Source organism: Cupressus sempervirens, chromosome 11 (genome assembly GCF_028749045.1).
Source record: "Cupressus sempervirens isolate cs-2001-9-10 chromosome 11, ASM2874904v1, whole genome shotgun sequence".
Classification (NCBI taxonomy): domain Eukaryota; kingdom Viridiplantae; phylum Streptophyta; class Pinopsida; order Cupressales; family Cupressaceae; genus Cupressus; species Cupressus sempervirens.
In genome coordinates, this window is record NC_143128.1 from 849,779,145 (window position 1) to 850,067,502 (window position 288,358).

Sequence of the window (288,358 nt, forward strand, 5' to 3'; positions counted from 1 at the left end):
TTCATGATGTCTTCTCACATATTTCTCTAACAAAGGCTCTTTTCTTCTTTATTCTTCCATAGTTTCATCTTGAAAAATGGTTTCAAACGTGTTATCTTTATTTTGTTCAGGTTTTGTTTCATGATCTGCACACTTGGCATTACCTTGATATTGTTCAACTTCCTTTGTCTATGACTCGATATCATTTATATGTTTCTCAACACCCATATTTTTTTGCTTAGCAACTAGTTATTGCGACTCGACATTCCCAATCTACTAAGGATTGACAACTTTGTTTCCTTGTTTAGGTGGAGTGCATGTAGCACTATCATTCACATATACGAATGAACTATAGTCTTCAAGTTTTCTCTTACATTCAACTTCATAATTCTTTATATATTCATCAACTTTCACATTTGCAATTTCCACAATTATTTTAGTGTTAGAGTTCAAACACTTATAAGCTTTGCTCTTAGTGGAGTATCCTAGGAATATGCCTTCATCACTTTTAGTGTCAATTTTTCCATTCCTATTGTCTTTAAGTATGTAACATTTTCTTCCAAAAACTTTGAAATATTTCACGTTAGGTTCATATCCATACCATAATTAAAAAGGTGTAGCATGTGTACCTTTCTTGATGTATACTCTATTCAACATATAAACAACTATACTTATATCTTGTCTTTTGTATTTTGTGACACATTCTTCTCCATCATCAACGTTCTATCACAATTCATAATTTATCTATTCCTCCTTTCAGCAATTCCATCTTGAGGAGAGGTCCTTAGTGCAAACATCTATGTTTTGGTTCCTCTTTAATTGTAGAATATGTTGAACTCATTGGAATTGAATTCACCACCTTTGTCAAATTTCAAACACTTTAGACTCATCCCTGTTTATTTTTCAACTCTATCTAAATACCACTTAAATAGCTAAAAGGCATTAGATTTTTCTTTAAGAAACACCATAGTCATCATCTAAGAATAGTCATCAACAAATAGAATGAAATATTTGTTAGAATGTAAAGTCCAACAATATAACTGAGAGGGGGGTGAATCAATTATCCAACTATTACAATAACTATCCATCTTATTCATCCTTAACCATGTGATCAATATAAATAGAAACAAGATACTCATACAAAATAACACCAAATATGTTAACTAGGGAAACCCTTGATCAAAAAGAAAACCCCAGTCAGAATGGTACCCATAAAATGATGTACTAATATAAACATTCCTTGTTAGAAGATGGACACTATTAGGAGTCAATAAAAACCTTTAGTACATATGAGTCCCTATTAGGAGACTTTGAATCCCTATTAGAAGAGTCCAACTCTGTTAGAAGTTGTGCCAACTATTGAGAATAGATTGAAAACAATAAAAGAGAGAGATTCTTTGAAAAAGATTATTGAAGAAGTATGGTCAATATGCTGCAATCATTATTTTGTTACTGATGCCAAACCTACTATTTTCTAGTAAGACAATTGCTTATATGATTTAAGTACTACCATTTATTTGATTGATGAAGAGGATTTGATCAAAAGATGTAACAATAGTACCTAGAGGAAAATTTGAGTTATGCTTATGTAAAGAAGTACACGAATCAATTAAGTTAGTTATAACATGATGTATTGATAATCTACTTAAGGTTACCAAGGCTAGTTACACTAAGAAACTTTAGAAGAACAAGTTACACAAAATTTTGTCTACCAAGTGGTGCAAGGGAACCTTGAAACATAGGGCTCTCACCATTTAAATTTTGTTGTGTTAAAGCTCCAAGAGAGCCTTTGTAACAATAATAAGGGTCATTGGACCTAGGCGTAATAGCTAGGGTGTAGGAGGTCAAAATGTCCTTGGAAGAGTTACTAATTAGCCTAAAAATCAAGGTATACCTTTCCATAGAGCAATGAGCAACCTAAAGAATAAGTCACTAGCTTAGGGAAGGGTCCCTAGCATGGAAATGCTAAAGGATAGCCTAAATAGCAAGCAAGAAAAATTGGAAAAGTTGCTGTATTACAATTTTACCACTTTGCAAGAAATGTTGATTTTGCAAGAAAATGCTAATTTGTCCTTTAAAACTTGAAGGATGCCAATGCAAACCCTAAGGATGAAGGGGAAAGACCTAGAAGGAGATATAAATACTTCCCAAACCCTAAAATAGGCATAAGTGGTTGTCATTTGTATGGACAACAAGCTGTAGCATAGTTTTTGCTTGCAAAAAGACTGAATTTTTGAGTTTTTAAGGGTTTCAAATAGTGTTCCTATGTGTTGTACTAGTTTTCAAGGTAGGTTGGATTGTTTAGGGAATCTTTTTTTTAGGAAGTTTTTTTTGATAGTCTTTTGTTTCATATTTTTAAAAATCTTTTCATTTTAATTAGTTTGTTGTCCTGTTATAAGAAGCTTGCATTAATAATGGTATAACTCACTATGCCTATGTTGGAATTGTACAGCCTCTTGGGGATAGTGAGTATACTCAATTTACTATAGTATGGAAAAATCAGGGCACTTCAAAATTCTAGCAAGAAATTTTAAGCTCTTGCCCTAGGTGAACTAGAACATGCCCGGCTAGGGAATAGTGTTGTTATAGAACTTGCTTCTTGCAAGGTTGTGGAGAACTTTTGAAAGTTGAATATGGAGATTTCAAAGTAGTGAGAGGAGGTCCTTTAGGTGGAAGGTAAAGGTTCCACCAATCCTTTTTGGTACCTAATAAGACCAAACAACATTGTGGTCTTTCAAACCCTCAAAAATCCTCCAATTCAGCACTAATACTATATGGCCATTCTAGGGCCTAAAACATAGAAAATATCAAAGCTCTCACAAAATGAAGAGAAGTCCATGGAGACACCTTGGAAGGTTTGTGGAAGAAAAGTGAGAAAATCCCTATTTTGAGGAAAAGGGGTGAAATTGGGTGGAAACTTAACCATAGAATGTTGTTTTAGCATACCAAAGGAATACATTGCAAGATTTTGAGACTCCTTCCATGATCCTACAAGTGGTTGAGAAGAATGGTCAACAAGACATAGTTTTTTTGAAGACCTTGAAGTTCTTCATCCAATATGACAGTCTAGCAGACAACAAGAAGTGGAAATTGATCAAGATAGTGGAGTAGGGTTTTGCATTGAGGGATATTTTCTTGGAAAAGGTCCTATAAGTCCATGTGGTTGTTTAGCAAGACACCCTAAGTCTTAGAGGCAAAAAAGAAGCATGAATCAATGATTGTTTCATCCCTACTTCTCCCTATCAAGTGGTTTCAAGTACTACAAAAGGTGTGGGGCAAAGCAAGTGCAAAGCAAGATAAATGTTGTCACCTAGTAAATCCAGTGGTTCTAGCACAATGGTGACCAATGTTGAATTGACCAAGAAGGTATAAGAACAAGAGAAGAAAGTAGAAGAGCAAGAGGATGACAACTGGTCTTTAAGAGAAAGACTGGCACAACTTGAACAGTTTTTGAGTGAGGTCCAAGACATAGTAGATAAAGTTAAGGAAAAGATAGAGTAAAAAGAAGAGAAGGAAGAAAAAGAGAAAGAGATTGAGTTGGAAGAAGAAACTCCAACACCAAACACTATTATACCAGAAGAGCCTTTCTTGAAGGCATTAAAAAAAATAAACAATAAATCCTTAGAAGGCATTCCTCTATTCAGTGGAAAGATGGATCTAGGAAACATCATGTAATGGATTGAAGGAATGGATAACCATTTTGAATGTGATGGTGTCTCTAATGCTCAAAAATTTAAGGTGGCAAAATCAAGGTTAAGAGGTACCACTCTAACTTGGTGGAAGTTTGTTTAAATAGAGAGGGAAAAAGAAGGGAAAAGTCCCATTGCTACTTGGAAGGGAATGGTGGTTAAAATTAGACAAGCTTACATTCCTAAGGATTATGAAGCATGACTTGATCACTTCAGCCAGAAGTATCCCCAACAACATAAGCTCATCACTGAAAAATGGAACTATCAAGGAGGTGGACTAGGACCAGAAGAAAGGGGCATGCAATGTCCCATCGAAGCACACAATTGGGAAACAAAGTCAGGTCTTGGCTTTGGCATACCCACAACTAGGGGCACCAATGAGAACGATCACGCTTTTTTGAACATCCACCGTGACCTTCTCAAAATCGAAGACATTCTTGAGGAAGTTGAAAAGAGAGCCCACAACGATATCCCAGACCAAATCTTTCTAGGAGACTTTGTTCTCCGAGAACTATCCATCCATCTCATTGACCTACCACTTGCTCATCCACAACTCATAGATTGGGACCAACCAAGTGTCATACATATTGATGAGTTCGCATCAGAGGAAGCACTTATAAGATTCATGGGAGCCGAAACTCCTCATAAGAAGAAAAAGCCAGATTTTGCCTACATCTACAAGCTAGATCCCAAGGGGTATTTTGGAGAAAATCCCCAACCTAGTTTCGATACACCCAAAACTGGAACTAAGGTAAATCTGGGACTAGCTAAGGCAGCGAAGAGAACCCCTCAGCAAGAAAATCTAGAGCCACAAGTAGAACATGAGGATTTAGTATTGCTTCCTCAAAATAATCGACCAGAGGTGTCTTCTATTCTAATAGAGGATACTAGAGAAGTCAATATTGGTTCTTTAGAGATCCCTAGAATTGTTACATTGTTGCATCCCTATCACAAGACCAAGCTGACCTCCTCTTTGAGGTTTTACAAGAGAACATTGGCCGATTTGCATGGTCATATCAGGACATGCCAGGACTTGATCCAAAGCTAGTAGTTCATCATCTTGTAGTCGATCCAAAGATCAAGCCTGTCAGACAAAAGCTTAGAAAAATGCACCCCAAGGTGGCATTACTAGTCAAAGCTAAACTAGAAAGAATGTTAGCTGCTAAGGTTATTCGACCTATCGACTACTCAGAATGGATCTCCAACATGGTCCCTATCACTAAGCCTTCCGATGACATCAGAATCTGCACTGATTTTAGAGATCTTAACAAATCTTGTCCAAAGGATGATTTTCCCTTGCCCAACATAGATATGATTGTAGATCTTACAGCTGGACATGAAATTCTGTCCCTTATGGATGGATTTTCTGGGTATAATCAGATCAAGATTGCAGAAGAGGACTAGCATAAGACGACATTCACTACCCCTTGGGGAACCTTTTGCTACACCATGATGCCTTTTGGCCTAAAGAATGCAGGGGCTACCTATCAAAGAGCTATGAAAACCATTTTCCATGATCTTATCCATAGCATTTTGGAGGATTATGTGGATGATATCCTAGTCAAATCTCACACCTTCATGGATCATCTTGCTGACCTGGAGAAAGTCTTTGATAGATTGGCCCAATATCATCTCATGCTAAATCCCAAGAAGTGTGTCTTTGGGGTCACATCTGGCAAGCTTCTAGGCTTCATAGTTTCTAAATGAGGTATAGAGATTGACCCCAAAAAGGTCAAGGCTATCTTAAACATGCCTCCTCCCCAGACACTGCGACAGCTTCGCTCTCTTCAGGGAAAAATTCAATCTGTCTGGCGCTTCATCTCCCAACTTGCAGATAAGTGTACACCATTTTCACACTTGCTAAAGAAGAATGAGAACTTCAAGTGGGATCTTTTATGTCAGCGCAGCTTCGATCAACTCAAGTAGTACCTCACCAATCCCCCTATCTTGGTTCCACCAGTTCCTGGTCGTCCCTTGATCTTGTATATATCAGCAACACCTACTGCTCTAGGGGCACTTCTAGCACAACATGATGATTATAGCAGAGAGAGAGCCATCTACTATATCAGTAGAACCCTAGTTGGTTATGAACTCAATTACACTCCTATGGAAAAAGCTTATTTGGCAGTTGTTTTCTCAACTCAAAAGCTTCGCCACTACATGCTAAGTCATACCATCCAACTAGTCTCCGAGATTGACCCTCTCAAGTATATGCTCTCCAGAACAGCACTTATAGGCCGTTTGGCCAAATGGGTTATGCTACTAAGTGAGTTTGACATCCAGTATGTGGACAGAAAGGCAATCAAAGGGCAAGCTATAGCAGATCACCTAGCTGATGCACCTCTAGTAGATGCATATCCTTTGCTCACAGAATTTCCAGATGAGCATATCTGCCTAATTTAAGAACAACCCCCATGGAAGCTTTATTTTGATGGCTCATACACCTCTCATGGATCAGGGGCAGGAATATTATTAGTTACACCTCAAGGAGATTGCATTCCAAAAGCCTTCAAGCTACAATTCCCTAGCACCAACAATATAGCAGAATATGAAGCTCTTGTAGTAGGATTAAAGATAGCTGTAGAATGGAATATCACTGAGTTAGAAATCAAACAAGTCTTAAATGAATATCAAACCAAAGATGAAAAGCTATTACCCTACAAAGAGCTAGTTGATCAGCTGACCCAACATTTTACAAAGCTTCAGTTTACACAAGTGCCTCGAATGCGAAACAAGGCAGCAGATGCCATGGCCACTATCGGCTCGCTCTTGGAAATTCCCCAAGAAGCTACACAGTATGAGTTTTTAGTTGAGCAGCTCCTCACACCTGCCTATGCGAATGAGGATTCAAACTGTGTTTGTATCTTGGTTGGTCCCCAATCCCCTTGGTACCATGAAATTCACGCTTACCTTAACGATGGTATCATATTGCCTCACCTCACACGTACCCAATGCTAGAACCTCATCCTAAAATCATCCCGCTATGTTATCATAGCCAATACCCTATATCGTCGGGGTTATCATGATACTCTCTCTCGATGTTTAGATGAAAATGAGGCTGCGATGGCATTAAAAGAAGTACATTCTGGACTTTGCGGTGCCCACACGAGTGGTATTTTCATAGCACGACAAATCCTTAGAGCAGGCTACTATTGGCCTACCATTGAAGAAGACTCTTGTGACTTTTTCAGAAAGTGTCTCCCATGTCAACAACATGCAAATCTTGTGCATGCTCTAGCACAAGATCTACAGCCTATTGTACCACCTTGGCCTTTCGCTTGTTGGGGCCTTGATCTAGTTGGAACTATCACCCCTCTCTCATTTGATGGACATAAATGGATAATAATAGCTACAGACTATTTCACTAAGTGGGTGGAAGTAGTCCCCCTAGTCTCAGCTACAGGAGTTCAAGTCTCCAAGTTCATCTTGTACCACATTGTTTGCCGCTTTGGCATACCATCCACCATCTTCATTGACCACGGAGGTAACTTTGAAAATCTCAACATGGAAGAATTATGCACTTCCCTCCGCATCCATCACTGCTTTTCTAGCCCATATTTCCCACAAGGTAACGGCCAGGTAGAGGCAACTAATAAAACCCTCCTCAAAATCCTAAAGAAAGTTGTCAATGATTCCGGCCGTGATTGGCACCTTCAAATAAATCCGGCTCTATGGGCCTATCGAACTTCCTTCCGTACATCCACAGGCACAACTCCATACTCCCTAGTCTATGGTGCTGAAGTGGTATTACCTATAGAAGTTGAACTTCCCTCACTACACATATCTTTGCAAGGGCAAATCTCAGATGAAGAATACAGAGTAGCTCGACTCACCCAGCTAGATCTCTTAGACGAGAAGAGACAACAAGCCTATGACCATCTCACAGTCTATCAAACTCGTCTCAAAAGGAATTTCAACAAGAAGGTGCTCCCATGGAACTTTCAGCCAGGTGACATGGTCCTCAAAGAAAATATGAATGTCCAAGTAGATCGAGAAAAGAAAGGCAAGTTTGAACCTACATGGCTTGGTCCCTATTTGGTTACTGCCTCCTTTGGCTCTGGAGCCTATCAATTATCTACACTAGAAGGATAACTCTTGAATGATCCCACTAACATCATTCATGTCAAGAAGTTCTATGCTTGAAGATCCTTGGTATACCCAGCTTTTGAAAAATACAAAAAAAAAATAGTAAAGAGAAATAAGCGTCCAATGGTGAAAACTTGGCAATTCAAGCGCCTTGGATAGGTACCTTGGTGCAAACTTGGTAATTCAGGCGCCTTGTGTGCTAAAGACCAATCCATTATCTATCACTATCCTATCCCTCATCCATCCACCCACCATCCCATAAAACACCTGCCTGTTCCCTTGGTGTTCCAATCAAATATCCAAAATCTGATGAAGCTTGTCAATACCTCCTGTACACCTTGTAAATCTTGTACCAAAGCTTGTATTATACCTTGTAAATATTGTACCATACCTTGTATATATCCAAATCTTGTCCAAAGCTTGTACCATATTCCAACTTGTGAATATTCTTGTATCCTAGCTTTTATCCTATCACATGCACACACAGAATCTCATTTTCCTTAAGCTTTTCACAAACCATCTACCTATCCACCTATCAACTATTATAGACATCCCATCCTTCACAAACATTTCCATCTCACAAAAAACCAAAACATGAACAAACTTGTACATTTGTAACATATCTTGGTCTGTCAGCTTGTATATCCTCTTTAGCTTAGTATCATTGTATCTATCCGACTTTCGTGTTAGTTCATCCTTGGTCAACATCTTGCACACATCGCACACCTTGGTTAGATATTCCAATGCATCTTTTAGCTAGATCTCCTGTCACCAAAGTGTTATCCTTCTTAGTTCAGCTTGCCAGACGCACCACTCATCCAGATCCATCAGCTTAGGTGTTCTCTGATAGATCCTTGCAGGATATAGCTTTCCTCATGTCTGATCTTCGTCCGTTAGTACCTCATCCTACCCATCTCGTTGGCAAACAGTTCTCTTTTGGATTTTCACTTTCTTTTGATTTGGGATCTTCCCTTTTGGGTCTTGAAATATCTTTTCCAAGCAATCTCCTTGTTCCCTCCTCAAGGTTGCCACGATCTTCCATATCATGGTATGCTACGAATGGGGCAATTAGAGCGTAAGGTCTTGATCAGGTCTTTTGCTTGTTTTCTTTTTTTTCTTGTGGGTTACCTAGTGTCGTTTCCACGCTGCTTCCTCTGGGATTCATGTGTGATATTGGGGCAATCCTTGTGTGTTTGTTTTGAGTCAGTTCGTCAGTCCTCTGGACGGTTGGTAAAAAGGCCTTGATTTTCTTGGTAACCCTGGCAATTAACCAACAGTCCTATAGAAAATCTAGTGCTCAACTACATGGTGGTACTTCTCTTTGAAGTATCCCCCCACTCCAAAAAGCTTCAATGGATTCCCTTCATCTCCATTATCCCCCATCCATATCCTACATCTGTCACTCCTACACTAGCTTATGCATCAGTATCTCTTTGAATCACTCCTCACGCTTAGCTTTAGGGATCCACAATCCTAGTCTTAGTGATCCACCAAGCCTCATCTTTCGAGATCCACAATCCTAGTCCTAGGGATCTCCGAAACCCATCTTCCGCCAATCTGACTCTTTGAAATCCTATTGCATCAGCTTTATCATTCTATCATCCATCTCCCTACCATAGATTCTTTTTATAGCACTCTGCTCCTCCATCTCCCCCCCCAATCCTGGAAAGTCTTAAGCTTGCTTTTACTTTTGTGCCTCTGATTTCTCTTTATCATTCTCTTGTAGTGAGAGTTTGAGCTAATTCAGCCCCTTCTCTTTGCCAACCTATGTCTTAGCTCATCTCAATTTCTTGTACTTTTCAAGAAGTCGTTGAGCCTCATTTCTCTCCCCGCCGCCTTCTTGAGGGGGCATCATCTAAGTTTAGTCTCTCCTCTTTTTATTCGAGACTTGGGCAACCTCGTTGCTAAAACATCTTCCTTGTGTCATCTTCATTTGAACTTCTTTGAAATAGTGTTGTCTCAACACTATGTCAAAGAGGGGCAAAGTGTAGACACCTAAATTTGATTACACTGCTTTAGTAATCCTATTTAGTTATCTGTAAAGGCATCATTAATTAAATTTTTGTTTAATTAATCCTTTGCCATCCCTAGTTGATTAATTTAATTAATCATCTATAGTCCTAATTGATAAATCAAATAACCTATTATTTATCAATTAAATCCTAATCTTCTATCTAATTCCAAAAATCCTCATTTATTAAATAAATCTATTTGATAAATGAAATCCTCAAATTCAAAAACCCCTAACCTATCTCTAATCCTCCATTTAGCCTAATCCACCCCATCCACCCATACTAACCAAGCTTAGCCACTAACTCACCCACCCTCATTAATGCCATCCACTTGCACATCTCTAACATCCCTAATCTAATCCTAAACCCAAGCCTAATCCACCCCCTAATGTTGTCACATTCCTTAAACAAGTTTAAGACTTTCCTAATCCAAACCAAAGTCTCCCCTCAAAAAACCCAACCACTAAGTCATGAGTGCTCTTACAAAACATAAAAGACTGTTACAAGCCCACTCATGACTCTTACACCCATCTTCCACACTCTTCCCTCTTCCACACTCATTCCTCTTACATCCCTCTTACATACTCAACCCCACTCATCATGCCTTTAACCAACCCTTTACCCTACCCTCTCACACTCATCCTCCTTGTGACAAGTGTCACCTTCCCATTAGTGCTAAACAAGCACAATCCATGTGCTCTCCTTTGAGTGCATCCTAGCCCTCCTTAATCCTTCATCCATTCTTGCATCTAAGCCCTCCATCCCTCTACCCCTTAGCCTATAAATTGAATCCCATCCCAAGCCATTTCATCAACAATCTTTGAGCTAAAGTTACCATGCTATTTTGAGAACCAAAGCCATCAATGTTACCCTTATAATGCCAAATTGAGAGCTCACATAGCTACCAATTTGCCATTACCCATCTCCATTGAAGCAACTTTTGAGCATCTTGAGCATACATCCACAACAAAAGGACACATCTACAGAATACAGAAAGCATGGAGTGTTTTCTCTTGTGAGGTTTGCACTTCTTGTTTGCTTTCTTTGTCTAAGCATATATGTGAATTTAGTTTTTGATTTGTGAATGTTTACTTTATTTGTTAATGTTCTTTGCATACTAAATCTTGTTCTACACATAGCACTCCCTATTGTCATAATTTTCCTTAGGGAAAAATCACCCAAGACTAAGAAGCACAATAACTAGCACAAATAGACCAACAGAGTATGATCAAAATAACAATATGATATTCAATTGATTGTATAGTACACTAGGAGTGCCTGTATATAAAGGCCTCTATAATGCTTCTAGAATGTCTAGGAGTTAGCAATATGATAAGCCTCACAACTAAGCACATGTCCACCAAGAGTGGATTATCCTCCATTAAGCATAGGAGTTAGTGTAATGAGAAGAGGATAAGCCTAGAAAGGTGTGTCACATGAAATTACGTTGTAGACACCATGTGCTTAATTAAGAGTGTGAATAACTGTGTTGTCTACATGACAACTCAATTGATTATGCAAACTCCAGTGTTGTAGAAACCATGTGCTAAATTAGAGTTGCTTACTCCTATGTTGTCAACAAGACAACTCATATGAGTATGCAAAATTCTAAGTATCTAACCTAATAAATAATAAAATAATGTATTTGTACTAAGTAAACTTAAGTAAATTGTAAACAATAATTATTTACACTAACACCCCCCCCCCCCTGAAGTGAAACTTAGGGGAATGCACTTAAGCTCACAAACACTATGATGAAATGCATAATGGGTCCTGGCTACTAGGTCATGTTAGGTACCCAAGTACAAATGCAATGAAATCTCTCTACAAATGAAGAAAGATGGAAAACCTCATGGAAAAACCCTCCCCCAAAAAGAGAGACATGTACAATAGAGAACTAGAGAAGGATCATTTGACCACCTTGGTAAAAAATTCCTCACCCCGAAGAGATCTCACAAATGAATATACTTGACCTCTATGAAGGGCTTGGTGAAGATATCGACTACCTGCTACTTAGTAGGACAATACTACAATGTGATGACCTACTCATGAATCAATACTCTGATGTAGTGCATATGAAACTCAATATGTTTGGTGTGCCGATATTGCACTAGATGTTTTGAGATCTCAATATCAATCTAGTTATCACAATGAATGACTATGGGTCTAGGTAGATCAAAACCAAACTCCTTCAAAATCTACTACAACCAAATAGCTTATGTCACTACAGTCATAGCTCCTCGATACTCAACCTTAGTCAATGAAAGAGAAATGGTGTTCTACTTTTTACTTTGCCAACAAATGGGGTTGAAACCAAGATGAAACATATATCTTGAAGTAGACTTACAAGAATCAAGGTCCCTTACATAGTCTAAGTGTATATATCCCACTAGCTAAAGTGTTGTACTAGCTGCATAGTGTATCCCATGTGTATGTGTACCCTAGATATAGTGCAAGATTCTTTTGGGCCCTTCCAATGAAGTTCATGTGGCTCTTGCATGAAGCAAGAAACTATGCCAACTATAAATGAGATGTCAAGGCATGTATGTATCAAGTAGATGAGGCTTCCAACCAACTGTCTATGCAAAGTTGCATCAACAAGTTTGGTAGAACGCTTTGTTTCTAACTTAACACCTAAAAGAAATGGGATATATGCAGCCTTGTAGTCACTCATGTGAAATCAAGCAAGTAGATAAAGAGCATATTTGGGTTCTGATAGTGTGATCCTTGATGAAGATTGATGAATCTCGATACCAAGGAAATAGTGTAGTGGACCCAAGTCTATCATTGAAAACCTATCTTGCAAAGTAGCCTTGACATTATCAATGATGGATACTGTGCTCCCTGTAATGATCAAGTCATCCACATAAAGCACAAGAAGAAAATGAGGATCATCCCTCTGAAGAATATAGACATTCAAATTGGAATGACATCTATTGAACCCTATTGAGAGAAGAAAGGAATCCATCTTGGCATACCAAGCTCTAGGAGCTTGTTTAAGTCCATAGATAGATTTCTTCAATTTTAAAACCAAGGAAGAATCCTATATGAATCCTTGTGGTTGCTCCATATATATCTCCTCATGAAGAGCCCCATTAAAAAATGTGTTTTTCACATCCATCTGATGAATAACCCATTGGTAAGCTACTGTTATAGCTAGTGTCAAATGAATTGAATTCATCTTTGCCACTGGTGCAAATATCTCAATGTAATTAATGCCAAGTACCTAAGAAAAACCTTTTGCAACAAGTCAAGCTTTATGTTTATCAACACTTCCATCTACTACAAATTTGGTCTGATAGATCCACTTACACCATACCAATTTTCTTACCTTAGGAAGAGAGACCAAGTCCCATTGCTCATTTCTCATAAGAGAGTTATATTCTTCCTCCATTGCTCTATCTCATTTTGGAATACCTAATGCTTCATTGTATGATTGTGGATCTAAAGCAACTGCAATATAAGCATGTGGAAGTGAATTGTGCTATGATCTTGTCCTCTGAATATCAGAAGGATTCCCTACCAATGGTCCTACCATATCCAATGTCTACTTAGCCCATCTAGGTCTATTGGAAGAAGATGTAGTAGGAGTATCCTCAATCTCAACTAGCTAATGCCTCTATGTTGGTTGAGGATGAACATCTTCCAAGTCACTGGTTTCACTATCACTCTCTTTAATGAAGGAGGAAGAAGGAGGAGTTAAAGAAGTAAAGCTTGGAGGACTTTTTATAAAATGTACACTCCTCTCATAAAATATATCATGTGTCTCTAGATCCATTAATTTGTAGGCTTTATTTGAGTCTGCATATCCAACAAAGATGTAAGGTTTTCTTTGTGCTTCCAATGCCTTGCATTTGTGTGGAGGGATTCATGCCCATGCTGGACAATCAAAGACTCTAAATGCTTAACTGAAGGTTTCCTACTAGTCCGTGCTTCAGAAGGAGTTATACCATCCAAATCTTTGTGAGGACTTCTATTTTGTATATAGTTAGCATAATTAATTTCTTCAACCCAAAAGACTTGATTGAGAGACTTGTTTTGTAGCATGCAAGTGGTCATCTCCTTAAGAGTTCTATTTTTCCTTTTAGCAACATCATTTTTTTGTGGCATATATGGAAGTGAATGCTGAATTTCAATTCCCTCTTGGGTGCACAAGTCTATTAGTCTTGAATTCACATACTTCCCCCATCATTTGTTTGAAGAACTTTGATGGCTTTTCTTGACTACTTTTCCACTTGAGATTTGAAGCTGATTTTTTTTTTCAAACACTTCACTCTTATGAGCCATGAAGAAAACCCAAGTAAAGTGAGAGTAGTCATCTATGAAGGTGAGTTCATAGTGAGACTTTCCAAATGATGGCACTGGAAATGGTCCCGCCACATCACTATGAACCAATTCAAGAACACATTATGCTTTCCAAGACTTCCCCTTTTCATAAAATTTTCTTGGATGTTTTCCAAGTGAGCAACCTAAAAAAACACCTTCTAAAAACTAGACTTCAGGTAGACCATTGACCATTTTCTTGCTACTAAGCCACTAAAGATATATTTAGTTGAGATGTCCAAATCTCTCATGCCAAAGTTTTCTTTCTACATTTGAATGAAATAACAAGGCTTGTGCATTTGATTTTGGCACAAAGGAGGAGAAAGTGTAAAGCCTTGAATCGTGATTGGCTTCACCTATTGCAATAATGGAGTCATCCTTAATGATTTTCACTACCACTAAATCTGGAAGAAATTCAACTTTATTTCTACTTCCATAGTGAGTCATTTGGTAGACTAAAAGAAGGTTGGAGGTAAGATTAGGAACATATAGAACATCTTCAAATGCTCCATTGTTCATCTCAACTTCTCCTTTACCTTGAACTTCCACATTGGTATCATCACCTACAAAGATGTGTGGTACCTTAGAATGTGTCATGGAAGAAAAATCTCACTTTGATGCACCCATATGATGTGTGGCACCTGAATTAATGATCCATTCTCCTTGACGAATAATATTTGTGAGTAAAGAATGCCCTTTGCCCTTAGAATCTGAAGATGAAGATCATTTCTCCTTATAAGCAATAGGAAATGAAACATTGTGTTTCTTCATGATGTTCTTCAACTCATAAATCTATTTATGATAACACTAATGTTTATCATGATCCATCTTCTTACAATAGGCACACTTTTCTTCTCCTAATTAGAGTCCCCCTTTTTGTTTGTATTTGAGGAAGACTTGCCTTGTTGATTTGATGTCGATGTTGTCTTTTCTGTATCCTCTTGTTTTTTATTCTTCCACTTCTTCTTTTTTTCCTTTGCTTTATTTGAACTTTGACTAGTTGAATTTTGAGGACCCTCATTATTAGACACCAATGCCTTAAAATTTGACAACTTCAGTATCCCCATTATTTGCAGCTTAGTTTGTTCATCCTCTAATAGTTGAGAATAATCATCAAAAGTGATTTTCTTATAGGAAACTCCTAAGGTAGTCTTTATGGTGTTGAAAGAAGAGACAAATGTGGAGTACTCAAATGGCATCTTATTATGAATGAGATAGATCAATCTGTCATCTTTAATAGGACTAATACAATCAGTAAATTTTGTTCTTAATTCATTCACCTTAGTGATAAAATCCTATATTGAATCAAAGGTCTTAGGATCTAGGGAGACAAGCTGATCTTCAATTTTGTAAACATCCTCTTTAATTACTTTACCATATAGGTTTTTGAGGGCATCCCAAACTTCCTTGGATGTATCATACTTCATGGTCTAATAGAGGATCTTATCTTCAACCCCCATCCTAATATCACTTATGACTTTCCTATCTTTCAGTACCCAAGCATCAATATCACTTTTGGATACTTGATCACCTATTGGTTCAGGAAGGGAACCATCTACCTATTGAGAAACTTCATCATGCATCAATTTACACCATATTTTACTAAACCATGTGGAAAAGTTATGTGGTGCTAATTTTGGAATGTTAAGATTTCCCATGATCCAAGAAATGAAAGGTAACAATAAGAAAAGAGGAACACAACACAAAGAGACACCCCCCTATTCATTTAATCAAGAATCCCCCCCAAAAAAGAAGAAGAAAGATTTTGGCACTTTATACTTAGTGTGATTACAATAGCCACTTGCCAATTTTCACCTTAGTGGTTTTTTGATTTTTTGTTTACAACCTCCTTTTTGAGTCCAAATCTAGAACTAAGCAATGTACAACAATTTTGAAGCAATACAATGCAAAGAAAGGACCTAATCCTAGAAGTGGTATTTTTGTCCACACAAGCCTATAATCTAATTATAGATCTAGAAAGTAGATGAAAAATTATTCACTTTCAAAAAAAAATGGAACCTAATTTTTGGTCTAGATGAGCCTGTATGGAGCAATTGAAGTTGTAAAATTTAGGATAAGATAGGTACAGTCACCAAAAACTACAATTTCTAAAAAATCTATGCACAAAAACTAGAAAATAATAGCACCACTAAAAATTCAAGAAATTCTAGCCAAAATTTTAAAAAAATGCACCTGATTTGGAGCATAGATGACTAAGATATGGTCTCCCAAAGTTAGACTATCAAATAAAAACTAAATTTGGAGAGAGGTCTGAATAGAAAACTATGAGGTTAAATTTAACATCCAAATGGTCATCACGATAGTGTAAATTGACCTACAGATGATGGTCAAATGGCCGTCAAATTTAACGATGGGGTCAACTAATGTTAGCAAAAATAGGGTTCCCTGATGATGTGGCAGATGACTGGTGATATAGATTTTACATGTGGCATATGAGTCCAATGTTGTAGTGTATAGAACTGTGACATGTCACCTAACATACTTTCTAATGTGGCAAGGTATGGAATGGTACTAAAGGCTAACTATATGCACTAACTAGGTGGGTAACTATTCATGTTTGATGGCTGGACAATCAACATGGTTACATAGGTGTCCCAGCTAATTGGCACCACATAGATGTTAAATCTATAGTTCAGTTAGATTTGCATGGATGTAGGAAGGTGGGAGTCATCAAATGTTGGGAAGTTAAGCAACAACTAGTGAGTTAGCAGAGACCAGCAGGAAATGGCTTGCTAGCAGCGACGTGGGTTGTATGTAGTTTTTTGGTGGCTGGGAAATGGAGTTCTATGGTTCTAAAAATGTGGAATTATCCCACGTGCACTATGGGAATGATTTGCAATGTGTTTAAAAGAAATAATGCTTAGCAACTCAAATAATGAGTAGACTGCTAGTTTAGTGAGCCATTGTCAAGTTATGGAATACTGCTTGCCAGAATTTGTGTTGTGTCACCAATAGAATATTCAACCAAATTTTGTGGATGAAACCATTGGTATAACAAGGAATATGCCACTATTTATAGAGAATATTTTTCCTACAAGAGATGGGATTTCAAATCAAGCCTTTGAGTGCTGGTTTGCAAAAAAAAATTCCTCAAATTTCACTATGGCCCAATATAGGCAAATTTATAGTCAATTTTCACTAAATCGATGCTCTAGACACAATGGTGAGGTCTACTTTGTCTCTAGATGCTCCCAAAATCTTTGGATACTCTGGATCTATGTCAAGGTGTCCTCACAGAGGTGAAGCAAGATCTGTCTCCAATGGCTATGAAATGATGCCTCTATGGCTCTGATACCATGTAAGAATTTTCCTTAGGGAAAAACCACCCGAGACCAAGAAGCACAATAACTAGCACAAATAGACCAACAAAGTATGATAAAAATAACAATATGATATTCAAATGATTGTATAGTACACTAAGATTTCTTGTATATAAAGGCCTCTAGAATGCTTCTAGAATGTCTAGGAGTTAGCAATATGATAAGCCTCACAACTAAGCACATGTCCACGAAGAGTAGATTATACTCTATTAAGCACATGAGTTAGTGTGATGATGAGAGGATAAGCCTACAAAGGTGTGTCACATAAAATTATTTTTTAGACACCATGTGCTTAATTAAGAGTGTGAACAACTATGTTGTCTACATGACAACTTAGTTGATTATGCAAACTCCAGTGTTGTAGACACCATGCGCTAAATAAAAGTTCCTTACTCCTGTGTTGTCAACAAAACAACTCATATGAGTATGCAAACCCCTAGGTGTCTAACCTAATAAATAATAAAATAATGCATTTATCCTAAGTAAACTTAAGTAAAGTGTAAATAATAATTATCTACACTAACACCTACAAGGTTGCCTAGCTAAATAAGGAGAAACATACTTTGGTGAATGGGCAAGCATGGATTGAGCCCATGGATGCATATTGCCTATTATTAGGTGGACCTTAGTAGTTTGATAGGAAAGCCATAAAAAATGGCGAGCTCAACTCATACACCTTCAAGAAGGATGGGTTAAGTTATAAAATTTAGTCATTACTTGAAGCTAAAAACCAAGTGGACCTAATGTAATGTTGTTGAAAGGGAAATAGTTCATGAAGACTCTTGACAAAGGAGTGGGTTATGCTATTGTGGTGAAACCCAAGGAAGAAAAAGAAGCTAAGGAGGCAATACCTCATGAAGTACAACAGATTTTATATGACTTCAAAGACATTATATCAGATGGAACACTACCAGTACTACCACCTAAAAGAGTAATAAGCCATCTAATAGACTTGGTTCCAAGGGCATATCTTCCAAACAAAGCACCTTACAAGAAAACTCCTAAATAGAATAGGGAAGATGCAAATCAAGTACAAGAGTTGATGGATCAAGGGTTGATAAGGAAAAGAATTAGCCCATGTGTTGTGCCTATTGTTTTGGCACCAAATAAAGAAGGAACATGGAGATTATGCATAGATTCTAGAGCCATAAACAAGATCACAATCTGATATAGGTTTCCCATACCAAGGATTAAGGACTTAATGGATTGCTTAGGAGGGGCTATGTACTACACTGAGAGAGACCTTAAGAGTAGTTATCATCAGATTAGAATAAAAGAGGGAGATGAGTGGAAGACAACCTTTAAAACCATTGAAGGACTCTATGAATTGCTAGTAATGCCATTTGACCTTTCCACTGCTCCAAGTACATTCATGAGGCTCATGAATTAGATGTTGAAAGAATTCATAGGTAGGTTTTTGGTAGTCTATTTAGATGATATACTTATTTTTAGCATAATTAAAGAAGAGCACTTAGAGCATATTAGGATTGTGTTGTCTAAATTGAAAGAAGAACACCTAACTAACAATCTACAAAAGTGTGATTTCATGAAGCAAGAAATAGTCTATTTAGGCTTTATTCTTTCACAAGGAGATTTGAAAATGGATGAAGACAAAGTTGTAGCAATATTGAGTAGGCCACCTCCTAAAAATGCTAGTGAAGTGAGGATTTTCCATGGCCTAGCTTAGTACTATAGAAAGTTCATCAGGAACTTTAGTGGTATATGTGCTCCCATGATGGATACTATTAAAGGTGGAATAAAGACCAAGTTTGTGTGGACACTAGAAACAAACAAGGGATTTGAAAAATTAAAGAGGGAGGTAGTTATTAAGCCTGTTCTTAAGTTTCCTACTTTCAATGAACCTTTTCTTGTAGAATGTGATGAGAGTAATATAGTAGTGAGAGGAGTCTTAAGCCAAAGCAATAGACCAATGGATTTCTTTAGTGAAAAGCTAAATGCAGAAAAAAAAAAGTACTCTTCCTATGATTGGAACTCTAAGCAATTGTTCAATCCCTTAGAAAGCAAAGGCATTATCTATTGCCCAAGGAGTTTGTAGTGTTCACTGATAACCAAGCTTTGATTTTTCTTAACTCTCAAGACAAGCTAAGCCAAATAAATGTCAAGTGGGTAAAGTATTTATAGTCCTATACCTTCACCATAAAATACAAGAAGGGGTAACTCAATAATGTAGCTAATGCTTTGAGTAGGAGGTTGCTTACTGTCAAAGAAATCTAGGTATGGAACATAGGGTTGGATAATTTCAAATAACTCTACCAAACTGATGAAGATTTTGCAGCAATATACAAGGTATGTCAAGAGCACCTAAATCACTTCCATGGTGATTTTGCAAACTATACATTGCAGAATAGATTACTCTTCAAAGGTGGGTAGCTATGTGTGCCAAAAGGTTCCACGAGGGAGAGCCTTATTTAGGAAAACACAATGGAAGTTTGAGTGGCCATTTTGGCTTCAATAAGACCTTGGAATTGGTTCAAAGGTACTACAATTGGCCTAAAATGCAAAGAGATGTCCAATTTTATGTTGAGCAATGCATCATACGTCAAAAAGCAAAGGGGGCTTCTACAAATGCATGACTTTATCAGCCTCTCCCAATACCAAGTAGACCATGGGAATGTGTAAGTTTGGATTTTCTAGTTGGTTTACCTAGAACAAAGAGTGGTTTTGATAGCATCTTTCTAGTAGTGGAAAAATTTAGCAAAATGAGTCATTTTATTCCATGCAAGGTCACTTGTGATGCAAGTCATATTGGCTACCTTTTTTTCAAGGAAGTTGTGAGGATTCATGGTTTGCCAACTAGCATTGTATCTAATAGGGATAGAAAATTTGTGGGACATTTTTGGAGATCCTTATCACAAAGGTTAGTACCAATCTCTCTTTTAGTTCAGCCTACCATCCTCAAACTGATGGCTAGACTGAAGTGGTCAATAGGACAATTGGCAACTTGCTAAGATGCTTAATCAAGGAGTATGGTTTGACATGGGATTTGGTCCTTCACCAAACATGTTTTTCTTATAATGATAGCATTAATATAAATATAGGTAAGAATCCCTTTGAGATTATGTATTGGATACATCCTAAGGGTATATTTGAATTGAGAAACCTAGATGATCAAGTACCTAATAGTGGTTATGCTAAAGATTTCAGCCAATCTATGAAAGAAGTGCATCAACAAGTAAAAATGTCCCTCATTGATAACACCAAGAAGATAAAAGATAGAGCTGACCTTAAGAAGAGAGAAACATAGTTTGGTGTAGGGGACTTGGTCATGGTTCACCTAAACAAGGACAGAATGGACAAGGGAACCTCAACAATGCTACAAATGAGGAGAATTGGTCCATGTCCAATACTGGCCAAGTATGGGTAAAATATTTACAAGGTTGAGTTGCTAGAGGATCTAGCTATTTATCCCATTTTTAACGTAGCAGACCTGGTTAGGTATAAAGGCCCTCTTATTGAAGTGGACCAGCATATGAAGGAAGCTCAAAAAGATGCTCAAATAGCATCTTTACCTCCTAAGCCAAAGCTTCAAGTAGAGAGGATTTTGGATTTTAGGATTCATACAAAGACCAGATATGGCACATAAAAAGTGCACCTTGTCAAATGGCATGGTAAACTATACTTAAGGGCTACATGGACTCGTAAGAATCAGTTCAAACTTAAAGGCATAGATCTCCACCTTTTATCTCTAGAGAGGACTTCATTTCTTTGGTGGGAAGTATGGTGCAGGAGAATCTTGAAACAGAGGGCCCTCGTGATTTCAATTTTGTAGTGTTAAAGCTCCAAGAGAATTTTTTTAGTAGAATAAGCGTCATTGGACCTAGGTGTGATAGCTAGGGTGTAGGAAGTCAAAATGTCCTTGGAAGAGTCATTAATTGGCCTAAAAATCAAGGTATACCTTGCCATAGAGAAATGAGAAACCTAAAGGATAAATCACTAGCTTAGGAAAGGGTTTCGAGCATGGAAATGCTAAGGGATAGCCTAAATAGAAAGTTAGGAGTGTTAAAAATAGCAAGCAAGCAAAATTGGAAAATTTGTTATATTGCGATTTTGCAATTTTGCAAGAAAATGATAATTTGTCCTTTTAAAACTTGAAGGGTGCTGATGTAAACCATAATAATGAAGAGGAAATACCTAGGAGAAGATATAAATACTTCCCAAACCCTAAAATAGGCATAAGTGGTTGTCATTTGAATGGATAGTAGGCTGTAGTATGGTTTTTGCTTTCAAAAAGATTGAATTTATGAGTTTTTAAGGATTTCAAATAGTGTTCTTGTGTGTTATACTAGTTTTCATGGTAGATTGGATTTTTTAGGACATATTTTCTTTATGAATTTTGTTTTGATAGTCTTTTGTTTCATAGTTTTAAAAATCTTTTCATTTTTACTAGTTTGTTGCTCTATTATTAGCAGCTTGCATTAATAATGGTATAACTCACTATCCCACCATTGGAATTGTATGGACTCTTGGAGATAGTGAGTATAATCAATGTACTATAGTATGGAAAAATTATGTCCCTTCAAGATGATAACAAGCAACTTTAAGCTCTTGCCCTAGGCGAGCTAGAACATGCCCTACTAGGGAATAGGTTTATTATAGAGCTTTTTTCTTGCAAGATTGTGGAGAACTTTTGAAAGTTGAATATGGAGATTGAAAAGGATTTAGAGGAGGTCCTTTGGGTGGAAGGTAAAGGTTCCACTAATCCTTTTTGGCACCTAATAAGACCAAATAGCATTGTGGTATTCCAAACCCTCAAAAGCCCTCTATTTTAGCATTGGTATTGTACGACTATTCTAGGGCCTAAAACCTATTAAATCTCAAAGCTCTCAAAAAATGAATAGAGTTCCATGAAGAAACCTTGGAAGGTTTGGTGGAAGAAAAATGAGCAAATCCCTATTTTGTAGGTGATAGGGCTTATTGGGGCTATTCCTTGTAGCCCTATTTTGAGGAAAAGGGGTGAAATTGGGTGGAAACTTAACCATAGAAAGTTGTTTTAGCATGAAAAAGGAGTAAATTTCAAGGTTTTGAGACTTCTTACATGATCCTACAAGTGGTTAAGAAGAATGGTCAAAAATATCTAGTTTTGTTGAAGACCTTAAATGCTCTTCATCCAATATGAGAGCCTAGCAGACAACAAGAAGTGGAAATTGATCAAGATAGTTGAGTAGGGTTTTGGATTGGAGGATCTTTTCTTAGAAAAGGTCCTATAAGTCCATGTGTTGGTCTAGCAAGATACCTTAAGTCATAGAGGTAGACAAGAAGCATGAATCAGTGATTGGTTCATCCCTACTTCTTCCTATCACCAAGCTTGATTGAGTAGATAGTAGGTGCTAAGAAAAGTTAGTGCAAGCCAAACAAAAAATTAGTTGGAGCCAATTAAAAGTCTATTCTAGTGTATTTCAAGAAAAATATTGGATGCCAAATAAAGTTTGGTTGATGTTGAGCACCAGTAAACTTTAGTTTGTGCCGAGTGATTTTACAGAGGATGTCAAGCAATGTAGTATGTGTCAAGCACTAGAAGCAAGATAATGCCGAGTGGCTACAATATTTAAAAGATCATGAATTTGATGGTTTGAGCTAACAAGTTTATTTTTTTGGATTATGTGAACCAAGTGAAAGATAAGATTGATGAGCTGGACTTGTAGAGTTCAAGGTAAACTATTTTTAGGTGAATTCAAAGAGCATTGAAGGAAAAGTTTCTAGAAGAGATATGAAATATGGGGTAGATTTATTATATCCTACCTAATCTATCCTAACCCTAAATTGGACAATGGAGAATAAGTGGTAAAAGATCTTAATTTTCTATTTATAGGAATGGTTGGTCAGAAGTTAAGGTTGTCATGTGCAAGAACCTAAGGAAGAGAAGGAGACAAGGGTTGTGCTTCATCAAGTGACCTAAGAGAAGAGCATGCAATGGCATGTTAAGTAAGAAGGCTTAAGGGTATGAATGCATGAAGGGTAAACAAGCTATTAGAGTTGCAATGAGTGAAGGCCAAATAGAATGAATGACTAAAATAGAAATCTATAATCTACAAATGGAGTTGTAAGTTGTTATTAGGTCAAGCCTTACTATTACTCTCTAATAATTGTATCATCCTAGGGTAAATCCTTTGGATTAAGGTTGACCTAATAGTGATTTATAAATCCCTTAACTGGGTGACATTCCAAGTAAATGGTCTAAAGTCCTCTAACAAGGATCACTCCTAATAAGGTGATTTAAATCCCTTAATAAGGTCACATTTAATAGTGTGTATTGTAACCTTTAATAGGGTTGGATTTTCATAGGGCATCAGTTCATAAGAGTGAAAATAGGTAGCATGTTACTGTTGGTTTTTCCCAAATATGGTTTCTACATAAATCATTGTGTCAGGTGTGTTGATGAATCTGTTATGTTTTATGTTTACATTTCTACGACTTGATTTAACAATAACCTACAAGATTTAAGTGGTTACATAATCTTATGGATGCATGCATGAAGATAAATTTTTTGTAGGTTCACTAAGATATGAAAATTTTCATTTATACATCTAGACCTAGGATAATTGATTCACCCCCCACCCCCTCTTAGTTATTCTAAAGTATTTCAAAAATTGGTATTAGAGTCATTTGCTTAAGAGGACTAGTTTGAAGGTACTAGAAGCACGAAGATCAAGATGTCAAAAAGAGAACTGCTCAAGCTTAATATAGATAACTTTCCTACATGGAAAATTTTGATGAAGCTACACCTTGGAGGACTTGGAGATCATGTAAAATCTACCATTACCACTGAGCATGTTGACCCTGGTAGAGCCCCAACTGTTGACAATATGAAGAAGAAGAAAGAACATAGCCAGGAAATGTTGGAGATTGTCTCTACCCTAAGCCTTGCCGAATTAGATGATATCAAAGGTCTTGATAGTGCAAATAAAATTTGGGATGCCTTAACCACCATCTATAGAGGAGCCATCAATATTCAAAGAGCCAAAGTTGAAACTCTTAGAGGTAAGTTTGATGATATGAGAATAGAAGAAGGTGAAAACATTGCTCAATATGTTGCAAGGATAAAATAAGTTGTTAATGCAATAAGAGGTGCTAATAGTAAAATAGCTGATGATACTGTACTAAGAAAAGTTTTAAGGACATTGTTTTTATATATGCTATTAGAATTTTTACAATTCAAGAACTAAGATGTATACCAGGGAATAATCTAACACTTGAAGGTTTGATAGGTAGACTCAATTTTTTTGAGCTATCTAACTTTGATAATTATAAAACTAATAATATTGAATTTACTTTCAAAGCTAAGGTATCATTGAAGGAACCCGATGAGAAGAAAAAGAAGAAAAAGATAAAGTATGTGTCTAGTGACAGTGATATAGATGAGGAGGATGTAGAACAACTTGAAACACTACTTGCAAGAAGATTTCACAAAGGTAAAGGAAATTTCAAAGGTGAATTACCTATCATTTGTTTTAATTGCAATGAGGTTGGTCACATTTCTACTAGATGTCTAGAGAAGTAGAACTACAAAAATGGTGACAAGTACAAAAGTAGGAGAGATGAAGATAGCAAGGACTACAAAGACAAAAGAAGAAAGTCATGCTATATTTCTAAAAAATAAACAAGAGTTGAATCTAATGAACATGAGGATGAAGTGGTGTATGTTGAAATGAAGGAAGAATCTAATAGATGAGGCAAATACACTTGTGACTTGTGTGAACAAGAATGATATATGGATCATTGACAATGGGTGTTCACATCACATGACTAGAGACAAAAGTAAGTTCATTACCCTAAATTGTTATGATGGAAATAGTGTAAGATTTGGTAATGATGCACCATATTTGATAAAAGGAAAAGGTTCTATCAAACTCACAAATAAGATTTTATGTGATAATGCTTACTATGTTGAAGGACTTAAATATAATCTCTTGAGTGTGTCACAACTAAACAATTTGGCATGTAAGGTTGAGTTTGAAATCAAGGTTGCAAAGATATATGACACAAATGAAAAATTTATTGGAAAGGGTAATCAAACTAGGAATAATCTATTCTATCTTGATATAGAGGATGCTACTATTCTAGTTGTAAAATTTGATGATGTGTGGTTGTGGCACAAAAGGTTATCTCATGTCAATTTTGAAAACCTGGTTAGTATCAGTAACATGAGAAAAGTTAGACATTTGCCTAAGTTGAAGAAGCTTGACAATGTAATGTGCAAAAAATGTCAGTTAGGCAAAATGACAAAGTCAAGTTTTAAGAGTAAAACTCATAACTCTCAAGGAATACTAGAGATTGTTTATACTGAATTGTGTGGAACAATTGAGAAGTGCAAAGCTACAAAGGAGATAATTACATTATGTTGTTTGTTGATGAATATTCTAGAATGATGAAAGTTATATTTTTAAAACATAAATATGATGCTTTCCAAATGTTTATGTGGTACTTAGCAAGAGTTGAGAAGGAAACATGTAAAAATATGAAGTATTTGAGATGTTTTGTAATGACAAAGGAATCAAAAGATAGACATTTGCATCTAGGACCCCTCCACAAAATGGAATAGTTGAAAGAAGGAATAGGTATATAATGGACTATGCTATAACACTCATGATGGAGAAAAATGTTGCTTTGAAGTACTAGAGAGAAGTTATAAGTATAGCTATCTATACTTTAAACTGTGTACAAGTCAAGAAAGGTACTCATTCAACACCTTTAGAACTATGGTATGGATACTCACCCAATGTAAAATACTTTAAGGTATTTGGAAGAAAATATTACATTCTTAAAGACTTTAGGAATGGTAAACTAGATGCAAAAAGTGAAGAAGGTATATTCCTAAGATATTCTACGAGAAGTAAAGCTTATAAGTGTTTAAATACTAACACTAGAAAAGTTGTAGAAAGTGCAAATGTAAATTTTGACGAATATACAGAAGTACATATGCTGAACCTATGAAAGAACCAGAAGAATATAAATCATGTGTATACTTTTATGAAGGTATGCCTGCTAAAGAAGATGTTGCAAATCAAGCTACAAATCAATATCAAGTTTTAGTGATTGTTGAGTCACATACTATAATTGTCAAGTTGCATTCAGGAATCGAGCTACATCCAGATGCCGAGTTATAGAATGAAGTTGAAGCATATTCTAATTCTAAGATTAGTGTACATGAAAGAGATGCTGAACTACCTAATAGAGATGTACATAGTAACTTTGAAGCTGAAAGACAAATTAAAGAAAATAGAGTTGAACCAAGATTATCCAAATATGTTAAAAGGCATCATCCTACTACACAAATTATTAGAGATAAAGATGCTAGACCAATGAAAAGAAATAGATTGAGAAATAGTACATTTTTGTTTAGCATGAAGGAACCCAAATCAGTGAGAGATGCTTTAGAAATGTGGACTAGACTAAAGTTGTGGAAGAAGAGATTGAACAATTTGAGAAAAACAAAACATGGACTCTAGTTCGTAGGCTAGAAGATAAAAATGTGATTGACACCAAATGGGTATTTAGAAACAAGCTAGATGAAAATGGTGAAGTCATAAGGAACAAGGCAAGATTAGTTTGTAAAGGATGTGAACAAGAGGAAGGAATTGACTATGGAGAGACATTTTTCCTTGTTGCTAGATTGGAAGGAATAAGAACTTTTCTTGCTTATTTTGCATCAAAGGTTTCAAAGTTTATCAAATGGATGTTAAATCTACATTTCCAAATGGCATATTAGAGGAAGAAGTTTACATAGAGCATCTAGAAGGATTTGTTGATGTTAACAATAAGAAGATGGTATGTAGATTACACAAAGCTTTATATGGCTTGAAACAAGCACCAAGAGAATGGTATGAGAGACTTCATAAGTATCTTGTGAAGATTGGATTTGAAAAGACTAATGATAGCAACAATCTATACATGAAGATAAAGAAAGAAAAAGGTATTTTTTTATCTAAAATTTTTTGTTGATGATATCAAATTTGGAGGTCAAGATGCTTTATGTAACACTTTTGCAAATGAAATGAAGCAAGAATTTGAAATTTCTATGTTTTGAGAAATCAAATTATTTGTGGGTTTGCAAGTATATCAAATGAAATATGGTATATACATCACTTAGTCAAATTATGTCAATGAAATATTGAAAACTTTTGGATTGGAGGATTCCAAACCAGGAAGTACACCTATGGTTATAGGACACAAGTTGTCAAAGAATGATGATATAGCTGAGGTAAATAAAACATTGTATAGGTCTATGATTAGTAAATTACAATACACAGTACATAGTAGACCTTACATTGCATTATCTATAGGGATAGTTGCAAAATTCTTAGCTAATCCTAGGGAAAATCACTTGATGGTTGTAAAGAGAATAATGAGATATCTGAAAGGAATAGAGGAGTATGCTCTATACTATAAGGAAAATGAGAAATTTGAATTAAGAGCATATATTGATGTTGATTGGGCTAGAAACATTGATGATAGAAAGAGTACCAATGGAGGAATATTTTTCTTAGGCAAGAGGCTAATTACATGGACTAGCAAGAAACAAAACTACACCTCACAATCTACTACTGAAGTTAAATATGTTGCTACTACTATAAATTGTACAAACATTGTATGGATAAAATAGTTACTTAAAGGTATGAAGGAAGAGATCATAGAACTAATGACACTTTATTGTGATAATACAAGTGCCATAAACATATCAAATAATCTTGTGAAGATAAAGAGGTGAAGATGGAATATGTTAATACAAGAGAGAAAATTGTTTATATCTTCACAAAATCATTACCTAAGGATGCTCATGAGTATCTAAGAGGTGAACTAGGGCTGATACCTGTATCAAGGGCTATCTAAGTAAAAAGAGGAATGTCCTACATCAAAAAAGTTGATGTTCATATGTTACACATTGATACACATCAAAGAGGGAGATAATTGTTGATTAGAGGGAGAAATACGAGAATGAACTAAAACTGATCTTAGAGGGAGATAATTGCTGATCAAGGAAAATGCAAGAAAGATAGAGATAGTTATCCTAACATCTACCTAGTAAGAGGGAGATATAAGAAGAAATTTTGAGGGAGATATAAGGAAGAGTTTTGTAACCTATTCAGAAGATGGAAGTTGCTAATAGAGGGAGAGATTTCAATACAAGGATTCATTTTCTTTTTAGTATTGTCTTACTATTTTAACTTAGTTAGTTTGGTTGATTAGTTTGGTTTTCCATCAATGCCAAAGAGGGAGACTATTGAGAATATATTGAAAACAATAAAAGAGGGAGATTGTTTGAAGAAGATTGTTGAAGAAGTATGATCAATATGTTTCAATCATCATTTTGTCATTGATATCAAACCTATTATTTGCTAGTAAGACAACTGCTTATATGATTTAAGTACTACTACTTATTTGATTGATGAAGAGGATTTGATCAAAAGATGTAACAATAGTATTAGAGGAAAAGTTGAGTTATTCTTATGTAAAGAAGTACAAGAATCAGTTAAGATAGTGATAACATGATGTATTGATAATCTACTTAAGGTTACAAAGGTTGGTTACAATAAGAAAGTTTAGAAGAAAAAGTTATACAAAGTTTGTCTACCAAGATTGACTGAGTGGATAGTAGGTGTTGAGGAAAATTAGTGCAAGCTGAGCAAAAAAATTAGTTGGAGCCGAGAAAAAGTCTATTCTAGTGTATGCTGAGCAAAATAGTGGATGCTTATTAAAGTTTACTTGATGCAAAGCACTAGTAAACTTTAGCTAATTTCAGGTGATTTGACAAAGGATATTGAGCAACGCAATATGCATTGAGCATTAGAAGCAAGATAATGTCAAGTGGCTACATTATTTAAAAGATCATGAATTCAATGGATCTAAGCTAACAAGTTTGTTTTCTTGGATTATGCGAACCAGGTGGAAGATAAGATTGATGAGCTGGAGGCACAAAATTTAAGGTAAAATATTTTTAGGCAAATTCAAAGAGGATTGAAGGAAAATTTTCTAGAAGAGATATGAAATATGGGGTAGATTCATTGTATCCTACCTAATCTATCATAACCCTTAATTGGAAAATGGAGAATGAGCGACAAAAGATCTTAAGTTCCTATTTATAGGAATGGTTGGTCAAAAGAAAAGGTTATCTGTTGGAAATGATTGAAAAGATCATGAGGAAAGTTGTTGAAATGATATATGGAAATTGTAAAGAATGTTCTCAATCATTATTTTTTCATTGATGTCAAACTTGCTATTTGCAGGAATGACAATTGCTTTAGTGATCCAAATACTATCAATTAGTTGATTGACAAGGAGGAGACAATCAATAAGATATAACTAAGAACACCAAGAGAAAGGTTTAAGTTATGATGTTGTAATGAAGTATAAGGATCAGTCAAGCCATTGATGAAATAAGTGTGTTGATGACATACTATAAGACATAGAGAATGGGCACACAGAAACATATCAAAGATGTAAGATTTTAGCTAAGACATTTGTAAATCCTAACTAAAGTTCATTAGAGAGAGGGAGCCGAGCAAGCTAGTAGGAGCCAAGCAGATTCCTAGTTGAAGCAGAGCAAGATCAATATCAAGTGCCGAGTAAACTTTAGATTCTGAGTGATATCAAGTGCCGAGTAAACTTCAGATGTCGAGTGATATCAAGTGCCAAGTAAACTTCAGATGCCGAATGATATCAAGTGTTGAGCAGATATAGTACTGAGTAACACAGAGATGCCAAGCACTAGTAAAACCAATAGTGGTAAGTAACATAGAGATGCTGAGAACCAGTAAAAAAAATAATGCTGAGTTGCTGCATTATTTTGAAAATCAAATATTTTCCAGATCTAAGCCGACAAGGTTTTTATCTAGAAGTTTGTAAATTAAATACAAGATAAGAATGATGAGCTAGTGGCACAAAACACCATGTAAAACATTTTTAAGGATACAACTGAGGAATTTTCTAGATGAGAACAAGATATGAGGTAGATACATTGTATCCTACCTAATCCAATTTGAAACCCTAAAATTAGAGAAGAAGAATTGAGCGGCAAAGGCAAAATCAGATTTCTATTTAAGGAGTCATAAGTTCATGAAGAAAAGAGAGATAGAGGAGGTCAAGCATGAAAGCATAAAATGCTGAAGGAGGTGCTAAGGAGGAGAGAGAGCATAGTTACTCTATTTCAATAAGAAGACCCCAGATATGGATGCATTGGCATGATGAGTAAGAAGACTCAAGGAGATGAAGCTTGATAAGAAGAAAAGCAATCAGAGCTGAAATGATTGAAGCCAAGCATAAGGATTGAACTGAAAGTGTGATCTGAAATCTGCAAAGTATGTTGTAAGTTATATCAGATCAAAAGGCCATTATCGTTACTTTCTAGCAATTGTAACAGATATTTTAAATCCTATGGACTTAGGTTGGTTTGATAGCCATGAGATAAATCCTTTAACAGGGTGACATTCCAAGTGAATGTTCTAAAGTCCTTTAACCAGGCCCATTCCTAACAGTTTGGCGAAATCCTCTAACAAGGTCACATTTAACAGTGTGTTGTAAGCCTTTAACAGGGCATCACTTTAGAAGAGTGAGAATCAAGTAGCATGTTATTGGTGGTTTTTCCCAAATTGGGTTTCCACATAAATCATTGTGTCATGTGTTGATCTTGAATGTTTCATCTCTGCATGTTGATTTACTGTAGCTTACTAATATGGTTGATTTAAGTTTGGAAGAATGAAAAGTGTATGGATTTATTAAAAGTGTAGAAAAAGTATTATTAGGGCATTTGGACCTTGAATAACTGATTCACCCCCCCCTCTCAATTATTCTAAAGAATTATAACAATTGGTATCAGAGCTGAACTGCTGATTCAGTTTAAAGGAACTATAAGCAGAAAAGATCAAAATGCCTAAGAGAGAAGTTCCCAAGCTTAACAAAGACAACTTTTTTGCATGGAAAAGTTTGATGAAGCTACATCTTGGATCCATAGGAGATTATGCCCAAAATTCAATTGTCACTAAACATGTAGATCCAACTAGTACTCTTACTGTAGAAGACATGAAAAACAAGCAGGAACACAATCAAACAATGCTGGAGATTGCCTTTGCACTCAACTATGCTGAGTTTGATGATATCAAAGGATGTGACACTGCATTCAAAATATGGAAAGCCCTATCAGACATCTATGGAGGAGATTAGAATGTACAAAGAGAAAAAAGAGAAAGTCTCAGAGGAAAGTTTGATGATATGAAAATGGAGGAAAATGAGAATGCTGCTCAGTATGGTGCAAGAATAAAAGAAGTGGTAAGTGCAATAAGATGCTTAAGTGGTCAACTAGATGAAGATACTGTTAATAGTAAGTTCTTAAGAACCTTGCTCCCTATCTATGCTATTAGAGTATCAGCAATACAAGAACTAAGATGTCTACCAAAAAAAATCTAAGTTTTGAAGGTATAATAGGTAGACTCATTGCATTTGAGTTATCTAATTTTGACAACCACAGACCAGAGAATGCTGAATCTGCCTTTAAGGCCAAGTTATCACTAAAATATGTTGAATAGGTGAAATCAAAGAAAGGAAGAAAAATAAAGTATGTATCCAGTGACAATAGCACTGATGAGGAAGATGTGGAACAATTGGAAGCATTACTTGCTAGAAGATTTCATAGAGGTAAAGGAAAATTCAAAGGTAAGATGCCTATCATTTGTTTCAATTGCAATGAAGTAGGTCATATTTCTGCCAGGTGTCCATAGAAAAAGGATTACAGGGAAGGCAAAAAAAAAAAATTCACAAGAGATGATGACAAGAGAGATTACAAAGAAAAAGGTAAGAAGTGTTATATTGTTGAAGAAAATTCTGATGACAATGATGATGAAGTTGTTTATGTAGCCATGAAGGATCAATCTGATGAAGAAGAGCCCACAACACTGGTAACATGTATGAACAAGAATGACAGGTGGATCATAGACAGTGGATGCTCACATCACATGACATGAGACAAAAGTAAGTTTGTTAACTTTACTCAGTATGATGGAAATAGTGTTAGATTTGGTAATGATGCTCCATGTCAAATCAAAGGAAAAGGTTCCATTAAGCTCACAGAAACAATTTCATTTGATAATGCATACTATGTTGAAGGATTAAACTACAATTTTCTGAGTGTCTCACAGTTAGGCAATATAGGATGCAAAGTAGAATTTGGAAACAAAATTGCAAAAATCTATGATACTGATGATACACTGATAGGAAAAAGAGATCAAACAAGGAGTAACCTATTTTACCTTGATATGGATGATGTTTCTTATTTTATTGCAAAATTTGATGATGGATGGTTGTGTCATAGAAGATTATGTCATTTCAACTTTGACAATCTGGTCAAGATTAGTAAAATGAAGAAAGTCAGAGGTTTACCAAAATTGAAGAAGCCTGATAATATCATGCGCAAACAATGTCAATTAGGAAAAATGAAAAAGTCAAGTTTCAAAAGCAAAAACTATACATCCAAAGAAGTACTTGAACTAGTTCATACTGACTTATATGGTCCAATGGAAGTACAAAGCTATAGAGGAGATAAATACATAATGTTGTTTGTTGATGACTATTCCAGGATGATGACTGTTATGTTCTTAAAACAAAAATCTAATGCTTTTCAAATGTTTAAGTGGTATGTGGCTAGAGTTGAAAAAGAAATAGGAAAAATCTTGAAATTCCTAAGATTAGACAGAGGTGGTGAATTCACATCAAATGAATTCGAGATATTTTGTAATGATAAAGGAATCAAAAGAAAAATGTCAACTCCTAGAACTCCCCCAAAAAATGGAATTGCTGAAAGAAGAAATAGATCTGTGATTGAATGTGCCAGAACATTAATGATGGAAAAGATTGTTGCTCTAAAATACTAGAGAGAAGCTGTAAGTGTAGCTGTTCATATACTAAACCGAGTACAAGTCAAGAAAGGTAAAAATACAACACCTTTTGAATTATGGTATGGTCACTCACCCAATGTAAAAAATTTCAAAGCATTTGGTTGCAAATGTTTTATCCTTAAAGATGCTAGAAATGGAAAATTTGATGCAAAAAGTGATGAAGGCATATTCCTTGGTTATTCCACTAGAAGTGAGGCATACAAGTGTTTGAATACTAACACTAATAAAATTGTGGAAAGTGCAAATGTAAACTTTGATGAACATACAAAAGTCCAAGCTAAAGAACCAAAAAGAATGGATGAATACAGAACCTTTGTGTATTCTTATGAAGGAATGACTGATGATGATGATGCCAATCAAATTGAAACTTAACAAGTTCCAATTTCAGCCGACTCACAACCAGTGAATGCCGAGTTGCATTCAAAAGTTGAGTTGCAGAATGAAGAGAATGCACAATCTAATTCTGAAGTCAGTACATATGAAAGAGATGAAGAACAACCTAAAAATTTAGTACATAGTGACCCTGAATCAAAAATATCAAACATGGAAACAAGGACAAAACCAAGATTATCCAAATATATAAAAGACATCACCCTACTGAATAGATAATTGGCGACAAAGATGCAAGCCCAATGACAAGGAACGGACTAAGAAATGAATCATGTCTAATCAGCAAATCTGAACCTAAGATAGTATATGGTGCATTACAACATTATGAATGGTACAAAGCTATGGAAGAAGAGATTGATCAAATAAAGAAGAACAAAACCTAGAGTTTGGTTCCCAGACCAGTTGACAAGAATGTGATTGGCACCAAGTGGGTATTCAAAAACAAGCTAGATAAAAATGGTGAGATTACCAGAAACAAAGCTAGACTTGTATGCAAGGGTTATGCTCAAGAAGAAGGAATAGACTATGGGGAAACATTTGCCCCTGTTGCTAGAATGGAAGGAGTAAGAACTTTACTTGCATATGCTGCATATAAAGATTTTAAAGTCTATCAGATGGATGTAAAATCTACTTTTTAAAATGGCATATTAGAAGAAGAAGTCTACACTGAACAACCAAAAGGATTTGTTGATGAAAACAATAGGGATATGGTTTGTAAGCTACATAAAGCAATCTATGGTTTGAAACAAGCACCTAGAGCATGGTATGAGAGACTTCATAAGTATCTAATACAAATAGGATTTGAAAGAACTGATGATAACAAAAAAATGTACATCAAAGCAGAAGAAGGTAAAGATATTATTGTAGCTAAAATCTTTGTGGATGACATAGTGTTTGGTGGAAAGGAAGTGCTTTGCAAAGGCTTTGCTGACAAAATGAAACATGAATTTGAGATGTCTATGTTTGGAGAAATCAAATTCTTTGTTGGATTGCAAGTACATCAACTCAAACATGGTATATTTGTGAGACAATCAAAGTACATCAAAGATATTCTTAAAACATTTGGATTAGAGGAGTCCAAACCGGTTAGCACACCAATGGCAACAGGAAATAAGCTATCCAAAAATGATGAATTAGTTGAAGTCAATCAAACAATGTACAGATCCATGATTGGAAAACTACAATATGTTGTACATAGTAGACCAGCCATAGCATTAGCAATTGGAATAGTGGCTAGATTCTCTTCTAATCCTAAAGAAAATCATCTCATAGCAGTAAAAAGAATAATGAGTATCTTAAAGGAACTGATAACTTTGGTCTATACTACAAAAAGAATGGAAAATTTGAGCTCAATGCATATACAGATGTAGATTGGAGAGGCAACATTGATGATAGAAAAAGCACAAGTGGAGGTGCATTATTTCTAGGCAAAAGGCTAGTTACCTGGACTAGCAAGAAACAAACATGCACATCTCAGTCCATTGCAGAGTCAAAATATATGGCAGGAGCAGTCAATTGCACAAACATTGTGTGGCTCACACATCTATTGGAAGGAATGAAAGAAGAGGTAAGAAAACCTGTGATATTGTACTGTGATAACACAAGTGCTATAAACAAATCCAAAAATCTAGTAATGCATGCAAAAACCAAGCACATCGCAATCAAGTATCATTATGTTAGAGAACTAGTAGAAGACAAACAAGTGAAGTTGGAATATATTCACACAAAGGAACAAACTGCAGATATCTTCGCCAAACTATTGCCAAAGGATTCTTATGAATATCTTAGAGGAAAGTTGGGGGTAATACCCTTAACTCAAGCAATTTAAAGCAAAAAGGAAGCTGCCCTGCATCACCAGTAATGAATCATTGAAATATCAGAAGAATGATGTAGAGGATAATTGCAGGAGCAAAAACTCCAAATCAGTCACAAGCATGGTGATAGAGGGAGAAAACAACAAGAAGCCAAAGCTCATATTTTGCATAATAAAGAAGCTACATCTTTGGCATTTATGTCAAAGAGGGAGAAATGTGAAAACCTAATCAATACAAAGCAAGAGGGAAATATATATGAAAGAGGGAGATATATGAGATTAGCTAGTAAAGATGAAGCCAGCAAAGAAAAGTAGCAGATAACGTATACAATCTTGGTGGTAACTAAGTTTATCAATTGATCAGTTTGGTTTACCATCAATGCCAAAGAGGGAGATTGTTGGAAATGATTGAAAAGATCATGAGGAAAGTTGTTGAAATGGTATATGGAAATTGTAAAGAATGTTCTCAATCATTATTTTGTCATTGATGTCAAACTTGCTATTTGCAGGAATGACAATTGCTTTAGTGATCCAAATACTATCAATTAGTTGATTGACAAGGAGGAGGCAATCAATAAGATATAACTAAGAACACCAAGAGAAAGGTTGAAGTTATGATATTGTAATGAAGTACAAGGATCAGTCAAGCCATTGATGAAATAAGTGTGTTGATGACATACTATAAGAAATAGAGAATGGGCACACAGAAACATATCAAAGATGTACGGTTTTAGCTAAGACTTGTTATGTTTCAAGTTTCAGCTTATGAAAAATCCGTTTGATCAATTTTCAAACACAATTCCAAACGCAATTTCTATCTTTTTACTAGTGTTAGAAAATGTAGATTGTTTGGTACCCTGTTCGTGATGTTATAATTCTAAACCCATGATTGGTGAGATTGAATGGATTGTACCACTACATTCTCCTCTGAAAATACTTTAAGAGTGCTAGTTTGCAAGTGATGAAAAATCCATTTGCACACTTTTCTAGGTCAATTCCATTCGTAAGAAATCTTTTGTTATTGTTTCCAGTTTGTAAAATCTGAGTAGCCCAATTTGACTGATTGCCATTTGAGTCCTGTTATTCCTCATGAGCCTAAATTGTAGATCCATAATTTCCTCATGATAGAGAACTAATGCCCCAATTTTAATTTCCCCATGTGCTCATTTACCCAATTTTCAAAGCCAAATTTGAACCCAGTTTAGTGTTTTCTAACATGTTTTCTTGCAGGTAGTTCTAAGAGGTCAACTTTTACGACAAATATATTTTGACATTGAATTGGTCATAAGATGAAATTTTACAGGGTGAAAGTATGTAGAACAAAGATTTAGTGTGCCAATTTTCAGAGACCCATCAAGTGTTTGGATCATTTTTTAAGGCCAGTCACAGGACCTCTTGGCACAAATTTGACAGTTGGCAAAAGGTGTTAAATTGAATTTTTAACGATCAGTCAGTGATCAAATTTATTTCTAATTAGTTCAAGATGATTAGTGGGTTTGGTTTGATGGTTCAGTTGTTCAAAAATGAAATTTTTTTTTAGCCGGACCCATTTTGGGGTCCGATTGATTCCATCAGACTGGTAAAGCTGATGATATACTATATGGAGTCTCTTCAAGATAGAAAAGGGTGGAATATTTGAAATCTTGAGATGAAAAGTGAATCAAAGAACTCAAAAAATATGGCAAAGTTGAGAGAGTTCAATTCTTAGATAACACACCCAAACCAAAAAGAAAAGACTATGGTTTGTTCATTTACCTCCTCATAAGAAGCCAAGCATGATAGTAGAAAGCCTAAACAAGATATGATAAATGTCGGAGTGTAGTCAGAACAAAGTGATCATGCAATGCATTCTTTAGAAGGCTTGGCCTTTGAGAAAGGCTCAGTAATTGATATGAGCCTTGATCTCCCGCTGATGCATTACTCAATTGTCATTGTGTCATTAGAACGAGAATAGGCTAGGATAAGTTTTCCTTCTCATTGATGCAAAATGGAAAATCCATAACAATAATTGATTGTTAGTAATAAATTTCTTTCCTATTGCTTTGTCCCAAAAGTAATTTATTATTGTGGATTCGTAAAAGGCAACCCACGAGTTGAGGTTGAGGAAGCTTGCATAGATTGCAAGAAGTTGGCCAGTAATTAGAAGCTCTGACATCCAATAAAGGAAAGAAGCCATCAATGAAAGGTTTGGAAGCAAGGAATAAAGCTACTATTAGAAAGAACAGTCACGCCAAAACATTGAAAGATAGTGCCGAAAAGGAATATGAGAGCATAATGCAAAAGGAGAACCTCCCATTTTAGAAAGAAAGCCTCCATCAAAGCTCCCACACAACCAATAAAAGGCCCATACCCTACACCAAACAAAGAAGACCCTATGTAGCCTCCAATCCACCAATATAAAAACCCACACAGTTAAAATAATATGAAAATGCAATCATCCACACAAGAAATCGAGAAATGCAAGCAAAGGAGAGCCTACATTTTTTGAGCAATGAACAGAGGATGCATATAAAATAGGAAAGCAGTCCAGTCAAAAGGTGCCAGTGTAAAGGTTACGACAATATAAAAAGAGTAGCCACTGTAATGAAGGAGCGACAAGGGAGTTTAGATTTTTAAAAAATGCCCTGTATTAACAAAGAACTCCACGTTGTAAATAGAGACCCATGCATTACAAAAGGTGAGCTCACTAAAAAGATGCACACCAACATAAAAGAAGAGCACCCAATATAGTATCAAACCCGCAGTCCAACAAGAGGAGATGCCCTAGCATGCATAAAAAGAAACTCTCCACATCTAGTGCAGTCAAAGCTAGCTAAGACAGGATCAACACCAGAAAGAGGCAAGTAAGCCTCACACAGAGCTCCACATTTCTTGAGAACTACTCAAGCCAAAAGCAATCCAAGGACAATCTATGTATGAGAATGACACTGTGACAAAAGAACACGTGGTTAGAAATAAAAACTGCCAGTCTAAAAACCATAACCAAGCGCAGAAATGGGAGTAGGGGAAAAACCAGTTGTAATACAATATCCCACATGCCCCATGGTAAAAATAATGAAGTGTTTAAATACAATTATAGACAAGGAAGATGTGTCCTGAAAGAAGGCCACTTTTGAAAGGCATTGGCAAGCGCAAGTGGGACTCGATTGATCAGATTAACGCAGTCAAAGGACAAATTTTGAATGACCTAGCAAGTACACTAATGTGGCAAAGGTGTGCAATATTTTGACAAGTGTTGAGATCAACAACATCCACAAAATAGCAAAATAAAGTTGTAAAGAAGACAAGTATTATGGGATTGCGGGTGTGCACCACGTGGCAATAGATCCCAGTGGGTGATGAGTTGGCAAAGATCAAGAGCAATTTGAGAGGATGCGCTAGATTGTGACATGTGTCAGGATCTGACGGTGGGTGCATGCCTACAAAATAAAGATGCTTGCTGGTTAAGTATTGCGAGCATGCAAAAATTTGACATGTGGCAATCAAGCCTACCTAGTGTGATGCAGTGATGACATGGCACTATGTGTTCGAGCTAATGATGTGCACAGGGTTTGACCAATTAGGAAGTGACACGTGGCATTGGTCAAACTAGGTTTGACCCAAATTTAGAGGGGTAGGGAGGAATTGGAAAATGATGACAATATTTTATCATTTGTTTTTTCAAAATGCCCATGTCAAGTTATTTTAAATTCAAATGGGCTTTTAGTCTAAAGTTTCAACTTTAGATTATTTTTCAAATTTTAAATATTGAAGTGCAGACCTGTCATTTCTAGCAGAGGGACTATTTTCAAACTGGCTTTTAGGGGGGTTTTGAGAGGCGAACATAGCAATGTTATATATCACCGAAATCGACAGAAGATGAGCTTTCTAATTTTGAGGTCAATTTTTGCATAGAATGCCACTAGTTCAAGCTACATGAGGATTTGTCTCAAGGTCCTATCTTGTAACCAAATTAAGGTATTAGAGTTTAGTTATGTTTTCTAGTCAGCTGATGACCTGAATGTGGCTAAAAGGAAGTGAAAATTCAGTTAAGGTTGGAGTCAAATCAGATTCACTCAATAAAACCTCAATTTCACCAGCATTTTCATGGCAGATCAAATATTTTGATGACTGAACAAGTTTTCATCATTTCAAAAAAGATATTTTCTAATCAATCATAGAAAAATGATAAAATCAAATCAAATCAAAGAGGTAGAAAGATAAAAGAGGTGATTCAGTTGCAAGCGATCGAATTTCAAGTGGACACTTGTCGGCTTTAGAACAAATTCAAGAATTCTTTCTTGTCTATATCTTTATTTCTCTAATACATTGTAAGAGTTCCAATTTTTCACTGTGAGACCATTGTTGGTTGGAAATTTTTAGTCATTCTGTGAGATCACTTCTTTGGATCTAGAACTATGATTCCACTTTCATTCTTCAACATATTCTCTCTTGTATGAATAGCAATAGGAAAGAATATACAAATAGTTCAAATCTATTAGGTTGTTTCATGTCTTTCATTTCATGCATATGGTTGTATTGTTTCAAGGAAGTTAATACAAAGAACAACAAATTTATTAGTTTTATTCTGATTCTTGTCTCCTTTTATCAATGATCTTCAATGTTTTATGATCTTTGAACAAAGAGCTTAGGTTGTAGTTGTAATCCCTTAAGGCTGTATCTTATTTTGTTGTTGCTTATCGCTCAAGAAGTTATGTAAATGCTTCAGGGAATTAACAGGGTTGCAAGTTTACTGATGGGGATATGATGTAAGAATGAGGTTCAAATTGAGCACAGATGTCTATTTGCAAGGTAAATAGATAGATCGTATATTTGAAGATGCAAATATGTCTCAGATATCCATATGTGTGCATTTGATTCATGGATTTTCCCAATAGATAAGGCACTGGTTGGTTACAGGATCACTAGATTTTACTGTTGCATATTTGAGGATTTGTCGAATTCAACTTTATTAATCAAACATTTTTTCCCTTTCATGTTGAAGGACTTAAATGTTTAACCCTCACTCAACTTATGAGATTCATAGCTTTGTATTTAGCTACTATAGATCTATCTCATTTCGTGAGTCATTAGGAGAAATAAGGGTAAAATCTGCTTAATGAATTCAGGGATATGTTTTTGCACTGGTATGGTATCATTTGAGTTTGAGGTCTACCTGCCTAGGTTTAGCAGAGACTGAAGTAGAAGAAGGGTCATGCATTATAGTTGGCCTGTTGTCAAAAATGACATGTTGAAAATGGGAGTTAGCTGCCCCTAGATATGCCACTTTCTTAGTGGGATAATTGAAAACCCTCCGACATTTTCAAAACCCAAAAAAATGGCAACTTTGTTGGGGAGTCTATGAAGAAATTCATTATTAGAATTATTGGAATCTCTGGTATAAATAGCAAGGTCATCAAGTGTTTTCCATTTCTTTGCTGAAGATTCGTGTCTCCCAGTAAGTTTTATCCATTTGCAGCAGTATTTTTCAAGGTTGAATACAGATTGTGTTGCTAAGAGTGTTTATCTCTAGTCATGTCAACCGGTTGTTGTTTTCAAAATACTATTGTAATTCAGAGTCAAAATTGGTGAAAGATGTTTTCTCTCTTTTAAAGTGTTTCTTGTAATGCTAGAGACTAGTTTTCTTTTCTACCAGCGTGTTCTATATCATCTTGGAGTTAGTTGCATTCAACCTTCATGGAGCAATTTGGAGAATGAGTAAGCATATCTGATTCTTATGATAAGTTCTTGAAGATTCAAATTCAGAGTGATGAACTTGTCCCTCAATTTAAAATCAGATTTGCAAGAGTGTTGATTGAAATCCTTTAGATTTATAGACTCGATGATCAAATGCGTTTAGTTGTTTACTTTGATGCATTTAACAAGAAAATGAACTACCTACTAAGGGATAAAGAACCACAGACATTATATCGAGCTTTTATGATGACTAGGGATATTGAAAATAATTTGAAATACAGAATGACTAGAGGTCACTTTTCTATGTATGATTTTTGGTATAATGGTTATGAAAGAAAGGATGAACATAGTGTTGATGCTTCAGTTTCAAGTAATCATAATGTCAACACCCTTGTTGTAGGTTTTAGTCAAATTGAGAATTTAAATCATAATGTGTGTATAAGTAAGGTGAGCTTGGTTACAAATGATGATACACATGTTCATGATACTACAACAGTAGGATATATCTCATACTTTGATAGGGTTCAACATTGTGTTGGTTTTATGAATCAAAGTTTGGTTACAGCAGTAAGTTCCTTTCATAATGATCATATACATAATGACGTTGCTAATAAGGTTGTTACACCTAGATCTCAGTTTTGTGCAAATGAGGAAGCTGAGAGCTATGTCTATGACCATGAGTTTGGTGTTTCTAATTTGATATGTAATGGACATATAACAGAGGATGAAGAATGTAAGTTACACTCATCTCAGTCACAGTCATAAGAACTAAGCTCATATGTTGATAATGTTTCAGTAGTAGAGATGGATTTTCTTGATCAGTAAGATATGCAAGAAATGAATTATCTTATTGAGAGATTGCATCATGTTGAGAATGTTATTAAATCTGAATTTGAAAGAAAATCATATCAATGTGAGAATGAAGATGATGAAATTCATCTTTCAAGTGATGATAATAAAGTTGCTGATCCGATGCATAATGAAGAAGCATCATGTGAAGACAATGGCGAGAGTTGTTTCTTGAGTCAAGAAGAGGATCATGATAGCATATGTTTGTCTTCATATGAGTTTGATGCTGATTGGGAAGAAGCAAGCAATGATTGGAGTGAGTGTCCTTATGTCAGTAAAGGTATAAGTTTTATATCTAAATTTGAAAGTGAAGTTTCATTTCAGAATCATACAAGTCAGCTAGATGTTGAAAGTTGTGAAGAGTTGTCTATACAATATGAGGATAAAGAGGTTGTTTATAAAGATGGATTACCTAATTGTGTAAATGAATGTCTTGAGAATGAATGCAGTGATGATCAATATATGAGTAATCATAAGGTTAATGCATCATCACTTATTGGTAAGATAGATAATGACAGGTTTGCAAGACATTTGAATCACCTACATGAAGACAATGAAAGTAACCTTGATTTATATTCTACATGCTTCGTTGATGGGCGAGAAAGTGAGTCCACATGTAGTTCTGATTTTTCTTCACATGTTGAAAGTCTCCATGAAGACAAGATGGGTAATGGTTTTAAAGTATATATTATGCTTTATATGATGAGAATGCTGATGATGATCAACCCATGTTTTGTCAAGATGTTCAACAAGGATCACTGCATGGAGTTATTAACTCATTGTTTGAAGAAGGCATGGAACTTTCAAATTTAGTTGAGAATGAGTTTGATGATGATGCTTCATCTTACTACTGTAAGAGATCAGAATGTTCTTCTTCTAAGTTTGATAGTGAAACTAATGATTATGTTGCATCTGATGAGATAGATGACAAGGTGTTTGACAAAGTTGTTTTTGAAAATCAGTATGCACCTTGCAATGAGTTTTATTGTGAACTCTCTGGTGTGAAGACTAATTTTTTTTCTGATTGTGAAGAACCATTTGAAGATTGTGGATTAGCTTCAAATTCTGACATTGATGACATGTGTTAGTACAAGTCAGAATGTTCATATGAGTATCACCCAGCTATGCAAAAGGATATACAATTTGAAGGTATGTGTGATCCTTTTCCCCAAGTTGAATATGAAGCCTTCATATTCGAGAATGATAGCATGAACAAGTCATTAAGTGAAGAGAATTTTCAGTTTTAGTCTAACATGTTTAAGCATGTTGATCATAACTTTCATGATGAGCTAGTGGTTGGAGATGAAGTAAGTTTCTATATGCATTGTGAAAGTCAGGATGTAGATTTTGTTTTGCGAAGTGATTCATTTGATGTGTATCTCATTGGTGAAACTAATATGAGTAGTAATTTCAGTTTACCTAATGAAAATTTAGATCAGAATCAAGTATATGATAGAGGTAAACAATTTTGTTGAAGTTCGGTGGCCTGAGGTCATCATGTGTATATAATAGTTTTAGTTGTTCCCATGTTTTCAATAAAAGTTGTTCGAGAGAGTTTTTGAAGTTAGGTGTGTGGTTTGCTTTACCCAAAGATCTAAAATATTTCCATGCCCACAAGGGTCATGCATCCCCAGATAGAGCCACTATTGGCACTCAAAATTGAAGGCTTGATTTTGAGTACTATTGAGAAATCAAGCCCTATGAACGCTTGTTGATGAGTCTATACCCGACTGTAATTTTGAGGCCTAAGAGGTATTCAATGCTTATAACACCTTCCATTTAGTGCATCTACCTATTCCATGAAGTTAAACTGACATTTTGAACCATTCTACGAAGTCCCATTTTGAGCTAGTGTTAAAATTTGCATTTTCACCTTAGTGTCAAACAGTGATAGGAGGTTGCGTTTCCAATTGAATATCTCATATGCATAAATTTTTTTTGACTTGCGACTTTGGGAGTGCCTAGTGTCCATATCTAAGAACCCATGTGTCTAATTTTGAGTCATTTCGAGTCTGTTTGACTAGGTTTTGAATACCTCAAAGTTGGTCATTTAAATTTGTCATGTTGATGCACATTGCACATAATTTTGGGAAGCCTTGTTTGATGAGCTACAACTTTGACCTAGTTGACCAAAATGTTGAAATTCATTTTGTGTTGTATTATATATGTCAAAGAATTGTTATGTTTCAAGTTTCAGATTATGACGAATCTGTTTGATCAGTTTTCAAACGTGATTCCAAACGTAATCTCTTATCTTTTTACTAATTTCAGCAAATGCAGATTATTTGTTACCCTTGTTAATGATGTTATAATTCTAAACCTGTGATTGGTGAGATCAAATGGATTGTACCACTGCATTCTCCTCTGAAAATAATTTAAGTGTGCTAGTTTGCAAGTCATGATGAATCCATTTGCACACTTTTCTAGGTCAATTCCATTTGAAAGAAATATTTTTTCTCTATTTCCAATTTGTAAAATCTGAGTAGCCCACTTTGACTGATTTCCATTTGTGTCCTATTATTTTTCATGAGCCTAAATTGCAGATCCATAATGTCCTCATCATAGAGAACCAATGCCCCAGTTTTCATTTCCCCATGTGCTCATTTACCCTATTTTCAGAGCCAAATCTGAACCCAGTTTAGTGTTTTCTGACATGTTTTCTCACAGGTAGTTCTAAGAGGTCAACTTTGATAGCAAATATATTTTGACCTCGAATTGGTCATAAGATGAAATCTAACGGGGTGAAATTATGCAGAACAAAGATTCAATGTGCCAGTTTTCAGAGCCCGGTCAAGTGTTTGGATCAGTTTTTAAGGCCAGTCATAGGACCTCTTGGCACAAATTTGATAGTTGTCAAAAGGTGTTAAATTGATTTTTTAACAATCAGTCAGTGATCAAATTTATTTCTAATCAGTTCGAGATTATCAGTGGGTTAGTTTGATGGTTCAGTTGTTAAAAAATGAAGATTTTTTTAGCCCGACCCATTTTGGGGTCCGACTGATTCCATCAAATTGGTAAAGCTAATGATACACTATATGGAGTCTCTTCAAGATAGAAAAGGATGGAATATCTAAAATCTTGAGATGAAAAGTGAAACAAAGAACTCAAAAAAATGGCAAAGTTGAGAGAGTTCAATTCTTAAATAACACACCCAAAGAAAAAAGAAAAGACTATGGTTTGTTCATTTCCCTTCTCATAACAAGCCAAGCATGATAGTAGAAATCCCAAGCAAGATATGATAAACATCAGAGTGTAGTCAAAACAAAGTGATCATGCAATGTGTTCTTTATAAGGCTTGGCCTTTGACAAAGGTTCAGTACTTGATATGAGACTTGATCTCCTGTTGATGCATTACTCAATTGTCATTATGTCATTAGAATGAGGATAGGCTTGGATAAGTTTTCCTTCTCATTGATGAAAAATGGAAAATCCATAACAATAATCGATTGTTAGTAATAAATTTCTTTCCTATTGCTTTGTCCCAAAAGCAATTCATTATTGTGGATTTGTAAAAGGCAACCCACAAGTTGAGGTTGAGGAAGCTTGCATAGATTGCAAGAAGCTAGCCAGTAATTAGAAGCTCCCACATCCAATAGAGGAAAGAACCCGTCAGTGAAAGGTTTGAAAGCAAGGAATAAACCCAATGTTAGAAAGAACAATCATGCCAAAACATTGAAAGACAGTGCCAAAAAGGAGTACATGAGCATAATACAAAATGAGACACTCATGTTTTAGAAAGAAAGCCTCCATTAAAGCTCCCACATAGCCAATAAAAGGCCCATACCCTGGGCAAGACAAAGAATACCCCACACAGCCTCCAATCTGCCAATATAAAAACCCACGCAGTTAAAAGAATATGTAAATGCAATCATCCACACAAGAAATTGAGCAATGCAAGCAAAGGAGAGCCTACATTTTTTGAGCAATGAACAGAGGATGCATATGAAATAGGAAAGCAATCTAGTTAAAAGGAGCCAGTGTAAAGGTTGTGGCAATATGAAAAGAGGAGCCGCTGCAATGAAGGAGCGGTAGGGGAGTTTAGATTTTTGAAAAAATGCCCTGTATTAACAGAGAACTCCACGTTGTAAATAGAGACCTATGCATTAAAGAAGGTGAGCCTGCTAAAAAGATGCACACCAACATAAAAGAAGAGCACTCCACATAGTATCAAACCCGCAGTCCAAAAAGAGGAGATGCCCTAGCATGCATAAAAAGAAACTCTCCATGTCCATTGCAATCAAAGCTGGCTAAGATAGGATCAACTCCAGAAAGAGGCAAGTAAGCCTCATGTAGAGCTCCACATTTTTTGTGAACTACTCAAGCCAAAAGCAAACCAAGGATAGCCTATGTATGAGAATGACCCTGTGACAAAAGAACACGTGGTTAGAAATAAAAACTAGCAATCTAAAAACCATAACCAAGTGCAGAAATGGGAGTAGGGGAAAAACCAATTGTAATACAATATCCCACATGCTCCATGGTGAAAATAATGAAGTGTTTAAATACAATTTTAGACAAGGAAGATGTTTTATAAAAGAAGGGCACTTTTGAAAGGCATTGGCAAGTGCAGGTGGGAACCAGTTGATCAGATTAATGAAGTCAAAGGAAAAAATTTGAATGACCTAGTGCTTACGCTGATGCGGCAAAGGTGTGCAAGATTTTGACATGTGTCAAGATTTACGACATCTGAAAAATCGCAAAATAAAGTTGCAAGGAAGATAAGTATTGTGGGATTGCAGGGGTGTGCCACATTGCGATGAGTTGCCAAAGATCAAGAGTAGTTTGAGAGGATGCACCAGATCGTGATAGGTGTCACAATCTGATGGTGGGCGCATGCCCACAAAATAAAGATGCTCGCTGGTTAAGTATTGTCGGCATGCAAAAATTTGACAGGTGGCAAGTGGGCTTGCCTAGTGTGATGTAGTGATGACATGGCACTATGTATTTGAAATGATGATGTGGAGAGGGTTTGACCAATTAGGAAGCAACATGTGGCATCAGTCAAACTAGGTTTGACCTAAATTCAAAGGGGTTGCGAGAAATTGGAAAATGATGAAAATATTTTATCATTTATTTTTTCAAAATGCTCACGTCAGGTTATTTTAAATTCAAATGGGCCTGTAGTCTAAAGTTTCAACTTTAGATTATTTTTCAAATTTTAAATATTAAAGTGTAGACCTAACATTTCTAGCAGAGGGACTATTTTCAAACTGGTTTTCAGGGGGTTTCTGAGAGATGAACATAGTGATGTTATATATCGTCGAAATCAGGAGAAGACAAACTTTCTGATTCTAAGGTCATTTTTTTTCACAGAATGCCATTGGTTCAAGCTACAAGAGGATTTGTCTCAGGACCCTATCTTGCAACCTAATTTAGGTATTAGAGTTCGGTTGTGTTTTCTAGTTAGGTGATGACTTGAATGTGGCAAAAAGGAAGTGAAAATGCAGTTAAGGTTGAATTCAAATAAGATTCACTTAGTAAAACCTCAATTTCACTAGCATTTTCATGGCAGATTAGATATTTTGATGACTCAACAAGTTTTCATCATTTCAACAAAGATATTTTCTAATCAATAATAGAAAAATGATGAAATCAAATCAAATCAAAGAGATAGAAAGATGAAAGAGGTGATTTAGTTGTAAGAGATCAAATTTCAAGTGGACACTTTTTGTCTTCAGAACAGATCTGAGCATTCTTTCTTGTTTATATCTTTCTTTCTCTAATACATTGTAAGGGTTCCAATTTTTTACCTGTGAGACCATTTTTTGTTGGAAATTTTTAGTCATTCTATGAGACCAGTTCTTTGGATCCAGAACTATGATTCCACCTTCATTCTTCAACATATTCTCTCTTGTATGAACAGTAGTAGGAAGGAATATACAGATAGTTCAAATCTGTTAGGTTGTTTCATGTCTTTCATTTCATGCATATGGTTGTATTGTTTCAAGGAAGTTAATACAAAGAACAATAGATTCATTAGTTTCATTCTGATTCTTGTCTCCCTTTATCAGTGATCTTCATTGTTTTATGATCTTTGAACAAAGAGCTTGGGTTGTAGTTGCATTCCCTTAAGACTGTATGTTATTTCATTGTTGCTTATGACTCAAGAAGTTATGTAAATGCTTTAGGGAATTAATAGGGTTGCAAGTTTACTGATGGGGATATGATGTAAGAATGAGGTTTAAATTGAGCACAAATGTCTATTTTAAAGGTAAATAGATAGATCGTATATCTGAAGATGCAACTATGTCTCAGATATCCATATGTATGCATTTGATTCATGGATTTACCCAATAGATAAGGCACTGGTCAGTTATAGGATCACTAGGTCTTACTGCTACATATTTGAGGATTTTTTGAATTCAACATTATTAGCTTTACATTTAGCTACTATAGATCGGTGTCATTTCATGAGTCATTAGGAGAAATAAGGGTAAAATCTACTTAATAGATTCAGGGATATGTTTTTGCACTGGTATGGTATCATTTGAATCTAAGGTCTACCTACCTAGGTTTAGTTGAGCTTGAAGTAGAAGAAGGGCTATGCCTTATAGTTGGCTTGTTGTTAAAAATGGCATGTTGAAAATGGGAGTTAGCTGCCCCTAGATATGTCACTTTCTTAGTGGGATAATTGAAAACCCTCCAACATTTTCAAACCCCAACAAAAAGGTGACTCTGCTTGGGAGTCTATGAAGAAATTCATTGTTTGAATTACTAGAATATCTGGTATAAATAGCAAGGTCATGAAGTGTTTTCCATTTCTTTGCTGATGATTCATGTCTCCTAGTAAGTTTTATCCATTTGCAATAGTATTATTCAAGGTTGAATATAGATTGTGTTGCTAAGAGTGTTCATCTTCAGTCATGTGAATCGGTTGTTGTTTTCAAAATACTATTGTAATTCAGAGTCAAAATTGGTGAAAGATGTTTTCTCTCTTTTAAAGTGTTTAAAGATTTGCAAAGTTCTACAAGTTGACAATCTAGTTCAAATATGTCATGCATGAATAATGTTACAAATCTTTCTCACAATTTTGAGTGGCAACTCTCTAAAGATTCTCTGTACCATTGTAGATCGATTATATAAATTGCTTTCAAGAGTTTTCAGTTGAAATAGGTAAATCTAAAAGTTATGTGAATTTTCAAGCAAGAAGAGAGAGTATATAAACTTCTGACCGATAAGTTTTATAGTGTTGATTGCTTTGCTATCATAAGAATTTGAAATGATAAGAAATAAATCACAACTATGATTCCATTTAGTTCTCCTCAAGGAGATGGCAACTCTATAAGGATATGATCAATGGTGTGAGGAATTGAGACCAACACCTTTGCCAATCAGCAGATCATTGTTTTCATACAGCAACACCAAAGGTATTTTACACTTTCATGTGATTTTGTTTCCATGAAAGTAAGCTTTACATATGTGCTCTCCACCAAGTGAGTTTCAGCACTAAGAAGAGGAGAATAGTTTTAAAGGTTTCATACACTTCATTGGATTAAGTTTTAGCTATTTTTGTTTTAAATTTGTGAAGTGTATTTGAAGCATTCATTTGGTAGAGGGTTGTGAAGATCTCCTGCAAGTTATAAATCAAAATATATTATGGATGAATGAGTTTCATATTTTGGAAAGAATGTTGAGTTTTATTTCACCTAGTATGCAGCTGTTCAATAAAGTTTCTAGATCCATTTCTACCAAGAGATATATTCCATTAAGTTTCAATGGTATTCATGGTTTCCTGAATGTCATTCCTAATTATGTTTGAAATAAATTGGCTAAGTTTAGTGGGGACCATACTATTTCAGCAAGTCATCATATTTAGATATTCAATGATTTGATGGGTGACTATGAAATTTCTCATGAGGACATGCACATGAAGTTATTCATTCAAACCTTGGAAGGTGATGCTAGAGACTAGTTTTCTTTTCTACTAGCATGTTCTATTTCATCTTGGAGTCAGTTGCATTCAACCTTCATGCAGCAATTTGGAGAATGGGTAAGCATATCTTATTCTTATGATAAGTTCTTGAAGATTCATATTTAGAGTGATGAACTTGTCCCTCAATTTAACATCATATTTGCAAGACTGTTGACTAAAATACCTGAGAGTTATAGACCCGATGATCAAATGTGTTTAGCTATTTACTTTGATGCATTTGACAAGAAAATGAACTATCTACTAAGGGATAAAGAACCACAGACATTATATTAGGATTTTATGACCACTAAGGATATTCAAAATAATTTGAAATATAGATTGACTAGAGATCATTTTTCTATGTATGATTTTTGGTATAATGGTTATGAAAGAAAGGATGAACATAGTGTTGACACTTTAGTTTCAAATAATCATAATGTCAACACCCCTGCTGCAAGTTTTAATCAAATTGAGAATTTAAATCATAATGTGTGTATAAGGTTAGCTTGGTTACAAATGATGACACACATGTTCATGATGCTATAGTAGTAGGATATATCTCAGACTTTGATAGGGTTCAGCATTATGTTGGTTTTACGAATCAAAGTTTGGTTACAACAGTAAGTTCCTCTCATAATGATCATATACATAATGACATTGCTAATAAGGTTGTTACACCTAGATCTCAGTTTTATGCAAATGAGGAAGCTAAGAGCTATGTCTATGATCATGAGTTTGGTGTTGCTAATTTGACATGTAATGGAGAGATAACATAGGATAAAGAATGTAAGTTACACTCATCTCAGTCATTGGCAGAAGAACTAAGCTCATATGTTGATAATGTTTTAGCAGTAGAGATGGATTTTCTTGATCAGTAGTATAGGCTAGAGATGAATTATCTTCTTGAGAGATTGCATCATGCTAAGAATGTTATTAAATCTGAATTTGAAAGACAATCATATCAATGTGAGAATGAAGATGATGAAAGTCATCTTTCAAGTGATGATAATGAAGTTGCTGATCCGATGCATAATGAAGAAGCATCATGTGAAGACAATGACGAGAGTTGTTTCTCGAGTCAAGAAGAGGATCATGATAGCATATGTTCATCTTCATATGAGTCTGATGCTGATTGGGAAGAAGAAAGCAATGATTGGAGTAAGTGTCCTTATGTCAATAAAGGTATAAGTTTTATATCTAAATCTGAAAGTGAAGTTTCATTTTAGAATTATACAAGTCAGCTAGATGTTGAAAGTTGTGAATAGTTGTCTACAAAATATGAGGATAAAGAGGTTGTTTATAAAAATGGATTACCTAATTGTGTAAATGAATGTCTTGAGAATGAATGCAGTGATGATCAATATATGAGTGATCATAAGGTTAATGCATCAGAACTTATTGGTAAGATAGATAATGACAAGTTTACAAGACATTTGAATCACCTACATGAAGACAATGAAAGTAACCTTGATTTATATTCTACATGCTTTGTTGATGGGGTAGAAAGTGAGTCCACATATAGTTCTAATTTTTCTTCACATGCTGAAAGTCTCCATGAAGACAAGATGGGTAATGGTTTTAAAGTATATACTAATGCTTTATATGATGAGAATCTTGATGATGATCAACCCATGTTTTGTCAAGATGTTCAACAAGGATCACTACATGGAGTTTTTAACTCGCTATTTGAAGAAGGCATGGAACTTTCAGAGTTAGTTGAGAATGAGTTTGATGATGATGCTTCATCTTATTGCTGTAAGAGATCAGAATGTTCTTCTTTTGAGTTTCATAGTGAAACTAATGATTATGTTGCATCTGATGAGATAGATGATAAGGTGTTTGACGAAGTTGTTTTTGAAAATCAATATGCATGACCCGTTCAAAGATTTGGTTTAGATGTCAAAGAGGTAGAAGAAGACTGAAAAGAAGACCCCTGTGAGACAGAAGAGGATGGAGATGACATAGTGTTTTTTTGAAGAAGAGCTTGCAAATCATCAATCTGTTTCTCATAGAAATCAAATCTCTTCTGAAAAAATGTGCCTCATCATGAGATCCTTTCTAACAATAGGAATAGGTAGGAGTCTCAATCTTCTTTTTCTCCTTCTTCTAGAAGAAGATGATGAACTAGTAGAGTGCTAAGGGGAGGAATCATATATCTAGTTCAGCTTCTGCTCCTGTGTATCCTTGGCAAGCAATGTTTATGACTGTGAACTTATAAGTGAATCCATCTAAGTAATCTTGGACTATTCCTATGTCAATTGATCACAAAATGTCTCAAAAGAAGGCATCTAATGTCTGGTACCCAAGGAATCCATAGTGGAGTAGAAAGTGGAAGAAAAGATCTTATATTATCCTCGCAACTTTGAGAGTATCAAAAAGATACACTAATCATCTATTTTGTTTTTCCCACATCCCTGCAAAAATGCACATAGAGATTTGAACTTCATCAAGAAGTCTTCAATGGTGGGGAAGTTATCTAGTGATAAAGAAGTCAACTCTACATCAAGCTGAAGTGCCTGGAACTCATTCACTATGCCAAACAAAGTCTAAAATTTGGTCCAAATAGCCCGTGGAGTGGTCAAACCATCCAAGTAAAATAGTAGACTATCTTTAATGTTCAGTGCAATCAATCCCATGGCCTCATCCATTTTATTCCTATGCTAAAGAACCTCAAAATGGTGCATGAGAATAGGTTGATTCTCATCCAGACATGACCATAAGCCCCTTGACATGAGAAGCCTAGTCATTTGTGCCTTCCAGGTGTGATTTTTGTGTGGCATGAGACGGGTCACAAATGGATATGCCATTGAGAGAAGAAGATGCAAGTAGAAGGGTCTTATTCTAAATTAAATCATAGAAAATGAAATTACCCCCCCACAATAGATAATGATATCCCTCAAGTACTACAAAAAACAACTATTGAAGGCAAGAAAGACTGAAAAAGAACCTAGATTTTGGATACAAAGAAGGAGGAAACAAAAGCCTTGAATTTGATGCCAAAAATGGGAGCTCAAATGAACTTGGAATGTGATGAAACTAGCACCATTTTCTTTTTCTCTGAGTCATCTTTCTGGTGCTTCTTTTGGATTAGAGAAATACCTTCGTATGCTCAAGTTATGGCCAAAAAACAACCTTGCTAGAAAAATAACGTCAATGGAAAAAAATTGGTGATTGTACAATCATCAATTGGAAGTCACTAGAAAAAAAATCTGGTCACTGGTCTACTGACATCAGTAGCTAGAAAATGATGTCACCTGGTAGTGGTGGGCAGGTGGGTTTTTCTCTGTGGTGGTGGCAGCTAAACAGGGTGGTGCTATTGGTGTCATGGAGTGAAAATAGGTTGCACAGGCATAGTATGAGGCCAAAGGCTACTGGCGCAATGAAGGTAGTTGTTGGAGAGGTTTCAAAGGGCTTTGGGTGGCGATATGGTGGCACCTATGAAGAATCAAAAAAAAAATTGGAGGCCAAAATTTGTGCCACTGTGGAAAATAGGCAAGTAAATTTACACTTTTTTTGGACAAAGAAATTGTTAAACACACACACACACACACACACACACACACACACACACACACACACACACACACACACACACACACACACACACACACACACACACACACACACACACACAAACACACACACACACACACATTTATTTATTTATTTACAAGATTTTCACAAAAAATGTGTAAATACAAAACTTTTTTTTTGAAAAAAAAAATTCCCCAAAAAATGCACTTCCTCCCGATTGAAGAAAAAATCACAAACAAACTAGGGTTTGTGTCTCTGAATTGTGGCTTCAAAAATTCTTCAAACCAAGAAGTAGTAGGTAGGCTCTGATTCCATGTAGAAGTTGATGAAATCCAACTTCACAGTGTGCCAAGATCACCTGCATGCAAATAGCTTGCTGAAGAGAAACCAAAGGAGTAAGAGCTTGAAGCAAATAAAGCAAGAGAAAATATTTCACAATAGGAAAAATGAAATTGCTATGTGAATGAATTTACAATGTGAGAGAGAGAGAGAGAGAGAGAGAGAGAGAGAGAGAGAGAGAGAGAGAGAGAGAGAGAGAGACCGAATATAAAGGCCTCAAGGAAGCTTGTAGAACAAAATGGAAAGAGTTAGAAGATAAGGTTGACAACTAAGCATACTTCCACAAAAAGGTGGAATACACTAGAAGGGAACAAACTCCCATGTTGTCAACAACTCATCAACTACAACTCTTAACTAATGCATTAACCTAAGTAAACTTAAGTAAAAGAATAAATAATTATTTACTCTAACACATATCATTATAACCTTCAAGGACCCCCAAATCAGTCGTGGATTTCCATCTTAAATACAATTTATTAAATATTCTAGAGGCATCAATGCATTTTTCCCAAATTAACCAAATATAATTTCTTCAACCCAACCATCCATATTAGGTGTAATCAAGTTTCCAATAATATATCCAAAACCTAGAAATATACAATGGTAGAATCCAAAGTTATTGTCTCTACATCGAGACCCATTTTTTGTGACTTCATTGAAGATTGTTAAAAATCAATTTTCACTAAAACGATCATAACTTATACAAAAATTAACAAAAATGTACCAAATAAATTTTATTAGAAATAATATTAATTAATATTTCCATAAATATAATTTTCATCCCTTGAAACATCAATTAAACATTCATATGTGTTGCTTCAATATGACTATAATTTGAAAATTTAAAAAAATTGTCATCCATTGAACACTCATAACTTTCTCAAATCTGCATGAAGTAAACTCAAATCAAAAGAAATGGAAGGATAATTCATTTTTTCTACTCTATTATATCAATAATACATCATTTTTAGGCTTTACATGGATGTACAAATCCTAAAAACAACAAGAGAACTAGAAAACCAATCAAAATAACAAGTATAATGTGCTCCAAAAGAACTTAAAAATTCACTTGTTTTCCCTTATTTTCCTTAATTTTCTTCTTGGTTTGACCTTAAAATTTATTTTATAGTTTCTTTATCAGTTTAGACTTTACAAATACCACTCATGACCTGTGGACTTCCCTTTACAACTTTAATGCAATTTTACATTGTATTTTTTGCAACTCTTCACCTTCTTGACAACTTTTGAGAATTTTGACAAATGTGATCCCACCAATTTGAATAAACATTAAAGTCATATTTAAATTACCATTTAATAATCTTTTACATGTTTATTATCATTTCAAGAGTCATTTTACGATTTTTGACATATTAAACCAATTGGTACCTTAACTATGACAATGTGGACAACATTACATTTTTGTTACAACTTTTCTTTTCAATTGGATTCCATTACATAGAATGATATTGAAACATATATGAATGAAATAAAATCATTAAAATTTCCATTATTATATCTTGTTATTATATGATGGCTAAGTTCTCCTACACCATATCACTAGACTTGAAATATTTCCATGTCCCCTAGAAATGCTTTGGTGAGAATCTGTACAAACAATTCCATTGCCTCTTTGTCTTCATCACTGGATTGATGCCTCTGTTGTTTCCTTTTTGTCCTTTTGAATATTACTCTTATCTATAGATTTTATGTTGGCTACCTCCATGGTGCATCTCTCATCTAAAGTTCACTCCTCCATACTGCTACAAACACCAACTTTGGTCCCTCACCTGGTAGTCCTCTCTTGCCTCTCTCCCCAATCTCTCAGTGACACACAATGAACCATCTCATATGACCCTTTTGGTAGACCTTCATGTCCACCTATCTGAAATGAGTGAACCTACACCTATAACCCAGTAACTTCACACAAGAATCAAGATACCCAACACTTCTCGGTGTAGATTATCTTCTATCTACATGCTCAAAATCTTCTAAGCTATGATACCAATTTGATGCAAGTATCATTAAAAACATTTTAGAACCCCCAAATCAATCATGGATTTCCATATTATATAAAATTTATTCAATATTCTATAGGCATCAATACATTTTTCCCAATATAATCATCCGTCAAATCACCATTATCAAATAACAAATCAATCTTGAAGAAAAATTCATTCTAGGTAGACCAATATACATAGATTCATACCATTTTAACCAAATATAATTTCTTCAATGCAACATCCATATTAGGTATAATTAGGTTTCCAATATAACATATCCACAACTTAGAAATATCCAATGGTAGAATCCAAAGTTATGGTCTCTACACCGAGACCCATTTTCTATGACTCCATTAAAGATGGTTAAAAACTAGTTTCCAAAAAAATGGTCATAACTTATACAAAAATTAACAAAAATGTACCAAATAAATTTCATTATAAATAGGATTCATAAATATTTCCATAAATATAATATTCATCCTTTTACAACTTTATACAATTTTACTATTTTTTGCCACTCTTCACCTTCTTGACAATTTTTGAGACTTTTGAAAAATGTGATGTCCTGACATTGCATAAACATTAAAGACATATTGAAATGACCATTTAATAACCTTTTACATGGTTATTATCCTTTCAAGGGTCATTTTACAACTTTTGACATATTAAATCAATCAGGACCTTAACTATGACAATGTAGACAACATTACATTTTTGTCATAACTTTTATTTTCAATAGAATTCCATTACATAGAATGAAATTGAAGTATGTGCAAATGAAAATAAAACATTAAAATATCCATTATGATATCTTGTAATTATATGATGGTTAGGTGGTCTTGCACCAGAAAGGATGTGACACTATTGGGATCTAAATACAATGCAATCAATATAATAGTCTATGTTAAAGGAAGATACATGTTAGGAGACCTTGATTCCTTGTTAGAAGATTTTAACCCTATAAAAGGTTGATAGGAAGAAAATTAACTCATTGTCCAAATTTCTTTAGTAAAAATTAAAGAGTAGATCTTCTAGATAACAAACCCAATATTCTAAATTGATAAATATTATAACTCAATTTCTAATACAATTTATTTGAAACTCAAATACTATATCTAACTTTATCTCTTTTCTACCATGAGTATATCTATTTATCACATTCACACAAATACATGTGATATGATATGACTATTCATCCAAGGAAAACATATTTTCTTTATACCTTATGCAAATAACAAATCAAGTCATTATGTTAGGGATTTTCCAATATAAAATTAATTATGTGGTACCATATTAAAGAATACACACCTTCTTAAGAATAATTACAAACATTAAAATAATGTTCCCACACCTTACAATACAATTAACACTTTATCCAATTAAGATCAACATGTTTCACCAATATCATTGACTGCAAATTAAACATATCACACATTTTTCTTCCATGGAATTTTTAGAATGATGTCTAATATATGCTAACACAAACATAGTATCATAAAAATTTCTTCAACCATGATCCAATCTCTCTCACATTAATTAAACTTTGTTGATAAGATACAACCAATCTACTAGCAACTATCTCCGATAGAACTTCATGTACACTGGTCTACTTTAATTCTTCACCAAATGATTTGTAACTTATGCATTGATCAATATAAACATAACTGAACATAAATATAGAATCTATACTAATTTGTGATCATAATCCTAAGCTTGCATATATTGACCTATTATGTGCCATCTTTTTTGGCCTCATTATCCTATGTGACATAAAAAATATTTCTCTACCATGAACTCAAACATATATGTTGTCATAAATACAACACATCATCACTATATCAAAGTAATAACCAGAAATATATTCCTAACATTAACCACTAATACATATGAGATATCCAATATTTGATCACTAATTAGATCCTCTTGGTATAGGTCCCACAAGTGTGACATACCTAGGCAGAGGTCCCATAAGTGTGGTTTATACCTGGGTGTAGGTTGAAGTCAACCTCTACTCAAGGTTTTTAATTTGAAGGATCTCATAGCCCATTTCATATTATTTTGTATTTCCCTACCTGATGCAATCATACCTCTCAATTTTGAATCCCAAAATCACTATAAAAAGAGATATTCTTCCTTTATTGTTATATCCATGATAACAATCACATTCAATACATCCATCAATTGATAAAGTGATCCATAATCTCTCAACTCAAAATTTTCAAGAAAACCATTCTTATACAATCAAGTCCAAATTTCATTCAAGAAGCTCAATTAAGAAATCAAGTATTCACTGAAGGCATCCATCCATCATACACCAACCATGAATTTCCTTCCATAGATCTAGATTATTATTTTTAGGAGACATTTTTTTTTCATCAAGGGGAGTGATCTACATAAATCCTCATTCTTCTCCATCTCCATTCAATCATATAAAGCATACATACATATATGATCTATCATTTTCAAATTATGGAACCATTGCATTTGTGAAGATATACTACATTCTACATACACATACATATATAAACATTCATATATCTTTTACAAGAATGGTAAATACTAGCATTTATCTTGTTACATCTTAAGGTGTTAGTTCAACTATTTTTTAGAGTTTCCTTGTGTTGGTTTTCAATTTAGTTTTGAACCATTGGCTTTGATTCTCCATCATAGTGAAATTTTCCCTAATGCAGACACCTCAAATGTTCCTCGGTAATTAATGGTCCTTAGCCAATTTTTGTTCAATAAAATTCAAATAGTTCAAATAGATATTGAACCTTTGAACTCTTGAAATTATTTAAACTTTTTAAGCTTCTTGAGTCATCTGAACCAATTTGAACCTAGTTCAATTGGTTCAACATTGTAAAGGAAATTCCTACATGAAAGTTGGTGGGACCCAAAAGGAACAAATGGCAGTGGTATCTAAAGTGGAATATTGTGTACATTGAACCAAGTTCTTAACATGTCCTCTAATGATGTAAGAAACAAAAAGGTAATATAATGAATAAAGTAATCATGAGGAAAAATGGCTTGTACAAAATCATGAAATGTTAAGCACATATGGACAACTATGTGGCATAACTCACAAAAATCCAAGGAAGGTAACCATGTGTGAGATTAATGATGATTAAGTGAGGGATAAAAAGTGAAAAGACACCTATTATTCAAATTACCTTGAGAAATCTTGTCATAGCCTACTCTTAGGAAAGGAAATCTTTCCAAATCCTACCATCATAATTTAATTATCAAGTTTGGTATTTTAAAAAAAATTGGCTTTCAAAATGGTAAGTTTATTCTTGCTCTAAGTGTTAGCTATGAAGAATTCAAGACAGGAGGTTTATGTGGTTTAGTAGAGATTTTTATTGTGAATTCAAGGTAAATTTATTATAACCATTTAATCTAGTTTCATATTCTCAGTAGATTCTCTGCGAGCTTGGTCTAGAGTTGTGATTTATTTTGAAATTGGAAATTATAAGTCTTTTCATTTTTTGGGAATAGTGTAAGTGTGAATTGTAGAGGTCCCATACTGACTGATATAGATTTAAATGGAGTTAATGTAGATGTTATTTGCAAGAGAATTTAGAGGGTGAATTAACGATTGAAATCCTAAATAGCGGTCCATTAATAGCTGCAACCTTTCCCCAAGACGTTGTAAGCCCTAAATTAGTTCAAGAATGTGCAAACCTTTATGATATCAAGTCTTAATGTATCAAAAAGGATGATAGAAGTTTATTTCTTTAAGTTACCATAGACATAATAATATATGTGTTTAAATTTCCCAATGAGATGTTCTCTGACTTAACCCCATCTTAGTCCTATGCCAGATTTGGTGAAACCCCTAATAAATACCATCCTACCATAGCCCATCACTTGACTAAATTTTTTTATAAAGAGTGGTTCACAACTTCCAAAGAGTATGAAAAAAGATCACATGAAATCTTATGTCCATGATTTGGTAGTTTTGTTACATAGATGAAGGGTTTTCCATAGGCATTTTGATTGAAGATAGGATGTCTCATTTTATTGAAATTATAATAGAAGGAAATAAGTACATAGAATGGGTTGCAATTATAGCTAGTTCAATGATGGAATAGTTGAAACTAACCTGGAACATCAAAAAGGATTTATTTATGTCTTCTTACCTTATGTATTGTTTGGCTTGTACTCAAGATCTCTCTCCCTTGCCTCAGAACTGTTGAAAACAAGATTTTTTTGATATGTGGAATTTGGAAACAATCATTATGTTGTCAATGATGTCAAACTGATTACTTGTTGGTGATACAATTTCTTGTTTCATCTAAATGCTATAATTTATTTGATTAATGAAGAGGATTTGATCAAATATAATAATGAGAGCACTTAGAGGAAAGGTTGAGTTATTTGTTACAAAAAGGAAGTACTAAGATCAAGTAAGACATGGATGACATGTTGTATTGTTTATCTACTTAAAGCTGAAATTGATGGATACACTAACTAATTCTAGAAGAAGGAAGAATAATATTATCTGCTAAGTTTGACTGAGTAAACAGTTGGTGTCGAGCAGTGTTAGTGCAAACTGAGCAAAAGATTAGCTTGTACCAAGAAAATTGGAAATATAGTGTATGCCAAGTGAATTGTAGTATGTGCCAAGTAATTTCTAGATAGTTTTGAGTGATAGTAAACTTTAGTATGTATTGAGTGAAAGTTAATTAGATACTAAGTAATCTAGTATGTATTGAGCATCAGAGGTTAGTTATTGTTGAGTGATAGTAATAAGAAGAAGATCAAAGATTCACCAAATCTAAGCTGAAAAAGTTGATTTCTTGGATTGTGTGAACTATGTGGAAGATGAGCTTGATGAGTTGGTGGAAAATAATTCAAGGTAAACCATTTTGAGACAAAGTTAAGGAGGATTGAGAAGGAATTTTCTAGAGGGAAAAAAAGAGGGAAGATTCAATGCATTTGACCTAACCCTAGAATGGATGATTGTGATTAAGTGGAAAAAGATATCAATTCTCTTTATAAGGGGATACAAGACTTGAATAAATAGTTGGCATGTGCAAGTACCTAAGGAAGACAAGGAGTCTAGGGTGTTTCTTCATATGGTGACTGAACTGTAGAGTCTACAATTGGCATGCAAAGAAATAAGGCTTAAGAGGATGAATTCTTGAAGCATGAAAAAGTGATCGAAGTTGAAATGAATGAAGCCAAGAAAAATTAAGAATTGAAATAGATATCTATGATCTATAAGTGAGTTGTGATTTTTTATCAAATCAAACCTTACTGTTACTATCTAATCATTGTATCATTCTAGGGTAAATCCTTTGGATTAAGGTTGACCTAACAGTCACTTGTAAATCCTTTAACCAAGAGACATTTGAATGGAATGGTTAGAAGTCCTCTAACAAGGCTCACTCCTAATAGGGTGATTGAAATCTTTTAACTAGGTCACATTTAACAATTTGTATTGTAACCTTTGACAAGGTTGGCCTTTCATAGGGCATCACTTTAGAAGAGGGAAAATTAGTAGCATGTTAGTGGTGGTTTTTTCCAAATTAGGCTTCGACATAAAATCCTTGTTTCATATGTGTGAATGATTTTGTTATGTTTCATATTTACATTTCAACAAAGTGATTTTGACCTAGGACAATAACCTACAAGTTTAAGGTTTGAATGATATAATGGATGCATGCAAGATACATGATAAGGAGATATATGTATGAGTTTTTTTTAAGCATTGAAAGGTTCTACTAGGAGTTTTGGACCTTGGATAATTAATTCAATCTTCCCCCCACCCCCCCAACTCATTTATTCTAAAGAATTCCCACAATTGGTATTAGAGCATTGGTTTCTTGATAGAGACATTTTGAAGATATTATAAGCTAAAGATATAAATGCCTAAGAGAGAGGTACCCAAGCTTAACAAGGAGAACTTTCCTGCATGGAAAATTTTGAAGCTACATCTTGGAGGACTTGGTGATCATGCAAAAACTACCATTACTGTTGAATATGTTGACCCTATCAGAGCCCTCACTACTAAAGATCTGAAAAGGAAGAAAGAGTACAATTATGAAATGTTAGAGATTGCATCTACCTTAAGTTACTCTAATTTTGATGACATCAAGAAATGTGACACTATGAAGAAGATATGGGATTCTCTTCACACTATCTATGGAGGAGACACAAATGTTTTGAGAGCCAACTCTGAAAGCCTAAGAGGTATGTTTGATGAAATGAGAATGCAAGAAGGTGAGAACATTGTTCAATATTGATTTAGAATAAAAGAAGTTATAAATGCTATAAGAGGAGCAATTGCTAAGATTGATGATGATACTATATTGAGCAAAGTATTGACGACACTTATGCACATCTATGCTATTAGATTTTTTTCCATACAAGAAATAAGATGTATACCTAGTATTAATCTAACTCTTGAAGGATTAGTAGGTAGGATCATTTCCTTTGAACTCTATAATTTTATGAGAATGTTGAATCTACTTTCAAAGATAATTTTTCACTAAAAGAACCTAATAAAAAGAACATGAAAAAGAGAAACATGTTTCCAGTGATAGTGATACAGATGAGGAGGATGTTGAACATCTTGAAGCATTTTTGGCTAGGAAATTTCACAAAGGAAAAGGAAAATACAAAGGTAAGATGCCTAACATATATTTCAATTATAATGAAGTTAGTCATATTGTTGCTAGGTGCCCTGAGAAGAAGAACAATAAAAGTGGAGGCAAATTTAGAATCAAAAGAGATGAGAACAATAAAGCCTACAAACACAAAGGAAAGAAATCCTTCTACATTGTTGAAGAGGAATCAAATGAAGAATCTGATGATCATGAGGATGAAGTTGTATATGTTGCAATAAAGGATGATTCTAATGAAGATGAGATAATTGCACTGATATCTTATGTGAATAAGAATGAAAGATGGATTATTGACAATGGTCATTCCAATGACATGATTGGAGATAAAAGTAGTTTCAATTCCCTTGTGCATTATGATGGTAATAGTGTTAGATTTTGAAATGATGCACCATATCTTATCAAAGGAAAAGGATCAATTAAGTTGATAGATAAGATCATATGTGACAATGCTTATTATGTATAAGGGATGAACTATAATTTGTTAAGTGTATCACAACTGAATAGTGTTGGATGTAAGGTTGAATTTGGAAATAGAAAAGCCAAGATCTATGATGCTAATGGAGAGCTAATTGGTAGTGGTGATTAGACTAGAGGTAATCTTTTCTACCTTGACATGAATGATGCTACTTGTCTAGTTGTAAAATTTAATGATGTGTGGCTATAACACAAAAGACCATGTCATGTTAATTTTGATCATTTGGTCAATATCAGTAAAATGAAGAGAGTTAGAGGTTTTCCAAAACTAAAGAAAGTAGATAATGAAATATGTAAACAATATTAGTTAAGAATGATGGCTAAATCAAGTTTTAAAAGAAAGACTCACTCTTCAAAAGGAATTCTTGAATTATTTCATATTGATTTATGTGGACCAATCAATGTGAAAAGCTATAAAGGTAACAAGTACATTATCCTATTTGTTGATGATTATTCTAGGATGATGACAATTATGTTTTTAAAGCAAAAATCTAATGCATTTCATATTTTTAAGTGGTATTTGGCTAGAGTGAAAAAATAAACTAGAAAGAGCTTGATATGTCTAAGATCTAACAAAGGTGGATAATTTACATCAAATGAGTTTGAGATGTTCTATAATCATAGAGGAATAAAAAAATAAACTTCTACACCTAGAACACCTCCACAAAATGGGATTATTGAAAGGAGAAATAGATTTGTGATGGACTCTGCTAGAATACTCATGATGGAGAAGAATGTTACTTTGAGATGCTAGAGAGAAGTTGTAAGTAAAACTTTCTATACCTTGATTCGTGTACAAGTCAAGAAAGGTACAAATTTCACACCTTTTGAATTATGATATGGATACTCACCCAATGTAAAATATTTTAAGGTATTTGGAAGCAAGTGCTATATTCTTAAGGATAATAAGAATGGAAAATTTGATGCTAAAAATGAAGAAGGCATATTCCTAGGCTATTCCACAAGGATTAAATCTTGTAAGTGTTTAAATACTAACACTGAAAAATTTGTGGAAAGTGCAAATGTGAATTTTGATGAATATATAGAGGTACATAAAGTTAAACCTACAAAAGAACCTAAAGATTACAAATATTTTTTGTATTTATATGATGGCATGATTGATGATAAATCTATGAACCAATTTGAAAATCAACAACAACAAGTTTTAGTGATTGTTGAGTTACATACAATGAATGTTGAGCTGCATTCAAGAGCCAAGTTACAATCAAGAGTCAAGTTGCAAACTAAAGCTGAGGTACATTCTAATAATAAGATCAGTACACATGAAAGAGATGTTGAATTACCTAATAGAGAAGTACATAGTGATTCTAAAGTTGAGAAATATGTTGAAGAGAATAGAGGAAAATCAAAATTGTCAAAGTGTGTTAAGAGACATCACCCTGCTACACAAATTATTAGAGATAAAGAGACCAGACCTACGACAAGAAATAAGTTGAGAAGTGATACATGCTTTTATGAGCATGCATGAACCTAAATTAGTTAGGGATGCATTGGAAAATGAGGACTAGAGTCAAGCCATGAGAGAAGAGAATGAGAAAATTGAGAAGAATAAAACCTGGTCAGTTGTACCTAAGCCAAAGAACAAGAATTTTATCAAAACCAAGTGGGTATACAAAAAAAAGTTAGATGAAAATGGTGAAGTCACAAGAAGTAAAGAAAGATTAGTTTGTAAGGGGTATGCTCAACAATAAGGAATAGACTATGGAGAAACATTTGCCCCTATTGCAAGATTGGAAGGAGTAAGAACTTTGCTTGCCTATTCTGCATACAAAGGTTTCAAATTTTACCAAATGGATGTGAAATCTGCATTTCTAAATGGTATATTAGAAGAAGAGGTTTACATTGAACAACCTAAAGGATTTTTTAATGTTTACAATAAGAACATCGTATGTAGATTACACAAATATTTATATGGTTTAAAGAAAGCCCCAAGAGCATGGTATGATAGACTTCATAATTATCTTGTGAAGATTGGTTTTGAGAGATCTGATGAACACAACAATTTGTAATTTAAGACTAAAGGTGGTAAAGGTATTTTACTAGCTGAAATTTTTGTTGATGATATCATATTTGAAGGTCAAAATGCATTGTGTAAGACATTTTCTCATGAAATCATGAAAGAATTTGAGATGTCCATGTTTGGAGTGTAGTGCCTCTCCCATTTTACTTCTATAAGTCATCCTAATGGACACAACCTTGTTGATCTTTTGTTGTGATGGATCATGATTGTGACCATGAGTGGTCTACACCGTAGAGGTGATTTGATGTATGTTTCTATATCAGTTGCTTTGATTATGCTTATGGCTGATTTATTAGATTATGATGTGATTTATGGTTCATTGAAGTTTGTGTCAGTGGTTACCAAGATTGATGTGGTATCATGAGGTTATTCTATGATTATCGAGAGATGTGTGCAGAGATTGCACTATGTACTATTAGTGTGCTACACTGGACTAGGTTGTTGTAGCAGTGGTTATTCATGTTTATGACTATGTTCGATTATATCTTTTAAGTGCCTTTTTAATGTTGTGTAAACAACCATTATTAAATGCTTAAATAATTATATATGGGTTTCCATCTAGAATTCTTTGGTTATGTGCTGCAGATATCTACTTATGTTGTTTTTTATTTTTGAGATGACCTGAGGGTCAAATGTTATACTTTGAGTTCAATATCATAGATGTTAGACTACTATACTATTTAGTTGATCATATTGCATGATGATGCCATTTTGAGATGATAGTGTGTTTTATGATGATATCTAGTTATCTAGTATTTGGACATATCCATGATTATGTTATGTGATAGATTTAATGCTATGTTTATTTACTTCATTCCTGTGTTGTTATGCTTTATGCAAACGTGAGTGATGTAAATAGATTATTTTGATATAATTAAATAAATGGTTAAATTAGGTTATTTAATGCATTTAGTACTTTGACTATGTTATTATATGCAATTGCACTTGATCGTGTTGTTTAGTGTGTAGGATTTATATCCCTGGCAATGCCACATGGAGTTAGTGATTCAACCATTCATATTTTACAAATGTCATCCTTGTATGGTCAATGTATCCTTATTTTAATTGTTTAATTATACCTTTTGGTGATTATTAAATCCGAACTCATTTGCATTATGTGATTAGACCAATGAGCGTGTCATTCCATTTAGAGGTTTTCATTGTCGTGAAAGTTGTTAAGGAAATTTCTGTGTTTTTGGGTTTTTGGGCTTTTTAATTGATTTATTTTAATTTTTGGTAGCTTTGCCATAGATGAATTCATATTTATAAGAATATCCTATTTTCATTTGGGTTGATTCAAGGTTTAACTAGGTTGGCTGGTTATTTGTCATAATCAATTATTCACTCAAAGACTGAATAAGTATCCAAAAAGTAATTTAATTCCTCACTTCTCACTTTCAAATTAGAAAGTTGGAGAGTAAAACCCAAAATCCTCTTCATGAGGATTTATTGTTCTATTTTTTGTGGGAGCTACGGGTGTGGAATCATCAAAAGGGTGAGCTCGTTGGATCTAGCTCAGGGAAACCTTGGATTGCCATGATTTTTAGCTACTTCTATGGGCTATTTATTTTATGGCTTAGATTCTCAATTTTCCCTTTTGGCTGTGAGGTAGTGTTTTCCTATTTTATTGTTTTAGCTCTATTTCTACTTCTATTTTTGATAGCCTTTTTTTTGGAGGCTGAGAACTAGTGTTCCTCTCCATTTTTTTATGTTAGTTCTACCCGGTTGGGCAGGTACGAATATTTCCCTATATTTCAAGATGAGGGTTTGGGGTTTTACACTGTTATGCTGGCTACTTTTTTATACGGTGTTTGAATTTGTTTATTTTTGGATTTTTGGGGTTTTTGTACCCAAAGGCCAAAGGGGTTTTAATTTCAAAGTTTTTCCAAATTTCAAGGTTTTTTACCTTGTTTTGCATGCCACCCTATTTTCTCAAGTTTTCTTGGCATGATTTGGGTCATGGACTTGGATTATCTATTTGGATATCAATCAGACCTTTGTTGCACTTTTTTGTTTGCATTAGGATGTGTGTCACATCTATACTCCTGACTTTGAGTTCAGTTGAGTGATTTTATACTTGGTGTTATGGTTTCTTTTGTACCTTTGCTTTTGTTTTGTGGACACTAGGATTCATGTAGAATCCATACTCCTAGATTGTGAAAGGTTGAGTGAGTTCATGATGTTGGTCTTGTTGCATCATTGGGATTCGTGTAGAATCCATACTCCCAAATTAAGGTCGATAGTGTGATTTCATGATGTATGGTTTTATTGGTTCTTGGGATTCATGTAGAATCCATCCTCTCGAGTTGTTTTCAGTTGAGTGTTATTTTGCATTGTGTTCTCACCCAGTCCTTATGCTTTGATATTCATGATGGTGGTGCATCACACACGAGTACATGCATGTACATATTTTTTGGGTGACTAGCAAGGCCTGATCTTCTTTGGTACTTCTAGAAGTTATGATCATTGGGGTTGGGATGGCAGTATGCATGCCCACGAGCACTTGTCATAGGATGAGCATGGGTAGGGTGGGGTAGCATGTGGAGGGGGCTTCTATCTCATAGCCCAGTGATCATGGCACCATGGGTTGGAAAAGGGAGCTTTATATAAGTGATAACTAAATCAAATGTGTGGATGCTAATAAAACTTAAGATAATAAAATGTGTGAGCACCCGATTAAGTTCAAGGACACAATGTGTGAGCACCCATTTAAGTTTGAGGACACACGATCCAAGCTTGGGCTTTTTGATGCCAAGCAACTCTCCATGATGTCAAACCCTACTTAGTAACCTATTGTGTGTCTAACTAGGACCTATACTCCTTGCATTGTCTTAGGTTCTCATCATACTATCTGGCATGAGTGTTAGCCATGGATTTTGTTTTTTGTGTGTTTTTGGTTGGATCTTTATCTCCATCAGCATGGCAGGAGTGGACCTACAGGTGCCACATGGCTGGGAGGTGTAGCTACCTATACCACTGCTAGGGAACGGTGTACAGAGATTTTCTTTTATCCTAGTGCAACCATTGCTAGATGTTTTCATTTAATGCTTCGGGTTTTGGAGTATGCTTTCTTATGATTTATGCTTTTATTAGAGTGCTTGGATATCATGTTTAGATGATGTTATTTTAGTTGATGCATTCCCATGTTATGATGTTTAGCATATGACTAAATGATGTGAATTTATGTATTGGATTATCTATTGATTAATTGGTTTAGCATGTTAGATTTCCTTATTATGATGATTAGCATGTGATAGGTGATGTTATCTAATTGTAGGAGCATCTTATGCTTTACTACTAGCATGTTCAATTTTGTTATGCTTATATTATAGCATGTTTTAGTAGTGACATCCCTATTACAATAGTAACAATGATCTAGTCAGTGGCTTGGGATGTTACACATGGAGAATGGCTGGGAGGAACCATGTACTTAGTTTGGTTGTTCAGTTATTGTGATGTTATTTATGTACCTTGCGATGTTGCTTATGTTCACTATGATGTTGCTTTCAGTATGTTCTTTACTACTTTGGTTTAGATGGATAGATGTTCCTCTTTCCTTGTTTTTTATGCACTCGAGTGTTCATTCCTCAATTTATGTGGATTTAGTACTCCCTAGTGTGGAGGTTTTCATGTTTTTTTTCTTTTTATTCATGCTCTATTGTTGTGCCAATGTGTTTTCTCGCATGGAAAGGCACTTCCTCGCACGAGAATGTATTTCCTCATGCAGGGATGCAAATTTTCACGTAGTGTGAGGTGAATCCTCACATGAAGCCATGTACTTTCTTGCATGTAGTGATGCAAGATCTCACATGAAACTCAAGACTAGTGCACTTTCTCGCATGAGAAATAGGGAGAAGTTAGGCTTGGCTGAGGAAGTTTCAAAAGCTAGTTTTGTACACCTGATTGAATTTCACACCTTTCTAGTTCACAACAGTCTTTCTAGGGGTTTAAAATATATCATTTAAGTATAAGTTGATGTATAATTCCTTATACTTAAGATATATTTTAATATATGCGATGAATCTTTTGAGATAGGTTTCATACCTCTCTAACATAAGATAAAGATTCTAGGAAATTTTAGGGCTTTAGAAATTCAAACTTAGCCAAATTTTAGGATTTTTCATTTTACCCCAGCTTGGTGTTTTGTTGATCAGTGGTCATTTCTTTGAGCCCTCATCATGTGCATGGTCATTGTTGGATTTTGTTTGTGTGTGTCATTTTGGTAGTGGCGTTTGAAGATTCATTAGTCACTGAGATTGTGGTAAAGTCTTCCGTTGTGATCTTTATGATCCGTGTATGTTTTTGTCATGTGCATTCATACTTGTAAAGAAAAAATTATGGCATGTATTTCATCCTTGTTTCCAAGGATCTCCGGGTGGGGCATTACATGGAGAAGTTAAATTCTTTATTGGCTTGCAAGTGTATCAAATATGATATGGTATTTACATCACTTAGGCTAAGTATGTGAAGGAAATATTGAAAAATTTTGGATTGGAAGATTCAAATCCTGTTAGCACACCTATGGCCACACACAATAAATTAGGAACTACCTAAAGTAATAAAAAAGGCTGGAACAAAAGATCATTCACAAGTAAGGTGATAGAGGGAGAACCTAAATTGTTAAACATCTGCATGTTGAGATGACAAGTCTTTGGAATTGTTGTCAAAGAGGGAGATAATGAACATACATAGAAAAATGAGATACATCAAAAGAAAGAGATAGTAAATAGATGGAGATAGTGAATATACATACCTATCAAGAGGAAGACAATTAGAAAGATTAGAGAAAGAACAAAAGTGGTTGATTAAAACTATGAGGGAGATATAAAAGGAAATCAAAAAGTGGGAGACATAAGAAATCAAAACTAACAAAGTCACATTATTCTATATAGAGGAAGGACACATACTAATAGAGGAAGAGATTTCAACACAAGGTGTATTATTTTCATTTTGCTATTGTTGCTAGTTTACCATGTATTGTTTTGCAATTAATTCCAAAGAGGGAGATTGTTGAAAACAAGATTGTTTTAATATGTGGAATCTGGAAACAATCATTATATAATCAATGATGTCAAACCTGTTAGGTTAAACCATGGACAAAAATAAAAACTACATGCAAATATAACCAATAACAGAAAATAATAGAACACACAGAAATGAACACAAGGCACCAAGATTTAACATGGTTCACCCAATCCCTGGGCTACGTCCACCAAATAGCAAGTCCAATCTTCTTACAATCCAGTGATTACAACCTGATTACAATCCGTAATCCCTTACAGCTCAATACCGCTGCAAGAACCAATTTCGCATCACAACATTATAAAAAATACCCAACCCTAAGCCCTTTTATACAAGTATTAAACCGCTTTAGGGTTATAACATGTCGGCCATATGTCGGCCATAATATGTCAGCTACCATGTCGGCTACTGCCCAATTTTTTTTTTTTTTCGGGCCGATGCCTCGAACCCTACTATTTATGAAGTATGTACAGTACTTTCCTGATCAGTCACCACAATCTAACAATCTCCCACTTGGGGACTGATCAAGCTCCACACTAAAAAACAATCTCCCACTTGGAGACTGATCCTGTAGCAATACCACTACCACATGGGGCTCCCACTGGATCAAACCATCCTGAACTCTACTGTTCTTTTATTCATGTTCAGTCTAAAAGACCAACCGAAGCTGAAGAGGAGTTCAACTTCTCCCTTGTTACAACCTTTGTCAACATATCTGTTAGATTTTCATTGGTGTGTATCTTCTCCAGCTTTAACTATCCATCCTCCAAAATTGATCGAATGAAATGGTACCGCAACTGTATGTGTTTGGTCTTAGAATGCAGAGTTGAATTCTTAGCAAGATGAATGACACTCTGACTATCTGTGAACAAATAATTATCCTTCTGAGGATGTCCCAACTCTTCCAAGAAGAACTGAAGCCATATCATCTCTTTGGCTACCTCTGTAGCAGCAGCATACTCCGCCTCTGTAGTGGAGAGAGCATTAATCTTCTGTAACCTAGAAACCCAGCTCACGGCTAACCCACCAACAGTAAAGACATAACCTGTAGTACTCTGCCTGGTATCAATATCCCCAGCCAAATTTGAGTCAACATAGCCCTGTAAATCAGTAGTAGAGCCCCCAAAGTGTAAACACTTATTGGATGTTCCTGTCAAATATCTGAGAATCCACTTGACAGCATTCCAATGCTCAAATCCTGGATGACTCATATACCTGCTAATGACTCCCACTGCATGTGCAATATCTGGCCTAGTGCATACCATAGCATACATCAAACTTCCCACAGCTGAAGCATAGGGTACCTTGGACATCTTATCCTCCTCTTCCTGTGTCTTGGGACACATCTCCTTAGTCAATTTCAAATGACCAGGTAAAGGTGTGCTGACAGCTTTAGCATTCTCCATAGAGAAACATTGCAACACCTTCTCAACATAATCAGCTTGAGATAGCGTCAATGTTCTGTTCTTCCTATCTCTGCAAATCTTCATACCAAGGATTTGTTTTGCTGCCCCCAAATCCTTCATAGCAAATGCATGTGCTAATTGGTGTTTCAGCCCCTTAATATGATCCATGTTAGACCCAGCTACAAGCATATCATCAACATATAAACATAAAATAATGTAGCTATCATCATCCAACCTCTTAAAGTAAACACAGTAATCTGAATGACACCTATTATATCCATGCTCATGCATAAAACTATCAAATTTTAGATACCATTGCCGAGGTGCTTGCTTCAAGCCATATAAACTTTTCTTCAATTTGCACACTAAGTTCTCCTTACCTTTGACCTCAAAACCCTATGGCTGAGCCATATATATTTCTTCATCCAAATCACCATGAAGAAAGGTTGTTTTAACATCCATCTACTCTAAATGCAAATCTTCATTAGCCACAAGACTTAAAACAGTACGAATAGAAGTCATTTTAACAACAGGAGAAAATATCTCATCAAAATCAATTCCCTTTTTCTGTGCAAATCCTTTTACAACTAACCTAGCCTTAAATCTTTTCTTACCTCCTTCCTCTTCTTTCAAACTATAAACCCATTTATTTTGTAAAGCCTTTTTACCTGCAGGCAACTTGCACAAATCCCATGTCTTATTTTTTAGCAAAGAGTCCATTTCATCTTTCATTGCTGACTCCCACTGAATCTTAGTATCCACCTGCATAGCTTCAGCATAACTTTCAAGTTCACCAGCATCAGTAAGTAAAATAGAATACAAAGAGGGAGAAAACCTTTGTAAAGGTCTAATATGCCTTGTTGACCATCTAACATTCACTGGTGTGTGTGGTATTTGTTGTTGCAATTGTTGCACATCATGAGGAATGGCTGGAACATCAGCTTTTGTAGTATCATCCAGCACTACATAATCATCTTCTTTCTTCTCATGTTGCTGCAACAGATCTTTGTACAACACTTTCTCATTGAATATGACATCCTGACTTCTAATAATTTTAAGATTTTCAAAGTCCCAAAGCCTATAACCAAATTCATTAATGCCATATCCAACAAAAACACATTTCTTTGATTTAGCTTCTAGCTTGGTTTTATTTTCAGAGTCTATATGAGCAAAAGCTTCACAATCGAAGGTCTTGAGAAAAGAATAACTCACCTTCTTACTAGTCCATGCTTCCTCTGGAATACCATAGCCCAAACGAGTAGAGGGACCTCTATTAATCAAATATACTATAGTATTGACAGCCTCTGCCCACATGTGTAAGGGCAACCTAGCATGCAACTCATGCTCCTTGCATGCTCCATTATAGTCCTGTTCATGCGTTCAGCCACTCCATTTTCCTGTGGAGTCCTTGGAATAGTTTTTTGCCTAAAAATACCATTAGTGGAGAAATAATCTTCAAATTCATGACTGCAATACTCACCACCATTATCAGATCTAAGAAATTTTAATTTCTTACTAGTCTCCTTTTCAACCAAGCATTTCCATTTCTTAAAAATTTGAAATACATCAAATTTCTGTCAAAAGAAATAAACCCATACTTTTCTAGTTGCATCATCAATAAATGTAACATAACAATGAGAGCCACCAAGGGAAGATACCTGGGCTGGTCCCCATACATCTGTATGCACAAGCTCTAATTTCTCCTTTTTGTTTTCCTTCCCTGTCTTTACAAAACTCACTCTCATTTGTTTTCCATACACACAACTTTCACAGAAATCCATATTCACACATTTTAGACCTGGTAAAACTTTCCTTGAATGAAGTACTTTCATACCTTTCTCACTCATGTTCCCAAGTCTATTGTGCCATAGCGCTGTATCAGAATCTACATCAGCTATTTGTTCTCCCTGCTCAACTGCAGTAATTGTTCCTAAATATTCATTTTTCTATGAAACAATCAAAGTAGAAGGAACAATATGACCTATACAAAGATATAAGCTGCCTACTTTCACACCTTTTGCTACTACAAGGGAACCTTTTGAAACCTTCCAATTTTTATCATTAAAAGTAACTACACAACCCTCATCACCAAGTTGCCCTACTGAAATTAAATTTCTACTTAGTTTTGGAACATGTCTTACCTCATGTAGTAGCCAATGATTCCCATTCTGCAACTTAATCTTAATTTTTCCCTTTCCAACAATCTGAGAGGGTTCATTATCCCCCAAATAAACAAGCCCAAAATCCCCTTGGACATAATCAATGAAATAACCTCTATGAGGTGTAGCATGAAATGAAGCACCAGAATCTAAAACCCATGAATCATCAACACTCTCTAAAGAAAGAAGCAAAGCATCCTCTTCGGATTTGTTACCTACCACATTTGCCTCCTTGTCTCCATCTAATTTATCTCCTTCATTTTTCTTTCAATTCTAGCAATCTTTCTTTTTGTGCCCTGGTTTCCCACAGTACCAGCAATCATTTGGTCCTCTCGATTGAGACCTCCTCCCCTTTGACTTTCCTCTTGATTTCCCATGATTTCCAGAGTTACTTCCTCTTTCAGTCATTCTGCCCCTACTTTGTGCATTTAAAGCACTTCCTAATGTAGATCCACTTGAGGATTTTCTACGAGTTTCCTCACTTAAAATAACACCGATCACATCATCATATTTTAGGGTACTAGATCCAAGAATAGAATTACTCACCGCCATTACCAAGACATTCCAGCTTTCAGGCAAAGAACACAAAATCAAGAGAGCCCTAATTTCTTCATCAAAATTGATACCCACAGAAGATAATTGACTAGTAATAGTATTAAACTCATTTAAATGATCTGCAACAAATCCACCTTCTGCCATTTTCATATTAAATAAACACTTCATGAGAAATACCTTATTTGAAGCAGAGGGCTTTTCATACAGTGTCACTAGGGTTTTCATCAAATCTTTTGTCATCTTTGCTTTTGTAATATTAAATGCCACCGATGGTGCCAAGCATAACTGAATGCTTCTGAGTGCCTTTCTGTACAAAAGATCCCATTCAGCCTCTGACATAGTTCCCTGATTCTTGGCTTTTCCTTCCAATGGCTTCCATAAATCCTTCTGATATAAATAGTCTTCCATTTGCATCTTCCATAACTGGAAGTTCTGCCATTAAACCTGCCAACCCTCAACTTACCCTCATCTGCCATTGCTCCCACTCAACTACGAGACTCCCACTTAACCGTGAGACTTTCTTGCAGAGGATAACTGAAAGACAACCTTGCTCTAATACCACTTGTTAGGTTAAACCATAGACAGAAATAAAAACTACATGCAAATATAACCAATAACAGAAAATAATAGAACACACAGAAATGAACACAAGGCACCAAGATTTAACATGGTTCACCCAATCCTTGGGCTATGTCCACCAAATAGCAAGTCCGATCTTATTACAATCCAGTGATTACAACCTGATTACAATCCATAATCCCTTACAGCTCAATACCGCCGCAAGAACTAATTTCGTATCACAACATTATAAAAAATACCCAACCCTAAGCCCTTTTATACAAGTATTAAACCACTTTAGGGTTATAACATGTCAGCCATATGTCGGCCATAATATGTCGGCTACCATGTCGGCTACTGACCAAATTTTTTTTTTTCAGGGTGATGCCCCGAACCCCACTATTTATAAAGTATGTACAGTACTTTCCTTACCAGTCACCACAATCTAACAAAACCAATTACTTGTTGGTGAGGCAATTTCTTGTTTGGTATGAATGCTATCATTTATTTGATAGATAAAGAGGGTTTAATCAAATATAATAATGAGAGCATGACCCAGAGGAAAGGTTGAGTTATTTGTTATAGAAAGGAAGTATTAAGATCAAATAAGACATGGATGATATGTTGTATTGTTTATCTACTTAAAGCTGAAGTTGATGGATACACTAACTAAATCTAGAAGAACAAGGAAGAAGAATTGAATCTACTAAGCTTGACTAAGTGAACAATTGGTGCTAAACAATGTTAGTGCAAGGTGAGTATAAGATCAGTTGTTGCTGATAAAATTGGAAATACAATGTATGTTGAGTGAATTGTAGTATGTGTCAAGTAATTTCTAGACAGTGTAGAGTGATAGTAAACTTTAGTATGTGCTGAGTGAAAGTTTAGTGGATGTTGAGTAGCATAGTGTGTCAAGCATCAGAAGTTAATTATTGCTAAGTGAGAACAATAAGAAGAAGATCAAAGATTCACTAAATCTAAGCTAACAAAGTTGATTTCTTAGATTGTGTCAACCATTTGGAACATAAGCTTGATGGGCTACTGGCAAACAATTCAAGGTAAACCATTTTGAGATGAATTCGAGGAGGATTGAGAAGGAAGTTTCTAGAGGGAGCAAAATAGAAAAGAGGAAAGATTCAATGAATCTGACCTAACCCTGGAATGGATGATTGTGATTAAGTCAAAAAATATCAAAATTCTCTTTATAAGGGGATACAAGACTTGAAGCAATAGTTGGCATGTGTGAGAACTCAAGGAAGACAAGGAGTCTAGAGTATTGCTTCATATGATGGCCGAACTATAGAATCTCAATTGGCATGAAAAGAAAGAATGCTTAAGAGGATGAATGCTTGAAGGGTGAACAAGCTATCAGAGCTAACATGAATGAAGCCAAGAAGAATGAAGGACTAAAATAGAGATCTATAATCTCCAAGTGAGTTGTGATTTGTTATCAGATCAAGCCTTACTATTACTTTCTAATCATTGTATTAGTATAGGGTAAATCCTTTGGATTAAGGTTGACCTAATAATGATTTGTAAATTCTTTAACTGGGTGACATTATAATGGAATGGTCTAAAGTCCTCTAACAAGGCTCACTCTTAATAGGGTGATTGAAATCCTTTAATTAGGTTACATTTAATAGTGTGTATTATAACCTTTAACAAGGTTGGCCTTTCACATGGTATCACTTCAGAAGAGTGAAAATTAGTAGCATGTTACTAGTGGGTTTTCCCAAATTGGGTTTCCATGTAAAATCCTTGTGTCATATGTGTGAATGATTCTATTATGTTTCATGTTTACATTACTGCAAAGTGATTTTGACCTAGGACATTAACCTACAAGTTTAAGTTTTGAATGATATAATGGATGCATGCAAGATACATGATAAGGAGATAAATGTATGAGTTTTTGTTAAGCACTGAAAGGTTTTATTGGGAGTTTTTGACCTTGGATAACTGATTCACCACCCCCCACCCCCATTTATTTTGAAGAATTCCAACAATGAACCTTCTAATCATGATACTATTATATACAATTATTGTCCTTCACTACAAAGGAGCTTGATCTTATCTAACTATAGGAAATTTCACGATGTTTTCTTCAGAAAATTGTGTTTTGAACTAGTGGGTGTATCAAGAAGTTTCTACCTTGAGATAAATGAGATAGTTTATTTCATGTAAATGTGGTAAAATTTAATGCAAAATCTTATAAAACACTATAAATATTGGGGTTGACTTTTTTGGTTTTGATTTTGAGTTGTACCTTGCAAGAAAGCGGGTTCAACAATAAAGAAATTTCTAGAAAATTTTGGAGGTTGAAGATTAGTCTACACCTTTGCCTCACTTGGACAATTATTGGGATGATTTCTTAAGAAAAAGAGACATTCAAAGGAGAGAAAAATCTAGAATTTCATTTCCACAAGTATTTATTTTCTAGTTGAAATTGAACATTAGGGGAGTTCAAGAAGATAATTCAAAGTTCATTGAACCTGAGTACTTGAAATAGAAAGAAAAACCCTTACCCTCCACTGAATAGTCAAAACCAAAGGAAGATGACATAGTTTAGAGGACTATAAATATCATTGAATGCACCAAAATGTGGGTTCAATATAAGAAGAAGGAGGGTACACCCTAGGTTCAATCTAAAGACATACTTCAAGAAGTTCCTTCCTCCTCTAATGCTAACATTACCTTTTCCACTAGTTTTATGAGTAATAAGAAGAGTTAAAAAGTATTAGTCATTGAACCATCTAAAAATCAGCATATTATGAAAAGGACAAGATCAAGGACCAAGTTCAAGAAAAAAAGAAAATAGCATCTTAGGGATAGGTCCAAGTAGACCTTGATGCTAAAAAAGAACATAGCATTGGTTCAATGGATATTGACCATTAGGTACAGCCAACCTTAGATAATATTTTATAGGTTCTAGACTCCTTTAATACACTAATAAAGGACACAAGAAAGGTAAAATCTTCTCCCACAATACCAAATTAGCTCAGGAACTAAATCAACAAAAAAAGGAGCCTTATACTAATCTATGTACCTCTGAAGGATATGGTGAGTAAGTACACCTCTAAAACCCCAAAGCCAAAAAGGATGAAGAGTATCACTTGATATTTTGCAAGCACTAAAATATGGGAGGTCACAGCTAAGGTAATTTTATATAAGCATAGATATAGTTCTACATACCTAAGCATTGAGTAATTTGAAGTCACAAAGATGGGCTTAGGCATACTGAACTAATAAACCAAAGAGCATTGGTTGGAACAATCTTCTTAACATATGTTGGTTCAATCCCAAAAATATTCAAATGAAAAAAGGGAGTTGAAATAAATAATCAGCATAATGGTAGCTTAAATTAACTCTTTGGGTGGCTTTGGTGCTCTATCACTAGTTCAAGCTCCTCAAGACTTTGATCCCACTTCACTGAAAAGAAAGAGGTCGTTGAACCAACTTTAGCCTACAAATGCCATAGTGATAGTTATGGATGGATGGGTTGAAAGTGTGATTAAGAAATGAAAAGAGTTCCTCCATCAATGTACTACAATTTTTAATGATGTAGGCTCTATTAAGAGAGGTTCAAATGCAACTCTCAGATTGGGAAGCAAAAGAGAGAGAAATATATGTTGTTATGCAAATCTAAGATGTGGAGTAGTATGGCATGGAAAATTTCTTAATAAAGAAGTATATGTCAATGTGTTATATATGATAAAAAGGAGTATTACTTGGATTTGTTTAGTTTATAGTTCAACCATCACAAAGGTATTGAACATTGAAATGGAGATTAAAGGCATGTATAGCAGTTTTGTCAAAGACCTGCTAATCATTAGTACTAATAGTTTAGATCAGTGTGATGAAAAAAACATTGACATTGAACCTCTAGTGAAATATTTCAAAGAAGACTAAAATTCAGTCAAGGAATTGAGTGATCCTATGGTCACACATTTTACAAATGTAGCACAGATTGAAGCTATGTTGGCCTTTGCATGGAGCATCTACCAGACTACATAGACAAAGTCACCAGGATGGTATGGGTACAAAGACATGAGGAGAATATGATTTATAAGCTTAAGGAACCTGAATTATAATGTTGTACAAGATTTTTTAGGTTCTTATCATGTCTAGAAGATGGCACGTGGAATAATTGGCAATGAGAAAAAAAAATAAAGATGGAGGCAATAGTCGACCTATGTAATGAATTTTTCATTTTTTTTTATGTTATTCTAATCTTGGAGGACATGTGTTCTTGAAAAACCTATTCAATTTTTCCAACTACTTTGGTTAACTGTTAAGGGGGTAAGTTTTTTAGGGAGACCCCCTTGACATCAAAAACTAATTTTTTTGAACTAATAGACATTTTTAGGGGTTAGAAGATAGAGAAAATGAAAAACATTTTTTAAGTTTTTCTTTTTGTTAGTATATATTCAATTTTATCTTTGAATGATGATACATGAATCAAATGAAATCTGAGACTTTGGAGATTATTCTATTTCTAGGATTTGAATTAAAGCATCATGAATTGGTTTTATGAGGATAATTTGTATCTTTGTCATATGTGGTTAGATTGAGAAATATTACTCTATGAATTTTTTCTCTTTAAGTTTCATATGTTGTTTTCATCTCTAAAAGTGATGGTTCAATTGTTTCTTATGTTATTGTTTATCTTCTAATAAGTTCTAAATTTAAGGATACCTAAAGGGCTTTGTTATCTCCATGTTTCATTTCATTCATTCTAAATGTTTTGAATCATTAGCCTTTCATCTAAGAATGTGTTGTGTTGCCTTTATGTTTTTAGGTCAAAAGACTACTTGTATGTCTTAATTTATAGATTCATTGAAAATCCAACAAGGGATTTTTAACTTATGTAATTGAGAGGAAGGTTAGCCATTGAACCTACCCAACTGTTAGGAACATTGTATCTTCAAAAGAAGGGAATAGATTCAGTAAATATTATTTCAATACGAAGGCCAATATGTTCACTAACACAAGGTTAATTCATAAATAGGGAATTGACCAAGGAAAGTTCCTTTTCTATAACAATTTCCCCTTTTTGTGTGTGCAATTGTAGACTCACATAATTTTGGAATCAAATTTTGCAAATGATGAGCTATAGTTTCTATCACATATCAAAGATTTCTAGTCTATACCCTCTTGGGTATAGGTCGACTAAGGCCTATACCCCAATTTTACTAATACCATATAAGTTAACTTGTTCCTAGGATCTTCATATTTTCACAATTTGTAGTGTCATCTTCTTGGGTTATAGATCTAGCTTTGTTTCAATTTTTGGTATAATTTGACAATCTATTTTTAGATTTTAACTTGCATCCTCTACTATCCCTCAAGTTAATTTCATATCACTCCTTTTTATTTAATTTTCCTTAATTTGATACACTGTAATAGACCTCTTACTATCTATCATTGCATGTGTCCTTACTCTACTTGCATATCATTCTTTACATATCAACATAATCGAGAAAAATGAGACCTTATAATTCACATCCCTAAAAGAACTTAAGTTTTTCATTGGAACCTATACATCTATTTCAGTTGTCCTAATCTTATTTGTGTCCTCTAAGGGTGTTATTCTAAGGGATTAGATTACTGAGAGTGGGGAGGGGATAAATCAATAATTAGCTAAATAATCACCTTTTTAATATTTTCAACCTTTAACTCATAAAAAACTTAATAGAAGAAAATTAATAGATCCATCTCTTTAAAACATCCACATATTTTTTACATATATTTTGGTATCATGGAAATCCAAGTTGGATAAGAACTACAGTGGGGATTACTATCCACAAATTATGTACTCTTTGATAGTAGGCCATGTTAGGAGCTTAACCTTAATAGGAGTTACAAAGACACTATTAGGTTCCCCCTCATAAGAGGATTTACCTCTATTTTTATTAGGATATTTAGCCTATTAGGGTTATCCTTGGTAGAGGACTTTTAATACTAGCTAAAGTGTCACCCTGTTAAAGAATTTACAATAAGAACCTATTAGGATCCACCCAGTTAAGGGATTTTGACTATTGTAACTATTAGGAAAAAAAAAAATAATGATCTATGTAATGGCACTACCTCTACCCATTCAATTCCACTTAAGCTCAAACTTTCTTCTTAACACTCATTACTTCTTCTTGGATAGATGACGTCTTGCACTTATTCATTACACTTGCATAACCACAATAAACAACACAAACTATTCATCCTTCACTTGTATATGTTGATTTTCCAACTCTACAATGTTTATCAAATCATAAACATGTTACTAACATTAAATTCAAATATTTCACTCAGATCTAACTACCATAATAAAATCTTTTATGTATTAAAACACTTTTACATGACTGCACCAACTAATTCATAAAATTTTGTGCCATATGTCAATGCATTTTTAACCAACCACTTGCTTCATCTATAATCTTCTCCATATGTTATTCTTGATCAATGTGACACTATATCATCACCTATATATATTCATCCATGTCACTAGATCACTAATAACTCACCCTAAGTCATTGTATCCTTGTCAGTAGTTAATAATCATCAACTAACCAATTATTACTCAAAAACTCATTTTGCTTTAACATATTCATTAAACATTGCATTGCTTCACTAGCCATCTTTTCATCCTCTTTATTATTTACCTTTAATGGTAATGAGTTTATATCATGATAAAATTAGCCTTAGTAACTTCTTCACGTTATCTTATGATTTCTCTATTTTATTCAAAATAGATTTGACAAACTAATGAAATTTCCTATCATTTTTCACTAATTATTCTAGTAGTTTCACTATAAATTTAGTGATCATATTATGATTCTCTATTATAATTTGTATAACAAATCCTGTAGGAGCTGGGATTATAATTCAAAAGCAAAATACAAGCTACAAGAAGAATTAAAGAATGAACACAAAGAATAAGAACAAAATTACAATATGTTCAATATGTTTTGGTCTAAGCCATCTTGGTCATCTACTACATGTGTGATAGCCTTTTTATATAGGCAAAGTCAAAGTTAGGCATCTACCAAAGTTAGGCACCTACTAGAGTTGGGCACCTACCAAAGGTAGGTGACATGTGAGAAATGAAGACATGTGTTTAATTTCTATGAGGAATTAAATATATGTCTCATAATTATCTATCAATATTGCTTAAACAAATAAACTAAACTCACCTAAGTAAACCTAAGTAAATAGAGAAATTGGGAAAGTCCAATTTACTCTAACACCCCCCCATAAGTGAAACTTAGGAAGATGTACTTAAGCTTACAATGCAGCTACAATAATGCACAAAAGGCAAGGCAACTACAAACAAACTTGGGTCTCAGCAACAAGGCCTAATTAGGTATCCAATCACAAAAAAATCTCTATAAAGTAGAGAAATAGAGAAAACCCAATGGCAAAAAATCTACTCCAAAAAGAGAACTAAAAAAGAAAGTACAAAGTTTCAAGAGACTCATTCAAAACCATAAGTACAATATACCCCCTAGAGAGGGGCTCAAGACTCCATAGGCCCCCCCAAATGGTAGAACTCTTATGTCACTGATCAAACCAATGTTGCTCCAATCTGGAAGTAGCAAAGGTAATGGACAAAGAAGAGGAAACCCTAGAATGTGAGGAGAAACTAGAAGGCCAAGCCAATGCTTAAATAATATGCATGAGAATCATGAAATGGAATCTCCAATAGTGGTGTGATAATAAGTTTATTGAATCTATCATTGGAGAGGAGATGGATGTCCTCTAAAAAATTTGTAACAATTGCACTAGGTCACTCAATGAAAGGAACTACAATGTCATAAAATGTTGAAGAGGAATCTTGTGTCATCTAAATTGTGGAAGTCTCAGCACAAGTCTCAAGAACAATACAAAGGTTCAGGTGACTTGACTTCACCTCAACTAGCTCTTGTGAAAAAAAAGAGTGAGTCTCTGAAAGTGGACATGGTGGACCAAAATGTGAGAAGGAGTACAAGCAAGAAGTATGATCAAAAATTTCAATGCTAAAAATATGTCATGTCTCATGCTCTTTGATGTGAACTAAATCAAGAGTAAACTCAACTGTCTTCCCAGTCATTGTAAGTTTTTGAAAGCCAAACATAATCTAATGCCTAAAAATAATATTTCTCCCCTAAGGATAAAGATATACCATATATAAATGTAGGAATGCTTCCTATTGTGGATAGGAACTAAGAAGAGAAATCTCCAACACGTATGTATGATCATACAAAACCATGCAATCTGACTTCTCAAGTGAAGATGAAGATTCATGAATGTCAATCTCCAAAGACTCAAATATCTTCCCTGAATAGATGTCCTCCAAATGTTCTTGAAACATATCCTCAATTCTGTCAAACTCAAAGGAATGATACTAATAAGAATGATGAGAAATAGAGTATTCTCTCACAATAGCTAAAGAAGAACCATCCTCAAAGAGAAGATGAATGCCACTGATGATGTCTCCTAAATCTTCAAAGTGTGACTCCAAAAACAATCCTACAATGTTTTTTAGGATATCATTCGAAGGAACAATATCTAGAAGACAATGAATAACTTGCTACAACGAATTATTGGAAGCCTTCAAAGAAGAAACACTCAATTATATAGAAGCAACAATAGAAGAAGGATCACCAAATTGATCATCCAAGTGAGATGCATCCAAATGAGATGGGGCAATAGAAGTCTCAATCTTATCCATAGATGCATTGGCTATCTAAGGAAACATCACTTTCAAATGAAGATCCAACATCTCCATACAATTGTTGGATGATTTCCTGAGCAATGAAAGGGCACTTTGTGTGCTCAATATGATGTAAAATATCCTCAAATATAATAAGCCATATTAGTCCATAAACCATGTCATTACAATTCTACCATGCTATTTTTTTTTCATAATTACTTGGCTCAGGAACATGTCCCAGGAGATAGGGCAATTGATCTTGCTCAATGCAATGATTCATTATCCCTTGTTTCCATAACATATAGTTTTCTGAGTTTATCTTAACAACAGAAGGATTAATGTAATCATGAGACATGATTAAATTCCGCAAATGATGGAATGCATCAAGAGTATGCAAGAATGCATGAGACAACCCCCCTTTCACTAGATCAATAATCATCCCCCCAAAGATGCAATGATTTTGGAACTTTATGAATTAGTGCTTATATAATTTCTACTTTATGAATTTTAAAGAAGCCAAGATCTTTCCAATACCTTCTCATTGGCCCAAAAATGAAGCTCAAATGAACAAGATATGATATCCAGAGTGCAAAGAAAATGTTTGATCTTTGACAGTGAAAATAGGTATATAAACAATAGAAAAATCTAATGAAACCAACACCATCATGGCAAGCTTGGAACCATCTTTCTAGCAATATCTCATTTTGCAAACATGGACCCTGGATGCTCAAGATATGAGCAAAAAACTAAATGTTGCTCCTTATGGATTAGGAAGGCATGTAGAAGGCCTAAACAATGTTGATGTCATGCTAACATCATCATTTAACAGTAACCAATTTTATGGCCATATGATCATCATCAAAAAACTTACGCCCCATCAAAAAATAATCAAGGAATAGGAAACTAAATTAGTGTTGAGATAATGGGTGTTGCACACATTGCATAATATTGTTATTTTATTATTTTATTTTATTATGTAATGTTATACCTAGATGGACATGCAACATGTAAAGATTCCCATGGAATATTCTTGATGAGTTGTATTGTAACATTGTGATAATATTTTATGTAATTATTTAATATTGGGGAAAATAATTAAATGCCCAATATTAAATGTAGGGTTAGTGGGTTAGGTAGCACATGGTTTTAGCACATGGTTTATGTAATACCACTTAGTGGTTTTGTGGGACTTGTTACTATATAAGCAGCCACAAGGGTAGTTGTTGTAGAGAGAAAAAAAAGAGTGACAAGGAGAAGAAAAAGGAAAGAGTCAAGCGGGACAAGGCTTGACAAGTTAGCCAAGGGAGCATTTGTGAAGGTTGAAAGCATGGCATGGGATGTGTGGATTCACACTTGTTCACATAGTTTGCTCGGTTGTGGCTATGGCCATGAAGGCTTCCATGGTTGTATGGAAATGATATTTTTGCTGAATAATACATGATGATGGATGCTTTTGGAGGCTGGGTTTTTCCCTCAATGAGGGTTTCCCAGGGTATATCTTGTGTCACAATTTTTGTGGGTATGTTGTCTATTCTCTTGCATGTGGATTTTAATTCCGTGTTTATTTTAGATTTATTATGGGTTATGTGGAAACGGTTATATTCTTTATTGCCAAGTTTCCTTTCAAGTGGTATCAGAGCTATGGTTTTATTATTGTAACCCTAGATTGAATCCATGGGAATGCATGAGAGGATAAAAGAAAGGGCAAGATATATGAATGATTTATTGCAGATCTGAGGATTTTGGATTTGCTGTTATGATGGGATGTTAAATGATTTGGGCATGTGAAATTGTTGGACAAAAGAGCTTTTCGGATGTTTCATTTAAATGAGGGTTTTGGGGGGTAGCTTGCATAAATGACCTCCTGGATAAAAATAGACCTCACCATTGGATCTGGGTCAACATTTTCATAAATTGTGATATATAATATGCCCTAGTTTGGCCATGTTTAGAGGAAATGAAAGAGTTTTTTGGTTTCAGCCCATGATGGCCGTCAAATTTAATTCCATCGGAATTTTCGTCACTGAAAAAATAAAAAATGAAAAATCGTACTGAAAATGGTAAAAAGACTGTCTTAGTAAAATGGCCATAACTTTCTCTCAGATTATCAAATTTTAGAGTTCTTATAGGCGTTGGAAAGATAATTCAGAGCACTACAATATGGTATAGGTTTGGTTCTGTGATTTTGAAATTTTGTTAGGTTTTAAGAGCCCTAAATTCAGATGTTGTTTATTTTGAGCACGGATTAGGGCATAACTTGGGCATATGGAGTCGGATTTTGGACTTTGAATAGTCAACAGAAAGTTCTTGGAGAGCTCTACACATTGGTTTAGATTTGGTGCAGGTTTGGCATGATTTATTTGTTGATATATTGATCTGAACAGTTTATAGATATATTTTGACTATGGTAACATTGTGAGTTTATGGCATTGGAGATTTAAGTTTTGATGTCATTGTATACTCAGTTCATATTTCAGATTGGTCTCATGATGATATGGTTATCAGTGTTTGGTTTGGATATGCATGATGACTTGTTGGGTCTACAAGTTGTGCAGTGTTGTAAGCGGTCTATACTTACAGGTTGCATTTATAGCTTGGTTATGGGTTGTCTTTGCCCATTGATCTTTCATTATTGGTGCATATTCAGATTGGTGGCTTGGATTTGGGTTGTCTATGCCCTAAGTCACATGATTTTATCTTCATGTAGAAGGGATGAGATGTTGTTACCAGGGACAGTCATGGTGGAGGATTGTGGTTGACTATGTTGATGGGTTGGACATATTGAGAGCCTGATGCTCAGTTCATGGATGTGATCATGGTGTCATGGATTTTGGCATGACATGATTGGATATATAGGTACATCCTTGATGTTCATTAGCTTGGATTTCTAATTTGGTTATGGCGGTATATCTTCTTGGTTGAGGATCATGGTTATTTGGTTTCTTTTAAGGAGCTCATGATGTGCACTTTGAGTTCTTTGATGGTTTGATGCCTTGGTTGATTCTCATGGTTAGAGGATGGATTTGTTCATCATATGTCATGGATAGCTTGGATACACGCTTTAGTGGGAGCTTGTGACAGTGATGGGGTGACAGTGCAGGATTAGTTCCTAGTTTGGTTTATATCTTCTTGGTTTGGAGAGGATGGATTTTATGATGTCATAGGTGACTTGGTACCACAGTTGAGTGGAAGTTGTTGGCATTGATATATTTATTGAGTGTTTGTAGATGTTGGAGGTTTGTCTTAGATCTTGTTGCTGCGGAAGCATCTTTGACATTTGCATGGTGCACTTGTTATCTTCATGGTGTGTGAAGATGGTTAGATCTTGAGGACTCATGGAGTTCTTGGTTATCTTCATGGTGTGTGGAGATGGTTCTTCCTCTTATGTGGAGATGGTTGCATCTTGAAGACTCACAAAGTTCTTGGTAAAGGTGTGTTTTATGCTTTTATTTGGCATGTTATCCTTGGTATGAGGATGGTTTCATTATTATGTCATGGTATACTCTTGACACACGTTTAGAGTTGTGACATGTTATAGTGTGTTCATATGGAGCATGTTATCTCTTTGGTTGAGATGGTAAGATCATGTTGTCATTTTTATGTTCCTGAGGCCATGGTTGGAACTTTGACATTGATCTTGGTTTAGTTTCTTGGTATTGAGTACACTGATCATAAGTTGGATACTTCATGATATTGCTATGTTGCATTTGGAGTTGGCATGGATTGATTGGTTACAGGTGCTCATGGATACTTAGAGATGGTGGTGACGCTGATTTCTCTTGGATTAGAGAAGTATTTGTTGGACAGTTGATGGATTCAATAGGAAGTCCGAGGGGTAGTCACCTGATATGGACTTGAGAGGAGATTATTCTTAGATGAGTCTTGGTTGGAGACTTGGGTATCTTGATGAGCATTCTCATTCCCCACTCTTGGTCTACTCGGTGGTTTGTTACTTGAGAGGTATAGCCCATTGTTTCTCTCAGTTGCATTATATTTATGCTTGTCTTTCATGGATATGGATCTTGAGCTATGGTACATGAGTTAGTTCTGGAGGATTCATTTGAGAGATGGTTTAGCATTGGTTATCTCCGTTTGCATATGTTGTTATGCTCTTTGAGTTTGGGAGATGGTTTTATATTGGGCATATTTCTTGGATTAGGAATGGTTATTCTTTGGTTTAGGAATGGGTTTATTGAGTTTGATCTTCTTGTGAGAGGCTTACATCCATGATTATTTATATGGTATGCTTTGGGTGTTGTTGAGGCTTCTTGTTGGGGTTTTATGGAGGAGATCATACTTGCACAGTTTACATCTAGAGGTGTGTGTAGAAGGACATGATACAGGTTATGATTTGCATGGTTTCTCCAGTCTTGGTTATCTTCCTAGATGTTCAATTTTGCCTACATTTGATTTGAGATTGGTTAGAGATTTTGATCACTGGTTTGTGCTCATGTATGTCATGTGAGAGATGACATGGTTATTTCTTTCTCTTTCCTCTGTTGGTTGTGGTGAACTTGGGAGAGCATTGGAGACTTGTTATGAGAGTTGTTCTTGCAAGATATCAGTTCATGTATTGTGGATGTTCTTGATACTACATGGATTCACTTCTTTGAGATGTGTTGAGTGGATTGGTTATAGATTTGACATTATCTTTTGCAGTGGGAGCTTCTTGGTATATATGTGGTAGGTATTGCTCTTGAGGCTTGTGATTGTAGGTTGCAGATTGGATATGTCAGTGATATAAGATTCACTTGTTATACCTTTGAGGTATGGATAGTTGGATGGGTTTGGCACTTTGTTGTGGGTGCTATTTCGGCTATGGATATTTTGACAACTATGGATACATGTGATTACCTTTGGATCAAGTTTTTGTGCTTGTAATTTCAGTTGGTACAAGATTTTATGATCTTCTAATGCGACAGGTTGGGTGGCTTTCTCTTTGGATGGCTTCTATGTATGTCCAGTGGGAGTGGCATAATAGGAGGTGAGATCATTGCATTGATGGTGATGTTGGCCAGTGACAGTGGTAGAGCAGCTTGGGATGGTGACTTGTCAAGGAGGGAACCAATGGTTTCAATAGGGCTACGAGGGGTTTGGGGTCTCTCTCTTAAAGAAAGTTGAGCCACTTGGGTGGTGTGAAGGCCATAGATGATGCAGGAGCATCCAAAGGTATAAGGGCAATCCCGTGTCACCCAAAAAAATGTACTTAGACTTAGTTTTTGTTTCATGTGTTTTCATTTTTGGATAGCCATTTGGGTCTAATATAGGTTCCAACTCTCACAGTTCCACTATCAGTGTTCTAGGTTACAGTATTTGATCACCTTGGGATACGTTTAAATGTAAAAAAAAAGGACTATGTAATTTAGCCATAGTTATGGTGAATTGGAAGGTATAAATCTGAGGGAGGATTAAAATTGTAATTTAGAATATTCCAGAAAAAGAATCAGGTTAAAAGGTTTCACGGTTTGAAAGTTATCATAGTTTTTTAGTTTTTGGAGACCTCCTAAGAATACTTCAAAGTTAGGTTTAGGACATTAAATGACCTTGTACAAGGAAAAAAAATGGGGGATGAGCAAAGCCTATCCATAGGGCTATATAGTGCTTCAAGAGCTTCCTAGAAATGTAAATGGTTTGTCAATTGTAGCTACGGTTCAAAAGTTATGCCTCCCAAAAGTTCAGTTACCATTTCTGGATTCTTCTAGTTTTATGCCAACTTCTAAAGTGACTTTTGGAGCCTTCTATCTGGTTGGTGGATGCCAAATAGCACTTTCTAGAATGTATTCCTAATCCTTAACCCTTTGGGGTTTATTTAAGGACATTTCTAGCATTGTAAAAGGTAGTTCGGAGTGGAGTTTGAAAGAAGGTACTGGGAGAAGAAATTATCTCCAAAATTATGCTATTTTAAGCCCATAGGGCATGTTTTGGAGTTTTTTCCTTTGCACTAAGTGTACTAGCATATTTTCATAGTTAATAAAAATTTTCCTTTCTTGTTGTGTCCATTCTATGCTTGGGTTGTGTCTCCATCAAGTGGTATCAGAGCGGGTTTTTTTTCTTGAGTGTTTAGATAGAGCACTGACTGTGAGGTAGTTTGCACTAGGACTATATGGTTTTGGTTTTGAATTAAGAAGATGCCTCCACAAAGAGAGCATGGTGGAAGGGCCAGAGCTATTAATCCTAAGGAGGTTAGAGCCCTCCAAAGGCAGGTTCAAGCATTGCAGGAGTAGCTCCATAGAGGAACAAATGTTACTATAGGTGATGAAAGTGAGGACAATAATGAAGAAGAAGAAATTGGACCTGAAGGGGAAGCTGAAGGGGAAGTTCTTAATTAGGTAGAGGAGAGGCTTTTTAGGGCCATTACTAAGTTTGGGAAAAGACCTACAATTGATGTGGGTGTATTTTCAGGAAATCTAAAACCAAATGAGTTGATTGACTAGATTAATCAATTGGAAGAGTACTTTGAGTATGAGGATATAAGGGATCTAGATAGGATTAAGTTTGAAAAGGCAAAACTAAAAGGCCATGAAAAAATTTGGTGGCAAGAGGTTCAATTGGAGAGAAATAGAAGAGGAAAGGAGAAGATCACAAGGTGGGATTGCATGGTGGAAAAACTAAAGAAGCAATTCATTCTTGTTGACTACGAGCTTGATTTGTTTAAGAAGATGCATGGGTTAAAGAAAGTAGGAAAATCAGTCCATGAATATATAGAGGAGTTTTATCAACTTTTGATTAGAGCAGGACATGCATAAGCAAATAAGGAGAAGGTTGCTCATTATATCAGTGGGTTACCACCTAGCATCTAGGAGGAATTAAGTCTAGTAAGAATGACCAGCGTTGAAGAGGCAGACCAATTTTTCCTACGAGTTGAAGAGAAGCTAAAAAAAAATTTTGAAGGGAGATAAAGAGGGTACGATCAAGGAGGAAGGGGCAGTGGTAGGTCATTTGGAGGTCAAAATGAGACCCAAAGGAAAAATGAAGATGTGGGTACTAGTAGGAACCAGAGGAACAAGGATTTCAACCGCTCCTGTGCTCAAAACTTTGGAGATCAAAGAGGAAGAGGTAGAGGACATCGAAAAGGTTTAGGAAGAGGAGGTTCTATAGTACCTATTTCCATTGCAATGAACAAGGCCATTGTGCCTTTGAATGCTCTCAACAACAAGGAAGAACAGATAGGAAAGCTGAGGGCCAAGCTAGGGTTGTTCATGTGGATGAGGATGCACAATCATCACATTTAGAGGATGCAGAAAGAGGAGAGACTTTAGTAAATGAAAGGGTCCTACTAAGTAGTGAGATTGAGCCAAGACAAAGGAGGAGTCTATTTTGTACCAGGTGTAAATGTGAATAAATGTTGTGATGTGATCATTGATGGTGGTAGCACTGACAACTTGGTGTCAGAAGAGATGGTCTCTAAGTTGAAGCTCAAGAGGGAGAAACACCCCCAACCCTATTGAATTTCTTGGGTGAAAGATGATCATAAGGTCCTGGTAAGTGAACAATGTTTAGTAAAGTTTAAAATTGGGAGTTACCATGATGAAGTTCTCTGTGATATTATTCCAATGGATGTCTGCCATCTATTGTTGGGAAGACCATGGTAGTTTGACAAGCATGCAGTACATGATGGTCATGAAAACACCTACTCTCTAAAAAAGGATGGAGTTCACCACAAACTAAAGCCCATGAAAAAGGAGGGTGAAAAGGTATGCAGTAGTGCTAGGATCTGTCTTGTTGGTGGAAGAAAGTTTTTAGATGGCATGAAACATCAGCGTATGTGCTATGCTTTGATTCCTAGAAACAATAAGGAAGGTAGTAGTGAAATACCACTTGAAGTTTTAGATTTATTAGGTGAATTTGGAGATATCATATTTGATAATGTTCTAGAAGGATTGCCACTAGTAAGGAAAATTAGTCATCAGATAGATTGAATTCCTAGAGCTAGTTTTCCTAACAAGGTTGCTCATAGGATGACTCCTACTAAAACTAAGGAGCTAAATAGATAGGTTCAGGAGCTATTGAGGAAGGGGTTGATTCAGGAGAGCTTGAGTCCATGTGCAGTACCTGTAGTACTCGCACCAAAGAAGGATGGAGAGTGGAGAATGTGTACAAACTCTCGAGCTATAAATAGGATAACCATCAAGTATTGGTTTCCTTTGCCAAGAATGGATAATCTTATGGACGGTTCGAGTGGAGCTCAGTACTTCACAAAGATAGATCTCAAAAGTGGCTATCACCAAATATGGATACAAGAAGGAGATGAGTGGAAAATTTCCTTCAAGACCAAGGAGGGTCTTTATGAGTGGCTAGTCATGCCCTTTGGATTGACGAACACCCCAAGCACCTTCATGCGGCTTATGAATGAGGTACTTAAGAAGTTCTTGGGAAAATTTGTTATTGTCTATTTGGATGATATTTTAATTTTTAGAAAGACTTTGGAAGAACATTTATTGCATATTTGTAGTGTCCTTGAAAGGTTAAGGGAAGAGAAACTGTTAATTAATCTGAAGAAGTGTAGCTTTGCTAAAAAAGAGTTAGTCTACTTGGGGTTTGTTATATCACTTGAAGGTCTTAAAATGGATCTAGAGAAGGTAAAGGCCATCTTGGAATGGCCTACTCCAAGGTCTACTACTGAGGTGATATCATTTCATGGTCTAGTTAGTTTTTACAAGAAGTTCATTAAGAATTTTAGTGGCATATGTGCACCCTTGAATGACACAATAAGACGGGATAGAAAAGAGTTCAAATGGACTATGGTAGCTACGAGAAGTTTTGAATTGCTGAAGAAGAAGGTGATAGAACAACCTGTGTTGGCACTTCTAGATTTTAGAAAGGTGTTCTAGGTGGATTGTGATGCTAGTGGCAATGCTATTAGGGTTGTATTAAGCCAAGAAGGTAACCCTATTGCATATTTTAGTGAAAAATTGAATGATGCAAAAAAGAATTATTATGTTTATGATCAAGAGTTCTATGCAATAGTTTATGCCTTAAAGAAATGGAGGCATTATTTATTGCCAAAGGAATTTGTTTTATATACTAATCACCGAGCATTACAGTATCTGAATAGCCAAGGTAAATTGAATCAGAGGCATATGAAGTGGGTAGAGTTCTTGTAGAGCTATAAATTTTTGTTGAAGCATAGAAGTGGAAAACCTAACAAGGTTGTAGATGCATTAAGTAGGAGACAGTTGTTGCTTATAGTAATGCAGGTTGAAGTAGTTGGGTTTGCTGAACTCAAGAATCTATACCCTAAGGATCCTAATTTTGTTGAAGCATGGAAAGCTTGTAAAGAACCTGTTGCTATAGATAGAACTAAGTGGTTAGAATATCTAATTTAGGATGGTATGTTCTTCAAGGGCAGTCAATTGTGCATTTCTAGGAGCTCTATGAGGGAAAATTTGATTAAGGAGAAACATAGTGGAGGGATGGTAGGACATTTTGGTTGAGATAAGACCACTTCCATACTTAGGGAACATTATTTTAGGGATCAAATTTCATAGGATGTGAAGAAGTTTGTACAGAGTTGTCAGGTTTGTCAAGTGGCCAAAGGATTTAGTCACAATACTAGACTTTATCAGCCATTGTCTATTCCATCAAAGCCATGGGAGGACATAAGTATGGATTTTGTTCTTGGATTGCCAAGGACACAAAGGGGTAATGAATCAGTATTTGTGGTGGTTGATAGGTTCTCCAAAATGGCACATTTCATTCCATGCCATAAAACTCATGATGATGTCCATATTGCAGACTTGTTTTTCTGAGAGGTGGTAAGACTACATGGCCTCCCAAAGAGTATAGTTTCTGATAGAGACACTAAATTTGTGGGGTATTTCTATAGAACATTGTGGAAGAAGTTGACAATAGACTTGAAATTCAGTTCCACACATCATCCGTAGACTGACGGCCAAACAGAAGTTTGGGCAATTTGCTGAGATGTTTAGTTGGGGATAAGCCCAAGGGATGGGATTTGATTCTACCACAAGCAAAATTTTCTTACAATAACTCTGTAAATAGGAGTACTTAAAAATCACCATTCCAAATTGTATATGGAAGTACCCCAAGGACTGCACCAGAATTGAGGAAGATGGAGCAAGGGGAAAGGACAAGTGCTGAAGTAGAAGAGTTTGCTGAACATATCAAGCACCTAGATGAGGAGGTTCATGCACACATTATCAAGATGAATCAAGAGTATAAAGCTAGGTCTGATCAAAGGAGAAGACATAAGGAGTTCCAAGTAGAGGATCTAGTCTTGGTACACTTAAGAAAGGAAAGATTTCCAATAGGTTCTTACAACAAGTTGAAGATGAAAAAATTTTCCCCCTACAAAATTCTAAAGAAACATGACTCAAGAAATGCATACGAGGTGGAGTTACTAGATGGAATTCACATTTCTCCTATCTTCAACATTACAGACTTGATAGAGTATCATGATGATGGTTCAGATGAGGAGCTGATGTTAGAGCCATGTCCAATTCTTGCTTCTAAGTAGGAGGAGATAGAAAACATTCTGGATCATCGTGTGGCTAGGAGTACCAGAAAAAGATAGTATGAAGAGTATCTGGTTAAGTGGAAAGGCCGATCGAGATAAGACTCAACTTGGATATCAGCAGCTGATGTTTCCCATTTGGGATTTCCTCTACCATCCATAAAGTGACAGGGTCACTTTTCAATCTACCCTGGGTGTTTGATGCAGGAGCATCCAGAGGTATAAGTGAAATCCTATGCCACCCAAACAAATGTACTTAGAGTTAGTTTTTGTTTCATTTGTTTTCATTTTTGGATACCCATTTGGGTCAAATAGAGGTTCCAACTCTCATAATTCCACTATCAATGTTCTAGGTTAGAGTATTTGAGCACCTTGGCATTCGTGTAAATGTCAAAAAAATATGACTATGTAATTGAGCCATAATTATGGTGGATTAGAAGGTGTAAATTTGAGGGAGGATTAAAATTGTAATTTAGAATATTCCAGAAAAGAATCAGGTCAAAAGGTTGCACGGTTTGAAAGTTATCGTAGTTTTTTGGTTTCTGGAGACCTCCTAAGAATGCTTCAAAGTTAGGTTTAGGGAATTAAATGACCTTGTACAGGGACCCAAAAATGGGTGATGAGAAAAGCCTATCCATAGGGCTATAGAGTGCTTTGAGAGCTTTTTGGAAATGTAAACAGTTTGTCAATTGAAGCTATGGTTCAAAATTTATGCCTTCCAAAAGTTCGGTTACCATTTTTGGATTCTTCTAGTTTTGTCCCAACTTCTAACGCAACTTTTGGAGCCTTCTATTTGGTCGGTGGATGCCAACACTTTCTAGAATGTATTCCTAATCCTTGACCCTTTGGGTTCTATTTAAGGATGTTTCTAGCATTGTAAAAGGCAATTCGGAGTGGAGTTTGAGAGAAGGTATTGGGAGAAGAAATTATCTCCATATTTATGCTATTGTAAGCACATAGGGCATGTTTTGGAGTTTGTTTCTCTGCACTAAGTGTACTAGCATATTTTCATGGTTAATATAATTGTCCCTTTCCTATTGTGTCCATTTTGTGTTTGGGTTGTGTCCCCATCAATAGAGGCGCTACAAAAAGCATGACCAAGGCAGTGCAGTAGAGGCTAGAGGCAGAGGAGACAACATAGGCTGCTACAGAGTGGTGGTTGGAAGGCTACATAGGTAGCACTGGAGATGGCCATAGTGGGTGATGTGACTGTAGGTGGCATCATGGAGGTCATGAATGGTGATTGTGTGGTGACTGTAAGTGTTTGGGTGGCACCTACAAAAATATTGAAAAAAATTTGACATAGGCTGCTATAGTGTGGTGGCTAGAAGGTTGTGCAGGTAGCGTTGGAGATGGCCGCAGTGGGTGATGTGACTGCAAGTGGCATTGTGGAGGTCATGAATGGTGATTGCGAGTGTTTAGGTGGTACCTACAAAAATATTGAAATTTTTTTTAGGGAAAAATCTATGAAATGCCAAAAAATAGGTAAGTAATTTTACACTTTTTTTAAATTTATTTTTTTCTTAAAATATATATATGCGAATATGCATATATATATATATATATATATATATGTTTATGTACATGTATATATATGTATATATGTATATATATATTTACAAAATTTACACAAAAAAGTATCTACAAAATACATTTTAAAAAAAAAAAATTTTAAAAGTATAGAAATATATATTTTTAAATAAATAAGAAAACTTGCACATGCATATGGTGCAATAAAAAAATGTCAACAAAATAATGGTAAAACATAATTTTTTTAATTTTTTAAAATTTTAAAAATTCATATTGATTCATGTGCCAAGGGTTTTGACGTGCTAGGAATCCAATTATGAGGTCTATTTGGGCCTGAGGTGATCTGAACGAAAGCTCCTCTACATATCCAACTAAAAAGCCTCTGAATCCTTTTTATTATCTAGTTGCTTCAAGGATCTTCAAATATGGGTGAGTAGCTTTCAGATATGAGGCTATGATACCATGTTAGAATTTGTATAACAAATCCTACATGAGTCAGGATTATAATTGGAAAGCAAAATACAAGCTACAAGAAGAATTGAAGCATGAACACAAAGAATAAGAACAGAATTACAATATGTTCTATATGTCTTGGTCTAAGCCATTGTGGTCATCTATTACATGTAAGATATCCTGTTTATATAGGCAAGAGTCAAAGTTAGGCACCTACCAAAGTTGGGCACATGCCAAAGTTATGTAGCATGTGATAAATGAAGACGTGTTTAATTCCTATGAGGAATTAAATATATGTCTCATAATATCTCTCAATATTACCTAAATAAATAAACTAAACTCACCTAAGTAAACTTGAGTAAATAGAGAAATTTGAAAAGTCCAATTTACTCTAACATTCTCTTTAGTAGATTTTGAAAGAGGCCAAAGCTTGTAAGAGAAATATGGGCAGTTGGGGGCTTACTAAACCTGAGAAAACCATGGTTGGGGAGAGAAGTAGGAGGGAGCCATCAGGGGAGATGGAGAACAGGAAGAAGAAACTGAAGGTTTGGCATAAGCTAGAAAAGGGCAATATCACAAGATTCTTGGAGAAGCTCCATGGATTTGATGTGGAGATCACCAAGATTATGGTGAATTCCTAGAAAAATGGGAGAGTCAAAATAGATGGGGTCACCCACCATGTCAATGCGAAGTTGATTGCCTAGGTTCCAGAGATCCCTCTGGAAGGGAGCAAATTCTTCAGAGACAAGAAATTGTTAACTAATGTTGTCAAAGTCTTTGCGAAGGATGAAGTTAAGAGGAACAAACTCATCAAGGTGGAGACATATTATGAGATGGAGTAAATTAAAAAGCTTTGGAGGTATTTCTTAAGGATTATCATTGAATATATCTCTCTTGATCCCAGATTTGATAAGATTAGAATGCATCATTTTGTTCTACTTAACCACTTTAGGCATGGAATCAAAATATATTTTCCTTTTTATCTTTTCACCTCCATAAGTAAGGGTATTGAAGGTTTAAGAGGAAACCTAATGCTAACCCAACCCTTCATGAGGGATTACTCCTCCTAATCTACAAGTATTTAAAGACTCAAACTAGGGGAAAATCCCTCGATGATACTGGGTGTGCTTCTAAGGAAACTAGGAGTTTGGATTCTGAGGATGTACATTGCATAAATTTGAAAGAAGAGGACAATTCTTCCTCTAAAGATAAAACCCCTAAGAAAGAAAGGAAAGTTACTCCTTCTGCCCGCATTTCCTACAAAAAGAGTCCCAGGGGCTTACCCCCCATTCCTCTTTAGTCTGAGCCTTAGGAGAAGGAGGAGGATAATGATGAAGAAAAGGATACAAAATCTAAGGAAGAGAAGAAGGTGAAGGATGATGAGAAGGAGGAGGACAAGGGGAGGGAAAGTGAAAAGGAGGAGGAGGATTTAGCTAACATGTTGAGGAATACCAAGAAAAGGAAAGCAGATGAGGCTTTGTCATAGGAAACCAATGACCAAATTCTTGAGACTTCGTGCCCTAGACCCTCTATTTTTTTGTCTAAGGAGAAGTTAGATATTCTAAGGAAAGAGAGTGGGAAGGTGATAACAAAAAATAAGAGGAGGTCTTGGAGGAATTTTAACACAAATTCTACAAAATTGGGGATAGTCAGGGAGCTAATGAGTCTCCAAGTGATGGAAGATAACAATCACAAAGCCCATTTTGATGAACTCATTGACCCTACATTGGTTGTTATATCTGATAATGCGAGGGAAACTGGGCTTAATCTTTTGAACAATGCAAAGAACAACATGACAGACAAACTAATGACACTGCAAATTCTAGGGACTCAATGCTGACTAGGAGGACAGAATCACCAAGGTTGAACAAAGGGTCTAAAGGATGGAGTTCTCCAATCAAAACTTGGCTAGTTAGGTGATTGCCACATTGAACGCCCTGAATGAGAATATTAATAGTCTAGGTGAATCACTGAAGAGTTTTGGATTTTGTGAGGCAAAGATGGAGAAGGCCAGTTTGGACATTGGGTAGGCTAAGGATGATTTGGAGGAAACTAGGGATCCAACAACTGCTCAAAACTAGGACCAGGAGGACGTGGACAACTGAAAGACCAATGAAGTTGCAGAGACCCTACAGGTTCTAGATAGGGAGAACTAATAGTTAGTGCTTCCTTTTTGTCTCATCTTTACTAGTTTAGCTAGTTTTTCTTTTCTAGTGTAGCTAGTTTTTTATATCCTAGCTATGGGCTTGAAATTTGGGTTTGGCTTTTGATAAGAAAATGCATTGTAGCTAGACTTTTCTTAATATTTCTATGTCAGATATGTTGTAAAAAAAATTTGGTTTTAGGATCCTCTTTAGTAGAAGAAGTCACCATATTCTCTTTAAGAGACATCTCTAATTCTCTCTTGATAATCACACCCACTGATCTTTGTTGCAACACTCTATTAATCATAATTATGCTGAGCAATGTAATGCCTCACCAAGGAACCCAAAATAAATTAACCTAAAGTTTCACTAAGCTTTTGAAACATTTTTTTTAAATACAATAATTTAAACAAAAATAGATATAATATAATAGAAGCAATAATCACATACCTAAACACAATCCATAAAATAGATTACATCTCTTAAGGGTTTTGTGATGTTGAATCACATTAAACTTTAATTTAAAATAAATTTGATACATAACAAATAGAAATCAAAGAATAACTACAACTATGAATCTTCTTAAATAATATCCAATTATATAAGATGCTACTTGGAAATAACCAAAATACATAATCATCCATTGTACAAGTCACAAGGTATGAAAAGCTCAAAGAATATACATCTTGAATACAATACAACATCTCAAAAGATATTTGATAATCAAATACAATACAATAGAGTATAACCATCCATCAAAAAACACAAGATTAGAAAGAAAGGAAAAATTGGAAAGGTAAATCTAGCAATGGCATCTGACGATCGAATCTCAATGATATAAAAAAAAATGCACTACCACCCAACCTTTTGGAACCTAAATGGCCCACTCCCACCATGCTAAGGAGAGATTCTCAAGTCCCAAATGAATATCAAAGCACAATTCATAACCAAAATTGACTTAGTGCAAGCCAGGAGAATCTGCAAAGCAAATGTCCTAGCCCACAGCTATAGAAACACACAACAGAAACACAATAGAAAGAAACAATAATGCAAGATATGATACAAAATTACAATACTTGATTTATAAAAGATAACTGATTACATGCAACATGCCTAGCTATAAGGCCTTTCAGGTTATGGCCAAATACAAATACCAAATCACAAAATCAGTTCTGCAAGATCCAACATGACCCAACTTACAACCAATCTCAGCTAGTCCAAATATGTAACATTATAGTAATCTAGAAGAAAACCACCTAGGAAATCTATACTTGTGCTTGCAAGCCTACCAAGAAATCTCATTGTTTTCTAGCCACATACCTAGCTCTACTCTTCAAATTCACAACTGTCCTTCGTTCAATCACAATCCTATTGTAGACTGCCTCACATTTGGTGCTCTGTCCACAGACTCAGGAAAAATCACCCTTTAGTTGCCCCATGAATCATTCTGTAATGAAATGAATGACTAAAGACTCCACCAAAACCCCTAATTATACCAATATAAGCCACAAGTTGTCCCATAACACAAATTAAATACAAATACATAAATTGAATGCCACAAGTCAACCTGCAATAGCAATTAAATGTCCAAAAATTGATATCCAAGTAAAATCATAATATATCCTAGTATGATTGAATTAGAACTTGTGTTTCAAACCATAGGTAGAAATATAGGTCCTCTACAACCCTTAAAGTGTACAACTTCTCATTCATTAAGAAAAGATTAGTTACACCTTTTGCAACATGCACCCAGAAACCAGAAAAACACAATTATAGTAGTAAGGTAAAAAATAGTTCAAACTTCAACACAATCCATCCAATCTCTATGAAATCATGAGGAAAGTTTCTCCAATGTGTCTCCAACACATTCCTAACCATGAAAATCATAGCTCTACCAAATTCAGGCTAGATTCTCATGCATTAGATTCCCCAAGTAAATAGAAAAGTATGTCCCACACTTTGAGGCCTAAAGAAAGATCTCCAACCAAATTCATCTTCATCAAAGGCTTCCACTTCATCAAATTCAATAGAAAAAATCTAAAAATCAACCATCTATGCTCCATCCACTAAAACATTAGAATCAAATACATATCAGCAACCCAATCAACATGCTCACACCCAAAAACAAATTGAACACAATGCTTCAACAACAATATCTCATCCATATCAGCAACTAGTGAATCCACAGTAGTAGCAACCAACTCTATATCAGAAACAACAAGCTCCACATTAGTAGCAACAAACCCATATCAGTAGCAATATGTAGAAATTCATCAACACATGCCAAACTCACCACACTAGCAATCTCATTGTTCACAACAAGATGCTCTACAACACACAACTCATCACCAACATCAACCGAATTATCTTCAATTTCCATGTCAGACTCAGCCAACTAATCATGAAAACCAACTATCATCCCAACATTAACAAGGATAGGAATATCTTTAGCAACAACCTCTAGCTTCTCTACATGTTCTATATTAGACTTCATAAACTGATCAGCAGAACCAACCTCTTCCACCTTGACCTTGCTATGCCATCTTCTCTCACAAACAAGTCTCTTAACCAACCAAACAACTCTCTTCTAGATTGGTATACTCCAACTCCACAAACATCTATGGAATTCCTTCTCACTTTAGAAGAGTGAAATTATTTGGGTTGCCAATCCTAGGTAGTTTCCCCCTTTCTAGGGTTTCCATGTTAAAATATTTGTGTCAAATATGTGATTAATTTTGTGTTTCAGTTTTACTTTCATGTGATTTATTGATTACTTAAACTTGGTAAAAGATAAGTTAAATCTATGATGCTTAGTAATAATATAAACAATAAGATAATATTTTGAAGTAATTTGATTACAAGTATGAAATTAGAAGTTGAATGTAATCATCAAGTTATTGTTATTAAAATTTATGAAGTCTAAATTGGTACTAAAGTGTCTAAAAGATTCATAAGATAATTTTACATAACCAATTCATCCCCCCACTTAGTTAACTAACAATATATATTTGAGTACAATGCTTAGAGTAATAAATTTCAAGGAACTTGAGCTAAAGGTTTAAACATGTATAAGAGAGAAGTACCAAAGTCACTATCCTTTTATATAGTCATAATATCAATCTTCTACACACAAAAGTAGATTAAATTTACATATCAAATATCACTTATCATGAATTTTTTTTGTCTATATATGTGTACTAATTCTTATTCTAGTATACAACCATTAGTGTTATACCCTTTCATGTTGGCTTCAACCAAAGATAAAATGTTGTGAGTACACTACTAAAAGTTATTAGTGAAGTCAACCATACAAAAAATATTTTTCATGTTAAAAATTGTAGGTTTGGTCCAAAAGTGATAGAGAATTATAGTAGAGATAATGATATGTGAGTGATATTGTTACCAACAATACTAGTGTTGAACTCAAAGATATAACCAAAGATGATTATATTGTCCTAACTAGAACAATGGCACATAGGTATGTTTGTATGTGTATGTGTATCATGTGTATGATATGTATATGCATATATATGTATATATGTGTGTATGCATGTATGTGTACTCTATTATGATATAAAGAGACTTATTGTGACATTATTAGGACCTAACTTTGAACTATATTTTATATGTGGAGTTTATGAGTTAAAAGGTGTCCAATGCTTGTACTTATTGGTTAGAGTGTTTACTATATGATTTTGAAGTACTGAATTAGGATTTTAACTTTATAGTTTAGAATTTAATAAGATTTAGAGTTTTGGTTCTCTATTTAAGTTTAACATTATGATAGAGGTTTTATTTTTTATTTCTTTGGAGATTGAGATGTAGATGGTTAGAATTATTTTTGACATAAAAATGAATTGATTTTTAAAGAATGCAAGGTATAAATAATGTAAAATGTTTTTTGTTTAAAGGTTTTGGTTATAGGTAGGTTTTGTATGTAAGGGAGGGTTAACTAGTTAGGTTTTGAGGTTAAGAATTTAAGATGAATGTTTTAGGGCTACAAAATTTTATGGTCTAAGGGTTAGGAAAGGTTGTTATAAATAGATAATATTGAGAGGGGGGTAATGATTTAGTATTCTAAATTTTTTTTCCCACAACTAGATATTATTAATTACTTTGCAACATGCATATGAAAGTAAACCAATAATGTTGAACAGTAAATAAAACCATACACATAGAAAACTCATAACAAAATTATTTCTCAACTATGGAAACCCTAGCCAAGGGAAAATTCCAGTGGGGATGGTACCCACAAAATGTTCCACTAAAAAAAAGAATCTTGTTAAGGGTATTGACCCTATTAAAAGTCTATCAAATACATATAGTGTCTCGAGTCTTTGCTAGAGGACTAGGCCCTATTAAAAGCCTCAACCCTATTAGGAGTTGCTTCAACCTTTGTTGGGTAGAATAATTATAATGTATGCAAGAAGAGCCCACTACCCTAACATGCAATGTAGAAATAAGTTTCTTCACAAGTATAGATATACATACAATACTATCTCACTACTATACTTCACACTTTCTTTGATCATTCATTAGATTTCATAACAAAAGAAGATCACATATTGCACATACTTCCTTCACAATAGTTTTCATCACATATTTAGCTACGCAAGATATGATCTTTACTTATAGCTTGCAAATTATCAAAACTCTTGATTAGTCAACATTGAATCTTCCACCTGCTTGGCTAATTATTAAAATTAATCATGGCTAAAATCTAGGATATTAGCCCATCATAATTATGTAACTATTTTTTTACAAAAATAATTCCTTAAGCCATATAATTCATTTTGTTTTCATGCTTTGTTAGTTACCCGCATTGATAAATCTTCTCTAACTCTTTTTGTACTATCCATTCAAATCTATGCATAGACATACATCATCATGACTCTATCAACTATTAATCCTCAAATTTCCATGTCCTAACTTAGAGTCTTTCATCTATACATACTAAAACTATCTTTGTGTTGCTGCAAATTGTCAAATACTTAGACAATTTTCTATCTCTAATTTCACAATGAAATACCAAAATATGTATGTTTCCATAAATGACAACACTAACTCATCTACCTATCCATATTTCCAAAAATCTCCCCCTTTGGTATTGATGGAAACATTTAGGAAAACCAACTGAGTCCAAAAATGATGTCATACCAAACAACAATAAGTACAAGAAGATACTACTAAAAAATGAGCCTCAAAACTTGAAAATTGCATTCATGTTTTGATGGATCATTGCATTCCTTATCTCTCATCTTGTAATGATTTCCTATATACATAGATGCACCCCCCTTAAATATAAATAAATAAATAAATATATATATACATATATATATATATATATATATATATATATATATGTGTGTGTGTGTGTGTGTGTGTGTGTGTGTGTGTGTGTGTGTGTGTGTGTGTGTGTGTGTGTGTGTGTGTGTGTGTGTGTGTGTGTGTGTGTGTGTGTGTGTTCTTATACAATTTTCCTATATATTCTTCTCCCCCTTTGACATCAATGACAAAGGTGTCAAAATGTTTACAAAAAAAAATTGGGTTACCTTTCTCTTTTCAAATTGAAATTCTTGATATAAAATTTGAAAAACTAAGTCTTATCTTTTCAAGATCCTTCTTCCAATTGTCTTTAACTATATTAGATATACAGATAAGTGTGCAAAGTGAATATGGCACTACTTCAATTGCACCCAAGTCTGTATAGGAAAATTCGTCATAGGATGCCTTTGCTACTAGACATTCCTCCAATTGCCTCTACAAAATGCTAACTTGAGGAGACAAATATTCTCTAATGATAGATAATCTCCTTAATACCTTCTCCTTATCAAATTCAATTCTTCTAATAGCATTGTGAAGATTCTCAATTTCTACTTCAATATCCGCAATGCTCACATCTAGTTGTTGTAATTTGATAGTGAGTGTTTGAAGCTCACTTATTGCCTTTGATTAGGTTATCAAATTCTGATAGGTAATTGTATGACATTGTACATTTTCCATATAATTTCTTTCCTTCATCTATACTCTTCCTTATCTCTTTATTGCAAACATTCAGAGTCTACAAGTCATTTTTGATATTTGTGTGTACTGTGTCAAACAATGATGCATCATGCTTAGTCATAGCTTGTACTAAAGAAATATCAAACAAAGTAGTTAACGCTACATTAAATTATCTTATCATTTATTTTTCCTTCTTTTGAATATCAAGTTCTATGATTAGTATTGTCTTTTGTATTCTTCTTAGAACTTCTGCCGAAGTTCTCTCTAGATTCTTAACAAACTTTTTTTCTCTAATAACTTTCTTAAAGAAGTCATCAAAACCTTTTGATCATCTTAATCATCAGATACTACGAGAAATTTAGTAACTTCTTCTGCTAGGGTAGTTTCTAGAATGGGTGTAACTACTTTTTTAGAAGCAATTATTGGTGCAACACAAGGTATGTTAGCCTCATGCTAAAAGTCTACTTTTTCAAATTCTGTCTCTACATGTTTAAGATTAGGCAAGAATCCTGATTCTTGCATCACAATCTTCCATTTCTATTGTAGTTCAATACATTTCCTTTCTTCCTCTTTCCTTTCTTTCTCCTTCTTTTCTTCATTCATTATTTCCTCTTCCTCTTTTCTTTCTTTTTCATCCTCTTCTTCTTTCCTTCTTTCTTCCTCCTTTTTCTTTTCTTCTTCCTTGATTTCCTCTTCTTTTCTTTCTTCTTCTACTTTCTTCTTCTCATCTTCAATCCTCTTCATTTGTATTTCTAGTTCTATCCTTTTTTTATTCTTCTTTACCCTTCCTTTTTTCTTCTTCCTCATTATCTTCTTCATCTGATCTAGAATTAGTAGTAATATTTCCAGTAATGTTGGTGCCATATTTTGTAAACGGAATTTCTTTATCATTTGGTGAAGGAGTACCTAAGTAGGGCTCATGGAAGACCTAGGATTGCTAAGTTATTTTTGATTTTAGTGGTACTAGCCACTCGACTATATTAATAAAGGGACTAGCTTGGTCCTAAATTGAGGTGTGTAAGAATAGGAAGCTTTAATAGGCCTTAGTTTCCCTTAGTCATAAGCATGCCCATATCAGGTCAAATAGGGTATTTTTATGATTTAGGTGATAAGTTGACCAAGAAAGGAACTTGAAGTCCTCATCCAATGTTTTAAGACCTTATTGAGGCTTTTGGTGAATTTTTGTGGTCTTGGGATCAAGTTTGAATGGAAAATTCAAAAAGATGTAAAACTTGCTAAAAAGTTGTCAGACAACATTGACAACATTTTGTTGCATGAGAGAAAATTCATGTATCAGGTTTTCTAACTATCTAAAATCATTGGTTTTGAGTCTTGGTCAATTATTTAAGGTTATGCTAGACCTGATCAAGGAGTTAGAAGAAGTTTGGAATGGTGTGTATAGACTAGACAACAACAATATCAGTCACAATTCTTGATTTTATGAGATTTTAGTGCTTTAATGGATTAGATGATTTGTGGAAATCAATAGAAGTGTTAGACTAGTTTGTTTTAAGATTCTCTGTGGTGTTAGATTTGGATTTTTTAAGCTTTTAGTTAGGTCTGTAAATTTTTTTTTTTTCTATCAGTCTGTTGTCCTAAACTAGGTAATTGGAAAAGATGGGGTCATAGATCCTCTTCCCACTATGCAATCTGTGCAACCTTTTGGAATTAGGGAGATGACTCCATGCAAATATTTTTTAGTGAAGGATGGGACCTAGAAAGAAAGGGAATAAGTTTTGAGCTGATGCCCTAGGCAAGCTAGAGTTGCATGGTTAGGGATCATAGTGAGCTACAAAAGTGTTATGATGGATTGAAGGCATTGATAGCTTCAATCAAAGCTTGAAGAATGGTAGATGCATGAGTATTGATGTACAAAACTCAATGGGAACTATTGATGAAATTTATTAGGAGGGAAAAGTGAAGTTCTTGCTAGACAGGCTTGAAAAGCCTTAAACCATGATTTTAGGCCATTCTATATGGAAAGTTTGGGAGTCATAGACCTTGGAAATATTTTGGGTCTTTGAAAAGGGTGTTTGAATCAATGCTTAGCTTCCCTCCTTATGAAGGAATTTTTAAAGTTATTCAATATTTTCATCAAGTGAAGGTTGAACTACTTGTAGCCCTATTTGGGAAGCACCTATTGTGTTTTTTGGAACTCGATTAGGGTTCCAATCTCAAAAATGGTTGTAGGTCTTGGGAAGGACCCAAATGACCTACTAAAGCTTTATATCTATTGGTGGAGTTTTTTTGCTCATGTGGAGGCAAATAGTGGAGTATGGTGAAGTGGACACCCAAGAATGCCCAACAGCTAAACCAACATATTAATTCTAAAAATGTTGCAATCAAGTACAAAGAGATGTATTCCAAAGGCCAAACCCTAAGGGAATGACGTCTAGAATGTTACAACAGAGAATGAATGTCCCCTATTGCCAAAAAAGAGTGTGATTCACACATCCAAGCTGTTATCAAATGCAAGTCATAATCATTCGATACAATAATCCCATGCTAAACAATGAGACTCTCACCCCTATTTATCCTATTCCTTCACCCTTCTAGAAAGAACTAAAACATTAATTAATTGCAAGTGCTAGAAGCTTCCCCCTTCCAATAATTAATGTACTCTCTAGAAACTCCTCTCTTGCAATAATTAATTGTGCTTCCAGAGGCTTTCACCTTTCCAATAATTAATACACACTCTAGACGCATCTCCTTTGTAATACAATAATTAATTAAATTAATTAAATATAAAGCCACCTTTTAATTTTAATTTATTTAATGACTTTATAAGAAATTAATTTAATTTTTTCTTATCCTCCACTTAGACTTTGGAGAACATGAAGGCCAAAAGATGGGATCATTACAAATCCGCCCTCCTTGAAATTGCTTGTCCTCAAGAAATTAAGTAACATAATGGACTCCAACCTCCACCTGGATCCCAATATGTGATATCCATATGGAAGTTAAACCAACTGCAAAACCACATCATCAGGACCAACCCCTGTAGCCTAGCATTCAAAACTTGTGCTGATGAAGTCAGAATGTCATCATAAGGCAACTCCATAGAAGATCTATGAAACGTCTTCTTCCCTTTATCCATCCACATAATATATATTGGACTGGAATGCATATTATCACCATCATGCAATAAAAAGGATGTAGTTGTAGGTGAACCATATGTACTCATGCAAACTGTATCAACAATAGGTGTTGCCGCATCGAAATATATGGACATAGGAACAACATTAACTGTTGCAACAAAAAACTGAACTGAATTTTTAGTTGATGAAAACTCATAATCATTAACATGTGTGGCTTCATTAGAAAATACATTAACCACTACATTTATACCATTAAACTCCTCATTGGATGCTTCAACTGACATAGAAGTGGCTGCTGATATGATAGTATCCTCACATTCTCCTAATTCCACTATTGCTACATCATCATCCCCTGACAAGGCTTCATATGTGGTCTCCTAACTTTGCACACATGTCTCTCCTGACTCTGCCAAAATGCCCACATCACCAACATCATAGCTGGCTGGCTCTATACGTGTCTCGATCCCACTTGAGAAATCGACTACCTTCTACTCTGGAGCAACGTACAAATCATCAATGTTGATGCCCATCTGTCTAGCCATAAGCTGCAACATCATATCCATTCGCCTATTCTGCTCCTGTTGCATACGTTGCCTCTTCTCTAATGTACCCAATAACTGTCTGAACATCACATCTTGATCTGGACTAATATACATCTTTATTCGGCTATCAATATGATCTAAGGCTAATATACGCCTAGGAAAAAATGTATGGAGTTGTTCTATCTAGTTGGTGTTCACTAGTTGAAGGTAGCATGATCTCATAACTAAGACCCTAAGGAGAATACAGTAGTTAGAAACCCTGTTAGATTAGGAGAAAAACCTAAGGAGACCATAGAATAAGTTAGGGTAGGAGAAAGGCTAGCATTACATCAAAGTGGTATCAGATTCAGTTAAGGATTTGGGAATCTAGTATATGTCTGTAGCTACTAGGGAATCAATAGGTGAGTCAAACATGGTGACAAATGCAGAGCTAGCCAAAGAGGTTGGTGAGAAAAAGGAGAAGAATAGACTCCTTGAAGAATCCTTAGAAGAAGTGAAGATAAAGTTTGATACAATTGCTAATGCAACTAAGAAAAAGGAAGAAGAGAGCAATCATTAGTAGAAAAACAACAATATATCACTAAATAAATTACTTTAAATTATAGACATATGACCAATTTGATCACATGACCATTGGCAATTTATTTTTGTTCATTAATCTGGCAATCAAATTTATGACTAAACTATTTTAATCATTAATTAAGTCATTGATTTGGTCATTTATTATTATTTTGTGGTAGTTTATCTGGTAGTTTATCTAGTAATTTTGGAATTATATTTGATAGTATATTTGGTGGTATATTTGGTGGTATATTTGGTTGTATATTTGGTAATTTATTTAGTAGTTTCTTTAATATTTGATTTGGCAATTGATTCGGTAGTTGATTTAGTAGTTAATTTAGTAGTTGATTTGGTATTATATTTGGTAGTCTATTTGGTAGTTTATTTGGTAGTATATTTGATAATTTATTTGGTGGTTTATTTAATCACTAATCTAATCATTTTAGGGCATGATGGAATCAAACCACCATCCTCCAACTTGTAAAGTAGATGCTCTTCCATTAAGTGAGTGCCCTTTAAAGAATGGTGATGTTATTAAATACATAATATAAAGTTTGAGAGAATGTTTTCAATGTCAAATTCATTGCACGTAGTCTATTCCCCTTGTTATAATAAAGTTGTGGAACAAAAATAGAAAGACCTTTATTTGTGCTAGCAAGGGAGAAAATCAAGTCTAATTTTTTTGGATGAAAATTTACTATTCCAAATTCTTAAATTTTACTTTTTTGAGAGGAATTGATTTATTTGTAGTTTCATCCAATATATAACATGAATGTAATTATCTCTAGAAGAGAATTTTTTTTATCACTATAAAATGATAAGTACCTTAAACAATTTAAATGTAGTACTTTGAATTAAACACTTATATGCATTGCATCATTATTTTCCACTAAATGTTCTAATTAATTAAAAGTAGCTAAAAATAAATCTAAAAAATCTGTGAATGGTTCAATAAATCAACTGAAGTATTCTCTGAAAAGTACCTTTATCTATCCAACTAGATATATATTAGATGACAAACAACTTGATCTAGCAAGATTGAATCGAAACATATTTTAATTTGACCATATTTTTCTTCACCTATTTGATGCATATCTATAACCTATGATAGAGAATATTGCTCCAACATGTATAGAAGTTTTTCCACCCCAACTACTTTGTCTTGTGTTTTATTTTTATAACCAAGTGGATCAATAAATTTTTGACTTCTTATCTTGATTAACATAATTCATTTAGATTATTGATTAGTTTCATATTCAATATGCATCTTACTCAATATCTCTAGGGTAACTACTTAGTTCATTAAGTGTAAAATGTCTTCATGCTTATACCTTAACAAGGGTTAGGAAGTTTGTTGACATTTCTATTTGTGGTGTTTATTTAATAAGCTAGGGTGGGTTTCGATAATTAGTTATGCTATTTTATAAATATACGGTCTTAACATTTGTTTTTGAAATTAAAAGCGACCAAAAGCAAGGGGGTCAGCCCAAATACAATAAAAAAGCTAGTAACCAACACATTACTAGCTAGAAACACCAGTAGTCAAAAAATTAACTAAGAAAAGATCCAAAAGTCTGCAACCATGAACAAAGACCAGCAACTAAGCTAACTACTAGATTTCCACACTGTCCCAAAAGGTACCCAAGCCAACCCAAGTCTTAATTACAACTGATAACTAGCAAAACCAATAATGCTAGTAAAGTATTAAAAGTCTTTGGATCCAAAGATCCCAGTAGTTGATAAGAACATAACAAAAAACTTAGTTTTCCCTTTTCCCCTTCCCCTTTGCATGTAGTAGGATCTAGGCCCATTCATTAGCAAGAAACTTGAAGAGCAACTTATGGTCCTCCATGTCCAAGCCTATGTCCTCCTTTTCTTGTGCCAGCAATTGAAGGGTTATTGCCACATCATGGGTAACTTTAAGGCTGAATTTGGAGAAGATGAAGAACCCCTCCTGCAAAGCTTTGACCCTTCTTTCCAGATGCATATATCACTCGTCCATCACCTTGATCCTATCTTTAGGCCCTGCGTCTTCCTTTGTAGCAACCTCCTTCATTTTTTGCACCTATGATTTATCCTACAAAACCCATGGGTCAGAGGAAACCTTTGAATTCTCCTTAACAGGGGATGAAATGGTTATGGGGGAATTATCCTTCTTGTTGTTCTCTTCATAAAAGTTAATAGGTTTGTGGGAGAAGTTGGTAGACACATGGGTGGTCTCAGTTTTCCTCACTTTTCCATTAGATGCCTTGGTTTGAGTACCATCCACCAAATTGTTCCTAGAGTTAAAAATTTTCTCCCCCTCCTCATTACCATCATCCTTATTGGAGTTGGGAATATCTTCCTCCTCCCTTCTATCATTGTTGTTGCCAAAGCTATCTTCTTCAACCTCCTCCACTGGGTATCTAAGGGACTTTTGTTTGTACCTAGCTTGGGATTAGGCAAGCCTACCAGACCTCCTTCTAGGTTTACCCCCATTATCCTCCCTTGAATCCTCTCCAACAACCTCCACTAACTTTTCAATTTTAATCTTCTTGTTTCCCTTTTATTCTAAGGCTATGTCAAATTTTTTCTTTTTCTTAGTTTCCTTACTAGGGGATGGCCTGGGGGTGTGCTTTTTCATCCACGTACTTGAGCTTGGGGGGTAGTTCTAACCATGGCATGGGTTTTCCACAACCACCTTTATAGGGGGACACAAGGCGAGGTGAAACTGATAAAGGCAGGAAATAAAGCCCTGATGAATTATGGTAAAATTTAAACCTTTACTCTTTTTTTCCCTAACATTAGCAACCATTTCTTCAAGAGAATGCAGAATAAAAAAAGGAATAGAAATGAAGTCCCTATTTCTAAAATGATTCAACAGAGGAAAATGGTAGTAATAGAATACACCAAACCTACCCTCCAGAATTAGATACCTCATAAGCACCAGGCACACATCATCCTAGGGAGCGGGTAACTTATCTCTTTTAAACCCACCTCTATAATGAATCGGCTCCTCACCCTCCATGAAAAAGCTATTCATGCTGGCCTCATTAGTAATTTTGGTAACTTTCCTCCATTTTTTTCCCTTCACGGAGAGGCTGGTCGCCATGGTGATTACTTACTCTGCGACTTGGAAGGTGATACCATTGATGGTAACCTTCCTATCATTCCAGCTATTCACAAACTGGTGTGCACAATTCTCATCATATCTAGCCATTGACATCATGTAGGGAAAAAAAACCCCTTCCTTCAGTAAAAATTAAGTAGTCATTCTATCCATAAAGTTCTCCATTTTCATTGGCTCTAACCGATTCAGGTCCCCACCCCCATTTCAATTTCTCCAATTTTTGACTCCCCTTCTTCAGAAATATGCATTTGAACTTTTTCAGCTTTGATCTTTCTGCAACTACTCTCCTTCTTAACTCTTTTGAAAAGATGAAAATAAAAAGTACAACCCTATATTTGATGAGCTCCAAAATCCCATACCGAGTTATTATGGGATTCATGGATGTGAAAAATCATAATTTTCTCACCCCAATAATTTTTGACACCATGATTAAAAATATCTTTTGTACTTCCCTTTGGAGAGTGATTTGAAACTCGCAATGGGTTTCCATAGTTATGAAAAGACATTTTTCTTAATTCATAATCACTCCACTTGTCATTTGCACGGCCATGTCTGCCCTTTACTTCCAAAACACAATAGTTTAATTTAGTGACTAAAATTTTTGTCTTGCCAAATTTGGCCTTACTTTTAAAGTTTATAGAGTTCATCTTGAATTTATCCTACCTTTTTTCTTGGATATAAACACCCTTAAATCTTCATTGAGATCAGCTAAATTCTCCCAACATGTGATTGCCATTGTATTAAACCCCAAGGCAGTTGTCATGTCTGCCACCTAATTGCCCTCCCTATAGATGTGTTGTAGGTGGTCCATTTTCATTTCATTCAATATTTTCTTAATATCCAAGATGATATTTCTAATCTTCCATCCCGATCTAGCCTCCCCCTTAACCAAATCAATCACTAATTTGGAGTCCCCTTCTATTGTTAACTCCATAATTTGTCTTTCCCTAGAGAGTTGAAGATTGCATAATAATGCCATAGCCTCTGCCACATTATTACTACCATTCCCCACCTTACCTGCATAAACCAACAACACATCACCATTCCTATCCTATAGCACACCTCTAGCCGCTCCAAATCCTCATTTTGCAGCACCATCAAAGTTCAGTTTATACTATTTTATGGTGGGTGGTCTCCATTTTTTCTGTTGTCTCTTCCTTCTAGCTAAGTGATCAAAAAGGAATAAATCCTCTTGACAACCCCAATTTTCAGCCACCAAGCCTTCAAGTCTACCTGGCTCCTCCTTTGGCATTTTACACTTAGCCACTCTTAAATTTTCCTTTAAAAATTTATTCATTATTCCAAAAACCACTTCCACTGTCTTACTTTCCTCCCTAAATATTATGTTATTTCTTTCTTTCCATATGTTCTAGCAAACATATGGTGGAATAATATTCCATAAAAAGAATAATCTTGGGTGGTAAAAGGGACAATCCCAACACTCCACAAACTGGCCTAAGTTATCCTTCATAACCCAAGCCAGACCAAATCTTTCCCAAACCTTAGTCTAGATCCCTAAAGCAAACTAACATTCTATGAAAAGGTGGAAAATACTTTCTTCATAGAACCCCCTTTTTTTCAAATTGTCAAGTGTTAAAATTTTGCCATGCTATGTCGTCCACCAAAAGAAATTGATTTTAGGAATAAGGTTAGTAATCCATACCTTACACCATAGAATTGGGCTAGGATCCTTACTAAACATGAAAGTATATGAAAATTTTACAATGAAGTTCCCATTTGGGGTTAAGTCCCAAGCCATAATATCCTTCTGAGGTAGTAAGGGGAGTCTTTGTTCTTTTATCAATTCTTCCAATTCCTTTAAGAGAACAACATCCTCATGTGAGTAGGCATCCTTATGAAGCTTCTTCTACCTCCTTCCCTGATCAATAGAGTCCCCAAATTTTCCCCCTATATCCTCTTTGAGAAGTTCCATTAAACCACTATATTTACTCAAGGCCAATGGTTTCCCATCCATCCACCTATCCGGTTCCCACAATCCACCTCAATCCTTCTCTTAGAAAACCTCTATTCCTAACAATATTCTATCAAATCTTTGAACCTCTAGGGAGGTCATTATTATATAGGGTCACCTAAAGGAGATATTAGACAAATATTTAGCCTTCATGATATTTCCCCATCTCGTGTTTCCTTCTGCCAGTCTCCAACCAATTTTTGTGAGGAGAGCTTTATTAAGATCCTTTAGCATTCTAACCCCTAACCCCCCCCACCCACCCCCCCCCCCCCCCCTCCTTAAATTTTGGTTTACACACCTCCTCCCAGTTGACTAGACTCAATTTAGTTTTCTCCTCTATCCCTAACCATCAGAAATTCCTTTAAATTCTCTCAATTTTCTCTACCATGTTTTGGTTGATTTTGAAAATGGATAAGAAGTAGATAGGGATTCCTTGAAGAGCAGTAGTGAGCAGTTGTATTTTTCCAGCATTAGTTAATATCTTCGCTTTCCAACCTGCAAGCTTCCTCTGAATTCTCTCCACAATCATGTTCTAGAATTCATTAGTTACTTACTTATTAGTAAGGGGAATACCTAGATAAGTTTTTGGGAGGAAAGCAGATTAGTAATCCAAGATTTTCCTAATCCTTCTTTGAAGTGAGGCTTTAGTGTTAAAGAAATAAATCTTACTCTTATGATAATTCACCCACTGGCTTGAGCTTTCTTCATAATTCTGTAAAATCATCTTCCAAGCTTCTACCTCCATAAGTGAAGATTCCCCAAATAGGAAGGTATCATCCAAAAACTATTGTATAACCTCAATTACAGCATTAGTAGCTAGTTTAATTCCTTTAATATAGCCCGTATTAACTAATTTCAAGAAAGACCTTCCTAAAACTTTAGTTATCATAATAAAAATATAAGGAGAAAGTGGGTCACCCTATCTTAAGCCTTTCTCTGCATTCAAGTTACCCTAGGGGGAACCATTTAGTAGGATATAATTACTATACTGAGCCCACCATTGTCATGATTAGGTTAATGATCCTATTACTAAATCATATTCTTTCTAGCACATCATGGAGGAAGTCCCAATTGACCTTATCATATGCTTTGGAAATGTCCAACTTGAATGCCATCCCAAGTTGCCTATTCTTTTCCATTGAATGGATAACCTCATGGGTGGTTATAGCTGCATTCAGTATCTGTCTTCCTGGCACAAATCACTTATGAGGACTTCCAATGATTCTTTCCAAAAAAGGATTTAATCTATTCACTAAAACCTTGGCAAAGATCTTATAAATAGTATTACATAAAATTATAGGTCTAAAGTCAAGCAAGCTTAGAGGATTTGAATTTTTTGGAACTAAGGTAATAAAGGTCTTATTTATTCTCCTTAGTAGTTTACCTATTCTAAAAAAATCCCTAGTGGCCCAAATCACATTTGATTTAACCACCTCCTAGAAATGATGGAAAAATTTTGTAGGGAATCCATCTGGTCTGGAGGCCTTAAAGGCTTTCATAGAAAAAACAACCCTTTTCACTTCCTCTTCTATGATATTACCAAGGATCAGACTATTTTCCTCCTCTCCAAGAATCCTTGGGATAGAATTAATCAAACTTCTCTTGATAACTGGGTTCCCAGTAAAGTTGTCTTTCTCAAGTGCTTTACTAAAGTGTTCTACCACATGTTTACCCATCTCCTCCTACTCTTTCAAAACCCTTCTGCCTACATCATTCAATCTTGATATAGTGTTTCTTCTTTTATGGTTGGATGTTGACCTATGAAAAAAAGTAGTACTTTTATCCCCTTAAGCCATTTGATTCTAGATCTTTGTTTCCAAAAGATTTCCTCCCTTTGAAGGATCTCTTTCCACTTCTTTCTATACCTCCCTTTTTCCTGAATATTTTCCTCCAAATTATTCCCTTTTGCAATGACACCTCAGAGTTTTTTGAGCTTTTCCTCCACTTCACCTTTAATTTTAAATAAGTCACCAAATGAAAATTTGGCCCAAGCTCTAACATTCCTTCGAATATTATCAAGTTTTTGAGTAAGCCTATACATTGTAGTACCATCTATCCTTATGTTCCACCATCCTAAATTCTTTCTCTAAATTTTGGGTGAGACTCCCACATTATTTCATATTTGAAAGGTTTTTGTCCCCCTTTAAAACCATCCTCTCAATGGAATAAAATAGGGGAGTGGTTTGAAACCGTTCTGGTGAGGTTCTCAAGATAGGAATTACCCATTATGCTCTAATTCCCTAACACTAATAGTCTATCTAGCTTAACTTGGATAAGATCCTATCATTTCCTATTGTTAGTCCAAGTATATGGGTTTCCTTGCAACTCCACATCCATCAAATCCAACTTCCTCATGAATTCATTAAGGTCTTGCAAGCTCTCCAAACATTCTCTGTTACCACCTAGCTTTTTCGAATGGTAAAGGGGAGTATTGAAATTACCCATACACATCCATTGCTCTTCCTTCATAGTTTCAGTAATCCTAGTTAGCTTATCATACATTTCCTTCCTCCCAATTTTGCTATTAGAGGCATAGATATTGATCAGCCTCCAACAATGACTATTAGATTGGAAATAGTTGATAATGAAATTTTTTCCTTCTAGACCTCATACCCCTTCATGGAGTTCAAGTTACACATGGTGGCAATACCCCCTGAGGGTCCATCCACATCCATATGTAAGTAACCGGCTCCCGGCTCGATATAACTTTCTATTTTAACAAAACTTGCACTAGACATTTTTGTTTCTTGTATTAGTACACAGTCAATTTTTTCCCGAGAAATAATTTATTTGAGAGCATATTGCTTCTATGGATTATTTAATCCCCTCATATTCTAGGAAAGGAATTTCATTTTTTACCTTTTGTTACTATCTCCAGTGTAAGTTGCTTACCACTGGCCACATCCTTAGTAATTTTCTTTGTCTAGGTTACTCTACTCGATGGTCTTCTAGCTATCCCTAAGGCACCTATATATGGTGTTCGCCCCCCCCCCCCCCCCCCCCCCCCCCTTCCTCTTCTACTTCTGCACTTCCCATTCTCCATTATCCTCCTCCTAAGGTGAAGAAGGGCTCATCTCCTTATCCATCTTATGAATACTTGTCAGTACTTTCGCAACTATTTTGGCTTGAGAAGCTTTAACCATCCTTAGAGGGGTGCAAACTATCTCCCTATTTTCACATCCCTTAGAAGGTGTTATCAACGGGTAATCCCCAATCTATGTTGTTGAGGAGCTCGGGAGAAAGTGGGATACCACCATTTCCTTGGAAGGAGAATCCTATTGGCTGTCCCCTTTTTGAGTTGTTGAGGAACCTGGGAGAGAGTGGAATACCTCAATTTCAATAATTCCTCCTTCGAAGACCTCACCTTAGGTGAGCACATAAGATCCTATAGATCTCTTTTGAAAGGGTATTCATCGGAGTCCTTATCCTCCATAGCAACCCTCCCCCAAGGAATCAAACCATTTTCTTGAGTGGGGAGCATAGTGGAGAAAGTCTTAGAGGGTGTCTTTACTACCTTCTCAAACACTTCAGAAGGTTCCCATAAGGTTTCAATAACAATCCCTGATGAGCCCTCCTTCTATTTATCTTCTGTATGTTAGCTTTGCAATCCACTATAAGGTGGTCAAATTGCCCACATCTTTGGTAGTACAAACCTACATTCTCATACTCTATGGGCTGAACTCTCTCACCCCATGTAGTCTTCAACGTGACAATAGTAGGTAGTGTTCTATTCAGTGCTACATTCACATAGAATCTAGCATAGACCAACCTCAATTTTTGCATTGTCATTTTATCAGCAGCAACAACATGACCGAAAGAATTCCCCACCCACCTTAATATCTTTTCATCCCAAAATTCTAGGGGGAGGCTCAATAATTTTACCCAGATAGGGGCAATTTTTTTTAGCTCCAAGCTAGCATCAAAGCCCAGATGCCATCTAGTTAGAGCTAGACAGTGCTTCCCAAAATACCAAGTCCTAGAGAGAGCAATAATGAAATCCTCTTCCATGGTAAATTTAAAATAGAATAGTCCACTAGGCATAGAAGAAACACTTAGACTACCTTTGACCTTCCACTTCTAATCCACCCATTTCTATACCATTTCAATAGTAGGATGAAAAGCAAAAAATTTGCCAACAACACAAACTTTGAGGCCAGAAGTCACATTGTCCATAATACTATCAAGAAGTGCAATCATTGGGCCATCTTGACCATGAGTTACCTTAGAATTCTCTGTATTGAGATTGATCATCTGGGTACCCACAAGTGCACTCTTCCACCCCAACATTGAACCAACATCTAACTTTTGGGTTCCCCCTAGCTGACAACAAGTAGAGATTCCACCACCCAAAGCAGCAATGTCATCACATGATAGCCCACCCTCCAAAGTAGAATTGTCAACACAAGACAACCCATCAACACCAATGGACATATAACCATTTAGCGGGTCAACCAAGTCTCTACACACCACAAGCACAAGTTGTAGGTCTAGGGATGGTGGCAGATCTAGAGACTTAGGGTCTTCCATCATTAAAAATTCAAAATGTAAAAGGGTGGCAAGATTGCAGACGAAGGAAAATTGTTAAGTGTTCTAATTGTTATAAAGGGTAGTTTAATGAATATTCTTTATTTTGGGCTTTGTTAGTCTAAAGTCACTATCTTAATTGAATTTAACACCAGAATGGTTAGATTATAACAAATAATATTCCTAGGCATATTTGATATCATGTTGCATCAACAATTCTAATTGGCCTTAGATGTCACATATGATTTTTTGAACTTAGTTTCAAAATTAAAATTTATCAAAATGGTTATACATAAATAAGTTCATATCCATGTTTGATGTCAACAATATATAATTACCTTTTTATACTATTTATTGTTAGTCTCAAATTGGTTTTGACATTCGAGGGTCAACACACTTAACCAATTCTTTAATTGATGCTGAGTATATTATAGAAGTTGAACCACAATGTATGTTGAGCTAAAAAATTCAATAGGTGCTGAGTAAACTTTAGATGCCAAGTAATCTTTAGGTGCCAAGAAAATTTCAAGTGTCAAGTAAAGTATAGATGTTGAGTCACTATAGATGCCAAGTGAAATGGAACTACTATAGGAGTTGAGTGAGCCTATTTTCCTATATGTGTCGAGCATCAGTAACTAGTATGTGCCGAGTAACATAGAATCAACATATGAGTTTGTGCCTTCACAAACTTAGATGTAAACCATTTTTTGAGCCAACATAGGATGAATCTTGAAGGATCTTGAAGATAAGAATGAACCTTTTGCATTACTTATGCAATCAACATGTAGCCAATAAAAAAATTGGAGAAGGCATGCAACCAATAGGAAAAGTACAAGAAATGAGCAAGAAATGAAGATTTAATATTGATCATAGATTCATACCTAAACCTAAGTCTTTGAAATCTTTAAAAGGTAGATCATGAATATTGTCCCCCAAATCTGTCACTAAACTTGTATCTGGAAGACTAGATGTACCCTACTATTCTGGACCTATCACTATGGTGATGTATGCATGTGGACTGAACTGGTGAAGTGACCTCTCACTCTAACTATTGATAGAACTCCACATGTCTGAAGCTGTTGAAGCACTATCATTGAAATCACTATTAGTTTCCACACTATATGATGTGCGAAGAGGAGTAGAGGACAAGCTGGGTGAACTTTCCTCAAAATGTACATCCTTCTCCACAAAAATTTGATGTGTCTTAGGATCTAGAAGTCTATATGCCTTAACACTATCTTCATAACCAATGAAAGTACAAGGTTGAGATGACTGTGCCTTGCATTCTCTGGAAGATCTCTTTGCCCATGCAGGACAACCAAAGACTCTGAAGTGTGTCACAATAGGTTTTCTACCGCACCATGCCTCAAAAGGAGTTTTACCATCTAAGGCTAGATGAGGAGAGCAATTAAGAATCTGAGTGGCACTAGAGATTGCTTCAACTTCTAATGATGGATCAAGAGACATGGCATGATTCATGCAACTTTCCATAGACTTTAGAGTGCAAATCCTCAAAGCTGCAACATCTATCTTATGTGAACTGAATGCTGGCAGAGTCTGAAGATCAATTCCCTCATGTCTCCAAAAGTCTTTAAGTCTTCTATTCACATCCATGCTTCCATTGTCCATGTGGAGTACTTTGATGGCTTTTTTGGATTTTCATTCTACATGAATCTTGAAGTCTAGAAACTTGTCCAACACTTCATTCTTGTTATGCAGAAAGTAGACCCAAGTGAACCTTGAAAAGTCATCAACTAAGGTGAGTATGTAGCGACCTTGTCTTAATGCAAAAGGACCTACTAATACCATGTGAACCATTTGAAGAACACTCATTGCTCTTGAAGACTTCCCTCTTTGTAACTTCTCCTCTGGATGCATATCCACTGAATCTATTGAACATTCACCCTTAGAAAATTTGATTTGAGGTAGACCTTTCACCATGTGGTATGTGCAAAGTTGCTGAAGGTAGCAGTAGTCAAGATGACTATACTGCTCATGCCATAATTGTAGGTTTGAATTAGATTGTGATAACAAGGCCTTTGAAGGAGACTTGGGTACAAAATGAGAGAAAGAGTACAACCTCTTGTGATCATTCACTTTCCCCACTACAACCAAGGAATCATCTTTAAGACTATGCTTTTGAACCGAGTCCGGAAGGAACTGAACTCTATGTCCATCTCTAAGGGCGGTGATTTGGTAGATTGATAGGAGATTTGAACTTAGGTTTGGAACATAGAGAACCTCTTGAAACTCTCCATTTTCTATCTACATGTTTTCTTTTCCTTTAACTTCCATTTTTCTATCATTCCCCATGAAGATGTGCGGTACCTTTGAGTGATTCAATGAAGGAAAATCCTCTCTTGAAGAACCCATATGATATGAGGCACCTGAGTCAAATATCCATTCCTTTGAAGAGTTTGCATTTTCCATGAATGTTTACCCTTTGCCCTTAGAATCTGAAGATGATCCTTTATCCTTGTAAGCATTAGGCAATGGAACATTATGTTTCTTCATGATGTCGGTTCACTCATCAATCTTTTTAAGATAACACTCATGCTCTTCATGAACCAATTTTTTGCAATAAGTGCACTTCTTTTTCTCCTAATCTATGTAGACTCACCATTTCCCCCCCCTTTTGGGAACACTTCATAGAGGTTAATACAAAATAGACATGGTGCATCACATCATATGAAGATAATGAATCTATTGATGGGTTTTAGTTTCAAACTTTATTTCCTAACTTCTTTCTAGTAGAGGTCGAAGATAAATACTAGGAGCCACTTGTGAGCTCTACTTTTCTTGATACTTTTGAGGAAGCACACATCATAGACCTAATTGATATGACATATGAACCATCAAATGAGGTCATGTCCTTAAACCCTTTTGAATCCCATCCATCTTACACACCCCTCTCCTTAATCTATCTCAAGATCATCAGCTAGGATACAACCGGCCCTCGCCATATTCCAAATGTTGACACTGACCATGATGTTTTTATCTACCTTAATGTAGTTGAACCATCTCATTCACAAAAATTAAGAATGCACACAGATGGGTCTGATATCAATCATCTCAGTCTACCAGAATAGGTTGAGCACATCAAATCATTAATAAACACCACCAGGTTGTAGCTGATCTTGAGAAAATTTTGAAATAAATAGAAATGATGCATCCAATGGTGGCACCCACAGATGAGATGATTGATACCCTACCTGAGCACTTAGAGGAAAGATCGTCCATCCTAATTGTACCTACAAAAAAGTCAACATTGGAATAGATTAGAAACTAAGGATCATCCATTTGGCATAGTCTTTAAACACATAAGAAAGAAGCACATTTATTCACTTTTTCAAAGAGGAAAATAAACTCTACATGGTCTTACACAGACATGCCAAGGTTAGACCAAAATCTAATCCTTCGTCACCTCAACATTTCCCTAAAGGCCAAGCTAATCAAGAAAAAGCTAAGGAAAGTGCATCCCCACATAGCCTTGCTAGTCAAAACAGAACTAGAGAAATTACTCGGCACCAACTTCATCTAGCCCTTAGCTTATGCATCATGGATATCAAATACTATGCCTATCTCAAAGAAATATGGCAACATACACATTTGTATTGATTTGTAGGATGTTAAAAAAGCATATCCTAAAGATGATTTCCCTCTTCTCAACATTAACACAATTAGAGATTTGACAATGGGGCATTCCATGTTTTCACTCATGGATGGATTGTCAAGGTACAACTAGATTAGGATAGCACTAGAGGATCAAGAGAAAACATCTTTTACTTGTGCATGGGGTACACTATGTTGGAATGCCATGAACACCTTAGCCTCCTTGGTTTAGTTATTAGATCAGCACAAGTGGTATGAGTTTTTAGTAGAAGAGGTGGTTCAACCCGTCTCTACTCAACCTAATTCCCTCATTATTTTCCATTTAGACACCCCTAAATCCCTTTATTATAACTCCATCACCACCTACCTCTGCAATGACACCATTCCCTATGACCTCTCATTAAACCAAAGGAAAAAATTTATTTGACAGACTTCATGTCACACTTTGGTGGTTGATATGTTGCATTGAAAAGGTCTTGATGGTACTTTTGTTTAGATGTCTTCAAAAGGACGAGTCTAGAGTCACTCTGCAAGAAGTCCATGTAGGCATATATGGGTTACACACCAGTGGGTTTACATTAGCTAAGAAAATTCTTAGGATGGCCTATTTTTGGCCAACCATGGAAAATGATTCTATGACTATGTTAAAACTTGCAATAGGTTTTACATCTAAAGCTTTGAGGAAGTTACTCATTGCTCAAAATACCCAAAAAAAAAATTTAAAAACTGGTGCAAAAGAAATGTGAAATACCACCTTTGTTTTAAAAGAAGAAAAAGATAGCACCTTTGTGCTTCCCTAAACAACACAAGTCCTTCAATTCCGAAAGACAACAAGGCATGAAATAAGAAACTCTCTCTAAGAGAAATTTTTCTTTTTTCTAGCCTTCTCACAATTGAGTTAATTTTGCACATACCCAATTGACAAACACTTATGGGCTATAGTTTAGTGGTTTCTTAGCATTAGACACAATTCATAGTAGCAAAGAAAACCAGCAAAACAACAACAATAGGATGGTAGGCAACTTAGAGGAAACATGGAGTCCAAATATGTTCTAAGATATCATAGCCATGAATTACAGGAAAACTAGTACACATCTCGAATATTTGCCATGGCCAATAGTTCCTACTGTCCATTTTAGCTTTCATAATATCCATTTGAAGTCCCAAAGATCCTTTTTTTCCTCCATCATCTAAAACATAGCTCTCTGAGCCCACTTTTAACCTTTTTCGCCTGCTTTTGGTCTCCTTAACTCTTTATGTGCTCCAACAAGGCCCCAGTTATCTCCCTATTCCAAAAAACCTCACTCACATCCTCCTTTTCAAACCACTAGTTTAAAAATTATCAAAAACATTCCAAAATTAGTAAACATTGTCAAAAATATTCAAAATTGTTAAAAAAATGTCCAAAACATTCAGAAATTGTTAAAAATTGTCAAAAACATTCAAAAATTGTTAAAAATTATAAAAAACATTGAAAAATTGGTAAAAACTATCAAAACATTCAAAATTAATTAAAAATCGTCAAAACCATTCAAAAATTGTTAAAGTTTCTCAAAAACATTCAATAAATTGGTAAAAATTGTCAAAAACATTCAAAAACAGTCAAAAATTATTACCAATTGTCCAAAACATTCAAAATTTGTTAACAAATGTCAAAAACATTCAAAAAGTGTTAAGAATTGCCAAAAATAGTCAATTTTTTTTTTAAATATCAAAAATAGCTTGAAATTCAAGCCCAACATTGCTCAACTCAACCCAAATTGGATATTTAATGTTTCATAAATTATTTTTGAATTTTTCAAACTGATGATCCATTGATTTCATGTTGATTTGGTGTTTGTCTATAATTGATGCTCCTTCGGGACAGGTTTATGTACCTCAATTGGTTTTATACAAAATCAATGGTGAGGCCCATTATATTGAAAAATATTTAAATATTTTATGGCATGTTATATGACCCTATTACCTCTGGAAAAACAATAAAAAGATGCCTCCATGCATTAATAAGTTACAGATTCCTAGTCTTATTTATGTTGCAAAGGCCATGATTGATCTAGACCCCTTCAACAAATATATCGATGCTATCCCAAAAGGCCCAAATATCCATCAGATTCTTTCATCGTCACCTAACAAGGGGCACAAAATAAGTAAGTGTATGTTTGAGAGCACTCAAGCCTACTTTGAATTCACCAATATTTGGAACCACTTTGCTTATGTTTGCACTCTATTATTGTGAGCCTTCTTTATCAATCCCAGCAAAAATATAACTTCTTGATGACATGAAGAAATAGAATTGTTATTAGCCCTTTTTGTGAATAGTTGTCTATAACATACTAAACTTTATCATCTTTTATTATAAATGTTTTTGAACTTTTGATGTATAAAGTATGGACATAGGGCATAAAATGATAATAGGAATTATATCTAAAAAGGGGTTGATTTTGTGGTAAAAATCTTTCTTCATGAATGTTTGGTATAGGTAGATCTTCCTGCAACTGAAGAGATTGCAAAAATTGTTAGTTGAATAATTAATGCCTTTTCTTTATAAACTAATAAATGAAAATAAATATTCGCAGGAAGTCTTGTGTGTATTAAATGTTGATCGCAAGGATACAAGCTAAGCGGGAGTTAATAAAAAACAAACTGTGAGGGAATAGCGCTAGGGCATTGATGGTATTAAAGAGAAGCATTATGACACCGTTGTAGCTAGAAGACTTAGAGGTAAAGTCAAAAGGGACCTATTTTAATGAATAATAAAGCAGGACCTGATAAAGCAACTGAACAAGGAAGCAAGCATCAAAGTGATCAGTTAAACATGCAACATATGATACATAGATTGCTAGAAGCTATTTAAAGATAGATAAAAGAGTAGATCTAGCATTTTTTATGATCTATATTTGTGGGGAATTTAAGGGATAATTAATGTCTTTCCAAATTTCATGTTTACAGTCTTAAGTTGTAACTGACTTTCCTTCATGAGGAAGTTGTAGTTTTAGGCATTTGTTGTTCTTCCTTCCTTTTAAATAAGATGTCTTCTATATCTATGAGGTAAAGTAGTGAGTAGACAGACAGAGTCGAGAGACATCTTGTTGTTCTCCCTGAGTTATTGTAAAATTGCATAATTGAATGAATACATGCCTTTGCTGAGTTTTAACACTTTTATCTAAGCTTGTCTTCCCTTCATTCTTCAATGCGGGCCCATGTAGAAGGTGGTTAGACTCAATTTTCTAAGTTAAGTTTAGAATTGTTGTTCCTACAACCACTAGAAATAGAACCAGCCACTGTTCCTGCAGCAGTAGGTGCATAGATGTATGGTTAAATAATTAGAATTTTTTTCCAAGTATTTGATAGTTTTCTTTCCTTTGGATAAACTAGATTTCCTTTATGGTTATTGCATTCAAGCTAGTAGTGACTTTTAGCGAAAACTAGAGCATATACTTTGCAGACATCATCTCAAGTTCATGCTCCCAGATTGACATTTAATGAAAATCAACATAGTACTTTGGTAGTAAGGGATGTCCAACCCTACAACTAAAAAGGTGTTATATTGATTAGACATATTTTTGGCACCATTTTTGGGGATGGTGTTAGTCTACTATTCACTATTGTGTCATTTAGTTTCATTTTTAGCATTCTTGCATGCATAGAAGAAGAGACCATCTTGGAAGATTTCTTCCCAACTTCAATCAAGAAGATCATTTTTATCCTGACCTTGAAGAAAGAGAAGAGAGAGAAGAAATAGAAGAAGAACTATTTGAGAACGTATTTGCAAAAGTACTATAACAAGTACAATCACTGACCACATCTGAACAATCCTTCCATTTGAATAATCTTTTTGCTGAGCTATAATATCAAGATAATCCATTAGCTCTAGTCATTTATCAGCCACCACTAGGACATCCATGAATGGCAGAAGCTTAGCCTACCTTTCCCTTTCCAATTCCTCCTTACTAGGGTAATCAAAATCTGAAAAATATACCTTCAGTTGCCCTGCCTAAATTCTATGGCCTTATTACTGAAAATATAGAAACTTTTCTCTTTGAATTCGACATCCTTTGTCGAAGTTATTAGTACACAACTAACTCCCATAAGCTGAAATTTTTTCCATAAAATCTCAAAGAAGCCACTTTAAGATGGTTCATGAGTCTAGGTGCCAATGCTATGACAGATTGGCCAACTTTGAGTAACCTATTCCTTAATAAATATAAGGAATATTATAGAGGCCATGATTTGAAAGGAGATGACATTTTTAAAATGTCACAAAAGGAGGATGAGACTTTGGAGGACTATGTTGCCCAATTTATGTTTAACCTATAGTGCAACACACAACATCAACTGAACAAGGAGTTCCAAAGCATCTCTTTCTAAAAGGAGTGCATGACAGGATTATGGAAGCTTTAGACTTAACGGATGGAGGTGACATTACACAGAAGACGTGGGCTGAAATCTAGAATATTTGTTTGAACTATTCCATAGCAGCAACAAAAAAAGGATGAGGTTTGAGGGACTTACTCCAAAAAACTTCTAGGGCAGGAGTATCTAAGACAAAACTATCAAACCTCTTGTCGAATTTCAAGCAAGACATCATTAATGATGTTGCTACACAATTGGATACCATGCAAGAATGAAGGAAGAAGGAGGATGATGATAGTATGTTGGCAGAATATTGCCCCCATTGTAGAGAAAAGAAACACAAGTGTTGATGTAAACCTATTGCTAGCTTGGAATCACAGCATGTGCCTACTGAGTTCAAGGCAATTGATGAAGATGGAGAAGTCCTCTATGTTGCTCAAAGAAGGTTGTGGGCTCTAAGATTAGGTATTCCTCAAGACCCACTCCATAATTATGGTGGTAATAGTCAATGGAAACAACAACATGGTAATTATAATAATTGGTAGAAGCCCGACCAAGGTTGGCAGTAGCCCAACCAAGGTTGGCACCAACCTCAACAGGGTTGGCAGCAAACCTAGAACTAGCAGCAGCACCAACATCAACTAGCCTTGACTCAACCTCCTCAACAACAAGCCTTAATCCCTCCTACAGCCAATACAACCCCTCCAAAATAGCCACATTTACCTACATAACTAATAGTGCAAAACCTTCAGCCCAGCAACAAAGTTATTCCCTCACCCTAAATGATATCCATCTACGATCTGGAACAACACTTGCCTCACCTCAACAACCCATTATAATAGAAATAGATGATACAATTACTAAGTCAGTTCAAGAACCTACCACCATTGTTTCTCCTACAGCTAAGACACCACCATTTCCTATTAGATTAACAGAGAAAATCCTACCAAGCGAAAATCAAGCTGCACTAGACTTACTTGAGCAACTCAAGAAAATGACAGTTAAAATTCCCTTGCTTGATGCAATAAAGGAAGTACCTATATATTCAAAAGCCATTAGAGAAGCCTGTGTTAAAAATATAGGAATGAAAAAGAAAGACCCAAAATATATCCATGTCCTTGTACAACTTTCTGATCTTATGCTTGATAACTGCAAAATGCCTAAGTATGCAGACCCTGGAAGCCTAGTAGTGACCCTCACCATTCAAGGAATGCAAATGTAGAATATCTTAATAGACCTAGGAGCATCCATCAATGTAATGACCAAGGAAGTAGCATCCAAATTAAGCATCATTGGTCTCAGGCAAACACCAACAATCTTGCAACTAGCAGATAGTTCTACCATCATTCTTGATGGTATGCTAGAAGATGTTACTGTCACATTACATTCATGGGAGTATCCAGTTGATTTTTTCATACTCTCTCCAAAAATAAGTACTGGAGGATATCCTATCATTTTAGGATGACCATGGTTAGCCACAATAGATGCTTATATTGCATGCCGATAAGGGAAAATGACTATTTCATATAGAACAAACACTAAAAATTTAACCTTGTATTCGCCTGCTCAGCCTTTGCTGTAGGATGATCAATTTGTCTGACCAAATATGGATGACTCTGATATGGACATAGATTTTATTCAACAATTGATGATGATCTCATGGGACTCGTTTATAAACATTAAAGAAGAAGATGACATTATCTCTTGTATCATACTGAATGAGTATGGAACACAACCTGAGACATCTTCTAAAAAAAAGTGTGTCTTAGAAAAGATTCTACTTTTATCTGTTGAACTTCACTATCCTGAGTCTGCACATCCTATGCATTCACTCCTGCCACATGAGATAGATTCACAATCAATTGTGCAAATTTCAATGGCTGAAAAATTAGTCAAAAAAACAATCGTTCCAAGAAGAGAATTAAATATAAGTAAGTCCTTATCTCAGGCAAAACATCATAATACCCTATAGCTACTACAAAAGCACTAGGATGGTTTTTCTTGGGAGTATATAGATATGAAAGGTTTGGATCCTGCACTCTGTACCCATAGAATTTATATCAGTCTAGATTGTAAACCTATGAGACAACCTCAGTGTAGGATAAACCCAGCATTAAGGGATATTGTCAAAAATGAATTGTAAAAGCTACTCAATGTCAGCTTCATATATCCTATTTTAGATAGCCAATGGGTGTCACCATTGGTTATTGTTCCCAAAAGGGGGGGAAAATGGTGAGTCTACAATCTTGCAGGAAAAATTTACTTTTCATTCTTGGATGGGTTTAGTGGCTACAATCAAATCCAAATAGCACCAGAGGATCAAGAAAAGACCACATTTACGTGTCCATGGGGAACATTTGCTTATGCTATCCTACCATTTGGTTTATGCAATGCACCTGCAACTTTCCAAAGAGTTGTTATTAGCATTTTTTTCTAACATATCTACATATTGTTTCGAAGTGTATATGGATGACTTCACCACATATGGACAAATATTTGAAGAAGCCAAGGAAAATTTGGACAAGGTTTTATAAAGATGCAAAGACTACAATTTTTCTTTAAATAGTGAAAAGTGCTTTATGATGATGCAAGAAGGGGTGGTGTTGGGACACTTTATTTCCCCTAAAGCAATTGAAGTAGATCCAGCAAAAATAGAAGTCATACAGACATTGGTTGTACCAACTAAATTGAAAAAAGTTCGAAGTTTTCTAGGACATGCGGGTTATTATCGATATTTTATCAAAGATTTTAGTCAAATTGTAGCACCTTTATATAACTTGCTTCAAAAAGATGTAGAATTTGTATGAGACTCAGAGTGTACAAAAGCTTTCCTGCAGCTTAAGGAAGTCCTCTCAACAACACCAGTACTCAGAGGACCAAATTGGGAGTTACCTTTTCACATACACATAGATGCTTCAGATCATGCCATTGGAGCGATACTTGGCCAAAAGATAGATTCAGTAGAACATGCAATTTACTATATCATCAAAAATCTTCAAGGAGCCGAGTATAACTACATTATGATAGAGAAAGAACTACTTGATGTAATTTATGCTCTAAATAAATTTAGACATTACATTATAGGATACTAAATATTTGTACATACTGATCACTCTGCTATCAAATATCTAATGAACAAGCCAACAATCTCTAGATGATTAGCTCGGTGGTTGTTACCAATGGAAGAATTTGGCATCATCATTATTGACAAGCCAAGTAAAGCAAATGTTGTAGCTAATTTCTTGTCTAATCTTCAAACACCTAATGATCTTGAAGCCATAGAAGATATCTTTCCTGATGAACATCTCTTCCTTTTGTCCGCACAAAACCCTTGGTATGCTAACATTTCCAACTATCTAACTACTGGCAAAACTCCTCCACATTTTTTTACAAAAGAAAAATGATTGTTGGCAGAAAAGAGTTTTAATTTCTCATGGATCTCAGGATTCATGTTTTATACTGGACAAAACTAGGTAACACGAAGATGTCTCAGAGAGGATGAAACATATGATGTTCTTCGTGCTTGTCATGATGAGCACTGTGGTGGTCACTTTGCTAACAAATGGACTGCATTAAAGATTCTGAATACAGGTTATTATTGGCCTACACTTCAAAAGGATTTGGCTTAGTATACAAAAAAATGTGATAAATGTCAAAGAATGGGCCAATCGACAAAAATAGGTGAAATGCCCCTGCAACCACAAATAGTACTAGAACCATTTGATAAATGGGAAATTGATTTTTTTGGCCCTATTGAACCACCATCAGAAGGGAAAAGTTACATACTAGTTTGCACTAATTATGTTACTAAGTGGGCCAAAGCAAAACCCATGAAGCATCCTCATGACAATAATGTTGCAAAGTTTTTGTATGAATGTATCTTTACCAGATTTGGTGTTCCAAGAGAATTAAAATTAGATCAAGGGCCTCAGTTCACATCTAATCTGATAGTAGCACTCATGGAGGAGTATAAAATTCAACATGGAAAATCATCTCCATATCATCCACAAGCCAATGGACAGGTAGAAGTGACAAATAGAGAGCTGGAACATATTCTCACTAAAACAATGTCTTTGCATCGCAAAGATTGGGCAGCTAAACTTCTTGAAGCCTTATGGGTGTATAGAACAACATGAAAATCCACTACTGGGTTTACACCTTTTCAACTCCTATATGAGAAAATAGTTGTTATGCTTATTGAATTTGAACATAAAACACTGCGGATAGCTTTGGAACTTGATATTACCCTTCCTGTAGCACAACAGGATCACATTTTGCATCTCAATGAGTTGGATGAATGGCGAAAATCAGCTCTTCATAACACTGAATTAATTCAAAGTCAAAGAAAGCAATGGCATGACAAATTCATTAAAGATACAAAATTCATTATTTCCTAGTTAATGAGCATCGCCTAAAGTTATATCATAAACTAACAACCCGAGAAGAATTTCTTCAACAATTCACCACAACTGAAACATCTCTTCCTGTAGCCACTCCGTCTGAGTCTCCCACTTACATGCCTACAGCCCCTTGAATTTATTTTCAAGGCCTTCATAATAAAAATTTTGCACTCATGCAAAAATTCATTCCTTTTCCACCTCATTCCATCCCATCTTCTTGTCTTTCCATCATCATGCCATCTCACTTTCTTTCTCTCGGATGGTAATATTTAGACCATCCTTCCTATCGCACCTCAAGTCAGTCACACTCGAACCCTTTCCATTTATTTAATTTATTATTTATTCAGAGAAGCATGTTATTTCGATTTTTGGAATTTGCAATCTTTACGATCTGGTGGGACCCAGTCTCTGCTAGGTTGGGGGTGGGAAAATCAAAATCATGAATGCAAATCAAGGAAATCTTAAGTTTGCATGAAGGATGTACAAGGAAGGGTCATTTTAGTAATAAGTTGGCACTCCTTTGTACTTCTAAAATGTGGGAAATAATGTAAAGAAGGCTAACCATTAAATCATGATTTCACATAACCCCTCATTAATATGGTGTATGTTTTAAGCATAATCTTTATCCGCATTATGGTTTGAAGATTAAAATGCCATCATGAAGTACTAAAGGATGTGATGTTTAGAAAGTATTGAAGTATTTCAATTTCCCTTTGAAACCCCTATAGCTATCACCGCCCATACTCTCAAAATCACTTGCAGTGAATTTTACTATAATAGCATTTTTTTTAAAAAAAATGGGTGGAGAACCTCAGTGGCATGAACCAACAGACCATAGAGTCTTACTGGCAGACCCAGCAACATGTAGTTTGTTTCAACAATGAGATTGGTTGGCTTATTGTCTCAGTTTGAAGCAGTTTGATCAGGAAGTTGCACTCCAATTTCATAATACATTGAGGGATGGGTATGCAACTATTAAGGACATTCAGATAGAATTCACCAAAGAAGTGGTGGCAGAAATTTCTGAGTTTCCCACAAATTGAGAACATTGGATAGAGGACATGGATGCATGACAAGAATATCAGCAATTCTTAGTACCTTGAGATCCTCAGTTGAAGGGAAAAAAAAAAGCAATGTACATTACGATTATCTCTCCCTCTGCAATTCATCCACCCTACTAAATTTATCATAAGATATTTTACCTGTGAAGGAAGGTATTCATATTTGAATGTTGTTCATTTCAAAAGTTTGAGTGGTTTATGGCATGGTGATTGTCTTGTAAATCTCCTAAGTTGCCTTTATAATATTATCAAAAGGCAAGCTACCTATGTACCACAAGGAAAAACCTAGTTGGTATCCCACCATTGCTTGATTAGGGCTATAATTGAAAAGGAGTTGAGTAGGCAACACTTGGGAACATGGGATGATTTTGTAAAACTAAGGATAGAGGGACCGAAAAGGGGTGGACCTAAAGGGGAAGGAGTGGGGAAAAGAGAGAAAACTATTGTAGGAGTCAAGAAAGTAGTATATAGAATGGCTCAAGAAGCTTCAGCTTCTGCTTCTGTACCTAAAATTGCAAAAAGGAAAATTTTGATTGCAGAAGCCTCAACTTCTAGGAAGAGAAAATCACACATAGTTGCCATAGAGGAAGGTTTAGAAGAAGTATCTCTAGTATCACAAGAACCTATACTTAACTCGAATAAAGAGAAATCTATCGATAAGGGCAAGAAACCAATTTCTACCCCAAGTTCTACTCCACGATGAGTCACTAGAATGTTTGGGGAAAATTTGAGAATTGAACCTTCTGCACCACCTATTGAGCCTCCTATACCACCTATTGATGTTGAAACTCTAGTACCTACACCTGCCCAGTCACCAGAGCACACAACACTTACTCCTAAAGATGAAAATAAACTTGAGGAAATTCTCACAAAGCCAAATAGCCCTATTAATGTTGATAGTGACATGGAGTCCTTAGAGCAAATAGTGTCCAGGTTTGAATAGCCAATAGAGGAAACTGATAATCTACCACCAGAGGAATATCCATCTATTTTACAAGAAATGGTTCAAGAAATTGTTGAAACATTTCAAGTTAAAATGACTATTGCACCCTATCCTGTAACTGTTGCCTATCAAAATAAAAGCTTTATTGAATGTCAGCATTCTCAAGATGACAACACTTCTAGCCACCATCATCCTAAGCACCACCTTGAAGATTATAAACCTATTGTCCATCGTCATACACCAATAGACATTTCTACTCTATTAATAGCCACCTTTAGTTTGTACCAACAATTTCAATGGGAAAAAGCAAACTAGGACCTAGAAAGGAAGCAATTGCTCAGAACTATCAGGGAAGAAGCACAACAAATTAAAGAGAAGGATAGTAAAATTATGGTCTTGCAAAAACTTGTCACAAAGATTATAGAGCTTATTCCAAAGCTTGTAAATTGCAGGTCCCCATCTCTTGTTTACACACTATTCATAAAGGAGAAAATGATTAATTTTCAATTGTCCTGAATTACTTGGGGGTTGAACCCTTCCTTACACACTCCCCAAGAATTTTATACAGCATTCAAATCAGTTTTGATCACTCTATAGAATCTCCTCTATGAGTTATATGTTCATAATCTTGCTGTTCTAGATGATAAAGATTGGAATTTATTATTATGTGTTGGAGATGTTCAGTTTAGGGTCATTATGTCATGGATGCAGAATGAGTTTAGTCAAGAGAACCAGGCTACTCCTTTTAGGGAAAAGAAAATGTTTGAACCATTATACATTCAGCTAGAGGTAAAAAACACTCACAGAGTATTCTTCGATTGGCTTTTTGTTAACAATAATCAAACTGCTGCTGCCAAAATTCACCCTGTCCACGAACAGGCATTTCTGGATTGGGAGCAACATTGTTTTGCAAATGCCCCTAATGCTATACAAACCTCCCTTCAAAGATGGATCTGATTGCCAGAAGCTCTGAAAACAAGGGAGTTGCACTCTCCCCAAAATTTGGAGTTGGTCATCAATAGGATGCCTAGGTATCTAATGTTAGGTAGAAGTTAGAAAAATTATTGGGTACCTCTTTGTTTCCAACCGCCAATACTCTTGCATCCTATGCTTGGAAAGTATGATTCATTTTCTGAATATAACATGATTGCTAAAGAACAGAAATGGAAATGGTTGAAACAAAATCATGGATATTTTAACTATAGAGCTCATGAATCAGGGGAGAAAATCACCAATGATCTCAGGCTATGGATGAGGATCATAAACCTATAGATGCTGAAGGGACCAGCCTCAAGAAGGTTGGGGGGAAAAATGATGACATGAAGAAATAGAAGTCTTATTAGCCCTTTTTGTGAACATTTGTCTATAACATACTAAACTTTATCATCTTTTAGTATAAATGTTTTTGAACTTTTGATGTATAAAGTATGGACATAGGGCATAAAATGATAATAGGAATTATATCTAAAAAGGGGTTCATTTTGTGGTAGAAATCATTCTTCGTGAATTTTTGGTATGGGTAGATCTTCCTACAGCTGAAGCGATTGCAACAACTATTAGTTGAATAATTAATGCCTTTTCTTTATAAACTAATAAATGGAAATAAATGTTTGCGGGAAGTCTTGTGTGTATTAAATGTTGATCATAGGGATACAAGCTGAGCAGGAGTTAATAAAAAAAAAACTACAAGGGAATAGCACTAAGGCATTGATGGGATTAAAGAGAAGCGTTATGACACTGTTGCAGCTGGAAGACTTGGTGATAAAGTCAAAAGGGACCTATTTTAATGAATAACAAAGTGGGACCTGATAAAGCAGTTGAACAAGGAAGCAAGCATCAAAGTGATTAGTTAAACATGAAACATACGATACCTAGATTCCTGGAAGCTATTTAAAGATAGATAAAAGAGCAGATCTAGCATTTGCTATGATCTATATTTGTGGGGAATTTAAGGGATAATTAATGTCTTTACAAATTGCATATTTGTCATCTTAAGTTGTAATTGACTTTCCTTCACGAGGAAGTCATAGTTTTAGGAGTTTTTTGTTCTTCCTTTTAAATAAGACCTCATCTATATCTATGAGGTTAAGTAGTGAGTAGACAGACAGAGTCGAGAGACATCTTGTTGTTCTCCTTGAGTTACTGTAAAATTGCATAATTGAATGAATACATGCCTTTGTTGAATTTCTAAAAACTTATCTAAGCTTTTCTTCCCTTCATTCTTCCATGGGGGCCCACACAGAAGGTGGAGTCTACTTTAGTAAGTAGGAGTTAGACTCAGTTTTCTAAGTTAAGATTAGAACTGTTGTTCCTGCAGCCACTAGAAATAGAACCTGTCACTGTTCTTGCAATAGTAGGTGCATAGATGTATGGTTAAATAATTAGAATTTCCTTTCAAGTATTTGATAGTTATCTTTCCTTTGGATAAACTAGATTTCCTTAATGGTTATTGCATTCAAGGTAGTAGTGACTTTTAGTGAAAACTAGAGCATATACTTTGCAAACATCTCAAGTTCATGCTCTTGGATTGACATTTAATGAAAATCAACATAGTACTTTGGTAGTAAGGGATGTCCAATCCTACAACTAAAAAGGTGCTATATTGATTAGACACTTCTTGCTCTGTATTATCTACCTAGAGTCTTTCTATGGCTAGCATATTCACTAATTCCTCCACTTCACTTGTTACCAATGCTCCACTCTCTGCCTCCGACATTGGTTCCACCACACTCAATCCACCCACCTCCTATTTCATTGACTTTTTCTTTGGAATTCCAAGTCTAATCAGATGACTTATTGCACTCATCACCTCCCCTACACTAACATCTTCTTCTAATCTCTAATTTTTTTGGTAGTATTCCCTAGCAAGTCCATTTCCCCTTCCTTGTTCACTTCTTCTAACACACTCTTTGTCAAACCAAGTAGACTATTCTTCATCTCGTTCATTAGTTCCTCATCCAATACCACCTACAATGCCTATCACACTACACTCCTCAAAAACATCATTAATACTGACAATGGAATTTCTTCCACCCTAACTCTTAAACTCTCACATTGTACTTTCACTAGTCTTGCATGACTTGATTCACCTTGCTCATGAACTAATGCTTGCAGTTCAGACTGATACACCATTTCTCTACAGGTCCACTGAATGCACTTTTCCTACTGTCCTTGCCTCATCCATCCTCCTTGGCTAATATCACCCTCCCATTGTGATTGATCTAGTAAGCCTGACATGCTTTCACTTACACACTTCTTTAAACTTTTCAATAAACTCAATGGTTGTGCTATGCCCTTCATCGTACTTCATTTCATTTATATATTATCCACCTATTTATGGCCATCACTCACCATGCATCTACTCTCTACATCTCACTACACCAATACCAGGTACACTTAGACACCCTGATCTACTTTGACACATATCTTCCACCACAATCACGTGATCCCACTATTGAATCACCAGTGACACTACTAGACTCCTACATTAGTTGCATCCACCAAGAATTGAAAAGCGTTTACACTATTTCACATCATTGACAACACCACTAGTCCACAAATAATGGTTTTTCTATTGTTATGAGCTTCTAGTACCTCAATGATGTATTTGACTAGAGTTATCAAGATGGAGCCATAATCTTTAGTTTTCTTTTGGGTTTTCACTTTTTAGCTCTAGTGATCCTTTGATCTTATACATTATTGGTGTCCACTTGTAAGTGCCTCCTCTTGTCTAGATGGGCATGTGTACCTCAACCAATTTTGTATGATATCTTAGGTGAGGTTCTTTATCTGACATGTGACTATTTACATGCGTATTTTCATTTACTATGGCTATAGTTTCTATTTTTAATGGTCATCCTATCTTTTATGTACATTATTTTTTGTCATAATTCTTGGCATGATAGGTATTCATATAACCATAGCTAAGCTAGTGTTAGTTTTCCTATGTCACTTTTATTTAGGCACTCTATGATGGCAATTAATTTGCATCTCTTTACACAAAAAGTGATAGTTAGTTGCATTCATTTTGGGTTCCTTGAAACAAATGGTTGGCACATCAATCGGGATTACACAAACAAGCCTAAAAAACATCATTCAACAAATTGGCAATACAACTTAGGACTAGTTATCAAATAGTAGATAATAACATCAATATCAAAAAAAGATTTTAACTGTCAACTCTTGTAAACTTTGTAACATTGAATCACACTTCATTATCCATTATATCCATTCCACCTATGGCATTGTATGACCTTTTCATCTCAAACAATTTCATTTCATCACATTTCATTTCATCCCATTTTCATTATATTTCATTTCATTTCATCACATTTCATTTATACATTGCATTACACTAACATCTACAACCATCATATAAATTAAATCACCACATCAAATGCATACATCCATTTCATAAAAAATACATGATACAACAAGTGCACAGGTCCAAACATTAAACACTCAAATGTCTCATATATCTCAAAGATTGAATCATCAACATCTAAAGGTCATCATCATAAGTGATACACATGATAAATCCAAGAAAATGAAATGCCAAATGATACATAGATCTAATGGAAACATAACCCAAGACCAGAATGAACACAATAGGAAAAAGGGGAAATATTATTATCAATGAAAATCTGCTGCTACATTTAGTACAATGAAAAAAAACACAAAGACATGCCCTATGGGCTTACAATAAATAGAAACTGGAGAGAAATTCTCCTCACAGTGCCTTCTCCCAAATTCCACCAAGAACTACCTTTACAATGCTAGAAATATTCTTAAATAGACTCCAATTGGTTTAGGGTTAGGAATAAATTCTAGAATATGCCAGTTGGCATCCACCACCAAAACAGAAAATTCCAGAAATCTCATTAGAAGTTAGTGTAAAATTAGAAGAATCAAGAAATGGTAGCCCAACTTCCAAGAGGCATAACTTTTGAACCGACACTTTGATTGATGAACCGTTTACATTTTTGGAAAGCTCTCAAAGTTCTCTATAGCCTTGTGGACTAGATTTTCTTGTTCCCCCATATTTTGGGACTGTATGAGGCCATATAGTGCCTCAAACCTGACTTTGAAGCACTCTTAAGAGGTCTCTAGGAAACTTAAAACTATAATAACTTTCTAACCGTAAAGCCTTTTGACCTGATTCTTTTTCTAGAGCACTTTAAATTACAAGTATAATCATCTCTCCAAATTACACCCTCTAACTCATCACAATTTTGGCTTAATTACATAATAACCCATTTTTTGCATTTACATGTATCCCAAGGTGCTTAAAAACTCTAACCCAAAGAGCTAATAGTGGAACTATGAGAGTTGGAACCTTTATTTGACCCAAATGGGTATCCAAAAATGAAAAAAAATTAAATAGAAACTATGTCTAAGAATTTTTTGGGTGATACAGGTTTTCCCTTACACAACTGGATGCTCCTGCATCAAGATCACCCTTGTCACCACCTACATCATCTGTGTGTGTCTAATCTAGAGGTCACTACTCACTAGGGGTACATATCCCATTTGTAGAAGATATGGGACCCGACATCCATCAATCACTTGTTAATCGACTACTGATAATCTATCAATACTATTCAATGGCCATGGGTACAATCATCAAACAACCAACAACATCAATTTTTCATCACAAGTGATCATCCTACATAAATCAAATATCAACATCTATTTTTTCAACTAGTGGTTCTACCTTGAAATTTTTATTTTTCCTACTCTATATCCTGAGATGGACATATTAGTTTTCCCTACTCTGTATCCTAAGGGGGGCACCATTTTCTATTTATCCAACATAACTTGATTATTTACACATCACTTTGTTGAAACACAACATTGAACCTATTATTTGTTCTGCTCTGTATCTTGTGATGGACTTATTAGTTGTCCCTACTCTATATCCTAAGGAGGGCACTATTTTCTACTTATCCAACATCACCTTATCCATTCTTCTCATCAATATTTTCAAAAATAAAATTGGACTCTCAATATTTTTACACATCAAATTTTCCAATTTCAATTTTTAGGGGGCAGTATATACATATCAAATCAGGGCATCCAAATAGGGGCATCAAAACTTTTTGAAATATCAAAAATGTCCTACCACAACCAAATTTTAAACATCAAATCAAACTATACTGGGGTATCTAAACAAAACATCAAAATATTAAACATTGAATCAACAAAATCAATGATGATTGGACATCAAGTCATCAACAATCAGACATCACATCAACCTAGAGGCATCAAAACATCATTGATTAGACATTCAATCATCATAATTTGACCAAAAATCAAAAAATCAGACAAATTTTTGAAATACTATGCTTCACATATTAGCTCAAAGAGGGGCATTTGTAGACACCCAAAAATTTGCAAAGACCTAAACAACACAATTTCAATCAAACAATGAAAATTAAGGATAAAATCAAAAGAAAAAAAAAAGACTTTTAAATCAATCATTACATTAGGTCACTAATCAATCAAATCATCTATCAAATAAAAAAGGACTTAAATCAACTTTAAAAGGAGGAGAAATAAAATTTAAAATCATAAAATGAAATTAAAAAGGAAAAAAGACAAAAGACAAAAATTTGAAAATAAATGGAATATTTATTAAATCAATAAATCCATTTATCGTCACAAAAGTGAAAGTCCTCCTTTTACATTTAAAAGAATTGGAAAAATCCTCATTTAATCCTCCCAAGCTAGGTCTATTGGACTCTTCCTCTTGGTACCTTATGAGATATTTATAGTTTCACCATTACCCCAAGTCAAATGTGAAATCTTGATCTTTACGCCAACCTCTTCTGAAATCCTATAAATATGAGGGAAATCTAAGAGCAAAGGGACCCAAGTTTTAGGCATCTATAATATAGGCACATTTAAAGTTATCATCTTTTAGTATTGTTATTATAGCAATTTCATGTCATTTTGATAGCATTTTAGCATTCTTTTCATGTTTATTTAGCACCATTTAGCAAATTTTTAGTCTCTTACATACTCATTTCATAGCATTCTAGGGTTATCATACTCAAATATTTTGCATTATCACATAGATCTTCCATACACATTTGCAGATCTACATTCATGGCATACTCCCATTCTAGAATTGTCACTAAGATGTTGGTCTAAGAGCAATCCTAGTGTTTGTAGTTATGAAAACATGGGATATTTGTAGAGTCTCTATCTAACAATGATATCTTGGGTTTAGATTACTTTTTTGTCATTCTATTTTCACTCTACTCTAAGGTCCCATGATTAAGTGAATCCATTTTATACAATATGACTATTGGATTCCTAATGATGAATGGGTTTAACAACAAAACTATAAATGTAATTTCTAATGATAATGCAAAGGGGGGTAGGAAAACTTGACAATGGTAATTCCATTTACCTTGATTTTCCTTTCACGTTTGTTGTTCCAATCTTAGGTTAGATTAAGTTTTCATTGAGGGCTAAAAGACAATTACATTTGGTACTGTGATTTTCTCTTGGATTCAATTCCATTATGGTGAATGTAGCATAGGTAATTCCATTTACCTTCTATGTGTTATTCTTTTTCTGCACCTCCCTATTGCATCTGCATTATTAGAATTAATATTCATGGTTGTAGAAGTTAAAATAGTTGCTAATTAGAAGTTATATTGTAGAACTTTAATATAACGTATACAAAACATTCTCTTGGGGGTTGTGATTTATTCAGATCAAATTTTGCCTAAATTGTTTGTGTCTACAAGCAATTTGGTTAGTAGCCTCTTCTTCTCTTAGGTCAAGATCTTATCCTTTAAAATCATGATCAAATAAAGACAATTCATTGTATATCATTTCAAAATAAAGGCAGTTGTACCTTGTAATTTAGAGGGTAGTGATATGACACATACACTGACCCATTTGTTAGTAAAATCCTTTTGTTTCTTCAAACATTGGGCATTAAAAAGAGTCAGGTTATAAACCCTAATAGGAGAAAAAACTATTAACCAACATAGAGGACTATGAGATTCCACTTCATAAGAGGAGATAGAGACTCAGGAAAAAAGATATAGATTTGGCCTCTTATATAGAGGATTTCCAAAGGTTGTGTCATAGGTCCAAGAAGCAAGAAGAGCCAATAAAAGTGGCCAGATACTTGGGTCGTCCAAAGTGAAATTTTCAAAAAGAGCTAAGTTTGTGGAGACCTACTACTGTTTAGAGATCAACTAGCCTTAAAGATGGAAAAAAAGTTGAAAAAGAAGGGGGACTCTAACTTCAAAGATAGAGGCAAGAGAAGAAATCAGAGGCATCAAAGAGGAGGATATCAAGGCAGAGGTGGTGAGCAGAGAAACCAAGGTGAGACCAAAATCAATGAAAAAAGTACTCAAAGCACTCCAAGAGGGGGTTATAGTAGAGGAAGGAGTAATCAAGGAGGCTCTAATAGAGGTAGAGGATTAGGAAGAAGTAATTCTTACTGCTATCATGAAATGCTATAACTGTGGTCAACTAGGCCATCTAGCATATAGATTCCCTAATAGAACTTCTTGATCAAACCATGGAAAGAGAGTTTCATATGCTTAGTGGGATAACTCTAGTGGTGAAGAACCTAAAGTTGATCACGTAGAATTAGAGAAAGGTGAAAATCTCATGTTTAGAAGGGTGTTGATCAAGCAACCAACTCAAGATGAACCTAGGCATAGGAGAGCTTTGTTTAGCATTAGATAAAATATTCTTGGAAAGGTTTTCAAGGTAGTACTAGACTCTAGATCTACTAATAATATAATATTAGAGGAGGCAATAAACAAGCTCAAAATGACCAAGATACCCCCATGTGAATCCATATAAGGTAACTTGGCTCAATAAGGGTCAAAGTATTTTGGTGAATGAACAAACTTGGGTTGAGTTCTTCATAGTAGGGTATAAGGATAGTTTGTTATGTGACATCTTACCCATGGATTATTTCCATCTACTATTGGGTAGACCCTGGTAGTTTGACATAAAGGTAGTGTATGATGGAAAAGAAAATTCCATATCATTTAAGAAGGGATATAGAACTTTAAAGATCCAATCTCTATTGGAAGTAGATGAACCACAATCCAATACTTCTAGTGTGTTTCTATGTAGTGGAAAGGAGTTTGTTAAGGATATCAAGGATGATGAGATCCAAAGCTATGCAGTTGTACTAAAATCCAAAGGAGAGGAAAAGATAATCAAAGAACCATTGTCACCACAGGTACAAGCATTGCTTGAGAAGTACAAGGAGATTGTAAGTGATGGAACCCCTACCACCTTACCTCCTATAAAGGAAATAATTCATCAAATTAATTTTGTCCTTGGTCTATCTTTTCCAAACAAAGCATCATATAAGCTCACTCCTGATCAAAAATTGGTAGCAAGGCAAGTGCAAAAACTCTTGGATCAAGGCCTGATCAAGAAGAGTATAAGTCCATGTGTAGTCCCTATTGTGCTATCATCCAAGAAGGGAGGAAAGTGGAGACAATGAAAAAATTAAAGGGCTATAAATAGAATCACAATCAACATAGATTTCTCATGCATGGATTGAGGATCTCATGGGTTGTCTTGGAGGGGCGATGTATTTCACAAAGTTGGATTTGAAAAGTGGATATCACCAAATACTAATTATGGAGGGAGATGAGTGGAAAACAACAATCAATAAAATAGATGGGTTGTATAAGTGGCTTGGGATGCCATTTGGCCTCTCAAATACTCCTAACACATTCATGAGGCTCATGAATGAAGAACTTAAGGACTTTACTGGAAGGTTTTTGTGGTTGGATATCTAGATGATATACTAATATTCAACAAAACAAAAGAGGATCACATTAAACATGTTGAGGTTGTACTGCAGAGGTTACATGAGGAGAATCTTGCTATTAACCTTGAGAAATGTATTTTTTTCAAACAAGATCTTGTGTATTGGGCTTTGTAGTATCAAAGGGGTCCTAAAAAATGGATCAAGAGAAGGTTGCAATTATTCTCAACTGACCACCACCTACCACCTCTACCGAGACAAGAAGTTTCCATAGTTTAGACCATTTTTATATAAAATTCATTAGGAATTTTAGTGGTATATGTGCACCTATGTTAGATACCATTAAGGGTGGGGTCAAGTCTAAATTCAAGTGGACTTTAGAAGTAAAGAAATCCTTCGAGTCATTAAAAAAATAAGTAGCCACCTAGCCTATCTCATAGTTTCCTAGATTTGAAAATCTATTCACCATAGAATGTGATGAAAGTGGATTGGTAGTAGGGGGAGTGTTGAGTAAAGAAGGTAGGCTAGTAGCCTTCTTTGGTGAAAAATAGAATGAAGCTAACAAGAAATATTATTCTTATGATCTAGAACTGTAAATCTCTTAGGAAGTGGATACATTATTTTTTTCCAAAATAATTTTTTGTATTTAATGATAACCAAGCCCTAAGTTATATCAAAACTCAAGAAAAGTTGAGTAATAGGCATTTGAAATGGATGGAATACTCACCAGCCTTTACTTTCATAATCAAGCATAAGAAGGGGCTAATGAACAAGGTAGTAGATACATTGAGTATGAGATTTTTAATTGTCTAAAAATTTTATTTACATAGCATTGGGATAGAGAGTTTCAAGAGTCTCTACAAGGAAGATGAAGACTTTTTAGAAGAATACAAGGTATGTTTTAATTTTGAGAACCATTTCCATAGAAAGTTCTTTGAATTTACTTTGCAGAATGGATTTTTATTTAAGCACAATTAGATATGTGTCCCAAGAGGATCAATAAGGGAAAACCTCATTCAAGAAAATAATAATGGGAGCCTAAGTGGTCACTTTGGTGTGAAAAAAACTCTAGAGTTAGTCCAAAGATTTTATTATTGGCCAAAACTAGTCAGGGATGTGACTAGGTATATTGAATAGTGCATGGTCTATATGAAAGCCAAAGATAGAATGAGAAATGCAAGTTTATACCAACCCTTACTAGTCCCAACTAGGCCATGAGAGTGTGTGAGAATGGATTTAATAGTAGTTTTGCCCAAGAAAAAGTAGGGATATGACAATATTTATGTAGTGGTTGATAGATTCAATAAAATGGGGTATTTTATACCTTGCAAGACTACCAATGATGCTAGCCACATTGCACACTTTTTATTTAAGGAGGTTTTGAGGATTCTTAGACTTCCATTGACTATTGTTTTAGATAAAGATGTGAAGTTCATGATCCATTTTTTGGAAGATTTTCTAGAGTAGACTTGCTACAAAACTTTCATTTGGTTCAGCCTACCATCCTCAAACTAATGGACAAATTGAGGTGAGTAATAGAGTATTGGGTAATCTATTGAGGTGTCTAAATAAGGAACATGGGAAAACATAGGATGTTATCATTCCTTGAGCATAATATTTTTACAATGATACTAAGAATAAAACCACATGCATAAGACCATTTGAGATTGTGCATGTAAACTAAGAGATTTTGGAGGCATGGAATATAGAAGTGGTCATGCTAAGGACTTCACTCAAACTATGAAAGAAATCCAAGAGAAAACAAAGAAGACTATCCAAGATAGTACACAAAAGTTGAAAGCTAAGGTAGATAAGAAGAGAAGAGACATTTGGATTTCTATAGGAGATTCTATCCTGGTGCATGTGAAAAAATTAAGATTGCAAAAAAGTGTGCCAACTAAACAACAAATGAAGAAAAATATTGAGCCAATGCATACAAGGTTGATTTTACATTAGATTTGGGAATTTTTCCTATCTTCAATGTCCAAGACTTGGTAAAATTCAAAGGCCCATTGGCTAAGATTACTCAAAATAGTTAGGTAGTCAATATTGATCTAGATCCTACTATGGTGCCTTCCCCAATCAAGTTGGAAGCTAAGAAGGTGTTGGACTCCATAGTCAAGAAGACCACCAGCATAAGGTGTAGATAGAACATGCCATCAAGTGGAGACACAAGACAAATTTAGATGCAACTTGGATTGTAGATGTAGACTTCAACAAGGTGGGCATTTCAATAGATCTAATATCACATGAGTGGCATAGTTTTCTTTCATGGGGGAGTATGGTGCATGAGCACCTAGGTAGGGCTCATGGAAGACCTAGGGTTCCTAATTTATTTTTTCTTGTAATGTTACTAGCCACACCACTAGATAAAGGGACTAGCTTGGTCCTAAATTGAGGTGTGTTAGAATATGAAGCTTTAATAGGCCTTAGTTGCACTTAGTTGTAAGTATGCCCATTATCAGGTCAAATAGGGTATTTTTTATGATTTTGGTGATAAGTTGACCAAGAAAGGGACTTGAGGTCCTTTTCCAATGTTTTAAGACCTTATTTAGGCTTTTGGTGAAGTTTAGTGGTCTTAGGACCTAGTTTGAATGTAAAACATAGAAAGATGTAAAAGTTGCTAAAAAGTTGTCAATGTTGTCATTGACAACATTGACAACATTTTGTTGCATGATAGAAAATTTTTGCATTGGTTTTCCTAACTATTTGAAATGGTTTTTTTTGAGACTTGGTCAACTATTTAATGTCATGATTGACCTGGTCAAGGGGTTGGAAGAAGTTTGGAATGGTGTGTACATACTAGATAGTAGAAATAACAGTCACAGTTCTTGATTTTCTGAGATTTTAGTGCTTTAATATATTAGATGAAATGTCAAAATCAATATATTTTTATTTTGGATTCTTATATTTAGGTTTGTAGATTATTTTGTTTCTTGTCATTTTGTTGTCCTAAACTAGGGAATTAGCAAAGATGGGGTCATAGATCCTCTTCCCACCATGGAATCTTCATGACCTTTTGGGATTAGGGAGATGACTCCATCTATATATTTTATAGTGAATTATGGGCCCTAGAAAGAAAGGGAAGAATTTTTGTGGTGATGCCCTAGGTGAACCAGATTTGTATGGCTAGGGATTAGAGTGAGTCACAGAACTGTTAGGATGGATTAAAGGCATTGATAGCTTTAATCAAAGCTTAGAGAATGGTACATGAATGAGTGTTGAATTCCCAAACTTAGTGGGAATTTTTCATTAAATTTCTTAGGAGGGAAAAGTGAAGTTCTTGCTAAAAATTTGTGCATATTTGTAGGTTGTATTGTACGGATAGTTTGGGGGCTATAGAACTTGGGAATATTTTAGGTTTCTAAAAATTTTGTATGCATCAATTCTTATTTTCCCTCATTTCTAATGAATTTTCGAAGTTATTCAAGATTTTTATCAAATGGAGGCCTAGCTGCTTGTAGCCCTATTTGAGAAGCAACTATTGTGTTTTTTGGAACTCGATTAGGGTCCAAACCTCAAAAGTGGTCGCAAGTCTTGGAAAGGACCCAAGTGACCTCCTAAAGGTCTATATCTATTGGTGGAGTGTTTTTTACTCTTGTGGAGGTAGATAGTGGAGTATAGTGAAGTGGAAGCAAGAAGGCTAATATAAGCCTCAGAAGCAATGTATGGATTTGTTTTTCTATCCAGTCAGTTTTCACTAGTTGAAGGTAACATGATCTTATAACTAATATCCTAAGGAGAGTAGGGTAATGAGAAACCCTATTAGGTTAGGTGAAAGATCTAAGAAGACCCTAGAGTAAGTTAGGGTAGGAGAAAGACTAATTTTATGTCATCATCATCTATAGTTATATGAGTACTATCTAATTGCATGGATTACACCCCAACAACTATATGTGGAGGTGATTTTATTTTATGATTTCCCTCAACCTATTCTTCATCATTAGTATGTGTATTAGCCTCAACATACATAGTGCTTTCCCTTTCTAGCTACACACTCTCCTCAATACTTTTGGCATAGAAGTCACATAGGTAACTATCGCTTCCTTAGTTTCCTTATTTACCTCTTCATTATTACCTCCCATAAGAAGAATTTCTCTTCTTTTATTTCTCAACAAAGGCTAAATACCTTTCAAAATACCTTCTACATCATTATTAGTGCTTACTTCACATAATTTCTTGATCATATTTTTTCTTAACTTATATGTTCCTCTAAAACTCTTATCTTTTTGTTCAGTAGCCTATTATACAAGTCTTCAAGTATCTTATTCTTAATTCTATCAAATCATTTATTCCTCATAATCATATTGCTTACTATAGCATTTTCTAGCTACCTTCTATCCATGTTACTATACAAATTGTAATACTTTTTTAATTATACAAAATTGTCATTAATGATCTGGAAGCCCATATTCTCAACTCTAGGTTTCTAGGATTTCTCACCAATTGATGTTCTTCCTTCTCCAACTACCTGTTCTACTATCTTTTCTTTGGTCTCTTCCCCAAATTCATTGATTTGTAGTTTCTTGCCTCTCTTTCCTAGACCACTGGTGGTTTCCTTAGTCTTGTTTCTAGGGGATGGTGTAGGTTATTTCTTTACCTTTAGCAACCTTTCAGACTTTATCTACATAGATGTTGTAACTACCACATCTTCATCAAGCTTCTTCTTTTGTCTTGGTTTCTCTTTGATAGATTGCACTTGTGCAACTATGGCATAGTGTGTAGTAGGTATTTGTATAGTAGATCCTATTACTATCACTCCCTCTAAAGGTGTTGCAATGCTAATAGAAGTAGCTGCCAATACCTTTGTTTGACCACTAGCCTTCATCTCTAAGGCTATGCCCTTGATCTCATCAAATTCTTGTCTTATCATTCCTAATTCCTTGATAATCGATTCTATCATTTTCTCCACATTTTTCTTGATTTCCTTGTTATGAAGTTCTAAGTGAACTTCCTTCATCTTTTCTTCATATGTCCCCTATCTAGGACATTCAGTGCCCTTTTCTGAATGAGGTATAATCTTTGCATAGCCTTTAATGAGTTCTTCACTTATTTCATAGTCCATATGTTCAACAAATTTCACTCTTGGTTCTACTACCTCCATACAAGTTCTATTAGTTTCTACCATAATAGACATTTCATCCTTGTACTCTTCTACCATAGAAGGAGGGATTATGTATCTTTGTTTCATTTCCAATTGAAAATTCTTTATCATTATGTCTATGTCTCTATCTCTAACATCTTAAAGTTTGGCCCTATTGTAATACCCCAAAATTGGCACATTGCCATGCTAAATGAATTCTAGTCTATTTAATCAATCCTAAGTCCTATTTTACTCGGCAATTCTGATTCTGATAATCTCTACTCAACTTAAGTGTCAAATGTAGAAAATCATTAATCTGTATAGATCACTTACTTTAATTAATTCCTAAATATCAACTTAAATTGGCTAAATTAAAATTTTAATTGAATTAATTTAATTATAAGTCCTAGTAGTTTAATTAAATTAAATTCACCCTTTTAGCTAATATACATGTGGAATTAAATATATTTGATTTAATTAAATATCCTCATTCTAATTGTTGAATTTAATTATTCAATTTAAAATATTCAATTATGAGGTCATATTTAATGTCCTTAAATCAAATATCTTCTCCAATATTCTCTCTTTAATTCAAAATTGGAAACATTGAGTTGAGTGAAATCAAAAAAGGAATTAAATTAGTTAACTCCTTATTCCACTTAGAAGTGATCAGTTAACTTCCTTTTCATAAGGAAACTTTCTATTCTGACTGAATCTTCTTCAGATCTCGATTGCTCATTCAATTTGATCTCAACCTATGGTCAATTCTTGGATTCAATTTAAGAAGCTCTCAATTCCTCATTATAGGAGGTTGCATATTGAATTACATAAAACCTATGATGAAATATTCACTCAATTTCTTGCATTCATAAGCTTTGATCTTCTTGCATAGTAATCTCATATAGTTTAAATATGCACTCATTTAGATTAATTGGTCTTTCCTTTTCTTAGATCAAACTACATATCATATATATTAATGTTACATATCATTTAGCTTTACAAATCCTTCATTCTAGATGTCTAATTACTAGCTTCTCGTTCTAAGAGTGAATAGTGTAATCATTCTAATTAGGAGGCAATAGATCAAACTATTGGACATTTCAGATGAACAATCCCATGTTCATTCCTCAGATAATGATCATGTTGAAATGTGGCTGATTAACAAGCCATAATTAACACTCACATTTTTGGCACCTACCATGGGGCCAAGAAATCAAGTTTTTGGCCTCCACTATTCTTTCTTCTTCTTTTTTTTTCATTTTTTAATGTTTGATCGCTATAATTTGTACAATCCCTTAGTTTCTTGCATGAAAAGTCTCATTATCGTGCAAAGAAACTAAAATTTTTCTCCCTATTCTACACTTCCTCATGTAAAAAAGTTTATAATTACATAGATTCTTGTGCATATAGTTCATTTTCTCACTCAGGCCTATGAAGAATTTTTCATGAAATTTAGCATTAGTGACTGCAAAATATAGTTTTTATATTCTATATTTATCATGATGATTTAACTAATGGTTGTTTCTAAAGCATTTTCATTTTTGGTTTCTAATTTTTAATAGCCTAATAGTGGTTTGCAGAATGATTATCAAAGACACCCTATTACAAACTCTAAAACAGTACTAATGGTTTGATTGCAGGACATTTTTTTTATAAATGCTTTAGAATAACTGAGAAGGGGGGGTGAATCAATTATTCAAGGTCCAAATGTCCAATTCAAACTTTTTACTAAGTGTAGTGAGCCCATTCAACCATTCATTCATCCAAGCTTTAACTTTCCTAATCAACAAGTTACTATAAATCAATATGCAAGCATAACACATAAAGAATCAACACATAACATAGTGATTTACATGGAAATCCAATTTGAGAAAAACCACGAGTGACATGATACTCCATTCTCCCTCTTCTGAAGTGATGTCCTATGAAGGGCCTGCCCTGTTAAAGGCTACAACACACTATTGAATGTGACCTAGTAAAAGGATTTAACCGCCCTATTAGAAGTGTCCTGGTTAGAGGACTTTAGACATTCACTTAGAATGCCACCCTGTTAGAGGATTTACAAATGGCTATTAAACCAACCTAAGTCCATAGGATTTTCATATCTAATACAAGTGCTAGAGAGTATTAGAAAGTCTTTGGCCTGATTACAACATACAACTTAACTTGCAGATTTCAGATCACTTCTTCAACTCATAACCTTGTTTGGCTTTCAATCTCTTGTAGTTCTTATAGCTTGCCCTCCTTTTAAGCTTTGTCTCCTTGAGTCTTCATGCTCAATGTACCAGTATAATCATCTCTCTTTGACCACTTATTGAAGAAAAGTCTTTGTGCTTTGTTCTTCCTTCTCCTAGATGTCTTCTCCTTGACAACATTCTAACCACTTCACAATTTGGCACTCCAACAGCTCTTGCTTCTTGGTCTATGACTCCTTAAATAAAAGTCTTGGAGTTTCTTTTCCCACGCAATTCTTCCCTTATTTAATTTCAATTCATATGGATTAGGTAGGATTCATTGAATCCAACCCATATTATGTTTCCACTAGAAACTTTTTGAATAATCCTTTTGAATTTTCCCAAAAATGATTTACATACAATTTTGTGCTACCAACTAATCATCCTTATTCCCCAACTGGTTCACAAAATTCAAGGTAACAACTTTGTCAGTTTAGATTTGGTGAATCCTTGAAATTTTCAATAATGTAGCAACTCGACACTATTGAAATACTTATGCTTGGCTCATATTGTGTTACTCGACATCAACTACATTTTACTAATGCTTGGCACCTAAAGTTCACTCAGCACCTACTAAGATTTTTTGATGCTCAGCATCTATTACTTTTCTCGGCACTTCAACTTCCATTGGCACTTGAAGTTCACTTGGCACACACTAGATTTTCCTTTTGCTCAACTCCAACTAAGAATTTTCTTGGCCTCAACTAGCTTGCTTGGAACCCATTGATGAACTTAGTTTAAGCATTTTAGTCAACCTTATTACAACTTATTCCTCCAATGTTTCTAAGTGTGACCAACCTCTATATCTTCAAGTATATTATCAATACATCATTTAACCATTTTCTTAACTGATCTTTGCACTTCATTATAATATCATAACTCAATCTTTCCCTTAGGTTCTCTTGTTACATCTTGTTGATTAAATCCTCTTCATCAATCAACTAAGTGATAGTGCTTGGATCTTATAAGAAATTGTTATTCCTACAAATAGTAGGTTTTACATCAATGACAAAACAATGATTGAAAACATTCTTTTAACAATCTCCCTCTTTCAATCAATCTTCTTCATCAATGATCTTTTCAATCAGATTTTCAATAGTTTTGTCATATATATGCATGTATAAGAATACATTCAAACCTACTAAATGTCATGTCTTCTTTACTAATTTCTTACACATAGTTTAACAAGGTTTGTGAACTTCAAAGGGATCTAGACAAAGGAATAGGGGAGTATGCTCTTTGCTACTTGGAAGTGATGCCCAAGAGTAAATCAGAAACCTAGATGCCTTTAAAGATAATACTTGAGGGAGGAAAGAATGTTAGTGGTTCTCCAAAGCAAAGCCTTTGATGAAGAGATGAAGATTTCCTTTTAAGAGATCAAAGTCTTGGAATAGGATAAGTTGGGATTGATAAGCTAACTCAGTGATAAACATGTTCTGCATGTTTGGGTAAGGTGATGAGATAGATGAGTATGCTCTTTCCCCTTGTGGGAAATCAAAAAGTTGGACCCTTAGATCCAAACCACCGGTCCAAGTCAACCTTTAGAGGATCTACTAGAGTGATCCAACCTTCAAGAATGACCCAAGTGAGCAAACACCTTTCACTAGTGATTCCAAATTACTCTAATAAAGAAGCTTTGTAGAGAAAAAGATTCCAAAGTCATATTAATTTCTTCCTCTTGATTTTTGATATCACATATCAAGAGGAGGCTCTATCTATTGCACTGGTTGGTGTTGGCCCTAGTCTTGCTAGTCAAGTGTGTACACTTTTAGATGTTGGTGTGGGCTTTTGGACTTAACTTTATTTGTGAAGCCACTATGGATTAATGTGAATGAAATTCAAGTAAAAACTTTCTAGATAGTTGCTACCTAGTTCACCTTCGAAAGGGGGCATAATATTTGTGCAAGGAGGGGGAAGAACCTCTCTTGTAGATACTCATCATAGGCATGTACTTGGATGTTGAAAGGTGGTATACATGCTTGACCCCTACCATAAGGGTGCTCATTTAGCCTATATGTAATTAAGTCCTTGGAATACATCAAAAATATGGGTACCCTCCAGTTGGGTAACACGACTATGTCAGGTGAACGCATGCACATAAGTTGTGAGACAAAGGTTTTGCTTCCTCTACCATTTTTGGTTATAGGGAAAAAGCATGTCTTTTTTGAGTCTTTAAACTTGTCCAAATCTTTCGAACAAACAAAAGGTCAAGACTCCCTTGTCCTTCTGAGTTGCTTTGTCCTTGATTGGATTTTTTGTGACTACTGCTTGCTTCCCGTGTCTAAAACCAACTGTCTACTTGAAAAACAAAATGATGCCAAAAAATTGGAAACTATGTCGATATCTACCTAAAAACTTGTAAACACAATCACTCTTTTATTTAGAACTATCAAAACCATTGAAAATCTCTTCAAGTTTAGTCAAAAACTATTGGTCTATTCCCTTTTTCATGCCCAATTATGCAAATTTTTTGTGCAAGAAAACTCTATGTTAGCACTTCCTTATGAGATTCTTTGTAGTTCCTCACACAACTGTCTATGAATCTCTGTGCGAGATTTTACCAAACACTATATTCTAATGCCAAAATTCTACCTTTTTAGTCAAAATATGAAATCCTTGCACAGCCCTATGCAAGTCCCGTGTGAATAAAACTAGTCAAAATTTGTTGTTCTAAAACTTCATCTAGTTCATTATGCTTTTTTGTGTTGTTCTCTATAAATTTTTGTGCAAATTCTCATCCTAAAACTATCAAAACTACTCCATTAGTTGTATCTTCTTGCCTAGTTGTCTATGCTTCCTTGCCCTAGAGTCATTTTCTCACATGAGTCTATCAAAATTTTTTGTCAAAAATAGTGAGTTATTTTTAGCTTCCTCTTCAAAATCTCATCTAGGTTTGATTCGTGCCTGGAATCCTTGAAAATTTCTCTATCTGCAATAGTGTCAAATAGTGACTTCTTGCTTGGTTGAAAAGTTGTGACCTAGATCTGAACTAGTCTCCTAACTTAGTTATCTTATTCTTTCCTTTTGTCTTTGTCATACTTCATGTCATGATAGTCATAAGTCTAGGCTACTCTAGCCATTACTCATATGAATAATACCTAAGTATAATACACTATTATTTATTAGAAACAATAGTCCACCAAGATAACTATGAGGGGCAGGGGGGGGGTAAATCAGTTATCCAACAGTTAAAAAATTTATCATCTTTAAATAAACTTAACCATTCACCAAAGTAAACAACAATCATAAAGATGCACATAAACAATTACATAGATATGTTGACTAGGGAAACCCTCGATTAGAAGAAAAGCCTTGGTGGGAATGATGCCCACAAGATGATGTACCAATATAAATATTCCTTGTTAGAGGATGGACCCTATTAGGAGTCTATTACAACATTTAGTACAAAGAGTCCCTATTAGGAGACTTTGAATCTATGTTAGGAGATTCCAACCCTGTTAAGAGTTATGCCAACCTTATTATGAGTTGTGGAAGATAGGTGAACCCATTGTTCAAATAGCTTTAGGATCAGATCAATGAATCCATTGTCCTATTGACCTTGGTACTATTCCTTTTAGAATAATAGCTGTGAAACAAGCTTCTACTTCTTCCTCTATCTAGTACGTTAGACTTCTTCTCCCTCAAACCATGCAATCAGATCTAGAACTCAGTTCTTAATAACAATAACCCTTAAGGTAACTTACACGCATAGGTAAATCACTTTGCTTCTTTAGCACTCTACTTCCTCAATATTTTGCAAGTCTCATATGTTCTCTATTTTTTAAACATGGAAAAATATATTTCCTCTATACCATGCCCAATCATAAATCCTTGAGTTAGCTTCCCACTTAATTAAAATATGTCAATTAAATGAATACACATTTAATTAATGTTGCCAGCTCATAGTCATAAGAAATTTTTTACTCATGTGACTTTTGTACATGCACAATCTCTAACATCATCATCGGCCAGCATATTTTCTCTAGTTAGTTGTGCAATCTTTCATTACATTTTTGAGAACTATAGCAATCACACAATAGGAACTTCTTTTTTAATACTCTAGTTCCATGCAATTCTCTATAGATCAATAATATCTTTTGTATACTATCAATTTAGGCTCCATTCACTTACCCTTGTAACAAAAACATACTATATGTTGGAAATCTAATTGAAAAGATCATTAGTGAAAAAGGGAGATTGTTGATATAAAGAATGTTTTCAATCATTATTTTGTCATTGATGTCAAACCTACTATTTTTTGGAATGGAAATTGCTTATAAGGTCCAAGTGCTATCACTTAGTTGATTGATGACGAGGATTTAATCAATGAGATGTAACAAAAGCACCTAAGGGAAAGGTTGAGTTATGTTTTTGTAATGAAGTACATAGATCAGTTAAGACAATGATAAAATAATGTATTGGTAATATACTTAAAGATACAGAGGTTCACCACACTAAGAAACTCTAGAAGGATAATTCGTAACAAGGTATTTTGCAAAGCTTGACTAAGCTCATTAGTGGGTGCTGAGCAAGCTAGTTCATGCCAAGCAAATATTTAGTTAGTGCCAAGAAAATGTAAAATCTAGTTTGTTCCAAGTGAAATAGAAGGAGCCAAGCAAATGTAAAATCCAGTGTGTGCTGAGTGAAACAAAAGGAGCTGAGCAAGTTCAGGTGTCGAGCAAGTAATAAGTGTCAAGCATCAGTAAAACATAGTTGGTGCTGAGTAACATAGTATGTGTCAAGCATCAGGAATTCAATAGTGCCAAGCTATTTCATTTTTTGAAAAGTCAAAGATTCACTAGATCTAAGCCAAAAAAGTTTGTTACCTTGAATTTTTGTGAACTAGATGGAAGATAAGGGTGATGAGCTGTTGGCACAAAATTTTAGGTAAACTATTTTTGGGAAAATTTAGGAGGATTCTTCATGATATTTCTAGAAGGAACAAGATAAGGGGTAGATTCATTGAATCCTACCTAATCCATTCAATATAAAATTAAAATCAGAAAGAGCATTCCAAACTTCTATTTAAAGAGTCATAGGTCAAGAAGCAAGAGTTACTAGGTTGAAGTGATTGAAGGGTGTCAAGGAGAAGGCATCATAAAGGAAGAATAGAGTATAAAGACTCTACTTCGATAAGTGGCCATATAGGAGAATATACTAGTATATCAAGCATGGAAACTCAAGGAGATGAATCTTGAAAGGAGGACAAGCTGTCAGAGTTGCAGAGACTAAAAGCTAGGCAAATTTGAGAGCTGAACTGAGATCTAAAATATAGAAGTTAAGTTGTGACTTTTATCAGGTCAAAAGCCCTTATTATTACTCTTTAAAAATTGTATCAGTTACGGTAAAATACTATGGACTTAGGTTGGTTTAATAGCCATTTGGAAATCCCTTAACAGGGTGGCATTCCAAGTGAATGTTCTAAAGTCCTCTAACTACGCCCACTTCTAATAGGGTACTTGAAATCCTTTAACCAAGTCACACTTAATAGTTTGTTGTAGCCTTTAATAGGGAAATCCTTTCATAGGGCATCACTTCATAAGAGTGAGAATTAAGTAGCATGTTACTAGTGGTTTTTTCCAAATTGAGTTTCCATGTAAATCACCATGTTATGTGTTGATATTTCATGTCTTATTCTTGCATGTTGATTTTATAGTAACTTGTTAAGAAAAATGTTTAGCTTGGATGCATGAATAGTTTAATGGGCTCACTTTACTTGGTGGAAAAAATTTATCATGACATTTGGACCTTGAATAATTGATTCACCCCCCAGTTATTCTAAAGCATTTCTAACAATTGGTATTACAACCATCTATTGATTTGGTTTAAAAGTACTATAAGCAAGAAGAACAAGATGTCCAAGAGAGAAGTTCCCAAGGTCAACGATGATAACTTTATCTACATGGAAAATTTTAATGAAGTTGCACCTTGGATCAATAGGAGATCATGCAAAATCCTCAATTGAATTGGAACATGTTGATCCAACTAGAGCCCCTACTATAGAAGATTTGAATAGAAAGAAGGAGCACAATTAGTCACTATTGGAGATTGCCTCTGCCCTCAACTATGTTGAATTTGATGACACCAAGGGATGTGACTCTACATTCAAGATGTGGAAAGCCTTGACTAATATTTATGGAGGAGATCAGAATGTTCAAACAAAAAAAAGAGAAATCCTCATAGGAAAATTTGATGACATGAAAATGTAGGAAGGTGAGAACGTTGCTCAATATGCGCCTCTAGAATGAAAGAAGTATAAGTGCAATAAGAAGTTTGGGTGGTCATTTAGAAGATGATACTATCAATAGAAAATTCTTAAGAACCTTGCTCCCCATCTATGCTATTAGAGTTTTAGCCATACAAGAGTTAACATGTGTACTAGGAAACACACTAACTTTTGAAGGAATACTAGGAAGACTTACTGCATTTGAGTTATCCAACCTTGATAACTATAGACTTGAGAATCTTGAATCTTCTTTCAAGACCAAGATATCATTGAAAGACACTGAGGAAGTGGAACCCCCAAAAAAAAAAAGTTAAAATATGCAAGCAGTGATAGTAGCATAGATGAAGAAGATGTGGAACAATTGGAAGCATTGCTAGCTAAAAGATTTCATAGAGGCCAAGGTAAATTCAAAGGTAAGCTACCTATCATATGTTTCAATTGCAATGAAGTATGACATATTATTGCAAGATGCACATAGAAGAAGAACTAAAGACAAGATAACAAGAACAAGAACAGAAGAGAAGATGACAAAAGAGATTACAAAGACAAAGGCAAAAAGTGCTACATTATTGAAGAAGAAGATTTTGATGAAAATGATGATGAGGTAGTCTATGTAACCATGAAGGATGAGTCAGATGAAGATGAGGCAACAACATTGGTAACTTGTGTGAACAAAAATGATAGGTGGATTATAGATAGTGGATGCTCACATCACATGACAAGAGACAAAAGTAAGTTTATTACCTATACTCAGTATGATGGAAATAGTGTTAGATAATGCATATTTTGTTGAAGGATTGAACTATAATCTACTAAGTGTGTCACAATTAGGAAATATAGGTTGAAAAGTAGAATTTGAAAACAAAATTGCCAAACTCTATGACATTGATGGAAATTTGATAGTAAAAGGTGACCACACTAGGAGTAATCTATTTTACCTAGATGTGGAAGATGCAACCTATCTTATTGTAAAACTTGATGATGTGTGGTTATGGCATACAAGGTTATGTCATATCAACTTTGATAATTTGATTAGCATCAACAAAATGAAGAGTCAAAGGATTGCCTAAACTAAAGAAGCCTAACAATACAATGTGCAAATAGTGTTAGCTAGGAAAGATGACCAAGTCAAATTTCAAAAGAAAAACCTACACTTCCAAAGAGGTATTAGAGCTTGTCCATACAGACTTATGTAGTCCAATAGAAGTGCAAAGCTACAAAGGAGATAGATATATAATGTTGTTTGTGGATGACTACTCTAGGATGATGACTACCATGTTCTTAAAGAAAAAATCTAATTCATTTCAAATGTTTAAGTGGTATTTGGCCATGGTTGAGAAGGAAACAAGAAAGAGTCTAAAGTGCCTAAGATCAGACAGAGGAGGAGAATTCACATCTAAAGAATTTGAGACATTTTGCAATGACAAAGTAGTTAAGAGGCAAACATCCGCACCAAGAACTCCCCCATAGAATGTCATTGTAGAAAGGAGGAATAGATTAGTGATAGGCTATGAAATAACATTAATGATGGAAAAGAATGTTGCACTAAAGTACTAGAGAGAAGTTGTTAGCACTATGGTTTACACACTGAATTGAGTACAAGTCAAGAAAGGTACAAATGCAACACCTTTTGAATTATGGTATGGTCACTCACCCAATATAAAACATTTCAAAGTATTTGGTAGTAAGTGTTATATTCTTAAAGATTCTAGAAATGGAAAGTTTGATGCAAAGAGTGATGAAGGAATATTCCTTGGATACTCTACTAGAAGTAGAGCATATAACTATTTGAATACTACCACTAACAAGATTGTGGAGAGTGCAAATGTAAATTTTTATGAGCATGTACAAGCTTGGGTTAATGAATCCAAGAAACCAGAAGACTATAGATCCTTTGTATATTTCTATGAAGGAATGCCTATTGAAGAAGAAGCTTCCAATCAAGTTGGAAATCAACAAAAAGTTTTATTATTAGCCAAGTCACAACTAGTGAATGTCGAGCTACATTCAAAAGCTGAGTTACAAAGTGAAGAAAATGCACATTCTGATGCTGAATTTTAGTACACATGAAAGAGATGAAGAAATACCTAAAAGAGACATGCACAATGACTCTGAAGCTAAGAGACCAAATATGGAAAGAATGATAGAACCAAGACTATCCAAGTATGTGAGAAGACATCACCTTGTAGAACAAATCATTGGTGACAAGGATGCCAAACCAATGAAAAGGAATAGACTAATGAATGAATCATGTCTATTGAGCAAGATTGAACCTAAAATAGTGAAAGATGCACTACACGATGATGACTGGTATAAAGCTATGGAAGAAGAAATTGAGTAGATTGAGAAGAAAAAAACTTGGACCTTGGTTCCAAGACCAACTAATAAGAATGTGATTGGTACGAAGTGGGTGTTTAGGAACAAGCTAGATGAGAATGGTGAGATCACAAGAAATAAGGTTAGACTAGTTTGCAAAGGTTTTGCACAAGAAGAAAGACTAGACTATGGGGAAACATTTTCCCCTATTGCAAGGATGGAAGGAGTAAGAACACTACTTGCATATGCTGCTTACAAAGGTTTCAATGTCTAGCAAATGGATGTAAAGTTTACTTTTCTGAATCATATACTAGAAGAGGAAGTCTATATAGAACAACTAGAGGGATTTTTTGATGACAAAAATACAAGGATATGGTTTGAAAACTACATAAAGCACTCTATGGTTTGAAGAAAGCACCTAGAGCATGGTATGAGAGACTACACAAATATCTTGTGAAGATAGGATTTGAGAGAATAGATGACAATAACAACCTGTATATCAAGGTAGAAAATGGTAAAGACATTTTGATATTTTAAATCTTTGTTGATGATATAATATTTGGAGGAAAAGATGCCCTATGCAAAGATTTTTTTGATCAGATGAAACATGAGTTTGAGATGTTGATGTTTGGAGAAATCAATTTTTTTTTGGATTGCAAGTACATCAACTAAAACATGGCATATTTGTGACCCAATCAAAATATATCAAGGAGATACTCAAGACATTTGGCTTAGAAGATTTAAAACCAATTAGTACACCAATGTTAATAGGACATAAGTTATCCAAGAATGATGAGTCAACTGAGTTAAATTAGACAATGTATAGATTAATGATTGGAAAGTTGCAGTATGTTGTGCATAGTAGACCAGACATTGCATTAGTTGTTGGAATAGTGGCAACATTTTTTGCCAATCCAAGAGAAAATCATCTTATGGCAGTAAAAAGAATATTGAGGTACCTAACAAGAACTGATGACTTTGGATTATATTACAAGAGGACTAAAATGTTTGAGTTGAAAGCCTACATTGATGTAGATTGGGGAGGTAATATTGATGACAAAAAAAGAACTAGTGGAGGAGCACTTTTCTTAGGTAAAAGATTAGTCACTTTGACTAGCAAAAAGCAGAGTTGTACCTCACAGTCCACAATAGAAGCTCAGTATGTTGCTGCTGCTATCAACTGCACCAATATTGTATGGATCAAACATTTATTGCAAGGTATGAAGGAAGAGATGACTGAACCTATGATACTCTATTGTAATAACACTAGTGCCATCAACATATCAAAAAATCTTATGATGCATGCTAAAACAAAGCATAGTGTAATTAAGTATCACTATGTAAGAGAATTGGTGGAAGACAAGCAAGTGAGGATGGAATATGTTAGGTCAAAGAAACAAATTACTGACATCTTCATAGAAGTATTACCTAAAGTTGCATTTGAGTATCTTAGAAGTAAGTTAGGGGTGATACCCCTATCCAAGGCTATTTGAGCAATAGCAAGATTGCCCTACATCAAATGAGTTGATTGTTGAAATGTTATAAATTGATGTAGAGGATATTTACTTTAGGTTTTTGCTTGAAGTAATCAAAGTACAAAAATTCCAAACAAGTCACAAGCAATGTGATAGAGGGAGAAATTGAAGTTCCTAAAAATTCTATATTTGCATGATAAGATGTTTAAATAATGTATCTTTGGTATTGTTGTCAAAGAGGGAAAATAGTAGTTAAGAGAAAGAGCCAAGAGTAGAACTGATCAAAACAAGATAAGCCACAAAAAAGAGGGAGCCATACAAAAACTAATCAAATATGTAGAGGGAGAAAATAACAGAAAGGAAAAAGAAAGGAAACAACAGTTAAGAGGGAGAAGCAAAAGCAAAGAAATTAAGATAGCAGCTCAGAGATAAATCAGAAGACAATGTATCAGCAAAGAGGGAGATATGAAAGAAGATATCAAATCTGATGAAAATAATAATGGTAACAAATTTCTTCTTGGCATTTGACTTACTATTTTAACCTAATTAGCATTTTGATAACTTGGTTGATCAGTTTGGTTTTCCATCAATGCCAAAGAGGGAGATTGTTTGAAATTTGATTGAAAAGATCATTATTGAAAAAGGGAGACTATTGCAAAGAGGGAGATTGTTGATATAAAGAAGGTTTTCAATCATTTTTTTGTCACTGATGTCAAACTTGCTATTTGCTAGAATTAAAATCTCTTATAAGATCCAAGTACTATCACTTAGTTGATTGATGAAGAGGATTTAATCAATGAGATGTAACAAAAGCACCTAAGGGAAAGGTTGAGTTATGGTTTTGTAATGAAGTACAAGGATCAATTAAGACAATGATAAAATAATGTATTGATAATATACTTGAAGATATATAGGTTGGCCATATTTAGAAAGTCTAGAAGAATAAATTGTAACAAGGCTATTTGTAAAGCTTGAATAAGTTCATTAGTGGGTGTCAAGCAAGCTAGTTCATGCTGAGCAGATTTTTAGTTAGTGCTGAGAAAATGTAAAATCTAGTGTGTGCCGAGTGAAATAGGAGCTGAGCAAATGTAAAATCTAGTGTATTCCAAGTGAAATAGAAGGAGTTGAGCAAGTTCAAGTCTTGAGAAAGTAATAAGTTTCGAGCATCAGTAAAATATAGTTGGTGTCAAGTAACACAGTATGTGCCGAGCATCAGGAATTCAATAGTGCCGAGCTGTTGCATTATTTGAAAAGTCAAAGATTTGTTAGATCTAAGCTAACAAATTATGTTACCTTGAATTTTATGAACTAGATGGAAGATAAGGATGATGAGCTATTGGCATAGAATTTTAGGTAAACCATTTTTGGGTGAATTAAGGAGGATTCTTCATGATGTTTCTAGAAGGAACAAGATAAGGGGTAGATTCATTGAATCCTACCTAATCCATTTGATATGAAATTAAAAGTGGTAAGATTCAAGTGGGAAGAGAATTTTAGAGGTCAAGAAGCAAGAGTTGTTGGGTTGAAGTGATTGAAGGGTGTCAAGGAGAAGGCATTGAAAAGGAAGAACAAAGTACAGAGACTCTTCTTCAATAAGTGGCCATACAAGAAATTGTACTGGTATATTGAACATGGAGAATCAAGGAAACAAAGCTTGAAAGGAGGACAAGCTATCAGAGCTGTAGAGACTGAAAGCCATGTAAATTTGAGAGCTGAATTGAGATCTAAAATTTGCAAATTTAGGTTTTGAGTTGTATTAGATCAAAAGCCCTTGTTATTACTCTCTATCAATTGTATCAGTTAGAGTAAAATCCTATGGACATAGTTTTGTTTAACAACCATTTGTAAATCCTTTAATAGGGTGGCATTCCAAGTGAATGTTCTAAAGTCCTCTAACCAGGCCCACTTCTAACAAGGTGGTTGAAATTCTTTTAACTAGGTCACACTTAACAGTGTGTTGTAGCCTTTAATAGGATAGGCCTTTAACAAGGCATCACTTTAGCAAAGTGAGAATTGAGTAGCATGTTACTGATGGTTTTTCCAAAATTGGGTTTCCACATAAATCACTATGTTATGTGTTGATCTTTCATGTCTTATTCTTGCATGTTCATTTTATAGTAACTTGCTAAGAAAAATGTTTAGCTTGGATGCATGAATAGTTTAATGGGCTCACTTTACTTGGTGAAAAAAATTTATCAGGACATTTGAACCTTGAATAACTTATTCACCCCACCCCCCCCCCCCCAAATTATTCTAAAGCATTTCTAACACTGTAGTGTACTTTGAAAACTATGCATCAATAGATGAGTAATGTATTGTTCTTAATACACAGATCAGAGTCTAATGTTCTATTGGTCTTCACAAACTTACTACTATGTAGTCATCAATGAAAAACATAGTCATGAATATATAATATTAATTTTTTTTAATGCTCCCCCATAGTGATAGCATCAGTATTCTTGCTAACTATCTCCCCTTTGGAATTGATGGCAACATCGATGAAAAACATCTAAGTTCCAAGAACATCAAGTATATAGATCAATCAATTCTTGCTTCATATCCCTCAAGCAAACATCATGCATTATGTTCTTGTTTCTTCCCCATTATAATACACAGATTGTTTTTCATATCACTCTCTCCCCCATTGACATCAATGTGAAAGGTTAAGGTGTAATACACAAATAGTTCAATTACTCAAAGATACAATAACCTATCAACACAACCACAAGTCAGTCTGTTGCTTTACAACTTTTGTATATAAATCCATAAATAGCTCAAGTGTCTAGAGATTCTATTGCATACTCATTACCAATTATTAAGAGTCCTTTGCTGATTTTGTGCATCATAGATACTCCCCCATTGAGGAAGCATCAATATTCAGTCTAGTCTAACAATGGTGCTATGCACCCTAGACCAATATACTTTTGCAACTTCTATTCTGAAGTAGGTAGGGGCATAACCCCAAGCATACCTCTTAGGTACTCAAATGTGTCCTTTGGTAAGGCCTTTGTGAAAATGTCTGCAATCTATTCCTTAGTGTTGATATACTCCAATCTGATTTCTTTCTCTACAACTTTCTCTCTCAACACATGATACTTTATATAGATGTGCTTAGTCTTAGAATGAATGTTTACTGTACTTGTGTTATCATAGTAAATGATAATAGATTCTTTGAATGTAATTCCAATATCCTTCATCATCTACTTCATCCATATAACTTGATTATAGTTGTTTATTGTTGTAACATATTTTGCATCTGCATTACTCTGTGAAGTGCAATCTTCTTTCTTGCTAAGCCAAGAAACTAATCTTCCACCAAGAAAGAATGCCCCTCCACTGGTGCTTTTTCTATCATCCATATCTCTTTCCTAATCAACATCAATATAAGTGCAAATAGTAAAATCATTGCCTCTAGCATACCAAATGCCATATTCGGATGTCCCTTTCAAATATCTGAGTATACTTTTTACTATTGCGTAGTGATATTCTTTAGGATCAGCCTAAAATCTTTCCATAATTCCAATCACATTAGCTATATCTAGTCTACTATGAGTTAGATACTACAATCCTCCAATCATAGATCTATATTTCTTTTATTCAATAGTAGGTGTCTCATGCTTGCTAAATAACTTGTGACTAGTTACCATGGGAGTTCCAAAAAGTTTACAATTTTCTAGTCCAAATCTTTTTAGAAAATCCTTCAAATACTTAGTCTAAGAAATAAAGATACCTTCTTATGCTAAACACAGGAGTTTGCACCTCTTTTATGCACATGAAGTCTACAACATAGGATTTAGCACACTAATTAAGCACATGGTGTCTATAACATCTCTACTTGAGATACACCTTGTCATTCTTGTCCACTCATTTAGAATGATGGATAAGACGTGTGCTTAGTTTTCATGCTTATCTTATCTCCTAGTTCTTTTTAGAGACATTATAGGTGCTTCTTGAGAGGCCTTTATATATAGGCACTCCTAGTGTGTTTGTACATACAATACAGAGCAAGGTATGAGGACATACTCTAATATATTGATCATACTCCTTTTTGGTCTACAGTTGTGCTTGTGTTCAAGTTCTATGATCTTGGGTGAATTTTCCCTAAGGCATATTCTTACATGATATCAAAGCTATACCAAATTCTTACACTACTAAACATTTTATTTCAATGATGTTCAACTAAAATACATTACCTCTAGTTCTTGTGCCAGTACGAAGAAATTTTTCTTATTTATCCTTAATGATACATGTGTCATTACCAAACTATAATTTCCATAAGTTGTCCAACACTTAACACGTTATGTTTTAGCCCATCAACAAAGTAAACATCATCAGTATTTTTTTTTACCATTGAGTGTGATAGATCCAATTCCTATAATGTGATAGGCTAAATTATTCTCTACTCTAACAATCCCTCCATCATGACTTTTGAATTTGAAAAATTTGCTCATATCACTAGTCATGTGATGTAAACAACCACTATCAATGATCCAATCTTTTCTTTCAACTTGTGAGACCAGCACACTTTCTTCTCTAATTTCTTTGTCAAGATCATCCTCCTTTATAGCTATGAATACCAATTCATCTTCACTTATGCTTTGATTGTTTTCTTCTTCTTCTTCTTCTTCTTCATTAGCATATACGGAATTTCTAGATTTTTTAGGTCTAAATCTTCCCTTATACGTCTTTTCTATTTTAGGACACTTAGATGCATAATGCCCATATTCATTACATGTCCAACACTAAAAGATATTCTTACCATCTTTTTCTCTTTCCACAAGAAGAGCCACTCCTTCTTTGATCTTTTCCTCAACTTACTTGTTGTTGCTAGCAATGTCTCCTTTTCTTTTTTCTTCTTTGCTAGACCAAGTCTAATATTTAATGCACTAAATATTTTCTCAACTTTTGCTAATTCTCCAGATTGTTTCAAATCAAATTTTGTATCTTCCAATCTACCAAGCAATGTTTCTTTGGTGAAAGTATTAGTATAGGGTATCATCAGCTAAATCATCTATGTTATTGTCTTGAAAGGTGGTGCTAGACTTTTTGAGATCTTCCATATTACTTCATCATCCAATTTATTTTCACCATGAGATGTGATCCCTATAATAATCTCAAATATTTTGCCAATAAAGCTTCTTATAGATTCATCTTCCATAATTCTAGCATCTTGAAATGCACAATGAAAATTTTGCAATCTAACTTTTTTTGCATGTGTATCACCCTCATAATTAGCTTCTAAAGTTTTCCAAATTTTATTAGATGTTTTGAGTAGTTTTACCTGACTATACTCACTTTCATGTAGAGCTGACAATATTGCTTTTCCTTCCCTTATGTTGCACATAAATACTTCTCTCTACTCCTCAATACAACTTTAAATATTGTCTTCTTCTGCAATATTCTTAGATACCTTGGTTACAAGCCAATTTCTTAGACCCATACACAAAAAATGAGTCTTTATCTTGTCCTTCCAACTATTTTAATTGGTGCCATCAAATCTCTTACTTTCCTTTCTAAACATGTTTGACATGGATCTCCCAAAGCTAGTAAACTTTTTCTTCAAGGACCTAAAGCTCTGATACCAATTGCTAGAAATAATAGTCAACCAAGATAACTAGGGGGGTTGAATTTTTTATCCAACAATTACACTAGATATGTTGAGTAGGGAAGCCCTTAATTATATGGAAAACCCAGGTGGGAATGATGCCCACAAGATGATGTACTAATATAAATAGTCCTTGTTAGAGGATGGACCCTGTTAGGAGTCTATTACAACATTTAGTATAAAGAGTCTTTGTTAGAAGACTTTGAATCCTTGTTAGGATATTCCAACCCTATTAGGAGTTGTGGAAGATAGTTGAACCCACTATTCAAATAGCTTCAAGATCATATCAATGAACCCAATATCTAATTAACCTTGGTATTATTACTTTCAAAATAATAGATATGAAACAAGCTTCTACTTCTTCCTCTATCTAGTATGTTAGACCTCTTCTCCCTCAGACCATGCAATCAGATCTAGAACTTAGTTCTCAATAACAATAACCCATAAGGTCACTTACATGCATAGGTAAATCACTCTACTTCTTTAGTACTCTGCTTCCTCAATAGTTTGCATGTCTCATACGTTCTCTATTTTTTAAACATGGAAAATATCTTTCCTTTATACCATACCCAATAATAAATCCTTGAGTTGGCTTCCCAATTAATTAAAATATGTCAATTAAATGACTACACATTTAATTAATGTTGTCAACTCATAGTCATAAGAAAACTTTGACTCGTGTGACTCTCATACATGCACATTCTCTGATGTCATCACTAACCAATATACTATCTCTAGTTAATTGTGCAACCTTTCATTACATTTTTGACAAACTATAGCAATCACACAATAGGAAGTACTTTCCTAATACTTTGGTTCCATATGGTTCCCTATAGATCAATAATATCTTCCGTATACTATCAATTCAAGTTTAATGCACTTACCCTTGTAACACACACATACTATAGTATACTTTGACAACTATGCATCAATAGATGAGTAACGTATTGTTCTTAATCAAAAGATCATAGTCTCTTATGTCAATCTTCACAAACTTACTACTACGTTGTCATCAATGACAAACATAGTCATGAATACATCATATCAATGTTTTACAATGCTCCCCCATAGTGATCGCATCAGCTTTCATGCTAACATTATCTCACTTTGAGGCTATGTTCTAGTATGGTCCTTGTTTGGGCTTTTAGCTTTTGTGATTGTCTATGATTGTTGCAACAAGGAGTGGAAATGTGTTTCATCCTCATTGACTTAGACAAGGTAGAACTAGGGGTCATAATCATGGTAGAGGCTACTTCTCAATTTATACATGATCTATATCTAATGAATCTAGTGAGAAATCTTTTAGATCTCTCTCACTTGTTAGAACACCTCGTGTTCAAATAATTTTTTCCATAAACTTACAACAAACTAGGAATCCCTTGTATCAACAGGATCCTAAAACTAGCAAAGCACATACATCTCCAAACAACATAACTGAATTATTTTTTAGGCAACCTTTTCAACCAACATACACTAAAACTTATCATATTCCTAATATGGCTGATCAAAACAAAGAACACAAAGAACATAGTAGAGAACAAGATCACCAAAGGAATGAAAAACATAAAGAACCTTTTACTGACAAGAATGAGGAAAATGAAGAGATATTTATTGAATATGTCGAAATATGTTGAAAGGATAAACACTTCTAGAAAGTCATGGAGATCTTGCTTAACGAAGAGAAAGAGAAATACTTATTCAAACTTTCTCAAGAGAGAGCCAGGCTACCTCATCACTTTAATGTCAAAACAATCATTACATATGAAGAGGAAATTAAAACATATGCAAATTAGACATATCGTATGCATCTATTCCCATAAAGTCTAGGTGGTTAGGCCATGGAATGGTTTTCAAAGTTGCCTATTGGTATCAAAATGTTCGATGAGATTGCTAATCTATTTGTCCAATAGTACTCACACAACATACAACATCCAATTAATATACATGACTTATGTAACCTTAAACAGAAAGTTGGGGAACCTTTCCTAACATTTCTTCAGAGGTGGTAACAACTATACACCAAATATTCATGAAAGAACCCTAAAACAAATAAACTTGACATCTTCATAGATAATCATTTACCAAACTTTGGGTATAAAGTTCAACTTCAAGGTCCGCACACCTTTGAAGATAAGGTCATGCAAGCTATCTGAATAGAAGAATTCATGGTCAAAAAGGGTGAAATAACGCTTCAAAAGGATACTAAACAAGGATCAAATTCTACTAAGGATAAGACCAAGTATGTGAACAATAACCAAGAGATAGTACATGATGGGGTCTTTGACAACATTACTCCTAAACCTGCTAAACCAACTTTCAGTCTTACAAACAATCTCAAAGAATCTAAGAAAATTGATAAACCTCATCTTGACAACAAGACATTTGGAAAAAAAATGAAGAAATCATCTTGGGTTACACACCAAAAAATGAGAATATATGCCTCTTGGTGAACCTTTGGACGTGGTTTATAAGACCTTGCTACAAAACAAGGTCATTTCTCTATTAGATAATCCTCATCCTTATGATCCACAACCATGACCCCATGGTGGAATGAAACTACATTTTGCAAATACCATCAGAATAAAGGTCAAAAAATCAGCAATTACATCAACCTGTGCTTCAAATTTCAAATAAGAACTCAGATCACAAGGCTTTCAAGGAACCATTCTCAGCTTATGAAAAAGGAGAAAACTCAAAATAAAAACCTCATAACAAGGTCAACTATACATACTCTAATGATGATGATTTGATCAACATGGTTGAACCTATGGATTGTGAGTATTGTGATGTCATCACCATCAAGGGAAAACAAGACAACACTAAACCTAAGATGCCTTTTGTCTTAAGGGGCACTACACCCAATACTATCACAATCTTGTGGCAAATTTGTTATGTGTTATGTGCTAAGACAATGCTTAAAGGCCATGTGCCTTCTGCTCCTAAGTTAGAACAACATAAAGACAAACATCTTGCTGGTCCATCTAGCAAAGGTACAAAAATTGCAACATCTTTTGCACCTACTAGCTATAGTATCCTCGATCAATTACAATGAACAAGTGCTCAAATAACAATATTTGAATTGCTCAAAATCTCATCCACTCATAGGTAGATTCTTGGCAAAGCCCTCACTAAGGAAAATGTACATCAATATCTTGATCTTGAGAAGTTCCAATCTATGGTAGGTCATCTGACCTCATCTCACTATATGTCCTTCTTTAAGGAGGGTGATAATTCACTTATTCATCTGCATAACCAACTATTACACATTGAAATCATAATACACTAGAACCATGCCCATCATGTGCTCATTGACAATAGGATTGATTTAAACATAGTCTCTGCTACTCTTCTTAGACAATTGGGCTATTCTGAAGAGTTCATTGATGCTCATTGCAGGATAACCATCAAGGCATATGATGAAGTCAAGTGTAAATCCTTAAGTCTCATTGTGTTGCCTCTTTGAGTTGGTCTTATAGAAAGAGATTTCACTTTTCAAGTCCTTGATATCCCATTAGCATACAACATCCCACTAAGGAGAATGTGGATACATGATATCCAAGTTGTGCCTTCAACTTACCATCAATGTGTCAAGTTTCCATTTAATGGCTCTAAAGTCACCATACCTGCAAATACTAGTTACACGTGTAACATGCTAAAATCTACTAAAATCTTTGTACCTACTAAGAGGGAATCTATAGACCATCATAGCGATAAGTTAAAACAAATTGAGTAGTCACTCAAGTTGAAAGAAACTAGGATGGGTGAATATCACATAGTACCAGTTTTTTCTTTGACACCTCTTCTTGAGTCTCCACATCATTATGGGAGACCATCTAAAATGAAGATACCTTTTGTGCTATCACCTCAAACTAAATACAATGGTACCTTTATTAAATCTATTATAACTCTCAAGGAGGAAGATGAAAATAGAGCCATTGTTGCATGCATATACAAAGAAGAAACTCTAGTTGACCTCATAGAATAGTCTTGCAAAATTACTATTGAAAAGTATGGTCCAAGTCTTAAACTCATGAAACAATTTGGCTACAAGGGGACTGGTCTAATTGGATGCAACAAAAATGATCTGATTGATACTGTCAAAGTGATCACTAGAAGGACTTTAGATACAACAATCCTAGGGTTTAAGAAGATCCCTTTTCATCTAGGGATTAAAAAATTTATATTAGAATCTTAGAGTTCATCTGAGCATGAACCACAAATTGAGTCAAATGATCCTAAGGATGATGCTAATGATGAGGATCCTTATCCTTATCCAATTCCTTTTGATCTTGGTAAATTATTTGTGGAACCAGATGATTTTGTACCATGTGGCAGCACCATAGATATTGATAGTGATTATTCTGACAACACTACTAATTCTCCCCATATTTGACAAGAACAAGGAGAGTCTCGTCATGCTTTAGTATTGAGTGACTTTGTAAAAATCTAGATAATGAGGGAAATTTTGTCCCTACAACTATTGGGGAATTCTATAGTGTGTCCATATAGTATAGATTCTTGAGAGTATGAATTCAAATCTTTATCAATAAAACTACTAACAAAGATATAGATCAAGTTCATGTTTCTGAAAATTGGCTCCTAGTAGGTGAATAATCTAGGATTGGATCAAATGAATCTCATCGAACTAATGTTACCAATTCTTTGATTAAGGATATTAGAACTCTAAGACATTCTAACACACTTGTAGATGAAGCCACCCTAGGTCTCGAATTGCTTGTCCAAGAATTTGATGATTATACTATGAACACTATCGAACCCACCACATCTCTTTCACTCACCTATCTCAAGCTCATAGACTAGAATTCCAATGCATCTAGTGAAGTCCATATATTCTAGAATGATTATTCTCTTTCTTGTTATTTGAACATTGTCAAACTTGTAATGTCCTCCACAAGAAAACAAAGTGTCAACATGACTGAAGCTAACATCAAATATCTTATTCACATGATAAAAAAGAAAATAAATAGAAGGTCCAATGGTGAAAACCACATTGTGGAAATATCAAAACATAAAATAGTAAAAATAAAAGACATATCTAAAGGTGAAAACTTCTCTGAGGTGAATACAAATGAGATATTTGATGCACTTCCTAGTCCTTTGTAGGAAATATTGTCGTGTTGAAAGAACCAACATAGCCAATCAACTTGGGAATAGAGGAATATCCTCACATGATACATCTTGCATAGTCATTATCTTCAGAGAAAAAAAGGAATTTATTAGATAAATTTTACATGGACATACTTAGACATTCCAGGCTTGAATCCTAATCTCATAATGCATCATTTATCTATTGCACTAGTAGTTAAACCAGTCAAGAAAAAACTTTAGAAAATACATCCTCATGTTGCATTACTTGTTAAAGCTGAATTGGAAAAGCTTCTAAAAGCTAGTTTCAACCGTGCTATTAAGTATGTTGAATGGATATCAAACATCATTGTAGTCCCCAAAAATGAAGAAACTATCAGAGAAAATTTCTAAGATTTGAATTTGGCATGTCCAAAGGATGATTTTACACTCCCTAACATTGATATGATAATGGATATGACAATAGAATATGAAATGTACTCACTCATGGATGGATTTTCTGGTTGTAATTAGATCAAAATTACACCCAAAGATCAAGACAACACTACTTTCACTTGTGCATGGGGAACCTTCTATTGGAATGTGATGTCATTTGGTCTGCAAAATATTAGTGCCATGTATTAGAGGGAAGTTACTACAATTTTCCATGATATGATGTATAAGACAATGGAGGACTATGTCAATGATACTTTGATTAAGAGCACAAAACACAATACTCACCTTCAAGATTTGTGACCCATCCTAGATCATATGGAAAAATTTAGTTTGAGACTTAACCCTAAGAAATGCATAGTTGGTTTAACATCTAGGAAATTACTTGGTTACATTATGTTTGTAAAAGGAATTGAGGTCAATCCAGAGAAAGTTCAAGCAATCATGGACATGTCTCCACCCGGTAACATCATTCAAATGAGGGGCTTACAAGGAAGACTTCAATCCATTCACAAATTCATCTCAGAGCAAGAAAATAGGTCACAATCTTTTACTAAGACTCTACATAAAGGTGTGAAATATAACTGGAGCCAAGATTGTGATCAGAGTCTAACATAGATAAATAAATACATTGCTAATCCACTGATCTTGATGCCTCCTATCTATGGGAAGCCATTTATTTTCTACATCTCAGCAACATAGTCATCTCATGGTATCTTGCTAGCTTCAGAAGAAAATGATAACAAGGAAATAACTATCTACTATCTAAGTTGCACGTTGATTTCTTACAAAATGAATTATAGTATCATTAAGAAGGCTTGCTTGGAAATTGTCTTTCCTTCCCAAAAGTTGAGAGACTATATGTTTGCTCATACTAAGTGACTGGTTACAAGAATTGATCCACTAAAATACTTAATCAGCAAAGCAACTCTAACAGGAAGGTTAGCTAAGTGGGTCATGATACTAAGCAAGTTTGATTTTCAAAATATTGAGAGAAAGGCTATCAAAGGATAGGAAATTCCTAATCAATTAACAAAAGCACTAATGCGGATTCTTCTTTTGCTAAACATAGACTTTCTTGATAAATCACTTCTAATGCTCATGCACCAAACTTGGGTGATGTTATTTGATAGTTCCTTTGCATAGGGATCTAGTATTGGGCTCTTCTTCATAAAATTGTGGAGATATTCACTGCCTAAGGTGTACAAGATTCGATTTCCTTGTATGAAAAATATTGTAGAATATGAAGCCCTAATTAAAGGCATGAAGATTTGAGTTGAATAGAGAGTAGATTAATTAAATAGCTTTTGTGATTCACAGCTCATAATCAACAAGGTTAATGATGTGTATTAGACAAAGATGATAAATTGATACCTTATAAATGCATGGCAGATGACCTAAAGCAATACGTTGCACATATCACTTTTTAGAAAATTCTTTGGGTAGATAATAAAGTAGTTGATGCAATGGCTACTCTTGCTTCCATGTTATGGATGCCAGAGAATGATCTTTGACATGAGTTTTTAGTGGAGACATTACTCTACCCTACCTATAATTCCCTTGAATCTTTGATGATCTATTCTATTGTAGGACACAACTCATCTTTCTACGATCATATTTACTCTTACCTATGTGACCAAACAATTTTAAACAATATAACCTATAATGAAAAATGTCACCTCATCCACAATGCTTCATAGTATGTTATTATAGCTAATGACTTGTTTAGGAGAGGTCTTGATGAAACATTCCTTAGGTGTCTAGAACTTGATGAGTCCAAACACACACCAATCGATGTACATGAGGGCATTTACAGATCTCACTCTAACAGCTTGACACTAGCTCTTATACTTAGTAGAGCTAGTTACTATTGGTCAAATATGGAGTAAGAGGTAATCAAATACACCAAGTCCTGCAAACAATGCTAGCTCCATGGAAATCTAATTCATGCTCCAACTAGAGAGCTAATTCCATCTATCATGTTGTAGTCATTCCAACAATGGACCTTTGATCTTGTGGGTCAGATTCACCCATCCTCTTTAAATGGATAGAAGTTCATAATTATAGCTACAAACTAATTCACTAAGTGGGTAGAGCCAGTCCCTCTCTCTATAGAGAATGGAAAAACTTTAGCTCTTTTCATTATGAATTACATCATATGTAGGTATGTTGTACCTTCCTCCATCATTACTAACAATGGAGGACAATTTAAAAGTAAGGATCTTAAAGAGTTGTGCAAAAAGTTCAAAATCATACAACATTGGTCTTCAATTTATTACCCCCAAGGTAATGGTCAAGCAAAGGCATCCAACAAGATTATCCTTAAGATCTTGCATCACACAGTTAAAAAATTTGGAAGGGACTGGCACCTTTATATTAATCCATATTTATGGGCTTACAGAACAAGTATCAGAACTCCAATGAGTAAAACACCCTTGTTTTGGATATATGGAGTGGATGTTATGCTTCTAATTGAGGTTCATAATTGTAGTTTGAAAATATCCATGAAGGGCCTCATTACTGATGATGACTGTAGACACCTAAATTTGATTACACCACTTTGGTAATCCTATTTAGTTATCTCTAAAGGCATCATTAATTAAATTCTTATTTTTTGCCATCCTTAGTTGATTAATTTAATTAATCATCTATAGTCCTAATTGATAAATCAAATAATCTATTATTTATCAATTAAATCCTTTTCTCCTATCTAATTCCAAAAATCCCCATTTATTAAATAAATCTATTTGATAAATGAAATCCTCAAATTCAAAAACCCCTAACCTATCTCTAATCCTCCATTTAGCCTAATCCACCCCATCCACCCATACTAACCAATCTTAGCCACTAACTCACCCACCCTCATTAATGTCATCCACTTGCACATCTCTAACATCGCTAATCTAATCCTAAACCCAAGCCTAATCCACCCCCTAATGTTGTCACATTCCTTAAACAAGTTTAAGACTTTCCTAATCCAAACCAAAGTCTCCCCTCAAAAAACCCAACCACTAAGTCATGAGTGCTCTTACAAAACATAAAAGACTCTTACAAGCCCACTCATGACTCTTACACCCATCTTCCACACTCTTCCCTCTTCCACACTCATTCCTCTTACATCCCTCTTACATACTCAACCCCACTCATCATGAATTTAACCAACCCTTTACCCTACCCTCTCACACTCATCCTCCTTGTGACAAGTGTCACCTTCTCATTGGTGCTAAACAAGCACAATCCATGTGCTCTCCTTTGAGTGCATCCTAGCCCTCCTTAAGCCTTCATCCATCCTTGCATCTAATCCCTCCATCCCTCTACCCCTTAGCCTATAAATTGAATCCCATCCCAATCCATTTCATCAACAATCTTTGAGCTAAAGTTACCATGCTATTTTGAGAACCAAAGCCATCAATATTACCCTTATAATGCCAAATTGAGAGCTCACAAAGCTACCAATTTGCCATTACCCATCTCCATTGAAGCAACTTTTGAGCATCTTGAGCATACATCCATAGCAAAAGGACACATCTACAGAATCAAGAAAGCATGGAGTGTTTTCTCTTGTGAGGTTTGCACTTCTTGTTTGCTTTCTTTGTCTAAGCATATATGTGAATTTAGTTTTTGGTTTGTGAATGTTTACTTTATTTGTTAATGTTCTTTGCATACTAATTCTTTTTCTAAATTTTGGCACGCCCGATGGGACCCCACTATGGGTCATTTAATCATCCATTTTCATCTATATGTCATTTTTCTAACCATCTAATGTGTGTTTTTGTTTGAGTGTATTGTGAGGGTGTTTTGCTTGTTTTTGCAGGTTAAAGAACACACTTAGGAAGAAGAAATACCATCTAAAAAAAAAAAAATTGCGTTTTCAACTTTTTTGGCGCAGTTTTGGCGTCTGCAACCTGTTCTGTCTAAGAAAATCCGCATCTGCGCAAATCGACGTCTGTGAAAATCTGCGTCTGCGAAAATCGACATCTGCGAAAATCCGCATCTACAAAAATCATCGTCAGCGAAAATTCGCATCTGCGCAAATCGGCGTCTCTGCTTGTCACCTGTGTTCTGTGCTGCAAATCTGTTTTGTCCTCTTTGAATACTAGCGTCTCTGTATTTCAGCGTCTTCATATTTTGGCATCTCTGTATTTCAGCGTCTTCGTATTTTGACAGACTGTCTTCTCTGACAGACCATTTTAAGCATTTTTACGCATAGAAAAAATAGCAAAAAAAGTTAAAAAAAAATTTCCCATAGTTAAGCTCTCATTTTTTGAAGATTTTGGCTAACTAACTAAATTTCTTTTTTTTGTCTCATTGTAGGTTGGAGCACATATGGAACCACTAACCATGTTTCTTGCAGGTTTTCATGTTGCTAAAAAATGAACTTGAACGCTTAACCATTTGTCTTTGAATGCATGTTGCTAAAAAATGAACTTGAATGGTTAAACACATTTTCCATTGAATGAATGTTGCTCAAAACACACTCTTGAATGCCATGGATTAAAATCAACTTTCCTTGGAATGCATGCTTAAAACAAAAAATCCAATCTTGAATGCCAAGGATCAATTAACCATTGCAATATCAAACACTTCATTTGGAGCTTCTAAAATTGAACAAAACAAATCTCTTTTCCACATGCAATCTAGGTAAAGTTTGATTTTTGGATATTTAAGAAACTTTGTTAAGTTAAAATACAAGTTTACAAAAATCAATTTGAGTAGTTCCTTGGACTCACCTCTTTTCTAATCACCCATCAAATATTAACCATTGGTTGCAATCTCAGCGCCATTTATGGGGATGGGTCTACTTTAAAAAGTTGTTAAATGTTCCACAATCTAACTCACTCACTTGGTCTTTGAACGTTTGCTTTAACTTTATCAAAATTCTTAAATGGCCAAAAATCTAGATTAAATCGATCACACTTCAAGTTTGGGCACTAAAATTGAACAACAACTGACGTGGAGAGCCTCCGGGCGCGCGCTTGAAATCGAATCTCACACACTTTTGTTTTGGGCTTAAAACAAACTCACACTCAATCTTGAATGCCTTAAATAAAATCAATCGATACTTGACGTGGAGGGCCTCCAAGCGCGCGAGTTTGCTTTTGTTGACCTTAACTCTTCTTATTGTTTGCATTCTTCAATCGATTTACTTTTGTTGGCACTTCAAGTTGGAATTGAACATTGTCTCTTAAACATGAGTGCTTGCAAAGTCTAGATTAGCACACATAAGAGTCAGTTGGTAAAAGAACAAGCGTGTTTTTTAGCCCAAGGTCATCCAAGTCTTCTCTCCCCTTGTCATCTTTCGAGGCCATCTTGGGTGCATAAGATTAGGATCCAAAACCTTGTTTCTTTTTAGGAGGCCTGCTTGGGGATTTCATCACCCCTTGGACGACCTCAACTCCAGCGTTCCGGCGGAGTATAAGAATCGGGAGGTGAATCGAAAGACACCTCTCTTAGGATCGAGATTTTGTCATTTGGGCTAAGCCTCAAGGAGCTTTATACCCTTGAGAAGTGAAAGAGGAGAAGTGGGTTACCGCTCCTCTCGGCTGTGTGACATCCTTTTGGTCTCATCTATGGATTTGGGCCTCACGTACCTTACGTATATCGAGGACTCCCTAGCTAAACCAATTATCTGACTTGCAGAAAACCATCAGGGATGTTAATGTGTTTGGAGTGACTAGTCAAAACATTTTTAGAACATACACACTCCTTGGCGCAAGTATCACATTCTAAGAACCACAAACTTCTATCTGGGTGTTCCTATCTATTGCTTGTTTTTATTTTACTTGTTGAATGAATGTTTGCCAAACTTGGTCAATCCTAGCTTAGGGCACACTTAGCGTAGTCACTGCCTATTTTAGAAGATTGAACAAGTTGAAGCAAAACAACTGAGATTTTTCCCAAAGTCAAGCAAATTTAGGAATTTATGTCGGAACAACCCAAACCCAAATAGAAGTTTCACAAGGTCAAACTCAATCCATCTCTAGCATACCAAGAACTTTTAGTCAAGAGAAAAGAAATAACACCAAGCCCACGAATTGCCAAACTCCACAAAGCAGAGGACAAAGCTACTGACGAAGCAATTCAAGAGGCCTGGTTAGAGCGCACCATCAAATTTAGCCAACATCCAGGAGTTAATCCTGCTTATGCCTTACCAACTAGGCATGATTTCTATGATTAGACACCCTTGTTTCTCCACATCTTCTTGGATAAGCTTCACTTTAGAGTCATCTTTGTAGAAAAGCCAGCCATCTTAGGTTATCCCCTTAAGCATTATTAGCTCATCCATCTCATTTAGAATCATACCATCTAGCCAGTAATCGAAAATCTGCACATCTAAGCTTTCAAAAATTTTGTCACCTTGCTAAAAGTTTTCCATTCCTAAAATCTTCCAAATCCACCAATCTCACCAAGGTTATCCCTTTGACAGAGCTTTGTCTAGGGTAATCTAGCTTTGTCACTTGTTATCCCTCATCACCTTGAGCTAAAGGTTGGGATTCGCAAGTGGTCAATCTCGTGTTCTTCCTAAAGGATCATCAGTCTATCCTTAAGTTGACACAATCACCACCAAGCTTGCACATAGGAAAGCAGACCTTTTGTGCTTTGACAACATATCTTTGAAGTTAGAATCCCCAACCCAATCCTCCTTAGGTTTTTTCATATAGCTTTGCCTCAACCTAGGAAATCATTTGCATAGAAAAGCCTTCCCCCTTTTGCATCCATCAGCATTATTGCATCTCATCCCTAGGAGCATTTTTCATGCCACCCGTCACTCGCTTAGCCAAGAAGAAAGAAACAATGGAGCCCTATCATTTAGATCGAACAGCCTCACCCCCCTTGAACACTCATCCATTCTTCATCCCAGAGCAAGCTATGCCATCACCTACTAACATTGAAGCTTTCATGAACCAACCAGGAAATGCAGTATTGGTAAACGCCATTATAGACAAAAACAAAGAGACAATCATGGCTAATTTTCGAAGGGACAATATAGGAACCTTTGACTTTAGAAGACCCCCTCCATTATCAGATCCATCTCACCCATTGTTTGGGCATCTGCCACCACCCATAGGCTCTTATGATCCAAATTATCCTCAATATATTCCAAAAGAAGAGCCTCCAGCCAATCCATATGACCCAACAGACCCAAACATACCATCATCCACCCAAGTTGAAATCTCCATGCCGCAAGCCAACCCAGCCACCACCACTCCATCCTTGGTTCATAACTCTCCACTCCAAACCCCCTTTACCCAAAACAGCTCACCATTCACCCCCTTCACTATTGCTGCTGCTGCTCCCCAACCCAGCCTTCCAAATCCACCCATCTCCCAAATCAGTGCTAGCATCTTTGGCCAACCTCAACAATATACAACAGGGATGTCACCCATGGGGCCAAGTAATCAACCTTTCATCACCCCCAGCTTGTTCACTGCAGCCCAGAACACAATCCCATCATTTCCATTAGGTCTTGGGAGATCAATACCATTAGCCACAAATCTACAAGCTACTACCCTCACTCCACAAAGCTATCAAATCCCACAAGCTACTACCAATTTTCTACCAAGCTCCCAAATGACCCCAACTCCCACCACCACTCTACCAAGCTTCCAAATCTAGCCACAAAGCTATCAAACCCCATCAGTTCCATTCCCAAGCTTTCAATTCCCACCACCTCCACCACCAACTAATCCATTACCTCCAATTACCAACTACTTTTCAATGCCACTTCTAGGAGGTAATCCACCACCCCAGCCAACCACCAATTATTTGCAGATACCATCCCAAATGGAGGCACAACCCACATAGATTGGTCAAACCCCACAAGCCCTCTGATCCTTTTCCCAAGCCTCACAACCATCTTATACCTTACCTCCACAAAGCAATCCATTTATCCCACAGCCAGCTTATGTTCCTCAATCCCAACCTCAAATCCCATATCAACAACAAGCCTCGCAGCACATGCAGCAATATGCGCCACCTCCCCCTCAACAACCCGTCATCCACCATGCATCTGCCCAAACAATGTACAATCCCTATCAGCAAATCCCTCATAGCCATCCATATTCAGTGGCCCCATCCAGCACATACCTACCTCAAGGTACTCCTACATTGGGGGCACCCCAATCATCACCTATCAATTCAGAGTGGGAGCAAATGAAGACAGCTCTGAAAGCCATCCAAGAAGGGAATGATCAAAAGACATTCAAGTTTGAGAATGTGTGTCCTTGCCCATTTGACAGAGCCATTACCACAACACCATTTCCCGAACACTTTGAGGTACCTAAATTTGACAAATTCAGAGGAAAAGGAGACCCTATCACACATATCAAAGAATTTTACATGCATTGCCAGGACGTGGCATACAATGATGTCTTCCTCTTGCACCTTTTTCCCAAAAGCTTGGCTGGACCAGCTCTTGAATGGTTTTATAGAATCCCCTATGGCACAATTAAAAACTTTGCTAAATTATCTGAGGCATTTGTAGCCCAATATGCCCATCTTGTTGAAACAGAGCTATCAATAGTTGATCTTGTCCACACCAAGCAAAAAGGTGGAGAAAGCCTTGCCGAATACCTGCAAAGATGGCAAACCCTTACCACCCGCATATCCTGCACCTTGCCAGAACGCCATGTGGTGAAAATGTTTATTGATAATGCACATCCCAGCTTGGCTCACCACATGACCATGAACTATTTACAGACCTATAAGGATATCAAAGAGAAAGGAATGATTCTTGAGCAAGGACTCATCAAAGATGGTGTGGTAAAGATTTACAAACCTATAAGGATATCACCACATGACCATGAACTGTTTACAGACCTATAAGGATATCAAAGAGAAAGGAATGATTCTTGAGCAAGGACTCATCAAAGATGGTGTGGTAAAGATTTACAAAGAGGCCAACCAAAATCAATCACATTCTAATGACAAGTCTAGGTATTGGAACAAAAACAAGCATGTTGCAACAGATGGGGTTACTGATACCAGACATGTGAATATCGTTGGTCCTTCTCAAAACCAGTCTAACCCACCATATCAAACAAACAACCAACAAGCTATCAATTACCAGAAACGAAATAACCAAAGCTATCAAAACCACAATACAAGACCCAACTTTCAAGGGTGTAACAATCAAGCTAATGCCATCAATATAGCTGCAGGGCAAAAGCCCAGATTCCAACCTGCACCTAGAAACTATACACCCCTTGGTGAGCCATTGGATGTTATTTTTGAGAAATTGGCTAAGAAAAACCTCATCAAATTTCCACCTACCCAAAAAATTGATCCAATCCAATCCAAAGCTACATGGTACAAGGACAATGAGTATTGCAAGTTTCATAGGGTAAACGGTCACACCACCCTCAGATGCATGAAACTAAAAGACTATGTGCAAGACCTCATTGATTGGAAGGAAATCATTGTTGGTGCCCAAACCTCTCCCAATGCAAGCTTACAGATTTATCAAAATGCTTTTCCTCCACACAACAACCAAAATACTAGAAAAGCACCTATCCAAAACAACACCAACAACCGCCAGCCAAACCAGCAGCATGGGAAGAACAATGACCACACTTCATCCTATATAGACTATGGTAGCCTTATAGGTTGTATATCTGAGAAAGAGCCTTCTGTCAATGTTATCAATATCCGAGGACCAAACAATGAGTGTGCGGTCACCACTCAAAGAGCGCGATTTAACATCGTAGGCCCACCAATTTCATCAGCACCATCAGCTCCATCAAAAAGCTGGTACAATATCTTGGAACACCTTGGGAACATGCCAGCCCAAATATCCATTTTAGACCTTCTCCGCACTAGTCCTGTGTACAAAGACATCCTTGATAGTGCTCTCATAGAATCTCGTGTCCCTTTTGATATCAATGCTACTGATTTTTGTAATCTTGTTGGACACCTTTCATCCTCATGTGCCATGTCTTTCAAACCCACCGACATACCCATGGTTGAGCCAGATCACACCCTTCCGCTTCGCATAGCCATCATGGTATACAATTTTGCCGTGAAAAGAGTAATGATAGATAATGGATCAGCCTTGAACATTTGTACCCTAAAATTTATAAAACAAGCTAGGTATACTGAGGCAGATATGATCAGTGAGGTTATCACCATCAAAGCTTATGACAAGTTGGAAAGGACCACAGAAGGGACTATTTTGCTACCAATCAAGGTTGGGCCGGTCATCCAAGAGATAGTTTGCCATGTTGTTGATCTAAACCTACCATTTAACATCCTCCTCGGTCGCCCATGGATTCATTCTATGAAGGCCGTTCCATCCACCTACCATCAGTGCATCAAATTTCCACATCAGGGCACTGAGGTAACCATCCACGTCGATCCAGAACCCTTTGCTTACTGCAATGCGGTTGAAGCTTCATATACAAACCATTGCCCTGGAATAGACATCGGCACAGCCATCGCCAGCTCATCCCATACTTGTAATGATGCAAAAACCATCCTCGCCTCCACCCTATCTACTGTAAAGATCAACAACAAAGGCTGTGGAGAATATAGTCTATCAGATGCATTTGCTGTCGGAGCAATCCCACTTGATCTACATACCCATGGACAGCCAACATATCACAAAGCTAAGGAGATTCCACCTCCTCAATACAAATGGTTTGGCCCAACCACCTTTGTATCTGCAAAAATGCCTCTTCATGAGGAGCTCACTCCAGATATCAACAATTGGTTACATAAGGATGCCCCTCCAAGAAATCAAGCACGCCTTGATCACTTCAGCCAAAAGTATCCCCAACAACATAAGCTCATCACTAAAAAATGCAACTATCAAGGAGGTGGACTAGGACCAGAAGAAAGGGGCATGCAATGTCCCATCGAAGCACATAATTGGGAAACGAAGTCAGGTCTTGGCTTTGGCATACCCACAACTGGGGGCACCAACGAGAACGGTCACGCTTTTTTGAACATTCATCACGACCTTGTTTAAATCGAAGACATTCTCGAAGAAGTTGAAAAGAGAGCCTACGATGATATCCCAAACCAAATCTTCCTAGGAGACTCTATTCTCTGAGAACTATCCATCCATCTCATTGACCTACCACTCGCTCATCCACAACTCATAGATTGGGACCAACCAAGTGTCATACATATTGATGAGTTTGCATCAGAGGAAGCACTTCTAAGATTCATGGGAGCCAAAACTCCTCATAAGAAGACAAAGCCAGATTCTGCCTACATCTACAAGCTAGATCCCAAGGGGTATTTTGGAGAAAATCCCCAACCTAGTTTCGATACACCCAAAACTAGAACTAAGGTAAATCTGGGACTAGCTAAGGCAGCGAAGAGAACCCCTCAGCAAGAAAATCCAGAGCCACAAGCAGAACATGAGGATTTAGTATTGCCTCCTCAAGATAATCGACCAGAGGTGTCTTCTATTCTAATAGAGGATACTAGAGAAGTCAACATTGGTTCTTCAGAGATCCCTAGAATTGTTCACATTATTGCATCCCTATCACAAGACCAAGCTGACCTCCTCTTTGAGGTTTTACGAGAGAACATTGGCCGATTTGCATGGTCATATCAGGACATGCCAGGACTTGATCCAAAGCTTGTAGTTCATCATCTTGTAGTCGATCCAAAGATCAAGCCCGTCAGACAAAAGCTTAGAAAAATGCACCCCAAGGTGGCATTACTAGTCAAAGCTAAACTAGAAAGAATGTTAGCTGCTAAGGTTATCCGACCTATCAACTACTCAGAATGGATCTCCAACATGGTCCCTGTCACTAAGTCTTCCGGTGACATCAGAATCTGCACTGATTTTAGAGATCTTAACAAAGTTTGTCCAAAGGATGATTTTCCCTTGCCCAACATAGATATGATTGTAGATCTTACAGCTGGACATGAAATTCTGTCCCTTATGGATGGATTTTATGGGTATAATCAGATCAAGATTGCAGAAGAGGACCAGCATAAGATAGCATTCACTACCCCTTGGGGAACCTTTTGCTACACCATGATGCCTTTTGGCCTAAAGAATGCTGGGGCTACCTATCAAAGAGCTATGACAGCCATTTTCCATGATCTTATCCATAGCATTTTGGAGGATTATGTGGATGATATCCTAGTCAAATCTCACACCTTCATGGATCATCTTGCTGACCTGGAAAAAGTCTTTGATAGGTTGGCCCAATATCATCTCATGCTAAATCCAAAGAAGTGTGTCTTTGGGGTCACATCTGGCAAGCTTCTAGGCTTCATAGTTTCTAAACGGGGTATAGAGATCGACCCCAAAAAGGTCAAGGCTATCTTAGACATGCCTCCTCCCCAGACACTGTGATAGCTTCGCTCTCTTCAGGGAAAACTTCAATCTATCTGGCGCTTCATCTCCCAACTTGCAGATAAGTGTACACCATTCTCACACTTGCTAAAGAAGAATAAGAACTTCAAGTGAGATCTTTTATGTTAGCGTAGCTTCGATCAGCTCAAGCAGTATCTCACCAATCCCCCTATCTTGGTTCCACCAATTCTTGGTCGTCCCTTGATCTTGTATATATCAACAACACCTGCTGCTCTAGGGGCACTTCTAGCACAACATGATGATTATAGCAGAGAGAGAGCCATCTACTATATCAATAGAACCCTAGTTGGTTATGAACTCAATTACACTCCTATGGAAAAAGCTTGTTTGGCAGTTGTTTTCTCAACTCAAAAGCTTCGCCACTACATGCTAAGTCATACCATCCAACTAGTCTCTAAGATTGATCCTCTCAAGTATATGCTCTCTAGAATAGCACTCACAGGTCGGCTAGCAAAATGGGTTATGCTACTAAGTGAGTTTGACATCCAGTATGTGAACAAAAAGGCAATCAAAGGGCAAGCTATAGCAAATCACCTAGCTGATGCACCTCTAGTAGATGCATATCCTTTGCTCACAAAATTCCCAGATGAGCATATTTGCCTAACTGAAGAACAGCCCCCATGGAAGCTTTATTTTGATGGCTCATACACCTCTCATGGATCAGGGGCAGGAATATTATTAGTTACACCTCAAGGAGATTACATTCCAAAAGCCCTCAAGCTACAATTCCCTAGCACCAACAATATAGCAGAATATGAAGCTCTTGTAGCAGGATTAAAGATAGCTGCAGAATGGAATATCACTGAGTTACAAGTCTTTGGTGATTCCCAGCTCATCATTAAACAAGTCTTAAATGAATATCAAACCAAAGATGAAAAGCTATTACCCTACAAAGAGCTAGTTGATCAGCTGACCCAACATTTTACAAAGCTTTAGTTTACACAAGTGCCTCGAATGCAGAACAAGGCAGCAGATGCCATGGCCACTATCGGCTGGCTCTTGGAAATTCCCCAAGAAGCTACACAGTATGAGTTTTTAGTTGAGCAGCTCCTCACACCTGCCTATGCGAATGAGGATTCAAACCGTGTTTGTATCTTGGTTGGTCCCCAATCCCCTTGGTACCATGAAATTCATGCTTACCTTAACGATGGTATCATATCCCCTCACCTCACACGTACCCAATGCCAGAACCTCATCCGAAAATCATCCCGCTATGTTATCATAGCCAATACCCTATATCATTGGGGTTATCACGATACTCTCTCTCAATGTTTAGATGAAAATGAGGCCGTGATGGCATTAAAAGAAGTACATTTTGGACTTTGCGGTGCCCACAGGAGTGGTATTATCCTAGCACAACAAATCCTTAGAGCAGGCTACTATTGGCCTACCATTGAAGAAGACTCTTGTGACTTTGTCAGAAAGTGTCTCCCATGTCAGCAGCATGCAAATCTTGTGCATGCTCCAGCACAGGATCTACAGCCTATTGCACCACCTTGGCCTTTCGCTTGTTGGGGCCTTGATCTAGTTGGAACTATCACCCCTCTCTCATCTGATGGACATAAATGGATAATAACAGCTACAGACTATTTCACTAAGTGGGTGGAAGTAGTCCCCCTAGTCTCAGCTACAGGAGTTCAAGTCTCCAAGTTCATCTTGTACCACATTATTTGCCACTTCGGCATCCCATCCACCATCTTCACTGACCACGGAGGTAACTTTGAAAATCTCAACATGGAAGAATTATGCACTTCCCTCCGCATCCATCACCACTTTTCTAGCCCATATTTCCCACAAGGTAACGGCCAGGCAGAGGCAACTAATAAAACCCTCCTCAAAATCCTAAAGAAAGTTGTCAATGATTCTGGCCGTGATTGGCACCTTCAAATAAATCTAGCTCTATGGGCCTATTGAACTTCCTTCCGTACATCCACAGGCACAACTCCATACTCCCTAGTCTATGGTGCCGAAGCGGTATTACCTATAGAAGTTGAACTTCCCTCACTACGCATATCTTTGCGAGGGCAAATCTCAGATGAAGAATACATAGTAGCTCGACTCACCCAGCTAGATCTCTTAGACTAGAAGAGACAACAAGCCTATGACCATCTCATAGTCTATCAAACTTGTCTCAAAAGGAATTTCAATAAGAAGGTGCTCCCACGACACTTTCAGCTAGGTGACATGGTCCTCAAAGAAAGTATGAAAGTCCAAGCAGATCGAGAAAAGAAAGGCAAGTTTGAACCTACATGGCTTGGTCCCTATGTGGTTACTGCCTCCTTTGGCTCCGAAGCCTATCAAGTATCTACACCAGAAGGAGAACTCTTGAATGATCCCACTAACATCATTCATCTCAAGAAGTTCTATGCTTGAAGATCCTTGGTATACCTAGCTTTTGAAAAATACAAAAAAAAAATAGTAAAGAGAAATAACCGTCCAATGGTGAAAACTTGGCAATTCAAGCGCCTTGGATAGGTACCTTGGTGAAAACCTGGTAATTCAGGTGCCTTCTGTGCTAAAGACTAATCCATTATCTATCACTATCCTATCCCTCATCCATCCACCCACCATCCCGTAAAACACCTGCTTGCTCCCTTGGTGTTCCAATCAAATATCCAAAATCTGATGGAGCTTGTCAATACCTCCTGTACAGCTTGTAAATCTTGTACCAGAGCTTGTATTATACCTTGTAAATCTTACACCATACCTTGTATATATCTGAATCTTGTCCAAAGCTTGTACCATATTCCAGCTTGTAAATAATCGTGTATCCTAGCTTGTATCCTATCACATGCACACACAGAATCCCATTTTCCTTAAGCTTTTCACAAACCATCTACCTATCCACCTATCAACTATTATAGACATCCCATCCTTCACAAACATTTCCATCTCACAAAAAACCAAAACATGAACAAACTTGTACATTTGTAGCATATCGTGGTCTATCAACTTTTACATCCTCTTTAGCTTAGTATAATTGTATCTATCCGGCTTTCGTGTTAGTTCATCCTTGGTCAACATCTTGCACACATCGCACACCTTGGTTAGATATTCCAATGCATCCTTTAGCTAGATCTCCTATCACCAAAGTGTTATCCTTCTTAGTTCAGCTTGCTAGAGGCATCACTCATCCAGATCCATTAGCTTAGGTGCTCTCTAATAGATCCTTGTAGGATATAGCTTTCCTCGTGTCTGATCTTGGTCCGTTAGTACCTTGTCCTACCCATCTCATTGGCAAACAGTTCTCTTTTGGATTTTCTCTTTCTTTTGATTTGGGATCTTCCCTTTTGGATCTTGAAATATCTTTTCCAAGCAATCTCCTTGTTCCCTCCTCAAGGTTGCCACGATCTTCCATATCATGGTATGCTACGAATGGGGCAATTAGAGCATAAGGTCTTGATCAGGTCTTTTGCTTGTTTTCTTTTTCTTCTTGTGGGTTACCTAGTGTCATTTCCACGCTACTTCCTGTGGGATTCATGTGTGATACTGGGGCAATCCTTGTGTGTTTGTTTTGAGTCAGTTTGTCAGTCCTCTGGATGGTTGGTGAAAAGGCCTTGATGTTCTTGGTAACCTTGGAAATTAACCAACAGTCCTATAGCAAATCTAGTGCTCAACTACATGGTGGTACTTCTCTTTGAAGTATCCCCCCGCTCAAAAAGCTTCAATGGATTCCCTTCATCTCCATTATCCCCCATCCAAATCCTACATCTGTCGCTCCTACCCCAACTTATGCATCAGTATCTCTTTGAATCACTCCTCATGCTTAGCTTTAGGGATCCACAATCCTAGTCTTAGGGATCCACCAATCAAATCAATCCACCAAGCCTCGTCTTTCGAGATCCACAATCCTAGTCCTAGGGATCCCTGAAACCAATCTTCTACCAATCTGACTCTTTGAAATCTTGTTGCATCAGCTTTATCATTCTATCATCCATCTCCTTACCATGTATTCCTTTTATAGCGCTCTGCTCCTCCTCTCCCCCCCCCCCACAATCCTGGAAAATCTTAAGCTTGCTTCCTCTTGTGCCTCTAATTTTCCCTTTATCATTCTCCCATAGTGAGAGTTTGAGCTAATTTAGCCTCTTCTCTTAAGCCAATCTGAGTCTCCTTGCTCATCTCGGATTCTTGTATTTTTCAAGAAGCCGTCAAACCTCATTTCTCTCTCTGCCGCCTTCTTGAGGGGGCATCATCTAAGTCTAGTCTCTCCTCTTCTTATATGAGACTAGGGTAACCTTGTTGCTAAAAACATCTTCCTCGTGTCGTCTTCATTCGAACTTCTTTGAAATAGTGTTGTCTCAACACTATGTCAAAGAGGGGCAAAATGTAGACACCTAAATTTGATTACACCACTTTGGTAATCCTATTTAGTTATCTCTAAAGGCATCATTAATTAAATTCTTATTTTTTGCCATCCCTAGTTGATTAATTTAATTAATCATCTATAGTCCTAATTGATAAATCAAATAATCTATTATTTATCAATTAAATCATTTTCTCCTATCTAATTCCAAAAATCCCCATTTATTAAATAAATCTATTTGATAAATGAAATCCTCAAATTCAAAAACCCCTAACCTATCTCTAATCCTCCATTTAGCCTAATCCACCCCATCCACCCATACTAACCAAGCTTAGCCACTAACTCACCCACCCTCATTAATGTCATCCACTTGTACATCTCTAACATCCCTAATCTAATCCTAAACCCAAGCCTAATCCACCCCCTAATGTTGTCACATTCCTTAAACAAGTTTAAGACTTTCCTAATCCAAACCAAAGTCTCCCCTCAAAAAACCCAACCACTAAGTCATGAGTGCTCTTGCAAAACATAAAAGACTCTTACAAGCCCACTCATGACTCTTACACCCATCTTCCACACTCTTCCCTCTTCCACACTCATTCCTCTTACATCCCTCTTACATACTCAACCCCACTCATCATGACTTTAACCAACCCTTTACCTTACCCTCTCACACTCATCCTCCTTGTGACAAGTGTCACCTTCTCATTGGTGCTAAACAAGCACAATCCATGTGCTCTCCTTTGAGTGCATCCTATCCCTCCTTAAGCCTTCATCCATCCTTGCATCTAAGCCCTCCATCCCTCTACCCCTTAGCCTATAAATTGAACTCCATCCCAAGCCATTTCATCAACAATCTTTGAGCTAAAGTTACCATGCTATTTTGAGAACCAAAGCCATCAATATTACCCTTATAATGCCAAATTAAGAGCTCACAAAGCTACCAATTTGTCATTACCCATCTCCATTGAAGCAGCTTTTGAGCATCTTGAGCATACATTCACAACAAAAGGACACATCTACAGAATCAAGAAAGCATGGAGTGTTTTCTCTTGTGAGGTTTGCACTTCTTGTTTGCTTTCTTTGTCTAAGCATATATGTGAATTTAGTTTTTGGTTTGTGAATGTTTACTTTATTTGTTAATGTTCTTTGCATACTAATTCTTGTTCTACAATGACTATAGAATATCTTAGCTTCAAGAGCTAAAATTATTAGATGAACATTGACAAGTCATGTGTGATCATCTTTGAGCTTATTAACAGCAGATGTCTAGAAGTTAAAACAAAAAAGTTAAGCCACATGACTTCCAACTAGGTGATCTTGTTCTAAGAAAACTATAAGAATAAAAAACAATGGGTACAAAAAGGGAAGTTCTAACCCAACTATCTTGGTTCCTACAAAGTTACTATAGTGTTTGGATCTGGTGTTTACCAACTTTCTATAGCTGAGGGGGATGGACTTAAGGAGCCCATCAATACTCTCCATCTAAAGTAGTTCTATAGTTGACCTAATTTCAAAAGCTCTTTGTATATACTTAAAAGTCCTAAAAAAAGTCTAAAAATTACAAAAAGTCCTAAAAAAATTATTATCTTAGTAAAAACCTAGCAATAGGCACCTTGATAGTACCGAAAACATTTGAAAATTTTGAAAAAAAAAAGACTCTCTGCCAAGAAGATGAAAACTTGGTAATCAAGCACCTCTTGTTTCAAAATATTACAACTTATAGCACATCTTCCAAATTTTGTATAGTTACTTTCCTACTTTAGTTTCTTGCTTTTGATCATGCATCCATTGATTGAATCTTTTCATAACTCGAGGGCAACACCCTATGTTTTCATAGGAATCTTTCACATCAGTCACCAGATGTTTTAACTACACCTGCCTACTATATCTTGTGTCAGTTTTGACATTCCTCTCATGAAATATCTCTCATGTTAGTCACCAGTTGTTCTAATTGCATCTGCCTACTGTCACTTGTGTTACTATTGAGATTCCTCTCCATGAAGATCTCTCACGTTAGTCACTAGTTTTCTTAACTGCATTTTCCTATTGTCGCTTAATTTCCTACTAAGGTTCTTCTCACTGAAGATTCCTCTTTGACTTTAGTCACTAGTTGTTCTAACTATGTGTATCTACTATTGTCCTCCTACTAAAGAGATTTCTTTTACATATGTTATGAACATTGACACTTGACATCAATCCTATAACACAGAAACTGAACTCAACACGATGAATTTGTTTGGGATATGTTGAGATTTTCTTTGTTTTTTTTCTTTCACTTTATCATGCCTCTTTGTGAAACTTGATGATGTCACTTTCACCTAGAGAAGCAAGGACTAGGGGCATGATCTTTTCTTTTCTTTCTATTTAGTTCCAATGATCTGCAGCATCCATATAAAAGGGGTGTCCACTATAAGAGCCTCCATCTCATATTGGATGGTTCTGTGTAACCCAATTCCTTTTATATGGATATCTCAGTAAGGTTGGTTCTTTTCCTTGCTTGTTTGAGTGAATTCTCTATGCTATAATAAATACTGATACTCATCCTATTAGGGTAAACCACAGACAGAAATAAAAACTACATGCAAATATAACCAATAACAGAAAATAATAGATCACATAGAAATGAACACAAGGCACCAAGATTTAACATGGTTCACCCAATCCCTAGGCTACGTCCACCAAACAACAAGTCCGATCTTATTACAATCCAGTGATTACAACCTGATTACAATCCGTAATCCCTTACAACTCAATACCGCCGCAAGAACAAATTTTTCATTACAACATAATGAAAAATACCCAACCCTAAACCCTTTTGTACAAGTATTAAACCACTTTAGGGTTATAACATGTTGGCCATAATTAGCCATAACTTTAGTGTCGAATGTACGAATGGTGAATAGTACCAAAATGATTGGTGAATAGTACCAAAAAAAAAAAATTTGGGGCGATGCCCTGAACCCCACTAATTATGAAGTATGTACAGTACTTTCCTGATTAGTCACCACAATCTAACAATCTCCCACTTGGGGACACTAAACAACAATCTCCCACTTGGAGACTGATCCTGTAGCAATACCACTACCACATGGGGCTCCCACTGGATCAAACCATCCTGGACTCTATTGTTCTTTTATTCATGTTCAATCTAAAAGACCAACTGAAGTTGAAGAGGAGTTCAGCTTTTCCCTTATTAAAACCTTTGTCAACATATCTGCTAGATTGTCATTGGTATGTATCTTCTCCAGCTTTAACTGTCCATCCTCCAAAATTGACTGAATGAAATGGTACTACAACTATATGTGTTTGGTCTTAGAATGCAGAGCTGAATTCTTAGCAAGATGAATGGCACTCTGATTATCTGTGAACAAATAATTATCCTTCTGAAGATGTCCCAATTCTTCCAAGAAGAACTAAAGCCATATCATCTCCTTGGCTCCCTCTATAGCAGCAATATACTCTACCTCTGTAGTGGATAGAGCATTAATCTTTTGTAATCTAGAAACCCAACTCACAGCTGCCTCACTAATAGTAAAGACATAACCTGTAGTACTCCACCTGGTATCAATATCCCCTGCCAAATCTAAGTCAACATAGCCCTATAAATCAATAGTAGAGCCCCTAAAGTGTAAACACTTATTGGATGTTCCTCTCAAATATCAGAGAATCAACTTAACAACATTCCAATGTGCAAATCCTAGATGACTCATATACCTGCTAACGACTCCCACTGCATGTGCAATATCTGGCCTAGTACATACCATAGCATACATCAAACTTCCCACAGTTGAAGCATAGGGTACCTTGGACATCTTATCCTCCTCTTCCTGTGTCTTGGGACACATCTCCTTAGTCAATTTCAAATGACCAAGTAAAGGTGTACTGACAGCTTTAGCATTCTCCATAGAGAAGCGTTGCAACACCTTCTCAACATAATTAGCTTGAGATAGCATAAATGTTCTGTTCTTCCTATCTCTGCAAATCTTAATACCAAGGATTTTTTTTTTTTCCCCCAAATCCTTCATAGCAAATGCATGTGCTAACTGGCATTTCAGCCCCTTAATATGATCCATGTTAGACCCAGCTACAAGCATATCATCAACATATAGACATAAAATAATGTAGCTATCATCATCCAACCTCTTAAAATAAACACAATAATCTGAATGACACCTACTATAGCCATGCTCATGCATAAACCTGTCAAATTTCAAATACCATTGCCGAGGTGCTTGCTTCAAGCCATATAAACTTTTCTTCAATTTGCACACTAACTTCTCCTTACCTTTGACCTCAAATCCCCATGGCTAGGCCATATTTATTTGTTCATCCAAATCACCATGAAGAAAGGCTATTTTAACATCCAACTGCTCTAAATGTAAATCTTCAATAGCCACAAGACTTAAAACAGTACAGATAGAAGTCATTTTAACAATAGGAGAAAATACCTCATCAAAATCAATTCCCTTTTTCTGTGCAAATCCTTTTACAACTAACCTGGCCTTAAATCTTTTCTTACCTCCTTTCTCTTCTTTCAACCTGTAAGCCCACTTATTCTATAAATCCTTTTTACCTGTAGGCAACTTGCATAGATCCCATGTCTTATTTTGTAGCAAAGAGTCCATTTCATCTTTCATTGCAGACTCCTACTGAATCTTAGTATCCACCTACACAGCTTCATCATAACTTTCAGGTTCACCAGCATTAGTAAGTAAAATAGAATACAAAGAGGGAGAAAATCTTTGTGGAGGTCTAATTTGCCTCATTGACCATCTAACATTCATTGGTGTGTGTGGTATTTATTGTTGCATTTGTTGCACATCATGATGAATGGCTGGAACATCAGCTTTTGGAGTATCATCCAACACTACATAATCATCTTCTTTCTTCTCATGTTGCTACAACAGATCTTTGTACAACACTTTCTCATTGAATATGACATCCTGACTTCTAACAATTTTAAGATTTTCAAAATTCCAAAGCCTATAACCAAATTCATTAGTGCCATATCCAACAAAGATACATTTCTTTGATTTAGCTTCTAGCTATGTTTTATTTTTAGAGTCTATATGAGCAAAAGCTTCACAACCGAAGGTCTTAAGAAAAGAAAAACTTGCCTTCTTACCAATCCATGCTTCCTCTGGAATACCACAGCCCAAAGGAGTAGAGGGACCTCTATTAATCAAATATACTACAGTATTGCAACCTCATGCTCCTTGCGCGCTCCATTATAGTCCTATTCATGCGTTTAGCCACTCCATTTTCATATGGAGTCCTTGGAATATTTTTTTGTCTATGAATACCATTAGTGGAGAAATAATCTTCAAATTCATGACTGAAATACTCACCACCATTATTAGATCTGGGACATTTTAATTTCTTACCAGTATCATTTTCAACCAAGCATTTCCATTTCTTAAAAGTTTGAAATACATCAGATTTTTGTCTAAGGAAATAAACCTATACTTTTCTAGTTGCATCATCAATAGATGTAACATAATAATGAGAGCCACCAAGCGAAGATACATGAGCTGGTCCCCATACATCTGTATGCACAAGCTCTAATTTCTCCTTTTTGTTTTCCTTCCCAGTCTTTACAAAACTCACTCTCTTTTATTTTCCATACACACAACTTTCACAGAAATCCATATTAACACATTTCAAACCTGGTAAAACTTTCTTTGAATGAATTACTTTCATACCTTTCTCACTCATGTGCCCAATTCTATTGTGCCACGGTGCTGTATTAGAATCTACAATAGCTATTTGTTCTCCCTGCACAACTGCAGCAATTGGTCCTGAACATTCATTTTTCTCTGAAACAATCAAAGTAGTAGGAACAATATGACATGTACAAAGATATAAGGTGCCTACTTTCACAACTTTTTCTACTACAAGGGAACCTTTTGAAACCTTCCAATTTTTATCATTAAAAGTAACTACACAACCCTCATCACCGAGTTGCCCAGCTAAAATTAAATTTCTACTCAGCCTTGGAACATGTCTTACCTCATGTAGTAGCCAATAATTCCCATTCTGTAACTTAATCTTAATTTTTCCCTTTCCAACAATCTGATAGGGTTCATTATCCCCCAAATAAACGAGTCCAAAATCCCCTTGGACATAATCAATGAAATAACCTCTATGAGGTGTAGCATGAAATGAAGCACCAGAATCTAAAACCCATGAATCATCAAGACTCTCTAAAGACAGAAGCAAAGCATCCTCTTCGAATTTTTTACTTACCAAATTTGCCTCCTTGTCTGCATCTGATTTATCTCCATTTTTCTTTCGATTCTAGCAATCTTTCTTTTTGTGCCCTGGTTTCCCATAGTACCAGCAATAATTTGGTCCTCTTGATTGAGACCTCCTCCCCTTTGACTTTCCTCTTGATTTCCCATGATTTCTAGAGTTACTTCCTCTTTTAGTCATTCTGCCCCTGCTTTGTGCATTCAAAGCACTTCTTGATGTAGATCCACCTGAGGATTTTCTATGAGTTTCCTCACTCAAAAAAAAACTGATCACGTCATTATATTTTAGCGTACTAGATCTAGGAACAGAATTACTCACCGCCATTACCAAGCCATTCTAGCTTTCAGGCAAAGAACACAAAATCAAGAGAGCCCTAATTTCTTCATCAAAATTGATACCCACGGAAGATAACTGACTAGTAATAGTATTAAACTCATTTAAATGATCTGCAACAGATCCACCTTCTGCAATTTTCATATTAAATAAACGCTTCATGAGAAATACCTTGTTTGAGGTGGAGGGCTTTTCATACAGTGTCACTAGGGTTTTCATCAAATCTTCTGTCATTTTTGCTTTTGTAATATTAAATTCCACCAATGGTGCCAAGCATAACCAAATCCTTTCGAGTTCCTTTCGATACAAAAGATCCCATTCAACCTCTGACATAGTTCCCTGATTCTTGGTGTTGCCTTCCAATGGCTTCCATAAATCCTTCTGATATAGATAGTCTTCCATTTGCATCTTCCATAACTGGATGTTCTGCCCATTAAACCTGTCAACCCTCAGCTTACCCTCATCTGCCATCACTCCCACTCAACCGTGAGACTCCCACTTAACCGTGAGGCTTCCCTATAGAGGATAACTGAAAGAAACCTTTCTCTAATACCACTTGTTAGGATAAACCACGGACAGAAATAAAAACTACATGCAAATATAACCAATAACAGAAAATAATAGATCACACAGAAATGAACACAAGGCACCAAGATTTAATGTGGTTCACCCAATCCCTAGGCTACATCCACCAAATAGCAAGTCCGATCTTATTACAATCCAGTGATTACAACCTGATTACAATTCGTAATCCCTTATAGCTCAATACCGCCGCAAGAACCAATTTTGCATTACAACATAATGAAAAATACCCAACCCAAAACCCTTTTATACAAGTATTAAACCGCTTTAGGGTTATAACATGTCAGCCATAATTAGCCATAACTTTAGTGGTGAATCTACAAATGGTGAATAGTACCAAAACAATTGGCGAATAGTACCCAAAAAAAAATTTTCAAGGCGATGCCTCGAACCCCACTAATTATGAAGTATGTACAGTACTTTCCTAATTAGTCACCACAATCTAACAATGCACCAAAAGCCATGACTATTAGTGAACATGGAACACCACATAATTAACCACTTGTGGGCAGGGGAGCATGTTCCATCACCAAAAATCTCCCCCTCGACATGCATACCAAGTTCTTACGCAGGTCGAGAAGGCACCGGGGATATTTGAACTCATGACCAGGCCAAAACCAGGCTTTGATACCAATTGTAGGGCCCATTTGCCATTGTACCAAAAGCCATGACTGTTAGTAAACATGGAACACCACATAATTAACCACCTGTGGGCAGGGGAGCGCGTTGCATCACCCAACACATCCTACTAAGTGAACATATGGGTCACTAAGAGTACACTTAGAACACTTTTTTCTTAGGTTACAAACATAAGGGTCATTGTGGATAGAATACTTTACTACTTACTTAGAATGAGAAGAATCTCTATGTGTTTGGTGTGTCTAAATGCAAGAAACATTTTGGTCAACCTAGCATTTGTTCTTTGATGCTTATGTTTGCTTGCTTTATCAAAAGGGACAAATGTTCTAGTCATTCTAGCTTCTCGTGCCTTGAATGCTTAAATTTAATCCCAAAAAAAGTAGATCATATTTCATATTAATATTCTCATGATTGTAATGTTAGTGGGAATTGTATGAAATTTGTGGATTTAGCTAAACACTTAGTGGTGATAATTTTATGAGCTTGGTAATTAGACTTAGGGTTGCATCTAGTCTAGGGTTGCATTACATAAGAACATAGTTTGATCACTAATATCCTTTGTGCTGAGGGATTGTTGCTTTCTTCAAAGTTTCATGTTTCTTCATGATTGCACAAGAATTCAGTTCTTTGGTTTGTCCTCTCGATCTTCATGGGATACCTATCACTATCAACAAAATTTAACAGTGCATGAGATGTTAGTTCATTCACACTTTGCATTTCACATACATACTATCATGGTTCATCTCATCTACACTATATTCATACATCATATCAAATTTGCACTCATAATCATGACCATTAAGATCTCATGTACAATAAACTATAAAGAAAGAAAGATGACAGGTGAACATACTTGAATTAGAAATATCATATATATGTGAAGTTAACTATATACATTGCTGTAAAATTGAATGCTACTCAAGCACTATAGATCTCAATATGATACAAAATGGTGTTGGCACACCAATCACTACATAGACAGAATCAAAAGTTGGAAGAAAGCATGTCTAACTTGTTCCCTCTCTCTCATCCCCAAGTGGAGGAGGAGGAGGTAGGGCATGTGGTCTCGTTGGTCATCAAACAACATCTGATGCTCTTGCATACTCAGAAAAATGAGACATCTAATTTGCAACCCCAAGAACTGCTACAATATATCTTGCATAATAGTCACTTAGAAAATATGAGATTTAGCCTAATGGAGTGTGTGGAAAATTGATTCCTCCAATAGTTGGATAGGCCCTTGATATCCGGCCTTTATCTGCATTTAGAGGGACAGCTCCCTCATAAGAGAAAATTTTTGATTTTTTAATAAACATGATTAGAACTTAGAATATAAAAAGAAAACCATTGATAGAAAATGCACCACATGACTTCAAATTTTCCATAAAATCAATATAAATTGTTAATGAAAACAATCAAGAACTACGCTTGAGAGCTCTCACTAACACAATGCTAATTCACTGATTCATGAATACTTACACTATACCATGAAAATACTCATACTAATGAATCAACACTTCAACAATTCAGATTTGTTAGAAAAGAGAATTCCAAATGTAATTTCTTTTATTTCTTAGCACCAAGAACATAAGAAATGATTGGTTACAAGAACAACAATTGTACACACTTTCCAAAAATTGGCTTGTTATCAAAACATAAGTGTTCCCTATCTCCATTTTCAAAAAGTCCCTTATTACATTGAGATTCATGAATTTATAGCCATTCCAGCTTAACTAACTTTTTGAGTTCGTAACCACCTAAAATTTAGGATTTGGATATTGGGAATGCATTTCACAACCAACTCAAACCATTTATGAAGTTGAAGCACGACATCCTAACTTGGGTTACAATAAGTGACACATGTCAATTTTAATATAAGGTAATCTTGACTTTACTTCTCAAAATTTCATTTAGCAGAGACTATGTCCTCCATATCTCTATTTGAAGTGTTGTGAGTTTGTGGAGGTGGTAGTTTTGTCCTCATTCCTGTCACTTCTCTTGCTTGACCTATTACAGAATTGTATCTTGTTTGGGATATAGCTCCCTCTTTACATGAGTTATTATTCCATGATGGTGCCTCCAATGAAGACACCACTAGACTGTCAAACTCTACAACTATGATTTCATAGTTGGCATTGAATTCCTATTAGATGACTTTGAACTCTAACACCGGGTAAAGGTGGTGAGATGTTCACCTGATAGAGATCAATTACAATTTCTCAAAATTTTGTAGAGACTTAATAAGTACACATATTTGATCATTCCATTACTTGAGAGGGCATCCTTTATGGCATTCTAAATTATCTTTTGATATGCTATGCCTATTATATTAATATTTGATAACTAATTTTTTCATGCAATTTTATCATAGTGGAATCAATTCATAACAATACAAATCTATGTGTTGGACACTTTATACCAATCCAACTCTTCCTTGCCATGTTTTTATGTAGACATCATTAGAAGCATCTTGGTTTTTGCTATCATGGACACTCACAATGGAAACACAAGCCTTAGGTTTGTCATTCCATAGTCCTCCAATCTTGATACCATGAACATGGCTACGATTGATTTTATAACTTAGATGGTAGAGGAACTTGTTTGTATAGAAACATAGTTCTCTCCATAAGAAATTGAAGAATAATGGATTTTTTACATCACTATCTTCTTGAATAGAAATACCATTAGTGTTTGGGCTGAATGGTTTGTGTGCATTAGTGGAATGCTCTCTAAGACTTCAATTTCTCCATACCCAATGCTTAAACTATCATGTGTGCATGGGAATTATGTCAAATGATTCACTTGCATGATCTATGCTTTTCCATTCTAAGCATCAATACCTCTAGCAATTTTGCAAAAGTTAGCTTGATTTGGGTGAATGTGTTGTAGTTGATTTCACTCTATACAAGTTGACTACAACATTTCTCTTCATACTCTGAAGGTGGAGAATGTTATTTTGAAGACTTGTTTCATAAATATTGGTGCAGCTATAGGTAACAATAAATACAATACAATATCAATTTATTAAACTTCATCATCCCTAATAGCAAACAACATTGTCTACGTTGCCAATGTTTCACTCTACACAAGTGTTTATATGATGGTCTATTCTTTAGCTCGAGGCTATCAATTTGCGACAAGATATTCTTTTGAATGGAAAAATACATTTTTTACTTTCATATGATTCCAATTTTCTTTCTGTGTGCATGTCTTCTTGAAATGGAATCACAATTTGGTCGTTGGTCATTGAGTTAAATAGTTCATGTGAAGCTTTGTTGCCTTCATGTAGTCAATGTATATACCTTTGCAAAACCATGAGCATGTCTTTTAAATCATGCTTCATGTCTCTTTGGTTGTGAGCTGCAAAATTTCATGACATGGCATGCCATATCTATGATTCCATGTCTTTATGGATGTGTTGTCACACGATTCACAAACTCTCCATGTTGTGGATGCTTGGTTTCTTCCTCTATGTGTTCATTTCTAAACCAAGATTTGGGGTCCGATACTCACATCCTTGGCGTTTGAAGATAAGATCAGTGAAGAGGCTTCTAGACCTGTGAGCCAGGAGGAAGATATTGGAATTTCATTTCGAAAAACATTTTACACTTTTCAAACTTTAACATGCAAAATTTTGGTCATGTTTGCACTTCTTTCATGCGGTGAGGTAATAAAAAGTAGCATTCCAGCTTTCCTTTGATTGGTTTTTAATGTGTTACAGGTTGGGCACTAGAACATTCTATCAAACAATCTCACAAGCATGGTCTTGTTTAGAATATGAAGTGTTGCTCCCCAACAATGCATTCGATCAAACAATTGGAGCACTTTCTATGCTTCCATGCTTGTGAAATATTAGAAGACCTTCTGACAAGGATTTTGAATGCTTTTACTTTCCTGTCAAATCATTGTGAAATTCTAAACATCAGTGGAAATACACATTGATAATGAATGGAAGTCATGTCACCTTCAAACTCACCATGACTAACCTATGATTGCCAAATGATAACTATATAATTTTTAAGGATGGCCTTCCCTACAAATAAAACTAGCCTTTCAGATTATATCTATGAACTTTATTTCCAGTCAGTGGTTATTTTAAAGTTGAAGTTTAGGTTGGAAATTTTAGGTTAAGATTATTGCAAAAAGTTTTAATATGTAGTGCCAAATGATTTTTAGTATGAGGAGAGAAAAGGTTTGAGTATGTGGAGAGAGAAAAGTACGAGGAGAGAAAATATGTTTCGAGTAGTGGGAAAATAATCTCTCTATCTCTCCATCTCTCTAAAATTAATTTAACTAACTTTCTCATAAAAATATTTGGGTAACAACTCACTTATAAAATATGTCATTTAGCCCAATGGAGTGTGTGGCAAATTGATTCCTCCAACAATTCTAAAGATAATTCTAACTCTTGCTAAGAATTAAGCTCCATTCTAGACATAATTCTAAGCTCTTGCTTTCAATCACTAATCAATGGACAGGTATTGGAACAATCTAACCCTAACTCCTAAGGATTAAGCCTCATTCTAGGGATAATTCTATGAATTATGATTAATCTTTTCATCTTCTAATGGACAGGTATTTGGACAGTCTAACCCTGACTCTTGAGAATTGAATCTTGTTCTAGGAAAAAATCTATGAAGTTTGACAATCTTTGTTCTATCAATTTTTGTATGTAGGTGTTCTAAGCTTTGTTTTGGAGATAACCTTAAAAATCTTATCAATCTTAGTATCTAGGTGTTCTATTTGGATTCCCTAAGGTTAAAATTCATTCTAGAGATAGCCTTAGAAATCTTATCAATTGGTCTCTATGTCATCAATCTCAGAACCTATCTTGTTTCTTGGTTTATGCTTCATACTTCTAATTTCTTTGAATCAAATGTGTTTCTTGCACATTCAATCAAAGAGGGGCAAATGTAATACCCCAAAATTGGCACATTGCCATGCTAAACCAATTCTAGTCTATTGAATGAATCTAAAGTCTTATTTTACTAGGCAATTATGATTTTGATAATCTCTACTCAACTTAAGTGTCAATTGTATAAAATCATTCATCTTTATTAATCACTTACTTCAATGAATTCTTAAATATCGACTTAAATTGGCTAAATTAACCTTTTAAGTGAATTAATTTAATTATAAGTCCTAGTTCTTTAATTAAATTAAATTCACCCTTTTAGCTAATATACATGAGGAATTAAATATATTTGATTTAATTAAGTATGCTCATTCTAATTGTTGAATTTAACTATTCAATTTAGAATATTCAATTATGAGGTCATATTTAATTTCCTTAAATCAAATATCTTCTCTGATATTCTCGCTTTAGTTTAGAATTGGAAACATTGAGTTGACTAAAATTGAGAAAGGAATTAAATTAATTAACTCCTTATTCCACTCAAAAGCAATTAGTTAACTTCCTTTTCATAAGGAAACTTTCTATTCTGACTAAATCTTCTTCAGATCTCGACTGCTTATTCAATTTGATCTCAACTATTGATATTTCTTGGATTCTATTTAAGAATCTTTCAATTCCTCATTACAGGAGGTTGCAAATTGAATTACATTGAACTTATGCAAAAATATTCACTCATTTTCTTTCATTCATAAGCTTTGATCTTCTTGAATAGTAATCTCATATAGTTTTAATATGCACTCATTTAGATTAATTGTTCTTTCCTTTTCTTAGATCAAAACTACATATCATATAGATTAATCTTGCACATCATTTAGCTTTACAAATTCTTCATTCTATATGTTTGGTTGCTAGCTTCTCATTCTAAGAATGAATAGCATAATCATTCTAGTGAGGAGGCAATAGATTGAACTGTTCAACATTTTGGACAAACAATCCATGTTCATTCCAGGATGATCCATCAAATAATGATCATGTTGAAATGTGGTTGATTAACATGCCATAATTAACACTACCATTGCACATAAATCCTAAATCCTTGTGAATGTCTTCATCACCAACACTCTCAAATTTGTAGTGAATATAGCTTCTTACATCTTCTACGTATAGTACATTGGGTGGGATTTGAGAAAATGCTCACAAAGGATCATCAATAAGAGAAATAAATGGGTTATTTTTGAACTAGTACCTTAGTCCCTCACTAAAATCACATACTGAATAGCTTGCCATAATGCTAACTATTTATACTAAAAATTCCAAATGAAAGCTTCTTTAAATATCTTGGTTATCGTGTATTAGCGCTTCTTCAATTTCACACTTCAGATACTTCACTTTGCTCTAAATTCATTGTCAAATCACTCACAAATTGCTCCAAATTTTTTACATGGTCAAATGATACTAAAAATCTTGTTTGCAATCCTTAAATAATTTCAAATTTAACTTCACATTAAATGCACATCTACTTCATCTTCAAAAGTTGAGGCTGATTACCAGTAACACACTTGACCATAGCTTCCTTACTATGTCCTCTAGCTTTCTCACTATGAATGTTGATGATACTACATTGGGGGAGTATCCTGAGCATTGCAAACTATTGATATGTTGCACTCATGACTGTGTTTTTCATTGATTTCAACATAGCATTATTTTTGTAAAGACTAGCAGAGTAGTAGATAGAGATCTTGATGGTATGGAAAATGGTTTGATTGTCTGGTCATGCGCAGTTATGGACATGTACAACATAGTGTCCTGATGATGTGATTAATTATAAAAATTCTACGTCGAATTTGTATGGAAGTTGTACCTAATTTACAGATAGCAGTTCAAAGAGTAGAGTATTAGGAAAGTAGTTCCTAATGTTTGTTATCTATCTTACATCCTAGATGTACAAGTGATGCACAGTTAGGTAATGATAAAGGAAAGTTAGATGATGATGCTAGTGAGTACATAGGTCTACATATTGGACGTGTGAAGTTTTTTATAGAATGTGAGCTAACAATGCTATTTTTATTGTAATTAATTAAATTATCTTATTTTAATTAATTAGGAAAGCCTTAAGGCCAACTCAAGGAATTATTATGAAGATATAGCATAAATAAAAAATCTTTTCCTTGTTTATAAGTCTATTGAACTATTTTGATCATTGTTGAAGTGTAACTTTCAAAATGAGCAGAGTGCTTACTGAATAGGAATAAGCGATCCAAGGGATTATTGGATGCACAGTTCAATATTTGGTTCCAAGATCTGAAGAAGCAAAAGTTTCATTGATAGGACAAAGACAATGGAAGGAAGTACAATTCAGTTCTATTATTCTACAATAAATAATATAGAGATCATTTAGATAGTGGATTCATTGATCTTTCCCTTGAAGCTATTTGGGTAGTGGGTCTAGCTATCTTCCACAACTCCTAACAAGTTTTGCACAACTCCTAACAGGGTTGGAATCTCCTAACAAGGACTCATATAAACTGAATGTTTTAATAGACTCCTAACAAATTTTATCCTCTAACAAGGAATATTTATTTTAGTACATCATCTTGTGGGTACCATCCCCACTAGGGTTTTCCCTATGATCAAGGGTTTCCCTAATTATGATATCTAGTTTTATTATGTATGAATATCTTTTTTTGGTTTTAGTTTACATTACTCATATGGTTAAAGATTGTTTAAGGTTGCAATTTGTGATATTAATTAGATAACTAATTCACCCCACCCCCTCTCTTAGTTATATTAGTGGACTATATATTCTAACAATTCGTATCAAAGCTTCAGTTCCTTGAAGGAAAAACCTAAAATTTTAGGGAGATAAATGGTGAATATGTTTAGGAAGGATAGTCCAAGATTTGACAGGGTTAACTATGACAGTTGGAAGGAGAACATGGAGACCCATCTATTGTGCATGGGTCCAAGATATTGGATCTTGATAAAAAGTTAGAAGATAATCATTAAAGAAGAGACCTTAAAGGTTGTAATGAAGAGGAGAGAGACATATTCATGTGTAACATGAGAGCAAGAGAAGCCCTACTATCAACACTTCTAGAGAATGAGTATAGCTAGGTAAAATCACTTGTAAAATCTCATGAAATTTGGAAAGCTTTAGAGTCTACTTTTGAAGGTGATGATCGTGCAAAAAGAATGATGGAAGATGAATCTGTAAGAAACTATATTGGTAGAATATCAGAAATGTTTGTAGGTATTCGGTCTAATGGTGGAACCAAGGAAGATTATGAAAGTCATATGGAAAATCTTGAAAACTTTGACACCACCATTCAAGCCAATAGCGTAGATGATTTAGCTAGTGATTCCATGCACTAAGGAAACATTACTTGGAAGATTAGAATGAGAAGAAGCATATCTAAGACAAATTTGTGAACTTGCAAGAGTCGACATAGCCTTTAGTGCCCTAAACATTCAACCTAATTTGACAAGGAGTGGAAGAACTCATGGATATTTTGCTAGCAGCAATAGAGCTTATGAAGATAAGAAGATTGAGGAATAAATAGCCCTTCTAGTGACAATAGAAAAAGATGGTAAGAAAATCTTTAAATGTTGGACTTGTAATGAATTTGGTCATTATGCATCTAAATTTCCTAAAAGAGAGGAAAAGTATAAAGGGAGATTTAGCCCTAGAAGAAATAGAGATAGAAATTATTTATATGCTAATGAAGAAAAAGAATCTAATGAGAAAGGTCAAAGTGAGAGTGATGATGAATTAGGATTTGTGGCTATTAAGGAAGATAATCTTGATAGAGAAATTAGAAAAGAAAGAGCTTTGGTTACCCAAGTTGAAAAGAAGTTTGATTGGATAATTGACAATGGTTGTTCACATCACATGACTAGTGATATGAATAAGTATGTTAACTTTAAAAAACATGATGGAGGTATTGTTAGAGTTGGTAACAATGTAGCCTATCATATAACAAGAATTGGATCCATTACTGTTGATGGTAAAACTAATGTTGATGATGTCTATTTTGTTGATGGATTTAAGTATAACTTGTTGAGTGTTGGATAGTTGGTGGAAAGAGGTTATCAATTATAGTTTACTAAGAAGACCAACACTATCAAAGACAATGATGGTAAGATGACTGGAACTGGCACTAGATCTAGAGGTAATTTATTTCAGTTGGATCCTACTGAGATAACATTTTTGGTAGCTAAAGTGGATAACAATTGGTTGTGGCATAAAAGAATCTATCACATAAACTTTGATAACATTGTGAAGGTTAGTAGCACTTTTATAGTCAGAGATTTTCCTGAGATTGGCAAGCCTACTAATGTTGTGTGCAAGGAATGTATTTTGGCTAAGCAAAAGAAAGTATCATTCCCTAGCAAGACGTTTACTACCGCAAAGAAGTTGCAAATCATTCACACAGATCTAAGTGCTCCCTCTAGAACAAGAGGATTCTATGGTGAAAGTTATTTAATGATTTTTGTTGATGATCTGACTAGAATGATGTTGCTAGCATTTCTTAAAGAGAAATTTCAAGCTTTTGAGAAGTTTAAGATATTTAAGAATAAAGTTGAAAATGAATCTGGTGCTAAGATAAAGTGTTTGAGATCTGATAGAGGAGGAGAATTTACCTCTAGAGAATTTAACATATTTTGCAAATAAAATGGAATCAAAAGATATTTATTTGCACTTAGAACACCTAGGAAAAAATGGGATTGCTGAGAGAAAAAAATGTCTTTACTAGAAGCGGCTAGAGCGATGTTATTTGAAAATGATGTTTCTAAGACATTTTGGAGAGAAGTAGTGATTAGAGTAGTATATACTATGAAAGAAGTATAGATTAGAAAAGGTATGGGCAAGAAACCATATGAACTATGGTTTGGACATTCACCATTAGTTAAATATTTCAGGATATTTGGGAGAAAATGTTATATCAAGAGAGATGTTGACATTGGTAAGTTTGATTCAAGAAGTAATGAGAAGCAATGAAGGTATGTTTCTTGGTTATTCATTGAAGAGTAAGGCTTATAGATGCTTTAACTATATAACTAAGACAATATTTGAATGCACAAATGTAAGGATTGATGAGAAGTTTGGAACAAAAGAAAAGATGGTAGATTATAATTCAGATGAAGAAGAGGATAACTCTAGAATTATTAGACAAAATGCTGAAGTTTTTTTTTTAACTAATAATGACTTGTAGAATGATGTGCTAACTTTTGAGCATAGAGGAGAACAAATTTTTGAACCTAGAGAAGAGATAAGATTTGAGATGTCAACTACTACTCCTAATAGAAATTTGACAAGGAATCACCCTCCTAAGAAGATAATTGGAAGTAAAGAAAAAGGTGTTATGACAAGGAATAGAGTACATGAGGAGATATGCTTGATATCTCATGTTGAACCCCAATGTCTAGATGAAGTAGTCAAAGATAATCATTGGATCCAAGAAATGAAGGAAGAAAATGATGAGATAGTAAAGAATAATACATGGGAGTTAGTTCCTAGACCAAAAGACAAGAATGTGATAGGAACAAAATTGGGTTTCAAGAATAAGATGAATGAGTAAGAAGAAGTGGTGAGAAGCAAGGCCAAAATTATTTGTAAAGGTTATTCACAGCAAGAAGGAATTGATTATGAGGAAACATATGCACTTGTAGTAAGAATGGAAGCTGTAAGGACGTTCCTAGCTTATGTAGCGAACAAGAAATTCAAGGTTTATTAGATCGGTGTTAAATCTACCTTTCTAAATGGAGAATTAGAAGAAGAGGTTTATATTTAGTAGCTTGAAGCATTTCCTTTATCAAAAGATAAAGACATGGTATGTAGATTGAAAAAAAAAATTTATGGTCTAAAGAAAGCACCAAGAACTTGGTATGTTGGGTTGGACAATTACTTGGCAAAGCCTAGATTTGCTAAAAGTACGATAGACAATAACTTGTATTTGAAAGAAATTGAAGAAGGTTTATTGATCATTGTAATATTTGTTGATGACATCATTTTTGGAGGTAATGATGAAGCTAGTGATAAATTTTCTAAGGAGGTCAAGAATGAATTTGAAATGATCATCATAGGAGAAATGAAGTTTTTCCTAGGCTTGTACATTGTGCTGAATAATGACAAGATATTCATTTCACAAGCTAAGTATCTAAAAGATTTGTTTTGGAAAGTTTTAAACCTATTATTACACCTATAATAATTTCTCACAAGTTTTTAAACAAAGATGAGACACCTACAATGTAATAGGAGAAGGTACAGATCAATAATTGGAGGTTTACATTATCTGACTCACACTAGGCCAGATATAGAAAATGCAGTTGGGATTGTAGCTAGATTTCAAGCTGATCCTAAGGAATATCATTTTGTAGTAGTAAAAATAATATTCAAATATCGTAAAGGGATATCTAATTGTGGAATATGGTATGAAAGATCAAGTGATTTCAATTTATGCATATATCCTGATGTTGATTGGGTAGGCAATACAAATGATAGAAAGAGCACCAGTGGTGAAGCATTCTTTCTTGGAGGAAGATTAGTTTCTTAGTTAAAGAAAAAGAAAGATTATATTTCACAGAGCATTGCTAAGGTAGAATATGTTGTAGCAACAAATAACTATAATTATGTCATGTGGATGAAGTAGATGTTGAAGGACATCAGAATTGAGATCAAAGAAACTTCTATTATTTACTATGATAACAAAAGTACGGTAAGTATTGTGTGCACAAAATTGTAACACTTCTATAAACCATTATTCTTGAGAGAACCCATGGAAGAGGGAGTCTCAAGAGCCAGCTTATAGCTCGCTCATGATGTGTAAATGCTATGATATGGTAGCTCTCAAATGAACCAAACTATGAAACCCTTGCAAGGTGCACCATAGGACAAGAGATTCAAAGAGTAGAGGAAAGAGTGCCAATATCAAAGAATATAGAATAAAATGCAAGCTATTCTGAATGAAATGCAAGCTTAAAAAGAGAACTAAGCTAAAGCATAAATGAAACTAAGATAAAAAGTATGCCATAATGTAAGTAGAATGAGAGCTAAGCTAAAATGCAAGAATGCTCCAAGTCTCCAAAATCACCAAGGAAACCTACAACACAACAATAGCATGAGAGACTAAGATTTTTTGAATGAGGAGAGAGCCCCCCCTTTTAAAGACAAAATGGATAGTAGAGATTAAGAGGCAAAAGAGAAATAATCAAGGGAGGAGAATATATCTTGAGTGATCCACGTGCACAAGCATCTCAACCAATCACAATTAATGTTTGACTTTTGAGAGAGTTTCAAATGTGTGGAGGAGAATTAAAGTTATTTCAAAAATAAAAGATTCCTCTTACATAGAAAATTGTGCATTCATGTATAGACAAAAATGCCTTTTCTTTTTTTTCTAAAATAGGAATAATGCTTTATGTGTGCACACTTTGGATAAGAGATGAGTGGGGAATTTAATTTTTTTTAAAGGGGGACATGTTCTTTTAATTAAATATGAACTTGGGATAAAGTGGTCATACCATAGGTTATAATCAAGTAAATAGATTTTTGAGGATTTGATCAAAAATAACCATTAGATAAATTATGGAAAAATGCTAGAAAGGGAGCTTTTAGTCCAAATGGTCACTTTTAGTTGATTACATTTGCCCCTCTTTGACTAATGTGTGATCGATCAGGAACATATTACGTCAAAGAATGAAGAAGCAAAGATGATAGAGAGATCTGATTATGAAGAACAAAGCAAAGAGAGATAGCAAATCCTGAATGCATAGTTTGATATCAGTAGTACTAAACACTAGGATAGAGTAGATATCAGAACACAAGAAGAGTACTAACACCAAGAAAAGTAGATAAATCAAGAGAAAATAGATAGTTTTAGTATAAAACAATTTGCAACAATGATAGAATTGCTAGAAATTCTTTAGAATAACTGAGAGTGGGGGAGGGGGGGGTGAATCAATTATTCAAGGTCCAAATGTCCTATTCAAACTTTTCACTAAGTATAGTGAGCCCATTCAATCATTTATTCATCCAAGCTTTAACTTATCTAACCAAAAAGTTACTATAAATCAACATGCAAGCATAACACACAAGAAATCAACACATGACACAGTGATTTACGTGGAAACCCAATTTGGGAAAAACCACCAGTAACATGCTACTCAATTCTCACTCTTCTGAAGTGATGCCCTTTGAAAGGCTTTCCCTATTAAGGACTTGCAACACACTGTTAAACGTGACCTTGTTAGAGGATTTAATCACCCTGTTAGAAGTGGGCCTAGTTGAAGGACTTTAGAACATTCACTTGGAATGCCACCCTGTTAAAGGATTTACAAATGGTTATTAAACCAACCTAAGTCCATAGGATTTTTAGATCTAATACAATTGCTAGAGAGTATTAGAAAATCTTGACTTGACTACAACATACAACTTATCTTGTAGATCTTAGATTAGTTGTCAGCTCATACCCTTGCCTAGTCTTCAATCTCTACAACTCAGATAGCTTGCCCTCCTTTCAAGCTTAGTCTCCTTGAGTCTCCATAATAAATGTACTAGTACAATCATCTCTTCATGACCACTTGTAGAAGCAGAGCCTCTATGCTCTTCCTTCTCTTAGATGTCTCCTCCTTGACACGCTTCTAACCACTTCACAGATTTGGCTCTTCAGTAGCAACAGTATCAACAACTCTTTGCTTCTTGGTCTATGACTCCTTAAATAGAAGTCTTAGAGTTCCTTTTCCCACTCAATTCTTCCATTCTTTAATTTCAATTCGTATGGATTAGGTAGGATTCATTGCATCTAACCCATATTTTTTTTCCTCTAGAAACTTCATGAATAATCCTTTAGAATTTTTCCAAAAATAGTTTACATAGATTTCTGTGCCACCAGCTCATCATCCTTATCTTCCAACTTGTTCAAAAAAATTAATCTAACCACTTTGTCGGCTCAAATTTAGCAAATCTTCATCATTTGAAATAATGCAGCAACTCAGCACTATTGAAATACTGGTGCTCAGCTCATACTGTGTTACTCAGCATCAACTATGTTTTTCCTAATGCTTGGCACCTGAAGATCGCTTGGCACCTGAAGATCACTTGGCACCAACTAAGAATTTTTTGATACTCAGCATCTGAAGATCACTCAGAACAAACTCAAATTTCTTATTACTTGGATCCAACTAAGAGTTTACTCGAGTTTAAGCTTTACATTTAACATTGTTACAACTTCTTCCTCCAATTTTTCTAAGTGTGATGAACCTCTGTATCTTTGAGTATGCTATTAATACATCATTTAGCCATTGTCTTAACTAATCCTTGCACTTCATTACAACATCATAACTCAACCTTTCCCTTAGGTTCTCTTGTTACATCTTGTTGATCAAATCTTCTTCATCAATTAATTAAGTGATAGTACTTGGATCTTATAAGCAAATGTCATCCCTACAACTAGCAGGTTTGACTTCAAAGACAAAACAATAATTGAAAATATTCTTTTAAAAACAATCTTCCTTCTTTCCAACAATCTCCATCTTTGATCTTCAATAATGAGCTTTTCAATCAGATTTCCAACCATCTCCCTCTTTGGCATTGATGGCAAACCAAAACTAATCAACCATCAAACTAAAATATTTAACCATAAGTTTACTAGGTTAGAATAGTAAGTCAAATGCCAAAAAGTAATTGCATTACCAACAGTTTTCACATCTCCTTTTACTATTCTGATTGCTTCATTTTTGCTTCTCCCTCTTTGTTGCCACCACCTTGTTCTTTGTTTCTCCCTCTCTATTGCTCATCTTCTGTTGTTCTGATCAACTTTTGATTACTTCAGTCCTATTTCTCCCTCTTTGACAACAATGCCAAAGACATATTAGCATCTTAATATGCAAGTGTAGCTTTGTAGATTCATTCAATTTCTCCCTCTATCACCTTGCTTGTGACTAATTTGGGACTTCCATGCTTCAATTACTTTAGGCATGGATCCCAAAGTAAACATCATCTACATCAATATGTAAAATCTTCAACATTCAGCTCATTTGATGCACGACATTCTTTCTTTTTCTTTAAGTAGCCTTTGCTAGGCATATCACCCCTAATTTACCTCTAAGATACTCAAAAGCATCTTTAGGTAGTGCTTTTGTGAAGATGTTAGCAATCTATTCCTTTGAGCTAACATATTCCATCTTCACTTGTTTGTCTTCCACCAATTCTCTGACATAGTGATAGTTGATTGCAATATGCTTGGTTTTAGCATGCATTACAAGGTTCTTTGATATGTCAATAGCACTTGTATAATCACAATAAAGTATCATAGGCTTAGTTACCTCTTCCTTCATACCTTGTAGCAAATGTTTGATCCATACAATATTGGTGCAATTTATAGCAATTGCAACATATTTAGCTTTAGCAGTGGACTGTGAGGTGTAGCTTTGCTTTTTGCTAGTCCATGTAATCAACCTTTTTCCCAAAAAAAGTGCTCCTCCACTGGTTCTTTTTCTATCATTAATGTTACCTCTCCAATCTACATTTGTGTAGGCTCTCAGTTCAAATTTTTCACTCCTATTGTAGTATAAACCAAAGTCATTAGTTCCTTTTAGGTACCTCAATATTTTCTTCACTGCCATTAAGTGATTTTCTTTTGGATTTGCAAAAAAATTAGCCACTATTCCAACAACTAATGCAATGTCTGGTATACTATGTACAACATATTGTAGCTTTCTAATCATTAGCCTATACAATGTTTGATTTACTTCAACAAACTCATCATTCTTAGATAACTTATGTCTGGTTGCCATTGGTGTGCTAACTGGTTTTGACTCCTTTAACCCAAATGTTTTGAGTATCTCCTTAATGTATTTGGATTGGGTCACAAATATGCCATGTTTTAATTGATGTACTTGTAGTCCAACAAAGAACTTGGTTTTGCCAAATATTGACATCTCAAATTCATGTTTTATTTGATCAACAAAATCTTTACAAAGAACATCTTTTCTATCAAATATTATATCATCAACAAAGATTTTTGATATCAAAATGTCTTTACCTTCTTCATCTTTAATGTACAAGTTTTTGTTTTCATATGTTACCTTCACAAGGTATTTATGCAACCTCTCATAGTATGCTCTTGGTGCTTGCTTCAATCCATAAAGTGCTTTGTTCAGTTTGCAAACCATGTCCTTGTTCTTCTCATCAACAAATCCCTCAGGTTGTTCTATGTAGACTTCCTCTTCTAGTATACCATTCAGAAAAATAGACTTCACATCCATTTGGTAGAATTTGAAACCTTTATATGCAGCATATGCAAGTAATGTTCTTTCTCCTTCTATTCTTGTAATAGGGGCAAATGTTTCCCCATAATCCAGTCCTTCTTCTTGTCCATAGCCTTTACAAACTAGTCTGGCTTTGTTTCTTGTTACCTCTCCATTCTCATCAAGTTTGTTTCTAAACAACCATTTGGTACCAATCACATTCTTATCAGCTAGTCTAGGAACTAGAGACCATGTTTTATTATTCTTAATCCGGTCTATCTCCTCTTCCATGGCTTTATACTAGTCATCATCTTGTAGTGCATCTTTCACTGTTTTAGGCTCAACCTTGCTCAATAGACATGATTCATTCCTGAGTCTATTCCTTGTCATTGGTCTGGCATCCTTGTCACCAATGATTTGATCTGTAGGGTGATGTTTTCTCACATACTTGGCTAACTTTATTTTTTCCCTTCTTTCCATGTTTGATCCTTTGGCTTTACAGTCATTTTCTTCTTCTTCTTCTTCTGACACTTCATCATTCCTCTCATTTATACCATTTTTAGAACTAGAATGTGCATTTTCTACATTTTGTAGCTTGGCTTCTGTATGTAGCTCGACATTCATAGGCTGAGACTTGGTAGATACTGAAATTTTTTGCTAATTCCCAACTTGATTTGTAGCACTATCTTCAACAATCATTCCTTCATAGAAGTACAAAAAGGATCTATAATCCTATGATTTCTAGGACTTGTCAACCTAAACTTTTGCATGCTCATCAAAACTTACATTTGCACTCTCCACAATCTTGTTACTATTAGTATTTAAACACTTATATGCCTTACTTCTAGTGGAGTATCCCAGGAATATGCCCTCATCACTTTTAGCATCAAACTTTCCATTTCTAGTATCTTTAAGAATATACCATTTACAACCAAATACTTACAACTAAATAGAGTCCAAGTCAAGAAAGGTAAAAATTCAACACCTTTTGAAATGTTTAACATTAGGTGAGTGACCATACCATAATTCAAAAGGTGTTGCATTTGTACCTTTCTTGACTTGGACTCTATTCAATGTGTAGACTGCAGTACTTACAACTTCTCTCTAGTACTTTAGTGCAACATTTTTCTCCATCATCAAGGTTCTAGCAAAGTCAATCACTGACATATTCCTCTTGTCAGCAATACCATTCTGTGGTGGAGTTCTTGGTGTTTTTTTTTTCCTTTTGATACCTTTGTCATTACAAAATATTTCAAATTCTTTTGATGTGAACTCACCTCCTTTATTTGACCTTAGGTATTTCAGATTATTTCTTGTTTCCTTTTCAACTCTAGCCAAATACCACTTGAACATTTGAAATGCATCATATTTTTCTTTAAAAACATAGCAGTCATCATCCTAGAATAATCATCTACAAATAGAATTATGTATCTATCCCCTAGGTAGCTTTGCACTTCTATTAGAATACATAAGTCTATATGGACTAATTCTAGTACTTCATTGGAAGTGTATATTTTGCATTTGAAACTAGACTTAGTCATCTTCCCTAGTTGACATTGGTTACACATTGTGTTTTCAGGTTTCTTCAATTTGGGCAACCCACTGACTTTGTTCTTTTTGCTGATGTTGATCAGATTATCAAAGTTAACATGACACAGCCTTTTATGCCACAACCACACATCATCAAATCTAACAACAAGACATGTTGCATCTTCCATATCTAGGTAAAATAAATTACTACTAGTTTTTTCACCTTTTCCTATCCACTTTCCATTAATGTCATAGATCTTAGCAGTTTTGTTTGCAAATTCAACTTTCCAACCTACATTTCCTAACTATGATACACTCAACAAGTTGTAATTCAATCCTTCAACTTAGTATGCATTATCACATGAAATTTTATCTGTGAGCCTAATAGAGCCTTTTCCTTTGATTTGACATGGAGCATCATTACCAAATCTAACACTATTTCCATCATATTAAGGGAAATGAACTTACTTTTATATCCTTTCATGTGATGTGAGCATCCACTGTCAATGATCCACTTGTCATTCTTGTTCACATAGGTAACCAATGTTGTTGCTTCATCTTCTTCTTTATCTAAATCATCCTTCATGGCTACATAGACTACTTCATCATTATTTTCATCAGAATCTTCTTCAACAATTTAGCATCTCTTGCCTTTTCCTTGTAGTATTTTCTATCATCTTCTCTTTTGTTCCTGTACTTGTTTCCTTCTTTGTAGTTCTTCTTCTATAGACATCTTGTAGCAATATGACCTACTTCATTACAATTGAAACTTATGATCGGGAGCTTACATTTGAATTTACCTTTGCCTCTATGGAATCTCCTAGCCAATAGTGCTTCTAACTGTTCCACATCTTCCTCATCTACACTGCTATCACTAGATGCATGTTTTCCTTTTCTTCTCTTTTTTCTTGATGTCTCCTTTTATTGTCATCTTGGCCTTGAAAGCAGATTCAAGGTTCTCATTTTTGTAGTTATCAAAATTGGACAATTTAAATGTAGTAAGTATTCCCACTATTCCTTCAAAGGTTAGTGTGTTTCCTTGTACACATCTTAGCTCTTGGATGGTTGAAGCTCTAATATCATAGATAAGGAGAAAAGTTCTTAAGTACTTGCTGATGATAGTTTCTTCTTCCAATTGACCTCCTAGACTCCTTATTGCACTTACCACTTATTTAATTCTTGTAGCATACTGAGTAGCATTTTCACCTTCCTCCATTTTCATGTCATCAAAATTTCCTCTTAAACTTTCTCTCTTTTCTCTCTAGACATTCTAATCTCCTCCATAGATATCTGATAAGGCTTTCCACATCTTGAATGCAATGTCACAATCTTTGATATCAACATATTCTACATAATTAAGTGTAGAGGCAATCTCTAGCACTGATTGATTGTGCTCCTTCTTTTTATTCAAATCATCTGCAGTAAGAGGTCATACTTAATTTACATGTTTTGCTCCAATTGAGGTTTGTGCATAGCCACCTATTAATCCAAGGTGAAATTTCATTAAACTTTTCCATGTAGCAAAGTTGTCTTTGTTGAGCTTGAGAACTTCTCTCTTGGACATCTTGATGTTCTTGCTTTTAGTACCTTGAAACTAAATCAATAGATGGCTCTGATACCAATTGTCAAATATTATTTAGAATAACTAAGAGTGGGGGATGAATTAGTTATTCAACATCCAAATTTCCTATTCAAGCTTTTCACTAAGTATAGTGAACCCATTCAATCATTTATTCATCCAAGCTTTAACTTATCTAACTAGCAAGTTACTGTAAATCAACATGCAAGCATAACACACAAGAAATCAACACATGACAATGATTTACATTGAAACCAAATTTGAGAAAAACTACCAGTAACATGCTACTTAATTCTCACTCTTCTAAAGTGATGCCCTGTGAAAGGCCTGCCCTGTTAAAGGCTTACAACACACTATTAAATGTGACCTTGTTAGAGGATTTAACCACCCTATTAGAAGTGGGCCTAGTTAAATGACTTTAGAACATTCACTTGAAATGCCACCCTATTAAATGATTTACAAATGGCTATTAAACCAACCTAAGTCTATAGGATTTTTAGATCTAATACAATTGCTAGAGAGTATTAGAAAATCTTGACCTAACTATAACATACAACTTATCTTGTAGATCTTAGATCACTTGTCAGCTCATACCCTTGCCTGGTCTTCAATATCTACAACTCAGATAGCTTGCCCTACTTTCAAGCTTAGTCTCCTTGAGTCTCCATACTTAATGTACCAGTGCAATCATCTCTTCATGACCACTTGTAGAAGTAGAGCCTCTATGCTCTTCCTTCTCCTAGATATCTCCTCCTTGACACCCTTCTAACCACTTCACAAATTTGGCTCTTTAGCAGTAACAATATCAACAACGCTTTGCTTCTTGGTCTATGAATCCTTAAATAGAAGTCTCAGAGTTCTTTTTCCTACTTGATTCTTCCATTCTTTAATTTCAATTCATATGGATTTGGTAGGATTCATTGCATCTAATCCATATTTTGTTTCCTGTAGAAACTTCTTGAATAATCCTTTAGAATTCACCCAAAAATGATTTGCATAGATTTCTGTGCCACCAACTCATCATCCTTATCTTCAAACTTGTTCACAAAATTCAATGTAACCACTTTGTCAACTCATATTTGGTGAATCTTTGTCATTTGAAATAATGCAACAACTCGACACTATTGAAATACTGGTGCTTGGCACATACTGTGTTACTCAGGATCAACTATGTTTTTCCTGATGCTCGACACCTAAAGATCACTCAACACCAACTAAAAATTTTCTAATGCTTAGCACTTGATCTTCACTCAACATCTAAAGATCACTTGGCATACACCAAAATTTCCTATTACTCAACTCCAAGTGAGAGTTTTCTTAGCTTCAACTAACTTTCTCGGCACCCACTAATGACCTTAGTTTAAGGTTTGCATTTAACCTTGTTACAACTTCTTCGTCCAATGTTTCTAAGTGTGATCAACATCTGTATCTTTGAGTATGCTATCAATACATCATTTAACCATTATCTTAACTAATCCTTGCACTTAATTACAACATCATAACTCAACCTTTCCCTTAGGTTCTCTTGTTACATCTTGTTGATCAAATCCTCTTCATTAATCAACTAAGTGATAGTACTTGGATCTTATAAGAAAATGCCATCCCTAAAACTAGTAGGTTTGACATCAATGACAAAAAAATGATTGAAAACATTCTTTTAAAAAAAATCTTCCTTCTTTCCAACAATCTCCCTCTTTGATCTTCAACAATGAGCTTTTCAATCAGATTTCTAACAAGAATATTCATGCCCCCTCGGGATCAAGATCAAACTGAGATAGAGAAGATGGATAAATAAGCTAGATTTGATCAAATCAAATCAAAAAAAATATCATGATGATAGGTAAGAGATTAAGGCTAAAGAGCGACCACTGAGCAATGAAGATATGCCCCAGTTTGACTAACTTTGACTAGGAAAGATAAAGCATAAGAATTATGTCAAATAAAGAAGAAAGATGAAATGAGATGAAATAGAAGTGAAAGTGAAGAGTGGAAGAGAGTATAAATGATGAAGTAATGAAGAAATGATGATTTCCCCAACAAGATTCAAAGATTAAGCCTCAATAGGTCAGTCAACTACATAGAAGAAGGAAGAAATTTTGAGTAGCAAGATGAACCTAAATTTGGATTTTGATCCTAAAAATGGATCCAATATGTAAAGACTAGCAAAGATAGGTCAAAAGCATAGATGAGAAGGTAAGATGGAAAACAAGAAAGAAATGGGAAAGAAGAGACAAGATAAGATTGAGAAGAAGTAAGAGAAGGATGAATGTAGTTAGCTGACAAGTTTATCAAAGATAAACAAGAGAGCTCTCTCAACATGCAAAATGCAAGCTAGTATGAAAAGGTGCAATTGCAAGGGCTACATAAGTAGGTCCTAATTTTTATCATCAAGCTTTGTTAAGGACATCATAACATCATACAATCATCACTGGTAAAACTATGATGATATGATTATGATCTATATTAGATTGGTATGTGGGAATCAAACCTATGCATCAAAGACATATATGTCAAGGTGACTATGTAGTTAGATTCCCTAAGTTTAGTATAAAAAGATTACACTGGTATCAAGGCATAAGTGCCAAGATAACCATGAGTGTAGTCTTGCAAAAAAATATTCCAAGATGACACATTTATAAGTTAAAGTGTCAAATAGGACAAGCATGAATGCTTTAAACACTATAGACAAATAAAGTATACCCACAAGAAAAAATCAAGAAAATATGTCCAATGCTCCCAGTCTTCTAGTCCATGACATCCTCGAAAGGCTATTAGGGAGGGAACACATAGTAAATAAATCATCATAGATAGCACACAAAGTAGATAAATATCAACATAGATAAGTTGTTTAAGTGTTTAAGTACATGTGTGTAAGTCACTCGGCCATTTCTTCAAGCCTTGATTTGGATAGTGAGAAATATTGCAACATCAAAGACCATAAGTAAACTATCTAAAAAGTGTTGAGAAACACTTGATTTCAAGTTGTGGGTAGTGTTGAGAAACACTATTATGTGAGTTGTCAAAGAAACCCTAATGCACAAGAATACCATGATAGGCTAAGTAATAGTGCCCCTAAGATGAGGACAAGAAACAATTCCAAGCTAGGAAATGTGTCATGAAATGGGTGATTGAGATTGATAGACATAAGTGCAAGGGTCTCAAGCAACACCTATTTCTAGGTTTTCACCACTTGGCAAAAAAATTTCAAGACTTTTTTTAATTTTATTTTAATGTTTTTTATTTTTTTGGTGATATATCAAAGTTCCTATTGCTATTTTTTCACTAAGATGATCATTTTTTTAGGACATTTTTTGATTTTTAGGATTTTTTTAGCATCATATATGAATTTTTAGATTTTTTAGAGTACTATAGAGATTACCAGTTCACAAGCAAGATCACATTATTTTCTCCCAGTGTCTAGCAAGGTATAGGACATGATGGGGTAGTGAGATGGTAGATAAGAAAAGACATATAAGAAAGGAGTATGAAGCAAGTGAAAGTGATCATCAAGGATTGACTCCTCAATAGTACCCAAGATATGGAAATATAGCCATATGAAATAGGTTTTGGATAATTGATAGAAGAAATGAGAAAGATAGCATATAGGATAAGTAGTGAAGCCAACAAGTGAGATAGCATTAAGCATGTAGTCCAAAAGAGTAGCCATGTCAAGAGACCTATAAGAGACATGTTTTCTTTGTGTGATCAAGACCAAGGGGTCAACTAGATAGGATAGCAATAGGATAGAGAAATAAGAATGAAGTTGGATATGAAGGATATAAACAAATGAGAAAGAACAATAGAGAATCTTGTGGATAAGATAGCCAATATGCAAGGATAGCTCAACAATGTCAAGATCAAAGATGAAGAGGGAAAAGGGGAGAGATGGATGATGGAAGAATTATTCATGATGCTTATTTACTAGGTTTTCATCATGGTACTTATCCAAGGTACCACAAGAAGTGATTTTCACCATAAGACAAATTTATTTCTCTTTACTTTTGCTACCAAGGTGCCACAAGAAGTGGTTTCCACCAAGGCACATTTTTTTTTATTTTTTTTGAATTTTTATCTTTATGCTTTTTTAATTTTTAGAAAGAGCTCAAGTTGTTTGAATGTAGATAGTGCTCCTATAGGAAAGATAAGTCATGATAAGACAAGACCATAGAAAGATATGCTCAAAGATGCTGATAGGATGAAGGAAGAGAGATGGTAGTAGGAAGAGTGTATGGAGGATAAGAGTTCATGTGTAGAAAGTAAGTGTAAGCTTTAGAGGATTTCATGAGGGTAGCTGAAATATTGGACAAGATCAACATTAACACACACCTTGAAGGGTGTTGGAATGATGAAGGAATCAAGCATGAAATAGCTTGAGGTTTATATGTCTGGGGTGGTAGAAGAGGTTTGGAAAAAAGTGGAGGGGAAGGATTTGGAATATTTTTAGGAAGATTTTTGGAAGAAGATGGAATGGAAGCCTTAGGAAGCTTGAATGCCAACATTGAAGAATTTTCAATATTCAAGTCTTTCAAGAGAGACTTGGGAACCCATATAGCTTTATATTTTCCTTTGGGTAATTTAGAACACATATCTTCAATAATGGGTTTAGGAACCCATATTTTCTTTGATTTAGCTTTTTCAACAGTGGACCTTTGTGGTCTCTTTTGTGCATTTTCCTTCTTAGCATTCACATGTCATTTATATGGGACATAGTGGTCTTCATTTTTCAATGGATTCTTACATTTATTCTCACTTCCAAAGGACTTGAGATTTGTGGATGAATAATGCTGATATGAGTGGTTTAGATGGATAGATGGGTGAAAAGTCATCAAGGATCAGTGTCTTTGTTGATCTTGAGGTATGATGGGAGAGCTAGGAGTGGAAAATGTAGGAAATGAAGGAACATAAGGTCCCAATATAGATGGAACGTTTGAAGGCTTTAGCTTTGATGGATAAGGACCCAAAATAGACTTAGGACATGCAAATGGATAGTGGAAAGGGATATCAACATCTTTAGAGTGAGCAACATGGTCAAATCCATTAATAGACTCATGAGTAGCTTTGATAGGAGCAACACTTTTAATAGGAGTGCTTGAAGCTTGAGCACAATTTTGAAGTGGATATGGAGAAGTAGAACATGAGGGGATGCTTTGATCTTGACAAGTAGCTTTAGATAGCATAGGAAGAGAACTTTTCTCATAATTTTTAGTAAGCTCAAGGGAGATAATGGAAGTGGTATCTTCATCATACTTGGGGTATGGAAAAGACATAGGATATAGAGGAGTGAAATTTTGAAGAAGATGAAAGCGTGCTTGACCTTGATCTTTCTTGACATTTATAGCTTTTTCTTTTTGAGAGTCCTCTTGACATGGAACCACTTCTGAGTACAAAGGAGAATGAAGAGTGAATGGAGTAGTGGTTGGATATTTAGGCTTAGTAGCATGGAAAAGGTTTGCAGCCAAGTTAAGGTTAGCTTGAGTTTCTTTTAGAGGTAGCCCTTGAGGATAGGCATAGTGTAAATTAAAAGCATTAGGTTCTTTATTTAATAGATGCATGTGTAGACATTCGGTAAAGTTTGTTATTAGTGAAAACACTTATTTAGATTCTATAGGGCTACCATGCTCATTGAACAGTCTATAGTGTTTGCCATGTATTTTAGTAGCCACCAAGAACTAGAGTTCCTACCAAGCATTTCAGTGGTTACCGAGGGAATTCAGTTAGCATGAAGTGCAACAGTTCAAACCAAGTAGAATTAGGTAGTGTAAAGTCCAATAGCTCAACTCAAACACTTTAGTGGTTACCAAGCTTTACAGTTTCTATCGAGCTAACAGTTCATGTAAAGCAAAGTTAGTGTTAACCGAGTTGTATGATGATTAGTGTTTATTGAGTGCAATTATGGTAAACATGTAATTCAGTTTATACCAAGTTATATAGTATCTACTGAGTCACCAGTGTAGACCAAGTTTGAGACTACTCTGAGGTGATTAGTATGGACCGATCTTCTACTTCTACCAAGTGCATGACAATGTTGAGTAATGACAGTGGATGCTGAGTATCAAAAATTCACCAAGTCAGTCTTCAAAACTTCACCAAGAATTCTAAGTATTATTGCGAACAAATGAATTGTAGAATAAGTAAGTGACTTCGAGTAGAATTGGTAGTAAATTTTTCAAATTTTTTCATAGCTTACTGAGTTACCATGGCATCAAGCAGTAGTGATTATATTTCAATGTTTTATCCACACTATTGTGCCTTTTGAAGTGAGTATATTCAAAATTTCTTCACTTCAAAAGGCACAATAGTATGGATAAAACATGTGTCTATGCTAAATCATATTAGTGAGTATATTGCAAAAATGGGAGAAAATTTTGTTAGCATAATGGATAACTATTTTTATGTCTTCGATGACAAAATAAATAACAGATTCAAGATACTTAGGAAATTGGTTGAAGATTACAAAGATGATGTTTGTTTCATGGTAGACTATGATAGAGTCTACATTCATGCAGTAAAACCCAGAGTTATATGGGTAAAACCTCTTCCCTATGAGGTGAATATAGATAAAGAAAATGATATAATTGAAGCCTTGATTAATGAGCCTATTGAACTGAAGGTACCACATTTTGGAACATATGATGAAGCCAAGGCGAATAGAGCTTGAAATCAAGCTTCCATAGGTAGTTATCAGAGCTAAGAGGAGGATAGCCAAACTAAAAAAAATCACACCTCTTATGTTAATTGAGGGCTAAGGAGAAGATGTTGAAGAAGTAGAGGATGAAGAGGAATCAAAAAAGGAAGAAGAGCTAGTGAAGAAGAAAGGAAAGGTGATCACCACCAACCCATCCATTGCAGTGTTCACTAGAAGATCAAGGAAGAAAAGAAGTGAAATTTTCTTAAGCAAACCTCCTCCCACCTTCCAAGAAAAATTGAAATAATTGGAAGAAGTTGTAGGTATAAAAAACTTCAAATCTTTGAAGTATGAAACAAGACTAGAGGATAAGAAGAAATAGGTTGAAGAACCAGTGTTAACCAAGATGGGAAAATGGAAATACTCACTAGATCAGATAGCCTCTCAAACCTCTAATGCATTATTAGAGAAAATTAAGCCAAGATGGGACTTTTCTATGCAAACAACAAAAGATATATATGCAAAAACCTTGAGGCAATTGATATCGAGCATGATAGATGCTGAGGTAAAAGAGTCCTTAAAGAAAAATGAATATAAGATGACTCTTAGATTTAATACTTGTTTAATTTTGATAAAGGATATAGAGAACATAGTTAAGAATGCCACAAGTGTGTGGAAGAATATTTTATCACTTGCATAAACAAAGTGGCTTCCCAGTAGAAGTCAAGGATGATGACAGTGATGATGAGGAAGAAGAAACTTATACTAAGCCAACACATTTTGACAATGAGGAAGTTGAAGAAGATAAAGAGGAATAAGCTACTGAGGAAAATAGAGAAGATGATGAGGAGACTAGCCCTATGAAGATAGGAGCCATAGTCATTGCCTCACTTCCTCACTCTCCAAGCAAACTAGCAGCTACATCAAGCTTGAAGATAGCTTCAGCATGTTTTATTGTGACCATAGTAGATGCATCAAATATCCAATCACTCTTCGCTCCCTCATAGCTCAGCACATCATTGATAGAAGTGTCTATCACTTTATCTATTGAGTTGCAATCTCCCTATTCTTTAGCTACCGAGTCACTAGGCATGAGTATAGTGGCTTCTACAATTTTGAGCTTTTCAGCAGTAAGTACATAAATTTTGAGTACTAAAATTTTGGATTCTACAATTTTGGCTACGACATTTTTAAATACTTCTTTAAGTACTTCAGTTTTGGATTGAGTAAGCATACCAGTTAGTATTCCATCAGTTGGCACTATATCAATTCTCACTGCTAGTCCTACTATCACTACTATTGTTTCCATTATGGATTCAAAGGCATTAAGTACAAGGACAATTGAACCTAAGGATCAACCAAGTACAAGATTTTTTTGTAGAGGTAAGGAGATAGAAGAGGATATAGATTTAAATGAGGATATTGAAATTCCCAAGTGGGACTTTGATAATATCACTACAAATCAAATGCATATACCTGGTCAACTCCTTCAAAAGAAGGCAAAGCAAAAGAAATTGAGAGAGGAGAGAGACGGAGAATATAAAATTATTGATGATGTCAAGAATATTTTGACTAAGGTGATAGGTGTTGAAGTTGATACTTCTCAACACATTTTGTTGCAATTAGAAGAGATAGTCCAAAATTTTAATGAGTACTCTAATGGTCAAGATAAATTAATTGAGAAAGTAGAAAAGAAATTTGATAATAAAGTTCTTGACCACATTCTTAGCAAATTACCATTCAACAAGTGAAGCTTTCCTCAATTTTGACCAATCCTGAAACCTCTTGCACAAATGTAACATCACTTTTTCGAAATTTGTGTAATGTTATTGAGTTCACTAAAGAGATAAGGAGAAAAATAATAGAGATTGATGAAGATCTAAAGAGTAGTGCACCATAGTTGCAACTTGACCTTAGTTCAAGCTCTGCACATCATATGAAAATCATATTCTTGTCAAATATGTAGGTAGAGATGTTGCGAGAAGAAGCAAGGATCCAGTCTTCATTGATAGGCATTTAGAATATGCTTCTTCCCATCATGGATATAATGTAGAAGCATATTTTTTATTCAAAAACATTGATCCATGACAACAACTTCTCCATTGTAGATCACATGATAGAACTATTTGCATAAGTGCAAGTTGCTCTACATACATGCAAGGTTTTGCAATAGAATTGAGATAGAACTCTAGCACTCATTATTAAGGTATATTATGCATTTATTTCTGATTTTGGTGTCTCCATGTGAATAAGTTTTGAACAAATCTTTGGCATTATTGTCAAAAAGGGGGAGAGACACTTAGTATGCTATCTATGAGGAGAGACACTTAATATGCCATCTATAGTGAGATATACTTGTTATGCTATGTATATTGCATAGGGGAGAATCATGCAAAGGGATAAAGTGTATATAGTAGAGATTTTGTAGATATACTATACTGTATATACTTATAAAGACAAATTTTGAAAAATCTCAAAAAATAGTATACCATATTGAACTAGTAACCACACTATGATGTATATAAGTTTTGGGTGATAAATGTTTTTGTCACTAATGCAAAAGGGGGAGATTTTTGAAATTCAGTCAATTTTTTTATTAGTGACAACACTTATCTATATTTTATATGGCTACCATGCTTATTGAATAGTATATAGTGTTTTCCATGTATTTCAGTAGCCACCGACCACTACAGTTCCTATTGAGCATTTTAGTGGTTACCAAGGAAATTCAATTAGTGTGAAGTGCAATAGTTCAAATTGAGTAGAATTAGGCAATGTAATGTCTAGTAGTCCAACTTGAGCACTTCAGTGGTTACTAAGCTTTATAATTTCTACTAAGCTAGCAGTTCATGTAAAGAAAAGTTAGTGTTAACCAAACTATATGATGATTAGTGTTTACCGAGTGCAGTCATGGTAAAAATGTAATTTAGTTTATACCGAATTACATAGTATCTACCAAGTCACCAGTGTAGACTGAGTTTGTGACTACTCTAAGGTGATCAATATGGACCGAGCTTCTACTTCTACTAAGTGAATGGTGATGTTGAGTAACAATAGTGGACATTGAGTATCAAAACTTCACCAAGTTACTCTTCAAAACCCATGTATCTACATATGGGCCAACTTTGTAATATTGGTGTTAACTTGTATATTGGCCAACTTTGTAATTATGTAAATTGGATTGATATATATGTAATGTGTTGTATCATATCCAAGTATGAAATAATGTGTGACATTAATGTGAAAAGGAGCAATAGAGACATATCCATCACAAAAGGTGATTAGTACTTCAAAGAATCTCTATCAAAAAATTAGTTGTAAGTCAGAGATCTACTATTTCATTCTAATTGGTGAATCAGTCCAAATCCTTTAAAAAGGTAGACTTAATAGTCTTTTCTCAAATCTATTTACCAAGTGCATACTTCATTGTGTGTTTGTAAAACCTCTAACAAGGTGGACCTAGTAGTCCTAGTTGCTCCTAACAGGGCAGATCATCAAAAGTGATCATTGTAAGCCTTAACAAGCCAACTTTATGCTGCAGTATTGAATTTTTGTGGGTATCATCCCCACCCTAGTTTTACTTTCTATTTGGAAGGTTTCTAGGTCACCAAATTATTGTGTTCAAGCATTATGAATGTTTTATGTTTTCAATTTCTCATGCATGCAGTTAGATCTGATTTAATGAATTAAATGGTAATTGGATTATTGCAATTAAGATCTAAATTTGTTAAAGTTTTTGAGGTTACTAATTCACTCCTCCCCTCTCAATAACCTAGCATAGTCTTGAATAACTCCAACAATTGGTATCTGAGCTTTGTGGTTCTCAAAATAAAGTTTGACAGCTTGAGCAAAGATCAAGGACAATGGAGATATTCAGCCTTGGTAAATCCATTGACAATGAAAAGCTAGATCTAGAGATGGTCATTGCACAACTCAAGAAAGCTAAGAAGAAACTTTCCCAATCCGTAAAAAGAAGGAAAGAACTTGCAATTCAAATGAATGATCGTCAGTACATTGAAGAAAAAATTGAAGACTTTTTCCCGTCAAGAAGTTTAGATAAAGTAAATGATGCAATCAAAGAAATCTTATAGAAGAATGGTTCCCTGCAAGAAGAAGTATGAGAGCTCAAAAGAGAACAAGAAGTCAATAAAGCTATGTGAAAACTTGGAATAGAGGAACAAGATGAAAGAATAAATGGATGGAAGAAACAATGAGATCCATAACCAATCCCTTCAACATGTAGATCTTATGGATCAAATTTCCAATGCAAATGAGGAAATCATGAGCCAAAGATAAATTAATGAAAGATTAAGAAATGATCTAAATTTGGAAAGACAAATCAATTAAAGAATAAGAAATTATCTAAGATTTGAAAAGAGAATCAATGAAAGATTGAAAAATGACCTAAACACTAAAAAGAAAATAAATGAAAGAATGATGAAATCCCAAGCTAATATGAATCAATTAAGTCAACTGAATGAGAAAAATCTCTATAGACAAAAAGGTAAAGTAGGAATTGGATGCAACAAAGAAGGTGAATCCTCCAAACAAGGTGCTTAAAGGAATTAAAGACCTACTTGCAATCACTATGTTAAGATAGGTCATACATCAAATAGATGCTAGAATAATGTTAAAGCAAAATTCAATGGTAAATGCTAGAATTGCAATCAGCATGGCCACAAGGCTAATGAATGCAAAGAGAAACCAAAATTTCAAGGCAAGCATCACAAATGAAAGAAACAAGGTCACAAGGCATTAGATTGTAGAACCAAGTCATTAAATCTAGTGGATAAATTTGTGAAAGAAATATTTGATTGAGACTACAACACTTGGTGTAAATGTCACTACTGAGGAGAACATGGACACATTGGCATGAATTGTGTTAAACATCACACAAGGAAGAGAGATACCACCCTATGATATTTCACTTGTACCAAACTTGGTCACCTGGCCAAAAATTGCATGAATATAGGTAGAGTTGAAGATGAAAAGAAAGCAAAAGTAGATAAAATTCAAAAGCAATGGATTCCTAAATCTACTGAGGAAGCTAGTTCAAGAAATGATGGTCATGTCACTAAGTTCTTAAGGAAGAACTGGAGCTGTGTTGTCAAGGTCACATCCAAATAGTTCCAATTGAAAGGAAGCAAAGATCCAAATCAGTATTCAAGATACAAAAGGATCATCAAGTGAGATTGGTATCAGCTATCACTGCGTTAACTTCTCTACCAAGTAAGTTTGGGTCATGGACTCTACCGAGCAAAGCTGAGAGTAATAAGAACATGTTTTATTATTGAGTTATGAAGCCTTTACCAAGAAATCCAAATAGATGGTGGATGGCAGCCTAGTAAGCATGATGTCATCAGAGCTACCTTTGTACTAAGCATTAATGGAAAAAGTTTTAACAAAAAGCATGAAATTGAACTCATTTTTCACTAAGAATTCTAAGTATTATTGTGAATAGATGAATTGCAAAACAATAAAGTGACTTTGAGCAGAATTTGCAGTGAAGTTTTTCAAAGTTTTTCATCTCTTACTAAGTTACCATGGCATCAAGCAGCAACAAAAAAGAAAGGAAAGGGTCAAAGATGTTGGTTTGAGCAATAGAATGGAACACACTAATTTCAAAGATGTGTCGGCGATTACTGAAACCCTCAACCCAAATGGAGCATAGTCATAGATCTCTCTTAAGGTACTACTCATTAATGGCATCAAACTCATTCCAAGTTTGCAATTCAAGAAATTGGAACCCTAGAAATGGATGATGCCCTAGGAGAATTATGTGTTAATGGTGTTCTTAAACTTGAACATAAGCATCTGGAAGACAAGGGTTTAACCCACATTCCCCACTTTCCCCAAAGTTTTCAAATCAAATGGATCAGATACATCCTAAGCCAAGTTCACAATGGTTAGTTATGGCTTAAGAAACTTGTTTTGATTACTAAGAAGATGATTCATCGCATTACCAACCTCCCCATGCTCACCAAAGCCAAAACCACCAAAACCCTAGGTCGAGTGGAGTTAGAAAAGAAAACCCTAGTCGAGTGGGATGGCATAGGCATGAAGATCATTAGTGTAATTGATGCAGAACTAAAATTTGGCATACATGTGATAGCTCACAAAATTTATAGTTCTAGCCACCTAAATAGTGTGTCATGTGAAGTTGTTGACCTAGATTACAAGGTTGTGAAGAACAACTTGTCATATGATCTTGCAGATTTGTTGTTGAAGTAGTTCAACAAGAACATGGAAAGTATCAGGACTTCCAAAAACAACCCTTGAAAATTTAGTTTTTTGTTGACTTGTTTATTTTTCTATGTTCAAAATTTTTTCCCTTCAAAAGGCATAGTAGTATAGATAAAAGATGCACCTATGCTATATTAGATTAATGAGTATATTGCAAAAATTGGAGAAAATTTTGTTACCATAATGGATAACTATTTTGATGTCTTCAAGGACAAAATGAATAACAGATTCAAGATACCTAGGAAATTGGTTGAAGATTACAAAGATGATGTTTGTTTTGTGGTAGACTATGACAGAGTCTACATTCAGGCAATGAAACCTAGAGTTGTATGGGTAAAACCTCTTCCCTATGAGGTGAATATAGATGAAGTGAAGGATATAATTGAAGCCTTGATTAATGAGCCTATTGATCTGAAGGCACCACACTTTGGAACATATGATGAGGCCAAAGTAAGAATAAAGCTTGAAATCAAGCTTCCATAGGCAGTTAACAAAGGTAAGAGGAGGATAGCCAAACTAAAAACAAGCACACCTCTTATGTTAATCAAGGGAAAAGGAGAATATGTTGAAGAAGTAGAGGATGAAGAGGAATTAGAAAAGGAAGAAGAGCTAGTGAAGAAGAAAGGCAAGGTGATCATCACCAAGCCATCCACTACAGTGTTCACCACAAGATCAAGGAAGAAAGGCAGTGAAATTGTATTTAGCAAACCTCCTCCCACCTTCAAGGAAAAATTGAAACAATTGGAAGAAGGTGTAGGCATGACAAACTTCAAATCCTTGAAGTATGAAACAAGATCAGAGGCTAAGAAGAAACAGGTTCAAGAACTGGTATTAACTAAGATGGGAAAATGGAAGTACTTGCCAGATCAAATAGTGTTCCAAACCACTAATGAATTATTAGCAAAAATTAATCCAACATGGGACGTTGCTATGCAAACAATAAAATATATCTATGCACAAACCTTGAGGTAGTTAATATCGGGCATGATAATTGCTGAGGTAAAAGAGTCTTTTAAGAAAAATGAAAATAAGATGACTCTAAGATTTAATACTTGTTTAATTTTGATAAAGGATATAGCGTACATAGTTAAGAATGCCATAAGTATGTGGAAGAATGTTTATCACTTGCATAAACAAAGTGACTTCCCAGTAGAAGTCAAGGATGATGACAATGATGATGAGGAAGAAGAAACTTATACTAAGCCAACACATTTTGACAATGAGGAAGTTGAAGAAGATAAAGAGGAAGCAACTACTAAGGAAGACAAAAAAGATGATGAGGAGACTGACCCTATGAAGATAGTAGTTGTATTAATTGCCTCACTTCCTCACTCTCTAAGCAAAGCAGCAACTACATCAAGCTCAAAGATAACTTCAACATGTTTGATTGTGACCATAGCAGATGCATCAAATGTCCAATCACTCTTCACTCCCTCACAACTCAGCACATCATTGATAGAAGTGTCTACCACTTCATCTACTAAGTTGCAACCTCCTTGTTCTTTAGCTACTGATTCATTAGGCATGAGTACAATGGCTTCTACAATTTTGAGCTCTTCAATAGTAAGTACTTTAGTTTTGAGTACTACAATTTTGGATTCTACAATTTTGGCTATTACAATTTTGAATACTTATGCAAGTACTTTAGTTTTGGATTCAGTAAGCATACTAGTTAGTATTCCATTAGTTGGAACTATATCAATTTTCTCTCCTAGTCCTACTATCTCTACTGTTGTTTCTATTACAGATTCAAAAGCATTAAGTACAAGGACAGTTGAACCTAAGGCTCAACCGCTTACAAGATTTTAATTTGAGTAGAGGTAAGGAGATAGAAGATGATATAGATTTAAATGAGGAGATTGAAATTCCCAAATGGGACTTTGATAATATCACTACAGATCAAATGCATATAGCTAGTGAACTCATTCAAAAGAAGGCAAAGCAGAACAAATTGAGAGAGGAGAGAGATAGAGAATATAACATTATTGATGATGCCAAGAATATTTTGACTGAGGTGATAGGTGTTGAAGTTGATACTTCTCAACACATTTTGTTGAGATTAGAAGAGGCAGTCCAAAATTTTAATGAGGACTCTAGCAGTCAAGATAAATTGATAGAGAAAGTAGAAAATAAATTTGATAATAAATTTCTTGAGCACATTGCTCAGCAAATTTCCATTCAACAAGTGAAGCTTTCCTCAATTTTGACCAATCTTGAAACCTATTACACAAATGTGGGTAAGTGCACAAAGTTGTGGTGCCAAAAGGGGGGTATAAGTGGACACCTTTTTCCTGAAATCAGCAAATTCTGGACTTCAACAAGAATTTGAAGATAGTTACACTCAAAATTTCAAGATATGACAAAAACAAAAGTCGTAGTCCTTTGAATCTAGTTTCTAAACTACTAATTTTTTTTCAAAATGGTTTAGTTTTAGGTCCTCAAAAAAGGGGGCCATAGAAAGTGGTACTGTTTATTCCAAAAAAACATAACATAGTACAAAGTGTGGCCCCCCTAAAATTTTAACTTTTTTTTTGAAATTCTTTAATCGCTCCAGTCAAAAGTTACCTAACACTATGTAGTTTATCCCAGATTTTTTGGGTAATTTTATAATGTGTATTTTTTTTTAATGAATTTTTAAATTAGACCCATCCCAAAAATGTGAAATATCTGTGTGCTCCCCCTAGAAATGATTGAAAACTAATCTAAACTCAAAACTTCTTTTTTTCAAAGTGTGTAGAATGGAGTCTAGTTTCTAAAAAACTAAGTTGTTACAAAATTCGATGAATGAGCTAAAATCTACATCCCAATTAGTACATGGTGGTTTTTGACAAAAAATGAACATACATTCAAAAGAAATTATAGATGAAAGACTTAAAATAGTTCAAATACATTCAAAAGAAATTATAGATGAAATACTTACAATAGTTCAAATTAAAAATAAATTATATGGTTACATAGCTAACACAGAGACCTATAATGTTATGTAACCTGATCTTATCGATACCCAACCACGAAGAATCTTGAAGGGGAGCACACAAGAAAAATCAATCATTTTTTGTATGTTTGTTGGAAAACACGTCTCAAACCTGTTTATAAACTCCAAACCTTTGGGTTGGATCTCCAAGGCAAAACCAAGCCTTAGGCTTGGTTTTAATGCAAAGCTTTGAATAGCGCGTGCGCCCTATTAAAATGCTATTGAATTCGAGGTAGTGCGCACACGCTATTGAGACCTAAATTGCAAACCAAAACCAAGAGAGAGCTGGGGGGGTGGGGCGAGGGAATGGCTATTTGTGTGTGTGAGAGAGATAGAGAGAAAGTAGGGGATGGGAGAGGGGAGAGAGGAAGTGAGAAAGAGTAGGGGTGGAAAAGAGAATATAGGATGGGAGATAGAGGAAATGTGAGAGAGTAGGGGTGGCAAAGAGAGTACAAGATGCAAGAGAGAGGAAGTGTGAGAGAGAGAGTAGAGGTGGCAAAGAGAGAGTATGGGATGGGGGAGAGAGATTTAAAGTAGGGGATGGGAGAGAGAGGAAGTGTGAGAGAGAGTACAAGTTGGGAGAGAGAGATTGAGAGTAGAGGATGGGGGAGAGAGAGAGTAGGTGGTGGGAGACGGAGTGGGAGAGGAAGAGCAATAGAGAGGAGGATGGGAGTGCATGTGTGTGAAAGAGAGAGAGTAGGGAATGGGAGAGGGGGAAGATAGAGTAGCTTGAGAGAGAGTAGGGGATGGAAGAGAGAGTAGGGGATGGAAGAGAGAGTAGGCAATGGGAGAGGGAGAGAGAGAGGGGGGATAGAAATGTGTGTAAGAGAGAAAGAGAGAGAGAGTGTGAAAATGTGAGAGAGGGTAGGGGGTAGCAGAGAGAGAGTAGAGAGGGAGAGAGTGAGAGAGAGAGAGAGAGAGTGAGAGTAGGCAGTGGGAGAGGGAGAGCGAGTGAGAGAAAAAGTAGAGGATGGGAGAGGAGAGAGGGGGGATGGGTGTGTGTGAAAGAGAGAGAGTAGGGAATGAGAGAGGGGAGAGAGAGATAGAGAGAGTAGGGGATGGGATAGAAAGAGAGTAGGCAATGGCAGAGGGAGTGGGAGAGGGAGAGAGAGGGTGGATGGAACAGAAAGAGATTAAGAAATGGTAGAGGGAGAGAGAGGGGGGATGGAAGTGTGTGTAAGAGAGAAAGTAGGGGATGGGAGAGAGTGTGAGAGAGAGTAGGGGTGGCAAAGAGAGAGAGTGAGAGTAGGGGATGGGAGAGAGAGAGATAGTAGGTGATGGGAGAGGGAGTGGGAGGGAGAGAGAGAGGGGGAATGGAAGTGTGTAAGAGAGATAGAGTTGGGGATGGGAGAGAGTAGGCAATGGGAGAGGGAGTGAGAGAGAGAGGGGGGGGGAATGGGAATGTGTATAAGAGAGATAGAGTAGGGGATGGGAGAGAGTGTGAGAGTTTGAGAGAGAGTAGGGGGTGGTAGAGAGAGCTTGTACAGGATGGGGGTGAGAGAGAGAGAGAGAGAGAGAGAGTATGAGAGAGAGTAGGGGATGGAAGAGAGAGAGTGAGAGTAGGGGATGGGAGAGAGAAAGTAAAGAGGGAAAGAGAGTACTTGAGAGAGAGAGAGAGAGAGAGATAGTAGGTGGTGCAAGAGGGAGTTGGAGAGGGAGAGAGAGGGGGGATGGGAGTGTGTGTGACAAATCTAGAGAGTAGGGGATGGGAGAGGAGAGAGAGAGGGGGGATGGGAGTGTGTGTCTATGAAAGAGAGAGATTAGGGGATGGGAGAGGGGAGAGAGAGTAGGGGATGGGGGAGAGGGAGTGGGAGAGGGAGAGAGAGAGAGGGGGAATGGGAATGTGTGTAAGAGAGATAGAGTAGAGGATGGGAGAGAGTGTGAGAGTGTGAGAGAGAGTAAGTGGTGGCAGAGAGAGCTTGTATGGGATCAGAGAGAGAGAGTGAGATTAGGGGATGGGAGTGTGAGAGAGAGTAGGGGATGGGAGAAAGAGAGAGTGAGATTAAGGGATGGGATGGGAGAGAGAGAGAGATCTAGTAGGCAGTAGGAGAGGGAGAGGGAGAGAGATAGGGGGGATGGGAGTGTGCGTGACAGATGTAGAGAGTAGGGGATGGGAGAGAAGAGAGTGGGGGGATAAGAGTGTGTGCGTGTCTGTGAAAGAGAGAGAGTAGGGGATGGGAGAGAGTGTGAGAGTGTGAGAGAGAGTAGGGGGTGGCACAGAGAGAGTACGAGATGGGAGAGACAGAGTGAAAGGATGGGAGAGATAGAGTGAAAGAATGGGAGAGAGTGAGAGAGAGTAGGGGGCGGCAGAGAGAGAGAGAGAGAGAGAGAGTACAGGACAAGAGAGACAAAGTGAAAGGATGGGAGAGAGTGTGAGAGAGAGTAGGGGATGGGAGAGAGTGTGAGAGAGAGTTGGGAATGGGAGAGAGAGAGAGTAAGAGTAAGGGATGGGAGAGAGAGAGTAGAGAGGGAGAGAGAGAACTTGAGAGAGAGAAATAGTAGGTGACCTGGGAGAGGGAGTGGGAGAGGAGGAGAGTGAGGGATGGGAGTGCATGTGACAAATCTAGAGAGTAGGGGATGGGAGAGAAGAGAGAGAGGGGATGGGAGTGTGAGTGTGTGTGTGTGTGTGTGTGTCTATGAAAGAGAGAGAGTAGGGGATAGGAGAGAGTGTGAGAGTGTGAGAGAGAGAGTAGGGGATGGCAAAGAGAGAGTACGAGATAGGAGAGACAGAGTGAAAGGATGGGAAAGAGTGTGAGAGAGAGTAGGAGGTGACAGAGAGAGAGTACGAGATGAGAGAGACAGAGTGAAAGGATGAGAGAGAGTGTCAGAGAGAGTAGGGGATGGGAGAGAGTGTGAGAGAGAGTTGGGGATTGGAGAGAGAGAGAGAGAGAGAGTAAGAGTAGGGGATGGGAGAGAGAGAGAGAGTAGAGAGGGAGAGAGAGAACTTGAGAGAGAGAGAGATAGTAGGTGGTGGGAGAGGGAGTGGGAGAGGAGGAGAGAGAGGGATGGGAGTGCGTGTGAGCAATCTAGAGAGTAAGGGATGGGAGAGGGGAGAGAGAGAGGGGGATGGGAGTGTGTATCTGAAAAAGAGAGAGTTTAGGGGATGGGAGAGGGGAGAGAGAGAGTAGCGGATGTGTGTAAGAGAGAGTAGGGGATGAGAGAGTGTGTGAGAGAGAGTAGGAGGTGGCAGAGAGAGAGAGAGTAAGAAGTGGGAGAGGGAGGATGGGAGTGTGTGTGAGAGATCTAAAGAGTAAAGGATGGGAGAGGGGAGAGAGAGAGAGAGAGAGAGTGTAGGGGATGGGAGAGGGGAGAGAGTAGGAAGAGAGAGAGAGTAGGGAGAGAGAGAGAGTAGGGAGGGTGGAGAGTGATGTGTTCTCATATAGTGCATACGCGCTATAGTGCGTACACACTATAGCACATACTCACTATGTGAAATCACCTAAAAATGGTCAAAAAGCAACTTTGGGGCCTGTTTCATTCATTCTCTACTTTTGTTCTATTCTGCACTCTGTTATCCCGATAGAAATTGCGGGTTTCAACACAGAAAACATTCTTTCAAAGTGGCAAACACTATTTCAAGCTAACAAACACTATTTCAAGGTGGCAAACACTTTTGGAAGCTAACAAACACCAAATTCAATCATTGGATACACGATTTGAAGACTTTTTGAATATTCCTTGTATAGAAAAGGTTAGTGGAATCTATTTTAAATATTGTTTGTTGATATATAGATACAAATTTGATTATAATTTCACATGTTGTTTAATATATAGTGAATTCATTGAAATTTTTATGTTTCAATAAAATGTTATTTCGAAATGGTTAGAAATTTGACAAGTCATTTGTTTAATATATAGTGTATTCATTCAAATAATTATAGTTTTTATATGTATTTGAATAATTTGTAATTTACACATTTTAAGTAATTCAAATGTTTGAATAATTTGACATGTAGAAATCATCATCATGCCAAGGAAGAAACCAAAAAATCAAACAAATGAAGATAGGGAGAGAGATTTGGCAATTAAAAGAGATAAAATGAAATTACTACGTGAGTAAAGAAAATTGCAAAGCAATAATGAAGAATTGACTTTCGAAGAGGATCAAGAACCACCGGTACCAAGAAACAAAGAGGAAGAATTGGAAAGACAAAGAGAACGAATGAGACTGTTACGCTCAAGAAGACAATTGAATTGTGAAGCTACACCATCTTCTAATGTTGGAGTCATATCGTCTGCTACACCATCTTCCAATGTTGAAGTCATATCGTCCTCTCATGTTGAAGAGACACCAATTTGTAGATCTGACAATATACACACTCCATCATGTCATGTTGAAGGCACAACATCAACACATCAAGTAGGTGATATTCCATCTTTTGCATCTTATTGCCAAGGCACATCATCTTCGATTCAAGGTACACAATACACTCAACCTTATGTTGATGTTCAAAATGTTAAGAGAATTGAAGAGATTATAAAACCTTCTAGAATTCGTTTTAGAAGACCAAAATATTTGATTGATATTGATAGTAACATTTTGAAATCAATGCCTGACAAGATTAGCAAGCGTACTTGTCAAATAAAAGTTAATCGTATGTGGAGATTATTTTTTGATGAATTAAATATTACAGGTCAATGCCAATTATTTGTTGAAATGATGAGGAATTTAAAATTTAGGCCTATCATGAAGATTCTTGGGCTAAGAACGATGGATGATTCAAATGAAAAAAACATTGTAAAGAATCTAATGAATGCTTATGACAAAGTGGGTTCTAAATCATGCACCAAAGATAGTAATATCGCAAGATGAGTACTTACATCGACAATAGTAAGTAGCCAAATGAAGAAAGATCGACTCATGAGAAAGACAAGAAAAACATTAAAAATTGGTAGAGGCACTCTAAGGAGAGCCATGCTAAGGCGTGAGAGATTGGAAGATCCAACAAAAAATGAGTTATGGACATTTAGTGGTAGACTACCTCGAAAGGATAAAGAAATTAGTGAAGCCTTGAAATCATTAATCGAAGATTTTTGGAAAAATAACACACGTGTTTCCCCTAATCAAAGAGATGTTGTAAGAAGGAGGATTGGTAGCCAAAATCGGGAGCCATATGCAAAACATTTTTTGGACACAACTCAGACACAATTTTTTGCAAAATTTATTGGTATGTATCCTCAAATTTGAATAAGTCAAAGATTTTTTGAGATGGGTAAACCTTTTTATGTGAAGATAAATCACACACGCACAACTTGTTGTTGTAGGATACATATTGAATTTTCTAACCATTTTGATGTTTTTAGGCATATATGCATAATTTTGCATTCTCAGTTTGTTTTGCAGGATTGTGACATAAATGAGCCACCAAGATCTTCAAGGAAATTCATATCCAACATTTTATGTGAAATAAGGGACGGCCAACAATTTTACAAGACATCATGCTTGGATGGTACATGCTTATTTTGTGGTTCTTTGCAACTTTTATCAACTTGTCAACATATGGATAGTACACATGCAATTGGAAATGAAATAGTAGATTATGGAAAATTTAAGACAGTGACATATGCTCTAAAAGATGGGAAACATGGTAAAATATGTGATTTAGTCATTGAAAATATTCTAGTGTATGATTTCATGAAGATTTTTCGTGAAAACATTATTTACGAGTATGCAAGGCATACCCATAGAGCTCAATTCAAGTTGTGCAAGGATACGTTTCCACTGGATACCATTGTTTCGGTTGTAGATTTCGCAGAGAACTACACACTACAACCACAAAATGAGGTGCAAGCAAAGTATTATACTTCTCAATAGGTTTCCATATTTGTTCACATAACATTCATGCATTCACCTACAAGTACAGAGGATGACAGGAAGATTTTGAGGGAGTACCATTTTTACATCAGTGATGATCGATCACATTCTATGAAGTTCGTACATGGTTGTTTTCAACTATTTTATGGAGATTTGGCTAACAGGGGCATCACATATCGTCAGCACATTATTTGGTCAGACAATTGTGCATCTCAATTCAAGAATGCACAGATGTTCTATTGGTTGAGCAGGATGCACAAGTTGTGTTGAATTCAATACATGTAGAATTTCACAGAGGCTGGTCATGGAAAGGGAGAGCACGATGGTGCAGGCGCATGCATCAAAAGAGCCTTAGCTCATGAATAACTAAAGTACAAAGATGGAGCAATATTGACAGATGCAAAATCCATCGTCCAGTGGTGTAACGCTACAATGGGTCCAGGTAAGGAAGGTGAGTCTACGGTTCGTAGATTTTTTTGGTTGATAGATAATACTAACATTGCACCATATCAAGATTGTTTCACACTAACAGGATCCAGTGAGTTGCACTCTTTTAAAAGCTCTGATGCAGGTTCATGGAGTATCCACACATGAAAAATAGCATGCTATTGTCCATCATGTGCAGAGGAAAATTGGGATGACTGTGAGTCGACTGAATGGGTGGACAAATGGGATATACGGGTTTTGGACCCAACTGACACCTATCATCCCACACAAGCACTGGAAATGGTATAGATGGAATCGTCTATTGACTTTGACCGCTTGTCTAATTTAGTGCGACCTGGTAATATATATATATTTATATATCTTTGTAATTTCAATATGTAACTTTATAACTTTTACGCAAGTATTTTATGAATTAATGACCGCATTTTGTACATTTGTCACTGCAGGCCATGTTTTTGTTGTTATTGCACATGAAGACAATGAAGAAGGGATAGATTATTATTTGTGTCGTTGTGTTCAAGCCAAACAAAAATTGGATCACTCGGTTATAGATGGTGAAGGTTTAGAGTACCATGTCGGTGCAGTGGTTGTAACCGGCACATGGCTTAGACGATATTCTATGAAGAACCCTAACTTGTGGTTATTCGAGGATTGGCAAATAGAGAGGAAGATTCTTCATTATTCAAATCTTGTTGTCACATCAAATGTCCACTTGATAAAATATGGTGGAAAACCACATAATAAGAATCTTTGGAGAGTTTGTGAGTCAAACCACGAGGCAATACTTGAGACATTAAAATGTCAAGCAGATCTAGTTGGCTCATTAGATTAAATACAGAGAGAGGGAGAGAGAGAAAGAGTGATCAATTGGATCCAAATACATTGTTGCAACCTCTTCCCCAAGACTGTCCACATGACTAAGGTGGACTGTATTGTTATGATGCGTAAGTGATGAGATTTAGTTTAAATCATAGATTTTATGTTTTGATTTGTTTAGAATCTAGATTTTATGTTTTGATGTCTCCAATTTTTTTAAAGCTAGAACAATATTTTTCATATTTTCTTATTGTGACGATATTTTTCTTTCATTGCATGTTCTCTTGGATGACAGGAGGGAGAGAAGAAAAATAAGTAGATTTCCAAACAGCCAGCCACCCTTCTTCATATAATTTATTCATTTAAGGTAAAAGTCCCATTTCCTTTGTTTGGCTTTGGTATTTGGTTATTTAAAGTCATTATTCTAGTTGGACCTTCGTATGTTTGAATTTGGGATTGTTTAGTGTCTATTTGTTATGATTATACTGAATTATTAATTCTACGATGTTTTTATTATTTAATTATTTAAAATAAATTAAAACTTTTTGTATAAAATTATTATTATTTATTTCTATCTATTTGTTATGATTATTTCTATTATTTAAAATAAATTAATTCTATAATATCTCTATGATGAACTATTTATATTTCTAAACTTTGCATATTTTACGCCATGACCAACAATCAAACTATTATAACAATACAAATACATTTAAATAGTAATGTAAGAATGGTTTAGTTCACATAAAAAATAAGTCTATCTTAGATATTCTAAATACATCACAAAACTTTATCGCTTCAAAAAAATTGGAATTTCTCCCATCTAGTTGAGTTCCCATCAATTGTCCATAAAACTGGGAAAGGGAATAGGTGCTATGCTCCCAATCCCAACATCCTCCTGTCCACTACTAGGAGATGTGTGTAATGTAGGATTCAGCTCCATCAACTTAGTCATTTTTTTCACTAGTTGATTGGGACTCTCACCATTTGTTGCCAACTATGGTGACAATGCTTGGGGTTACACTTATTAAGTAAGAATATTTCCTAATCTAGGGATTAGAGCATTGAACATATCAGAATGTGATTTATGCTATGGGAGAAGAGGTAAGTTGGGCATACTAATTGATTCTAGGGCTAGTGCAATTACATCTCCTTCCACTAGTGTTGTAAATATAATTTCTATAGTTGTTGAAGGTGCACCTCCAATATTTGGTCTATATCTCTTTCAAACATTTAGATTATCCTCTCTTTCTTTCCTCTTCTATTCCTTTAGTGCAACCTTCTCCGCAACTCATTTTCCCCTCTCTATAGCATATAAGATCTCATTTCTTGCAATCTTTTCCTCTCTCCCATCTTTCCTACCCCTGATCTTCTCCTTCATGTAAAGTGCATTAGCCTCAAATAACTTCTTAGTCTCTCTTGTTCCTTAGAATTTTGTATCCTTTTCTTTGGTAGCTATAGGAATCTACTGGGTAAACCACTATGTCATTTTGGGCCTGGGTATCAAAAAATTGTTAACTATTTATTTCATCATGGTTGCCACCATTTGCAAAGCATTAGATGACGTCCTTGGGGTCAACATGTGGTGGGGATGGAATTAAAAGGGAAACATTTTCATCCCCACAAGTATTTGGTTACCCAAGGTTTGTGACAACCTCCTACAACCAATCTGGTTGTGAATCTTGCATTAGCAAGCTTAATCTAATATCAATGTTTGTTGTATGCTCAAGGTTTTATCTCCTATAATAGTCCACTGGCTGGTTCAGGTTTTCTGGTTGGGTATTTTTAGGTGCAATTGTACCTAGTCCCTTCATATTTTGTCCATAACTCCTCAACAAAGTATTAATTGGTTCATCTAATAAGCCATTGATTTTTAGGAAGGATTCAATAGTGATTTCCTCCCCATCGCTTTACAACTCATCAATATTTGCATCATCTATAGTAGTTGTTTCTTGCAACTCATCTCTTACACTTTCTCAATTTTGCCTCTTCTAGGCTTGTTCCAACTAGCCCTTGCCAGTCCTAAACTATTGGGTGATTAAAATACCCTTTTCCTCACTCTAAAATATACTCCAAAACCAACTACACTTGTTTTGTAAAATATCACTCAAAACTGGCTATTTCAGTCTGCCAACTAGGCCTAGTTTGAGGCCATTTACAAAGCAACTCACAATCCCTTAACTTTTGGAACTCCCATGACCCAAAAAAGTCTTAAGACATGACTCAAATGCAAGGATTCTTTTATTTTTTTGGTCTCATGATCAACTTTACAATGGTTTTTACAAAACCCTCCTTTCTAGCCCCTTTACCCTAGGGCTTTCTAGAACTCTTACTTTGCAACGTCTCTAGAACCCCAAAATGGTTCAACCACCTTCACTTTGGTTATATTAGATGACTCCAAACATAAAATGCAACTCTTGTTTGGAGAAAACACTAAATCCACCTTGGGAGCAATCACATACCCCTTTTTATGCACTCAAATTTTAGGGAAAACTATGCAAATACTTCTTAAATGGTTTCAACATTCAACTTTTCAGGTGGAAATGGTTATTATAGACTCAAACCAACAAGAAAAATCCCAAACTTGAGGTTTCTCAACACTCAACAATCAAATTTCAAAACTATTACCAGCACTTACTACTAGGACAATTTCTAGTTTTAATGGTAAAACTCCCAAACCATACAAAGGACCCCCCACTATTTTTGCATTTTTAAACACTCTTTTTGGAGACCTACAATAACCTCTCTCACTTTTTGGAGATCACACTCCATTTTCATTTTACGATGCCATCTCGGGTGATGCTGAAACTTGCAATGTCGGCTAGTACAAAGTTGCCAACTGCCAAATCTCTCTCACCTTTCCTCGTGGGATCGAATTGTCTACTCCGTTAGCTCCATGTGGTTGGGTAAACCCTATCCCCTTTAGTGCTCGAACGTTCTCAGGCACGCCAATCCAGAATGTCCCCAAGGGTCACTAAATGTCATAGGGCTGCAATCTTTGACAGGACATATCTCAGAGCTCGTGTGAGGTATGGTTGTGATTCTAGTTCCTATAGGACCATGTTGTGAAGACCTATAATAACCTCTCTCACTTTTTGGAGATCACACTCCATTTTTGTTTTACAAAGCCATCTCGGGTGATGCTGAAACTTGCAGTGTGGGCCAGTACAAAGTTGCCAACTGCCAAATCTCTCTCACCTTTCGTCGTGGGATCAAACTGCCTGCTCTGTTAGCTCCGAGTGGCCGGGTAAACCCTATCCCCAACCTTTTCCTATCCCCTTCAGTGCTCGAACGTTCTCAGGCATGCCAATCCGAAATGTCCCCAAGGGTCACTAAATGCCACAGGGCTGCGATCTTTGATGGGGCATATCTCGGAGCTCATGCAAAGTATGGATGGGATTCTAGTTCCTACAGGACCATGTTGCAAAGACCTACAATAACCTCTCTCTCTTTTTGGAGATCACATTCTGTTTTCATTTTATAATGCCATCTCGGGTGATGCTAAAACTTGTAGTGTTGGCCAGTACAAAGTTGCCAACTGCCAAATCTCTCTCATCTTTCGTTGTGGGATCAAAATGTCTCCTCCATTAGCTCTGAGTGGCCGGGTAAACCTTATCCCCAACCTCTTCCTGTCCCCTTCAGTGCTCGAACATTCTCAGGCACGCTGAACCAGAATGTCCCTAAGGGTCACTAAATGCCACAGGGCTGCGATCTTTGACAGGGCATATCTCAAAGCTCATGTGAGGTATGGATGCAATTCTAGTTCCTACAAGACTGTGTTGCGGAGACCTACAATAACCTCTCTCACTTTTTGGAGATCACACTCCATTTTTGTTTTACAATGCCATCTCGGGTGATGCTGAAACTTGCAGTGTGGGCCAGTACAAAGTTGCCAACTGCCAAATCTCTCTCACCTTTCGTCGTGGGATCGAACTGTCTGCTTCGTTAGCTCCGAGTGGCCGGGTAAACCCTATCTCCAACCTCTTCCTATCCCCTTTAGTGATCAAACATTCTCAGGCACGCCAATCCGGAATGTCTCCAAGGGTCACTAAATGCCATAGGGCTGTGATCTTTGACGGGGCATATCTCGAAGCTCGTGCTAGGTATGGATGCGATTCTAGTTCCTACAGGACCATGTTGCGGAGACCTACAATAACCTCTCTCGCTTTTTGGAGATCACATTCTTTTTTCATTTTACAACACCATCTTGGGTGATGCTGAAACTTGTAGTGTTGGCCAGTACAAAGTTGCCAACTGCCAAATCTCTCTCATCTTTCGTCGTGGGATCAAACTGTCTGCTCCATTAGCTCTGGGTGGCTAAGGAAAACCTATCCCCAACCTTATCTTTTCCCCTTCAATGCTTGAATGTTCTCAGGCACGCCGAACCAGAATGTCCCTAAGGGTAACTAAATGCCACAGGGCTGCGATCTTTGATGAGGCATATCTTGGAGCTCGTGCAAGATATGGATGAGATTCCAATTCCTACAGGACTGTGTTGTAGAGACCAACAATAACCTCTCTCTCTTTTTGGAGATCACATTCCATTTTCATTCTACAATGCCATCTCGGGTGATGCTAAAACTTGTAGTGTTGGCCAGTACAAAGTTGCCAACTGCCAAATCTCTCTCATCTTTCGTCGTGGGATCAAACTGTCTGCTCCATTAGCTCCGAGTGGCCAATTAAACCTTATCCCCAACCTCTTCCTATCCCCTTCAGTGCTTGAATTTTCTCAGGCACGCTGAACCAGAATGTCCCTAAGGGTCACTAAATGCCACAGGGCTGTGATCTTTGATGGGGCATATCTCAGAGCTCATGCAAGGTATGGATGCAATTCTAGTTCCTATAGGACCGTGTTGCAGAGACCTACAATAACCTCTCTCACTTTTTGGAGATCACACTTCATTTTTGTTTTACAATTCCATCTCGGGTGATGCTGAAACTTGCAGTGTGGGCCAGTACAAAGTTTCCAACTGCCAAATCTCTCTCACCTTTTGTCGTGGGATCGAACTGTCTGCTCCGTTAGCTCTGAGTGGTCGGGTAAACCCTATCCCCAACCTCATCCTATCCCCTTTAGTGCTCGAACTTTCTTAGGCACGCCAATCTGAAATATCCCCAAGGGTCACTAAATGCCATAGGGCTGTGATCTTTGACGGGGTATATCTCAGAGCTCGTGCGAGGTATGGATGCGATTCTAGTTCCTACAGGACCATGTTGTGGAGACCTACAATAACCTCTCTCACTTTTTGGAGATCACATTATATTTTCACTTTACAACACCATCTCGGTTGATGCTGAAACTTGTAGTGTTGGCCAGTACAAAGTTGCCAACTGCCAAATCTCTCTCATCTTTCGTCGTGGGATCAAACTGTCTGCTCCATTAGCTCCGGGTGGCCGGGTAAACCCTATCCCCAACCTTTTCTTGTCCCCTTCAATGCTTGAATGTTCTCAGGCACGCCAAACCAGAATGTCCCTAAGGGTCACTAAATGCCACAAGGCTGCGATCTTTGATGGGGCATATCTCGGAGCTCGTGCAAGATATGTATGAGATTCCAATTCCTACATAACTATGTTGCAGAGACCTACAATAACCTCTCTCTCTTTTTGGAGATCACATTCTATTTTCATTCTACAATGCCATCTCAGGTGATGTTGAAACTTGTAGTGTTGGCCAGTACAAAGTTGCCAACTGCCAAATCTCTCTCATCTTTCATCATGGGATCAAACTGTCTACTCCATTAGCTCCGGGTGGTCAGGTAAACCCTATCCCCAACCTCTTCCTGTCTCCTTCAGTGCTCGAACGTTCTCAGGCACGTTGAACCAGAATGTCCCTAAGGGTCACTAAATGCCACAGGGTTGCGATCTTTGACGAGGCATATCTATGGGCTGTCATTACTTTGACTATACTTTAAGTCAATGATTATCAATATGTGAAAAAATGGAACTCGTTGTATTTTGAAGTACTGAGAAGATGGCCTTGCCCTTCCTCAGGAGTTTTAGAAATGGGAGACATTAGGTAAGAGAGTGAAAATATTACTATCACTTCAACGCACATGACGCAATTGGAAATGCAAATTTTGATGGTAATCATTTTGTGATAAGGGAGAGACTAGGGATGATCATTGTTACTATCTCTTTAGTAGTGGAATTTTGTTTTCTCTTGAATTTTGTGGTGGGGGATCAGTGGTAAGACTCCTTGGATATTCCTTCTTATGATGTTAGTGAAAAGTGTTGCTCTTTGAAAACGCTTGTACAATATTTTTTTAATTATTAGATAAAAACAGAGAATTGTAAGTATTAAACATGATTAGCCTTTAGTTCCTAGAAGATCTTTATTTCCCCATCAATGCATTTAGAAAGTTAAGTTTGAAGAAGATCATAAATAGAAAAAATTAGAGAAGCGATTTAAACATTTATATTGATTGGAAACATGTGAGTCTTGACTTTCGTCTACCTTTTAAAGAATGTTCCTTAGCTAGCAGACCTAATTCCACATTCCATAAGACTGTCATTGTGCTAAAGATTTAGGAAACCAACTGCTCTAAGATAAACCTTCCCGGTCAATAATAATCTAGCCTATTGAGGTACATAATACTTCTCAATTAAACTTGTGTTAATTCAGTATTAATTTTGTAATTAACTACAATTTCAGTATCTATGTACAGGGGTTGACTGAGAAAACTATTTGAGGTCCAATTTGAAAATATATTTGTAAGGATCTCGACCAAGGTTCACAACTTCGATGATTAATACATTCATTCAAGCCAGAACCTCACTACAAAAAAATAATATATAAAAAAGGTAGTGAATAACGTCATGTCTAGACCCAAATCAACCAATGAAAGTCAAATTAGCATAATGTGGAATAACAATATATGCATTGAGTGGGTTGTCATAAAAAAGCTTCATAATAAAATTCATGTCTAGAATTAAAAGACCTTAAAGAACATTTATGCTTGTAACACAAATGGCCATTCAAAATTGAATATGATTACAATATGTGAAATAGCATTACAAGAACTTGTAATGCTCTTGTGAACATCGTGTTAATTCTTGTAAGAATCCCTAAGATGCTTGTTATACTCAAAATTTTGTTGAAATTGAATTAATTTTTATCCTGTCGGTTAATTGGCTTAGGGTGATATATGCTTCTTGGATGGAATAATGAGTTCGTGATTAACTCTATATTAAGATTCATAGCATCTTCTAGTTATTTGCAAAGGAAATTTATAAATTACTTGCTAATGTCATATGGCTTGCTTGAGAAAGATGTCCGTGTTCCTATTGATGGGTACTAATGACTATCCACATTAAGTTCTTTAATATCCTATTTGACAAGCTTTCCATAGACATTTCTTTGCCATACTAAGTATTTTTGAAAACATATTTGAGTAGGACTATAGTAGATACTACCAGAAACAGCTTCTTTGCAGTTTTTGAGAAATACTGATAAAGCAAAAAAGAACATCTACTAGTTGGTAGACATAATGGCAACTCTCTAGCAATTGAATTTAATTTCATACATGCACATTTCTAATTTAATGTCATACACGAACATATCTAATTTAATGTCATACATGAAAAAACATATAATATAAAATGATAAGCAATAATTTCATATACATTAACAAACACATAATATATTATGATAACCAATAATGTCGTATATGAACAAACATATCATATATTAACCAATAATGTCATACATCAAATATGTCATACATCAAATATAGAATGTCATATGTACATCAAATGTGTATCGAATATGTCTCTCAGATGCCTATATATATACATGGGGAAGGAAACAAGTATCTATATATATGTATCAAATATCTCAACTACATTTTTTCCTTCCCACGAGGGGAAGGAAACAAGTCTCTTGACGTCCTCTTCTGTCGTGTGGAGGGAGACAGTGGAGATGACGGGGCCTTCCTAACACGCTCACTTGACCTCTTGTTGAGGCTCTTCTCTAGGTCCAACTAATACAAATAAAGTAGATATGAATCAATATTTATTATACATTGAAATCAAATATATGTACTCACAAAATCAATTATTTTCTTACCGCCAAAAAAAGTCACTCTGTAAGTCCATCTCAAATGCTCGTGGATGATTAGGCGTGACAAGACCCTACAACAATTTAGTAAATATAATAACTTATAAATAACATTAGAAATTTTGAGATTAACTATTATAAACAATAACTAAAATGAAGAAAATTCTTTCATACCTCCGTCAGTGGCTGTGAGCTAGCCACAGCTGCGGCCACTCCACTATCAACAGACTGTCGCAGATGAGGTGGTGTGTCTGACATCATGAGCTGCACGTCATACAATAAATGTTATATCTAACATGAAACATCGAATAAATATGATCAAATGAATTAAATTAACATGAAACAACTGTACCTGTGTGAAGCTCGTATGATGTCTCTACTCTGCGTCTGTGGTAAAGGTTGAGGGTCTTGTGGAGAATTGATGCACATGCATATTTTTTTTGCTCAATCCTTAATATGATTATGTAATAAATATATGTATTAATTAAAATGATTAAATTGATACATACCTCAGGACTCGTCGAAGGGACAAAAAATGGGCCTGGAGGATCACTGCTAGGCCTAGGAACACTTTGACCCTAAATTTTGAACAATGTCAATAAATCCTAATTAATTAATCATTCACTATACGTATGAAATGTGATCAAATTAGTAATTTACCTGTGTGTCAATGCCAAATGTCTCATTCAGGAACTTATCGATGACAAGCTCATCACCTGCACCATCTCCGACATGAGTGCCAAATGTGCATAGGGATCCGCATGAAGTGCACATGTGACCACGACATATAGAAGGCTCCCCCTCAACTAATGGGCTCATGGAATGGATGAGGGTCTGTGTCAAAGCATTAATGGTCCCTAGAGTGTTGGCCTCTACATGTTCCTTCACAACTGAAGGAATGATCACATGCTCACGCTGTGGATGGACCACGGGTGCCCTAACTACATTAGGGTCACGACGTGCTCCGGCCCTCTCAAATGATGACCCCCCACCTCTACTCTGGGAGTCTAACATATCAAAATAATTGGAGATCTCCCCAAGGACAAACTCACAATATAATTTTTTCAAAAAATACATGGGGACCTCGTGATTGTTGCAAGGAGGGGCATCAAAAACCATCCACCATCTATCCCAAAAATTATTTCTAATAGCATCATGTATGCACCAATGGATGGGGAATCATTTAGTACCCTCTCTAACAGTATTTTTCTCACCGGATTTTCTAAATAATGCACATATACTACCTTTTGGTATTTCCTTTTTTTTTACATCTTCATATGACAATTTATTTGCATAAAATCTTTTTGTTCATCCCTCTTAGCCCGCCAAATATCTAATTGACCCCTAACGGAGGCTATCTGAGTGTTAATGGATTCGAGGGATGATGCCAATTGAGCCCTCATTGGATTGGTTTTTTTGGATTCTTTCAACTAAGCAATGATTCCTTCTAATTCAATTTTGCCTCTCTCTATTTCATTTCTTAGATTTTCTTGTGTGCCTGGTGGAGGTCTTGCAATTGGTTCGGGTTGTGGAATTTGTTCTTCTTCTTGAGGAGGGTTTTGGCTTTGGGGTTCTTGAGGGTTTTGATGTTCTTGTGGATTTTTTGGTTGATTATGAACATTTCCTGATAAAAAATCATTTGAAATTCAAATAAATAAACAAATCTAAATGAAATTTGTAAAAACCCTACAAAAGAATATAAAAAACTTACAAAACAATATGAAAAATATATCAAACAATGCAAAGTTAGGTTTATATCACTTACGGCATCGTCGTGGGTGCACTTGTGGTCTTGGATTTTGTCGACGAGGAGGCATTTTGTCAAATGGTGGTGCAAATGTTGAGTCTTCAACTCGTGTATGCACTGCTCAATGTAGGAGTAGAAGAAAATGGTAATTAAAATGATGGGCTGCAGGTTTGCAGCCCATCATACATACTTCTTTTTTTTTTAAAGCGCGTACGCGCTATAGCACGCACGCACTATTGCTTGGGTTCACGCTATAGTGCGTAAGCCATAGCGCGTATGCATTTTTTAAAATAGGAAAAAAAAAATTTGTTGTCACCTTTTTGGCACCACAACTCGGTGCATATGCCCATGTGACATCACTTTTTGGAAAGTGGTGTAATGTTACCAAGTTCACTAAAGAGATAAAGAGCAAACTGACAAAGATTGATGAAGATCTGAAGGCTAGTACACAATAGTTGCAACTTGACCCTAGTTCAAGCTTTGCACATCATATGAAAATCTTATTCTTGTCAGATATGTAGGCAGAGATGTTGAGAGAAGAAACAAGGATCTAGTCTTCACTAATAGATATTCAGAATATGCTCCTTCCCATCATGGATACAATGTAGAAGCATATTTTTTATTCAAAAATATTGATCCATGACAACAACTTCTCCATTGTAGATCACATGATAGAACTATCAGTAGAAGTGCAAGTTTCTCTACATACGTGCAAGGTTTTGCAAGAGAACTGAGATATAACTCTGGCACTCATTGTTAAGGTATATTATGAGTTTCTTTCTCATTTTGGTGTCTCCATGGAAATAAGTTTTGAATAAATATTTTGGCATTATTGTCAAAAAGTGGGAGAGACACTTGGTATGCTATATATGGCGAGAGACACTTAATATGGCATATGTAGTGAGAGATACTTGTTATGCTATGTATATTGTATGGGGGATAATCATGCAAAGGGAGAAAGTGTATATAGAAGAGATTTTGCAGATATAGTATACTATATATACTTACAAAGACAAATTTTGAAAAATCTCAAAAAATATTATACCATACTTAGCTAGTAACCACACTGTGATGTATATAAGTATTGGGTGATAAGTGTTTTTGTCACTAATGCAAAAGGGGGAGATTGTTGACATTTAGTCAAGTTTTTTATTAGTGACAACACTTATTCAAATTCTATATGGCTACCAAGCTCATTGAATAGTCTACAATGTTTGCCATGTATATCAGTAGCCACTGAGCACTACAGTTCCTACCAAAAATTTTAGTGGTTACCAAGGGAATTCAGTTAGTGTGAAGTGCAATAGTTCAAACTAAGCAAAATCAATCAGTGTAAAGTCCAAAAGTTCAACTCGAGCACTTCAGTGGTTACCAAGCTTTATAGTTTCTGCCGAGCTAGCAATTCATGTAAAGTGAAGTTAGTGTTAACTGAGTTGTATGATGATTAGTGTTTACCAAGTGTAGTCACGGTAAACATGTAATTTAGTTTATACCAAGTTACATAGTATCTAACTAGTCACCAGTGCAAACTGAGTTTGAGACTACTCTGAGGTGTTCGGTATGGACTAAACTTCTACTTCTACAAAGTTCTTGATGATGCCGAGTAATGAAAGTGGACATCGAGTATCAAAATTTCACCAAGTTAATCTTCAGAACCCAAGTATCTACATATGGGCAAACTTTGTAATATTGGTGTTAACTTGCATATTGGTTGACTTTGTAATTATATAAATTGGATCAATATATATGTAATGTGTTGTCTTATATCCAAGTATGGAATAGTGTGTGATATTAATGTGAAAAAGAAGCATGCAAATGTGAATTAGTATTAGACAAAGTGTATTGTAAGGCCATATTAGAAAAGGAGCAACAGAGACATATCCATCACAAAAGGTGATTAGTACTTCAAAGAATCTCTATCAATAAATCAATAGTAAGTCAAAGATCTATTGTTTCATTATAATAGTTGAATCAGTCCAAATCCTTTAACAAGGTAGACTTAATAGTCTTTTCTCAAATCTCTTTACCGAGTGCATACTTCATTGTGTGTTTGTAAAACCTCTAACAAGGTGGACCTAGTAGTCCTAATTGCTCCTAACAGGGTAGATCATCAAAAGTGATCATTGTAAGCCTTAACAGGCCAACTTTATGTTGTAGCATTAAATTTTTGTGGATATCATCCCCACCCCAGTTTTACTTTCTATTTGGAAGGTTTCTGGGTCACCAAATTATTGTGTTCAAGTGTTATGAATGTTTTATGTTTTTAGTTTCTCATGCATGCAATTAGATCTGATTTAATGAATTAAATGGTAATTGGATTACTACAACTAAGATCTAAATTTGGTAAAAATTTTGAGGTTACTAATTCACCCCTCCCCTCTCAGTAACCTAGCATAGTCTTGAATGTTTCCAATGGCATGTTGGAAACATTTGAAGTATTGGAAGGTGCATGAGTGTTGGAAGAAGTGGAGGTATCAAGGAAACCATCACTAGACATAGGTTCATTAATATGATCTTTCTCAAGAAAAGTTTCCTCATCACATGAGTCATTAGAGGTATCAATAATCCCATTATCAATAAGATCTTGGAATTTATGTTTCAGCTCAATGCAATATGAAGTAATATGCTCATTATGTTGATGATAAGCACAATAGATATCCAGGAATGGGGTTCCATATGAGCTAGACTCAGGTAATGTGATGAGCTTGGTGCCAAGAAGTGTTTGCAAAGTGTCATCATAAGAATCTTCCAAGAGAGAAAAAGTTCTATCAAAAGTATGTCTAGAGTCCTTTTGTTGTTTCTCAAGTGAATGGTATGCATCCATGTCTTTATCATTCTCTTGGTCAAAGATAGGTCCATCATGATAGCTTGGAATAGGCTCAAAGGAGATATCACTTTCTTTCTCTCTAAGGAGGTCTTTAGATCTAGAAGATGAAGACATTTGATGTCTTGGAGTAGAATATGTAGACCTTTAAGAGGATGAGCCATGTGTATGTAAAGGTCTTAAGGGAGATTAATTTAAGAATGATATCTTCTTCTCTAATCTTTTTTCAAGTTTAGACTTAATTTCTATCATATGCTTAGAAAAATGAAGTTAAGAAATATCAATTATCTCTTCTAGTTCTTTGTATTGAGCATATAGATCTTGAAACTCTTTAGTGGCATGGAGGATATCATGATCATCTAGCTTTGGTTGAGGTTTGGTAGCACAAGGTTTGAATGCCATAGTGGTAGATAGATAATCAATCATGAAGGAGGCTAGAGGAAGCTAAGAAGGTGACACAAGATAACTTGATGTCCAAACTAGAGAGGTAGAGTGTTCACTTGTCAAAATAGTAAAGATAGAGTAAAGTGACTTGTCAAAAAAGTGTCCAAGAAACTTACAACACTAGTAACTCAAGTCAAGATCTAGGAAAGAAGCCAAATAGCCAAGTAGATAGAGCAAGTAGGGTGAAAAGTGAACAATTTTTCCAGCTAAGAGTGTAGTCAAGAAATCAAGGTAACCGTTTCAGCAAAAAGATAACTAGCAAGAGGACATAGACCATGAAGATAGAAAGACCAAGAGCACTAAGACCAAAGAGCAACTTTAAGCATGTTCAAGCACTAGAGACATAGAAAACAAAAATTAAATGATGAGACTCCCCTTAGCAAGCAACATAAGAAAAATGTTAAGATGTGATGCGTGACTTGGTTGACAAAGTTTGACAATAGTTGATAGCATAGAAAGTTTGATGTTCAAAAGAAATTTATTTCCAAGCAAGATAGTGACACATGGAGTATTCTTCAAACAATAAAGAAACTGACAAATAAACCTTACATAATACAAGCATATGTGAGGTCTTATAAGAAATCCCTAGAACTATCATCATGTGTATGTTCAAAAGATTTCCATAGATCTACCACATTTGAGAACACATCAAGCAATATCTACCTAAAAGTCATGGTTAATTACTCAAAAACTTGGTCCATGCTTGATGCTCCTTCACCTCACACCAAGTGGTTTCCCATAAGAGATATTGTCTTTGTTATGGAAGTGCCATAAGCACAACCAAGGGAACACATATGGTGAGTGTAAATATTTGGGTGATCTGGATAGTCCACTAGGATCGATCCTTGCACCAAGAAGTTGAGTGAAAAAATAGGGTAGATACTAACCTAAGGTTTTTTAGAAAGGGATTCCATTCATAATGTTCCTCTTACACCCAATTAAGGGACACCCCACCTTGCAGTGGGTAATAGACCTTACAGCAACAAGAGCACCGTAAGCATTCTTGCCTAGTGATCTCCCTATGGTCAAAATCCCATAAGTGATCACACTAAGAAAAGAAAAACACTATATCTACCAATGTTTTGTGTTCTTGATATCCTTGATTTTATAGTGGGTTGGAAGATCTGGGAAATTTTCTTGTCCCCACTTGAGTCATTCCTCTTAAGATGTCCGAGAGCAGTTAAGATGTCCGAGAGCAGGCCCTTTAAAGGATCCTAACTACCACAAAATGGATTAACTCTCAAGAGTCAATATTTTGATTCACCTAAAGGGTGAAAATCATACTCTTTTACCTTGATTTCTTCCCCCAAACAAGCCAAGAAGATTCAATTATCCACTTGCTCTCAAAATCCAAAGCTAGGTCAAGATTTTTGATTCACCGCAAGGATGAAGAGTATACTCTCCTATTACCAAGGAATCCCAATTGAAAATTTAATGTGCCTACAAAAAATGAACAACTAGTAGATGTCACACATGGAATAAAACAAAACAAGCAAGTTGGGCTTCTATGCTTTGGGCAGCCCTGCAAACAATTGTTAGTAGTCCTTGTACATTTGAAGCTTTGACATGCATTTTTTTATCAAAGAAAATGAGAAACTCCCTAAAAAGAAACCAAGGTTAGGGCATAACAGCAAAGTAATATCTACAACATAAAGTGGTTAGTTGCCTCAAAAATTCAAGTCATGTTCCAACCAAGTGTATGCAAAGAAAGTGCAAGTTAATCACAAATGCTCTTATTTTTACTTTTTGATTTTGACCTAGTCAACAAGATTGGACTTTTTTGCTATGATTTTGGATTCAAAAATAGAAATGAAAAGAAGAGGCCCCTACTAAAAATCATAGGGCTTTCCAAAAATGTAATAAATTCAAAAAAAATTCTTCATTTGTGCCCTAGGGACCCATTTTGTTAAAATAGACTAGATTTATCAAATTGAGTTTGTTGATCCTTAATATGACCTCAAAATTCAAAAAATAAAGAAAGTAACCCCCATAGAATTCAAAAATATTTCTAAGAATGTAAGTTTTTGAAAAAGGTCACTAATTTGCAACTAGAAATGACTTTTTATGAATAATAAAGAAAAATTCATAACTAATGCAACTCAAGTCAAAATAATCTAAAAATTAGACTAAGACATATTGGATACATAGTCAACTTGAAAAAAAACTTTTAGAACCAAAATCCAAGTGGTTTAGGACATATGATCAAATCTTCAAAAACCTAGGGTTTTGGCCTTCAAACCAATCTGCATATGGGTTAGCCTTAAAACCAAGGTGAGAACTCTAAAAAACCATATGATTAGATCTAATATGTTGCTACAAAAAAAAAAGAGAAATGAAATAAAATGGAGCTAGAAACTTGATTCAAGCCCCATTGTGGGCGTCAAAAATGTGTGCATAAAAGTGTCACACTTTTATAAACCATTATTCCTGAGAGAACCCATGGAAGAGGGAGTCTCAAGAGCTGTCTTATAGCTCCGTATCTATGATGTGCAAAGTCTATGAGATGGGGGCTCTCAAATGAACCAAACTATGCAACCCTTGCAAGGTGCACCATAGAACGAGAGATTCAAAGAGTAGAGGCACAAGTGCCAATGTCCAAGAATCTAGAATAAAATGCAAGCTATTCTAAATAAAATGCAATCTAAAAAAGAGAACTAAGCTAAAGCATAAATTAAACTAAGATAAAAAAATATGCCATAATGCAAGTAAAATGAGAGCTAAGCTAAAATGCAAAAATGCAAGAATGCTCCAAGTCTCCAAAATCACCAAGGAAACCTACAGCATAACAATAGCATGAGAGACAAAGATTTTTTGAATGAGGAGAGAGCCCTCCCTTTTAAAGAAAAATGGATAGTATAGATTAAGAGGAAGAAGAGGAATAATCAAGGGAGAAGAATACATCTTGAGTGATCCATGTGCATAAGCGTCTCAACCAATCACAATTAATGTTTGACTTTTGAGAGAGTTTGAAATGTGTGGAGGAGATTTAAAGTTATTTTAAAAATAGAAGACTCCTCTCACATAGAAAATTGTGCATTCATGTGTAGACAAAAATTTCTTTTCTTTTATTTCTAAAATAGGAATAATGCTTTCTGTGTGCACACTTAGGATAGGAGATGAGTGGGGAATTTTATTTAATTAAAAGGGGGACATGTTCTTTTAATTAAATATGAACTTGGGATAAGTGATCATCCATAGGTTATAATCAAATAAATAGATTTTTGAGGATTTGATCAAAAACAACCATTAGATAGATTATGAAAAAATGCTATAAAGGGAGCTCATAGTCCATATGACCATTTTTAGTTGATTACAAGTATATCTAAGAATGATGTATTACATTCTAAGACAAAACATATATTGATTAAGTATTGTGTTCTGAGAGAGAAAGCAACAAAAAAGGAGATCAGATTGGAATATGTAAGCACTAAGGATCAACTTATAGATTTCTTTACAAAGTCTTTTCCTAAAGATACATTTGAGTACTTGAGAGGTATGCTTGGGGTTATGCCCCTGCCTACGTCTGAATAGTTGATGAAGTGAGTGCATCAATCTAGTGGCACAAAGCACTATTATTTGACTAGACTAAATGATGATTCTTTATGTATGCGGGAGTATCTATTATATGTAGTAAGTCATTAAGGACTCTTGGTATTTGGTATTTGGTATTTTGGTATTGAACAGTGTCTTTGGACACTCGATTGATGACTTAAAGTAGCTAATTAGCAATTAGTATGTAACAATTGGTATTAAGTTTGGCACCTTTGACATTGATGTCAATAGCAGAGTGATATGCATGAAAAACATCTCCTAAGGCATGGGGGAGAGTATGTATGGAAGAAATCCTAAAGCATGGGGGAGAATATGCATCAGATGAGGATAGAAACAACAACAAAAATTTACTTGGTATTCTTGGAACTTAGATAGTTTTTCATCTATGTTTCCATCAATGTCAAAGGGTAAGATTATTAGCATATGTGTTGATGATACTAAATTAGAGGATTATCCTAAGCATTCGAGAGTATGACATATTGCATTCATGATTGTGTTGGTCATTGATGTCAACATAGCATTATTTCTATAAAGACTAGTAGAATAGAAAATAGAGATCTTGATGGTATGGACAATGGTTTGATTGCCTGGTCATGTGTAGTTATAGACATGCACATAATAGTGTCTTGATGATGTGGCCAAGTGCATAGAATCTAATTCAAAGACGTGCAAAAGTTGTACCTGATTTACAAAGAGTAGTTCAAAGATAGAGTATTAGGAAACCAGTTCCTAATGTTTGTTGTCTATCTTACATCCTAGATGTAATGAAGTGATGTGTAGTTAGGCAATGATAGAGGATAATTAGATGATAAAATCAATGAGTGTGTAAGCCTTAGTATCACATGTGTAAATTTTTGTATAGACTGTGAGCCGATAGTGCTATTGTAATTGTAATTATTTAAATTATCTTATTTTAATTAACTAGGAAAGCCTTAAGGCTGAATCAAGGAATTAATATGAATATATGGCATAAAGGAAATATATTTTCCTTGTTTACAAGTGTTTTGAAGTATTGTGATCATTTTTGAAGTGAAAATTATGAAAATAAGTTGCATGCTTACTAAATGCATGTAAGTGATCCAAGAGTTTACTAGATGCATAGTTTGAGATTTGATTACAAGATTTGAAGGAGCAGAAGTCTAGTTGATAGGATAGAGACAGAGGAAGGAAGTACAATTTAGTTCTATTATTCTGCAAGGAATAATATAGAGATCATTTGGACAATGGGTTCATTGGTCTTGCCCTTGAAGTTGTTTGGGCAGTGAGTCTAGTTGTCTTCTACAACTCCAAACAAGGTTGGAAAAACTCCTAACAATGTTGGAATCTCCTAACAAAGATTCAAATTCTCCTAATAGGGACTCATATGTACTAAATTTTGTAATAGACTCCTAATAGGGTCTATCCTCTAAAAAGGAATACTTGAATTAGTACATCATCTTGTGGGTACCATCCACAGTGGGATTTTCCCTCTGATCAAGGGTTTCCCTAGTTAACATATCTAGTGTTATTGTGTATGAGTATCTTGTTGTGGTTTTGGTTTATATTACTTGTATGGTTAAGATTATTTAAGATTGTAATTTTTGGTATTAGTTAGATAAAAGATTCAAATGCCCCCCCCCCTAGTTATATTAATGGATTATATATTCTAACACTAATTCACTCTCTAACCTGAGTTCTAATCAACTGATGCTCAATTTCAATTAGAAATGCTTAATTCAAATGGGATGAGTTATGAAAAATTGATGACTTTAATCTTCCATTAGGTGTATCAAAATACTACTCTTCTAAAAATATATGAATTTTTTTTGGATTACGAGGTTTCACAAATACTTATTTGAATTCATCCACATGCTCTTTTATTGATTCCTTCTAACTATTGTCGCTATCATTACCATTTATTTTGTCATTTTTTTATTTTTCATTATATAATTAGGATTCCTATTGAAGTTACTTCTATCCATTCTATAAAATATTTTTGTATGTCCAAAGTTATTGCATAACTGACATACAAGTGCATTTCTTCTTTGATTGGTTCCATTCTGACTATCAGGTGCTCTACAGTTCCTTGCAATATGTCCAAGATTGTTACATTTGTAACATACAAATGGTTCATTTCTACATTAGGTCTTTCTCCATCATTGGATCTTCTTTGTGATGTCCCTCTTTCATTACCTACAGGGTTAGTATTCCTAAGCATTCTACTATTTTCATTATTACTATCAAACTTAGGATTCTTACAATTTACTACTTTATGTCCATAATCATGAAAATTATAATAGTAGAAATTAGTGATAGGTTTAAAGGGCTTACATGTGTAGTCTCTCTTCTTATGACCAACTTAATTACATATAAAGCATCTTCCTCTAAATTCATGTCTAACTTCTTTAGATGACTGTTATGTTTGCTTTGGTTCATCACGTTTGTCAGATGGATTAATTTTCTCTATTACCTTAGGTTTTTCATGTTTCTTAGATAAATTAACTTCCTCAATTTCTTTAGATACTTCTATAGATATTCTTGATTCTATCCTACTCTAATTAGTTTCTTTAGGATTAGGGGTTTCAAAAACTAGATCTGATTCTTTTCTAAGTTTAGTTATCTTGGCTTATTTATCTCTAATAAGATATCCAAGAACTATCTTATCATAAGAAGATCTCTGGTAAAATAGTTGTTCATCAATTTTCTCACTAATTGAATAAAGCTTCTCTAACTAATGTTTAGCTTGTGTAAATTATCCTTTCACAATAGTGTTGTACTTTTCTAATTTTGCATGCTTTATCTTAATAGAATATAATTCAAATGTTACTTGAGATAGCTAGGATCTTAGATTTGCATTCTCATATTTTAGATCTGGTTCAATCTTACTGTCATCCTTCTTCAGACTCAAGTTCAAAAAATTTCAGCTCATATTTCAAGATCTCATTTTCTTTGTTTTGAGTTCCTACTTCATCATTGTCACTAATCTACTCTTTTGATTCCTTCCTAGATTTTAGATCATCAATTTTATCTTTTAGTTTACCAATGTAGACTTTTGCATCTTCATACCTATCCTTTAAGTCATCTTTATCTTTTGTAAGAAGATCAAATTTTCTTCAAGATTTCTCTTTAATTGTTCCATATCCACATGGATCTTACTCAAGTTGTTAAGCCTCTTCTAAGTAACAATGCTCTAATACCAATTGTTATAAATAGATAATACTGAGGGGGGGGTGAATTAGTATTCTACAATTTTTTGCCCACAATTGGATATTATTAATTACTTTCCAACATGCATATGAAAGTAAACCAATAATGATGAATAGTAAATACAATCATACATGGGGAGAACTCATTATTTATTAACCAGGGAAACCCTGGCTCAGGGAAAACCTTGATGGGGATGGTACCCATAGAATGATCCACTAAACAAAAGAATCTTGTTGAGGATATTGACCCTGTTAGGAGTCTATCAAATACATATAGTGTCTCGAGTCTTTGTTAGAGGACTAGGCCCTATTAGGATTTTCTTCAACCCTATTAGGAGTTGGTAGAATAATTAAAATGCATGTAAGAAGAGCCCACTACCCTAACATGCAATATACAAATAAGTTTCTTCACAAGTATAGATATACATACAATATTGTCTCACTATTGTACTTTATACTTTCTCTGATTATTCATCAGATTTCATATCACACAATGATCACATATCACATATAATTCCTCCATGATAGTTTGCATCACATATTCACTTTAGTTTAGCTACACAAGATATGATCTTTACCTATACCTTGCAAATTATCAAAACTACTGAGTAGTTGGCATTGAAGCTTCCACATGCATGGATAATTATTAAAATAAATCAAGTTTAACATCTAGGATGTCAACCCATCATAATTAAGTAATTATTTTTTTACCAAAATAGTTCATTAAGCCATATAATATATTTTGTTTTCATCCTCTATTATGCTTTGTTAGTTACCCACACTAGTAATTCTTCTCTAACTCTTGTCGTACTATTTTTATAGATCTGCGCATTGAAATACATATGTTGGAAATAAAATAGGGAAAGTAAACTCTAAGAGTGGGGGGATGAATCATTCCTTCAAAACTTTAACCATAAAATCATTCACCACACATCCATCTCACAATTTGCATGTAAATTTAAATAGCTAGGTAAACATATTCATTCATGACATGAAATCAAATAACATTCAACACATGTATGACACAAGATATTTGGTTACTTAGAAACCCTCCAATGAGAAGGTGAAATTGGGGTGGGGATAACACCACAAATATTCACTACTACAATAATAAAGAAAATTCAATGAAGGCTACAATGTTTGATCATAAATTATGATCTACCCTATGAAAGGTTTTCCTTGTTAAAGGCTTACAAGATTGTTAGATCTTACCCTATTAAAGGATTTCAACACCCTATTAGAAGTGTGCCTAATTAAAGGACTTCAAACTTACAATGAAGTAAGCACCCTATTAAAGGATTGACAATATCCTATTAGGACTACTCTATTAACAGATTTAACTAATTCACCTCATTAAATGTCTCAGCAATGATCATGTGGTTAGCACTCTACTGCTAGATAACATATCACCTCTTTCCTTATGTGTACTTGATCCTCTCTAATTAGATGTATCACTTTTTTCCTCTAACTCCTTTCCTATGTTCTCCTCTAACTAATTATGCAATGTATCTCAATTCATAGCTCCTTTGCCACCATGAATGCTCTTTTTGTGCACGCAAACTTCTCCTTTTTCTCGCATTCCACTCTTACATTCTTAGGGTGTATCCTCCTTATGAAGACTTAAGTGACTCGGGGTTAGGTATGAATCAAAAATTTTGATTCACCCATTTTGTCACTTAGAAAATCCCTTAAACTAATTGGCTAGATGTATTGCATTGGAATCCTCAATATAGATTCATCCTTATCATCTTAGAATCACAAAAAACCTTAAGTTGGCTCAAAAATAGTTTAAATAGAAGTTTTTTGCCATTATAAACAACTATGCCCAAAACTATTTTCTCAACACTTGAAGTGTCTGATGCTCGACATTCCCTGTATCTCCAATGTTGTAACTTGGCCTCTAAATGACTCAGCATCCATTGATCACTTGGCATCTGAATGACTCAGCATATACTATCTATTCGGCACTTGAGTGACTCAACACTTACTAGTTACTCACCACATAATATATATCTGACAACTTGCACTTGATATACACTACTTGTTCGACATGAACTAAGAAAATGACTTAAGTGTATTATCACTCATATGTCAAAACCAATCTAAGATTAACAATCTTCCCTTTGATATGAGTGGCAAAAAACACTTGGTCATGCATGAATAACCTTAGCCCTTGAGCATAACTCAAATAATCTCCATTTTAGTACATACAAAATATCAAAATTAGGAAAATTTTCCAAAACTTGTAACTTGTCAGTTATACCTCAAAATTCTATAACTCCCCCTAAGTATATAGTTATATTCTAAATTCTATAACTCCCTTGAGTAGATTGTTATATTTTTATTTTTAAACTGAATACTCCTATTGAGTAGACCAAATTGGCTTCTGTAGTCTCCCTCTTTGTTTGGTCTCCCCCAAAACTTATGCTTTTCATTAGTTCATTCTCCCCCTTTCTTCATTCTCTCTCATCTCACTCTCCCCCTTTTGACACTTATTTCATTGGTGGTACACAAATTATGTGTTGGTCCAAGAATGGTTTATGGACCTCTATTAAAATTTTTAGTCTTGCATCCCAGTTTTCACACACTACCTCTAGAGATTTTACCTAAGTGTCTAACATGGAAACAAGGGTGAATAAGCCTTCATAAGTAGAAAGATGGGTATCTTTCTTCATCAATGTCTTTGCATAGGCTAGTTCCTTGTTAACACCTTCATGTGAGGGGTCAATATGGATTGGATGTTGATTAGTGTAGCCCTAATATTTGCATCTTGAGCTTGTAAAGCTACTAACTGACCTTGTGTTGGTACCAAAATTCTAAAATAAGATTGACCTTGACTAGGAGATTGTTGTAGAATGTTACCTATTTTCTTCAAATCTCCCTTCAGATGGTCAATATGTAGATCTACACTTCTTGTGTGAATATGGGAACATCACACAACTTGGTGTAAAGAGAGAAAGAGGTCTCCAACATCCTCTTCACACAATGAATTTTGGTTGCTAACTCAACCTAGTGTAGCACAATAGCAATAGATATCTATTCATTAACCTTTGTTTGAAATTTCTTCTCAGACCACTCTAGTAATTTAACAGTAGTATTTAGGTCTTCATTGTTGATCTTCTCCTTAATATTTGCTAACTGCTCAATGATTGGCTTGGTTTCATTAGGTGTAGGGAGGCTGAATGCATCAAGAAATATTTCCTTGATGTCATGACATGCTTGTTTCTTCCTATGCTCCCTTTTGAGTAGTTCTTGGTGTTTCTTCCTTGCCAGAGCATCCTACAATATGCTTATTTGATTTATTGTGGTTGATGTAAGATCAAACTTTGGTAACTCAATCACCTCATCTAATTTGATATCACCATAGGATGTCACCTCATTAACCTTAGATGTACCACCATAGGATGTCACCTCATTAACCTTAGATGTACTAGGATTTGGCCTTGATGCTTGCAATGGTGTAGCTTTAGTGCTTGGCCCATGAAGTGGTTTGGCTTACTGACCTATTTGGATTGGTGCCCCTTCTTTCTCAATTATTGTAATTAGTGGTATTGAAACATTTTCTACCTTGGTGTTGATATGTGAGGACACTATGTCCTTCCTTTGGTATACTACAACATACATTGTAGGATAACACTATGTCCTTCCTTTGGTATACTACAACATACATTGTAGGATACACCTCTTTAGTTTGAGGGGGGCAATGGATAATTCTTGCATTTTCTCCCTTGTAGATGTCAATTTTGCTTTCTCAATCTCATCCACACTCACCAAAATAGGATGGCTACATAGTTGTGCCTTGGTGGTGGAATCAGTCAATATCTTCTTCATATCCTCCTCTATTAGGGGATTGATGTTCTAAAAATTATTGTTAGAGACATCCTTAATCTTTATTATATTTGTGTGTGGACTAGCACTTGACATTTGTACTTTTGGTACACTCTAGTCTTATGGTTTCTCTTCCTCAGTTGTTGCCTCTATAGTGCCTTCTCCGTGTACTTTCCTTATAGATTCATCATTTTTTGCTTCAAATTTCTCTTGTTTTTCTTTATCTTCACCTAATTCCATATGTGCTTTCTCAATAGCCTTTTGTGTTGTCATCCCATAGATCACCTTCCATAGTTGTGTGCTCTACTGAACAACAACTTCACTTTTTTTTGTAAAATGTTAAAGGCTTGGTACTTTGGAGAAAATCTCCCTTTATACTTGTTAATAGCTTTTTTGATCTTAGACTTGTCCAAGTCTGGCATCACTCTTGCAAGTGTAGTCTCTCTAATGTTTCTCTCTATTGTGTGACTATATTTCCACCTTTTCTCAAAACTATCGTATAGGGTCTTGGGTAAAGAGTTGGCAATCTCAATTGGAGTCATCTTAAAATTTTCCATCATGGAATATATAGACTCTTCTACTTTATCCATTTCTAACTTTCCATGTTTATCAAACTCAACATATGTAAATCCACTTAAATCAGCATTATTCTTGATATTTCACACAAGTTGTCCAAATTAGAAGAGGGACTATGACTTACCACTTTGAATTGGTTTTTGTCATCTGACTTGGTCCTCTCCTTATTTGATTCAGCTAGGGAAATATATTTCCTTCTTTATTTTTACTCAGGTTCATCTTCTTTTGTAGTTTTGCTAGCTCTTTTTCCTTTAGGCTTTTGAAATTCCTGAGTCTTCTTGGTAGTAGCTCTTTTCTATCCTTGATGATAGGAACTATATGATTTTGTTGTGAAGGTTTCACAACCTTTTTAGGCTTTCTTGTTGCTAGCTTCTTTTCTTTCCTCTTCTTCTCTTCAATGGCAATAGGTGCTTCATTTTCTTCTTCTCCCTTGGTACCTTCATCAATTTTTGCTTCTCTTCTCCTTGATCTTCACCTTTACCCTATGTAAGAGCTAGTGGTGCTTGGGTAGGTGTATCTTCATCATCTTCATTTTCCTATTCTTCTTCATCTCCTTCTACCTTTTCACCAAATTGTTCTTTGAGTTTCTTCACAATTTTTTTCTTCTTCCTCAACATAGATGTTGTCTTCATATCCATTGTTGTCTTTGACTTTACTACATCATAATTTCCAAAAGCAATAGCATTCTTATATACTTCTTCTCCCAATAAAGAAATGATGGTTGTAAATGCCTCATCAACACTAATCTCATAAGGCTATGCTATGAGCCATCTTACCCTTGCAACAATAGCTTGTACATATGTGAAATCAACATCAACTAGAAAACAAACATGATTGAAATGATTCTTTACTAGTGATACTTGAATCCTCTATATTTGTTTCATTATCTTCTTAAAGTCTTGAAAATATCTAGTCATCAAAGACTCAAAATCATCTCCAAGTTGCTCTATAAATTCACTAATCTACACAGCAACTGACCTATTAGTCTTCCAAGCTACTTTCCCAAATGTGGAAAAAGTGTTCTACACATAGAAAAATATACAAACAAATATTGAATCAAATTTGCATTATACATTTTTTGTCTTTCTTATGGCTCCCAAGTATTAAGATAACTATTGGAGTTGTAACTTGACAAGGTCATAAGAATGGTCTTTCTTTACTATCTTGTAACCCAAATCCATAGCCATACATGGTACACTATTCAACCTATTGGATTAAAAGAATTTATGTGCAATCAGTCTCACTACAAATGCAATTAGGGGATTAGTAATTGTATCTATGGTCATCCCTCTCTTGTTCCATAGTACCCCTATTTTCTTCTCAATTACCTCTTTTGCATCACTCCTCATAGTCTTTGGTCTATCTAGGGTTGGATATGCTATCACTCTATGAATAATAATCTTTGTGATTTTGATAGGGCCATCCTCCAATCATACAAAATTGTCATGTATTCTACTAAGCACAATCTTAATCCACTCTATTTTGAAATTACATTCAAAAAATCTAGGGCATGCATTAACCCTTTTCTCTCTACAACCTTATATTCCTCTTTCAATACTCTATTTTCACACAATTTTCCATATAAGTCTCTTATTTCCATGTCTCTAATGCTTCCAACCTTACAAGTGTAGAAACACCTTACATCTTGTATCATTAAAACTTGTGGTGGTATCATAGATAATGCACCAGACAAGTCTCCTTTATATGCAATGTCAAGAATTTCACAAAAATGTGGTTGTTTTATCTCATTAGTAATAAATTGAATATTTAAAACTTCCTTTCCTTCCTTAACCAGAATAGCAGAAGAGCTAGACTTTATATCAACTAACTAGGGTTTGTGTAAATTCAAATAGCATAGCTCAACTCATGATAAATACCTAGAAAAATATGATGGCTGGTGTCAAGTAGAATTTGAATTCAATTTGCAAATGCTTGAATTGATTTCTCCAATTTTCCTTCAGCTCATCGTGCTCTCTTCAATCTCAAATAATAGCAGTCAAATATCAACCATAATGCCCTTGAAACTTTGCAATAAATGCTCAACATTTACACAGTTGTAAGCTCAACTCCAATAGCAATTTTGACTCACTCGGCTTCCATGCAATTCCTAATATGCTTGGTAATTATAGTGAGCTTGTCCAATAGCATCACCTTCAATAGCTTGGCAACCACTAAATTTTCACTTGACAGCAACAGTGAAACATCTCATGCTCGGTAGTAAAATGAAAACTTATAGATTTCGTCTATGTTCTAAGCAATACTTTGCATCTTACTTTATGCATATGTGATATTTTCATAATTGAAACCTTGGAACTAATGTATAATTGAACTTTGAAATATCAGTCCCACATATTACCTCTTTATTGCCTAATTGGGGGTGGTGTGATCACTTGATTCATTGGATGAAGTGATCCCATCTAAACTTGATGTAATGCAATCTTCCTTTTTCTTCCATTTCTTGTTCATCTAGACTTTGACTTCTTCAACATCAACCTTTCCTTTGCCTTTATTGAATTCACTGCTATGTGCTCTTGACCTTTTTGGATAATTTTTGCTAATGTGACCAATCTTCAAACAACTAAAACATGTAGTTTGACTCAACCATCTACTATAGTCACTTTTGAAATGTGTTCTAATGCAATTTTCAGCAAAATGTTCATACTCATGACAATAGTGACAATTATAACTTGTATTGTAATCCCAATTATGGGATCTATTAGTATGGTTTACCTTGGCTTACTTGTTTGATGACCAATTAGGCTTTGATCTACACTCATATGCTCTATGTCCATACTTCTTATAGTTGTAGCAGTAACCTTCAAATCTTTGTGTGCTTGATGTCTTGGTCTTGCACTCATGTGCCTAATGTCCTTGATTGTTGCACTTGTGACAATTACGCATGAATTTCTTCTTAGGGTTTTGATTTACATTGTCACTCCTGTAAACATTTTTTGTATGAACTATCTTACTAGAATTATGACAAGTGGGTTTGTAATTCTTACCTTTTTTATTTCTTTGTTCTCCCCTTTTAGATGATTCTCCTTCTTTAGTACTGGTATAACCCAATCCATTAGTATCACTGTTAGAACTAGGAGATCTCATCAATTACTCAAAGTACTTGATGGCTTCACTAGGTCTATTGAAACTTTCAACAAATTCTTTTCTCTTTTCGAATCATTTCTCAATTGTTCATTTTAAAACTTCAATGTTATGATATCAATATCCTTTTCATTCAATTCATGATTGGAAATCATAATTTGATTCAGTGTTGCCAGTTACATGTGAGCAATCCTATTCACCTATGGCATCTTCTCTTCTAGTCTATTGGTCAGTATCATTTTGTCATCCTTAATCATGACCTTGTCCTCTTTAGCTTTCTTTTACTTCTCAGTCACCTCACATAGAAATATTGATTAGACTTCTCATTCTATCTTAAGATTTATGATCTCTTCAGTTAGGGCACCATTCTTTTCCATTAGTTCTACAACTGTTCAATCAAATTCACTTGAGTTTCCATCTGTGAAAAATTTAGTAGTGTAAATCTCTTGGTAATGTGTGTCATTCTCTTCAATAGCTATCTATTTCCTTCTCTTCAATGAGCTCTTCAACTCATCTCTTGCTTCATTCAACTAATGTAGGGAAAGCTAGATTTCAATCACCTGATTATCAATAACCTTTCCCAACTTGTAGACTTCCATCTTCAAGATATTTCCTCAAAGCTACAAAGCTTTCCTTTCTAGAGAGTCAATTCTCTGATACCAATTGTTGAAAATACAATAGGGAAAGTAAACTCTAGGTTGAGGAGGTGAATCAGTCATTGAAAATTTTAACCATAAAATCATTCACCACACATCCATCTCATAATTTGCATGTAAATTGAAATAGCTAGCTAAACATATTCATCCATAGCATGAGAGTAAGAAAAATTCAACACATGTATGACATAAGATATTTGGTTACCTAGAAACCCTCCAATGAGAAGGTAAAACTTGAGTGGGGATGACACCCACAAATCTTCACTATTGTAGTAATAAAGTCTATCTAATGAAGGCTACAATGTTTGATCATAAACTATGATCTACCCTATGAAAGTTTTGACCTATTAAAGGCTTACAAGATTGCTAGGTCTTACCCTATTAAAGGATTTCAACACCCTATTAGAAGTGTACCTAATTAAAGGACTTCAAACTTACAATGAAGTAAGCACCATGTTAAAGGATTTGCAACAGCTTGTTAGGACTACTTTGTTAAGAGATTTAACTGATTCACCTACTAGAATGTCTTAGAAATTATCCTACAATTAGCACTCTACTGCTAGATAATAGATCACCTCTTTCCTGATGTGTACTTGATCCTCTCTCATCAGATGTATCACTTTTGTCCTCTAACTCCTTTCCTCCATTCTCCTCTAATTGATTCTACAATATATCTCAATTCACACCTCCTTAACTACTGTGAATGCTCTATTTGTGCATGCAAACTTCTCCTTTTTATCACATTCCACTCTTACATTCTTAGAGTTTGTCCTCCTTATGAAGACTTAGGTGACTTAGGGTTAGGTATGAATCAATGATTGGGATCCTCAATATAGATTCATCCTTATCATCTTAGAATCACAAAATAATCCTTAAGTTGACTCAAAAATAGTTTACATAGAATTTTGTGCCATTACAAACAACTATGTCCAAAACTCTTTACTCAACACTTGAAGTGTCTAATGCTCGGCATCTATTGTATCTTCAATGTTGTAACTCAGCCTCTGAATGACTTGACATCCATTGAGCACTTAGCATCTTAATGACTCAACATATACTATCTATTCAACACTTGAGTGACTCAGCACTTACTAGTTACTTGGTACATACTATATATTTAACAACTTACACTTGCCATACACTACTTGTTCGACATGAACTAAGCAAATGATTTAAGTGTATTGTCACTCTTATGTCAAAAACCAATCTAAGATTAACAACATCATCATGACTCTATCAACCATTGATCCTCAACTATTCATGTGCTAAATTAGACTCTTTCATCCGTACATATTGAATCTGTCTCCGTGTTGTTGCAAATTGTCCAATACTTAGACAATTTTATATCTCTAATTTTATAATGAAATACGAAAATATGTATGTTTCCATAAATGACAACACTCACTCATCTACCTAGCCATATTTCCAATAATCTCCCCCTTTGGAATTGATGGAAACATTAATGAAAATTGGCTAAGTCCCAAAATGATTTCATACAAAACAATAATAAGTACAATAAGATACTACTAAAAAATTGGCCTTCAAAATTTGAAAATTTTATTCATATTTTGATGATCATTACATTTTGTATCTCTCCTCTTACAATGATTTCCTATATACATAGTTATCCTCCCCCTTACATATATATACATTCTTATATAATTTTCCTTTACATTCGTCTCCCCCTTTGACATCAATGACAAAGGTGTCAAAATGTGTACAAAACAAAATTGGGTTACCTTTCTCTGTTCAACTTGAAATTCTCGATATACAATCTACAAAACCAAGTCTTAGCTTTTCAAGATCCTTCTTCCAATTTTCTTTAACTATATTAGATATACTAATAAGTGCACAAAGTGCATATGATGCTACTTCAACTATGCACAAGTCTATATAGGTAAATTTGCCATAGGATGTCTTTGCTACTAGACACTCCTCCAATTGCCTCTACAAAATTCTAACTTTAGGAGACAAATATTCTTTAAGGATAGAGAATCTCCTTAATAGCTTCTCCTTATCAAATTCAATGCCTCAGATAGCATTCTGAACATTCTCAATTTATGCTTCAATATCCTCAATGCTCGCATTTGGTTGTAATCTAATAGTGAGTGTTTGAATCTCACTTATTCTTTCTTTGATCAAGTTATCAAATTATGATAGGTAATTCTATAACATTGTACATTGTCCATACAATTTCTTTCCTTCTTCTATGCTCTTAGTTCTTTAATGTAAACATTCAAAGTTTGCAAGTCATTTCTAACATTCGTGCATACTGTGTCAAGCAGTGATGCATCATGCTTAGTCTAAGCTTCCATTGGAACAATATTAAACAAAGTGGTGAACTCTGCATCAAATGATCTTATAATTTATTTTTCCTTCTGCTAAATATTAGTTTCTATAATAATGGTTTGTATTGTCTTCTACATTCTTTCCAGAACTTTTGCCAAAGTTCTCTCTAGATTCTTAATAGACTTGTTTTCCTCTAATAACTTACTCAAAGAAGTCATCAAACCCTTTTGATCATCATCATTATCATCAAATACTACTAGCAATATAGTAACTATTTTTGCTAGGGTAGTTGTTGGAATGGGTGAAACTACTTGTGTAGAAGCAATTACTGGTGCAACATCATAAGGTATGCCAACCTCAAGCTAAAAGTCTACCCTTGTATATTATGTCTCTACATGTTTCAAATTAGGCAAGAATTTTGATTCTTGCATCCCAATCTTCTATTTCTATTGTAGTTTAGTAAAGTTCATTTCTTCCTCTTTCCTTTCTTTCTCCTTATTTTCTTCTTTCATTCTTTCTTTTTCCTCCTCTTCTTCTTTCCTTATTTATTCCTCCCCACTTTCCTCTTCTCATCTTCAATCATCTTCATTTCTCTTTCTTTTTCTACTCTTTTATTTTCTTCTTCTCTAGTCTTCCTTTTTTCTTCTTCCTCATTATCTTCTTCATCTAAATTGGAATAGGCAGTAATATTGCCAACAATGTCGGTCCCATATTTGGCAAAAGAGTTTTCTTTATCATCTATAGTTATATGAGTACTATCCACTTGCATGGATTCAATCCCAACAACTATATGTGGAGGTGAGTTAATTTTTTGACTTTCCTTAACCTCTTCTTCATCATCGATAGGTGTACTGGCCTCAACATACATAGGGCTTGCCCTTTCTAGCTGTGCACTCTCCTCGATGGCTTTTGGCACATAAGTCATATAGTTAACTATGGATTCTTCAATTTCCTTATTTACCTCTTCATAATTAGCTACCATAAGAATAATTTCTCTTCTTTTATTTCTCAACAAAGGCTCAATACCTTTCAAAATACCTTCTACATCATTATCAATGCTTACTTCACATAATTTCTTGGATCATATTTGTTCTTAACTTCATATCTTTGTCTACAAATCTTTTTTTTCTATTCAATAGCCTATTATACAAGTCTTTAGGTATCTTATTCTTAATTCTATAAAATCTTTTATTCCTCATAATCATATTCCTTGCTATAGCATTTTCTAGTTGCCTTTTATCCATGTTATTATACAAACTGTAATACTTGTTTAATTGCACAAAATTGTCATTATTAATGATATGCATCTTTAGGTTCTCATCTTTAGGTTTCCAAGCTTTCTAACCAATTGATGTTCTTCCTTCTCCAACTACCTGTTCCACTACCTTTTCTTCAATCTCTTTTTCAAAGTCATCAAATTCACTAATCTACAATGTCTTCCTTCTCTTTTCTGGATCATTGTTGGTTTTCTTTGTCCTCTTTCTAGGGGATGGTGTAGGTTCTTGGGGATGGTGTCTTCCTTCTCTTTCCCAAACCATTCGTTACAAAATTTTGTGTTCTAAGAGTTAGTAAAGGTTGTTAGAAATAGATAATATTGAGAGGGGGGTGAATCCGAATTCTACAAACTTATTAATTACTTTGAAACATGCATATGAAAGTAAACCAATAATGTTGAACAGTAAATAAAACCATATACACAAAGAACTCATAACATCATTATTTGTTAACTAGGGAAACCCTGGCCAAGGGAAAATCCTAGTGGGGATGGTATCCATAGAATGGTCCAGTAAACAAAAGAATCTTGTTAAGGATATTGACCCTATTAGGAGTCTATCAAATACATATAGTGCCTCGAGTCATTGTTAGAGGATTGGGCCTTGTTAAAATCCTCAACCCTATGAGGAGTTGGTAGAATAATTATAATGTATGCAAGAAAAGCCCACTGCCCTAACATGCAATATATAAATAAGTTTCTTCAAAAGTATAGATATTAATACAATATTGTCTCATTCTTGTACTTTTCACTTGCTCTAATCATTAACTAGATTTTATCACACAAAGATGACATGTCACGTATACTTCCTTCACAATAGTTTGCATCACATATTCACTTCACTTTAGCTGTGCAAGATATGATCTTTACTTGTACCTTGCAAATTATCGAAACTCTTGATCAGTCAGCCTTAAAGCTTCCATGCACTTGGCTAATCATTAAAATAACTTAGGGTTAACATCTAGTATCGCAACCCATCATAATTAAGTAATCATTTTGTTATCAAAATAATTCCTTAAGTCATGCAATTCATTTTGATGTCATGCTTTGTTATGCTTTGTTAGTTACCTACACTTGTAATTCCTTTGTAACTCTTGTTTTACTATTTGTACAGAGTTGTGCATTGACATATATCATCATGACTCTATCAACTATTGATCTTGAACTTGCATGTGCTAACTTGGACTCTATCATCCTTACATACTGAATCTATCTCTGTGTTACTTCAAACTATCCAATACTTAGACAATTTTCTATCTATAATTTCACAATGAAATACCAAAGTATGCATGTTGCCATAAAAGACAACACTCACTCATCTACCAAGCCATATTGCCAACAATGGTACTATTGTGATTTTATGATTTCAAATTGTTTAAGGATGGAAAGTTTAATAGGTTTTGGGTTTAAGATCAAGTGTTTGAGATATTTAGTTTAGAGTTTAGGATGTAAGGTTTGATATATGGTTTTTTTCTAATTGGGTATTTGATTCTAAGATAAATAGTTTTTGAAGATTGAGATTTGAGTTGTATGGAAAATATGATTTAGTGGTATTTATGGAAACAAATCATAATCCTAGTATTAACTCTTTAGGTATAATAGTGTTTGAGGTTTAGGAATATAATGTTTGGCTATATTCTCTACAATATAAGGCTTAGTGTATAAGATTTTTCTAATTCAAGCAATTTAGTGAAAGGTAAATAGAGTCTATTGATTGAGTTCATAGTGTCCTGCAAATTTATATATATTTTATAAGACTACAACTAGAAATATATTTTTATTTAATTTTTCTTTTTATAAATTAAACATTTAGTTGTTATTAGAGACTAAATTTTTTTTAAAATATTTTTCACATGCTTTTAGGTGTAAACAAAAAAGTAATATAAGTACTAATATATTACTTTGTGTTCAACATGGTATCTATATTTAGTACTTCGTATACTAATGTTTTTTTATAGAATTTCTCAAAATATAGCTAGGGAATGGTTTAGGAATCTCTACTTGACTAATTATATTTAGGGGGAAAAATTTAAGTGATAGTTCATAACAACCATTAAATATATATTTTTTGATAATCTAAGAAATTTTATTTAGTGATATACACAATTAATCCTATTTAAGTAGCAAGGAAAAAATAGAGCAAATAATATTTCTTAAGGAATAATGGAATCAAACCATACACATTTGATACTTAACATTGATTTAGTTTAATTATCTTATTTATATGAACCCACAAACATTTTTCTAACAACCATTCATTATTTTATTTGGTTGAGTTATTTTCTCTCTAAAATCTAGTTTACATATGGTGATATCATAATAATTTTATGGAAACCTATTTATAATGAAAAAAATCATGATCTATTTTAAATCTTCTTTCTAGAAAAATCATGATGAGATAATATAATACAACAGAATTATAAAATATAATCTATAAGATTCCTATATGTGGGTAGAATATATGTTTGTAATATGTTTATTGTACATAAATAACACCCATACATATATTACAAAATCTATTAAAAAAATGAAACATAATTATATGTCTACATAACATAATTAAAAATATTAAAAGAAAAAATCTATTCAAATTTTGAACTAATATCTTTAGCCCCTCACTCACTACTCTAAACTTGGTTAGTGTAAAATGAGGAATAAAGACTCAGTCAAGGTTTATATATTTGTGGATTTTTTTCCTATAAAAATTTTTCCAAAAGAGCTCTAGCCAAAATAAAACTAATAAAAACTAGGTGGCACACAAAACTAATATTACATCCATGTAGATTTGGTCAAAATCCTTTTAGTCGAATCCATTTTGACTGAACCATTTTTATCTAGGTTATATTTCTTACTCTAAAGTATGAGACAAATCATAGATTTACACAACTACCTAAATTGAATTTCAAAATATAGTAGATGAGATCTAAAAGAAAAATGTAAGTGGAAATTTTGTGCATTGGGCTCACCCAGATGTACAATAAGAAAAATAATGCAACAGAGATCAATCTTATTTGCTACTGCAAAGTTACAAGGAAAATGCCCCATGCAACTTAAAAGGACTTATTGCTAAATTGGTGCAACAATCCTTCACTATAATGATCAAATGAATTGATTTAGAACAATATTATGAGATGATGTAAGATAGAAGTGAAAATGATAAGTTTCAAAATATACAATTTGACAATAGGCAATCACCTACATGTATTGTAAGCAACAACTAGATAACATTACTAACATTTTATTTCCATTTGACATTGATTTGTAGGGAAGAGGTCACCCAAGGCATTTTATTCCAAGGAAAAGGGTGAAAAAGGTGTCATGTTATAGGAACTTTTTTTTGAACTTAGTTGTAAATGTTTGTCAAATTCAATACTTTTTAGATTTGGTTTGGATATGTTCTCCACTTCTTCCTATAGATAGAAACATGGAAGCCCAGGAATTTTCCTTCATAAAAACTTGATTAAGAATCAACCTTAAAGTGAAACAAAGTAAATGAAAGTGTGTTATTATATAGCAAACAGAGATCTTGAAAATGAAGTATATCATACATTGGCAATGCAAATTCTTAGATAAATGAAATTACATATGTTGATGTAATAGATTTGACTTTACACAAAAAACCAAAGGAAAATATGTAAGACAAAATCTTGTTTAATGGACCATAGTTTGACACAAAACTTGATTCAAAGAGAAAAGGATGATTCAAAGTTTTGAATGCATAAAAGTGGGTGGATGTAGCTTGTATGATGATCTTCTTCCTTTATGGTAGAGTCCTTTACTTGGCCTTCAATAAGGGAAATAAGTTTGACCAATGAAGAAAATTACCTCGAAAACACCTTAGAATGCTTGAGATCTTGATTTCCTTATCAATTTTTGATATATTGATTTCTAAAATGAGGAGAGATAGGTTTCTTTTATAACTCTCACAACATTTTAGATCTCACAACTTGAAGGATACCAATAAGAATTTTGAAATCCTAGTAAATCTACAAGACTAGCCCTTGATTTAAATTTCAGGGAAAACATTGGGATGAGGACATCTAGGGAAATATCTTCCCACTAATCAAGAATAAAATCAAAATCATAGATCCCACATAATAAGGGGATTCTAGATTCAAAGGTACAAATAAAATTGTAGTTGAGAAGAAGATAAATGATTGAATTAGAGAAATAATAAATGAGCATGTATAAAAATAAGGGCTCATGTCATTTTTTTATGAAATTAAATCAACATGAGACTAATATATGAATTTATGTGTTCATTAAGTGCAACATGAAGTTTCATACACATGTTAAAGTAGAAAAAAATTAAGGTGGAAGCAAAAAATTCATGAAATTGTACACAAATATAAGGTGCTTATAGTTTACAATGATAAAACTACAAACTTCATTCGAAACACAATTTATGCCTACTAAAATTATGCAATCACTTAGCTATCTTACAACATTTTAAGGAGATCATACCTAGGCACAAACAATTCATGGCTATAACCAACTTATTGATGATTTTGGCTTGATAGGCAACTTGACATTTTGAAATAGTTGGGAACACATGAAAACAAATGATGCATACATAAGCATTTTTTATTTGATTAAATTGGAAAGACTTCCTAGGCAACTTTTGAAAACTTACACAACATTTAAAAGGTTGAGTTAACAAAAAAATATACCTATTATTGAATGTAAACAAATTAATATTATATTAGACTATAAAATTGTGATGAGAAATAGGAAACTGAACAAATGCATAAAAAGCCAACTTCGGATCAATTGTAGGAATTAGTAGGAACTTGCAAGCTTGAATTTTAAATTTTAAATTGTCATGTCCCCATTTTAACGAGACCTTACTAAATATTATAAGAAATATTACTAAGTAATATTAATAACAAAACTAGAATATTAAACTAGAATATTAAATATAAATATAATTATAATTATAATTAATTATAGACAATTAATATATATTATTTTATATAAGTCTCATAATACATATGATAATAAATATAAATGATAAATAACTAAATATATGTAATTTTTATACTATAATTTATTAAATTAATAAAATAAATGAATAATATTCATATCACTAATACTATTAAGAATCATAATATCATTAATATTATTATAGATATAATATATGTAATGTATAATTAAACTTATATAATATAATCTATATATTGATATAATATATATTATTGTTAATTTAATAAGTAATATAACTATTATATTATAAAAGGACACAACTCTTACCACTGAAATATATAAAAGGGAATAAAAACTTTGGTAAGAGATCATTAGACAAAAGAATGGAAAAAATATGCAAAGTACAGTTTTAAAACCTAATGTCCTAAATCGAGACATTACAATTGGTTTCAAAGCATGATCATGCCATCCTGTAAGATTAAATAATGTACAATTTTTAATAATAGAAAGTGTAAATTAAACCCTCCAATATCAAATTGCCAACATTACTAACATTTATGGTTTCAATACCTCTCTAAAAATGTTGCTACAAATAGTCCTGGACTAATTGCAAGAAATGAAGAATAAATGTGTGAATCTACTTCTATAAATTTACAAATCTCTAGTGGAAGAATTACAGAAGTGAGAGACTCGTCAAAAAATCTATATATGAAGGAATTCAAAGAGCATCCCAAGCAACTATACATCAACATACAATTGGAAGCTAAAATAAGATTATGGTTCCAAGTAAGAGAAGGCCCAAAGGCATGGATTTGAAACTACCAGGGGTATTAATATCATAGATGACTCTAAAAATATCAACATGAACTCATACGTTTTCACCTAATTCATGCTTGGAGATTATGAAAGCTTTTTCTGGTCATAATACCTTATGAACTACTTATTTTATAGTAGTTAAGACATAAAATATTATCAACATAGCAAGATAAGTTTACTATCACCATAAGATTATTAACATTGATCGACATGCATAATTTTTTTTCCAAGGCTGATATAATAAGATTATTAAACATAAGAAATGTAAGGGGATGACATGAATGGAATTCCACTGGATTAAACATAGATGTGCCAATGCAAAATGATTAACTAGCAGAATTATGGCGGAAAAGAATCTTGAATTAGTGGAGTATGACTCATTGTATATAAAATATTTGAATATAGAACTTACAATAATAGCCATAAGATAGTGGAGGTCAACAAATTGATCTTAACTTTAAAACTCCTATTGATGGTAGAAATGGCAATGGCTATGGTGGAGTACTTTTTGGATATCATTCTCCGATATCTAACTATGTGCATAGGATTGAAGGAATGACTTGAGCAGATTTCTAACTAGTTGAGTTGTGCCCTAAATTCCAATAGTGGATTTTCATATCACTATTCATGAGATATTCTCAGACATACAGCAGTCATGAGGTCAAACCCAAACAAATATATTGTCATAGAAATTTATCAAACATTATATGAGGAGGGAAGTACATGGCATTCGATCCATATGTAGACAAATAGTTCAATGAAGGGCATTTCACTTATAGAAGGAGAATATTTGTGCCAATTTGACATGGAAGTCCACATCAAAGGTTTTATTAGATGTCATTTATGAAAAAGACACCCTTTTTGATGTGGCTTGATAACCTCACAAAACTCCATGAAAAAGACTTTCAAAGCTTCAAGAAGATTATTGAAATGTCTATGGATGAAATCTATTGACTTTCCAATGTGGAGATGGTATGCAAGCCATAAGTAGGGTAGTTAATTATGTAAATGGATTGTACCTCCCAATGCCATGCCTTCATGATAGTTTAAGTGGAGTGGTAGCTGGAATACAAGAAATGTATTTAAATAGAACAATCGGATTGGTGTACTAGTCTTACCAATCAACAACCAAAAAGAGACGAATATGCAAGAATTAATTTGAAGGACAAAATTTAACATTATAAATATATGTTTGAGAACTAAGCCAACTAACAATCACAATATGAGAGATAAGATATATCCAATCAAGGATGGTTTGACCAAGCCAATGATGGGACCTGATTCATATCTGATGTGGATCCGATTGAGGTACATTATAATGTTCTAATACTTATTACAATATTGAATATAATATCTTGAATAGAAAGGTAAGATTATATATGAAAGCAATAAGTAACATATAAAGTTTTGTTTGTATAAGGTGGAAACATATAGTATATTCATTGGATATATATATCATAAACATGACATATTTCCTAGTGTTTTCAATAAGAGATTGTAAATCTTTATGATTATAGATATATATAAGTACTATAAATATGTTACATGATTAAAAGTTGGTTAGAATGTTATTTATGGAATGATATTATGAGGGAATTATTATTGAAAATAGAATAACAGAGAATTATCATAAATAAGTATCAATAATATTGTGTAATAGATCAACATTAGTATTATATGAAAACTTAATGGACAAAGAAGATTAATGTTATAATGTTACTAGTGGAGTGGATAGAAATCCCTTTTGGGTCTCATAAGGAGACATTATTCAAAATATTTGTGACTTGTTACATAATGGGTAGGGAGTGTGCATAGGGTGAGGAGTAAATTGGTCATGTTGGGGTATAGGAATCCTAATATGGATTTTATGATTTGAGGGAGCCCCAAGCTAAGCGTGTCCAAACTTGAGCAGCAGTAAACCTTCCATCCATAATGAAACTAAACATGTACATAGTGGGTAGGGAGTGTGCACAGGGGAAGGAGTAAATTGGATGTGTTGGGGCAAAAAAGAATCCCAATATGGATTAAAGATCTGAGGGAGCCCCAAGCTAAGCATGTCCAACCTCGAGAAGCAGTAAATCTACCAGCCACGTCAAAATTAAGCATGCTCCTAGTGGGTAGGGATTGTGTACAGAGGGAGGAGTAAATCGGTCACATTAGGGCAAGAATCCCAATATGGATTAAAAATCTAAAGGAGCCCCAAGCTGAGCATGTCCAACCTTGAACAGTAGTAAATCTACCATCCACTATGGATTTATACACCCTATTATAGTACTAGCTATAGAAAAGTTGTTAAGAATATGTATCTTCAAGAAATTTTTATTTCAAGATAGGAAAAAGGAGCACGACATTCACAATAAAGTGGTAAAACATTTCCTTACCCTTTTCTTATTTCAATTTGTAAGCTAAATTCTGACATGTGTACTGTGTGTCTAAATGGTGTCTTCATGCATCAATGTGTTTGGTTCATGTCTTCTTTGTGTCTTCATGCATTTTTGTGTCTGCGTTGTGTTTGCATTGTGTCTTCATGCATAATGTGTCTACTTTGTGTCTTCATGCATATGTACTTTCATTGGTTACTAATATGTGGACTTTGTAAGTGTTTAATACATATGCAGGGAAGAAGATGTTGGAAATATAAGAGGAGTAACTAAGAGGGGAGGGGTGAATCAGTTACTACTAAAATAAATCCTAGATCCCTTAGATGTCAAATAAAATTCAGATTGATAAAATTGATTACTGTTGATATTTGGTAAGCATACATAAATTGTTGTAACTCGATAAATGCAAAATGTGTTTAACTTAGCTTATCTTAAGATATTGTTAGTAATTTACTTACAAGCATGAAATAAATAACATGAACACATATGACACCAAGATTTAACATGGAAATCCAATTTGGGAAAAACCACCAAATGTAACTAGTTACTATTTTTCACTCTTCTGAAGTGAGCCCTATTAGGATCCAACCCTGTTAAAGGTTACAAAACACATTGTTATGTGTAACCCTATTAAAGGTTTAGTCACCCTATTAGGAGTGGCCTTGTAAGAGGTCTTGAAATAATTCAATGGAATTTCCACCTTGTTAGAGGATTTACAAATGGTTGTTAAACCAACTCTATTAAGAGATTTTAGATCACTACTACAATGGTTAAAGAGTAACAATAAAATGACCTGATTGTGATGCAACTGAATTGCTGATTATAGATCTCTGTTCTTGCTTATACTTGATTCTTCTTGATTGAATAACACTTTTTTGCTCGACAAGGATACCTACTTATCCTTCAAGTTCGCTTCCTCTTTTCTTATCTCTTTCAATTCATTCAACTTGCATACTTTGAAATTACAAATTGACCTTTTACTTATAGCTTCCAGATTGTCAAGTCAGCTCAAATACAAATTAGAATAACCAATACTCACTACCATAGTAAGCTAGAATCAATAGGTAAAATAATTAATTTTACATGTCAAAATAAGAGATTCCTTTGGTAGCTAACCCAGCTCAGTAGAAACTAATTTTGAAACAATTTCTTGTGTAAACCAATAGGAGCTTGGTTAACACTATGAACTTGTATAATTCTTTTGGTAACTAAGTGAACTCAGTTAATACTAGCTCTGTTCAATTTTCTCTTTGTTAACTGAGTGAGCTCAGTTAACACTCTTTTCTACATAAATTTCGTTGATGCTCGAGTGAGCTTGGTAGATACTATCATTTGTGCATAGCAAACTTAGGAATGCTTGGTAGACAAGGAAAACTATCTTCATTGACCAAGTGAGCTCAGCATGCACTAACTATCAACTGATATGACATTTGTGTAAAATTAAAGACAACACACAATTAATAAATTGTATCCAATAGAAGGGAGTCTGAGCTATATATCAATTAGGATCATATTTATTGCTTGAGGACAAGCAAAATTGAGAGGGGTGGACTTGTCATGTCCCCATTTTAACAAGACCTTAATAAGTATTATAAGAAATATTACTAAGTAATATCAATAAAAAAACTAAATATTAAACTAGAATATTAAATATAAATATAATTAATTATAGACAATTAATATATTATTCTATATAAGTCTCATAATACATATAATAATAAATATAAATGATAAATAACTAAATATATATAATTTTTATACCATAGTTTATTAAATTAATAAAATAAATGAATAATATTCATATCGCTAATACTATTAAGAATGGTAATATCATTAATATTATTATAGATATATTATATGTAATGTATGTTGGAAATATAAGAGGAGTAACTAAGAGGGGAGGGGTGAATCAGTTACTACAAAAATAAATCCCAAATCTCTTAGATGTTAGTACAAAATGCAAGCATATAACTGAATAATGTTGAAGCTCGATAAACACATAGAATGTTGTAGCTTGGTAATAATTGGATTAGCTCGATAAATGATTAACATATAAACTTTTAGATGTTATCTATTATTACCAATACTTTAACTTAGTTGCAAACACATAAAAGAAAATAGCATGAACACATTTGACACTAGAATTTAACATGGAAACACAATTTAGGAAAAATAACTAATTGCAACTAGTTACTATTTTCACTCTTCTGAAGTGAGCCTTGTTAGGAGCCAACCTTGTTAAAGGTTACAAAACACACTATTCGGTGTGACCTTGCTAAAGGATTTAATCACACTGTTAGGTGTGGCCTCATTAGAGGTCTTTAGAATAATTCAATGGAATTGCTACCTTGTTAGAGGATTTGCAAATAGCTATTAAGCCAACTCTGTTAGGATATTTAGATCACTACTATAATGGTTAGAGAGTAACAATGAGATGAACTAATTTGAATGCAACTAAATTACTGATTTCAAATCTTTTTTCTAACTTATACTTGATCCTTCCTGATTGAATATAGCTTTGCTACTCCACAAGGATATTCTTCTTATCCTTCAGATTTCCTTCCTCTTCTCATCATTAAATCTTCAATCACATCATCATCTCTTGCACATTTTGAAATCACAACTTGAACTTATATTTATATCTTTCACTTTGTTAAGTCAGCTCAAATACAACTTAGAATAATCAATATTCGTCACCTCAGTCAGCTGGAATCAATAGATGAATCAATTAAGCTTAATATGCGAAAATAAGAAAATCCTTTGTTAGCCAACCCAGCTCGGTAGAAACTAACTCAAAAATGATTTCCTGTGTTAACCAACAGAAGCTCGGTTAGCACTGCAAACTCGTGAAAATCCTTTGGCAACCAAGTGAGGTCAGTTAGCACTATTTCCATCCAACTTTCCTTCATTAACTGAGTGAGCTCGGTCAACACTCACTTTCTACAACTTTTCCTTTGACACTTGAGTGAACTCGATAGACACTACCTTCTAAACTAGGCAAACACAGGAATGCTCTATAGACATTGAGAATTGTCTTCACTAGCCGAGTGAGCTTAGCATATACTAACTGATAATGATATGACATTTGTGTAACATCAAAGACAACACACAATTAATCAATTATATCCAACAATCTCCCTCTTCAGCATTGATGGCAACACAACATGTCATAGTACAATGAAATTTTGGATTTTAGACTTGAGAACTCCCTCTGTCAGTATGAGCTCTTCCTTTCACTAGATTCTATCTACAACAACTGCTACTAAGTTCATTCAGAACATTCTTCCTCTTTCAGAAAACTTCTCCCTTTCTGGTTCCTTAATATATTCTTGTTCCAAAACAATTTCTTAGAGACATGACAGTAAACTTCTGCCTCTTTAACAACACATGCCAAAGACAATAATTCTGTAAATACCAATGTACCTTAAGTATAGATTCATTTGCAATATGCCCTTGCCAATTTTGCACCAACTTATTGATCCTCAACAAGTTCTAGTTGATGCATTCACTAAACTTCATTTAGTGAGTTTCAAATAAGGGAATGACCCCTAGCTTACCTCTTAGATATAGAAATGCATCCTTAAGTAATGGCTTGGTGAATATGTTTGCAATCTATTCTTTTGTATTCACATATTCCAATCTGACTTCTTTATTCTGCACTAATTCTATTAAGAAATGATATTTTATAGCAATATGCTTTGTTTTGGAAAACATTACTAGATTCTTTGATATGTTGATTGCACTGGTGTTATCACAGTATATGACTACTAGATCTTTGATCTCTACCTTCATTCCTTCCAACAGTCATTTGAACCAAATAATGTTAGAACTATTGACTATTGTTGCTACATATTTTGCCTCTACTATGGATTGAGATGTACAATTTTTCTTCTTGCTTGTCCAAGATACTAATTTCTTACCAAGAAAGAATGCTCCACCACTAGTGCTTTTTTTGTCATCAATACTTTCTGCCCAATCAACATTAGTAAACACCTTCAAGTTCAAATTTCTTCCAAGTTTTACCATTAACCATATTCTTTAGTACCTTTCAGATATCTCATTATTCTCTTGATTGCTATAATGTGGTTTTCTCTGGGATTTGCTAAGAATCTTGCTACCATACCAACTGCTAATGAAATATCAAGCCCTATATGCACTACATACTACAATTTTCCAATTATTGATATGTATGTGGTCTGATCTACTACCTTGGAATCATCATTTTTGGAAAGCTTATGTCCAGTAGACATAGGGGTTCCAACAAGTTTTGAATCTTCCATTCCAAAAAAATTTAGTATCTCCTTGATATACTTGGATTGAGTGATGTAGATACCATCTTTGTTCTGATGTATTTGCCATCCAAAAAAGAATTTTATTTCACCAAACATGGACATCTCAAATTCTTTACTCATTTCTTCTAAGAATTCTTTGCATAAGTCATCATTTCTTATAACTAGAGTATCATCAACAAATATTTTTGCCAACACAATCTTCTTATTTGGTCCTTTTTTGATATACAGACTACTATTGTCATTTGTCCTTTGAAAACAAATCTGTACCGAGTAATTATGTAGTCTTTCATACCAAGCTCTAGGGACTTTTTTGAGACCATATAATATTTTGTGTAGTTTGCAAACTATGTCTCTTTTGCTAGGATCTACAAAACCTTTTGGTTGCTCAATATAGACTTCCTCATCAAGAATTCCATTCAAGAATGTAGATTTGACATCTGTTTGATATACTTTAAAACCTTAATGTGCTGCATATGCTAGTAAAGTTCTAACACCTTCCAGTCTTGCTATAGGAGAAAAAGTCTCACCATAGTCAATACCTTTTTGAGAATAACGTTTTCACACTAATCATGTTTTGTTTCTTGATACTTTTCCATCTTCATTTAGCTTATTTCTAAATATCCACTTTGTACCAATTACATTTTTATCCTTGGGTCTAGGAAAGAGAGTCCAAGTTTTGTTCTTTTCTGTTTGTTCTATTTCTTCATTCATTGCTTCAATCCAACTTTCATTTTCCAGAGCATCCTTAACACTTCTAAGTTCAAATTCAACAAGTAAACATGTACCCTTTAATTTACTTCTTGTCATTGTTCCATCTGATTTTTCTCCAATGATCTGATCAGGTGCATGATGCCTTTTGACATATCTTGCTAACATAGGCTCCTTGGTCTTTGAATGAGTTCTACCATCTTCTTGAATTTTAGTTTCAAAATTGGGTCCTTCTGTCTATGACTTAGGTCCATCAAGCTTGACTTGAATTAACTTGGTAGCCTCTGATTATGAATCAGGTCCTTGTAGCTCAGGTTGCACTATTTGTGACTCGGTAACTATTAGAGTTTCTAAGGACCCAAGAGATGAAGCTTCTTTTCTTTTAGATAGATTTGGCAAGGTATCAAGTTCATAGTAAACAAATCTTTTGTAATCTTCAAGTTCCTTGTTGCTTTCTTCTTCACTCTCTTTTGCAAATTCATCAATTCTGACATGTGCACTTTCTATAATTTTGTGAGTAGACAAATTCAAGCATCTGTATGCTTTACTTTTGCAAGATTATCCTAGAAATATGCCTTCATCACCTTTTACATTAAATTTTCCTTTTCTAGATTCTTTCAATCTATAACATTTGTTGAAATACTTTCAAGTAACTTATGTAATGCCCCACCAAGGGATCCAAAGAATTAATCTAAAATTTCACTAAGTTTGCCAAACAATTTTTTATTTTTATTTTTAAAACATGAAAGATAAACCATTTACAACTTATACTTAATAACAGAAGCAATAGCAACAATTCAAATAAAAGTAAACATAACATACATAACAAGTTGCATTCTTTAAGAATCCCTTAACATTGAATCACATCTAAATTAACCATTAATGATATCATCTAGTACTACATCAACATAAAATAATAATGAAAAGTCCAATATTCTTAAATTACATTTTCAAATGCTCAATCATCCACTGCACATGTCAGTAGGTATGAAAGGCTTAAAAGAATATACATCCGTGTAAATAAAGTACATCATCATACAATATTAATCTATGATGAAATTAAAGTAAATGAAACTACATGTCATACATGATACATCATCATTCATAAAGATATAAACATCATAATGGATAACCATTTTTCACAAACATAGTTAACTGAGTGCATGGTTCCTCCCAATCGTAAATAGCATCATTAGACCATCATGGATCCTAGCCATCCCTCCGTGCATAACATTCCAAATCATCGAAGAGATTGTTGATATTAACATAGTAGGAATGTCACACCTAAAAACATACTACATCATATGCAGAAAAGAAACATAAGATAACATCATCTAACATATGCAAATCATCAATGTGAGGATACATGTCCACCATCATAATCCATGAAGATAGATGCCACAAAGAATACATCAGCCACAGTGTCTCAGACGGATCTCAAATGATAAGAGTGAAAAAGCACTACCACCCGACCACGTGGAACCTAAGTGGTCCACTCCCACTGTGCTGAGGAGATAATCTCAAGTCCCAAATAGGTTAACAAATCACATAAAAAAAGTACTCTCTAAGTCCAAGAATCCTAAAAGTATACTAACTCAAAGGTTTCAATCACAAAACAACATCTAATCCCAGAGGCACACAATGACATGTAGGAAACCTACTATGCAAGCAAGAAAGTGTCATCGCATATATCATGTAGAAGTTACCCTAGCAGTTAGCTTACAACTCCACGAGTCCCTACTGATCCTTATGTGGCCATTAGTATCCTCTCATACTGACAAGGCATACTATGGAATGCAAGGTCGCAACCAAGCATTCTCTCTACTCCCATCCTAGTCTGTACAAGCACTCAAGGCATGGGCAAGAACAAAACAATTATCTTTTTAGGTTCATTTAATCCCCATTTAGTGTAAATGTTATCACTTATTAACAAAACTTACAATGAGTTACCCTGGCAAGCACTTAGGGCTCTGGCCTCCATTGCAAGCCACTTCCTGACACTACAAGTAGATAACCTACCCTAAGCTCATGGAATCATAAATTTACCCCATTCCTATACAAGCGACTAGAAAGTACTACCAAAAGATAGTCCACAGTAAGAATCATCAAATATCCACAATAAAAGCATCAAATCTCCATGAGCATCTGAAAAGCATCCATAGATAATCATGACCACAATAGTTCTCTATTGGCAACTAAAGGTATCATTGATAATCAAAAGTATCCATTGGTTCTCAATAACCAAAATATACCTCAAAATAATACTGATCGAAGACTCCAAAATGGTCCAGTCAAAACATGTCACAACATGACATCATCAAGAAATAAATCAACACTTTAGTCCCATCATGGTGACTGGAAAGTAATCCAAGGATAATTGATCAATGACTCAAAAAAATGGTTAAGTCAAGTGTCTCAGATACATATAACTCAGCTTCACTTAAGAAGACTGATAAGCAATAACAATAAGTAATTACAAATATCTCATAGAGCATACGATCACATTACCATGGTTGGGTTTACAAAGAATCGAGATCAAAAGACATCACCATGACATCACAATCATAACCCCCGAGCCTTTGGTAACAACCTAAGATTGGTCAACAATCTAGTCAACCCAAAAACCCAAAACAAGAAGCATAGAGAAAACACAATGCAAGCACATGTTTTGGTTTGCTAAAATCACATAGTTGAATTGAGTGTTGAGGTTTCAATTTCTGTTTGCAAGTATACTTCAAGTGTATAAGGTTCTATCATTTGACCTACAAGTCAACCCGTTTGTTCCCTCGATAACATTATCCTTCCATTATTTAAAACAATATTCTAAGAATAACTTAAGGGTAAATATTTACTCATTAAACTGATCATTATTGACCTTTAATTAAATTGTTCTCTTTATTTAACTATGATCCATATTTTAATTGATTAACTCTTCTTTAATGTTACTTCAACTTTCAACATAAATCAAGGATCATTATTTGTTATATTATAAGAGAGCCAGTTATCCATCTTTGAATAAAAAGATAACAACAAGACTAACTAGCCTTACTTAAAATGCCATGCTTTATTAAATCATTAAATTAAGTAATAATGCTCATAGGTACACAATCCATGACCCTATATCATTTAATTAAACTCAATTAAATATTATTAAATCTTGAGTCTCTTGATTAAATCATCACTAACAACCATTAAAATATCTAAAGTCATTATTCAAGTCATTAGAATAAGACTTATCAACTTTGATGTAAATACTTCACAACTTCATTAAAATAATCATATCAATTAAAACTCTATTACATAACTTAATTATTAATTAAATTTAATTAACTCTAATTAATTAATTTAATTAATAATTACATATCGATGTCACGATCCAATTAATAAGTAGCCATAATTTGTAAGTTAAAAGCCAACCATAATTCCAATTCTCTAATATTAATAATGACTTGTTACATTTCTAAATGCTCAATCATCCACTGTACATGTCACAGGGTATGAAAGGCTTATACATATGTGAAAATAAACTACATCATCATACTAACTCTAATCCATGATGCAACAAAGTAAAGGTAATCACATATCATAGATGATACATCATCATAAAAGATAATCATAAATCAACAAACATAATTAACTAAGTGCACGGTTCCTCCCAACCGTAAATAGTATCATTAGACCATCATGGATCCTAGTCATCCCTCTATGCATAACATTCCAAATCACCGAAGAGATCATCGGTATTAACATAGTAGGAATGTCACTCCTAAAACATCCTACATCATATGCAGAAAGTAATCTAACACACAAAATAAAGCATAAGATAACATCATCTAATGTAATATATTAAAATTATTAATATCAGTATAATATATATTTATAACATTGGACTTCTCATTATTATTTTATGTGGATGTAGTACTAGGTGGTATCATTAATAGTTAATTTAGATGTGATTCAACGTTAAGGGATCCTTAAAGAATGTAACCTATTATGTATGTTATGTTTACTTTTATTTGAATTGTTGATATTGCTTTCGTTATTAACTATAAGTTGTAAATGGTTTATCTTTCATGTTTAAAAAAAAAAAAAAAAAAATTGTTTGGAAAACTTAGTGAAATTTTAGATTAATTCTTTAGATCCCTTGGTGGGGCATTACAACTTACATTAGGTTTGTAGCCATACCATAGCTGATAAGGTGTTTTGTTTGAATCTTTCTTCAACTAAACTCTATTCAAGGTATGAACTACAATGCTAATAGCTTCCTTCTAGTATTTGAGAGCAACATTATTTGCAATCATCATTGTTATTGCATAGTCCATGATAGATTGGTTTCTTCTTTCAGCTATACAATTCTGTTGTGGTGTACTAGGGGCTGATACTTATCTTTTGATTCCTCTTTCAATGCAGAATTACTAAATTCATGGGAGATGAATTCACCACCTTTGTCTAATCTTAAGCATTTCAACTTCTTTCTAGTTTCTTTTTCTACTCTTGCCAGATACCACTTGAGTTTTTGAAAGGCTTCTAATTTTTCTTTTAGGTATATTACTGTCATCATTCTAGAGTAGTCATTAACAAAAAGAATGAAAATTTTTTCTCCACTATAGCTCTCTATTCCAATAGGACCACATAAGTTTGTAGGAAGAATTTCCAAGACTTCTTCTTACTGATAGTCTTTTCTCTTGAAGCTTGTCTTTCCCATCTTACCAATTTGGAAATTCTTACATAGACCCATGTCAAGTTTCTTCAAACTAAGAATACCTCTTACTCTTCTATGTTTGCTTATTTTAAATAGATTATCAAAATTCACATGACATAGCCTTTTGTGCCATAACTAGCATTCCTCTACTTGAGTAATAAAACATGAAAAATCACTAAGATAAAAATAAAATAGATTACCTTTTGTTTGCTTTCTAGATCCAACTAGATTTTCTTTTCCATCTAGTAATTTGGCCTGTCCATTCATGAATTCTACCTTGAATCCAATGTTATTCAATTGTGCCACATTTAGTAGATTATGCTAGTCCTTCAACCCAATAAACATTGTCACATACAAGTTCTTTAGCCAACAAGATACATCTTTTTCCTTTTATGTCACAAGGTTCATTGTTTCCAAATCTTACACTACCTCCATCATAATATTACGTATGCTCAAATTTTGTTTTGTCGCTAGTCATATGATGTGAGAAGCCACTATCAATAATCCATATATCATTTTTGCTAACATAAGAGATAACCTCCATCTTATCTTTTTCATCATCATATTCATCTTTCATAGCAATATATACCATTTCATCTTCACTATTATTAGAATCTTTAGCTATAAAACAAGATTTCTTACCTTTTTCCTTAAAGTTCTTGTAGTTCTTGGAGTCCTTCTTGCCTTTATGCTTGTTACTTTTCTTCTCATCCTTGATTTTCTTGTTTGGACACCTAGCAACAATGTGACCAAATTCTTCACAAGAAAAGCAGATCAAAGAAACTTTACTTTTGTACTTTCCTTTGCCTCTCGAATACTTCCTTGCAATCAGGGCTTCAACAACTTCAAGATCACTATCTAAACTTTCTTCTGATGTTCCATCTTCTTCACTTCCTGATTGACTAGACTTCGACTTTTTATCCTTTTCTTTGAGTGAGAGTTTAGCTTTAAATGTAGATTCAAAATTCTTTGAAGTGGGAACATAGTTATCATAGTTATCTAATTCAAAAAATTTCAATCTTCCAACTAGAGCATCCAAGCCTATTTTCTTATTTGGATCACATCTCTTTTCTTGAATAGCAGAAACTCTAATTGCATAAATAGGAAGAAGAGTTTTGAGCACTTTACTTATAATAGTTTCCTCCTTAATGTCTCCTCTAGATGCTTTGATTGCACTTAAATTGGCCGTGATTGTTTCCACATATTTTGCGATGTTTTCATCTTCTCTCATTCTCATTTGATCAAATTGTCCTCTAAGGATTTTTGCTTTGTCTCTTCTTACATTGTCATCTCCTCCATAAATATCTTTTAGTTTGTCCCACATTTCAAAATTAGTTGTGCAATCCTTTACCTCATCAAATTCAGTATAACTAGGAGCAGATGCAATATCAATCATCATGATGTTATGATTCTTCTTTTTAGTAATACCTTCAACTGATAATGTTCTAGTGGGAGTTTTGTATTCAACATCAAGATATTTTCAACTTGAATCACTGATGGTAGCTAGATTTAACCTCATTAGTCCTTGCCATGCTGCAAAATTATCTCTATTCAACTTGGGAATCTCTCTTTTGTAAGACATCCTAATCTTTAGCTTAGGTCCTTGAAAACTTCTCTGCAAGCACCAAAAGCTCTTATACCAATTGTTGGAAATATAAGAGTAACTGAGAGGAGAGGGGTGAATCAATTACTACAAAAATAAATCCTAGATCCCTTAGATGTCAGTACAAAATGCAAATAGATAACTAAATACTATTGAAGCTTGGTAAGCACACAGAATGTTGTAACTCAGTAATAACTGGATTAGCTCAATAAATAATTAACATATAAACCTTTAGATGTTATCTGTGATTACCAATACTTTAACTTAGTTGCAAACACATAAAAGAAAATAGCATGAACACATTTGACGCCAGGATTTAACGTGGAAACGCAACAACTAGTTACTATTTTCACTCTTCTGAAGTGAGCCTTGTTAGGAGCCAACCCTGTTAAAGGTTACAAAACACACTATTAGGTATGACCCTGTTAAAGGATTT